Source organism: Diplotaxodon limnothrissa, linkage group LG7, assembly GCF_057381915.1.
Source record: "Diplotaxodon limnothrissa isolate DT_005_m linkage group LG7, D_limnothrissa_male_GT1.1, whole genome shotgun sequence".
NCBI classification, from domain to species: domain Eukaryota; kingdom Metazoa; phylum Chordata; class Actinopteri; order Cichliformes; family Cichlidae; genus Diplotaxodon; species Diplotaxodon limnothrissa.
Window position 1 is genome coordinate 6,040,282 of NC_140602.1, and position 264,275 is coordinate 6,304,556.

The 264,275-nt window shown below is 40.7% G+C and overlaps 6 protein-coding genes across 12 annotated transcripts; 2 read left to right on the forward strand and 4 right to left on the reverse strand.

The window, feature by feature from the left end:
- Nucleotides 1-3,266: 3,266 nt before the first annotated feature.
- Nucleotides 3,267-182,504, reverse strand: brsk2a (BR serine/threonine kinase 2a). Of its 4 annotated transcripts, none has more exons than XM_085357266.1 (20): nt 182,411-182,504; nt 77,092-77,186; nt 60,395-60,480; nt 55,653-55,793; nt 39,685-39,801; nt 34,148-34,181; nt 33,958-34,026; nt 32,326-32,472; nt 27,393-27,424; nt 24,004-24,168; nt 22,753-22,850; nt 21,686-21,836; nt 21,391-21,456; nt 13,579-13,639; nt 11,420-11,627; nt 11,220-11,268; nt 10,192-10,315; nt 8,880-9,060; nt 6,891-6,980; nt 3,267-3,439 (listed from the first exon to the last, which is right to left on the reverse strand). In XM_085357266.1, exons 1-20 carry the CDS (start codon nt 182,502-182,504, stop codon nt 3,267-3,269), a joined length of 2,181 nt encoding a protein of 726 aa, XP_085213392.1. The 4 variants fall into 4 exon arrangements, with proteins under 4 accessions (XP_085213392.1, XP_085213391.1, XP_085213390.1 ...); XM_085357265.1 differs by having other exon boundaries at nt 3,267-3,487; nt 11,420-12,191; XM_085357264.1 differs by having other exon boundaries at nt 3,267-3,487; nt 11,420-12,191; nt 21,674-21,836.
- A 21,028-nt stretch (nt 182,505-203,532) lies between these two features.
- Nucleotides 203,533-209,016, forward strand: ldha (lactate dehydrogenase A4). The gene is made up of 8 exons (XM_085359064.1): nt 203,533-203,622; nt 205,619-205,744; nt 205,977-206,094; nt 206,198-206,371; nt 206,469-206,642; nt 206,731-206,848; nt 207,566-207,689; nt 207,805-209,016. Exons 2-8 carry the CDS (start codon nt 205,619-205,621, stop codon nt 207,967-207,969), a joined length of 999 nt encoding a protein of 332 aa, XP_085215190.1. The 5' UTR covers nt 203,533-203,622; the 3' UTR covers nt 207,970-209,016.
- A 629-nt stretch (nt 209,017-209,645) lies between these two features.
- Nucleotides 209,646-216,271, reverse strand: tsg101a (tumor susceptibility 101a). The gene is made up of 10 exons (XM_085359063.1): nt 215,900-216,271; nt 214,617-214,704; nt 214,464-214,529; nt 213,827-213,990; nt 213,454-213,580; nt 213,126-213,183; nt 212,803-212,897; nt 211,151-211,353; nt 210,780-211,019; nt 209,646-210,679 (listed from the first exon to the last, which is right to left on the reverse strand). The coding sequence occupies exons 1-10, from the start codon at nt 215,939-215,941 to the stop codon at nt 210,590-210,592; spliced, it is 1,173 nt and encodes a 390-aa protein (XP_085215189.1). The 5' UTR covers nt 215,942-216,271; the 3' UTR covers nt 209,646-210,589.
- A 2,730-nt stretch (nt 216,272-219,001) lies between these two features.
- On the reverse strand, nt 219,002-220,233 carry LOC146627651 (tumor susceptibility gene 101 protein). The gene is made up of 6 exons (XM_085359065.1): nt 220,192-220,233; nt 219,988-220,072; nt 219,825-219,890; nt 219,544-219,707; nt 219,300-219,402; nt 219,002-219,120 (listed from the first exon to the last, which is right to left on the reverse strand). The coding sequence occupies exons 1-6, from the start codon at nt 220,231-220,233 to the stop codon at nt 219,002-219,004; spliced, it is 579 nt and encodes a 192-aa protein (XP_085215191.1).
- A 2,716-nt stretch (nt 220,234-222,949) lies between these two features.
- On the reverse strand, nt 222,950-240,529 carry LOC146627652 (GTPase HRas). 4 transcript variants are annotated; one of them, XM_085359069.1, is made up of 6 exons: nt 240,282-240,529; nt 230,069-230,222; nt 229,110-229,288; nt 227,598-227,757; nt 226,788-226,912; nt 222,950-225,812 (listed from the first exon to the last, which is right to left on the reverse strand). In XM_085359069.1, exons 2-5 carry the CDS (start codon nt 230,177-230,179, stop codon nt 226,793-226,795), a joined length of 570 nt encoding a protein of 189 aa, XP_085215195.1. In that variant the 5' UTR covers nt 230,180-230,222; nt 240,282-240,529; the 3' UTR covers nt 222,950-225,812; nt 226,788-226,792. The 4 variants fall into 4 exon arrangements, with proteins under 4 accessions (XP_085215195.1, XP_085215192.1, XP_085215196.1 ...); XM_085359066.1 differs by having other exon boundaries at nt 230,069-230,225; XM_085359070.1 differs by lacking the exon at nt 240,282-240,529 and adding an exon at nt 230,351-230,530.
- Nucleotides 240,530-242,783: 2,254 nt separating this feature from the next.
- Nucleotides 242,784-252,506, forward strand: lrrc56 (leucine rich repeat containing 56). The gene is made up of 12 exons (XM_085357268.1): nt 242,784-242,948; nt 243,381-243,468; nt 245,229-245,289; nt 247,280-247,376; nt 247,822-248,019; nt 249,742-249,916; nt 250,004-250,234; nt 250,435-250,502; nt 251,092-251,234; nt 251,504-251,709; nt 251,862-252,177; nt 252,344-252,506. Exons 1-12 carry the CDS (start codon nt 242,784-242,786, stop codon nt 252,504-252,506), a joined length of 1,911 nt encoding a protein of 636 aa, XP_085213394.1.
- The last annotated feature ends 11,769 nt before the right edge of the window (nt 252,507-264,275 follow it).

Genomic DNA, 264,275 nt, shown 5'->3' on the forward strand with positions numbered 1-264,275 from the left:
TTTCTGTTCTATAGTATTGCATAGTGGGAGCAAGGCTGCAGCCTTAAACTCCCTGCATCAATGTAAGCTTTGGATTAACAAATCTACTTTTTTAATGTAAAAGCTTTTATTGTCTGTTTGTTTTTGTTTTTTTTAAGTACGATGAGAGTAATGAAAATTTCAGAAGAGTGGGATGGACATTTTCTATTTAATGAGAAAAAGATGTGAGAGTATTTAACGGGGTGTCCCCTTTTTTATTTTAATTTTAATCAAAGCAGATTATTAGTATGGAAAAAATGCTTCTGCTGTTTTACCAGGTACGCTCTAACAGTTTATTAAGCTTGTGTATGCTGAGGTTTAATGCTTCGACACAGGTACAGCTGCGGAGGCTAACATGGGATTTGGACGACAAGAGTCTGTTTTTGTGCTGGATACATTATTAAACCTGGTAAACAAATCATTTAATGTGTGAATTGTTTTGGACTCACCTGGAATCGGGGAAAACGGCAGATTTACAAATGAGGAAGCCTACAAAATGGAAATAATTACATATGAAATACAATCTTACCACAAATCCATGGCATGTGACATAATGAGGGGGGGAAAAAAAAATCTACTGCATCGATCTTAACTTTGTTTATGAAACCTTTTTCCTCTCTGGTCTACACTTACCCTTGCTTGCACAGGTAGAAATAAGGATAACAAACACACCATAACTGAATGAGTTTATTTGTTTCAGCACTGAAGATGCTCACAGTTATGTTTTATGGAGATTACAGTCAGTTTTGCTCCTGCTCTGTCAAAAGACCCATGTAGGCCTCTGAATCATTAGATATCCTTAGTGCTGCTAGCTTCCCATTGTAGAAAACAGAAAGGAGGGCGCATATCAGGGTATTGCTTTGTGTTTGTAGTACTGGTATCCCCTCCCTGTGCCTCTACTACTAACGGGTAGAGAGAGCCCAGACCTCAGAGCCTTCCAGAGAGAGGTACAGAGTTGAGGAAGCATCCTTCAAAAACTTTGTGCACAAGATAAGGAGGAGGAGGAGGACGAAGGGAAAGATCAGCAGGGCCAAGGGAACAATTTAAAAGAAAAAAAGAGCCAGAAATAAAAGCAGAAAAGGTGGGAAAGTAAGGGACAGACAGAAGGGGAATTTAAATTTTAAAAGGTAGTTTTGTGGAAAGAGAAGTGATGAAGGCTGAGAGAAGGAGTGAGTTTGGCATGGAACATTAACACTAAAGCCATGCAAAGAAAAGCTCATGTTTTGACATGCACACAGCAATACAAGCTAAAAGCACAGAGCAGGAATCCCCAGCATTGTTGAGAAAACAATCAACCCCCACGGTTTGTCTGTCTATTTACAAAGAGAAGAAGCAGATCAGGATCTGTGGTGTTCTTCTCCTCCAGCCTGGCCTACACGCACAATAATATGAAACTGACAAATATCAATAGAAGAGCATATTCCCTCTCCAAAAAGAGGCTAAGTCTACATTCTTAAATTACTGGTAAATCATTTTTTTCCCAAGAGTTCCCACAAGTTCTCTTTCCCTCTGCAGAGAGAGCATGGAAAAGAGAATTTATGACTTGTCAAAGTTCACATAATTCAGTTAAAGTCAGACCAAAGCAAAGGAAATAAAAGTTCTTTTTTTTTCTTTAAATGTCCCATTTACGAACACACAAGAGGGTAATAAATAACATTCAACTGACCTAACAGCTTTGTTCATATAAATAGCCAAGATATAATAAATTAGGAAATCAAACAGTGAGATGAACAAACATGAATAAATAAGGACAACAATACAAAAATATCCACAGTTGCATTTGTCACGTCATTTTTTCGTTTGTTTCTCTACTCCTACTGCTGGTAAGTGAGACTAGAGAGAGGTATAAATGAAAAGCAAAGAAGAAATGCTGCAGATAATAGGAAACAGGAATGTTTGGATCATTATTGGGTCAATCAAACAAAGACGTACATGATCATGTAACAAAAATACACAGAATTTAAAATGACAGTAAGTGGCAGGCTCAGGTTTACCAACCTGTTCCTATGGTATCTAAACAGTGTCACAACTAGACATTTCTTTTTTTTTTCTTTTTTTACATAAGAAATGATATCAGTCTGTACAACAGAATAGATCATTCATTTTAAATACCCGAATATCCACCCACTTCCCTCCCCCCACCCTATACTATCATTTAATATCTCCCGCTGCCCTGTTCTTCTCGCACCCAACTCCTCTCTGAAAACACAATTCCAGTCTGTTTTGCAGCAATAGTATTAAGTCTAATAAAGTCAGTTAGTATTTCAAACCCAGTTCTTCACAAAGAAAGTACATTATAATAAAAAGCAAACAAATACAATCCAGCAAGCATCCGTGTCGGCTGTTTGGGCTTTCCACAAAACTCCTCTCCCTTCTCTCCTCCTCGTGTTTCTGCATGGTGTCTTCTTTTTTTTAAAATGTTGTTCATCATTGTTGATACATCCCAGAGTTTTTGTGCATACTGGATCTGTGCGTGTATGTTTTGTGTATGTGGCGTCTGTAGTGTTTTTGAATAATGCTCGTTTTCCAATTAGCAAATGCTCCTTGAGGTCAGAGAACGGTGATAGCTGGTGAGGGGAGCGAGTGGTCTTGTTTTTATTGGGATGTGTGTGCTTGTGTGTTTCTAAGAACAAGAACACTACAGGATTTTTTTTTTGTCTACTTCTACTGATGGCTGCCAGGGGTGGAGTCGGGGTGCAGAGGAAGATGAAGGTAGAAGTCTGCATGAAGGGTCTGTTTCCATGGTAACCCCTCCCCCAGCACACCGCTATAAGAAGAGTCCTCCGTCAACAATTGTCCGTCTCTCTTGGCACGCTGGAGGGGTGTGGAGGGGTGGTCGAGGGAGGGCGAATGGAGCAGGAGGATGGACTTTAATAGGTTTTCTGGATAATTCCTGGTATCAGAAACAAGTCAGGTCATCACACAGGTTAGCAGCAGCATGGGAGCAAACAACTGAGGCCCACAGGTGATTAGATGGTTAGGGTACAGGGGTGGTAATGATGGTGGACACTGAGGGGTAATGGAAAGGGGAGTGGAATGGCAAGGGTGTGTGTCTGTTGTGTTGGTGCAACATGTTGTTTGCAAAATATCACTTTGATTCTTTTAATATATTTCTATCTATATAAAGTCATTTTATAGAAAAGATGTCCATAAATGATTTATATATATATCTAGCTATGTACAGATAGCATATTCTCTCTGTGTCTCTGGCTTAAAGTGATACTGGGATGGCTACAAAGCGCCACGGTCTAAGATTCCTCTGGTGTCCCCACAGATGCCATCGACAAGTGGGCTCTGTCTCGGCCTGCAGCAGGGAATTTGGTGTCATTATTTTCTGGGTCATGCCTCCGGACGTGCATGGGTGAGGGGCAGTGCTTGGAGGGCGTGCCAGGGGGGTAGGGCACCTGTCCATTCTTCTCGTCTGAAAAAAGTTGTTTAATTACGTCAAAGAAGTTACTCAATGGGCTGCCTAGGTACACAGATGGGAAGAAAAGAGGACAAAAAAGGGGGGAAAGAGAGAAGACAGAAGAAACAAACTAATGAACAATGGGGTTCACAGGATAGAGAGATGGCTACATGTAAGGCAGAGCGAGCGAGCAGAGGTGAGGAGGTGGTAGACCCACGTACACTGTGCAAGGATGAGAACTGCCGAAGCAGCCGTGTTTAGACCACATAATGCATTAGCCTCGGCAAATCATGCATACGTTTCAGCGCAATCCACGGAAAAAAACACAAGTGCCCATTAAGTCGATATAGTGACCAGTGCGTCTGAACGAGTTTGGCTGGCCAGAAGCAGGACAGACAAGATGATAGAAGCGAAAAATGAGAAAGCGTGGAAATTCAAGAAAACGCTTCCTGTCAAAGAAGCATTACTGCTCCCCCTGAAACATAAAAAGTCTTGGAAACCTGTCCTCCAGCATCAAACGTCTGACACATCCTCAATGTAGGTGTGTCAGACGTTTGGTTTGACATACTAATCATGAGTCGTGTTTTTGCCAGCTAGAAGCTGGCAAGCTTTTTATTTTTCCTTCAACCTCAAGGAAACAGCATCACTTTTAGACTACTGTAATTCCCTCTACAGGGACCACATCCAAAAAAACATCTCTGATTGTTTAAACTTAGCTGTCAGATTTCTAACAGATTCAGAGAAGTTACTTCCATCCATGCTACACCACACTAGCCACCTGTTATACACAGAATTGGCCTTAAACTTAAATTTCATTCATTTTATTTTTAAATACTTATACAACCTCAGTCCCATCTCCATTACAGACATACACACACCTTATGAACCTGCCCACTCCTCATGACAGAGCCTTCCGAATTGCATAGAGTTCTGTATCCATTTCCTCCTTACCAGAGGAAATTAGATTTGGAAGTGTCTACTTTTAAATCACTCCTCAAATTTTACTTCATTGTAAACTATTTATGCTGTATTCTCTAATACACAATTTTACTGTGTTTTGATATCATAACCATAGCACTGAAGGGCAACATAGACTTCTCATTAGTGAGGCTGTCTACCTTGTGGTAATTGTTCATAGTGACATACATAACACAGTAAGAGACCTGAATGGACCTCAGAAAGAGGAAACACGTGCAGTGTGTGTACGTATGGACAACAGTACGCATGCATATAAGCATTAAGTACACCAAACATAAGAAATGAAGCAAAGAGGTGATGGTCCGCATAAGCGTGACTGATCAGTCACAAACAAGACTGTTTCTGACTTCTTTGCAGTCCAAGCAAACAGTTATAGCATCAGTAAAAAAAGAAAAAACAGACTGATGAGCTACACGGACAATAAACCGCACAAACATGCTGCGTCTACACATCAGCAAAATGTAGATTATAAAATAGAATTTCTTGAGGTAAAACATTCTGTTATCAGTCTGTATGTACTTCCAGTATGATGACTGCCTGCAGTATTGTGTAAATTAGAAAATTTGTCACATACGGATTAATGAGCAATTGCATGCAAGTGCACATGTGAGAAGGCCAGTAGTAGTTTCTACTGATCCATTATCCTGCAGGAATGTGGCTGTAGCTAACTTCTTCCCCATGTTTATACTTCTAATTCCACATTAGTCAATTAACTCTTTCCCAATCCGGATTGGGAATCCGTGTTTTGAAAAGACTACAACAGACCACATAATATTGCCTTTTCTCAAAAGCATCTTTATCTGAATGAATATACCTACATTTTACTTCCTGCATTCCTCCATACTTTAACTCTTCATAAGTACAGGTCTCAGAAATGCTGTCATCACTAGTGATTAGGGGCATTAATAACCAGGTTTTGACAAAGCCCTTTGACACAATGTTATGCAAATCAATTTCTATTCTTAATTACAGTCACTGACTTTTATTTTTAAATCCCTTTTGTTCAGGTACTACTAGAGGTGTGTAAGTGGGTCAAAGTAAATAGAGAGGAGGAGAATAAGATTGTTTTCATGCCGATTGCTTCTCAGCGTGATGCCGTAAAGACATTAATTCATTCAACTAGCCTTTGTCAAAAATAACTTACTTTGACTTTTAATACCAACTGTATCATCTCGGACAACACAAACTAAAAGTAGTGTACTTTTCAGTATCTATCCATCTATTGCTTTAAGCGGTTCTCATATTATACTCCAACAATGTCATCTCTCCTACAGACACGGCCCACTACGTCAAAACCCCCACCACCATTAAAACCTAATCTAATGTAACTTATTGTAATTTTACCCTTCCCACACCTCAGCCTGGTAATGAGCTGCACGATATAAAAAGATCAAAAATAATTGGTAAACTTACTGAGGCACAGCAATGATAACAGACTGTTAAATATCATAACAGCTGTCATGACTGCTGTTCATTTCTGAGTGCCAATGAGAGTAATTTTGCGTAAAAGACACAGGGCAAAGACACAGCTCACACTTAAAAAAACTGTAGTGGGACATGCTACCAAGACCTGGCATGGAACTGGAAATGAGTTTAAGAGGACAGAGAAAGACGCAGACACGGTTCACAACTGGTAACGTTTCCTCCTGATGTTGTTTACTTGTCTGGCCAGCAGATAGAGCTCTTGGATGGCAAGTGAGATGCACACAGCTCACAATGATTCAAAAGAGTCAACATGTTAAGAGCAGAAAGGGGTGAGTCGGAGCCCTATGACTCTTCATCATCCAGACTTCACTTTTATGAAACAGTATCGAGCCACAATGGCACAAAAAACGTGCTTACATCTGCTGAAACTGTCACCTCTGAAACTACTGAAAAGATGAGAGAAGAAAGAGAGACTAATATCATCAAGTTCACATGTGAATGGCTGGGTGATGATGATTGTTGACCTCAGAGGTGTTTGTACCTTGCTTTTAGCGGTGGACTGGTGAACATACAGAGAGTGAAAGCGCACGGGATGCCTAGAGAGCGCACTTATCAGGTGTGGTGTCGCTATTTGGCGCAGTGCAATGTGGGAGTGCGTTAAGGGGCAGAGGTGTTGCCATGGTGACAGGCTCCAGTGATCAGTCTTGAAAGTAGGAGTAACAGAATGCGAATCGGCTTACCCTACCTCTACTCTAATCTTCACTGCCAGTGGGCAGAGAGACAACATTTGACCCGCAGTCGGTGCTTGAGAGCAGCTCCCACCCTTTCATAGCAGTGAGGCACGGGCATGCAAAGGAAGCCGATTGGAGAAGCAGAGAGTGGCTTGAGGATTTCAAGCATACTGAGAAGACGGGTTGGATTTAGCTTAGCTATAGCGGCGAGTGTAGCTCATCAAGGGGCGGGATGGGCAGATGAGGCGGTAGGGGAATGGGTGGAGAGGTTTTGGTAAAGGTTTGGAATTTCTTTTTTTAAAATATTTTTTTGAAAAGGAATTCTTACTCACCGGAAAGCTGTTGGACCCCAGGCTGATCGTGTGTGCTTAACAACTGGCTCTGAATCGTCTCCACTACTCGTTTAAAGCGTCGGCTGGGTCCTTCACAGAGACATAGATAAACACATGAATGCTGACATAGTAGACCTTTCATGGAAAACACTTACAGTTGTCTTGGTAGGTAAAGCAAAAGTAGCATAAATGATGTCTCTATTCCATTAAGCGTGTGAGCAAACCATGATAGTAAACCAGAATGCACGAAAGCGGCACTTCTACGAGTTCAATGCTGCCATCAATAGATCTATTCTCTTCTGTGACAAGTCATGGGTGCTTTTCACTATGCTAACTTTTGCTTCCTTGCCTCCAACTCTCCTACAGTGACTTGAAAATCATCGCCCCTTACATGCACCACAATGAGACAAGAAACAAGGAAGTTTCTGGAAAGGATTAATATTCATTTTGGTGTGATATATAGACAAACACATCAAATGCAACTGATGATAAGAATGTGCCCATACTTGCATGTGTCTTGTGCATACCTACTGAGAAGACCTACAACACGTGATGGAGGGAGGGGGCATGTTATTATACTGAAAAACCCCTAAAAAGTCTGTTCAGGGATACAGAGTATCAGCAGCATGAAGGCACACAGCAGAACTTGTACAAATATATTGCAATAACCAAATAGATTTAAAGGTACTGGTTTTTGAAGGCAAAGCAAACAGGGATATGGACGTGGTGCAAAATGTGAGGTGGAAAACTGCAGAAAGCCTGAGATTATAAATGGGGGCCAGAGATGAGTGCTGCTGAGAGCTCCTGCTGTCTACCTGTTGTGTACAGTATACGGTCAGTGACATGAAGAACTGGCTTCTATTACAGCCCATTCAGCTCAGCTGTGCCCCCATTTATGTGAAACAGAAAGAGGAGAGTAAAAGAGAGCATGCAGGTGTTTGTGCAGAACTAAGCATTAACACACGTTTCAGTGTGGGATTGTGCATAGTTTGACTTCAGTTTGCTAAATCTTATCAAGAATTCAGGATTTAAAAAAAATTATGTTTTTCATTAAGTTTAACACACCAACATGCTTTCGGGGGAAAAAAAGACTTCAGGCTTGTTTGTTTGTTGAATATACATGACTCCATTAGTTTAAAGTGTGACATTCAAAGTGTTTCACTTGTCATTTGTGAGCTTGAATTTAAGGCTAATGAGATGGAGAGCCAGCTGCTCAAATGCCATAATAATACATGCATGTCTGTCCTCTGTGATCGGTTGAGATCCTTGGTTTGAACTTGACCCTTTCTTTCTTGGATTCCAGCTTTAAGTACAGAAGGAAGACTTGGTGTATTAAATTTTTAGAGAACTAATTCCTCCCTTGTATGCAACACAGTGTCTTTCAATACTGTTACAACACCTTCTCCATTGATTTTCAGTTCCACTGTTACACCGTTTGCATCTACTCGAATCTCAAACAGTGAAGACACATGTAGGTCAAACTTCAAGTGCCCACAGATGATGTAAACTGAGACAAGTGTTAGTTCACACAAGCCACAAATTTAAACCTAGTCTGCAATTCTGACAGGTCAGCTCGTATCAGTTCCAGCCCACCATCGGCTGATTGTTCACATGACAGTCATTCATGTATTTTGCTTGCAAATCTCAAACAAGGCTGATTATTTAAGTTGCTTTAGCCTGCCTACAGTTGATACACATCTGCAACCCCACTCTACAAGATCTTCTCATTTTAATCCGGTACCCGACTTAATCAGCGTCATATCTGTTGTCACGGATGCTTTTCCACGTATCCTCACAGAAGTGTGGATACCAGAGTCGTACCACCAAATATACCGCTGGTGAACATTCTGCTTTTGATTCTAAAGGCCATGACTGTAATTTCCTGAACAGGGACAGCCTTTCTTAAAAAAAAAAAAAAAAAAAAAAAAAAAAAGGGTAGAAGCAGGTGAAAATGTTGAGATGTTTTTATGATTGCTGAAGTATCCTAACCTGAGAGCAGGGTGAAGGTTACAGAGTAGATGCCATTCTCCTTAGTGGCAGCTGTGCTCTCTGTGTAGGTGATATCCACCTGAAATTTCACCGGCTTCTGGAAGACTGTGGGGCCGGCTGTTGACTTGTACTCTGCTCGAAAAGAGGTCTGAGAGATGACACTGTGGCTCAGGCTGGGAATCTGTGGGGGCAAAAAAGGAATCGTGAAAAGAAAATGTCAGAAAGAGGAAAAAAAAACAGGAATAAAAATAGGTAGCACAAAGACACGAGTAATGGGATTATGCATAGGAATCACTGATGTTAAATTTTTCTCCCACACCTTGCAAATGACAAGGTGAATAAACCCTCATTAAAATACCCTCCACATAGTACGAGCCACATTTGAAACTCTAAGGAGATTAATGCCTCGGGGAGTAGCCATGCATGCCAGAGAGACTTAAGCTAATGTAATCTTGAGTCATCCAACAACATTGCACTCTCCCGCCTAAAATGAATTTGTATGCCCAATGAACAGGTGAGCCCTGAAATTGTCACGTTTTGCCATAGTGCTAGAGAGGGTTTGACATTCCATTAATGCTAGAGTGCTGAGAGGTATAATTCCACTGATTCAGGTGCCAATCTCCTGTCTGGAATACCAGCTAGCATAACCCAAAGGAAAGTGCTTCCTCCAGGGATGAGGAAACAGATTTGACATTGACCCGCACCGGCAGAGTTTGTACACTTAGACTTTGTTAAATCTAACTGGGGTGAGGATAGGTTCTGTTCAGTTATGTACTCTGAATATCAACGACCACTGCTTACTGTTTCTTGGTACTGATTCTGCTGCGCTTACTGAAAAAGCTAATGCTGCCTTACATTTCTGCATGTATTTGTAGAACCACGCAATAATAAAGCACAACACACACACAGACACACACACACACGCAATCTACGCTTTTTCTCACCCTGCACATCTAAATATACAAACACACATGCTCAGAGCACTGTATTGAGGGCAGGACATCTATATGCTAATGACCAAAGCTCAGTGTTGATTTTCTATTGACCTCAAGTGGGTCCACAGTCAAAGAGAAAATAGAAGCGGTGAATACAAGCAGTTTACTGGATTGCTACATAAATCAGCACCATGTTAGCAAACACTCAGAGCATGCCTGCCTCGTAGCAGAGCCAACATCCTGCATTAGAGAGCAAATACCCAGGTGATACGGCTGCATTCATGCACAAACAGATACAGTGGCAGCAGATGGGAAAAGGGTCAGGGGTTCAGCAGAAGGGACAAAGGAAGAAATTAGCAAAAACGTAGTGTATCTACCGAGAGAAAGGCTTGAACGATGTCTGCCTTGATTGAGCTGAGAGGTTTGTCTTTGATGACAATGAAGATCTGTTCCTCTTTTTCCAGGTTGATGAAGTTACCAAACCAGGATTTTTTGGCAAGTCTGTGAGGAAAGAAAAGACATTTAGCAGAATATAAGCCCAATGTTGTACACATACATCTTTATACAGCTGACCATTTTTGCAACCTTGTTTTAGTTCCCTATCAGTCTATTGATTCTGAGAAACAACCACCTCCCCACAGTTCTGTAGGGATTCAAAGGAGCAAACAGAGGATGTTCCAGTGCATTGTGTATGAATGGATTTGAGGGGGGTGGGGTGAGATAACTGAGTCTCTCTGTGAACAGAAGGAGCAGAGGTAGATGAATTTACTATTGGCCTCAGCCCAGGTGCACTTCCAACCACTAGTAAGCCATATGGACTCCTGTTTTCTGGCATTAATATTAGATATAAGATTTATAATATTTAGCATTACATTTAAATCAATATAAATACCTAGTAAAATATGGAAACAAATGTAGATTAGCCGAAAGAGATGCACTGTTCTGCAGTAGGAGACTGACTACAGCTCACGTGACTGTATACTTCGGGCTGAGCTAAAACAGGGTCTCTCTCTGATCAATTTTCCAACTTCTTTCAGTTGGGAAATTCCTATCTAGCCAGGTGGAAATGACCAACCCAGACAGCAACCAGCCAACCAAACAGGCATATCTAGGCCAACCTTGAGTTATCAGGCCCATGGGAACTCAAAAGCATCACGCAGGCTCGTCCTGCCTCCCTCATAACCCACTCACTACCTCCTGCTACTGTCCTCTTTCCAACTCAGACCAGACCGGAGGTCATTACAAGTCGACTCAGCAGGCAAAAATCAAACATTCATAGATGTTACACTTTCCAAAACATCATCCTATCGAGAGGGAGCCTGTTTGAGCCAGTGGCTAAGGGGCTGAGAGGTTATGCATAGTTATGATAGCAGTGGTGCTTTCAAAATGGACAGCGTCTGCTTACTCTGGGGAAGACTCTGGTGTGAGGCTGGACATCTCCTCTTGTGTGGGAACTGTGGAAGCAGAGTTAGATGTCAGACGATTGAGAAAGACTAAAAATTGTCAAAAAGCATATTACGGTACAATGTACAGTAAAACTTTTGGGGAAAAACCAAGATTGTAGCATTAGTCAGCAATTTTTCATGTAAATTGGCTGAAATCTACCTTGGAGTTTCCTGCGATGGAAACGTGGTGAGCCCAGGAAGCTGTTCTTGATGGAGTTGAGGCGCGTCCTCCAAGGCATGCCTCCAATAGAGGGGCTTGGGGGCGGTGTTGGAGTAGGTGTCCCAGCTGGGCTGTCCTTGGGAGTGTGCACTGGGGTGCCCTTTGGGGTGGGGAGGGGGCTGCCTCGAGGGGAAGGGTGAGGGGTAACCTGTATGAGGGGGATAGATTTGGGTGGGTGGTCAGTAAATGGAGAAGGGGCTGGTGCTACAGGGTGAAAATGGTGCAGCCTGATTGGTGACAGGGGCAACACAGGGCTAAAGGGCACAGAGAGTTGGGGGTTGGCAGCATAATGAGCTCGTCGTACTTGGGGGCTGTTTAAGATGGTAGCACTGGCGATGGAGGATGAGGAAAACAGGGAGGATGGGGAAGATGGAGAAGTAGGGGTAGGAGGCACAGAGGCAGAGGGTGGCTGTGATGGAAGCTGGCAGGGAGTGGAGTATTCTGATTTGGCTGCAGGTTCTGGATCAAGGGTGGTTTCAGGAAGTGGGTTTGATCGTGTGGCTTGGAGGGGCTTTGGGACAGTTTTGGCAGGGAGCGTCTGTGTCTTGTTGAGTGCTTCTGGCAGGGGCTCACTGTTTGGAGCGAGCGAATTGGGGGTGGAGATACGCTGGCCTGCGCGATTTGGAACGGGCTCAGGGGATGGACAGGGACTGGTGTTAGGGGACGGGGACAAGTCTGGGGACTGAGGTGGTACACCAAACTTTCTGACAGGCTAGATTAAAAGAATAACACAGCCAAGAGGAAGAAGAGGTGTAAAACAAAAAGACAACAAAATAAACAAACAGAAAACACACACAAGAATGCATGCAAGTACACAAACACACAAAGCAAAGGAAAGGGAAGGGCAAACCACCACACAGGTAAAGGAAGAAGTAGCCAAAGGATTTGGAGGCAGGTAACAAGTGCACACACATAGGAAAGATGGAGGAATTGCAACAACAAAAAAGAGAGAAAGAAAACATGGTAAAGACCATTCAGTGACTCATGTCAAAGCAAAGCAAAACAAAAATGAAATGGGAATAACAATACCAGCAAACAATGTGCTCACTTTAAAAAAATCCAAACAAAACACAAAAAGACAGACTTTATTTGCATAAAACATACAAGGCATTCCCAGCAGAGACAAGCAAGCAAACACAAACACACGAGAGAGACAAAAGGCCAATTGGGCTGTCTCAAAAACAAGTGGAAGGTGGCAACTCTGCAGTCAAATTTCCTGATTATTTATTGATGTACTGATTTTGCATGGTTCATTTGCACTCACACTGGTTCAATATTTGCCTTCAACACATTCCTGTCTTCCAGAAGCTAAGTCTGAGAAAATAACCCCATACAGAGCTTCTTGCTGAGAACACAATCCAGGCTTTGGGTGGGTTTGAGAAATCAATTTCCCTTTCAGATAAGCCTGCAAGAACCTGTGTGGTGAGGAGCTCGTCTTAGGATCCTGGCTAATCTGGAGCCTTCTCAGGTTAGTCAGCTGGAAAAGTTTACTACAAGCTCCCCAGCTTTGAGCAAAGGAAAGTGGGATTTTCTGAAGCATTCCCTGAGCTGGATTTCCAAAGAGCTCAGGCCATAGAAAACAGAGAGAAGGATAATAAGTGCAGAGGATGGAGAGAGAAGAGGCTTTGTGGGGTGGAGAAAGTTTTCTGTGCTGTCATGCCTCCTGTGTGCATTCAGCAGTGGGTTTTTACTTAGCATTAACAGAAACATCTAAGCTATATGGACACACAGGAAGCCCTGATATGATACAGGATATGAAAAGGTAATCAAAATGGACCTATACTTTCTCAAAACACAAAGGTAGATCCTTCAAGGCTGATAAATGTTTATATAACGGTAAAACAGATTGGTGGAAAAATATTGCTGTGCAGAGAAATATTGTTTTCTTTGTGTGTGTGTGTATGCTTCTTTCATGGTCAGAAAAAAGAATATTGCTTTATTTTCTATTGCTGACATAATATGACATCAATAAAATGTGATCAGCAGTAGTTGGTTGGCCATTATCCCAGAAGGTTAACAACTAGTTAGTTAAGAACTGGGTCAAGAGGTGTGTTTTATGTGTGTGCGTGTTTGGATGTGAACTGAGGATTACGACTCACCCGTGGGCTGCTGAGCGGGCTGGTGGAGAGACCAGAGGAGGCTCCACTAATAGACCGCGACCTGTGGTACAAACATGTGAGAACACACAGGAGAACAGTAATTTGTGGTATCAACACATGACCTGTTATGTGTTTGAATGAACACAGGTGGGGGTGAACGCTTGGTTACTTGTTACACGTTATTTAGAAAGTGGAGCAGCATATGGAGCTGTCATACTAAGCACACGGGTTACTATCAAGCCCCCTGCAAACACAACACCTACCACACAAATAGGGTACATGTATCACAACACAGTAACAGCACTGAGGTAAAAACTACTACTAGCAATTAATCTCACTCAAAAGTCAGTTTAACAGATATTGATTTGACAAATTTAAACTTCCCACACACTAGGACTCAATCTAGCTTTAAGCCACATTTAAAGTTTGATAATAAACCAATCATTCTGACTTCTTAAGCCTTTAGGCCATGAAACTATCTCGAGAGGGAGAATGAAGAGAGACATTTGGTTGAGCGCCATTTGTCATGTTTGTCTTTTCCCTCGCAGATGCCGTCAATAACCCCTATGAGCGGAGTCCTGTTCAGAAATGAACAATCACAGCACAATCTGTCTTCATCAAGCACGCACGTACACATCTACACACACAGACACACACGCACACCCAAAAACAACGCCTGTCAACACTTGGAAACACCAGCTGCTCACTGTCACAACACTGTTCTTTTTTGTCATTCAATCTAATCATACCCCTCTTCCTTCTCTCCCCCCACTTTCTCTTTTTATGTCAGCATGGGTGCATTTATTAATGTATGTCTGTAGCTATAGATCTTTTATCTCAGCTTGAATAAAGGAAGAGATAAAAAGCAGTGACTACTGCTTTTTAAACTACCTGATTGAAGAAGATCTCATGAACAAACTTGAGAAGAGACTGAGATCATTTAAAAGTAAAAAGGGAGGATGGATGGAAAAATAAAGAGTGTGTGGAGTAACAGGGGCATATGCTCACTTCTAATGCTGGAAGCATTCCCACAAGACCACACGGCATTCGAGGAGGCAAAAACTAAAAATGATTATGGCTATCAGCCTAAAAAATGATAATACTGTTATAACAACTGCAACAGCCATAATCATACTCCTGAGAGTAAACAAAGCAGAATTAGGAACATTAAAAGCTACCAAGAAAGTGAGGGAAATTTAGAAACACCCACTGGCGAGCTATTTTTATAAGTTTACCGCTCCCCTTCTACAAATTTATTTAGTGCACACATCCTTTTACACATGAGTAGGCGTGCCGAGACCATGCTGGCAAGGATTTCCTGTTTCATGGAACAACTGACCAGACAGTTGGTATCATTTCCATTTAAGTCCTACAATCCACTGAGACATGGCCGCAGTTGCTCACTGCAGCACTTGTGACCATGTAGCCAACTGAACTTCATTTAAACATGGCCAAAACACAACGTCCTCCGGCCATTATGAGCATATTGTTAGGAGCACTCTGCATCTGTTAGTGTTGGACCAGAAGGCCTATAAAGCTAATGTTGCAGATGGTTATGCTGTACAGTAATAGGCTGTCAGAGGCTCAACCTTGCTTCAGAGAGAGGATAAAATGTTGTTGTTCAGTGCTTTATTTATAGGGAACAGCATACACAAGGAGGGAGTCATTTATCATGTATCACAGAAACCACAAGCCCACATTATTAAACCTGCACTGGAGACAACATTGTAGCAAGCTAGCTACTCTACTCTCGAGCTACTCTGTGCTTGTGTGCTCACTATGTTTACATGCACATACAGTATCCTGGATTTATTTTTGGAATATTCTGGCTATGTAGCGCACATGTCAAGGCCATGCTGCAACAAATCTTGAACCCTCCCAGTTGACTGTTATTATAATTATTCTTTTAAATCATTTTTAGCGCTTTTTGCTTTGCCCTTGGACATCATTTGCAGTAAGCTGGCTACTGATTGGTTACCCCTCTTTGCTATAACATGTATTCTGTGGGTGTTATCACGTGAATTTCATTTAGCTTAGCTTGCTTTACTGTAGCTGCTTGTTGGTAGCTGTGAACATGGCAAATTTATCCTGATACTACATGAGCCTCATCATTGCCAAGTCACTCAAAGGACTCCTCCCCTGACAGGTTACCTTCTTATCAAGGGAGGAATACTGACCAGCCTGATGCTGAACGTACCAAGTCCAAGAAATCTTACAGCTAAATATTCCAGGGCCAAGATCACTGATAAAGGGGTTCCTTTTCAGCAATATATCCAGTAGCACAGTAAATTCTCTAGATTTACTGGGTCAGTTTGGCCTCTCTTATATTCTGCCATTCTGTTCTTAGCTGCTGGGTGACAAGGCGAGAGAAGAGAGTCATCTTTCCAATGCTGACAACAACCAACTAAGCTTCCCGCTGTGTCTACAATCAGAAGTTGTAACTACAACTATGGATCTCTGACTTTGTCTTGAGTACAGGAAGCTGATGGCATCGTTCCCAGTAAAGTGCATGTTCACTGTCATGACTATCAATTAGGGTTGCCAACCGTCCCTTAAAATACGGAATCGTCCCGTATTTCGAAACAAAAGTACACGTCCCGTATTGAGCTAATAAGGGACGCACTTTGTCCCGTAATACAGTGAGAATCAAAAGTAGTCTATAACTTTTAATGGTTTGTTTGAAAACATAATTCCCAGCCCCTCTCCTGCTTTGTGACCAATGAGCTGACAGCACACTTACGAGTATGACAATTCAATTCAGACAATTCAGATTACCACTCATCTCATTGGTCGAGGAAAGGTCGCTTACGGAGAAAATACTGGAAGACAACAAATGACCACAACAAGAAGCATGGCCAACAGGGAAACAAACGCAGACACGGCGGTGCAAGTCTCGGACGACAGTAAACCTAAAGCTGGGCAGACACTGTGCAATTTTTTTCAGTCACGTTATTCAGCTCCTGCTCAAACTGCACGATTGACTCGCAGTTGGTAGGTCACGATGCAGGTCTCACACTATACCGCCCGATGCTCTGATGCGACCTGAGTGCTCACACTGTGCCTCCATAAAATGAAGGTTATAACAGAAAATCTGTCGCGCTCTCTCTCTCCGTCTTTCACTCACACAGACACACACACCACCACCATCAACTTTGCTAAATTGCTAATGAAAAACATTGATCGGGCAGCTGTGATTGAGCAGCAGTGTAAATCCAACTATTTTCACGGTTGTTGTGGTCGTGATAATTTTGTGATGCCACATCGAAAAGGCTCGGATGAGCTTTCCAAAGTTCTACAAGTTGTGCCTCCATCGCTTGTGTCCAGATCACACGCTGCACAGCCGTGCTGCTCCGTCTTTTTCACCGACGTTTACGTGTTTGCGCGCGAGCAGTGTGAGCGGCTGTGGTGACACCCTCACGAGCGATTGATGATCGGGAGCTGGTCGTGAGGTGTTAATCACTTCTCGTTACCCCACGTATACTACACGATGAAGGCCAAAATCGGCTCAAAATGGGCCTAAAACTGCACAGTGTAAGCCCAGCATTAGAGCAGCAATGTTTGTTCCCCTCAGAGAAAGGGAAGAATGGGAAAAGGAAAACACCTGGCTGGAAAAAGTTAATATGGGCATGTGCAATGAATATCAGCGCTATGTGGCCAGAAGTGTGATAATATAATTTATTTTGTGTAATAAACAACTGCAAGGATAGATGATTACAACAAATAGATGACTAATACATAAAAGTAATACATAGATGAATAATGATGATGAGTTAAGATGCGTAATCATGGGAGCAAGCGGGTTTACAAACAGGAGCAGCTGATTAGCATTAGAAAAGCTGAAATAATACCTCAACTGAAGCCAATTGTACTAAATGCACTATATGTGCACTGTTACAAGAATGTTTTTCTTTCTATTGTTTTCTATAATTTTAAGTTAAGCAGGACAGAGTTCTTTTAAAGAAAGATTTACTTATATTCTCAAAAGTTAAGCATGACAGGCTTCTGTTTAAGAAGGAGACCTGTTTTACTGTGTTAATGTTGTCATTTTGAGCTAAAAATAAATGGCTAAATGATCATTTGTTTCACATGTGTTCATATCACAAAGAATACACATCTACTTAAATCAAATTCAAGTCAAATGGTTAAAAAAATAATTTCACACACAAAAAAAGAGCTAGAAAATTCACCACACTGGGAAGGGTGAAGACAATTGGGTCGCCCGGCCCTGGCCACGAGGTGTCCCTTATTTATTTTTCAGGGAGTTGGCAACCCTACTATCAATGGACCCGTACATCAAGAGCTAGAGTCATAACTAATGTTACTCTTTTCTGCTCAGATACAAACTTGATAAATGTGGAATGTGAAGACTTAATACCCAGACTTTTGTGTCTGTGTAAGAATATTGGTGCATGCAGTGTTTAACAGAGACATGGTCTCTGGAAATACCCATTGCTATTTGTGGACAATAATACGGCACATGTACTGAACTAGAAGATGTTTTTCTTTTCTTTTTTGGGTTGTTGTTGATGCAATTTTGATACCTATTATGGTAGTTCTCTTATCTAGTAGTCATTAATTCCCATAAGCCTATTTTCAAACAGGACCCATGTCCTCAGTATGTGACCGCCAGTTGTCAGAAACCCATCCAAAGCGCCTGGGGAACTAACGTGTGGCTGCGGGGGGGTGGAACAAGTATAACAGATTCTGGGTTGAAGGCATGGACTGAAATAAAACAAAATGCAAGAAAAATAAAATGGATGGTGCCAAGAGCCAAACAGAAAATGAACAACACTGCCAAAGCACAATACGACTGAGATACATATTCCCTTTCTAGCACCTCTATATTGGCTGCTTCTTACCAATGGGCCTCTTTTTACACATAGTAAGTATTCATATAAATCCACAAACTGTTTGAAATCATTTGCTTCTTTGAACCTCAACAAGTCCCTGCAGACTCAGTGCATTAATATTTACAGCTCAGTTCCTTAAATGTCTAAATATAGCAAGACCTCTGCAGTTTCTGTAGTAAAGATCACAGTTTAAGGTGTTTTATTTGTGCTTATTGTAGTCTCTTAAATAAATTAATGTCAGTAATTAGCAGGCGAGCTGACTTCTTACGACTGCTCTAACTACTCCACATTCAAACTGCGTGAAGCAACTAGAGCAAATCTCTAATAAAAAAAAAATCAATTGATATTCTCTCCTCCTCGCTGCAGCACTTTTCCATATTTCATTTACATATCATTAACCTCCCTTCATTTCTCCTGGCGTGTTGTTAAGATTTAAAATTAAATCAGTGGATTTCTTATGCTTTGAGTTAAGCTTTAAATGTCTTTTTAAGTGACATTTTTGCATAGAAAGATTGAAACGGACATTCACATGAGAAAGTCTCCATGTGCATTACTGCACAACATAGCTACCGCACCTTTATTCCAACATCCGTACTTCATAGGAGCAATCGAATTAACAATCATTTGTATGAAACTAAAGTGAGGGCTGATACTCTGAATGTAACTACGTGATAAATGAGAGGCAAAATGCCTGATAAAGGACAGGAATTCAGACATTTTTGTTATGCAATTTCAGATCAAGCTGTTTCCCCCTCTCTTTCACTATTTACGCTGGTGGAAATGTATCCTGTCAAAACACATGTTTCAAAGTCAGTCCGCTCTCTGAGGCCCTCTGATCTGAAGTTCTATGAATCTTCTGCGCTGTCGACAAAAGTTTGCTGTTGAGGAAAGATAAGGTTAGGTTCAGACAAAGTCACTTAAATCTTTGGACGTTATTCTGCTACGTACGCGCTTCCCCAGCACCATCGTCTATCCACGCACATGCAAGCAAGCACATGATCAAACACAGTGTGCACAAGGACGTGATAAAAGCCAGAAAAGTTTGAAAAACACACACAAGCGCACACACCAAAATCAAGATTCACACAGACTTTGTTACTAACTTCTTTTCCCCCTACTGATCAGATGGATAGTTATGGATTGCAGTAGGGGGGAAAGACATGTATAGCAGGAGAGCAAGATTTGATTTGATTTGGAGGCAGAGGGCCTGTGGCATACCTACAATCTACCACAGCCGATAGGAAGGCAGACAGAGAAAAACTAGCAGCATGTCCTCATTAGCATAGCAATTCCATACTAACAGAGGGGGGTGTTTGGGATTGAAGGTCAGCAGCACACAAGGAACCCACAGGAAAGATAGAGACAGTGGCGATATACAAGAGTGGCGCGGTGCCCTGGAAGAAATTTGGGTATAGGGAAAAGAGCAAACAAACTGATCTGAAGCTGTATTGAAGAAAGATGCAGCAGAGCTGTTTTTGTTGACTGGAGCTGCTGATATGCAAGTTTGAGACGCAAACGTTGTCCTCATAAAATCGACTTTTAGAGCCCCTTTCTAATTCACACTATTCAAGATGTGTGTCATCACCAATCGAATTAATGTTAGCAGGCTATTATTAATGGTTTATCCAGTCAGTGCAAACTGACCTTTTTTGGGATTCTAGTTATGACTTGAAATGAGATGAGTCAGAGTGAAGGGCAGAAAAAGGCAGCTACTAAACTAAGACAACCTTTAAATAAAGAAGAGATAATGGGCCGCCTGAAGGGATGAAGAGGCACAGCAGAAGTGAAGAAACAAAAGAGGATGAATCTTAAACTAGAATTTGGAGGCACCAGCAGACAGAAGGAACAAAAGCACACATGTTTAGAAGTGGGAGCTCTTGAAACGGATTCAAAACTTCTCAAGTGGGTTCCCTCGGTGAAATGGTACGAATCAAATTCTTGATATTTTGTTGTTGGCAAAGCACTATGGAGAAAAGTTATTAATGCACCTGACATTTGAAGAACTTAACTTTAGGACTGCATTTTTTATTCTATATAATAAATGCACTCCCCACCTCTCCATTTATGCTCTGTATCTCTGAAAGCTTTTTCCAGCACTCTGCCAATCTGACTATCATTAGGCAGATCAGGTTATCATCCCCTCAGATTCAATCTTCCCCGCTGTCACAAATGTCACTGCCTCTGAGCACAAATGTGTGGTGTGGCGATATATTGGTTGTTCAAATAAGATGAAGAGAAGGATTTTAAATCAGTCCGCTGTGCCTTGTGGGGGTGTGGTTCCGGCTTGACTTGAGCATTTCTAAAATAGAGAAATGGAAAATTGTTCTGCAACTAGAGAAAGTGGGACACAGCATAGGAGAAGTGATTATCAGTGCATTCAGATTACGAAACGAAGAGATAATTGAGCTAACGGCAGAATGAAGGGGTGGGGGTAGAAATATTTAGCCTCTGAATTGCAAATGCAGTTTTCCCTGGTTTGAGATGAAACTTAATTAAAAGAGTTAAGTTAAACTTCAGAAGAAAAGCGTTAGTGTTACTTCACGCCGACTACAGAGTCAAGCTCAGACAATTCCGGTTCAGCTGGGCTCAATACAAGTTGACATCAGCTGATAGCTCAGCTCGCCTACCTACACATGCAATTAGCAAACCTCATACAGGGTGTGCTATTTAGGCTGCTGTAAACGGGCTAAACCCCAGCCTATGCTTTCAGTCTCATATCTCGTAACTGCCTCTGTTTTTGCACCTATGTGTAAGGAGCCATGCATACTGTGGATTAAATAACTATCTAAACTGCTACTAAACTACAAGACATGTGAAGCAACCACAACAAGCAACATATGCCATCATCATTTAAAAACAAAGATTTGACTAGAAAAAGCCATGCTGCATCTTTCTTTTGCCTGAATAAGTGAGACAGAGAGGGGAGAGGTAAAAGCGTGAGGGGTGAGTGGCAAATGAGTACCTTTCTTCTTTGCTGCATTTTGTACTGGCATCAGGAATATCCAAGCTTTTACTGTAAACTGATTTACTAGTGAGACAGGAGATAAAGTGAGCAGAGAGTCAGTCTCTGTTTATGTTTGTCTACAATGCAGCCTGCTGACACTGGATCCAGACTCACTGTCAGAGCTGTAAAAACACCACAGGGCTGCTAGATCCTCCTCACACACAAACGCAGGACAAGGTCTGTCTTTACTGGTTCATTTAAAAAGGTATTGATTTTTAAAAGAGAGAGTTTTTCTCCTCACTTCTGCGCGTACCTTTGTCCATGCTGTGTCATATCGATAGCCCTCCTGGCCGGGACAGGTGAGCCTCCGTCCGTGACACTGAGGACCTCCATGGACTTCCTCTCTGGTCTCCTCTTGCCATGACGATTCAACATGGGAGAGTCCACTCTCTTCCTCGGAGGATCTGTGTGTGACAGAAAAAGACATGGTGATTTGGAATAAATGCAAAGCACCAGACACGTGTCCATGTTACTGCGAGTATATCTATGTGCTGCTCAGTTTTGTGTATATGTGAGGGTTTGAGTGATGTTTAGGGCTGATCGCAATGACATTTTAACTAATAGTGAATAAGTAATGGTTTCCTCCCAGACCTTGAACTAATGGCCACTGTATTGACTGTATCACATTCACTGAAGAGGGAGTCTATTCATCAAGATGTCGGTATCTCAGAGCAGTTACTCACATACACACATTTGCACGTAATACTCCTGTTTCAGTGTTCTTGTCAGAAAATAACCCTGGCAGACGTCTAAGCAGAGCATCTCCGTCTCTACTCAGACTTCTGTGGGTGGAAATCTGTGCTTGGTTGCGGTGTACGGATGATAGAATATCTTTTCTTTTTTTGAAGAGTTAATATCTGAGCCAAAGCAGTTGGGGGGGTGACAGTTTTTTAAAAATAAAAAAAAACTTCTCTATTGACACCTTCTATTTCTGCTACTACATTTCATTGAAAAGCTTATTTATTTTCAATAAGCAGAATGCTTTTTCTACTGCAGAGCCAATCCACCGCTACTGGAGCCGATCCAATTTCTTCTTAACAGAGGAAAACACTGCAGAATCGTTCAGAAACTGGGAGCATTCATGAGTTACCTTTTTGTAGTGCTTAGTATTGTGCAAATTGGATGGTTTTGTTTGTGTAAACAGATGACTAGTTTAAAAAAATCATTAAAAAACAGGCACGATTCTTACATGGTGGTACAGTTCATACGTACTGTGTGTCATATTGTGGTTTAGCTTTCTGAGTTGTTCTTTTTTAAAAGAATATCATTTTCTAATGTTACACTCTTTATGAACAATTCTCTCGTTGTTCCAGGGCTCACCAATCTCATTGCGAGGGGGAAGATTCTGGTCCTCCTGACTAGGGTACCTCTCCTTTCGATCCAATAGCAAGAAGTAGATCATCTTCTCTTGGTTGTCACTGCAAAAAGGTGGCAGTAAAAAGACTCTTGAAATGTCAGGAAAAGTAAAAATACTTAATTAATTCCTACACAACCATGCGTATAATTAGATACCTAGGGTGTGTAGGGGGAAAAAAAGTACTCATACCATATCAAACTGTAAAATCCCTCACTATGATTAATGTTCTATAATGTTTTGAGATTCTTTGTGAAGCACCAATAAATATCTCTCATCATTAAAACAAAAGTTTAGTTTTACAGATCATTAAGCCGTCGTGTAATAATATGCATGCATTTTTTAAGACGCGGCACATCTCTATATGCAGAGTCGACTGGTAAGTTTATGAAAGTCTCAAAACATTACGAGTTCAACCTTTTCTTTCTCAGTAAATCAGGAAGCCTAATATCTTTAGCCTCTAGGCCAATATTCTCTATGCAAAATTCCCAGGGACTGGCCCTCTATAATAAAGACAGATTGGAAAGCAGTAGGAGGCAAAGAGACAAGGACCTGCAACTTCAGCTAAAATGAAACAGGGGAAGGGAGATAGAGACCACAGATTTTCCTCCAGTCCAGCACTATTACGAGATCCTCCCAGGAGAAAGGAAGAAAATGGAAGGGATGGGTAGAGGGCACAGTGATGGAGTAATGCTTGCTTAGCATTAAAGTGGAGAGGATAGGCAAATGTAAAATAGTGGTAAAGGAGGAAAAGAAAACAAAGAAAAACTGCAACATCTGCACACTGGACACACATTGATAACAAACAACTGTATGAAAGTCAAGGACAGCACACACACACACACACACACACACACAGTAGAGAAAAATATTAGAAACTGCAACTGAGACACAAATATTAAAAGCAGAACAACAACAATTTGACCCATGAGCATGTTCACAGTGGAAACCAGGATCAGTTTAAAGGGAATGTATCTGGTGGCAAACGGTGTAAGCGCTGTGTGATAACAATTAAGTGATCTATGGCTTCTGACATCTAAAGCGACAGCCTAGCAGGATTTTACAGGAGCTGGGGAAAACCAAGGCTGAGTGAGCACACAGACACAACACACCTATCCTTTCATTGCAGTGCTCTCTTCTTTTATCAAAACAACCACCAATCCCCATTCTCTTTTTTCTCCTTCGTACTACTGTCTGCTGTACAGCCATTTACTCACTCATCTGAGAGCAGGTCTTTCAGTAATTTGTTTTTGTCTCTGAAGCAGCCCAAAGAGTGCATGCTGTCCAGTACGTCGGGATCGATATCTTCTGCAGAGGGCAGGCTGCGGATGGTCACCTTCCTGGGAACTGGCTGCTCTGGCTCTGGTTCATTTTTGCCTCCTCTGTTAATACAAAGACATTCAAAAAGAAATAAGGACAATATCAGTGGGTTTGGTTGCTACTGCTACTAATTTTCAGTAATTTAATTTGGTTTTTGGTTTTTTCATATAGAAACTTGCATTTGGAACACAATTGTGTAAAATCGTAGATGTACAAACTTTAATATGACCTTTTGTGTCAGTATGACTTTAGTTTATATTAAGAGACTTTTAAAGTCACAGGTTTTCCTCAGGTGTAGGCACTTTTGCATGTTCCAGAGGGTGATTGTGTCAGCAGGATTCAGGCAGATAACTTAGTCATGCTGTTATATTCAGCAACCTGCCTCTTCTACTCTGGCGTGATTTCTAAATGTAGTTTCTTCATTATTATTATTATTAGATTAATTTATGTCACCTTTGTCTGCTGTTTTTTTACATGCACACACACATTTATATTCTTTAGGGCTGAAATAAAACGTTATACTGCACAGTCCATTTTCACAAAGATTTCTATAATATTCTAGATGTTTCTTTCACACACAAATCTACTACTTCTGGAAATGCGCCAATGCTTAGAAGTTATTACAGAGACAGATTTGAACTCACACACTTCCACTTTTTACCTCCCTAAATCTATTATTTTTCCTTCGGTGAACCCAGTGAAGCATAAACCTCACTGGCAGCTATTGAAATGACACAGACCTCCACTTTTCTATATGCTGTGAACTTGTGAACCAGACCTACATTGATTGTTCACCCCACATAACCACCAACACTCCTGTTTCAGTATGTGCATATAAATTCGGGTGGTAAGGGTAATGAAAAAGAAATCTAAATATATAACAGTCCAACTTCAATAAATCAAGTCTTCACGAGGACTTATAATGCCGACCCACGGGTGAAACTGTTACTTAAGTTTTGATTTATATGGAAAGCCGGTGAGGTCATAATTCGCTGCATTCTCCCTGCTATTCAATGTTTTATTATCACCAGCTGGCTGACTCTTCTGGCAAAATAAACAATCCCCTCAAAACAGGTTTATCTGTGCTCAAAAATCAAACATTTTTCTTTTTAACATCCCACAGTTAGAAAAAATGAAAGCACCACTAAGCGTACTTTAGACAGACGTCAAAACATGAAAATCCGTGGTCATATCATATGGCTCCAGAAAAAACAAATCATCCACAACTAAGGAACATGGTTTAAATAGTCCATTTACCCTTTTTCCATTTTAACTGCTTATCCAATTTGGGTTCAAAGAGAGTACACCATACTGCATACGGCAAGTACCATGTATGTCATGCAGTCCTCCCCCTCCACCATATCTTGACCTCATCCAGGTTGTCCCGGGCATCTTGTCCAAAATCTCTACCAGCCATTTGCTCACTGTGCACCATCACCCTCGCCAGCATCTTAATGCCTCCTACCTTCATGTGTGATTCTGAGGTTCCTTCTCATTAGCCTCATTTGCCTGTCTGTACCCAGCACACAGGCTCTGACATGACTTTAGATTCCTTCTGAAATGGTACTGTGTATGCTTACTAGGCAGAGTTTGGGGCCGTGGTCAGTGGCGGAAAGGTTGGAATTGTTGATTCTATCAAAGTTGGCATTGTCTCCAATTCTGTTTTTCTGCATTTCAGTGCATTTTTATCAAGGATAATGTCAACAATATGAGCCCCTTTCTGTCAGAACATAAGAAGCACATAAGAGCCATCCTTGGTCTGCATTCAGCCATGAAACCATACATGAGCTACATGCATGATCACTGGCTTTTACATTTTGTCTGTCTTGCCTAATTTTCATTCTTTGAATGCAAGTTGTATTTATTTAGGTGAAAATTGTTTCATTTATTGCTAAAAGAGTGACTGATTCAATAAAGATCTTAAGGACACTAACCATTTGGTTCAGTAAACAGGAATAAGTTCTTTAGAAATTGAAAAAAGTGAAAAATGCTTAATATCAGAGAGAATAAGATGATTTTTAACTTTGCCAGCTTTTCACAGTTTCTACTTCATGGCAATTTTTTATGGCTGTAGTTTGCCGAGGTTGAATTATACTAATGTTTCTGCAACTGTTTATATAAACAATCAGTTTTACAACCTTTCTTATATAGGACTTAACTGTTTTCGTGGGACACTTAGTTTCAGAAAGTTAACTAAACTATCTGTTTGGCCTGGCACTGCGTTCTTCATCATCACAGCTCCAGGCAAGTGTGCTGAAAGATTGTTGGAACAATCACCATCTAAAAATACAGTGTTGATGGCTTTATTCAATTTTGTGTCAAAAGTTTTTCTTTTTGTGATTTTGACATGTTTTTTTATTTTATTTTATTATGTTTTTACATCACAGATGAGTTGCCTGTGGAAAATGACCACATTTGTCAGACAAATGTCACCTCTCATTCATTCATTTATAAGTTCATTCATTCAGCCAGTCACTTGACAAGCCAGCCTGCCGTGCAGAGACAGATAGCATGGCAACTTCCTCACTGACAAAACTCATACTACATTAGTCTTCTTGCCTAGCTCTTGTCTCCTCTTGTTTCTTATATCAGTCTTCCTTCCTTCATGATCTTTCAGTACAGGACAGAAACCATAACTCAGCCCCTTCCAAGATGCAGACTCTCCTCTGATGATTCATCGTTGGTATTGCATTGCCAAAAGCAATCCTCAAACCTACTGGTAAATGTTTTTAATACTTAACAAAACACTTGTAAATTATTAAAATCTATTATAAGAACACTGTTATGAGAAAAATAAATAAATCTCATGATAATGGAGAGCATATTTGAAGACGTAAACACTTTAAATCGTGGATACAGATAAGTAGGATGCTCAAAGACACCCCCTTAAAAACTGATTTTCTCTTCTATTGAATGGTGTTGTTATTAAGTCAATTATCTCAAAATATTTGTTAGCCTAAAAAGGTGGGTACACCCCTTTCGACATGTCAAACGCTGGGTACACTGAGGTTAGCTGGGTTCAGTCTAGTCTTCATCATCTCGGTTCCTGCTGCCCTGCTCTCTGTTCAGCTGACCATATGCCTCACATCCTCTTTCACGCACTACCAATTTACCCCCACAGCCTGGAGTCGTGCCCTGCTTAAATGTACTCTTGTGTACAGAGCTGGAACTCAAAGTCATTTTTCATGTGCCAGCTCCCTTCAGGTTTACAAGCCCTGCAGAATAGCTGAAGGGAGGACAGGAGTGTAAACATAAAGAAAACAAAACAAAACAGAGGACTACTTACATGTACCATGTGTGCTTCTGGATCTGTTCTAACTGGAGAAGTAATGAGAAAAGAAAAAATGAAGATCAGTTCACAAAATGCAATTCACTGGAAAATAGTATCATGTTGTTGACAAGAGAATAAAACGATAAACGAAGGTATAGAAATTGTTGGCACATTACAACGCCAGTAAGTATTGAACTTACGAAGTTTCAAGGAAATAAAACAGAGACAATACAGGCAGGTTAAGGTGTGGAAGTAAATAATGAGACCTTCAAATGTTAAGACTGCCAATGGAAAAAAAACATATTGAGGAAAAGGAGAGAAAGGTTCAGCAAAGGCAAAAAGAGGAAGGTGATACAACTGAGCTAAACACAGAGAATATTATCTCCCTCACACATGCAGCTGACCCTGCCAAGCCCTCTGGTCTGAAGGGAATCTCCTATTCTCATCCTCTTCCCATTTCACTGACTCACACACTCACTTTTTTTAATACTACCCTTGTCATCGCACATCTAGAGTGGCCACTTTGTCACCAACCCTGTCAGCGTAGTCTTTTGTCAAAAAAGGAAAAGCAGAAAGAGAGGAACAGCGGGCAAAATAGCAACAAAGGAAGATGTCTGCTAGAATGACTCCACGGTGTTTCAACTGCCCACAGAAGGAAAGCGGATCAATGTCACTGCTGGGACTTTTTAATTTGCTCAAGCTGTTGTTGTGGAACCACAGGAGATACACACGACAGCTCTAATTATTGTCACTTATTCAGATGCATAGTTCTCGTGTCAGTGTCTCCATCAATGTCTTGATGTTACCACTTCCCTAGAGAATTTACCTCTGTGCTTCAGCACCGATGCATGCCTTCCTGAGATGTTAGTGCAATCACAGAGCCGAGAAGACTGTGGTTACTGACTATAGGTGACTCTACCACAGAGGTCGTGATATTGACAAGGACACCCTGCCAGTCAGATAGAGACTAGTGGGTGACCTACTCTGTCCGACTTTTATTGAAGGCCTGGAGGCAAGAGTCTGGTATCTCACACAGGGTTGAAAGTGATGTGGTTTGAAACGTAGAATCACATCAATCAGTTTCTAAATGTGTCACTACTGATTCCAGCTGCTTTCAGGCAGAAGAGATGCTGTATAATACTGGCTGAGAATGTTCTGTCCACATCGAGGTGTATATTTATCAAGGTGCTGCATATGTGATTCTCAGCTTACTTGTGTTTGTAGGTCTGTAAGCAGAAAGAGAACAGTCACATGGCTGTTCAGTGGAGGAAGGACCACAATCTGTGTTTACAGTAGAGACTTACTCTGTTGTTTCAAGTCATAATATACAGAAACACAAAGTCAGATGTATAAGTATTTGGAAACTGTGTAACTGAAAGATGTGCTTGAAGTTAAAACTTTCAGCTGTGATTCAAGGGATTTAACAAAAGATTTAATCCTTCTAGTTTCACAGGCTCCAAACTAATTGCATAATTTAATGATAAGCAGTCGTGTTACGGCCATGAATCAAAGAATTCCAGCTGAATGTTTTTAGCAACAAAATTACCAAGGTTGTGTCACTGCCTAAATACTTACAGACTTTATTCAATTAAATAGACAGTTAAGAACAGCTTTTACACAATGAACAAACATTGAATTAACCTCCTAAGACCCAAACTCTTTCATGGCATGCATTTTTAATTTCTCTTTGCTATTTGGGGCGACTGGGACCTGATGAATGTAAAAAGAAAGAATTACGTAGAATATATAAAACATATAATATGTACGTCCTGCTCATACTCGATTGAACCCCATGTGACCGATGGAAATGTTCTAACTATTCATGAGATAGATTCTGCAAGGTGCCCGAAACTTGCATCGGAGATTTTGGTTCATGTTGCTGCACATCCTTGATGTGGGTTTCCTGTTCCACTAAATTCCAAAGTTGATCTCTTGGATTGAGATCTGTAAACTATGGAGGCCATTTGTGTACGGTGAACTCGTTGCCATGTTCAAGTAACCAGTTTGAGATTATTTTAGATGATGATTAGCTCTCTGACGAGGCACATTATCCTGCTGGAGGCAGCCATTGAAAAAAGGGCGCACCGTGGTCATGAAGGGACAGACGTGGTCAACATCAATATTCAGGTAGGCTGCGCCGTTTTAGATATGCTCACTTGGTGCTAAACAGTCCAAAGTGTGCCAACTGCCTGAACTGTTGATACAAAGTAGGGGGTCTATTTATGCTTTCATGTTTTTCATCCAAATATTGCATCAGAAATGGAGACTAATATATTATAAAAATATTCAATTTTCCAATTTTGGTGAGCTAATGCTATTTGTAGCCTTGGTTTCTCTGTTCTTAGCTGACAGGAGCAGTCCCTGGTCTATTCTTCAGCTGCTGTTGCAAATCTGCTCCAAGATCTGACGTGTTGTGGTTTTAACAAGTGGTTATCCCAGCATTTCAACAGTGTGTGAAATCACCTTTCTTCCCATTCTGATGCTTTTTTTTTTACTTTAGCAGGTTGTCTTGACAATTTCTGCTGCCATGTGATTGGCTGAGTAGCTGTTCATATTAAAAAGCAGCTGAACATTAGGCTTAAGAAGAAGAGATGTTCTTTTCCTCCACATGAATGCTAAACCCCATTTTCTTCAGCTTTACTCTTACTGTAGTCATTGCAGTCTTTGTAAGTGCTGAGAGAGCAGTAACAGAAGGATCGGTAAGTATTTCAGATTCCGAGATAACCCTTGCCAATTTTGGCAAGTCTTTAAAAGATTACATTGGCCTAAAAACAATTGTCATCATTAAAACAAAGTGTTTCAGTCCACTTCTAGAAAGGTTCTGGTGTCTCTTACAAAAAACAAAACACCTTCTTTATTTCCATCTAGGAACTTTGCTCTTTATTATAGTAATCTAGTCAATTCTCTGTATTACTCAGGTACCATGAGGAGGCAGATCTTTCCACGGTGTCTTTTATAATTTGAATACTGAAGATGAGATGATTGCGCTGAGGTGGTTGGCTTAGTTGCCTCTGGGTCCCTGACTGCACAGACAGGAAATGGAGAGAAAGGCTTTTATTGGCCTAAGCCCCTTAATCCCAGGTACGTGCCCTCTCACTCAAACTCTGAGGAGGCCTTGACTTTGTGTGTTTACTTGTGTGCGTCTGCTTACAAACCTAATTAACAGAAGGTGACAATACACCTACTGAAACACAGCCCGTATTTAGAGTCTTATTGCCCCATTGATTTGATTTAGCAAACATTATTATGGAAATAATCCCACATAAGTGAATGTCATATTCCATTATGATGTCATTTTTGCCCCTCAGTGTACCTGGCTCAGGTCTGACTAGCGGTCACTATAAACTCCACGAATGCTCGATCTAACGAGGATATTTGACATTCCTCGAGGTTACAACACATCCCCTGAGCTCTGTGTGGAGTCCTGATGCAAGAGAGGAGCAGACAGGTAGCATATTCTCTCCCAGCAGCATGGTCTGCATGTAACCCTTTGACTAGGACATTGCTGGAGGCTGGTGGACATATCTAGGGAATCTCAGGGTGACCTGTCCTCATCAGACAGAGGGACCAGAAAAATAAATAATATAGTGTGCATAGTGCATAATAAAAAGGTTTGATCTTTCTGTTTCTTGTTTCAATACAAATGAGCATCCTGCATATGAACATCTCTTTTCATGTCGGTTTCTAAACGTTATTTTTCTGCTGCTACTCCTGCCGCTGTTTTTCACATTCCTGTTACTTTACTCTTACTCATTCTGACACGGTTTGAGAGGATTTAATGCATAAAGAAATGGAGCAGCAACATTCGCCAAGGGTGGTGTCATCACCACCCTTGGCGAATGTTGCTGGCAAGTGCATGAAAATAGTTTTGTTTGATGCACTGATTCACAGAGATACCTGGAGAAGCTGTGTGCATACAGTAAAAATGAGGATGTGATTAAATACAGTAACTTGCAGACTGGATGTAGCTTTGTGCACTGTTCTGAATGTGAAATGCAGGATAACAAAGAAGGGCTCCACTGTCTCTCTGGTAAACATGTCCGTTTTTTAGTTCTTTCATTATTTACATTCGTCTATCTCTCTCAACCCGACACTCCGTCCTTTATATCTCTGTTCTTGCTCTCTAATCCGGTTACCTTGCCAAGGTGATCAGTGTGCGGTACACAAGCAACACTCCTCTCCTGAATCCACACAATGTACTTGAACTTACACAGAACTGGGAATGATACAAACACATTTGTATCAAGAAAGAACAACAGCACCAAACTGATACTATATATTTTAGTTTAAGTTAGTTGATCTTACTCTTACTCCACATCTGTCCAAATATTTTCCAGGAATAGTTTCTTGAATTATGTATAAAATTAATTTGTAGTTTCTAAAATGTAATTAGTAAACACTGTTGGTAGTAAATATTAACTACGAAATATTTTTTGCTGATAGACTGTACTGTTTAAGTTCTAGGTACTATACGAATACTGAATTAAACTAGATAAAAGTAGAACCTTCTTCACTCCATTTGTGGGGCAGGTTATTGCACCCATCTTGGAGAACTTTCAAAAGCTGTTCAGTGGAAATATGCTGTCTCATTTGCATCCGTCTTTTAATGTAGTCCTAGGCAGACTCGGTGATGTTGACATGATAATAGGACATTATGTTGATGCTGAGGACTCTGCAAAGCCATGTTATCTGTTGCAGAAGTTCCTCTTCTTATTGAAGATTGCTCTTTATGATTCTGTCTGTATGTCTGGGCTTGCTGCAATGCTAACAATCTTAACTTCTAAAATGCCCCTAAAACCTCTGCACCATATTAGATTTCATGTCCCTTTTATTCCCTATGCATAAAGAGGTAAGGTTGCAAAGTGTACTGAGTACTTTTATGTGCATAAAAGATATGCACAAATACACACAATTCTGAGTTAACACAGAGTCTCTTTACTGAACTGACCGTTAATCTTTTGGAGGCATCCACTTCAATCATGCCACGGAGAAGGTTCTGACAATCTGGAGGGATGAAGTGTGGCATGTGAAACACACCCAGCTTCACCTTCTCCAAAAGATTCCTTAAGTTGTCATCATCAAACGGTAGGGCGCCCTGAAGAAACATAAAGGCAGAGAAAAGAGAAAAGAAAAGAGACTGAAATGATAGTTGGCAGACGTGACAAGTAGGAGCAGGGAACTAAGTAGAGAAGAAAGAATTTGCGCTTAATACAACAGCAGCATTATGACAGAGAAAATGATTTTAACTGACTGAAGTCACAAAAGAAAAAAAAGATTATTAATGACTAACAAGACTCGCTAGAAGAAACAAAAACACATTTCGAATCTTAATCCTGCACGACTTAAAAATTCAGCTTGCTTTCGCAACTCATTCAACTCTTCAGTTGGAGCATTTTGCCCTAAACAGCAACGCTAAATAAATAATAAACAGCAGTGAGCTGAAAACAGGGCTTCGCTAATAATTACCCAGATTTCTCATTTACCTCATTCATTTAGAATTCTTTCATAAGAGTCATTTATCAGAGGGTGCTGACACCTCACAGATGTAGCAATTTGATGAATGGCAACCTCAATCACAAGAGAAGATGGAGGGGTGGAGAAAGATGGAAAGGGTGAGGAAAATACAGAAAGAGCTGCTGAGAAATAAAGAGGCAGGAAAAAGGAAGGTAGACTTGTGTAACAGATGATCTGAGTGCAGCCTAACTCCTGCGGAGTATGCGTGTCTCCCACAATCAGACAAATGGTTATCTCGCGGCTAGTCAGCAGGACGAAACTGAAGAGAGACAGCATTTTTCTGCAGTCAAGCAGCAGAGGCGGAAAAAAAACTTTTGTTTGGAGCGAGAAAAGCGTGGTCATGATGGAGATAATGGTAAGCAACATCAGTTTTATGCAACACAACAGTACTAAGTATACTATCCTTAAAACAAGTGCACACACACATAAGACAGACAGAGTGGAGGGAGAGAGCGGCAAAAACAAAGACAAATACACAGGGCCTGTGGCCAAAAGCTGCCCTGTCAGCATTGGTATTTATTTTAGGCTCTTGTCTTTCAGTTTGGCTGTATGAATTATTCATGCAGCTGGAGTGTGTAGGAACTACAGTACAGCTGTTGATGAAACAAAGCTTCGGGGCTGCATGGCTGGGGAACCACAGACATAATGCAGCTAGAGAATAGACCTGATTATGGATACAGCGTCGTCTGTGGGTACAGGATAATGAATAAAAAGATGCTTCTTTTCTCTGATCTTCTGTAGCACAACTATATCAGCTAGAGGGTGTTTCTGCAACATTTAGGGTTTTTTTCATTTAAATGACAGAATTTGAATTTAACTCCTTAACACCTGAGTTTATGTCAGAGGCTCCGTGGTGAGTTTAGGCTAGCACTCTCTTTTTATTTCTCAAGCTTCACTTGCGTTCTTTATTTATTCACTACGATGCAAAGGCTAGACTTACTCCTGGATATGACACAAAAGCAACACTTCATGGCAAAATTGTATTACGCAATATGCCTCTAGAGATGTTAAACTGGGTGTCAGTATAATATTAACATCATTTACTGAAGAACAAGCTGACACTCACCACCAACAGAGCAAAAAGAATGACCCCACAGCTCCAGACGTCTGCTTTCCTCCCGTCATACTTCTCTCCCTAAGGGCAAAACATTGTATTAGACAAGTTTAGACTGAACGTTAAGGCCAACTGAAACAAGACGGAGGATGACTAAAAATAAGGAGGAATGAATATTGTGATTCTGTGAGTAGTCACTTACCCTGATGACCTCTGGACATGCGTAGTGTGGAGATCTGTTGGAAAAGGAGCAAACAGATACAGAAGGTTCAAGTTATCTAAGGACTTTTTTCCGTTGTGCTGCAGAGTAAATAAAAGTTCACAACAGATAAAACAAACAAGCATAAGTCACTGTCTGAAAATATGAAGACAACAATTTATGCAGACAGTAAAACTCTCCAGCGAACGTAGATCAAGATGTGTTTTAGGAGTTTAGGGGTCCTGAGAGTGTTTGGATGTCCTCTGCCTTGCTCAGTCAAGGGCATCCTCTCACAGCAGACGGTGAACAGACCCACTAATCTTTACAGCCCCTGGATAGACTGACAGTAAAGCCAATGACTAGATTGACATATCAATATCATATGGAGATTTATGGAGCTACCTTGCAAAGACCCCTCCATAAGCACGGGTCTATGGATGAGTGCATCATATGGGTGACTTGTTACTCTATATATTAATTCTTCTCACTGTTTGACATTCCTATATTTTTAAGGTATTCTCTGGAAATCAATTAATCAGATAAAAAACTTAATTTCTTTGCTCCTCAAAACAAATCACCTGTCTCCCTAGACCTCCTACCATTATGAAATGTGTTGTCCACCTCTTTGTCTCACTCTGTTTAATGGCATAGCATTTGGGTCGACTGAGGGACTACGTAGTTTGTAAACAGCCTTTAGATTGGCTGTTTTCTTGTGCACTCAAGAATACCAGCTCTGACAGCCCAGCTTATTCAGACTGTCAAAATACTGGCCAAAAACAAACACGGCTACCGTGCCAACTCGGGATCCCCAAGTGCCTGTGCAAATAAGTACTTGATGACTTTTCTTCAAAGAAAAAAACCCATCAGCTCTGCACTCATTTTACTTCATGAAGGCCACAACACACAAGGCATGCAAAACCTATAGCTTTATCCCATTTAGGTCATTCCTTGTCAGTTCATCAAATGCCACACGTTCCCCTACAGCTTTGGTTTCGACAGGACTTCAAATCTACTGTCAAAGACTGGGAATGCAAATATTTTATTTCTTCAAGCATCCACCATTCTATGCCACACTCTTTACAGCCTATATTCACAGAGCCATAGTAGCAGATAATGACACAGAAAAAAATACGGAACTTCACGTGTAAAAACATACCTAACCTTCATCCATTGGGACACTTAAATCAAAAAAACCAAACCAACAGAAACGCGAAATTTTAGCATTTTTTCAGGCAAATTTGTGAGAGTGAGGTGGGAGTTTTTTGTTTGTTTTCTGTACGGTTTCTTTTGTGTTACATTTCATGAATTCAGATGGGTTCAGATGAACTGACCCACATATAAGAGGTGGAAGTAGCCAATAGGTCAAATAGCTGAAGCCAATGCATCGGTACTTTAAAGCGCAGTACCACTGGTGGTTGCTACAAAAAAGGATCCATGTAGTTCTTTTATAACAAAAAAAAAGAGGTAAGTCAGTAAAACGCTTCATGTTATTAGGATTTTTTGATCAAAAATTTTTAAAGTAAATGTATTACTCTTATCTAACGAAAATGTTTAATGTATTCATCCTCTAAAGGTGCGGCCACTTTTGGTATGCCTTAGGAACACCGGGTCTAGGATGAGCTTTGTAGTGCTCACTTTGAAACACTCAGTCCACTCATTATTTTATGTTTAGAAAGCCCCTTCTGCTATTATGATAACATTCTGACTTTTGAAAGGCTAACCTAGTTCAGCTGCAATGTTTCCCACTATCACAGCTCTATTTAGTAAGTAATTTGCTGCCAGCGACTCGCAGCACAAGCTTAACTACACCAGGTATACAGTGTTTCATTAAGTTAACAACCATTCAATGACACGATAAAATCCATCCGAGTACGCTTCAGTGAACAAGCCAGTTAACGGGGTCAATGCTGCAAAGTTCCTTTCACATTTGATTGCGGATCAAGTATGGGTGATATTGTAGAAACATCCATGCTGCTCACACCAGGTTCAGGTTATATGGTGGGACACTAAAGATAAATAGAAAACCGTGAGAGCCACTTCCCACTGACCAGAAAAATATAGTCTTTAGAAAAACAGTTCAACGTGGGTTTGGCATTACATCAGTCTTTTCTCTGTCTTTCTCAAACTAACACCACTAGCATCACATAAATAAAATCAACAGGCAGGAAAGGACTGTCTTCTATTTTCAGAGGGCAACAAATACCACAAAATTGATGCATAAAAAGTTGGCTTTATCTCATGTATAGAGTTCATGAGTTGTAACTGTCTAGAGAGGGATTTCTGGACCTCTACAATACACAGTATACTGGATACATATGTATGAAGGGATGTATCGTGATCTTAAGAGATGTGAATTACGACAGAAGCATTGAAAGACGCGCTGAGACACTGAGACATAAAGCTGATCTTCATGAAAATTCATCTTTTTGGACTAAATCCGTGCACTTCCTCATTGCATATAAGATCATTTCCTTTCATCAATCTGTGCCATGGAATTATAGTAAATAAACAGTAAGCAGTGATGAACTCCCAGCTGGGTTTGTACAGACAGAGGAAGAGGTTGTATTTGCATCCCAGAATCCATATTTGAATATGCTTGCCAATGCATCTGCTATACATCTGTATGTCTGCACGTATTTATGTATGTGCTCTGAGGCTCCCACTACTCTACCTGGGGCAAGTTTCATCTTCACTCAGCTCCATTACCCACAGCAAATGGAATACATTTGTGTCAGACTGCTGCATGATGAGAAGGGGCCAGATAAATGTGTTTAATTAAAAAGTGTCATATCTACACTTAGAGACGGGACATTCAGAGGGGCATGAATAATCAATAACAACACACATACACACATATTAGGAAACAGCACGAAGACACGAAAACATTAATGGCGCCAACATTCTGCTATGAGACGTACATGCAAACAGACAAGATCTAATCAAGACTGTAAGGCTCGTGTTTTTGGTGCCGTAGGGTTGTTCAGATAGACACCTGATCTCTCTGTAAATGACAATGCTCAAAGTGATTGCCAATCAAGATGCTATTTGCTCGTTTTCTCGTTACTGTATCAAATTATTATCATTAGTAATAATGTAAAACTAATTTAATTTGCAAGCCATCATTTGCAACTCCAACACACATGGGAAGCCATATGCATACACAATACAAAAGCATGTCAATACATATCCACACACAAACATGGACACATGTGCAAACTTTGAAATTAATATGCAGATAGGAAGTGGCTAAATTTATTGATTGGAAAGAAAACAGTATTTCTCTCAATTGTCTTCTCATTTCCTGAAGGTGGTAGGTTCTGTGTTTGTGTCAGGGAAACAATTTAATGTAAGGGGCTGCTTTTATCTTCACTCTTCTCTCCTATATATTCCCTCCTCACAGATGTGGAGTCAGAGTGGAGGAGAGACAGATGCAGGGCACGCAATGTCAAATGACTTGATGACGACTTATGTTATTAGGAGCGCAATCAAGTGTTAATCTGTAAAAACAAAAAAATCGTGAACAGATGTGGGCCCCAACCAAACTGCGTGCATGCATTTGTTTCATGGACAGCTCTGTGTTCGTGCTTCCAACAGGGTACTTTCAGTACTTTATACATTTAAGAGGGCAAAGAATATTCATTCCACCTCTATCAAATTAAGGCTTGCTCCGAGTGAGTGGCAGCAGAATGCAATCAAATATAGATCAAGTTGGTCAAAAGATACTGCTGAGTAAGAGCTGCTGCATATAGGCTTTCTAGGAAAATAGAAAACTTTAATGTGGTCATCAAAGCCGAACAATGACTAAACGGTGGACACATCTGACTTGCAGATTGCTATGCGCACTGCTTTGAGTTGGCCTGATCTCTACCGATGAGTCATGAGAGCTTAGGCATTGTGCGACTGCTGAAAAAAAATTATGCAACAGTTTCAACTGGATGCATGTGTTTGCATGCACATGCACAATGAACGCGCGTGTGTGTGTGTTATATAAAGGGAGGGAGTCAGAGACAGAGAGGCACCCAAACAAGCAGAGGACATAGGGACTTAGAGGTGGGGGATGAACTAAGCCTGTTCTGTGTGCGCATGTGTGTTGCTGTATTGCGTGTGTAAAGTGTGTGTAACTTCAGTTTCAGCTGATTTGGAGGCTTAATCTGGACAGAATCAATCTGAGCTGGGGACAGCTGTCACAGAGCATATATCCAGCCGTGCACAGAGTGTCATGTGCAAATGCAGAGGAAATATTTTCCCAAGACATCCACTTTACAAGCAAGATAACAACTTAGACCACTCAGTTTGAGCAAATTTGTGGAACCATTTCTAGAGTGTTATGGATGTCTGTCACAAGTGTGTGCAAGACTTTGAGCCAGCTCTGACATCAAAACATCATTACTTCCCTATCGAGTGCCTGCTTGTGTTCTATATATGTTTTAATAGGTGAACTATACCTACTTATCAAAACTCTATGTTATTTTACTCCATCACTAGACAATAAGATTTCATTATCTTGGGAAAATAATTGGAGATTATGTATCGGAATTTCAGGAGCAGGACCACGCCTCCAAACACGCTCCTTCCGGCTGTCATCTATATAGGTTCCCCTAGTTCTGCAAGCTGATCATTCTCGTTTACGTGCTCCACCCTCCCTCCGTCCTTCTTCTCCATTCTTCAACTTCTTCACTTCTGTTAAGTACATGGGGATCTGCCAGGCCCGGTAGCCATCGCCAGTCCCCTTCGAGGCCTTCGCCAAACCGCAGCTCAATTCACGTCAAAGCATTCACTTTTACCTACTAAAACGCTGTCAAACTTAAATGAGGACGTGGGCCCAGCTAGTGATAAAGAGAATAAAAATAACAATGCACTTCTATCATATTGGGTTGTGCTTACATATTCAAATCTTTTTGAAGTGAATTTAATGGAAGAGTGAAATGCTATAGTGCAGCAGTGAGGTGTTTCTGTTAATCCATGGTGTCACTGAGTTTATGACCCCAGTGCTTAAAAGTCATCATAAAGTGTGTTGCCTTTTATTGATAAATATGACCCTGCACAATGACCGCCACACCTTAGGGTTGAAGAAAATCACTCCCACAATAAAAGAGACCTCGGTCCTTTTTCGAGTGTAGTCCCACTTTAAAAGTGACTCTTCCTGCAAGCAAATTCATTAATGTCATGGGATTGATGTGCCTGGTGCGGTTGTGACTATTAGATCATAAACCCAGTGTGAAATATTAGAAGACGGGAGCAGTAATGTGTGGCCGTGGCCCTGGCCACGCTCATCGCCAGATACCACAGTCGGTGATAGACACTGAAAGTGTCTCCTGAAGAGATCAGCACAGCACGATTATGGGCACTTTGACAACGCTGCACCTAGCTGAGAGCCTGATGGCTCCACTCACTCCACTTAGTCTCTCTGAATTCTCCCCGTTTTCCTCTTCCATAGCAGCATTTCCACCTCCACTATGACCTTTTAATTACTCCCTCGGGACATCTGATATCTAATATCATTCAGTACATACAGACATTACATTTGTGATTCTACTTACCCACAGCTGGTTTCCAACAAACTATCGCCAACCTGAAGGGAAGCCATGCCAAAGTCTGCTATCCTGATGTTGTTCTTTTCATCTAGCAAGAGGTTCTCTGGCTTTAGATCCCTGTGACTGAAAGAAAATGAGATAGAAACATGCAGCAGTTAATGAAATGTGAAAAAGCTCATCATATTTAATAAAAGCAAGTGATACTGAGGAGAAACAAAAGATAAGATAAGATAAGATAGAACTTTATTAATCCCTCGGGTGGGTTCCTCTGGGAAATTCGACTTCCAAAAAGCACAGCAACGACCGAAGTTACAGTTACAGAATTGTTTTTTTATATATATATATATATATATATATATATATATATATATATATATATATATATATATATATATATATATATATATATATATATATATATATATATATATATATATATACACAGAGACAAATATAAATAAAATATACAAAGGGGATAAATAGAATAAATAGGAATAAAAAATAAAAATACAAGTGAATTGCACATTTCAAGTATTGAGTCTATTGCACTGTTGACTATTTACAAAAAGTATTGCACAAGGTATTGTACAGTGAGGTGCAGAGGCACTACAGCTTAGTTGTTCCCCCCTCCTTTGTCCTCCTGTTTCCCCTCCCTCTCCCCTCCAGAGAGGAGTTAAACAGTTTGATGGCGTGTGGGACAAAGGAGTTTTTAAGTCTGTTAGTTCTTGTCTTGGGGGTCCTGAACGGTATATCAAACACCTGTACACCACACTTGGATCCATGCATGAACAAGACATAACAGTAACCAGCTATTGCTGCTACCATCATGCTCTTGGCAACACCTCTCTCCTTTGATCTGTCCAAGCTAAAACTAAGGGCTCCCACCTTGTAACTGCACTGGTAAAAGGTGTGAGAGCCCCCTGCTGTGTCCTTTTCTCCTTCTGTTTCCTTCTCTCTTTGTCCCTCAGCTCCTTCCTCTCATCTCCCAGACAGCCACCAGCAAACTGGCTGAGCAAAGGGCATCAAGGGGAGGCAACCGCAGAGGTGGTGTTCATTAGATGCCATTCAGTACCACTAAACACAGCAAGGGGGATAATATCCAGCAGACATAATCTCCCTACTTAAAAGGAGCCGTTGAGAGAAATAACTTTCTGATGCTGACTCTGAGGTTAAGACCTCAATTTTGATGAGTGGCGTTAGCATTTTATTGGATGTTTAACATCTCTTCCCGGGTTGAGGGTTCTATTACATCATACTGTACAGTTCTTGTGATGTCTGCCAATGCTGAAGAGGGTAGCACAGACATGTATATGTATGTGTATACGCTGACACTTACTTGGCTATCTTTTCTACAATCTTTATGTACTTCCTTAGTTTCCATTTTGCTTTAATAGGAGGTCTTGGGTATTGGAGAGCCCCAGAGTTATCTCGACTTTCATCTTCCTGCTACTCTAATGATAGAAAGGGGAGATAGAACAATAGCTGGATGTGACTGCCTTTGAAGAGTGCCTCATCACAATGGACATTTAACCTTAGATGACATCAGTTGCTGTAAAACTCGTTTCCTGTCCTGAGGGATTAACTGTCAGCTGGCTTGTTATCATCATCCTGGCAGTCTCTGTGATCTCAGCTATAATTGAAATAAAACATAGATAGCATCTAAAACAGTTCTCCCCAGGCTAAATCTTTCATCAATTCACACAACCATCATTTGACTGTGATGCAAGTAGCCTGAGAGTTTTAACCAGCACTGTCATGGGGAAGGAACAAACATTTACGAAACTGTTCCAGGGGCACCAATATGAGAGTGTCTGAACAGTGCATCTCCAAGGTGCATGCATGTGTCCCAACAGGTCAGAGCATTATTGTAAAGTGTTCAGAGTGGCTGTTGATTATATAATGATCATAGTGATATTTATGAATGTGTTAAAAGATTCATTAATATTGAAATAATGGACAAAGTCTCCTAGCTAAAAGACCAGGAGGAAACACTGTAAATTTTAAGGGAGATTAATGTCGTATTAGTCGTTTTTGTATTATTATTTTTGAGTGGAACAAAAAAAAGGAAAAGCCTGAAAAATTTGTGCACCAAAGATTTCAGCTCTCAGATTATTAATTAATTAGCTTATACATTTTTTAAAAGTAAGGTATCAGATCTCAGACCTTAAGTAGCCTGTGGGTGCTAAGGCTGAGTTTACAAAAACTCATCGCATATTTCCCAAAAATCATCCATCAAGGGTTCCTTTACCCACCTACCAGCTCACAAAGCAAGAGAATGGTAGAGCGAAGAGCAAAAGGAATACCAGTTCTGAAACCTACCATCACACAATCATGAAAAACACTAAAGATGAAAAGTGAATGACTTGTAAGACAGCATGGTGATCCTAAATACACCCCAAAATCCACAGCCCCTAGAGGTGCAAGCTCAAGTTTCAGCTACTGCCCACACATTCCCTAAAATCACTGAAAATCTTTGGATACACATTAAAAAGACCAGTGCATGCAAAACAACCCAGGAACCTCAAAGAGCCACACCTACACACCTAACAAATAAAAACTGATAGCATGTGAAGCGGCTCCAAAAGTCTTTATAAGCTGTGATACTTTCCAAAAGGTGTAAGCACAGACTATGCAGGGTGCTTTAATTTTTGCTTCTGGTCTTCTCCCTGAACTGTCTTCATCAGATGCAACAAAAATTAAGTTTGTCTCTTAAAGAGCACTAAACACGGCATAAAGAAAGTGCGTTGTCACAGGCCCATCACATGTAAAACAAACAGTCAACACTCAAGAGGTTGTTCCACAAAAAAAGGCAACAGCACATTTAAGCAGTGAACGCACCAGAGGAACAAATTGCATCTAAATGCTTTATTGGTTGTCAAGACCCTGGTATCTATAATGGGACATTAAACTGCCTCTCTGTCACATTAGACTGCACTTTGCTACTGTAATGCTGCTCACACAGCACACCTCACAGTAGGGATATTGTGTATGTCAAGCAAGGGTGGAGGCTGTTAAACAAATTCAACAATTGCAATGACATTGAGTAGTTTTTCTTAAAAAGAAAAGTTGCATACCACTGGCTTGCTTGAGGAATCAAAGACAAAAAGAAAGAATACACTAGATGCCATGGATGCATATAGTTTTTGCAAAGGTCTATGAGAATTGTATAAATGCTGCTATGCTTGCTTTAAATGGATCATTTGAAAAGAACAGAAGAGAAAAATGAAAATGCCAAAGGGGGGTGCATAATTTAAAGTTTAGTACTGTCATCCATCATTTCCATGCAGTCTTGCCTTTGTAACACAAGCCTGTCAGTTCACTATGCACTATGCTCTGATGACGATTCCTTGTAATTTAAAGGTGATATGTATTTGTCTACAAAATCTACGTGTTATCTGAGCGAGGATTTTACCCCAAGGGGCTGTTGGACATGATTCTTGTAACCAAACAGCGTACGCCTAATTGCCTGTGATCATTTGCACATATTTTGCTGATATGTTGTGTTTTACAAGAGGTTGTAATGGCTTTGTCCTCTTGGGGCTCACATCACTATAATTTCTCAGACACGTTTAAGGTGATGAGCAGTTTTATGACTAGTTTGGAGCTCAATGAAAATATACTTTTCTCATGCTGACACATTTGACATATACCATGTTTTAATGTCGCTTTTCATTAGGCCAGCTCACACCAAGAAATGTGGCTCTAATTGGAGCCACGAGAACACTTACAACTAACACTAATGGATCAAATGCATCTTTTTGACCTATTAACATGCCAGGAAAATGACTCACCTGTTTTTGAATTTTCATGAGGTACTACAGTTATCCTGGTGCAATACAGTGCACAGAGTGGGGTTTAAAACCACTGTTGAGAATCAAAATGCACCCATTCAGCCTTCGGCGCACCCTGGTGTCGTTCTCCTCTTTCTACCTTTCTGTTTTCCTCTCAAACTTTTTTAGGTTTCTGGTGACCCAATTTGAGAGAGACCAAGCACATTCACTTAGAGAAAGCTTTAGGCTAATATTGTATGGAATTAGAAAAAGAGGACAACTCTGACTGCTGACTTGAATTTGCTAAGCAAAATCCTTCATTAGCCAGTGGAGTTAATTATGTATTCAGAGCAATGAGGGACGAGAAAGATAAAAATGCATTTTTAAATTTTTTTCAGTAATGTAGTTGCATTGCAGCTTAAACAAGTGAAAAAATAGTTATGTTTGCATCAGCTACACACTGCTTAATAGCACAAGAAATCATTTAGAGCCTTCATCAAAGTCAAAGTATTTAAATATTTTCAAATTTATTTGATAAAGATAAAAAAAGGTGATGCTTCTGTCCAGACTGAGTGAATGACAGTAGACTGGGGGAATTAATTATTTGATCCCCTGCTGAATTTGTGATATTGAGCACCTACAAATAAATGAACAGTCTCCAATCTTTATGTTACTTATATCGAGCCAGAACACTGAAGCTAGGTTGTGGATGGGTCTTTCAGCATGACAATGACCCAAAACATACCGCCGAGCAATGTTTCCTCTAAGCTGCGCGCGTGCGCAATTGCGCACTGCTGGCACGGTCTGTGCGCACATAAAATCTGCGTTGCGCACAAAAAAAATCTAACCTGAATTGAAATTAAAATTAAAACTTTAACAATTCTGTTTTGTTAAAGAATTGGAGAAAAACAAACCTCCAGGTTCATTATGACATTTATAAAGAGAAACTTCACAATTATAATTTACAACTGAGGAATGCAAGGAGGTCCTACTTCTCTGACATCATCACTAAAAACAGCCATAATGCTCGGGTCTTATTTTCTACAGTTGACAGGCTAACAAACCCTCCTGTGTCAGTGGCAGCTGAACTTCATTTGACCATGGCCTGCAATGACTTTGCCAAATTCTTCACAGAAAAAATCCAAAAAATTAGACAAGCAATTGGTACGTCAACAGCAGATCCAGGATATGTACTGTGTCCACCAAAAAACTGTTTAAACACCATGAAACAGTTTCAACCTATTAACAGCAAAGACCTGGAGGACATCTTAGGTCAACTGAACTCCTCCTCCTGCTGTTTAGATGTCCTGCCAACAAGTTTTTTCAAAAAGGTCTCAAAGACTTTAGAGTCAGACCTGTTACAGATCGTCAACTTTTCTTTATTATCAGGTGTGTTTCCAGAATCACTAAAAACTGCTGTAATCAAACCTATACTGAAAAAGGACAATCTTGACAAGACCCAAATGAACAACTACAGGCCGATCTCAAATCTCCCATTTTTAAGTAAGATCATTGAAAAAGCAGTTTCTCAACAGCTCAGTTACTTCTTAAAACAGAATAATTGCTACGATGCCTTCCAGTCAGGTTTTAGACAGAACCACAGCACTGAAACCGCTCTGACCAAAGTGTTTAATGACATATGTCTGAACACAGACAGTGGAAAAATGTCAGTCCTAGTTTTACTGGATCTCAGTGCAGCATTTGATACAGTTGACCACAACATGTTACTCAAACGACTGGAGAACTGGACAGGTCTTTCAGGAACTGTACTAAACTGGTTCAAAACATACTTAGAAAACAGGAAATACTTTGTATCAATAGGTAACTTCACATCTGAGCAGACAAGTATCACATGTGGAGTTCCCCAAGGTTCCATCTTGGGACCCCTTCTGTTTAACATCTACATGCTCCCACTGGCACAGATTATAAACAACAACAAAAGAAACTATCACAGCTATGCAGATGACACACAAATATATATCACAATGTCACCAGGAGACCAAGGCCCTGTACAGGCTCTTGGTAAATGCATTGAGGAAATCAATGACTGGTTGTGCCACAATTTTCTCCAGCTAAACAAAAACAAAACTGAGGTAATAGTTTTTGGCGCCAAAGAAAAACGATTACAGGTCACCAGAGAACTTCAATCTATACATCTAAAAACCACAAACCAGGCGAGAAATTTGGGTGTAGTGATGGATGCAGACCTAAACTTAGAAAAACACATTAAGACAATAACAAAGTCAGCTTACTATCACCTCAAGAATATTTCAAGGATAAAAGATCTGATGTCTCAACAGGACCTGGAAAAACTAGTCCATGCATTCATTTTTAGTAGGCTTGATTACTGTAACAGCATCTTTACAGGTCTACCTAAAAAATCAGTCAGACAACTACAGCTCATTCAGAACTCTGCTGCTCGAGTCCTCACTAAGACCAAAAAAAGTGGACCACATCAGTCCAGCTCTGAGGTCTGGCTGCCTGTCCGTCAGAGGATAGACTTTAAAGTTCTGATGCTGGTCTATAAAGCTCTGAATGGTTTAGGACCAAAATACATCAATGACCTCCTGACCCAGTATGAACCTTCCAGATCCCTCAGGTCATCTGGATCCGGTCTTTTATCAGTTCCCAGAGTCAGAACCAGACACGGAGAAGCTGCATTCAGCTTTTATGCTCCTTATACCTGGAACAAACTCCCAGAAAGCCTCAGATCAGCTGAAACACTCAGTTTATTTAAATCCAGGTTGAAGACTCACCTGTTCTCAGCTGCATTTGAATAAAGCACCAAATCCAAACTTTTAAGCTTAAATTTCAAAACTTACATTTAACTACTGATTTTATCTACTGTTCTGATTTTATCTGTTTTGATTTTATATACTGTTTTGTTTGTTTGTTTGTTAATTAGTTAGTTTATTTGCTTGTTCTAATCAATTTTAAATCATGCTTTTTATTTGTTCTTGTTTCTAATGTCTCTGTAAAGCACTTTGAATCACCTTGTTGTTGAATTGTGCTATACAAATAAACTTGCCTTGCCTTGCCTTTTGCAGTGTTAGACAGTAAGTGACTGGCTGCTCCCGTATGGGATTAGAACGATGCCACCTTATCCCATAGTCCAGCCAATAATGTGATTCACATTCGTATATATGCAGCCAATCAACGTCGTTGACAGGCTATGACAGCGTCCTTATGTGTAGACACCGGTGTTTTAGCTAGCAAAGCGGCGTGGCTGATGTGGAGTGAAGCCACGTTAATGACAACGTGAACAACCATTGGAGATGTGAGCAGGACAGACGGAACAATTGACAGAAAAAGTGTGGACTTTATACCAGCTTTTAAATTGTGTTGATCGGCCACGTAAAACCAGAGTTATGATAAAAATATCTGCAATGTTTGGTTTTCTTCCTGAATACTATCGTTGTTTATATTTACTGCGGGAAGAAACGGTAAAAACGGCATTTTATAAAGAAAACGCTCGAAAGCACTCTCGGCTTGTGAGCAAAAACAAAACCAAAAAAACCGCACCCTTTACTATTGGTTGAAAAAAGTACCGTGTCGACCAATCAAAAAATGATATGGCAACATGGCATTTAGTTGTTTAGGAAAGGGGAAGTTTTAGGAGAGACGGCGGTGTTTTAAGATGTGAGAGATTTGCGAAGTTTAGCGCAAATCTTGTGTAGTTAGTGTGTAGTGTAGTCAATAGTTTTGTTGTGTGTGTCAGAACAATGAGGCGAGTGCTGAATGTTACAGGTGTTACAGGAGTGATACATCTCCTGTTGTCAGGCCTGCAGGTATCAGGCTGTTGTTCTCCTTTATCTCATAGTGGACAGAAATTATTTTTGGAGTGGCACAAATAATTTGTGAGGCATCAAATTTGATGCAGAACAGCTGATTGTTCTGTAAATAGTTTGAAATGTTTGTTTAAAAACACCTTGGCTGCATTTTTAGGTAAACAGCTGCAAAAAACTTTGTTGTTTGCATAACTCAGTTACTTTTTTGACCAATGTTGGGCAATTAATTATATAATTACTATATAATTAATTGCCCAACATTGGTCATTATATACTGTATTTTGCAGACAGATTTACAGGACTCTCTCCCAGACCACAGACTCATAATACAAGTCAGAGCTTTATTTAAAAAAAGGGGAAAAAAAAGAAAGTTGTGTTTTAAAAATTGAAGTTCAAGTTATTTTTACTTCCAATAGTGTTAACATACTACACAGGTCAGGTCAGTGGGCTAAAGCAGTTAATTAAAAGTAGTCTAACATAAATGTAAATGCTGTAATTTGATTATTTTAATAAACCATGTAACCTGGGTGGATTGGATGCTGGTGTGACCACAGTGCACACGTCTAATGTTGCTCACAGTGGTCCAAGGGACCGCTCAGGGAGTTTGTATGTTCGCTCAGACACATGAAAAATTAGAGGGAACATTGCCGCCGAGCCAACAAAAAAGTAGCTAAAGAAGAAGCACGTTAAGGGAGCGACCTCGCCAGTCTCCAGACCTCAGTCCTACAGAAACTCTGTTGAGGGAGCTGAACTTTTAAGCTGCTAAGTATGCACAACCAAGAAACCTAAAGGATTTAGAGAGTTTCTGTAAAGAGGAGTGGGTAAAAATCAGGCGAACAAGAAACGTCGTGTTACGATTGGGGATCAAATGCTTATTTCACTTAAGTTAAATCAATTTACATGTGTTTTTCTGGATTTTTGGTTGACGTTCTCTCTCTCCATTAAACTTAAACTACAATATAAATGAGAGCGTGGTCATTTCTTTGTAAGTGAGCAAACTTCCAAATTCTGCAGGGGATCAGACAGTTATTTCCCCCCCACTGCATATATATTACAGTGTTGTCCACATTTCTCAGCTGAACACAATGCATTTCATATGATTTGTATACTGTTTGAAAATATTTTTTTTTGTCATGAACCATTTTCACATGCTTTCAAAACTGTCAATCAGGACAGAAATACAAGGACTGAAGAAATGTTGACATAATTTTAAAGTAAAAGTCCACATGATACATACATTTAAGTGCCAGATTTGAAGCCCACACATTGCTTTAAGACTCATTTGATCTTCTATTTGAGTGACATTAAAAAGTTCACTTGGGCAGCTGCCAAAATCTTTACACAGATGACGTACACATTTAAGTAATTACCTGTCACAAGACTTGCATTTAAACTGGATCAGTATCAAGAAGCAAGACCTGCCTGTGAACGTCTCCCAGTGCACCCCTTGTGTCATCTCCTCCAGTTCTATTTAGTCCTATGGGGGGTTTGAGCAACAAAGGGGCATTAATGCATTGTTGCATATAATCTAGTTACTAAAAGTGGGATTACAATGACAGCCAGAACAGCAATAAACAAACTGTTTGCTTGTTATGCCAAATCTGTGTGTGCAACTCAGCGTTTGCTCTTAATCCAGAGGAGTTTGACTAGGGATGATAGGATGAGCAACGGACCTTCAAGGCAGAATAAACAGACAAGCTGCCAGAAAAGCAGTGGAGTGAAAGAGTGGCATAGATATTTAAAAACCTAGAGTAACACCAGCCATCTAATCCATGGTGCCATGCAAGTGTAAAATTCCTTTAAAGTGTTTATCCATGCCTTGTACGAAATTCGACTGCTCGGGAGGCTTCAACATCATCTCTTATCTGGTCATCTAACAGCATGTCATGTCTTTAAACTGTTGTTTTTGTTTTCCTGCACTTGATCTTATTTTGTTTTCCTATTTCACAGCCTAATTTATTTTACCTTTCTTTGAACAATCATCCCCTCACTACCACTAGCCCATTCGCCCTAAATCGAGGACCATAAACCAACCCACTACTTTCATTTTCCTTCTTCCTGCTTGATTTTCCATAACCATTTCACCCATCCCATTTCCCCATTTCACCTCCTCTCAACATCAATTTCTCTCCTCTCACAAAGTTACACTTCAACAGTAAGTGGCACTGCAGGAGAAGAAAATATCAGACAAATACAAAGACAAGAAGAGAAAGAGAAAAAAAGGTCTGTGTTTGTAGGAGCCATCAGCTGTAATGATAGGCTATATGGCACAGGCTTTCTACAGGCAGGTAAGCAGGCAGCCAGACTATCATCATGGACAGCTCTCCAACAAATATCGGCAAACCCACAAACAGCAAAGAAATTGAGATATTGATGACCCTACTTGTTGAACATAATTAATTAATTAACATAAGTAAAAGACAGCCAGGCTTCAAATGGTGTAAAATCGTGCATGAGCCATGCACGTTTGTGCACTGATGAGAGCTTATCGAGGTATGTGATCATTTTTGTCTTTGTTTGTCTTCACACTGAGTCTGCAAAAACTACTAAGACATACTTCACGAAACTGTGGAAGCAGTGGAACACTGTTAAAGGAATCAGTCTTCTGAATTGTGGAACAGATGCATTTGTTTTACTGCAAAAGGGCATTGGGCATGGATGCTCTTTCAGAATGACCTATTCTATACTTCACAAATGAATTGGAACAATAATTAACAGTCCATATATCTACCACTATGTCACTATGTCATCAGCGGGGCTTGAGATATGTGCTCCAAATACATCTCCATTCATGCATGTGGTTGGTTCTCCCTCCGGAAGGGAGATATGCAGCGGCTAATGACAAAGTGTGGGAGAGACAAAGTGAGGGAAAAAGGTGGATGTGGATGATATGCGGGATTATGCTACTGCGTGGGTTTAATGTGACTTCTGGACCAAGCATTTGTTTGTCATGTAGGTGGCAGCAATAATGTGCACATCATATTATCAGGAATAGGAAAAGGAAAGACTGCGTTAATATGTGTGAGCACATAAACGGAAGCTTCCTTGGTGAAAGGGTTAGAGTTCCCACAGGTGGAAAGACTACTTTGGTTAGGGTGAAATAGTCTTTTATTCTCATCTGTAGACAGCTTTGAATGTGTCCATGCAGATAAAGCTGCGAATATAAGAATAGAGACATTGGGAACTGGGTTCATCATAGAAAGCTTCACTGTAATTTAAAAAAGTGCATCCAATTATGACACTACAATTAAATGCATTAATATGTGTTGTTGAAGACTGACAGAATCATGTTACTGTGACTCGTAAGTTAAATGAAGAAGTACATTTCTGAAAAATTGTATGACATCTTTGAAACATTGTTACACTGTTACTGTGACCTTGAGCAACAAACTGCAACTCTAGAAGTGCTGCTCTCTAGTTGACCTCTGATGTCCCTACAGGAGCAAGTGAAAGACAAATTTTTTACAAAGATCAGTAAAATGTCATATTATCATAGGCGCGCTGTGCTCTGATCTGTGCTCTAACCAGTCTGCCAGTCAGTCCGTCTCTGTGTGAGTCACAGGTTTGCACATCTCACTTCAGAAGACTTCAAATAACAAATACAAGGCATGTCTTAATGAGAAGGAAAGGGGGAATAGGAAGCTAGTTTGACACTAGATCTATATTTATGCTTTTCTCTCACTGCTGCAGCATCTATTATGCATTTCTTCCAATGAAGATTATTTTCGCACATCGGTTTTTACCCCAGCTGTACCTATCTTTGCCTCATCTCCCTTGGCAGCTATCCCCGTGTGCTTCACTTTGTCCCCTTCTCTCCCTAAAAAAAAAAAAAGACTACTCTGAATCAGAGACTAATCTGAATCAGGGAGAGAAAACACTGAGTCATAAAACCCCCATTTTCCCCTACATTATTTCATTTATTTCAAGCCTTACATCCATCAAGCTGAAGAGATCTTATTTGGGGATAAGACGTGGGTGGAAAACGGAAGCATGAGGAAATGTGAAGTAGTAAAAATGAGAGAGAAGAAAGGTTGAGGAGCATGTGTTTACCCCCACTCTGCACGGTGAGTCACAGAGAAAAAAGGGGCACTTCAATGGCCTGCGTAGGTCTCCTGTGCAGACAAGTCAAAATGGAAGGAATGATTGCAGAAACGCTTTTTTATTGAGGGGATGCTGGGATCTCACTAGTGAGAATGGAAGGGAGGTGAGAAGGGCTGCGTCTGCCTGTCTGTTTGGCCCTAATTGAGGTTGGGAGGAGGGCGAGTCGGTGTAGCAACACTCCCAAATAATCCTCCTCATGACAGATTTACAAGGCAGCATTTTCTGAGAGTGTTAGTGAGGGGATTTGAGGAGCTAAGACAGTGAGACAGCAACAAAGTAAAACAGGGACGGAGAGGTAAAACTGCCCAGCTCTGATAATCTATCTTTGTGCATGCACTTAACATCAGCTCCAGATGCTTCCTCCTAATTGATCTAATCTGTTCTCACAGCCATTATCAGAAATGTATTTACATGGAATGATAAAAGACTTCTAATTTTTATTCCTTCCTAAGGTGGAACAGTTTTGTTCTATTTTTGCTTGTGCAACAATTATATTGTGGGGGGAGGGTTCACCCCTCCAAGTGTTCCAGTTTAAATGCATCAGCATCATTTGATGGTTCAGACAATAAAATAAAGGTGACTGCATCATCTAAAGATAGTTCAAGTGTAAAGTTAGTCTGAAGAAAGCAGCAGCTTGTGCACAAGAGCTCTCATTTAAAAAAAACAAACAAATAAGTAAATAACAACAGCCATACTGGAAGAGGGTCGTTTATAAACTATGCAGTAAAATACAAATAATATCTAATCATAAGAATTGCACTGTATAATTCCATGACAAATTACCTTAATTTTTCCTCTTAATTAACTGTGCAACATTATACTAATCTACATTGGAGCCATTCACAACTACGCTCCAGGTTAAAAGGAGTACTGAATGCTGTTTTTCACTGGCTTAGAGTCGTCTCTTTCATCAGTATAATACTCTACTGTGCATGGAGAAATAGAAAAGCCTCTGTGTCTCTTTGTAGCACTTTCAGCCACATAGCCTTGGCACAAAAGTTATGATGGGCATACATTATCATCATGAGTTGACTGGCTATAACTGGAAACAGTTATAGTGCCAATGAAAAATGCAATGGCCATGGCCTGGCCATGGCTACGCTAGGGTTTTATGATGATCTCCTAGTTTAAATCTCAAGCCCTTGCCAGTGATGACTATCACAGTGTGATCAGCAAGAAAACAAAATCATAATGTGCTGGATAATGAGCACATTTTGATTGTTACTTCTGCAAGTAAACACGGACCCTGATCTAGTCTTTGCCCTACGTTGTGTACAGCACCTTAGCTACGCTTTACTGTTTATTCAAACATTAATTTTGCTGAAGTGAAATCTGACTCACCACGTTGACTCAGTTGACACAAACAACAAAAGCAGAGTGAATACTCTTGTTCCAAAGAACTTTTATATGCATACTTTGGCAAATATGCAGGTAGATAAATATGCAGGAATTTTTAACTCGTGAAAACAATCAGCACATTTACTAAAACAAACATGACTCCAGTTCTATTATTTTTTAGTTCTGTTGTGTAGCAGCAGGTTTGTCTACTGTACTTCATGATTGGCCTCAGGTACACGGTGTATCAATAATTTAATAATATGAATGTGATGGTCTTTTGCCACAGTTTTGTTTTGAGTTTTGTTCTCATAACTTTTGAATTCTATTCACTTAAAGAGTGTATTTTTGTACCATTTTCCTTCGCATTTGTCCTTTTGTATTATGTTTTAGGCTGCTCTCTGAGTTTTGCATTCTGGTTTATGGTGTGGCTATTCTCTTTTTCTCCTTTTCCATTCTCTCTTTTTTTGACTTTCTAGCTGACTGGTTAGACTTTCTATCTTCATCTTTATTCAGTGTGAAGTGCTCTTTTTCTTTATTTTTGTTTCAAACTTTGATTGAACATGTTCAAGTCTGACTTCTTGCTTAGGTTTTCTGTGCTAGTACTTGGAGTTTAGAACGCCATTTTAATTCCTTCTTATTCTACTGTGTGTTGAATTTGTTTTTCTAGGGACAAGTTAATTTTATAGGTTTTCTGGTACAGATTGTTGTCTTAGTCCTCCCTCCGTCTCCTCTAATCCCTTTGTATTTCCCTGTCTCATAATTGCACTGAAGTTTTTAGTATTTAGGTATAAGACGTATGTCAGTTTTACTTCCTGTCTGTCTTCCCTCGATTTCCTAATTGTTACCTTCCTGTGTCTCCTCCCTAATCAACCTTCTGTGTGTATAAACTCTGTTCTTCACCTGCCGTTCTTTGTGGAGCTCTCTGGTTATATCCCCTGTGCGTTCCCTGCCAGCATATGGATAGCGTTTGATTTTTCCTTGTAGACGTTTCTGTTTTTTGGACTTTTAGTTCAGCCTAAATAAGCAGCTCCCTTTTTGTGTAATCTGTCTGCCTCGGACGTCCTGCATTTTGGTTCCCTCTCCAATTCTCCACGTCTCACCAAATTAACCTGTCATTAAGAATTTTTAACATTTTTCACTTGTGTGAATTTACTGTTATGTGTGTTATGTTACTAGATTATGTAATTAAACTCATCCTGTTAATTTTTGTTTTACATTAACAGACCCAGCTGTTATTTGATTTAGGAAATAATACACAAAGTATTTATAAATTTCAAGTAGCTGAATGTAGGACTATATTTTGTCTATATGTTGAATCTTGCAATTTCCTTTTGCAGCTTCTGGCAAGTAGCTGGAGATTTCCAGTTTTTATTCCTCAAGAAGGTAAAAATAAATGCATTTGATATTATTCAGCTCTATGGTCCTGGTGCTCTGCCATGTAAGAAGACGCTGATAAAACACAGAATAAAAGAATACACTCTGAAACACAGAAACAAACACACTGCCTTGTTTAGGAAAACAAATGTTCACTACGTATAATCTCCACACGACACACCCTATATACACACACACATAGAAAGCAAGAAACAAACACATACAAACAAACGAGGTTCCTAAATCAGTCTCCTGCTGACATGTTTGACTTCTGAGGTCTATATGATTGCCTCTAGCCTATGAGCTGGTAAACAGTTAAATTACCCCCCGAAGTCAAACAAAATGTGTCACGTTGGAGCATGTTATGGAAATTATGTTTAGAACAGGTTTACTGTCGTGCAAAAATAATCTTCCAAAAGACACAGAATATAAAATATAGATGGGTTCACTATGAAAACATTTCATATCAAGAAGAAGAGAAATGAGCACACACACACTACAGCAGGTACGGTCATCCAGTTCTGACGTTTATTCTTCCACAGGATGTGTTTTTACTATTCCAGAGTTTGTGTATGTCTGTTTGTCCTCCTTCCTGATAAGAGGGTTTCTACTCTTGCCTTCACTCTGCCTAACCTCGCAGGTTTGCAGAAATAAATAGAGACACCTGAAAAGTGATCTGAGACCTTTGCACAGGCCTAATTTATCATGTTACTGAGAAAAAAATGTCCCTTCTGCTTCTCACTGAATCATATTTTCAACTTTTCAAGTTAACACCACATCTTTTTCACTGATTTGTCATGGCTTATCTGCTTCACGATAAACAAACTCATATTTCCTTTTGATTTTGTTTGAAAAGAATGCATATAGATTCAGATATGTGTCTGAGATTCTCTTTGCCACATGTCAGCGATACTCACAAACATGTTGCAAAATAAGCAATATTAAGGGCTTTTTTTCCATTCTGTAATCTCCATAATGAATGATTGGTATGAAAACTAAACAGCACTCCAAAGATCTGAATAAACTGACTGAAATTTACATTATAGATTCACTTTAGGAAAAGTCTGCATCTTTCCAGAAGTCATTACTGGGGAACTCATTATTTGTTCAATGTTGTATGACAACCAAATTGACTTTGTTACGCCTCCTGGGTATGATAGTTTTACACATTTTTTAAATGTAACTGATGTTTTTTATGGATTACACATAATGAATGTGCCTCTTATGGGTTTAACTCCAAGTATCTCAAATATTACATCTAGTCTGTGGTTTTCACAAAGTTCTTGTATTACAGTCCTATTTGTATGTATGCAGAGGACAGCTAATCTTATTACAATTTTAAATTCAATATTTTTTCTTACATCTCAAATATTGAAGCATTTATTTTATCAATGTATATTTGAGAATATGAGTTTTATTTATGTCAAAACTATATTTGTTTTCCAAATGTCAAAAACACTGCTGAGTATCAATGAAAAAAAAGATTGGACTGTTTCACTCAGTATCTTTATTAGCTCCTGTTCCATAAGTGCAATCCAACCCTTTACACCCTCCACAGTAGCAGCAGCTATGACAGGATGTTTTTCATGAGGATGTCACTTACCATATGGAATGACTGTGGCAAAAATCCAAGGCAGACATGATTTGTCTGAAAAATTTCCTGGCCTCTTTAGGTGTTAACCTGCCTTTCTTCACCAAGTAGTCGAACAGTTCACCACCAGACACGTGTTCTAGCACGAGGTACCTGAGAAACAGAGAGGAGACAAAGAAATAGGAACGAAATCAAGAGAGTACATGAGAAAAAACTCTCATACATGCACCCAGAAAGAAGAAAAATACCTGCCAGAACAAATACCTGCACTCTCTACAAAGCCCTAAAGAAAAGAAAAACCTTGGACCTCTAAGGTTTCTGAGAAATGGCGCAATGGCAGGATGATAGTTCCCTCGAAGCACATAGATTAAAGACTAACAAGCTTTCAAATCTTTATCTTTGAAAAACTATATCATGCTGATTAATCTTTTTTATAATTCTTTGGCGATCTATTGTCCATCTACTTAGTTTCATAGCACACACACACACACACACACACACACACACACACACACACACACACACACACACTCCTTGCCATCACTTCATCATTTCATGCGGCCCTTCGTCAGGTGGCCTTTGAGTCTGTGTGGCCAAGCATTCTGTCATCCTGACTGTGTGGCCATGCTCTGCAGCTCAAAGGGGAGAGGGAGGAAATGAATCTTCACTGACCCATGCCTGCAGCTGCGTCTGTGGATTGAAAGCAAGGAGTGCCCCGGCCCTGCTCCGATCTCAACTGCTCATATATCCTGTACTCAAACTCACTCCATCTTCACTAGGACAAAGTGAAATCCAGACTGATAGTAAAATATTCTGTCTCTCCCCTTCTGGATATTAGGGTGCACATGGGTCTCTTTCATTTTATTAACATATGGCGTAACTCAAACTGTAACTAGTGACAGCGCATGTGCTCATTAAACAGCCCTCAGTCCAAAGGCAAAACCTTTGTTGGAAAAGCCTCGGCAGCTTTGGCAAAAATAACAACCAGTCCAAACACAAGTGAGTGATCACAAATTACAAAAACACATACATTTTGCATGCAGAATAAGGATGGCTACAAATTTAATTTCTCTGTGAGGTAAGTTTTCTGGTCTGTGACTTAAAATACTGGCGTTCAGGCAGGATGCTCCACTGAGTTTACCCTAAAAAAAGATACATTTTTGTTACTGCTGTAATTCCTCCGATTATTCTGTTTTAAATTTGTATTTGTCTCTGAAAAAATAGCTTTATTATGATGCAAGAATCAGGATTTCCCTTTCAGATTTAATATTATATCTAAGCTAAAGTATTCAAGGTTTAGGAAAATTCTACTACTACTATTAACTCTTATAGACATACAGTTGTGGTCAGAAGCTTTCAGCGAAGACCAAAAGAACTGTAGACTTACACAAGTTGGGAAGGTCTCTTGGAGCTATTTGGAAACAACTGTAGATTCCAAGATCAACAGTTCAAACAATTGTATGCAAGTACAAGTTATTCAGAAGTGTCACAACTGAATAACTTGTACTTGTCTGGAAGCCCTAAACTGACAACCTCAGATGAGAGGAAACTGGTTAGGATGTTCAGAAACAACCGAGGAACCCCCAAGGCTCAAGCCTGCCAAGAACCGGAAACAACAGTGTCACACGGTGAACAGAGTTTTACATAGCCATAGACTGTGAGGGTGCTAACCAAGATAAAAGCCCCTGTCCCAAAATCCACACCCCTGGGCTCGACCAATATTAGCAGCTGCCCACATGTATAAGCAAAATGTCTTCAAGAAAAAAGATTTATTGTCAGATATGGCTGTGTAGGTTCTCAGTCATCTAGGTCACGTTAGTCTAAGGAGCTTGGAAAGAAAGCGACTGAACTTTTTCTTGAAGTTTCTTGAAGATGTTTTAGCTCTTATCCAAGAAGCTTCTCCAATTCTAAAGTTCTAAATTTCTAGAACTATATAAAAGTTCTAAATCTAAATTTTACTGTCAAACAAAACAAAAAACGAGCTGTTTGACCACAATGACAAGCAGTATGTTTAGAGGAGTAAAGGTGGGGCCTTCAAACCTAACCAAACTATATCAGCTGTCAAGCATGGTAGTGGAATCATCATGTTATGGAGCTGTTTTGCTATGAGTGATACTTGTAGATTGCTCAAAATTGATAGAAAAATTAGGATTTTTTTTCAGCTTCATATCAAGAAAATACCTGGTCCTTGTCCTCTTTAATCTCAGTGATGCCATTGCTTACAACATCCCCTACAATGCCTGCACTTCTGTGCTGGCACTACACTGGTTCAAAAATAGACCATTCTGTGTCAGCTTTGGAAACAATTCTTCTTCCACAGCTACACTTTATTGTGGGGTACCTCAGGGTTCCGTCTTAGGTCCCAACCTGTTCTTACAACTTCTTCTTTGGTCAGAAATCTTGGTGTGATATTTGAATCTGGCTTTAAGATAAGCAAATTAACTCAGTGGTTAAAAATAGCTTTTTCCTTCTCTGATTCAGCTCAGCCCAAAAGACTGCTGCTAGGCTGCTCAAAGGCACCTCAAAAAGAAATCATATTAATCTGTTTAAGCTATTCTCCACTTATTGCCAGTGAAGTTTAGAAGTGATTTCAAGATCCTCTGATCTTGCTCTGTAAAGTTGTCTGTAAAGCTCTTCTTGACCTGCCTCCTTTTTACATGTCCAACCTCTTACACAGCTACTTGACTTCTTGTTTTCTCCAGTCAGCTGATCACATGCTTCTGACTGTCTGCTACTCTGGATTTTAAATCATAGGAGTGTTAGCAATGTAGAACAGCATTTCCCTCACAGTGAAGTCTGCTCCTTCCACTGAGTATTTTAAAACTAAACCTAAACTTATTAGGAATTTGAGTTTGTCTGATTTACTCATTGTGTCGCCTATGCTTTTTTTCAGCCATGACTGTATATGTTTAGCACCTGCTAGCATACGTTTACTTATTTCTGTTCTCTTTGCCTATTTACTTCTATCAAATATGTGGTACAGCACTTTGGTCAATATAAGTTGGGTTTTTTGGTTTTTACCTTATAAATAAATTAGAGTTTGAGAGCTAGATGGTGGAAACTCAAAGATACATCAAAACTGGTTTTGGAATGAATAAAGCAAGCTAGCGTTAAGCTTCTGGAATAGCTTTCTCAAAGCCCAGACTTCAACTTCATTGAAAATTTATGAACTGTTCTTAAAAGGCAGGTCTGTGCCAGGAAACCAAGCACTTTAAATGAACTCTACCAATTCTATCTACAAGAGTGGTCAAATATCCAGCCAGAATTATGCTACAAGCTTGTTGATGACTACCAAAAACATCTGATTAAGGTGCGATTTGCTAAGGGCCTTTTAACCAAACCTTAGTGGGGGTGTATGCAAATATTTGACCTGTATTTATAATTTTGTCCCCGTGTGGTGGGAATAAATATTTTCTAACTTGTGGACCAAATTCTTGTTTTTTAAAGTCATTAAAAATCTATGCTGTGCAATTATTCCACAACAGCTCAAAGAAATCACTGAAAATGATATTACCATGACATTCATGCCCATGATAAGTGTATGTAAATTTCTTACAACAACAGTAGATCTTGCACTCCTTGATTGATTGCTTAAGGATTCACAACAACAAACTTAATAAGATCAATACATCTTAGGCTAAAAAAAAAATTAAAAAAAATCATACACTATCTGATTTGTAAGAAATTTTGCATTTCCTAGTTGAGGCTACTTGAAGAATTTCTCTGATATAGTTTGTTTCTTTTACCAAAATTCCTCTCAGGCTCCTTTAAATTCTCCATCACCTCTTGTACACACCCGCAACACCAGTTTAAACAGCTTGTGCCAGCAGAATAATAAGTATTTCAAGCTCTGGGTCTGCAAGCTGCAAACATGCTGTATATCTATCAATTACTGGCTTTCAGGTGGAGATATCGCACTAAGAATCAGAAACATTAAGAGAAAAATTACATCACTTGTGCAAAGCTCAGAGTGTATTCAAGTCACTTGTGGTGCAAAATGTCTTTTGTGACGCTACTAGTGACCGTCTGTCAGAAGTCATGAAGCAATGTGCACAAAATGTGATTTTAATAATCCAATTATAGGATGAATCATAATATTTTGCAGTTCCTATCATCTTAAAAGATGACATGTACAGCACTGCATATCCAATCCTATTTGCTTTGTAAGCTAAAAATGAAAACTAATTGAATTTATTTGGCAAACAGTCCACTATAGATCAAGAGGTCTACTATGAACAACTGATGGGGCTGTCACTCACCACTGCTAAAGCAAGCTGATAAATGTATGAGTGTCTGCATGAGTGTGCGTGCAGTGTTTGTGTGTGTATGTGCAGCTGCTGCAGCAGGCTCTTCGTGGCTAATGTTTCTTAATGCCATGGTGTTGCCTCTGATAAGCACGTCATGGTGTTTACATTACGAAGGCTTCCTCGCCCTATTAGCAGTCCCCTAGCGTGCACAACTAAATTAAATGCTTCATGCCAATACTAATGGAGCATCTATCCCTCTAAGGCTGTAGTTGTTGGCCTGCAATCATAATACACCAATCACAACTGCTCTGCAGACCACCACAATGATTTGTGGCATTTTAACAACTGTTCTGGTGTCCAAAACAGCAGCTGACTGTAAGAATATCTCATAGTCACAAAAGTTGCTACACAAATTTCCTTCTTCTTTTATTGTGTTTGCATTACAATTATGATTTTGTATATTTCACACACATCAAATGTGGACCAAAATCAGCTGGTGATACTTACAAGTATTTTTTATTTTCGTAGACATCGTGTAGCTTTAAAACATGTGGGTGCTCTATGAGCTTCAGAATAGCTATTTCTCGCTCCACCTGTAAGAAAGAAAAAGAAGGAAGAAGAAATTAGTAAAAAGAGTTTTGATTACTGCGTCATCAATGTTGCTACATTCCTAAAAAGACTCCACACGAAGAATATAATCGGGCCTATTAAAAAATAAATATTCCCTTCTTTCTCTTTTTTAAACCTTAGTACCAAAGTAGTGTAGTACTTTGTTTTAGGTGCAAAGCACTCAATAACCCTAAAAACATCCCCTGATGAGGCACTGCTGAAAGGGTTTCCACCAGTCTGTAACAGTCGTACAAACCAACTGCAGGCAAAACAGTTCAGCACCTGGAGTCTTCTACTATGAAGTCAAGCTGCTGTAATAGATGCAAATACATCTTTTGGCATAGTCTTTTCAGCATGTGAGCACTAATGGTGCTTTTCCAGATGTCTCAGCCGACAATTCCATAGGCAACCGAATTGTCAGAGTCAATTTTTTTCCAAAAATAGTTTTGAAATATTGCTTGTTGACACAGAACTTCTTTCCAGTTTGCTTCAGTCTGTTTTAAGCTTTGTCTCAAAGTGTTCCAGAGCCAATTTAGTGATTTCCATGACAGAATCACATCTGCTTTTAATGCAGTGTCATCTGAGTGCCCAAAGATCACAAGCATCCAAAAGTGATTTTCAGTATTGATTCTTTCTGCTGGTTCTTGAAACATCTGATATGTTTTTTATATTGTGAATAAAAATGGGTTTATGCGATTTGTAAATCATTACATTCTTTTCTATTTTACACACACAACTTTTTGGAATAAGTAAACTAAGGAAAGGACCTGACTGTTACTTTCTAGTGAGAGAACAGACAAAGATAAGCTTTGATCAGACTCTGAGCTGGTTAGCTTCCCAGCCAGTAATAACTGCTATCTCATGTTTGCTTCAAAAACAGATGGAAAACAGGTTGCATATGCCTTATCTTACACATTCTCTTCCAAAACAAGCCTTGAAAACACTGTAACATTTCATAATCCATTGGTTTTCCTGACGTGAACACAAGTCTGTTTGTTTCGATAAGAAATGTGAGGAATTCCACATTTGAACACTGTCCACGGACTGGCTCTTACCCACAGTCAACAACACAAAGCATAGGTCAATATGGGTCAAAATGTGCACTCAGGTACATGAACATTGCCCACAAGAGGCTTCTTTACACTCGAGTTATTGACTGTACTGTAAATATAAACACTACTGTGTCCAGAAGAAACAGACAGCTGAGACAACTAAAGTCCCTTTTGTTTAATTTTGTGTACAGAGCTACTAGGTGACATGTACAGTGGGGCAAAAAAGTATTTAGTCAGCCACTGATTGTGCAAGTTCCCCCGCCTAAAATGATGACAGAGGTCAGTACTTTGCACCAGAGGTACACTTCAACTGTGAGAGACAGAATGTGAAAAAAAAAATCCATGAATCCACATGGTAGGATTTGTAAAGAATTTATTCGTAAATCAGGGTGGAAAATAAGTATTTGGTCAATAACAAAAATACAACTCAATACTTTGTAACATAACCTTTGTTGGCAATAACAGAGGTCAAACGTTTACTATAGGTCTTTACCAGGTTTGCACACACAGTAGCTGGTATTTTGGCCCATTCCTCCATGCAGATCTTCTCGAGAGCAGTGATGTTTTGGGGCTGTCGCCGAGCAACACGGACTTTCAACTCCCGCCACAGATTTTCTATGGGGTTGAGGTCTGGAGACTGGCTAGGCCACTCCAGGACTTTCAAATGCTTCTTACGGAGCCACTCCTTTGTTGCCCGGGCGGTGTGTTTTGGATCATTGTCATATTGGAAGACCCAGCCTCGTTTCATCTCCAAAGTTCTCACTGATGGAAGGAGGTTTTGGCTCAAAATCTCACGATACATGGCCCCATTCATTCTGTCCTTAACACGGATCAGCCGTCCTGTCCCCTTGGCAGAAAAACAGCCCCATAGCATGATGTTTCCACCCCCATGCTTCACAGTAGGTATGGTGTTCTTGGGATGCAACTCAGTATTCTTCGTGCTCCAAACACGACGAGTTGAGTTTATACCAAAAAGTTCTACTTTGGTTTCATCTGACCACATGACATTCTCCCAATCCTCTGCTGTATCATCCATGTGCTCTCTGGCAAACTTCAGACGGGCCTGGACATGCACTGGCTTCAGCAGCGGAACACGTCTGGCACTGCGGGATTTGATTCCCTGCCGTTGTAGTGTGTTACTGATGGTGACCTTTGTTACTTTGGTCCCAGCTCTCTGCAGGTCATTCACCAGGTCCCCCCGTGTGGTTCTGGGATCTTTGCTCACCGTTCTCATGATCATTTTGACCCCACGGGATGAGATCTTGCGTGGAGCCCCAGATCGAGGGAGATTATCAGTGGTCTTGTATGTCTTCCATTTTCTGATGATTGCTCCCACAGTTGATTTTTTCACACCAAGCTGCTTGCCTATTGTAGATTCACTCTTCCCAGTCTGGTGCAGGTCTACAATACTTTTCCTGGTGTCCTTCGAAAGCTCTTTGGTCTTGGCCATGGCGGAGTTTGGAGTCTGACTGTTTGAGGCTGTGGACAGGTGTCTTTTATACAGATGATGAGTTCAAACAGGTGCCATTCATGCAGGTAACGAGTGGGGGACAGAAAAGCTTCTTACAGAAGACGTTACAGGTCTGAGAGAGCCAGAGATTTTCCTTGTTTGAGGTGACCAAATACTTATTTTCCACCCTGATTTACAAATAAATTCTTTACAAATCCTACCATGTGAATTCATGGATTTTTTTTTCACATTCTGTTTCTCACAGTTGAAGTGTACCTCTGGTGCAAATTACTGACCTCTGTCATCATTTTAAGTGGGGGAACTTGCACAATCGGTGGCTGACTAAATACTTTTTTGCCCCACTGTACACTGTACAAAGCAAAATTTCACCAAAATCCAGCTGATCACTCTGGATTTGTATCACCATCTCCAGAGGTCTTTGTCAGCATGTACAGCTGCCACTGAAAATCAGCATGCAACCCGCTTCGAGAGAATCCACCACTGCTCTTCAGCACCCTGTCCTCCTGGTCTCCTCTCGGCCATCAGCTCACCCTTCCACAGTTCTTGCCCATCTTCCCTTCCACCTTCAGCATCTAACTTTGACTGACAAGGATGAAGATGAAAGAACAGCGCGAGTTAAAGGCTCCTCTCTCAATCTCATCAAAATCAATTTCACTATGTCATTTGACTGTGACAGCCTTCACATTGCTTTAATGTCATACTCAGCGTGGCTTGGCTTTATGAACACTCGTGTGGAATGAAGTCAAAACTGTGATCTGCCAGCTAACTATGTTCTCATTAAATTCTCCAAAGCTCTTTGTTCAATAAGTAATATGCACAGATCTCCAAGTCTTATTGACTTATATACTCACAATGCTTTAATTTCAAAACAGGTTTTGTTGGTGGTCTCTGCTCAGTCTGTGATTGTGGTATACCTTTACACACAATTCATATTTTTCAGGCAAATAACTTTGTATCTGGCAAAAACACAATTAAAAAAACTGCTTAAATACATTCAGTCTCTCCAAAGAAAATGCGGTGCAGCGTTTTATTATTCAAGCTGGGCCTAACAAAAAAAAAAAAAAAAACCCACAAGAGAATAAAAAGCTATATAAAATATATTAGAAAAACTAGGCACATGTCTGAGTCTGAAAAGGGTATAAAGGGATAATTACCACTGGTATGAAGAAGCAGCATGAGAAAAAGCTAGGCTAATCAGGGTTAATCCAGACACTAATGAGTGCTATCAGCAGCACGACACTATGCCACTTTCTCACCTGAGGCTAAGGTGCGTTGTTAAGAATGAGCCCATGGTGGCTAGCTCGCTAGCTGGCAGTAGGCTCCCTGCAAGGAGACTAATGCTAACCAGGACTCGAGATGAGCTGTCGAAATCCTACAGGGCCGACATCCTAAGCTTCTTTTAACACCTCCTTTTAGTTAATTGAAAAAAAGAGAAATGAGGCTTAATGTGAAGACTTAACTGAACAACAGTCTGCTTATTGCAAGATTTGGTGTTGATTAACATACTATTATAAATCTGTGAAGCAACCTTTGCTCTTTCTAGTAATGCCTTTTTTCTTTAAGTATCCTACAGTTATCAAAAGGTGACTGGAAAAATACGGTTATTCCTCATTTGCTTTCTTCTGGAAAAGGGGTCACACAGTATGTGTTCTGTTCATGCAGTGGATTCATGCATACCTAATGCATGAAACACATACAAAGGAGGAACACCAACGGTTTCTGCATTTATCCACACAGCCACTAACTGCCCACTCACTCAAATACACACACTCTGTAACTTCATGCTAGTAATAAACAATACCAGGTGGCCATTCCCCATCTTGGCCCGGCTCCTGTGCATGCCACAGTCTCTCATTAAATTTCACATCTGTGAGTGTGGACAATTCTCTCCAGTTGCCATTTCTCCATGGGACTTCATTAGGCCTTTATTAGCAGGCACTTGGACATTGTTCACCAAGATGCACACATGCACCTAAACAGAGGTTAGATGAAGACACTCTTTTTATCTTGTCTTGTGTTCTTTTTTTGTTTGGCAGTTCAAATTACAGCAATTTCTGGTCAATTTCTCGATAACAAAACGGGTCTGCAAGGCAGGAAAAAAGACGCCTCACCAGAAAAAAGGGGTCGAATGTAAAGCAGTGTGGTTATTGTTGTGAAGTGGACATCATTAGCAGAAGACATCAGAACAGGAGCTTGTTAGTGAAAGAGCTGATTGGCACACTTCGACCCACAGGCTTTCCCATCAGTGTCACATCCTGCCACAATAGATGAATCAATAGGAAGGAACAGCAACAGTGATTTTTTTTTTTTTTTAAAGATGTTAACTAAGACAACTGCAACTACAGTTAAGCTGTAATAAAAAAGCAAGCTGTATGCTGAAAGAAAAAGGCTCATGGTCCTAATGGTCTTGATGCTGTTCGGTCTAAAAAGTACAGCTTATATGATTTATTACCTTTACTACAATTTGCAAGCAAAATGTAGATGCTGCAATAGAATAATACGCATATGTGAGGGAGAAAGGCTGAGAAGGCTGTAGCTACTTGGAAAAATAAGACAAAAGGAGTAAGTGGTGTCACTCCAAATTCAGAGGATGGCAGCCAGTTTAGCATAGTTCCATCAGCTTGCTATTGATTTGTTAAATTACAGCCCTGGATCTAAATGACCGAATGGATGAGCAAACAAATGAGTGGCAACATCAATAGTTTTATCACCATGGCCAGTGATAGAGGCCAGGGGGTTACAGGCATGCAGACAACAACAAAGACGCAAAGAAATTAGATTCATGTCGCATGTGACAGAATGACCAAACACAGAAGCCAGCCCAAAATCTCAAAGGGTGAAATACTGGATCACAGGCTCTGTCATCTCTCACTCTCCACTTATTGCACCTCACACCATTTTTCCAGCCGGCCTCTCTCACCCCACAGAAGGAAAACACAGACATTTCTGTCACCTCCCCAGGCAAGTGAGTGAATGGCCCCTTGATACTGAGATCTAAGGATCAACGTCAGCAGGGCAGCCATGTGTGTCAGATAAAAAAAAAAAGGGTGGCTATGCTAACAGTGAGGCCGTAGTGCGTGCAAAAGCTGCTGGGTGGATTAAAAAAAACAAAACAAAGGAGAGACAGGGGAGGGTGTGTGGATGTGGAAGGGATAAAGGAAAAGCCATGTAATTCTCTCCAACGGAGAACAGCAAAAGAAAAGTGTTATGAAATGGGGGGAGGAGCAGTGGTGCCAGCTTGAGCCATCTTCCCTGCACGTCACCACCCCATCTCCTGGGTCTTTTATTGTCAATTAACACAACATGGGGAAAGGACAACCTGTTTAACATTGCCATGCACCAAGCAGAGTGTGAATGATAACACAAGGCAGCAACGTAACGAGTTACAAGCATCAAAAGACGCGAGAGACCTCTCCACTTTAATAGCTTTACTTTGCAAAACAAACCAAATATCGACATTAACTGACAACAATGATTTTTTTTTTATGTTTCCATATTTCTCAGCGTTTTGAAAGATGTGTAAAATATAGGATTATGATGGCATGAGTCATGGTTTAACATTAATCTATTATATTGTTTTCTAACAGCTTTGTGCCAGAGATCGTTATCTTTACAGCATAACGTCTTTTTCCCCCCGAATATGTATTTTCATACAGCTCAGCTTTATAATTCAAAGATTACTTTTTTTAAACAAAGCAGTTTTTACTCTTAATCTACCAGTCTTCAACATTATACAAGTAGATATCATGTTTCACTCTACATTATGACATTTATATATATAGTTACTATTTTAGGGTAATGATAGAATGAACAGTTAACATATGGGGAAAATAGGCGTAAGATCTGGATGGGGTAACGGCTGTAGAGAAGGAGACCTGGTCTAACTGTTAGGGAGCAGAAGGGGAGGAGACAACACAGCTTGGCTACTGGCTCACAGACAAAACCAGTCAGCTTGTCAGCATTCATACTTGTGACATGTGGATACATTACTCTATGCTGCACACACACTGTACACATACACTCCACTGATCATGGCAAGCCAAGAGCCACCTCCATCCATCCATATGTCGGTCAGTGAGCCAGTAGGGCAGAATAAGGGACAGGAGGTAGCCAAGCTGGTGTGCATGCAAGCATGTGTGTGTGTGTGTGTGTGTGTGTGTCTGTGTTCTTGCACATGCATGTTAGTTGGAAGGAGTTGATTCGCTGAAGACTGCTGCATGTCAGTCTTGGTAACCAGCATATAAGGACATCTGTTTCAAGGACAAACACAAACTATCTACAAGCTACAACATCGCAGAGGGCATCAGTCTGTAATGTGTCCCAAATCTACTTCTTGTGCAGGGAATAATCACTAACTTTGAGATGATATTAATGTGTGCTTCTGGGGGAACCTGCTTATCCAAAATTGGTTTGGAAATTTACAAAGACAGGCTCGGGGCAGTGGATTTAACAGTGTTTGTTGAGGTGAGGCGTGTGCGCATTAGGTAGCTGCGTTATCTCTCACAGCTGAGCTGGTCGCACTGGGAGCAAAACAAACACAAAATAAAATCATTTATTTGTATGATCCCATTTCAGTGAAAGTTTTTGAACTGAAAAAAGTAATCTCTCTCTACTTTCATCTTTTTCTGTTTATCACTTCTCCGTCCTTGTGGACCACACAAATACACAAATGTAAAATACACTGATACATACGCAGTCAGTCAGTGCAGCAGGTTTTTCTCTGATAATCACTTTATCAGTCATCCTTTGTGAAGCGGAGGTAAATTCCCTACACGGGGGAGTTTGATCAATGCCAGAGACATGTAAATCGATCTGGACATAGTCTCTGCTAGCTGGCTAGTCCTTATCCTTTATCCATCTTCCAACCTTTGAAATTGTGCTCATTACCCCTTCCCACCCAAGACCAATTCTGGTATCACTCCTCCTCTTCATCTTCTTCTGCTGGCCCTCATTTATTCTCAGTTTCTCTCATTCTATCTCTCTAATCATGTCTGTGATGTGTTCCTGTGCTGTTGACAGATTCATCAGGCTGGCACTTAGACCAGTGGCAGGCCATATCATTTCACCCTAACAGACATGTCCCTGGATAACCTTGGTCCTAATAATGTCTAATAGCAGAGGTGCTTTAGACCCTGCGGACACTGGGTCTAATCATGAAAACCTCTTCAAATCCACTGCATGAGCTTATGGATGCGCTTGAAGGACACATGCTAAAGAGTCGCAGAGACGACGTGTGATTGCTTATGTGAATGACTATGCATGTTTTTTCTGCGAAAGCCACATGCAGAACGAGCAATTTAACAGTGACAGGCAGGCAGTGGATCGCTTTGGCAGCAAAGTTTTTTTGTTTTGGTTTTTTTTTGGTTATTGTCAATTCATTCGTTTATGTCACTCACTAATTTCACAAGACGGGACTGGTACAGTATCACTTACACTAGGGTAAAGCTAATAACTTACTGTTGTCTATATTTGAGGCTAATAAAATAGTTGCTGCTGCTGTTCAGGAAAGTGGATTATCTAACTATTCTGACAAATTTGCATTAAATGCCTTATTTACATTAAATTCTTGTAATTCTTTTTAGAAGAAAAAGCTGCACACACAAACGTTAATGTTTAGTTTTGCCACTAGTAAGCTAGTGGTCATTCTGGTTTGCACTGGTTTGTAAAGTGATGTGCAAAAACAACAACTTACAGAAAGTAGGTAATGAAAAATTGACAGGGATAATTTGGTGCGGTAATTCAGGCAGACATAGGTGATGAGCTGATGTGATTTACTTACCAACTAATTAACTTCACATATGAATACGTGACTTATTTACTGACACAAACTGCAGACAGACAGAGAAGTCAATAAGTAAGAGTGGTCAGCTGAAACAACTTAAATTAGCTCAAAACTTTGGAAATAAGTTCAGAATGAATCTCACATTGTAATGAGGGAGTTGTTTTAGCATTCACACTTGTTAATTAGGCGATACAGTGAGTATTAGACATATTTAAAGAAACACAATGGGCGCAAGTTCTCTGTTAGTACTGCGCATTATTACCACTTCATTATATAAATGGCATATGCAATAATATAGTGTCCAAACTAATTTACAGTACACGCCTGCACTTATGCCTTGTAGTCATGTATAGTATGTGACTGAGAAAAGGATGGAGGAAAGAACGTCCTTGAGAGAGTGTTCGCACAACGGGGTCATTAGCTAACAATCCCCCTCAGAAATGTAGATGCAGGAGCTGATGAAGTTAAAACTGTTCTGCTTTTGATGTTCGACACACTGACCAGTCATTAACATATTTGGAGCAAATGTACGTGTTTATTTGCAACAGCTAAACGTGAATAAAAGCGAGTAAATATATGCAAATTAGCCTGGAAGATACTTTACCAATTGATGTCCTCACTTCAGTGGTCAAAAAACAAAACTGGCACGCACGCACGCATGCACACACACACACACACACACGCACGCTGAATTATATAAACAACACTAAATGGGAATCGTGCTAATGTTTGCTCTTTTCTAAATTTCCACCATGCTGTACAAATAGTAGTGAATTTATTCACAATAATGAAGACAACTGCATCGTGCTGGAGGTTGATATCTTGCAGTAAGCCCAATCACAGGCCATTGGGCTATGGGCCAAAAGCATATTTATATAGGGAACACGTTGAGAATTCTATGCAGCACATTGGACGTAAAATATGAAAGTAAAGATAGAGGTTGGAGTATTTTCCTCTAAAAGGAACACGATGTACCTACTTAAACAGGTGGATAAAGGATTCTACCAACATTCAGTGGTTGAAAAGGAAGACAAATTCACGCTCGACAGGGAGAAAAGCATAAATAAATAGCCATGAAAAGCTATCTGAACTGTGGAGGGGAACTCAGCTGATCTCTTCAATGAAATCATCTCCCTACTTAAGGGGGAAAGAATATGCCCTTTGCTGACAAAGTAAAAGAAAAAAGAAAAAGAAAAAAAAACTAAAGCAACAACAAATAAAAACGCAAATAAAGCTTTCTCATCTATCTGACAACACAGCAGCTGTTGCCTTTGAAGAGGGGAAACAAATGCCATCGATTCAGACGTCTGTCTGTCTCCTGTCGAACTCAATGGGGGATCCTGCTGTATCTTCTGTTCTGCTATCCTGCATTTCATTATTTCGAGTCTGCACTCCATCTCTGTTTTATCAGGATAAGGCATATGAAAGGTAAAATCACTCAAACAACACTGCATGTGTTTGATGAGCTTTGTCGCCACAGTGAGCAGCAGCAAAGCAGCAGTCAAGAGCCGCACAGTTTTACGTGCCGGATGCTTAATATTCCAAGTACCAGTCAGAAGTGTGTAAACCTCAGTGTCTGGTGTCTTCAGTCAGTGATATTGACCCATGAGTTATACAGTCGCACAAGTAAGGCTAAAACTTTCTTTCAACTTCAAAACCAGTCTTCGGGCACTGGAGGCAAAATCTATTCTCCATTTCATCAGAGCCTCTTTGCCACTCAGTACAGACTGTGAAAAAACTGATTTGGATGATTAGAAAGCAATTGGAGTGTCCTTCATCGTGACTGATAGCGGGCAAAGAACAAGGCCGAATATGGGGAAAAAATACTCTTCTTTAGGTCCCTACAGGATGCTGTGAGGAAACTGGGAGACCAAAAAAAAAAAAGAATGTCATGCAAGCACCCAACCTAAGCATACTCTATATCAACAGCAGAATTGAGCGGAAGCACAGCTGAGAAACAAAGTTGGTAATTCTATGGTCTTTCTGTGCAGTCAACCTGTTAAAATCAAACCAAGTTAAGTCCTAGTTTCTGGCTCAGCACCAGACAAAGCCGATGGATCAACACGGCAAGGCACAATATATGAAACCCATTTATTTTAAAGGGTGTCTGTGCACACTCAGAGGCACGGACATGCACACGAACAGATAAACACACATTAAGTTAAAGAGGATGTGTGTATGTTGGAGGCATTTCTATATCCAACTCACTTGCGGCAATACAGAGATGGGAGAGAAGGGACAATCTATAATCATTAGGAGGGAAAAGAAGAGATGGCAGAGAAAGAAAGCTACAGTGCTGTCACAGAGGTGTCGGGATAACAAGATTAGAAGTTGTGTGATTCATCTGTGGCCATGGCATTCTGCTCCTCACCCGCCCACCACAATCTCTGTCGGTTGGTGTGCTGAACCTTGATTCCTTGTCTTTCTGTGACTGTTTTATTTGAAATTATTATTTTACAATCTGCGCATTTAAAACTCAGATACTATAGTGTCATATAGACAGTCTAAAAGGAGTTTTTCTTTCATTTCAGGGCATCTGTATTATGTACTAAGACATGTAGACTTCACAAATTATACTAGATATGTTCATTTGTGAAAATCCACATAATCAAACAGCCCTGATCTTGTTAATTAACTCTAAATATTTCTGCCTTTATTCGCACCAAAGCTGTGGCATTGTCGTGCTGTTCTCGGCTTATAGTCCTCAGTGCAGTGTTTCAAATATTTGCTTAAGGGGGCAATTATACTGCACACTGCTGCATCTCCAAACTACTTTTCAATTTCTTGGGTGCACATTTCACATTTAAACTGAGCTGACTTACATCAAGGACAGAGTTAGAAAACCACCTTACTGACCTTATGGTCTTTAAAAGCTATCAAAATGAGCATGGCTATGTAGCAATGTCTACCTCATAAGACATCCATGTAAAATGTTCCAACTTCATATTCACCACCCTCTCTAACCCTCCCCCGACCCACTCACACTCTTCCCTCCCTATCTTCCTTCATCCTGCACTTCATCCCTCCTCTCCCTCTCTTCCTTTCGCTCTCTGAGCTTGGGGACAGTAGAGTGACTTTGAAGTTGTGCTGCTTCAGGAGGAGAGAGGGAGTCACTCTGGCTAATTAGTTGTCCTTATCCCAACAGCAGCAGCAGCAGCCACCAGCTCGCTGGCTCAGAGGAAGAAAACAGAGCAGGCATCAACAGCAACTACCAACTGCTGCATGTTAAAGATACCCTGATCCCTCTGCTAACGGCTAGTAACAATAATACTCACCCTAAGACTGAACTGCAGATTTATCGGAGTTGCTTTTTTCATATACAGTATAATGACAGGCAGTATGGTAGAAATATGTTACAGCGAATCCTCTTTTTCTCAGGGAAAACTTCAAAATCATTATGTGATTACATGAAATCACATAATGTCTCTAATGTTATGGTAGTTTCATTTTAATCTAGAGAGACAGAATATCAACTAAAATCCAGAAAAAAGACACTTTATGCAAAAGCTATAAATTAATTTACGTGTCATTGAAATACAGTATTTGATCCCCAAGCAAAACACAACCAAGACTAATTGGTCACCAGATTTTCACACATCTCAGGAAGGATGTTGGCCCACTCCTCTTTACAGAAACTCTCTAAATACTTTAGGTTTCTTGGCGGCCCCTTGGCAACTTGAAGCTTTAGCTCCCTGCACAGATTTCCTGTAGAGTTGAGGTCTGGAGACTAGCTAGGCCATTCAATGACCTTAATGTGCTTCTTCTTTAACCACTTCTTTGTTGCCTAGACAGTTTTTTTCTGGCTCTTTTTTTTATGCCTGACACTTCTGTCCTCCATTTGTCTGGAAAAACACTGTCTGCACTGATGAATCTGCTGCAAGACTTAGATCTATGCTTTCGTGCTGTTTACAACAAATTTCAACCCAACCACCCAACAGCATAAAAACACCATGATACAAGGAAAGATCCAACTTTCCTTGTATCAACAGCTCAGGATGCTGCTGGAGGTATAATGCTGTAATTCTTACCACATTTAGGCCAATTTGAACCAATTTGAACACCACAGCTTATCTCAGTATTGTTACTGACCATGTCAATCCCTTCATGACAACAGTGCACCTATTTACTTCCAGAAGGATTACCCACCATGTCACAAAGCTCATCTCAAAATGATTTCTTGAACATGACAATAGGTTCACTGTTCTGAAATGACCTCAACAGTCAAACCAGTGCAGCATCTTGTGGTGGAAGGGGTAATTCCCATCATGGATATGCACCCAACACGTCATGTCAATATGGATCATGTTGAATCTATGCCATGTAGAATTAAGGCAGGGTGTGTGTGTGTGTGTGCGGTAGGGATATGGTTGAAATGGAAGCTGGATTTGTACTCTTACGCTGGAAGTGAACACAAAGGGCCATGCCATATGTGGGAATGTCACAGTTAATAGATCAAGAAGAAAACAGGAACTTCTGACAAGAAATGCACAGAGATGTGGTGTCCTGACAAAGACATCTGTGTTATATTTTCCCAGCAGGGTTTCTCCCAACATGTCCATCTCTCTTCTTACTACAGTTCCCTTTTGCTTTCTCTCAACCTCATGGCCTGATCTCATAGAGACATGTCCAAAGTAGAGGGAGGTAGAGAGAGAACTGACAGATTCAGAAACATCAACTATTCCCTTGAGATACCCACAAGCACTCAGATTCATGCACAAAATGTTGGTTCTCTCTTAGTATCGGTTTGCCTTACTTCATTCAGTTTGGCCTCAGTGCGAAAGACTGCTGACATACTGTCATATGTGCACGTACTGTGTATTCTCTCTCTGTCTTTTTCTCTCTCATTCCAAACATGACAGGCAACCACTTCCCGCTGACGGAGACTCTTATTATTATTCAAGTAACTCCATTGTTAGCTTTTCTGCTTAGAAGTGAAAAAACATTGGGCCGCACTTGCTCTTTGAAGTAGTCAAGGCTCATTCCCTGGTTACAAACTGACATAAAGTTCATAGACGCATGCATTAACCAAGACAATTCAATGTCTTTCTGGTCCTTAGTGTCACAGTCTGTAGGGTTATGGAATAAAGAGTTCAGCATTAGTTATATAAAGTTCAACACACTGAGAGTGTAGAAAAGACCTCTCTGCCAGATACTCCGAGACAATTAATTCAACCCATCTCCTCATCTCCACAGACCCCTGACTCCCAAGGCCAGTCATAAGAAGGACAGACGGAGAGGGATGACATAGGTCGTGGAGGATGTGCACATGCTCATACTAAAGAACATGCAGATGTTGCTATGGCACATGTGCACACATTCCTCTGCACATTTGTGTGTGGCCTATATTTGTCTATGAGTGTATGCATGCATACAAAGTATATCTGTCATCAGGAGTGTTGCAAATACATATGCACACACACACAGACGCACACACAAACACACACCTGTCTGGGCGAGTCAGACTCTCCCCTAATGGCACCACGGGGACCCAAGACATTAGCATATTAAAAGGTGACATTTCACAGCCTGAGCTATGCAGGAAGCTACAGCCCGATCATTCTGACAGTCTGACAGCCAAATATGCAGTCCGAAGAGCAGACACATGAGAGTATGGGTTGCGACATAATGGGAATATGGGAAAACCTCGACTAGATTTGAGCTGGAAAACACCTGTCCAGTCATAGTAGGAAGCCCCAAAACATGAGAATGAATTTGTAATCTAATTTGTGAGATCAGTGTTAGGTGTAATTTGTGGTCCCGCAAATGTGTCCATCTGTGTATTCATTACTATTTGGACAGCAAACAGAGAGAGGTTTTCACCCACAGCGAGCGTGCTGCTGTGTAGTCACCCAATATCCCACCTATGGGGTTACTTATGTGCTGATCAAATGCTGATTGGATGATGATGATAGCTCACGCACTGGTTGTACCACGTTTTTTTTGACACCGCCGCCATCAGACAACAAGATAAGATAACTCTTTATTGTCATTGCACAGTCATACATAGTACAATAGTACAATGAAATTGGAAAACTGTCCTACGTCGGCACTACATGTAACACAACACGACACGATACGACACATCACAACGCAACACAAACAACACAACACAGTATAATAACTTAGTAATAAAAAAGAAGAATAAGTGTATTTGTCTTGCACACTGTTATTATTGCACATTAATTATTATTGCACCTTGTTATAAATATAAATACTATTATTATTACTGTTTTTACTGTTGTTAACCCCCCCCAAAAAAAGTCCAGGTAGGTAGCCAGTCAGGTCAGCTATTTGCATTGATCAGGGCTATTGCCCTGTTGTAAAAGCTGTCCTTGAGTCTATTTGTTCGGGACCTCAGCAGCCTGAACCTCCTGCCAAACAAACACTCTCTCCAGGTCGACGAGGAGTCCATAACTGCTACCAGACTGCCTTCAACTATACCTCCTCAAGCATTAAAATAAGCATAATGTGTTCCAAAACTAGCAGGAAATTTACATGTAACTTGTAACATGTAAGTTTGGTAATGAGTCATGCCATTAGATTTCCAGACTGTGAGAACGGCTGAGTTGTACTTGAGTTACATCCCATATGGAAAAGATATATATAAATCTTATAAAGTTTGTATCTGTCTTGTGTGAAACTTGTATGAAAAGCAGATAAGAGTGAAAACTGATATAAGATCCCTTGAAAAATTATATAAATAAAACTTGTATGTTTTGGATACTTACTAAAACAATATATGAAAGTAATGAGAAAGTGGCCACTTTCATGAGTAAAATCATATAAGTTTTTACTATTGCTTTTCCATATGGGATGGCTCTGACAAAGCAACAGCACACAATCTCACACACCATTTCCATGTAAACAGTGTTACAGGTTAGCAACAACAGGCACAGGTAGACACAAACACACTGACATTTTAGCATGTGATCCAAAAATACTGACTTGCAGCATGAGTGGAAAAAACCTAGAATCTCTTTTTATACATGTAGAATAATGCTGATAAATTTGAATTTTTGTAGATACATATTCTCCCCGACGTAATTCAGTTCTCACTGGCACATACACTACACCTGCTGTTACACACACACACACACACCCACCCACCCACCCACCCACCCAACAGTCTACACTGCTGAGACAAGACTGACAATGGCTGAGGTCAGTAATTGGCTCTGAATTGCAGCTTCAGCAAAAGACTCGGTCCTGTTGGAAACCTGTCAGTATTTGGCATCTGTTACCCTCATTTTCCTTTGCAGGACAGCAAGATGTCACCTAGCTCACCGACATGTGTTACAATAGTTCCTCTACTTCTGCTACAATACGTCTATCAGAGCTGAAGCTCTCACAGAAATGACCTGCCTGTCTTTCATGAGAACATTAAGACTGCATGTTGAATGGGATAAGAGGCAGAACAGAGAGAGACTTCAAGAGCAAATCAGCAGCAAGCAAAGAGCAAAACAGACTCTGACACAGCAAGAAGCTAATAAATACAGACCGTTTATCAAATAACAATATCCAAGGACAGAGAATTTTTCATCTGTAGTTGAATAATGATGCCACGTGAAGCGATCCAAAACTGAGGGATTTTCCATTTTCAGATAACCTTTACTGTGAGCAGACCCATTCTCCTCCTGCTTTCCAGCTCATAAGCCAACAATTACAGCAAGCACTTGTCTCTGCGTGTATCCTATAACTACCATTTTCAGGTTGTAGTGTCTCTGAGTTGCCCTCGCTCTTCTTCTTCTCTTTAGTTTCTTTACAACTATTCCATCAAAACAAGGGACAATGTTGCACTGAATGGAACTTCCCAGCAGGAGTCCTATGATGCAATGACAAAAAAAAGAAAAAAAAAATTCTATCCTACTGTATGCCTTAAAAAGAAACAATGCAGACTTACTAGTAAAAGCATACTAATTATAGTCACAGAAAGCCGCTTTGCTGTTGTGCATTAGAAGCTCTGACTCTTGCTTGATGGGGGAGCTAAGCAGCTGACTCTTTGAGTCTGAAATGCGTCACTACCTCAGCATGTGATTCCACTCTGTGATATAAACTGCTAATATTTAAGAATTTTTGCAAGATCAGCTGTTGATTTTTTTTGAAACCTTGGTTCTGCTGAGGAAGTCCACTAGCTTAGTATACTATCCATCCATCAACTGTGGGAACATGACAAATAATAAAGTTTACGGTAAGATAGTAAGGCAAAAACAATACAGAAAACGAAATTATTTTTTCATTTGCACTAACCATCCTCATCAGAAAGTCCGAAGACTAAGAGCCGCAAACATACCTTCATTAGTACTGACTCGCTGAGTTTCTCACGGTTCACAATCTTAATGGCGACTTTCTGGCATGTTACACAGTGGACTCCAAGTTTGACCAACCCTGGAAAAAAGGAAATACACATTTCATTAGTTCAGACACTCTGCTGAATATGAATTTCCACTGAAAACATTAGGAAAAGTCCTAAAATGGGCTGTGATTCTTAAAAAACACACTTAAAAAAAATTCTCTTGTCAAGTGCATTGACAAGAATAATATAAAGCAGCTAAGGACCAAATGTTGCTAATGCTTGTAATGACTTGTGAAGTGTACACAGAGCCTTAAATTAACTGCCCTCTGGGGTTTATTTGAGTCATAAAGGCAGTAAGTGAGCAGGCCATTTGCTCTATTGATTCCGATAATGTATTAAACCACTGTAATGCAGTAATGTTAATTCATCTAAAATGGTACAAACAATAGGATTATAAAAAAAGAATTACAGGATAAAAAACTAATTATCAACCAGCATCCAAAATGACATGAATGAAGAAAAACTGCACAGAGCTGTAGTGAGAAACTGAAAGTAGAGTGGCATATTTCAAAAACACAGCAGAAAACATTACCATTTTCTTCACAAGACAAACACACTGATTCATGGGTAGAAATCTGGGTGTGCCAGTCAGTTGTATAGGGACTCCCACACGAAGACTCTGTCAAAACTCATATAATTCCTGTGATTTCTCACAACCCAAAAAGCATCTTCTGCTTTGCCTTACTAAATGTCCCCAGGTGTCCTCACTTAAGTGTAGAAAACCGACAGGGATACAACAACAATGAGTGTAGTTACAGTGGAACAAAGTGATGAGTGCATTTGATACAGGGAAGCCATGACAACAGCACCAATACATTTTCATTTGAGCTGCATTTTTATTAGAAAGATGTTTGAAAAGAAAACAAGAAAAACAAAACACCCCAAAAAACAAATTTTGGTTCTCTTTCATGGAAATTTCTCATGATTTGGCAGATATAAACTGCAAACTATATCTAGAAACTATATCTAGAAAAAAAAAAGACTTCAGCAATTTAACAGCTGAAAAGCAAAATTGAACCTGATTTAATTTAGCCTCTTTAAACTTTGAGGACCTCTTTCGGTGCCTCCACATACATTTAGATTTTCCCTAGAAATACCTTCCTGATGAAAACTCAGTTTCACCAGAGAACTTCGGACTTGCACAGACAGCAAACATCAACGTCTGTGTCAAACTGACTCAACATTCACATTAATGATCATTACTGAAGACAGCAGTTCGGTGGAAGCCCAAATGTGGCTCACATCACATCAGGTGAGAAGCACAGTAAGGAGCATGCTTGTCTTTTTTCCCCAACATTGTGCACTATAAATTAATTCCCCAGGATCACAGTCAGCATGGGAGTTCTACAGTGACAGATTCCTTGCCCTACTTGCAAGTGTCAGCTTCCTGTGACTGCATCTTCTTCTTCAAACTGAAATTCAAGTGAAAGGATTGCTGATTTGACACAGAGCAGAAGATTAAACCTGCTGCTGCAGCTGCACGAAAGCAAGTGGTGTGAATGGAACTTCCAGGGAGCAATCTAAAAATAGCAAGAATAACGTCAGTGGTCCGGAGGTGTACAGTAAAACATCCTTGAAGTTAATAATGGCCAAAATAAAATCAAGTACAGTTTTCTTGTTTTTTTTAATGGATGGAGTCATAATTTTCAGTCAATGAAAGATTAAAGAATAGAGTAATATCCTACAGAAAGGGTTTGCTGGTGTGAAGCAGACCAATGTGGGCTTTTAGGATCCTCAGCTATGTCTTTCTCATAGATTTATTTCTGTATAACCCAATAGAAGAGGAGAGTCAATGAGCTTTGAGGAGGTGTTGAAAAACAGAGAAGCAGAAGTATTCCGATGCCACAGAAATGCCTTGAACGCTACAGAGATGACGGTAGGGGGAGGGCCAATTGTGGGATATAGTGAAGGAGGAGTGAAAAAGTGAATAAAGATCAAGTGAAAGATGAAACCAAAAAATTTAAATAGATTGAAAGTAAAGGACACAACATTATTCAAATGACAGGCCACAGATAATTAAGCAATAATGGGGAGTGTGTGAGCCTCTATCTTGGGAAGTTGAGAGGCCGCAGGGGCCGAAAGTGGAAACACATGGAAAGGAGGTGTGAGAGATAGAGAATGACAGAGAGATAGGAAGCAAATGTTAAAAAGAGGAAGATAAAAGATTTAGAAAGAAAACATTTTGGAAAGGGGATGAGGCAGTTGAGCAGAAGGGGGAACAACAGACAAACCCATTAGACTTGTGATGGTAATCATATGTTAATGACTGCTATAGAGAAGCTCATAAGTCATGATAAACACATTAAAGAGAAAATATCTGCCTGCAAACACATGAAAAGCTAACTGGATTATTCGCCTCACTATCCATCTTCCTCCAATGCCTTTGTTTTCTTGAGCAGGGGGCACATTAGCAAGAGAAAATGTGCAATGAGAAGACAACACATTATGATTTTACAACCACTTTGCTTATGGATTGAAATGAACTGTTACAAGGAAGTTCAGTACATAAGACACAAGACATTAGCCCCTCTTATGCAAAATATCTCAAAATTATGACTCACAACAAGAAGCGAATAAAACTAATGCTCAAATTACTAGCTAAAGCCAACAACAGACAAAAGTCAGATTGTCCTTTCTGAACAATGCCAAATGTGTCAATTAAATACTCAGCTGAACATGAATTGTTGTACTAAACTTTACAGCAATCCATCCAGTCGTTGTCAGGATATTTCTAAAGGCCAGAAATGTCAACTTGTCCATGTCTGCACAAAAGGTTGTTGAAATGTGTCAGAATCAAAATGATGTAAATCACTGCTATCCCTGAAGCTAGGCTGGTAGCACGGCTTGTATTTTATATGAAAATGAGGCACAGAGAGCTTAAAACAAGCTAAAGCATGTCATTATGTGTGGGTCTTACTTTCAGACATTCCAAAAAAAAAAAAAAAAACATTTGCCAAGTAAACAACATTTGGACATAATGTCAAAGTGTGCCCTATAAACTCAAAGTCATATTTGCCAAACTACAACACAGAGCAAAGTAAGAAACCCTGAAGAAGTTGTCAATCCTACCACAACACACCAGACAACAAATGCAATAAGTAAAGCATTTCTGTTCTTTTCTTTTGGATTTCTGTCAGTGAATTGGCTTTTGTTCACAGGACAAGCTGTAGACTGGTGGCCAGTGGTTGAGATCTCTCTGCAATTTTGTACCTTCAAAATAAATTCCCTGGCTCTTACATCTATGACAAAGCTGATGATATTATGGTACGTCCCATACATGACCCCAACATCCTTCTCCCAACATCAAACACATTTAAGAAAAAATCCTCAAAATAACTGCACTATGATTCTCTTATTTCAAGTATGCTGCGATAGCTAACTTCAATTTCTCCATGACCCAAAATAAACTCCCCTCCTCTGCTCTCGAGTGTGCTGTAATTTAAGAGCTCACCTACTGCCAGTGCCCCTTTCACCTGTCTATAACAGCACCCTTGGACAAACAGAAAAAAAATGAAAGCTGGAGTGGCAAGCGAGGGAAGAGGAAGACACCAGGATTTTGTCTGGCTCGTGGTGTGCTGAGTAGGTAGGCTGTCTTTGAACATAGGTTCAAATGTAAGGCTTCAGCTGAAAGCACAAAGGTTTGGTCCACATGAGGGGTCCATTTGCCAGCGCATGGCTCTGTGTGCGCATGTGAAGCAAGTATCTGTGCAAGTTTGAAGCTGATGTGTAGCATTCTTTAGATTCTCGCTACAGAAGAACTGTATTGTGATTTAGTATCACATATGAGTGGTTTATGAACCAAACAAGACACGCGCGTGTTTTTCACTGACACCTGCAATATACGGACAAAAGCAGGCTGTGCAGTGAAGGTTGCGATGCCACTGCATCAGCAAGTATATTGATGTCTCCTCTCCTTTGCCCTCCTCCCAAATCAATAGCATCAAAACTCTTGCCTTCACAACAGTAGAAGAATAATGGCACTGACCAGGGACTCGTGGGCAGAAGAGACCACTTGACTGACCCCCTCCCCACCCCACTCTAGCCTGTACCCCAGCTACACAATCTTTATTTTTCATGCACCCTTGTGATTAATGGCCTAATGTGGAGGGACTGCTGGAGGAAGACGCAGAGTGATAACTTTGGCCAATTGCTCGGTGAGCATCATGAGTTGAGCATTGTTTAAGTGCACTGTGCTGGAAGCTTGCTTGATGTCACAAATCTCGGCTGAGAAATATTAGTTTTAAAATAAAAGCTGAGCAAACTGTGCTGAGTGAGCTAGACAAAAGGTGTAAACAAGGGTTGAAAGAAAAGGTTTAAATGAAAAAGCACGAAGCAAGCAATAGGTCGCAAAAAGCAAAGAACATGCACATAGAGCATCCGCTGTACAGCACCTCTTTATCGCCAATGGGACAACTTAATTAACCGCAGAATGTGCACAGTTGTGAAAATCCCTCTAATCAGCTACTTTTCAAAAACTTAAAAAAAAAAAAATCTGGCAGTGCATCTGCTTCTCTATATCACTGAGCCATGTGTCAGCTCTGATTTGGTAATGAACCTCTGGTCTAACTTCACAAGTCACTGTTTCAAGCTGCTGAACTTGCTGTCCTAAGAAATCTCTCTAATGGGTCCTAGAGTGTATTCATTATGATGGCATGTAGTTGGAACATTTTGAATTAAGCAACTTTTCTGGAAAAGATCTAATTGACATGAGACTGCTGGCCTGAAGAAACAATGTTTTTACCAATTTGACACATACATTCAGCCCACGCAACAATTTATGTGTGCAACACATTTCCCTGACAAACTTTAGCTCGTCTCTATTTGATACTGTTAGATATTGTTAATGATTTCAGAACAGTTCAATTCTGATTTTTATAAAGCACCAAATCACAACGTCAGTTGTCTATAGACACTTTACACTGGAAGCTAAAGACCCCATAGGATACTGGAGAAAACTCCAACAATCAAACTGCCCCCTATGAGCAAGCAGTTTGCAACAGTGGGAAGGAAAAACCCCTGTTAACAGGAAGAAACCTCCAGCAGAACCAGGCTCAGGGAGGTGCCCTGAGCATAGCATAGCAAGACCAGACAAAATACAAACTAAAGGAAAGGAAAAAACAAAAAATGTTAATGACATGCTGTAGTGGTATATAAACAACATGGGGAGTCAAAACTTGGCTTAGGGTCCAGCCTTAACTGAATACGTACCAGAATCAAGCTGAAAGACTGGAACTGACAGAGTCAGTTTATCTGACCCCACCCCCATTATTATTTTTTTTTTTTTACCCTCAGGTTTTCCCAATAGGTCCTTGTTGGCATGTTTGCCTTTTTCTCCCTTCGCTTCAAGTTGTTTAACCTGGCAAAGATGGGAAACCCCCAACACATGAGGAGAGAAACTCGCTTCTTCGGTGTTAACTTGTGAGAGCGCTCCAACTTTCAAAGTAGTCTGATCAGTGGCTGATTCATAAGTGGATATCTGGGGAAGAGCAGATAGGAGAGGAGTGGGACCCTGACTGTGAAGCTGATTTCCAATGCTATCAATCAACGACAAAAGTAGGAAACAAAGGAGGGAGAGAGCGTACATGAACACCCTGTACTCTCCTGAGCCTAGAAGAAGAAGAGCTTTATGATCTCCACCTGCTAACTGCACACAGGTAACAAGAGCCACACACAGAGTCAGTGTTTTCTGCTTTATCCTCCTCACAGCCCTGGCAACCAAGCAGTTAAAGATCATTACTGGATTAATTTCCATCTGGAAGCAACTACAAGGCAAGGAGAGCAAAAGATGAAAAAGAGATGTTCCCACTAGCACACCTCTCTCACTTTCAAATCTTGATCTTTCAGAAGTGCTAAACCAATGCAGGCAGATGGTAGTAGCTTATGCTGGCTTAGCTTTCTCTCCCTGAGGCGCTGGCTGTGAGAAGCTCATTGCCCTTAGGCACAGATCTGTGAGCCTCTTTCCACTTCTGCTCTCTAACCCTGACTGCTCTACATCAGGGCCACAGCCCTGCCCTAGGATCAGTGTTTGAAAGGAAACACAATGTGGTACTAGGGCTTCCTAGAGCCTTTTCTGACCATGTGGAAAGCCCTTGCAGCAGGGCGTGGGAATTCCCTCCACGAGGGCAAAGGGTAAAAGACACTTTCACGCCCACATCTTCACACCTTTGTACCTTTTTTGACTTTCCAGCACAAAGATAGACTAAATTATGCCGTCTTCAGTCTTCTTTGCTGAATAAATATCACTACACTGAACGTCTGCAATGTCAAACATCAGTCGGTGGTGGCTTCAACAAGCACACATTTTCATTGTATATTCTTGGGTGTGACAAAGTGACAGATACAGAAATATTATCATTATTATTGAGAACTGAGAACCTTCACAGACATATCATTATTATTATTATTAAAATAATGTCACCACATTGTTTGCTTGCATTTATAGAAAGGAAAGGCAGTGAATCCCTCCCACAGAATATTACTATGTGCCAACTATGTATCTATACTCATCATGCTATGCAATGCTATTTGTGAGAAGTCATATTTGCAGAGAAGAAAACACCCGACCTGGTTTAAAGATTTACCTTTTGGCCTGGCCCAGCTTTCTATTCCAATAAGTTTCTGCTTTTTCTCTCTGCTTATACAGTTACTCCACATCCTTTTCTTTGCTTTTTCCCTGCCATTTCCCCCTCATTCTTCTTCACCCCTCATTGTTTTCTGACTTATTTATCTCCACATTTCTATTCATCATCTTACCTATGTACAAAAAGAAAGATAGAAAAGGAAAAAGTATACACCAGCACAAAGCTGTTGAGTCATATTGTGCGGGAGGAGGAATGTTGACGATCAAACAATTTTCACTTCGCTACTCAATGAATTCAGTTTCTCTCCCTCTCTCTGCTTCTCACACACATCATTTCTCGCCTCTCCCCATTCACTAAATCTGTATCTTCTCCATTCCTCCGCCTCTTCTTTCACTCCTTTTGCATTTTCAGTCAGCCGTGACGTTAGTCTACCCAGCCTGAATTCCCCTGCAACCCTCTAAGCCCTACCAACCAAAGCAACAGCAACAACATCAGTAACACCAGCGGCCCAGACCAACAGAACAGCTTCAAAAGCAGGAAGAGCAGTTTAGCCCTGGAGTGATGGAGCGAGAAGGGAGGCACACTGACGCATGAATACAGAAACTGTTTATTTGGCCTGTGTAAAATAAGACATTTCCTCAGCAGCGCCAATATAAGTTAACTCCCAACTTAGTATTTTATTAATACTCCATACTAATAGCCTCCAGACAAAGTGGTCTCAGTTTACCTTTGATACTTTGAAACATTTTCATACAACTAAAATTACATTATTAAACACAAATTACATGCACACACACAAAAAGTCACAGTTTGTATTCTTCATAATATTTGTTTTCTCTATGTGTTCACAGGTGTAGGTCGAGTATTTCAGAAAGCAAGCATGTTTGTTTGTAGAGCGAGGGAGGTACCAAAGCTGTGAAAACCCAATTTCATGTATACAACTGTGATTTGCATAACATTGCCCCAACAATCACAGAATGAAATGTAGCGAGGTGATGGAAGTTGTAGATGGCTTCAAGGTGGTAATCTATTTTACACATTCTGATACAAGTAAGAGAACAATTGTGAGCGTCGCCCAAGGGCAGTAAGAGTCCTCTTCTTCTTGAGGACTCTGAGGAAGAACCACCTGTCCTCAGACATCCTGGTGAACTTCTATCGCTGCACCATCGAGAGCATCCTGACCAACTGTATAACAGTCTGGTACGGGAACTGCTCTGCCTCGGACCGGAAGGCGTTGCAGAGGGTCGTGAAAACTGCCCAGCGCATCGCCGGAGCACCACTTCCTGCCATAAAAGACATCTACAGGAAGCGGTGTCTGAAAAGGGCTGGGAAAATCATCAAAGACCCGAGTCACCCATCACATGGACTCTTCACCCTCCTGCCCTCTGGGAGGCGCCACAGGAGCCTCCGGACTAAGACCACCAGGTACCGGAACAGCTTCTTCCCCACAGCTGTCAGACTCCTGAACTCTGCCTCCTGACATCTGACCCACGTTAAACTCATGGACTGAACATACACACACCCACAATGGACAACTGTACCCTCAAACACAATAATAACATGGACTGAACCACCACTCACAACCACTAGCACTTTATATAGCCTCTGTAGAAACTATCTACACCCTCACTTATCTTAACTGCACTACTGTATAGCTCTGTGTAAATAATCATTCTGTACATTCGATAATCTTTAATCCTACAACTGTTTACAACTTGCATAGTTCCCATTTCTGTATAGCTGTATATCCCAGATTCTGTAAAGTTATTTATTTCATATTCTGTATAGTTTTTCATATTTATATCCTGTTCATATCCTGTACATAGCTTGTACTCACTACAGCCTGTACATACTTATAGTTATAGAATATTCACAACATACTTCATACCGTGTACATTATAACATACCATAATAGACCCATTTCTGTAATATACTCACATATCTATATTATTGCTAATATATATTGTAATATATCTATATCACTAAAGCACTTCTGGATGGATGCAAACTGCATTTCGTTGCCCTGTACCTGTGCATGTGCAATGACAATAAAGTTGAATTCTATTCTAATTCTATTCTATTCTAAGAACAATCCATTTAGTTGGTTAGTCTTTCTGATTGGCATATCTTGCAAAATCCCCACTCTTTACACATTAGCCTTATCAGAATGTAAATATAGGAATGGAAAAGCTCATCACTTGCTTGGTGGAAGATGCAAACTTCACACCGTTGCTTCTGCCTACAAGGCAAATAAGCTTCATTGTCATTGAGGTAGGTGCATTCTGCCTTATGAATATTTGACTCCAGAAAAGGGGTTCCTGGTTTATGGCTTAGACATGTTGTGCACTTTACACATTTCCCCACATTTCCACAAACTAAGGTGGGTAAAGAATTTTCCCAAAGAGCCACAAAAGAAACTGGGAATGTTGTGCAGGACCACATAATGAGATTTAAGCAGAAATGAGTTCAGCTTGTTGTTTCGGCCCTCCACAACAGTCCCAGTTTCTCATGTGACTCCTTTAGAAAACTAATTGCTCAGCCCTTTGCTATGGTATTTGTAAAGGGTTCATGTTACACTTCCATATGAAACACTGAATTCTGCTACAGCTGTTTTTGTTAGATCAAATAGATACAATAAAAAGTCAGGCCAAACTTTTTGGCAGTGATTTTGTCCATTGTTCAGGAGGCTGTCTCCCCATTAAGCTGATCACAGGCAGTGATATCTTTTCTCTTTTGAATCTCGCTGTGGACATGTCATTGGGGATTCAAAATATTTGAGTCAGAATTCTGGACTGATGTGACTGGAGGTCAGGCTACAGAGCCAAGCGAGAGTGACACTGTCAGAGGAATGTTCTGCCTGAATCCTGAACGGGGACATCAGCGCAAGCATGAATGAAGACACTGCAGAGGAGATGAGAGGATAAATAGAAAGAACAAATACAAAAAAAGGCTGTGACAATGAGGACAGTGACAGGGAGACTGAGAAATACTGATAAGGATAGCTAAATCGAGAGATGCGTGGAGAGACAGTCAAAACACAGAGAAAGTGGGGCCTAGGAGGGCGGTGCAGAGAGACTCAGATCTATTTTTAATGTCTGACTGGGGATCAGCAAAAGGAATGTATAATTACAGCCTCATGAATAATGCAAGCAGGATTCTTTTAATTAGCCACACCAGACCTAAATGCAGCAACTGCAGCAGACAGGACAAACATGTGCACATGCACATGTACATACACATGTACACCCACACACACTCGTCTACAGTGTTACGGTGTTTGGATCCAGACCTTTGGTTACGTCCACCCCATGCGTCGACTGATTCATCATGAAACAGCACTTTCTCGAATGAAAAACCAGTCGAAACAAGGGAAACTACAGGAGGATCAACTACTAGCCAATCATTGTTGTGGGGGGACTCTCCCTGATGTCAAGCTGTTGTCAAGCTGGTCGTCAGTGCTGGGGAACTTAATGAAGTGTTTTCAATTCACTCTATTCTTAAAACCCTGTCTTAAAAGTCAAGAGCAAAGTCAAGATGTAGGCCTGGGTATGCACCAGTGATGACATCAGTGAATGATGTCATCACCCCAGAACCTAGCACTGGGATTTCCAGGCTTCTACCGTTCTACCTTTAAAAGCCGGAGAGCAGTCAAATGCTGGAAGTGGAAGCTAAATTGGCTAGTCATTCATATGTATATTAGGTCGTTACCTAGGAATTCTGGAGGGAGGGGAGTGGGGGTGAGTGATTGAGGGGGTGGGGGAGTGGAGTGTTTCAGTTTGCCATCTTAGGGAGAAATCAACACATGTCCTTTGTATGTCCTTTGTTGCTGACATTTATTGATGAAAACAGTACAAAAAACCAACCATTTGTACACATATTTACAAATAATGATAAAAAGTGAGTGAGTACATTTCAACATTTTCAGCAATCACTCACAATCCTGGCACTGCCACGGTATCTGTCGTCTGCATTTACCACATGTGTACCTGTAGCAGTGAACACATCGCACAGTGGCCTGATTTTTTTTGCATCTGTGTTTGACCTGACACGTGGCCCTTTTTCCAGGGCTCGGTGTGGAGGGTTGTGTCCGAAGCAACTGATCTTTTCTTGCCTTCTTCGCAGCTACATGAGAGCGAGCCAACTCCCTTGCAAGCTCCACCAGGAAGTCCACCCGTCTTTCCTTCGTCCCGGTGCATGCTTGATACAGCACATGTGCATTCAGTGCTGCCATGTCAATCATGTTATAAAACACGGCGACTGGCCAGCGCCGTGTTCCTTTGCGGACAGTGTACTCCCGAACCATCTGGTCCATCACATCCACGCCACACTTTGTTTTGTTGTAAAGGGTGACAGTGTTTGGCTTCCTTTTGGTAGTGTTATCAGTCTGAACCACGCTGTGCATGCTGCTAAGAATATAGACTGTCTTCTTCCGTTTGGCCGCATACGCCGTCAGCGTGGCAGCAGAGGTTGAAAACACCTAAGAAATAAGATAAATTGTTATTTCCATAGCCCTTTTACACACAATGAAACACATAAACATAGAACCACAAAAGACCTGCAACATACCTGAGTGGTGAATTCATTGCGATCTGTCTGTCTAGTGGATTGAGGAATTTCCCTGCGAATCTTGTTGACTGTGCCGAGGATGGTGGTTTTCCGTCCAAGAAGTTTTTGCGCAAGTGAAAGCGATGTGAAGAAATTGTCCGTGGTAACATTTCTGCCCTTGTCTAGGAATGGTTCCATCAGCCTCATTACTACATTTTCAGAAAGTCTCTCCCCAGTGGGACGATTGGGGTCCTTGCCAAGATATGGGAAGACATTGCAAATGTACTTGGATTTTAGGTCGCAGGCCACCCAAAACTTGATCCCAAACTTGTCCGGTTTACTTGCAATATACTGCAGGAAACAGCACCGAGTCTTTGATGGGAAAAGCTGTTCATCAACGGTGATATGTAGACCAGGGTTGTAGCACGTGATGCAGTTGGTGACAAATGATCCCCACACACTGGAAATTGCAGCGAACTTATCAGTCTTTGCTCGATCACTGCGGGTGGACTTGTCATCAAAGCGTAGGTGTTGCATGATGTCTTGGAAGCGGTTTCGTGCCATAGTTCCAATTATCTGTGGGTTTCCCAGGTTTGCTGACCAGCAGTCATTTACAGGGCAGGGTTCCATCGGTAAACAAAACAAAGTGTGGCGTGGATGTGATGGACCAGATGGTTCGGGAGTACACTGTCCGCAAAGGAACACGGCGCTGGCCAGTCGCCGTGTTTTATAACATGATTGACATGGCAGCACTGAATGCACATGTGCTGTATCAAGCATGCACCGGGACGAAGGAAAGACGGGTGGACTTCTTGGTGGAGCTTGCAAGGGAGTTGGCTCGCTCTCATGTAGCTGCGAAGAAGGCAAGAAAAGATCAGTTGCTTCGGACACAACCCTCCACACCGAGCCCTGGAAAAAGGGCCACGTGTCAGGTCAAACACAGATGCAAAAAAAATCAGGCCACTGTGCGATGTGTTCACTGCTACAGGTACACATGTGGTAAATGCAGACGACAGATACCGTGGCAGTGCCAGGATTGTGAGTGATTGCTGAAAATGTTGAAATGTACTCACTCACTTTTTATCATTATTTGTAAATATGTGTACAAATGGTTGGTTTTTTGTACTGTTTTCATCAATAAATGTCAGCAACAAAGGACATACAAAGGACATGTGTTGATTTCTCCCTAAGATGGCAAACTGAAACACTCCACTCCCCCACCCCCTCAATCACTCACCCCCACTCCCCTCCCTCCAGAATTCCTAGGTAACGACCTAATATACATATGAATGACTCCAGCATTTGACTGACTGCTCTCCGGCTTTTAAAGGTAGAAACGCAAAATGATGACTCCGCGGGGGTCTAAGGTAGAAAACCAAAATGACTGCTCTCCGGGGGTCTAAGTGCTACTAGTTAGAATGAAAGCAATGGATGGATGGCAGCCAACCAATCAAAGCAATGGCAGATTGAAGATGGAGACTAGGTCTAACGAGTGTCTGACATCAGGCTAGTAAATACATAACTGCATACAATAATGAGGTGCCCAATCAAAAAAAAAAAAAATCTCACCAGTTTACACATGTGCCATGTTTGGAACATTTGTGTGTTAGCTCATCCTTTAACCCCTGGAGAGTGTCAGTTGATGCCTTGATTATGACTTTCTGATAGGCTTCACAGCCTCTAGACACTACTCAAAGAGCTGCACACTGTGTGACTGTCGTTTGTTAGATAACCCCAATATGAAAGCATGAATTATTAAATATCTGACTGGATAATATTACGAAACCTCACTGTAACCATAGAAAACATCCTGGCAGCACAAGTGTGGTTTTCTGTATTTTTCCACTCACATGCACACTGAATGCAAAGAAACATGGGAAAAAACATTGCTGGCAAACAAGCCATGCAGCCAGGCCAATTGTGTGGGCTCGAAAGAGAAAAAAGAGAAGAAGCAATAAATCAAACCTTCCGCCACCACAATTCAGCTTGAGTTATTTCATTAATTAAAAGTGTTTGGGTTTTCCCTGCAACATCTTCATTATTAAACATGGGTCAAACCGGAATAGACTTCACCGAGAATGAGTTCTCGTCAGCCCGTCATATTAACTACCTTTCTTCTCAATTAAAACTGAAATGGATGGTCGAAGTTCAAACAGGAAAAACACAACTAGATCCCATCTTCAGAGTCTTAATTTGTAAGCTAATTTGTGGCTGGCAAAGACAGGCTTGAGTATGGAAGAGGATATTGGATGTAATTTGATGTCTCAGTACATCTTCGCTTGGTGATTGGAGTTTAATTGGCAATGAGGGTACTGCGTTCTCACTTTGGGGCTCGCAGGGGGGTGACGGCACCCACACAAACTGCAAACTCTGTTCCACACAACTGAAGTAAAACTGGTCATACAAAGATGGCTAGCAGACAAATGTTTACCTTGTTTGTGAAATAAAAAAAATTTTAAAAAAAAGTATGACTAACTTTTCTGACATGCAGTCTTTTCATAAACAAGCAGCGGAATAAGAAAGTAACAGCAGGATAGCCTGTTCAAGGTGAGTATACACCCCACTATTATGGTCAACATGTTGTTATTACACATTACATACCAGTGTGTGGACAGAACGATCTATAGAGCTTCAGTGTGTGCACTTGAGGTAGCGGGCTACCCCCTGGTGTGTGACTTTGATACACACAGACACTTTTCCTGATAAAAAGTCAGCAGGTGCAAAAAAACAAAACAAACAAAAAAAAAAAAAAAAAAACACAATACTGGGAAGAGGAATCCTCTCAGCTTTTTCTTAATGCTTCTGACATCTTTGTAGTGCCTTCTTTTTTCAACTAGTGCTGCCCAAGAGAAAAGGTCAAAGTGTCAAAGCCACCATTAGTGCAAGACCCAATCAGAAACACCTCAAGGCATGGAAACAAGGGCAGGACGAGATTTATGTGTGTGTGTGTGTGTGTGTGTGTGTGTGTGTGTGTGTGTGTGTGTGTAAGAACTGTCTCACAAACACATGCAAAAAGCAACTATATTACTGTAATGACAACAATATACAGAATCCTGAAAATATCCATGCTGGGAGTAAAAACTATAAGTAGAGTGACACAGGCTATCACACACAGACACACATATAGAGTACGAGCGGCTTCTCAGCTCTGTTACATTTTTGCTCATATTTTTAAAAAAAAAAAGAAAAAGAAAAAAATAGGCTTTAATTAAGCTTTTAATCATTTGAATCATTTCATTTATTCACTATGAATCATGTGATTTTCAATCATCTTAATTCTTTACATGCTTTGGAGGTTGAAAATGGTTGAACCTGTACTTTAATTTGACATTTTAAATATACCTACTCTACAGTGATACGCAGGTAAAACAGTTATGACATCATATCTCAAGTTAATATGAGTTGTGACATACAATAGGTAACAAAATGTCTCACATAACTACACGTTTACAAACACGTATTTTTACCACCAGCGCAAGCACTGGGATGAGTAAACATGACTCATCTGATCTGGAACATTTCCCTGTTTTCTCTATTTTTGCATCTATGAATAATCCATCCATCCAGAACACAATCACACACAGTCATACGGGGTCATTTGCATATTACTGTATCTTAAAGGAACTTTTTTTGCCGTTTTACAGCTTCTCCTTTTGCCATTTCTCACCCAATTATACTTTCATTTTCCTCTCACTTTACTTCTCCTTTTTCATTTCAGCTGCTGTTCCATGATCCACAGTTGTATATCATTGCTTTCACTAAAACCTCATTAAGCCGAATGCTTTCACAGCAATCCTTTCTTACATAATGCCTAATATGGCTGCACAATTAATCGAATCTTAATCTTGATCACAATTTGGGCTCTCCAAAAATAAATGAACATGATTATGCAATGATGAAAATGCGTGCCCCACCAACAGAATGCAAATCAAGGGGTCACTAAATGACCATCTCATCACCTGCCTGAATGTGCCAATCACAGCTGTTCTCTAACCTGTCTGGCTTGAGGTTTCCTGGACTAGTGTAGGTAGATCATGCTACATTAAAAGTCAGATATCCAATAATATTGAAATATTTGGGCCAGTGATGTTAATCAAGAAGAAATCATTTGCAAACAGTGTTGTGGAGTTTTCTACACCACAAAGCAACAGAACTAACTTATTCAACCACCTCAAAACACACCACAACAGTACAATGAATGCCAAGAAAATCAGAGCAACAGTTGTTGATAAGAATCGTCCAGCATCAGCTCAGACATCTTTAAAAGCATCAGAGTATCCATCCAGCTCACAGAGACACTTAAATATCTCACCAATCCCATTCTATTTGTCCAGTAAAGTCAGTATGTAAAGAAGCCTTCAGGAAATGGTCAACTTAATGGGAAAAAGTTACATTATCCTCTTACATCTTTTCCAAGATGGCAATATCTGTGTCGTACACAAAACATTACAGGGGAAGTAGAGCAGGATCTCACAGCTGTCTGCCAACTTCAGTCACATCCATCGTGTAGGTATTGTATTATGCATACAATAGAGTGAAAGTATTCATATTTTGCTTTAGAAGGTGCATTTAGGTGAGGTACTGTTAATTATAACATTGCTCAGCAATGTAGCACAATGTAAAGGTGAAAGCAGTTAACTGTCAGTTTAATTTTCTGTTATGTTTTCACACAATGATTTTACTTATATTTGATCTCAATGCAAAGATTTATAAAGATCTAAGAGCAGTGTTCTGTTTGCATAAAAGTGTAATAAAAATATTTTTCCTTATTTAAATCAATGAATAGCCATGGGAAATAATTGTGATCTCAATACTGATCAAATTAATTGTGATTATCATTTTGGTCTAAATCATGTACTCTAACATTTTTCCACATCCAAGGGATGCTGAAGATACTGAAGATGAAGACAGAGTTGGAGATGGTGCACCGTGTAGAAGAACAGAATACATAATGAGTTATGGAAGATTTCATGGTGGGAGGAAGTGCTGGTAGCCAGCAGCCATTGGTGAAGCTGTTGACATCTCTGTCAAGAAGCGGGATAAATTAAGCAACTCTTCTCACTAAATCAATGCATCAGCAGCCGCAAACTCATTGCCCGAGCAACCTTTGTATCTCAACAGAGCAACAAGGGAATTTCTAACAACCATCGAGCAGAAACTCTTTGTGTTGGTCTTTGACCCCTGTAGATTGAGTGTCTCATTGTCACTGCTTCGCATATTCCCTTTACCCCGTCTATCAGTCCCCTCTTCCTCACCTTACTCTCCTTTTTTTGATCAGTAGATATTGTCTCATCTCTCATTTTCCTAAGAGACACATTGTAAAGAGGGATAGCTCTGCTCTGCTGCATCATGTGTTCCGGTGGTTTCTGTGCATGCGTGTCTGTGTATATGAGCAAACAGGAAAAAACAAAGCAAAAAAATATCCAACTCCAAAAGACAATACACAAAAAGATAAAATATTACTAAGACAAAGAAAGCTGGGCACTGACCCTGCTTGAACACTCGCCGGCTTCTCTGTAATTATCACTGTGTGTTTGTTTGTGTGCGTGTGTGTTTGTGTGTGTGCACAAGAGCACACATGTTCTCCTGTGAATGAAAATGAAAGCGATTCTGGAGACAATCCAACTCCCAGATTGCCTGCTTGCTCAGAGTCTGCGCTCACGTCACAGAACTTGGAACGCTGCCTTGTACAAAAAGTATAGATACACTCAGGCCAGAAACACACACACTCACACAAATTAAAGTACACAAAGTGGAACACCAGGGGCACTTCACCAAGACTCCATTTCACCTGGCCTTTTTATTGAACAAAGGGAGTGAGATGTTTAACAGAGCTGTAAGAAACCTCTGCCTGAATATCAAAAAGAGATCATTTAAAAAAAAAAAAAAAAAAAAAAAAAAAAAAAAGGAGAAAGTTTGAAAAGTATGTCCAGTTTGAGCAGCAAACTTTACCAGAAGTTTATCGGAAGAGACAGAAGGACAGACATATGAAGAGAGAGAGTCAGAGAGAGAGAGAAGTTAGCATGCCAGGTACCAGCATCAGGGAAACAGAGAGCAGAGAGAGACATCTGTTCAACACAACTTCAGGGGGCTTTTACTCTGATGTCAGCCTGTCACCACATACAGGACCACAGGAGTAGATGCATGCTGAGAGCCTGAAGAACATGAGCCCCCCCACACACACACACACACACACACACACGATCTATAGCAAGCATTGTCTCACTTCATTTCCATCTCCCTCTCTCTCACACAGCTATGGATGAAATCACAGCTAAAACCAGTGAAACCAAATCCTAAAGAAAGTAAAGCATCACGCTGCTTTATCCTCAAAACCTCTCACAAATTTTATGCAAGTTTTTGAAAACTTCCTAAAAATAGTGAGCGAGCGATAAGTGCTTTTAATAAGGGTTTTTGTTTTTTGCAGAGCGTGGGTGGATGGGGTTATCACTTTGTATACTAATTTCCCAGAGTGCATTTGAAACAGAAAACTAATCAGCAGTGTTTCTGACAAATAATTAAATGTTATGTAATTGATAAAGCAAACATGATAAGACGTAGCCAGCTTCAGATAATATACATGTGAGCTTTTCTTTCCTTTTTATAACAATACAAACATGTGTTTTTGGACGGTTCTTACATTTTCTGTAATCTTAAAATCAACATGTTTAATCAATAATGTTAATCTTGCTTAGCTGCAGCAGCGAACCAGACAGTGTGGCTACAAATCTGGACTTCATCCACAGGTAGCTCATTAATTACCACAGTAGAAATATGTAATGCATAGTTTAAAAAAGATTATATTTAAGAAGCACTTGGACAGGAAAGAATTCACAAACAAGATAAAAATCAGCCTTTTATTAAACTAACATTAATCGATGATCTTTGTATTATTGTCATTAGTTGCGTTCTGTTTTCAAAATGTCACCACCTCCTATGTGACACTTGACTGGAGCCTCTGGCTCATTTCGCTCACTATGGCAGCAGTGAACTTTTAGAGATCTCTGATAACAGTTTTGTTCGCCTAGAAAGCCATCAGTAGGGAAAATACTGCAGTCATTAAAACTATAATGGTACAGTCAGAGAGACTGATGATGTATTGATTAGACCTCCCCTATCTGTGGTGCTTTACACTGATAACAGACCCATATAATGAGGATGGTTACTGCATGGCTGTTTGCCCGCCTATACAAATTTAAAAGGCACTTTCTTGGGTATAACTGTTTAAGTGCTCATTAATTGCACACAAATATTTAATCAGCCAATCGCTTGACAGCAACATGGTCAATATGACCTAAAAAAGTTAAGCATCAAAACGGGAAAGAAAAGCAGTTTAACTGAATGTGGCATGATTGTTGGTATGGTTTTCCCACATAACTATCTCCTAATGCTCGAGGTCAATAATGGCAATATAAATAACCTTTTTTATAACTCAGGTATGCAGAAGAACATCTCTGTGAATGGAAAACATGTCAAACGTTGAAGCAGATGGGCCACAACAGCAGAAGACCACACAGTGCCATCCTGTCAGCTAAGAACAGGAAACTAAGGCTAGAAATTTGAATAGGGTGACCAAAATTGAACATCAAAAGTTTAGAAAAACATTGCCTCGTCTGCTGAGCATCAACTTCTGTTCTGATATTCAGATGGTTGGGGTCAGAATTTGGCATAATTAATATGAAAGCACAGGTCCATCCTGCATTGAGAATTTTTTTTTTGGCGTGTATGTACATTTCACCTCTATCAGAGGGCTATCAAAGTTACAGTGGGCTATCAAAGATCTGAATCAACTGTGTGGCAATATGAACCAGAACCTCTGAGGAAGGTTTCCAGCACCTTAATTCTTCTTGTCATAAATGAAACAAAGAATTAAGGTTGTTCTGAAGGCAAAAGGGGTTCCAACCTTGTCCTGTATTTGTATATAATCAATTTTTACGTGTGGTTAATACAAGAACTTACTGTTAATTTGTACAATGAAATGATCAAATCACTGCATGGATGGTTTCAAAATACGAGTCATGTTTGCTGTGCAAAAAACTGTTACTGAAAGTGTGTGTCCTGCAATAGATGAACCTTTCACCAAAGCATGATGGATATTTATAGGCCAGTCTGGGCATACAACATCATTTGATGGTCAAAGACAAAAATGTGACCATTCAAACCCCTACCCAGTCATTCTTTATCTGAAAAGGATTCCTTTCACCAGCGTCACACTCATGACTCAGGTGGGGACATGGGGTCATTTCATCATTCAAGAATCAAATCTATTTGAGTGAAAAAAAATCAAAAAAGGGAAACTTAAAGTCAGTTGAATTCTATCGTGGTTTAGAAAAAATTCTTTTCATTTTGAATTTAATTCTAGCAACATGTTTTAAAAAAGCTGGGACAGAGGCATGTTTACCACTGTGTTGCATCACCTTTTCTTTAAACGACACTAAGCTTTTGCAAACTATGGAGACTAATTGCTGTAAGAATTCTGAAAGAAAAACCTTTTCCATTTTTTGCTTTAGACAGTATTTTAGCTGCTCAACAGATTGAAGCCCCCTGTTGTGCATATTTTTCATCCTCTCTGGGATGCTAATGCTAATTTATTAATAGATGACAGGGTTGTTCTCTGGGTGTCTTTGAATATTGCCTGCCTTTCGTTGTGTTGTCTCTCAAGATGACCCTACAATGTTTCAGTGATGCTGAGGTCTGGACTCTGGGCATTGGCAGTGTGTTTGGGATCATTGTCATACTGAAAAATTGAGCCGTTGCCACCAAGGTTTCCAGGTGGTATTGCATGATGGATCGAAATCAGACAGTACTTTTCTGCATTTGTAATTCCATCAATTTTAACAAGATCCCCAACAGCACTTGCTGAAATATCTCTCCAAACCATGACAGAGCCTCCACCATGTTTTACAGGTGGCTGCAGACACATTTTGACACTTTCAAACATGGATTATTACTCCATAAGACGAGTCATTGCTGATTTTCAGTCCAGTTCTTGTGCAAGTTGACAAATACCTAAGCCTTTTCTTACTGTTTCCCTTCCTCAAAAATGGCTTCTTGACAGCCACTCTTCCACTGACACCATTTATGATGCTTCAGTGAGCAGTAGATTGATCAACTAAAGAACCAGATGCATCTCTCAGATTCTCTGTCAGGTTTTTGCTGGATTTTTTGTTCCTATTTTTAAGGGCATGACTTTCAGATACCGTTCATCTGCTGTAGATAATTTTCAGGCCTGTCAAGTCTTTTGTTCTCGACTTGTCTGGTTTCCTGCGATTTTTGAAGGATGCACTGTACACTGTGTTGAGATAATAACTCTTTGGGAATCATCTTGTTGGCCCAAAAATACACTTTAATGCCTGGCAACTTGTATTTTTGACATTTTGTCTATTATGTATAGACACAACACTGGTCTATCCCTCGAGAAAGTAACTTAAAAAAGACATAAAACATTTCCTTGGAAAATGGTCTGTACAAGGACTGAACTGAAAAGGTGTTTAAAAGCAGCCAATGTCCAAAGAAAAACTTAGGAGGCCCTTTAGAAAGTCAGAAGAACTTTGCTCAAGACCATTTTAAAAATTACAAGTAAATCTGGCCCCTTGGAAGCGAAACATAAAGGAATGAGGGATGGGTCATGACATTTTTACTTTACTTTTTTATGTATATTTCTTTCTTTGCATTTCTAACTTTGCCAACAAGCTGTCTGTCCTAACAGTGGTCCATATAGAGTCCATATAGAAATGTTTTTCTATTCTTAACTTTACTACGCCACCATAGCAAAGTCAAAAAACCCCAAAACATTTTAGTTAACTGACAAATCAAACAACATAAAAAAGCAAAAACAACCAAAAACTGTTGTGCGCTACAAAAAAAATGAACAGGCAATGTTGTAGTCATATGTTTAACTCAAATTCATTTTAAGTGCTGTGTTCATGTTGTAATATCTACTCGGGACTTTATAAATTTCCCCCTTGACAAATAATTGCCAATAATAAAAATATAAATATACTAAAAATAATAATGAAGCTAATAAAAATTAAACTGAATTTCAATATTTTCACACAAGAAAAAAATCAACTGAAATGAGTAAACATAGCCTGGAAACTAAAGTCAACTGAGAACAATGTGAATTTATTAATTATAAAGAAAAAATTAAAAATAAAAACAAATAAAAAATACTGAATTCTTATTATTCTGCCCTGCAGTGATTTCAACCGCAGAATAATGTTTTAAAATGCAGAGCTGCACGAGGGCCCCGTTGCTTTTTTTGGACTCTATTAATCTTTTAGTGATATTATGTATCATAGATGATGAAATTCTTTGCAAATTTAAATTGAGAAACAGTGAATGAGAGCCTACATGGGCATATGGCATCCTTCTAAAAGACTCAGTCTTCTCTGGGATGCTCTTTTTACACCTAATTAAGTTGATGATTTGTTACCAATTTATCTAATTAGTTGTGAAAAGTTACACCAGGTGATTTTTTTTGCATCAAGTTTATTGTCTGTTGTTACACTGTGGCATCTATTTTCAAATTGGGTGGAAAAAGCATTTATTAAAATAAAGAACACTATTTCACTTTACATGTAGTGCAGCAACTGCCAATCAAGGCGTCAGAACAACCGATCAAGAATCCTCTCAGGCACTCATGACAGATGGAGAGGTTTGAGAGAGGTGAGTTCATGTCAAGGGCTTTGCTTGTATCTAGCTGGGTCAGTGGGGGGTTGCTACAGTGCTTTTATAGAGACAAGACGAAGGCAGAGGTGGTTATTGAGGATACTGATGTGAGGCGCAGACCTGAAAATAAATTACAGAATTTGCATACATGCAAACATTACACAGTACTCAGTCACTTCTATCTCCCTTGTTTGTGCATCTCTGGACTCAGCAGGGCATGTCGCCAGAGCCCAAACGCTGTATGTGGAGAGATCAGGTCAAAGACACACACACACACACACGCACACACACACACACACACACACGAGACACGCTCTGCCTGAAGCTGATGACGCAAATAGCCTTATAGCTCTGTCTTGGTGCAGCGCTCAAGTGTAAATAGGGAGGGACAGGAGGAAAAGAAGGGTGTAGAATGAAAGAGAGGAGAGGCAGGAACAGAGGAGTTTTAGTTGCTTCTATAAGTGGAATGCAAACTTTCATTTAAGCATAACCAACACACGCACACACACATACATACACACACACACACACACACACACACACACACACACACACACAGTGGCCACGGTCATCAGGGAAAGTGATTACTGCTAATCTGTATGAGCATATCATCTGTAACCCAATAAAGTGATTAGTTTCTTAGTGTCACACGGATGGGTTGGACTAAGCGAGTGAAGAGGAAAGAGAGGAAGACGCTAGTAAAGGAGTGTGTGGGGTGACATGGGGTGTGAGGCATCAGTACTAGCTCCAGCCAGATGGGGGCTCCCTTTTGCATGCACTTTTTCCTCACATGTATCTTGCACTCCTGTTTTTCTTGCCAGTTTTTAATCACACTCTCTTCCCATTTCTGCCACAGGGTTCTTTGCAACTTTCTTTGTATTTGATGCCTTTCAACTTCTTGTATTTTCATGATCTTCTGGAAGTTTTCTACCTGCCCTTGTTTCCCCAATTACTTTCAATCTCACCCCCATTCTGTCTTTCTACCTTTTCCAAAAAGTTGATTCTGTTAATCTGGACGTAGCGTTTTCAGTGGGAGTAAAGTTTTGTGACTCATCCAAGTAACTTCTTCCATCTCAGCTGACTGAAGGTTTTCCCAACCTTGTAAACAGTACATCTGCATAAAGACTGAAACCAGCACCACTGACTAACAATGGACTGTGAGGTCAGTTTCTGGATCATTAATATGCAAATTATCATGACCATTTATCAATGGCCATGAGTACCATTCACAAATAGTTGGGGAATGACAGCATTGTAAGAGGGTGAAAGATATACCCTTAGGCCCCCTCCTCAATTTAGACATGGTCTTTTCCTTTTCACATAAGCGGGCTCTTTGACTCCGCGCTCAAACCAGCGTTCCTCCCTGTCCAGGATGTGTACATCCTCATCATTGAAAGAGGACCCACTGACCTGTAGGTGCAAACAGACTGCGGAGTCCAGGCCTGAGAAGTTAGCTCTTCTTTATTGTGCCATCCGCTTAGCCAGAGATTGTTTGGTTTCCTCAATGTATAAACCACAGCAGAAACAGTGAAACACACAGTGTAACCAACCAGTTCACAGAGTCACAGGGACCCCATGAGAAGACAGCAGTGATACGACCAAGAGTGGTGTGAGGTGTGAAGAGCAGAAGTAGAGGGAGACAAATTGACTGAAGTGAAAAGCAAATGGTTACACAGCTCAACAGAGAGATAGAGGAAAATGTTACTGAGAAAGGATGTAATATATAGTTGGTGCCCCCTGTCTACTAAAGGACAGCAGTGTAGTGGGAATGCCACGACTTACACTACTCCACTTATGCATATCACCGTACTTCAGAGCTCCACTCCGCTGTATCACAGACACCTATGTACGCACACACTGAACACCTACACTGAGGTTTTGCAGACACGTAGCCACTAACCAGAAGACATTCATTTTTATGACATTTTGGACATGTGACAATCATGATAAGAACCTTGCATCACATCACTAAGGCCTACAGAAAGGTCTGCAATCATCTGACAACCAGAAGTCAAGAGGGAAAAACTAATATTCCCCAACAGTTACAAGTAGTTGCTGGGAAAAAGAATTCAAACCCACAGTGAGAGAGAGAAATTTACAAGTTAATGACATCCAAAGGAGAAATACAGCAAAAGTAAAATACATATCCTATAACAATGTAGTAGTGACAAGCCTACGAGCCCATATTGATGTTTTCCCCATTTGAGCTCTGTCTCTATTTATAGATCCTCTTAGTCCTCCAGGAAGCCTGTATCACTTGATGAACAGCACCTCATCATTACAGAAGCCTTGCTAATGCATGAAAGACCTCTTAAACAATCAGTTCAAGATATTTTATTGCACCCAATTCCCCTTTCGGAGTCTTTTAATAAAGTGGTAAGTGAAAAATTGCCTGTATTGAAAGTTAGCAGAACTCGTTATTAATTCATTGTGTCACTATTTCACACCAGTCTTTTAAGCTAGAATAGACTGTCTCTCACCTGGCAAGTCGTGTTACAGAGGTGGCTTTTCAAAACATCCATTAAATCACTCATTAGATTTTATATTTCTTGTTTCCTTGTTTCTCTACAGTTATCAGTAGAAGAAGCAAAAATAATATTATCTAAACACAGGATGTAGTGTCAGCCTTAACCTTTTTTTTTGCAAAAAACATGTCTTCTTTTATAGAAAAAGGTGTTATAATTGTACCCTCTCTTTCTCAAATACTGCAGGAATTAGCTTTTGTGACCAGAACTGGACAGAAGTTCTAGGCATAGGTCACATTTCTTTTAGCTTCTGTCTTTTGAAAAAACACTTCAACGCTAAACTAGGGCTGGGCGATATGGCCTAAAATCCATATTGCGATATAATTTGAAGCATGTGTGGTAACGATATATATCGCGATATATTCTTTTCTTCTGTATAACGTATTTTCCACACTATAAGGCACACTTAAAATCCTTTAATTTTCTCAAAAATCGAGTGTGCCTTATGTATTAATTCTGGTTGTGCTTACTGACCTCGAACCGATTTTGGCGTGCAGAAATCTGTTAAAAAATGTTTTGATGGATCGTCAGAGCATTACGGCTGCCGTAGTGAGGAGCTTCGCGGAGTAATCTGGGTCCAAAACTCCGTCTGTTTCAGGTCCCAAAGTCAAACGAACACAGAGTTAAAAACGGTCTAAATTCTTTCATCTTTAATAAGCAGCGTTGCTGCTTTAACAGGTGTAACAATTAAGTTTAACATCCAGGCATCCATGAAAACAGAAGTTATTAAATTTAACAGAGTTAGAATTAACAGGAAGTTAGCTCGCTAGTTTCCACCTAAACATGACATACCATGTTCTGACAGAGATTTTTGAAACTAATTCAAACGTACAGCTCTGCTACCACTTCCAACATAAATGAAGACAGAAAACTAAACAGCAGTGACGTTTGTAGGGTTACTGAAGTTGGACTACCTGGTATATAATGTTGTGCTACGTGATTGCTAGCAACACAGCTATGTTAGCATAACATTAGCACAGTGAAGCTGGAGGATGAACGCCAACTTTTTTCCACTCGATAAAAGTTAACGTGAGGGATTCTGGTGGTTAGGGACAAATGCAATCGCATATAGGGTTGCCAACTCCCTGAAAAATAAATAAGGGACACCTCGTGGCCAGGGCCGGGCGACCCAGTTGTCTTCACCCTTCCCAGTGTGGTGAATTTTCTAGCTCTTTTTTCGTGTGTGAAATTATTTTTTTAACCATTTGACTTGAAGTTGATTTAAGTAGATGCATATTCTATTCTTTGTGATATGAACACATGTGAAACAAATGATCATTTAGCCATTTATTTTTAGCTCAAAATGACAACATTAACACAATAAAACAGGTCTCTTTCTTAAACAGAAGCCTGTCATACTTAACTTTTGAGAATATAAGTAAATCTTTCTTTAAAAGAACTCTGTCCTGCTTAACTTAAAATAATAGAAAACAATAGAAAGAAAAATATTCTTGTAACAGTGCACATTTAGTGCATTTAGTACAATTGGCTTCAGTTGAGGTATTATTTCAGCTTTTCTAATGCTAATCAGCTGCTCCTGTTTGTAAACCCGCTTGTTCCCATGATTACGCATCATAACTCATCATCATTATTCATCTATGTATTACTTTTATGTATTAGTCATCAATTTGTTGTAATCATCTATCCTTGCAGTTGTTTATTACACAAAATAAGTTATATTATCACACTTCTGGCCACATAGCGCTGATATTCATTGCACATGCCCATATTAACTTTTTCCAGCCAGGTGTTTTCCTTTTCCCCATTCTTCCCTTTCTCTGAGGGGAACAAACATTGCTGCTCTAACGCTGGGCTCACACTGTGTGGTTTTAGGCCCATTTTGAGCCGATTTTTGAGTGATCGGACCGATTTTGGCCTTCATCGTGCATCGTGTAGTATACGTGGGGTGACGAGAAGCGATTAACACCTCACGACCAGCTCCCGATTATCAATCGCTCGTGAGAGTGTCACCACAGCCGCTCACACTGCTCACGCGCAAACACGTAAACGTCGGTGAAAAAGACGGAGCAGCACGGCTGTGCAGCGTGTGATCTGGACACAAGCGATGGAGACACAACTTGTAGAACTTTGGAAAGCTCATCCGAGCCTTTTCGATGTGGCATCACAAAATTATCATGACCACAACAACCGTGAAAATAGTTGGATTTACATTGCTGCTCAATCACAGCTGCCTGATCAATGTTTTTTATTAGCAATTTAGCAAAGTTGATGGTGGTGTGCGTGTCTGTGTGAGTGAAAGACAGAGAGGGAGAGAGACAAATTTTCTGTTATAACCTTCATTTTATGGAGACACAGTGTGAGCACTCAGGTCGCATCAGAGCATCGGGCCGTATAGTGTGAGACCCTGCACGTGACCTACCAACTTCTAACCCCTGTGAGTCAATCGTGCAGTTTGAGCAGGAGCTGAATATCGCGACTGAAAAAAAATCGCACAGTGTCTGCCCAGCATTAGGTGTACTGTCATCCGAGACTTGTACCGCAGTGTCGGGGTTTGTTTCCCTGTTGGCCATGCTTCTTGTTGTGGTCATCTGTTGTCTTCCGGTATTTTCTCTGTAAGCGACCTTTCCTCGACCAATGAGATGAGCGGTAATCTGAATTGTTATACTCGAATTGTCATAAGTGTGCTGTCAGCTCATTGGTCACAAAGCAGGAGAGGGGCTGGGAATTATGTTTTCAAACAAAGTGTTAATTCCATTAAAAGTTATAGACTACTTTTGATTCTCACTGTATTACGGGACAAAGTGCGTCCCTTATTATCTCAATACGGGACGTGTACTTTTGTTTCTAAATACGGGACGATTCCGTATTTTAAGGGACGGTTGGCAACCCTAATCGCATAGCAGGATGCTATACACGGGCCAAACTTCAGTCAGGAGAACAACTGAGATTATTCATCCACAATACAAGGTTAGTTATTTATATACTGCAACAACATGGGAATAGAACAGCTGCGAGAGAATTCAACATTAATGAATCAATGTTACGGAAGTGGAGGAAGCGCAGTTTTTGGCTTTCCCCATATTTCAAAAGTGCTTCATCTCTTTGCTATGACTGTCGCCCGCCATAATTTGCAGATGATAATGGTTTTAGCCGCTGCGACGCTTTCGACCAAAACAGGCGCAGCTTGATGACATCATCAACATGCGCTATCGCGTTGGAGCGGTATAGTCAAAATCTCTATCGTTGGCCAAATTTATATCGTTTCTGTCGTATATCGTTTATATCGCCCACCCCTACGCTAAACCATGAAAATGGAGATGCTGTCTATTAGAGATGGACCGATCCGATATTACGTATCGGTCCGATACTGACCTAAATTACTGGATCGGATATCGGAGAAAAATAAAAAATGTAATCCGATCCATTAAATATCACGAAAGCACCTCACAAAACTTGCAACGCGCCGTAACTCACCTCAGAATGTTAGCACGTCGGAGCAGTATGCATCACGTGATAGAGCGGCTGTGGCATGCGGGACCTGTCGGTGGTCTGGATAGCATTTGGAGCTTTGCTAGCAACCCGGCATTTCATCTCCGACAAAGTTATCCCCGAGAGAAGTAAAGCAAGTGTGTAAGTTCATCTCTGAATGTTTGTAAAGCATTCCTGCGTTAAGCTTAACAACCGATATATGGAGCGACTGCCTCTTCTTGCTGCTACTTCAATCATGAAACTGCTTAATGATCATCTGATCGGCTTTTCTGTCGCGAGTCCGTGTCTCTTGTTTGCTTTTGGCCCACTTTGCACCAGAAAGAGGAAACCAGCGGCTGAACAACAGCAGCACGTTTAAGCTTGATCAGCTGTTGTTAGAATGTATTTAATATTACTTCCTACTCCAGGATCTTTTTCTACGTAGCTGACGCTGGTAACTGAGCAGGGGCGGATCTAGCAAAGTTTAGCCAGGGGGGCCGATAGGGCATTAACAGGGGAAAGGGGGCACAAAGACATACTTTTCTTTCTTATTCTCATTTAAAATGTCTAGCTTTTAATAAATAATTATCTGACACCCAAAGTTTTAATTTGATGTAAAATGAATAGAAGTCAATTACTGTATATAGTGACTATTAAGTCTAATATATATACCCTAGTAAGCTATAGTACTTTTTCCTTTGGGAAGGTACCATCTGTGCAGTCTGCAATTTTGTTGAAGAAAGATGTTGAATCTATTTAATATTTCTTGAAAAATAATTGATTTCTGTGCATTTTTTTTCACACTGCATCAAATTAAGGTTGATTACGTCGATTAAGCATCATGAGGTGGCGCGTGAGGGGTGGTTCCCTATTTTTTATTTATTTATTTTTGTTGTTGCTGGGAGTTGGAACCCTATTAGTTAGGTTGCTTAATATTTATGCTAAGTACTCTTTAAAATACCAGAATAGGGAGGATGGTGTAGGTTTAAGTTTATTAGATTGATCAGTATTGCTGAACTATGAAATTTTTTTTTTTTTTGCATACAGGTATAACAGAATAGCTTTAGTGTAGTTGTTGTTTTAAACTTGAGTATGAACTTATACAAAATGCAGCAAGATATTTAAAAAACAGTTTTGTTGATTAAAAAACACTATATCGGATTCATATCGGTATCGGCAGATATCCAAATTTATGATATCGGTATCGGACATAAAAAAGTGGTATCGTGCCATCTCTACTGTCTATTGCTACTGAACTGTACTCGTGGCAACAGTGTGGGGTTTCAAAAAGATACATTTTGAACAAAAGAAAAGAAAAAGAAGAGTTTTCAGTGCACTCCACTGGTAAAGGTGGTAAAGGCTTCTCCAGATCTCATGTTTGGCTCAGAAATAAGTAGCAACTTTCTTAACAGTTGGCTTGGCCTTACCTGGAAGGTGAGTGAAAGCACATCGTGGTAAATTGTTGTAGTTCCAAACACCCCGGAGAGGCAAGAAGAGGGGGGGGGGGAGAGAGAGAGAGAGAGAGAGAGAGAGAGAGAGAGAGAGAGAGAGAGAGAGAGAGAGAGAGAGAGAGAGAGAGAGAGAGAGAGAGAGAGAGAGAGAGAAACAAGGTTAGTAACAGGATACAGACAAAAGCAGAAAAATTTATACATTTCTACATCCTGAAATTTACAACTAAGCAGATCCAATGGAATCACCATTGACAACAAAGTGATTACATATATATGTCAATTACTGTACTCATCTCTCAAAAAAAGTCCTCATCCTCTTTTAATGTGTTCTCCTCTCTCACGGACACTATCTCTGACAGTTTCTCATCTCCTGCAAAGCACTCCTCTTCTAACCACAAACAAACATACAAGCACACACACTCTAACTCACTTCCAAAATAAAACCCGGCTGTTTACCAAGCCTGAGAATCCCGAATGGAATCCCATTTTGCCTTTCAAAGGGTGTTTGAAGTTCCCGCACAGATGTTGCTGTCTTCCTTTTTCTTTATTTTTATTTCATGCAAGAGAGCTTTCCCTTGCTTTTTTCACCACCTTGCTCAGCACAGTGTGACACTCTTTCAGTTTCCGTCAACCTTCCCCATCCCTCCATCTTTTCCTCCATGATCACAGGGTGAAAGTTTTATCCAGAAGAGAAGCATGTTTTAAAAAGTTGCTGGGTTACTTTCAGCAGAGGGGAGAGAAAAGGGATCAGAGGTTAAATCCGAAAGGCAGATGTTTAGTGAGAATGCTAACCTTGAATGTGTGTGAGAAGACATAGAGCCTGAGTAGATTTATATTTGGTATACATTTAAACTAAGTCCACTGCTGTATTATGGCAGGTAAAAAAAATACATCCTTCAGAGACAATTATCACTTTCATAATATCAATCTGTGGAGTCAACGAGCAGAATCACATGAAGATAGCATTATTCAAGCTCATACCACTTGCAGAGTTCCTGAAAGTGCTTTAAAAATAAAAGCGCTTCCATGCTATTAGCTTGCTGCAAAAAACAAGTTGTTGAATCTACAAAAAAAAAAAAAAGCAAAGGTAACACCACTGTTTATTAAGCATAAAATAGTATTTTCACACCAACAAGGTGAGTCACAAAGAGCCATTAGCTATTTGAGCTATTAACTTTCAATCTCACCAATACTTCAATATATAAATAACAGAATGTAGAGAGAAACTGGAAAAAAAAGCTCTGAAATCCAGAAAGCAGTTTGGAAAGCTACATAGAATGCCAATAGGTGATTTTTTTCATGAAAGACAAACACTCTCAAAAAACACTCCCTGGATGATTCGATGAAGATAGATTCTGCCACCATTGTGGTTTAAAAACAAACAAACAAGCGAACACTTTCACCTGAACTGTTGGTGGTTTTACCAAAGATGGAGACAGCATGGAATTTAAAAAAAAAAAAAAGAAAGAAAGAAAAAAGCTTTGTGATTCAGTTGTGATTTTAATCATGACACACGCACACCTTCATACATCAGGTTACTTTTTGCACAATACTCAGTCTTTGCACAACCCACTGTCATTGTTGCACTTTTCTAATGCATTATTGTGTCTGCATTGTCTTGTGACTGTATTGTTCTGTTCTGTCTGGTGTTGCACCATCCTTGTTTTGTTTTTTTTGCAATTTTTGCACACTTGCACTTTATGTAGTACTGTGTTGATTGTCTGTTATATGCTATATGTAGCACCGTGGTCTTGTTTCGTTCCACTGTGTACTGGACATGGTTGGCATGACAATGAAGCCACTTGACTTAATTTTTGGTCCATAGCAAATTTGACAATACTATTTACAGTAATTAATGTATTTCTTTCAACTGCACTTATAAAAATATCCTTAATTTAATGAAAACAAAACAGCCTATCTAAGATAGCAAAAGGACATTTCTATTTGTGGAGCTGAACTAAAAGTGAACTGTATGCATGCTAAAGAGTATAAGGTAGAGGTAGGTTGCCTGTCTCCACCTCAAACAACTTTATATTATATGTACTTCTCTCTTATAAAATTCATTCCACTCGTGAAGCTTTGCCTTTGAAAGCCAGACTGCAGGGTAGTAAGAGAGACTGGGTCAGGAAGTTTACGACCTAAACAACCATCAGCCTCTCGAGCTGTCGTGCTTTAGAATGTAGTGTGGAAGTTGAGCCACACATAGGTTAACAGTGCTGTGTCACACCATTAAATTCTATTGCTTTTTATGACCTTCTCAATCTGTCCCCAAGGACAGACTGAAAGAATGCTGCGAGAGATCTGACAAGAAACAAAAAAGATGAGTAAGAGATGCAGCAAGTGGAGGAAGGTGAGATGAAAAATGTGAGGAAGAAGCAGAGGGAAAAAAGACAGAGAATAAAAAGAAACCTTTCCAGCCAAGAAAGAAAAAGTCCTACACCGCCCCCCCACCCAACCCGACAAGAGCTCTGTGTGCTGTGATTCTGACAGAGTAAAATGAGGCCAGCTTTGATTATGCCTCTCTACACTATTAAAATGGAGCTCTGCATCAGACACACAACATTTTATGGAGTAATGCACAAATGTGGGCCATGGTACAGCACAAGAACAAAGGCTGTGGTTGAAATGTTCCTACAGGAGCTAATTGCAGTATTAGTGGTCCAGACCAGAGGAGGAAGAGGAGAACAACACCACTACTAATTAAAAGAAGTAAAGCTTTTCCCAACTGAACAGAAGGAAAACACAAAATTTAAGCAAAGAAAATAGAAAAGGCAGGAAAAGGGTGGAAGGAATGACTGAACTGTGAGTCAGTGAGTTCATGTTAACTATGTCTATGTACTGTATGTGAGGGTATATGGGGAGTATGTACGTGTCCATGAGTGCTTTAAATGACTCTAGTATCTTTATAGATAATCCAACCCCATCTACAACAAGTTTTTGACTGCAAAAATTAAACTGATAACTTTTTTATTGATAATAATGAAATTCCTGGACAATAAGCCTTAATCAGTTCTATGGTAATGGTTAACACATTCACCTGACACATGAAAGGTCCCTGGTTCAAATATTTGAGAACACAAATCCTGGGAGGGTTGCATCTGTATGTGCTGCAAAAACCTGTGCTAATTCAAATATTTGGATCTGACTACTGTGGTGATCCTTTGCAAACGAAAGAAGCTATGGAATCAAAGTCAATCATAATATTTAATGGTTTGGTGTGTATATGAAACGTTTAAAAAAAAAAAACTGTTAATAAATGGCACGCAAATTTTATTACTTATATTACAGAATGATGCTAGCTTTAGGTGGCATTAAGTGTAACGTGCAGTAATAAGTGGTTTAGAATTTAATATTGTGATTACTGAAATGCAAATGACACTGTAAGGAAATTTATGCATGAAATTTAACTGGAAACTGACTTAATATTCAAAGACATTAGTAAAAAAAAATGTTTTGCTTTCACAGCTCTTTAAACAAACAGTAAAACATCTCTCTGCACACACCTGTCAGTGGTAACACAGGTGTCATTACCAAACCAGCAATCCACCGCACTCATGGTTTATCAATTTTCACAATTCTACAAAATATAACTGAAGGTTGGTAAAACACCGGAAAGCTTTTAAAATGAAAAAAAAACAACAACAAAAAAAAACAACACATTACTAATATAAAGTAACATAAAACAAGTCATTACGACAACCCGTAGATTACATTTTAGCAAACTATGCCACGTTAATCCTAGAACTTCTGACACACCCACATACTGTAACAGTTTTTGTGGGCAGAAAAACGGTTTATTTTTGCCGTATATTCTCAGCTCAGTGTTGTGAGGAAACGCATATGGGAAAAATGTGCATAAATGCAAAGCTTCTGCAACTTTACTGAATAGATTATTCAGTTAATTTAGTGACTGAAGACTTCAGTTTTCATCATATTTGATAATATAACAACTTTTAAATACATGTACTTTTTTTTTTTAAAACAAGTGTAAAGCTAGTTACATAAAGGTAGAAATGCAAACTTTTTATTAATAATATCCCAATTTTACTTTGTTAACAAATTGAAGTGTACGTGTGCAAAGCAGTGAAAGTCTCCTTTCAGCTATGGTTACTGGCTGATTATGTGGAACCGTAACAGAAATTGATGAAATCACAAAGGGGGAAAGCAGCTCTAATTCTCCATTTCCTCTCTACATTTTTTATCTTTATCTTTCTCTCTCGGTGAAATCATGTCCGACCACCCATGAGAAAATAATGAGGCTTCTTCATGCAAAGAAATCCAAACTGTTGGGTGCTTTGACTCTGAAAGGCTCACTGTATCTTTCTCAATCAGGCTAGTTTTTCCACCCTTCAGGTCCTCCTTTCCTGTATCCACTTTCTCCTACCTGGCTCTTCCTCTTCCTCTTGTCCTCTCTCCTCCAATTAACTTCAATCACCTAACCCCCTTCCTTCCCTCGACCATCTGATCGCCCTGTTGCCTCTGAACCATGTTGCATGCTGTGGTCTGTTGTCATGACGGGAGGTCAGCGGCTGGCACATGTCCAGTACATACAATCAGACATGCTATTTGCACTGACCCGAACAGACGTTCTTACATGTACACAACACATGGTGTAGAATTACAAGAGTATATAATACCACAGAAACACTGCAGAGGAAACAACAGCTGTCTGAACCACTCTAGAGCTCTGAAATGTCCTTCAGTCGGCCATATTAACAGATACATTCACTGTCATGTTAAAAAATGCAGCATAAAAATTAGATACCCCATTTTAATTGTGCATGGCGACATCATAAAATCACTGTCTTTGAAACTGCTTCTTTGTAGTACACTTTCTATATAATAAGAGTGGTCCGAAGCCTCTTTTTCACTGAAAATCTGTGGCATACATTTTTATTTTCATTGCATCCTAGCTTGTGTTATTATTATGTCAGTGCGCACAAAGACAATGTCAACATTGGCATTTTTTTTAACCAAATTAGAAATTGCATTTTAAGAACGACATTGTGCGCGTCCGGCGCTAAAACAAATAACCGGTGCTTGAGTGTGTGTATGTTTCTGATTGCATGTGTGTGTCCAGGTCTACCGCTGTGACACCTGACGAAGCCCCTGATCCGAATCACAAGCGCCCGATTGGTTTGAGAGTGGGGCTCAGGTGCATCGCATTGAACTGAGGAGAATACTGCAGGGATCCGGGATTCCCTGCTCTGCCAGACACACATACAGAGGCATACACGCACATCCGCACAGAGAAAGGAACACACACACAGTCATACACAAAAGTGACTTAAATTCTAAAGGCAAACCATTTGGGGGCTATGTATAAATCAATCCCAGGCAAACTATACACCTGCAAAAACTGCACCCAGCTTGTGTACCTTCTCCAGCTGTACCCCTTGGAAGCGTGCAAATCCAGACGGGGAGCCGAGAACAAAGCTACATTTCCATTTCTCCATCTATTTAGTGAAAAACAGCTCAAGTGCTGAAATGATAAGTTGATTAATATATTAAGAGTGACTGAAAATCAGCAGCAAATTAAATACTTCCATCATTAAAGTAATTTCTCAAGCAAAGCTTGATTGGAAATGGAATTGAATTGGGTTTTGGACTGCTGAAGGGACAAAGCAAGCGACTAGGAACTCTGATTGGCTAGATATTAACGACAATGATCATCAGTTGCAGCTCCTAATAGCTCATACTTAGACCTCATACTGGACAACCTGCAAAAGCTACCACAATTAAATGCCAGTTAGGGTAACAAAAAGAAATCACCCGAGGAGAACAGAAACACATTTCTTTCAGCTGTTCAACTTAAATTTCGCCTTTCTCACCATTTTCTGCTCACAGTTGTTAAGCTATTATCAACTGATTCTTGCCTACAAAATAGTCAAGGTCATATGGAGACAATTCACTAGTGATGTGCGGATCGATACTGAAATATCGATTCCTCCGATACCAGTCATTTATGTTCTAGAATCGATACTCATATTAAAATATCGATATTTTAGTAATTTAGGGTAAATTTGTAGGTTATCATTAACAGGAACAGAGTGCAAATAAACTATATCATTTGGATTGTCTACATTGGAAGGAACTACTTAGTCTTCCGCCTGTCATAGTCGTGACATATGTTTGTATAAATGTGTCCAGCCCCTTGTTGTGCACACTCACAACAATGGCTGAGCATAAATGGAGTCATGTGCAGACGTATTTTACTTCCACAAACGGTTGAGACGTAGTTTGCAATACATGTGGCAAGAAAGGGAGGTGTTTTGGCAACACTACTAACCTCATCAAGCACAAGAATATGACGAGCTTATGTTGAGGTGAACTGAAGAGGAGGAGTGGACATGGACAGGTGCTGCAAGGGCGAGACGGACGTCTCTCACGGAGTCCTTTAGTGCTGCAGGCAGGCAACGTGTTCAAATAGCGCACAACTTCAGTTTTTTTTTTTATTTCTATATGATAACTGTGCATTATTAAGCGATAAGAACAAGTAATCCGATGTCCTGTAATCATTATGATGCTATAATTTGAGATACAATAACTGAAATACGTTTTTGTACAAAGTATCGGTATCGGATCAGTATCGTCGATACCACCCTGAATTTAACTTTGTATCGGATCGGAAAGGAAATCAGTGGTATCGCACATCACTACAATTCACAGCCCTGAGTCCAGACTGCACCAAAACACACACATTAGAATCCGTAACGATTCTGTGTAATAATATTTCTATTATCTTATGCACCAGTTCCACCGTGTGAGACAATAGACTTTTTCACTCTTCGCCCCTTTCTTCTCTGATTTGATTCATTTCCTTGAGCTCCAGTGTATTGACCTTTTCCAGCTTATCTTTTCTGCTCCTTTCCTGTATCTCTTCATCCTTACTTTTCCTCCTATTTCTGCTATCTCTGCCTACCTCTCATTTAAGTTTTCTTTCACGGCATACTGAACCAAGGAGGTGTGCACAATCGTTTTTCACAGATAACGTGATACCCAAATTTGTAAACACGCCACACTCGTCAAATTCAGACACCATATCATGCTCCCTGCCAGGATTCATGGTCATTGTTTGATGGCCCTAATAGTGAGCTGAGTTGTTCCACCAACATTATCTTCACTTATTATTCTGCGACTTTACGCTACGTGCTTTCTTCTCATAGATGTGTTTCTTTTGTTTTCTGTGAGGCGAGACGAGTTTTTCCCTCAAATATGATTAGAAGAACCAACACAGAGGCAGACAAACCTTTGAAAATAAATCTTGCTTTTGACACAAGCAGAAAATGCCACTCTCTATTTAACTTCAACTATAGCTCTGGCATTCCAGTGATTCAGTATGAAGTGGCTTGATCAGACACACTCGCATCACTAAGCAAGTGAAGATTTTTTTGACTTTGCAGAAACACACAACACATCAGTGCTTATATATAAAAGTGAAAATTTTCTCAGTTTGTTCTGTTTTCAGAGTAATGCTGGAACATATGTTTGCATCTAAGCATTTATTGTGAAGATTTTATCAGATAAATGACTTTAAACATGCTCAAATAAAAATAAAAGGCACCACAGACAGGTTTTGCTTGAGTTTTCGCCAGCCACTTCATCCACTACCAAAAACATGCGTGTTCTAATCTGGATTTTAATCACAGCGGCACAGTGCCTGTGCTTGAGTCACAGCTTTTCAGCTCTCAAACTAAAAATAGGGTGCTATTTTTCTAATCATACAGTAATGGCCCGTGAATTCGACTCTATATGCGTACAGGTGTGTTTGTCTCTCTCTTTCTGTCTCTCTCGCACACAGAGTGATAGTTCATTCACAGTTCATTGGGACCTGGGCTAATTGGCAGTAATGGGTTCTTGTGCTGGGGGAGGGGAATGGTGTGGGGATCTATGGGACTCGTGTTTGGCAGTTTCTCCAAATACCACTCCACTTAAAACAGACTGGTTAACATTAGTTTTCACTCTCTCACTGTCCTATAGAAACAAGGGTGTGTGTAAGTGTATGTGAGCATGATCGTGAGCAGTTGCTTCACTTTTTTTCCCCCCAACAACAAAATTTTGATTTTCTTTTATTAATGATGGGAATCTATTATATCTTGGCTGTTGTGCTATACAAAGCTAGCTGGTTCTATGCAGTGAGGCAAGGGAGTAAATGTAAGAGATGACGATACCGTATATTTAATGCATTATTTTCAAATGAACTGGTTTTGTATTTAATGTAATACACATCTGGGAAGCTAAGCGTTACTTCCAGGCTTGTGTGTGGCAAAGGGTCACCGAAGCAGTGACTTGCACTAATGTAAATTACACCTACCAGCTCTGTGCCACAGTTTCATTCCATCCATGCACATGCTGGATAACTCATGCTTTGTCAAGCTGGAAATTTCCCATTAATTCCACCCAAACACACTATGCACAAAGGCTTTTCCCCCAGTAAGCATGATGTTCATTATGCTTAGTGTGGGAATGCCCCCCACCCCACCCCTGGTAATAGATTGAACTGTGGATACGACGAACGGTGCTCACTAATTTGACTTGAGTAAGTGGGTGACAAATAGTCCAGCCAGAAATCAATGAGGGAAATTATGTATACACAGAGGAAGGAGAGACATGAGAAGAGAGTCCAATGCAAATGACTGTATACACTGACAAAGAACGAAAACATACACACTCTAAGTCATGCAAACACAATGCAAACCAAATCAGTATCCCAACAAATCCTCTATTAAATAGTGTGTACTTTGCATCAGTACAATCTAATAACATAGAGAATACAATAATATTCCTACATAAATTATTAATGTAGTGCATAATCTTGTTATCTTGTCACCCCCTTCATAACATGTAGGGGAGCAGCAGCAAAAGTGAAACATAAATAGAGAGACACGTATGTGAGGATGCTGTTTGTAGATTACAGCTCAGCATTCAATACCATCGTTCCCTCGAAGCTGGACAGGAAACTGCAGGATCTAGGACTGAGCAGCTCCCTCTGCAGCTGGATCCTTAGCTTCCTGTCTGACAGACGCCAGGTGGTCAGACTGGGCAGCATCACCTCATCCCCCATCACACTGAACACTGGTGCTCCACAGGGGTGTGTACTGAGCCCTCTCCTGTACTCACTCTACACCTACGACTGCACAGCCACTAACAGCTCCAACATCATTGTGAAGTTTGCGGACGACACTACAGTGGTGGGTCTTATCACCAACGGTGATGAGACGGCTTACAGGGAGGAGGTCAGCGCCCTGACCCACTGGTGTCAAGACAACCATCTCACCCTCAACGTCGCAAAGACAAAGGAGTTGATAGTGGACTTCCGGAGGTGCAGAGAAGTACACACCCCCATCACCATCAACGGCGCTGCTGTGGAGAGAGTGAGCAGCTTCCGGTTCCTTGGCGTACACCTGGCTGAGGATCTTACGTGGTCAGTACACACAAACAAAACAGTGAAGAAGGCGCAGCAGCGCCTCTTCTTTCTCAGGAGACTGAAAAGATTCGGCATGAGCCCCCGCATCCTCAGGACCTTCTATCACTGTGCCATTGAGAGCATCCTCACTGGATGCATCACCACCTGGTATGGCAACAGCACCGCCTACAACTGCAAAGCTCTCCAGCGAGTAGTGCGGTGCTCTGAACGGATAATTGGAGGTGAGCTTCCCTCCCTCCAAGACATCTACAGGAAGCGGTGCCTGAGGAAAGCGGGGAGGATCATCAAGGACTCCAGTCACCCCAGCCATAAACTGTTCAGACTGCTTCCATCAGGAAGGAGGTTCTGCAGCATCCGGTCCCGTACCAGCAGACTGAGAGACAGCTTTTTCCATCAGGCCATCAGACTGCTGAACACGTCATAGACACCTCAGCTTCACTACTGGAACTTCAACATTATGCACTCCACACTGTATATAAATGCCACTTGTTTTGCACATATTCAACTCTGTATATTTTATATATTTTATTATTATTATTATTATTATTATTATTATTATTATTTTATTTTATTTTATTTTTTTACTATTTAATTTGTAAAAATGTGTATACACACACACACACACACACACACACACACACACACGTAGGAAAATATTTAGTATACACATCCAGAAATGCATACACTATTATATATTGTACATATATTTATTAGTTTCAGGTTGGCCATTCTTGTATTTTGCTCGTTTGTGTTGTTGTGTTTGCACATCTCTGTTGCTTGTGGGGCTCGCACACAAGAATTTCACTCGCATGTGCTGTGCCAGTGTGCCTGCACATGTGATGTGACAATAAAAAGTGATTTGATTTGATTAATAAGCATTATAATTGCATTTTTACTAGTTTAAGTGAATAACTAGAAAACCAAATATTGTGTCATTTTCTTTCTCTCAGCAGAATGCTTTAAGGCTTGTGGATACAGGTGAGAGTGTGTTGCAAATATGATTCCCACCCTGACCAGGACGGACAAGATCAGAAATGAGTAGATCAGCGGAATAGCTCAGGTTGAGTAGTTTGGAGACAAGTTTAAAGAGGCAAGGCTGAGATGGTCTGAACATGCGTGGTGGGGTGGAGGGACAGTGAATATGTTGGATAAAGGAAGACCACAGAGCAGATTCATGTACCCAGTGGAGGAGAACATGCAGAGAGTTGGTGTGACAGATGCTACAGGATGACCTACACGACGTGCTGTAGCTTCCAAAAGGAAGCAGGTGAAAGAAGTTTTAGATACTAATATGATTTTCAAAGCTTTAGTCACTTCTATGGTACCAAGTCATAACCTGTATACTGCATCTTGCATGCCACATAGCTGCTCAAAGATGTGAAATAAACTAGTCCAGATAATTAAATAACACACAGTAGCAAAATATAACATATAGACATAGTTTAATATTCAAGCTGTGGGACAGAAAGTGTAAATTAGTAAGAAACAACACTATTCAACCAGCCCGATTCCAGTGTTTTTTTTTCTCTCTCTCTCTTCCCCCCCCCCAAACTGTGAGGAGTTCAGGCTAAATTGAGCTGTCTCGTTGTCTCCCTCCATATCTTTAAGGAAGTGGTCAGCCAGCGTATTTTTTGGCTCTGGGCAGCTCTCAGTCGAAAGGGCTGTTGGTGATGTTGTGGCTGCTTTCCAGTGAAGAAGATTGTAGTAAAGTGGGAATCATTGGGATGTAATCCAACACTGCTCTACACAGAGCAAAACCAACCTGCAGGAATTCATTAAGAGTGGGCCACTTGTGAGGCTGTCAAACATACGTGCTTACACACAAGCTCACACAAACCACAAATCCTTTGTAGATTGCCACCAGCAACATTAATGCCCCACAAACATATCGGCATTTGCAAGGACACAAACACACAACATAACTGGTGTCTCCAAAGGGAGTCCTGCCCCTTGCTAAAGAGTTGTAGACCTCTCTTTGCGGGCATTACCACACAGCTTGGTGGACTGCTCTTAGAGTAAACACTCACAGACATATTGCCCACACAAACACAATGAGGAGATATCATGTCCACATAGAGCATTAAAAGAAGAAATCTGAGGAATGTGATGAAAAACACTATGGCTGACATTAACAAAATAAAAAGTTGTGGAGCGACTTTGACTTTGACTAGTCAAAGTCAGCTTTACTGTCAAAAACAATATGCACAGATCATGCACAGGAATTTGAAATTGCAGTGCTCCAACAGCCCTCAGAGTTACACTAGAACAACATAAAGTTACAAAGACAATACAATACAATCGTATAAAAACAACAGTGCACAACACAATCTGAGTGTTTGTGGGCAAGAGTTCATGTGCGAGTTGGGTGGGGGAAATCAGTGAAAGTGGAGGTTCAGAGTTTTGTATGTTTGAGGGGATGGGTGGGGGTAGGTGAATTACAATTGTTCCATATGAAATATTAACTAATAATCAGATTGCCTGGTGTTTTATAGCCAATAGTGGATCATGAAGTGTGCAGATCATCATTTTTAATATGTTTTTATGCTGTACCGTTTATCTTTCACGATTTTCATTTAATGATTTGTGAAGTTAAGAAACCTGAGCCACTGAAGTTGTTGGCTAACAATAAAAAAAACAAAAAAACAAAACAAAAAAAAAAAACGATTCTTTCCAGTCCATAATAAAACAGCAATTGTAGCCCCACCAGCAGTGTAATGAAATAAATGAAATAATAACACTTAAAGAGTCAAAGAATGCATTACGGAAAAGTCTCAAAAGGTTAAAAAACTGCTGTTGTGCAGCAGAGAGGCAATACTTGGGTGCTTTTGCACAAATTTATTATACCACCACCCAGTGTAAGGTTTACACTGCAGCTGCCCTGAAATTCACAGTACTGCTACCAAAATCATTTTTATATTTCTATAAAGTTTAATATGTCCAAGCTCTTGAAATTAAAATGATATTTTGAATGTTAAAATATAATTACTGCTGTCATCTGCAAACTTTCAAATTTACTGTTTTACATAGAAAAAGATAGTAATGCACATTATCATTTTTTTGATTAAGATGCAGAGTTACAGTTATTTACTTGAAATACGAAACATTAGTTTTAGTGGTTGAATGTTATGCTTGATTAATTTCTAACTTCCCAGAGAAGTACAACGTGTCAGCTCAAATTTGGGTTTAAAAACGTTAAATCAGTTTGTTATTTTCCTAATAAATGACATAATTGATGGTTTTAAACATATTTTTGACAGATTCTGAAAATATTTATGTTTTCATGACAGGTGGCCTAATAAATATGTTGCCCTGTACAAACAAAACCGTATCTATGCAGTAATGTAAATGACTCATCTATAAATATCTATAATGTACTGATAGAACTCACTGCATCCTTATTTTTGCAAAAACATCAGGCAGATGTGATCCATATAGTGTCTGTTAATGTTAACCAAAGAACATGACAATTCCCTTACTACAATACTTTACCTTGGTGACAAATTAAGATTAATTACTCCTCTTGTGTTTTTGTATGTTTTGCAACCAAATTATTAATTAAAACAGCGCAAACTGGTGACACTGATGATCTGTGGTGTGTGCGCACCTGTGTGTGGCTGTTTCGGTGTCTCTTCTAAGGCAGAGCACTGCAGAATCTCTCCTCTTGAAAAACTTGCAGTGCAGTCATCTTTGCTTACTATTCCCATGTTTTTCCTCACCCCCTCTATTCTCTTTCAGCGGCCATCATTCAATGAACCATGCTCACTGTACCCGATTTAAAGTCGCTACGTCTGAGCTTTACACTCCTAGGAGGGCAGAGGCAGAGGAGTGTTCCCTGCTTCCAAGGCAGCAACACAAAGAGCCAGTCAGAACAAGACAGCTAGCTGGTTCACAGCTTGCAGAGAGCCACCAGTACTGGTCTAAAGGGCTCAGTAATGAGCACCATTCAGCTCCCGCAGTCAGGGGATGTGAGCAGAAAGGCTGGAAGGGTGAGAATATTATAGAAGGAGAGAGATAGAAACTACAGCGAGGAAAGAGGGAACATAATGAGAATAAGAGAGTATGAAAGAGAGCTGTTGGGTCCATAGCCCAATTCACTTTTGAAAATGATGGTTTATTTCCCTGTTCAGCTGTTGAACACACTTCAAAAAGCCTTCTGGGGGCTCTGACTAGAGACTGGACCTCTACTAGTCCTCTTGCCCAGGCTCGAAACATTCTGGCCAGTTGTGGCCTGCATCTCATGGAGGAGAAGGAGGCTCTCTATTCTGACCCGAATGGAAAGGCAACGGGTAAAGAAAGTGTGCTGGGAAACAGAACTGTCACACTAACACATAAATAGATGAAAGAGAAGACATGCATGACTATACAGACACACACATAGCCACAGACACACACATAGCCACACACACAGACCGGATCCTGTAAAGTTAGGTCAAGCAACAGACCAGAGCTATGCAACAAACTCTCAGCTCCATAAATGCAACAACACTGTGAAAGCAAAAGCCAGGTCAGCCAGTAAGAGGACCGGCTCTCCAAGTAGGATGCAGACAGTGGAAGCTGAGGTCAATGGGTTTACCTAGCAGGAGGTTAGAGAGGAAAAGTGAGTATCTGAGAATTTCAAATGACAAGAAGAGGAGAGGAGTCAGAAAAGAGAAGATATTTATGCCATAAGCAAACAGCATGCCACTGCACCAAAAACAACATATCCTTCAAAGAGAATGGGAAAATGTGGAAGCTGAAAGAGATTTAGAGGTCGGTTTAACTTGATGTACAGTACATATGCCACGTGTGGATGGATGTACTTATGCTATGGGCCTAAGAGGCGTAAGAGAAGAGGAAGCAAAAAACTTAGCTAATGGGGTATCAAGAGACCCAGAGAGAGAGAGCAAGAAAGCAGAGAAAGAACATTTAAAGGATGGGGAACATTTTTTTCCATCAATTATTAAATGCTTGAAGGAATGATAAGTAATGCAGATAAAAATCATAGACCACAGTGGACTTCATTAATTACATATCTTGTTTTTTCCTGTTCTTTAGTTAGTGTAATGTTGATGTTATAATATGATATAATGCCCCAAAGACAAAACATAAACAACAAGCAAACTGATTCACAAGTGTCTTTAGTCAATCTGTGACAATAAACATTAAATCCAGGACGCTGTCACCCAACTAAAGGTCACACTTTTATTTTCTTTTTGTGCTTCTCATGCTTTCCTACAAATCAGAAAAAGGAAGCACAACCACATCCAAGCATACTACTGGGATGCGGAATTTGATCCTTCTCTGTCTCTCTTCCACAGCATGTCTTTTATCCTGTCTTCCTTCTCTCACCCCAACCGGTCGCAGCAGATGGCCCCGCCCCTCCCTGAGCCTGGTTCTGCCGGAGGTTTCTTCCTGTTAAAAGTTAGTTTTTCCTTCCCACTGTCGCCAAAGTGCTTGCTCATAGCGGGTCATATGATTGTTGGTTTTTTTCTCTGTATCTATGAAGCACCTTGAGGCAACTTTTGTTGTGATTTGGCGCTATATAAATAAAATTGAATTGAATTGAATTGTTAACATTCCCAAGCAGCTGCAACACCTTGCTTGCCACTGCAGAGGCAAGAAGGATGGAGGGGATGGAAAAAAGATTGGGAGCAAACATTAGAGTTTTTAAAAATGTAATAAAAATCACACTCTACAATGATACCTCCACAAGAAAAGGAGGTTATTGACAACCTTTAAAGACTGAACCCTCTGCTAAAATTATAACACACTTCTGTACAGGGAGACAAATAACTAACCTAATTCACTCCATGGGGTCCAACTCGTAAAATGGAAGAGGGGGAGGAGATTGCAGTCGATCATCTACCTTCACAATACCTCTGTAACATTTCAGGCTGGCTAGATAGGAAACAAATCCATTCAGAGAGCACCACAAAGGACAAAGAGGAGTAAACACTGCAATGGTGTGGCAACAATTTCACGATTCAGTTTGCAATCAAGCCGAACCTGCGCAATGCCCTGATTTTGTTTCCATATTTGTTGATACATTATTACAAATGCAAGGAGAGCTTCTGTTAAAATTAAAGGTTGGAGGCTTGAACCGTACATTAAAAGTTATAAACGTTAGCGCTGTGTCATATCAAACCATCCACCAGTAATACAGGAATACCTTTTTACATGACCAAAAATGTCATCTTGCAATGACATATCGGCACCATGTGTTAAGGTTTCCTAGAGCGCACAACAATGACACAAACCCAAACATGTCTGGGAGTGACGTGCCAGCCTCCGATGTTGATTTAGTACTGAAAAAGGGAGCTACTTCAGCAACCTCCAGCAAACCACAGTACTTTGCAAAATATGCAAGAAATCTGTTCCTGCTGAAGGTGGAAATAACAAACTTGTGTCACCACTTGAGGCAAAAATACACCACTGAGTACAACCAGGCTAGGAAGGCAAGCTAGGAGGAGATACTAGCAGATGTGATGTGCGACCCAAATGTAAATAAATGAGTCAACCGAGCATCACTGGAACACTGGCTCGTTAGAATATAACAGGAAACGCAATCGGTGGATGGAAATTACTAATGTGGTTATATAGTGGAAAAAGGAGGGCTTTAAGCGAAATACAAAATCCAAGGTAGAAAATATTTTTCAGTTTGATTACGTGACAATAATGTACTGTTGTCAAGTTAAAGGGTTAGGTTACTTTAGTTGTTGTTGTGTTAAGCAATTATTTTAGGCTTTTACTTAATATTTCAATGGTGAATACTATGAAGGTTAATTTTGTGCTCACATAAGGATGTAACATACCCCCCATTTTATGGCAAATTTTCTTGAGATACTGAAATAATCTGAAAACTTGATGTAATCTTGAGGATAATTACCCACTCTTAGTATATGTTGGCCTCTTCAATTTATTTGTGAAGTTGTGTTGCTGTTTTGAATTCAGAAGTAGCCATATTTGGACAAGGAAGTATAGTTATCAGGTACCTCACTGTGTTACCAAGCTGCATACCTACAGGCTTACCTACTAATTAGTGCCAAGAATATAGAAATTCACTCACCCAAATATAAGCACAATCACCTTGGTTTGGCTGTTAGTACACTCGTTGCACAGCAATCAAAATAATTTGCCCAATAATTCCATTAGAGACGCTTGAAAAAGCAGCAACACCACAAGTGATTCAGTGAGTCAGATTAGGTGAGATGAGGCATAGCAGATCGCTATTGGCTACAGAAGCCTCCTTGGCTTGTACTTGTCAATCAAAATAGCCACAACCCCAATAATAACCTTAAGGCATAAGAATTAAAATAGTTGAGCTATAAAACAACTTACCACTACACAGTTATAAAGAATGGGGAATTTAGCTAAAAATCTTGTCAGTGCCAGGCTGTGAACATCTTTATTTTTGCTGTATATTTGCATTTTATCATGGAGTCTATGGAGACTGACTCATTCTTAGAGCCTGTCTAAAGTGGCCATTCAAAGACCTGCTCTTTTTTGCCACTTCCCACACTGGCTTTTTTTTTTTTCCAGTCCTTTTCAGCCTCTTGGTTGGAGCCTTAGATAAATTTAGCTTGACTGTTTGAATATTAGCATTTTTCATTGCACAAAACCTCCATTTGAATGACGACACCTTTACACATTCTTGTGTGCAGCATTGAGTCCAGGGTGCTTTTCTACACAAGCGTGTAAAAACACATTCACAAACTCTCATCTATACTCTATGTGTGTAAGGAAGAGCACAAAGCAACAGAGGGTAGATGACAATGTCCCTCGTCAGACCCTTTGCAACATACATGGGCTGCTTAATGCAGTCACTGGCAGCTGTTGTGGATGAGCACTCCATCTCACCTCTTCCCTCTCTCTACCCCTCCATCCCTCGCTCCAGCCATCATTATCGCTGCCACCAGATAGCAATGATGCAGGGAAAATTGTGGAGCGGTCCCAACATCCCACATCCGCTACCAGAGAGAGAGCAAGACGGGTGGGTGAGAGAGGATGCTCAGAGAAAATCAACATACAGAGAAGAGAGGGATTGTGAGTGCTGAGAGTAAGGGGGCAACAAGAACTAGTGAACAGAAGGAGATGTAGTGAAGAGGGAAGGGAGAAGGATAGACAGACTGACAGACAGGGAGAGAGAGAGGAAGAGAGATTATAGTTGTCATGGGACTGATGTGTAATAAACTGCATGAAGGAGCCTTCAGGGAAACATTTTCTACCTCAACACACAACATCCCCAGGAAGAAAAAACACACACACACACACACACACACACACACACACACACACACACACACACAAGTTTGAACTCTGTGTGACTCATAACCTTATTCATATTTATGAGTATCCAAACACCAGCAGAGTGCACAGATAACGAAAAGTTTGGTGGAGTTTTACATTGTGTCAGTCTGGTTGATTCATGATTTTTGGGTTTCAAAAGGTTGCAAAATGAGGCACTGCCAGTTAACATGCAGAAATGAATTGTGAATTTGCTTCTTCAAGCACAGTGTTGCTGAGATTTGGCAAAAATGCATACCACTCACAGCGGTTGTGAAAACAAACCCAAAATAACTGATTTTATCTTGTTAGCTTAAACCACACCAGCATTTTATTGATACAAAAAGAATAAAAACCTTTGTTACATAATCAAGTTTCAGAACTCCAAATAAAATACAAATTCATATTTCTATGCATGAATCTCGGAAGTTTTGCTCTGTACTTTTATTTTGAAAATACAGCGTTCGTTTTAGTCTCAGAAACACAATTATGCAGACTGTGTCTATGTGCATTTGTTTAACAAACACATAATCACTTCTACTGTGTTGGTTATGACTGCACAGTCAGTCTTTACATTTGGCTCTTGTGTGGCTACACAGCTGTTTGCTTTTTTGCTACAGATTTGCAAGCTGGCATTAACTACATGAACACCATCTACCCTATCAACTGACATCCACAGGAAGAAGAGCCCTCTAAAATACCAACCATACAGTAAGTAATAATTTAAAGGACAAGATGAATAAACACAAATAAATCATATAGGGTACACTAACGTGATTTGGGGTCAGCTCAGAAGTGCAAGCATTGTCCTAGGACCAAAATAATTACAAGGGAAGGTGCAGATGAAGGAGCACAGTGGCCACCGTCACCAAACTACAACAATCTTGATTAATTTAAGGATGTACGAGCAGCAACAATCAATTTAGTCACACAGGGACATGAAATTCTATCTAGGTGTGTTGTGAACTCTGTCTTTCTTTCTCGTCTGCCTTTTTCCCCTCTACTTGATCTTTCTCACTGCCTCCATCTCTAATTCTTTCTCCCGATGGACCATCCATTAAATATCAGCAGGGTTTTTGAGCAGTAGGAAAATCAATGGCTCAGTCTCCGTTAAACACCAGCGATTTTTAGATTCATTTTAAACATGTGGTTTTTGTGAAGATTTCATTGATGACACTTTATTCACATCTTGTGAATAAAAGTGAGCAAAGGCCAGAGATGGGATGGGAGAATGGGAATCCTGTGGCAAACTGGGAAAACTGTTAATTTCTCAGATAAAGAAAGAAAAGGGAAATAACAGCAAAAAATGATACTGTGTTTACAAGAAAATCATAGGAGAGGAGGTTCAATTTTTTAAGAAGGCTCTTCTCTTCTTCCAGTTTCCTCACTTTTCTCCCAACCTATTTTTTGGAGATTACAGCACATTGTATCTGCCAGTGGAGACAGTAGCAACACGTTGCCATGACCCAAATACAGCAGTGTGGTGCGATGATTGGCTAAGAGAAGGAGCAGGGGTGGGGGTGTAGTGTTCACCACATCAGCAGTAGCACCTTTGAAATTCAAACATTTATACAAGCAAGAAATGGACCAAATTCTTTTATCTATCTGTCCCCCCCACCCCCACCACCCCATTTCCTGTCCCCATCATTCCTGTCACTCACCTGTTACTCTGCCACCCAACTTTCTCCTTCTCCTCATCTTTCCCTCTCGATATTTCTATATTTTCAGTCTCAGCTCCCATCTTTCTTCCTCTCACATATCTACACTGAGTTTACTCAAAAACAAGAAGGATGAGCGATAGAGTGACAGAGAGAGATAGAAAAGAACAAAGCAGAGTCATCCATTGTTAATCAAAGCAGTAGCATAAAATAGTGTGGTACTGCAAGTCAAGCCAGCATAAGCCAACACACTTGCACCCTCTGATGTTAACTGCAGCTTGGAATTCTTACAGTCTCTTAATATACTCAGCATGCCCGCTTCCATCAGCATCTCATTAGACAATGAGGTGATTAGAAATCTACACTTGGCTGCAGCAGTCATGTCCATAAATGTAAAGGAAAGAAATGCATCCTGACTCTTTAGTATTTCTGCATGGGTATAAAATATAAGCACATGTTTAGTGTTTATATTTTAGTGTGTTTAAGTATTTCCATGACATTAATGCACTCATACCTAATGCAGCCAGACTAACTCTCTCCCATCAACTTAAATAGCGTCATTTCATAAATGTAGTGGGGTGGGTTATAGTTGAATGTACTACATTTCATCTTTATTTGCTCAAGAAACTATATAACCAATAAACGCAACACAAGTGCAAGCTGCACAATATGGGGATATTAAATAGATTTAGTGAATATTAAATGTAACTTAAGGCAATTGGCTTGTTCTGCTTCAACAGGGTTGATCCTTAACTTACGTGCCTTTAGGGAATTCTCTCAGAAACGGATTCTTCATTCTTATACTGTTCAATTTATTTGATATAGTTTAGTGTTGTCATTTTAGATACTGGTCTGGAATGTGACTGTCAGATATCCCTAAATACCGAGAAAACACAGCATCACTCACTGTAACTAGAATCCCAGGATGTTGGTGAACATTAAAAAAAAAAAAAAGGTACAGGCTTGGTTATTCTGACAGCTGCAGACACAACAGATGAGCAGTTCTTCTTATACTATTTTATAGTCCATTTTGAGTCTACATGGAGAAAACATGTAGAGTTTGTGACTTATAATGCAGTGTTACAACAACACACTGGACAAAACGCAGACGTCTGCATTCACCTTTGTTTAGGTAGACTTTTGTCTGGCGAGGCAGGTCCTTGCATATTCACGTATGTGGAAAATATAACACTGTGTTGTTACCGAGCACTGGTGGAGATCCAAAAATGCTGAATCCTACATTTCCCTGTAATGAAAGTCAACCGTAGCCTTCATTCCCCTGCCTGGTTAATAGTTAACACTCTCTGACTTCATGTACCAGATTGTGGGATGGGGCGGTTGGGGGGTTATTTTGTGCTAAATTTCAGGCTTTCAAGCAGATATTGAGATTACTCCTGTTGATTTTATCTGGCTTATTCTCTTAGACAGTAAACATAAGAAATGTTGTCATTGCTGGAGTAGCCTCAGCACACCCTTTACAATCCACGGACACAAGTCATACACGTTACACTTATTGCAACAAGAACACGGGGTATTGTGTTAACATGAGCAGTCACAGCTACAAAACCAAAAGGCAGAACGAGTTCTGAGCAGTGTTAAGTAATTAAAGGATTAACATGAAAGGTGCATACGCGTAAATATAAACTCTAACACGGTGTCCTTATTTCATATTCAAGAAATATTTCTTATATTCAATTCAAGTTTCTTCTTTGGCTTGTTCCCCATTTGTGTGAATGGGTCCACAGCTTCAAGTAGCTAAGAAACTTCCATGACAGCTAAGCTGCTGGTGTCTGCAGGGACACAGTGACAGGGTTACACTTCTCCCCTATGTAGCCAAGTAGGGGGGAGTAAACAACACCAATGGAGAGGGTGACAAGTCATACCTCCTAAAGGGATAAGAATACATTTCAAATAATACACGGTTCTGTATTTGTTTGCACATCCCAAAAGAATTCAAGCTCTTACTTTTTAAAATTGACACATAACCAAGGTAAAAATAACAAATAGCACAAACACCAGCCATGTGGACTACCACCTTATGTATAAGCTGCACCCTGGGCTGATGTCACAGGTTAAATCCCTTTTGCATAATCTGAGGTTCAAACTCAATATTGCTGCAATGAGGCTGCAGGGATAACACACGCAAACACAAACACTATTTATAGAGCTCTAGTTCTCCAGCTTCTTCCCTTTTTCTTAATTTGCTCCTCATATGCTCTAAAAGCCTTTCCACCGCTGAGCAATCAAATGACAAACACTTAAAGAAAAACTGCAATGTGATCGCAAGGACACCTTGTTTTCTACATCGCTCCCTCGCTCTCTCCTCGTTCCCTCCCTCAGCTCCCTCTCCACACTTGTTCTTTCCCAGGGGATGTAAATGAGGCCAAATTTTCTCTTTTCTCTTATGCAACTTAATCAGGGTGATGACGCTGGTGGCTGCCGATATAGGAGGAGGAAATTCTTAACAAAGAATACCGTCTTGCACAACATATTGTGGTTCATATTTATTCATTTATTCACTCACAAACAATTTATTGATGACACGTTGCAGTGAAAGCGAGTTCAATTCTAAGAGGGGCACACTTCATAATCATCCAGTCCCTGGAGTAAAGAGAAAGACCACATAACAGATGACACCAAGATATGTAAAAACCTGTCTCAGTATCTCTTCAGATCAGATCCATTAATTTGAAAGAAGGCTGTTTATTTGATCACTGTGGTTTTGTGGTTAGTCCCACAGCAGCAAGTGATTTATTTATAAAGTTGGTATGGCTTTCTTTTTGTGTTCAAGCCTGTGTATGCCTACACATCAATTTATTGATCAGTTTATCCATTCGATTTCAACCTGACCATGCATCCACCCCTTCTGTATCCAAACGTTTAGTATGGGTGGTTGCACACTGTCTCGGTAACATGAAAGAGCAGCCACTTGTCTTAAACCTCTATCAGTAGCTTGAAGGACTGCCCAAGGCGCACAACACACCACAACACAGCCCTGCTACATGTGTAGTGTATGTGCCTGTGTTTCCATTCTGTGCAGATGTGTGTTTCACTCAAGTTTAGGTCACAAAGGCAGCTACAGATGCAGGAGTAGCATGCAGTATGTGGGTGTGTTAGGTCAGTGTTGGGCACTACCTGGTGTCTAACATACAAAACGCGCAGTAAATAGACAGCTGAAGCTGAGTGAGAGAGAGACATGAATTGAGAAAGAAAATTCATAAACAAAAGGAAGACTGACAAGAAAGACAGGCGGAACAAAGAAGGACAAAACAGCAAAAGAGGAAGAAAAAGAAAACAGACAGAAATTGAATGTGAAAAGCCCTCTATAACATGGCCAATGTTTTCCTCTTTGGTTTGTATTTTGGAGAAAATAAAGCTCACTTTTTCCCTGAGCACAGCAAGACTAAATCAATAGCGTACTCTGTGTACACCCATTACTTTTCAAAGGCTCCTGCAAGGACGGGAAAAGGGGGGGAAAGAAGGATGGAGGAGGGTGCGAATGTATGCATGCATCTTCTGCAGCACAGGGAAAGACACAACAGATTAGCAAAATTATGGTTTTACAGATAAGAAGCAGCTATCAGACAAAAGCTTGCTCCACACAGCAGATCAAACAACCTAAAATCTGAACAGTAAAATGTATGTATGTATATCTATATAGCTATATATCTAGATAGATAGATATAAACAGTCAAAAGTTTGGACACACCTTCTCATTTAATGGGTTTTCTTTATTTTTACTACTTTTTACATTGCAGATACATACTGAAGAAATCAAATATACGAAGCAAGATATCTGGAATTAAGAAGAAAGAAAGAAAGAAAGTGTACTTTATTGATCCCCGTGGGGAAATTCCTCTCTGCATTTAACCCATTCACTCAGTGAAGCAGTGGGCAGCCATTGGGCGCCTGCAGAGCAGTGTGTAGGGATGGTACCTTGCTCAGGGTTACCTCAGGGTAGCTGTTCAGGGGAATTAAACCCCCGACCTTCCGATCATGGGGCCACCACTCTACCTGCTGAGCCATCCCTGCCCCATTATGTAGCAAAGAAAAAAAATGTATAAAATACTAAATGTGTCTTTAATTTTAGATTCCTAAAAGAAGCCAACCTTTGCTTTGTTGACTGCTTTGTGCCTTGTGCCTTGTCAGGGTTGTCAGGGTTCATACCAAATTTCCCCTTGTGGGACAATTAAAGGATTATTCTATTCTATTCTATTTGTGGGATTTCTTGCCTTCTTAATGGGGTTGGGACCATCAGTTGGTCAAATAGCTGCTAAGAAACCACTGCTAAGGAAAAGAAACAAGCAGAAGAGATTTGTTTGGGCCAAGAAACACTAAGAATGGACATTAGACCAGTGGAAATCTGTGCTTTGGTCTTATGAGTCCAAATTTGAGATCTTTGGTTCTATCCTCCTCTAAAGGTGAACGGATAGTCTTTATATGCATGGTTCCCACCACGAAGCATGGAGGAGGTGGTGTGATGGTGTGGGGGTGCTTTGCTTGTGACACTGTTGGTACACTGAACCAAGATGACTACCACAGCATCCTACAGCGACATGCCATCCCATCTGGTTTGTGTTTAGTTGGACCATAATTTATTTTTCAACAGTACAAGGATCCAAAACACACCTCCAGGCTGTGTAAGGGCTATTTGACCAAGAAGGAGAGTGCTGGAGTGCTGCGCCAGATGGCCTGGTCTCCACAGTCCCCTGACCTAAACCCAATCGAGATGGTTTGGGATGAGATGGGCCGCAGAGTGAAGGCAAAAGGACCAACAAGTGCTCAGCATCTCTGGGAACTTCTTCAAGACTGTTGAAAAAAAAATTTCAGGTGACTACCTTGCAAAGCTCATTGAGAGAATGCCAGGAGTGTACAAAGCAAAAAGGTGGCTGTTATTTTAGAATCTAAAATATAAAACATGTTTTGAGTTATTTCACACTTTTAGTTTAATGTGGAATCATCAGTTTTGATGTCTTCAGTGAGAATCTACAATGTAAATAGACATAAAAAAAAAGAAAAGAAAAACTATTAAATGAGAAGGTCTTTTTACTGCTTTTCTGTACCCTCTCTATGTGAGCAAAACCAGAGACAGATCACAATCTGACAGATGGGGCATCCTCTACATCCTGGCAACAAAAAACCTATGAATCAGCAGTGTCACAGTGCATGCAACAGCAACTGTTCCCTCCATAGGTAGACGAGGGAAGCTCCTGCAAACTAAAGTACCTTAACAACTATTGTGGTCCAAGAATGTTTTCACCACCCCCCTTCTGAACTTTATCTCTATCTAGTCCACTATGTAAAATACATATTTATCCAACATTAGGAATAAAGGGCAATAAAAGGAAGTAGAAGCTTATGCATTCACTAAGCCAATCCCTTTGACATATCTGAGCTCCATTTAAAAAAAGATCTGCTTAGAGCAGTGAGTGAATTTAGATGTATTTTTTTCCCCTGCTGCTTCTTTATCTATTGCCCTTTTCAAGCAACATGCCGATGTGCTAGAGGAGATGTAAGCAAATAAGAGTGGTGAACTCAGTGAAAAGTTTTCTGCTTCTGCTTAACTGCTATTTATCTTACGATCTGCACTGAGATGAGAGGGGAGCAGTTATGTAATACCAGCCAAAGATGAGCTCCGCCAATGAACATACTGATACGAGACTTTTGCTTAGTAACATAATGGTACTCACAGAGGGGAGCGACGGAGGGGAAGACGGAGAAAAAAGGTGAGAGAGACAAACAATGTCATACTGTTAAAAAAAAAAAAAAAAAAAAGACTTCATGATAAAGATTAATGTAGAGATTAGCCAAGAAAGACGTATGGTCTTTAGAACAAATCCTTTGTTTGATGTCAGCATGTGATCTGCAGACCTTGAACTCCAGTGGGAGGCAGGAAGGCATCGACACCCACCTGCAGCTACATGCCACTGGTCTCCTGGGCAACAGGATGGGAATAACAGCAATGAGAAGTCAGGGTGATACCCAGCATTGCTGATTCTTCGTGTGAGCATGTGCTTCCATGCAGGGTAAAGCAGTATTTTCAAGCTCCTTGTTTAAAGTGAAATTCAATATTCAACACCTCTATTGTAAATACAGCCAGCGGAGAATGTCCTCTTCTAATAATAGGAGTTGAATATACATACGCATTCTGTGTGAAGGGAAACTGACACAGTAACACATTTAAGGAGCTCAAAGCTCACCAAATATAGACTCTTTGTAATGCTGGGACAGTCTGTGGCCACTATTAAATTAAAGTGCTTTGAAAAACAAAGCCAGTAAAGCAGTATACTGCTCTGCAATACATTTCACGTTTAGCTCTTTTCAGAAAGGTAAAGTTTCAGTTAACAAAGAGACATATTGGCCTCTGGACACAAAGGATTAAACCACTTAGGAAAGAAATCCTCACCCGGACAATGGAATAAAGGAAAAGCAGAATCGTTTTGGGAACAACTATTCCCATTCTTTGATTAATACTCTTCCTATGAATGCACAGGGAACAAGCAGACAGTTAGCCCAACTCTATACAAAGCGATCACCTAAAAATGATACAAAATCCTAAAGTATAGTGAAAACATTTGTTTTACGATGTGTTTTGTGCCGGACTATTTTTTGACCGAAAGCTGCAAACTCCAAAATGCCTGTTATCAGCATGGAAACCAAAGGGGACTTCAGGAATTGTGGGTCTCTTCTGCAATCTGCAAATTACCTTATTTACAGTGTTAAAGTGCAGTGTGTCCCTAGAAGAACTAATCACATTGTCCTTTGTATGAGAAGTGATAATTAAGGGCAAATGTTGTTATAGACTGTGTGTTACAAAAACAGCACAAATTTAATTTTAAAGCCCAATAAACTCAACAGACAAATGGCAAAATAACAGAAATAAGCTGTTAAAAGCTACTTGATTTATCCATCAAGGTTATAAAGAGGTTTTTGCAACTTGATAGGTTTTTGGCTGACTATGTGTTAAAGACAAGCAACATGCTGGGTGGAAATGCCATTACTGAAACAGTAAAAGAAAAGAATCCACTGCACGGTATTCATTTAGAGTATCATTTAAAGCTGGGTGTAATATTTCTATAAGAACCTTACAAGGACTTAGAAAGTATTTGTCAGGGTTTAGTGATTTTACATTGACTTGATTATATTTAAACCTCTTTTGTCTAAATTCTACTCCCACTAACATTTTTAATTCAGAAGTTGTTTCTACTCATACACTTACCTAACGCTACTGCAGTAACAGAATTGGATGCATGGAAAGGTGGAATCCCAAATGTCCAATGCTTCAGGTAAGTGTAAATAAACCCAAACCCACTTGTTCAAGGTTCAAGGTTCTTTATTTGTCACATGCATAGTTATACAAGTATAACACACAGTGAAATGTAGCCTGACACGCTCCTCGACATGTGCAAAAATGGGGGGGGGGGGGGGGTTAGAGGAAGAACATTATATGTACACCTTGGTAGTGCCAGGTTGGACCCCCTTTCAGTTTCAGAACTGCTATTGATTTAGTGAGACAGATTATTATTCTCACTTTGTCACATGGAAGCATGTGACAAAGAATATTTTCTCATTTTCGGATCAGCCTCTGTAAACCCCAGAAATGCTTGTGTGAAAGAATTTCAGCAGATCAGCATTTTCTGAAATACTCGGGCCAGCCATGTCACATTCAAAGTAACGTAAATCACCATTCTTCCTCATTCTGGTGCTTGGTTTGAACATCATCTCCTATGTAGAGGCCTAAATGCACTGAGTTGCTTCCATATGATTGGCTGATTAGATATTTGCATTAACGGGCAGTGAAACTGGTATACCTAACAAAGTGACTTGTATACTGTATATACCCTGCATGCGCTAATGTTGTACTAAATGAGGCACTTAAATTGTGCTTTCACATTGCAGTTACATATAAGTTGCTCTAAAATGTAGAGCTACAGAAAGAGAACATCTGAACCATTTGAGTTCCTGCTGAACTTTCTTGTTCTGCATAATATACTGCAGTGACTCTGACATTTTTCTCCTGTACTGATCTCTTCACCTGCTGCTCCGTTTGAGAACAAGTAGTAAAATGCCTTGTGTTGCCCTTTCCTCACCCCTCCATTTTCATTCCCTCGTCTCTCTGTCCTCTGTCTTTTTTCTTCTTATCACCTCGCATTTCATCTATGACAGGACACAGGAGAACTGCTTCCAGGTCCTGATCTGTATCTCCTGAACACTCTCCCTCGCCTTGCTCCCTCTTTTCCTACCCTCCTTCCCTGCCCTCATAATTCTCCCTCCCTCCTTAAGTCCTTCCTTCCTATCTGTGCTCTGGTCTGTGCTCTGCGGCTCTTCGTCCATGTCAGAGGAGAAACACACCCTGATACCCATCTCTGCTCTCTGAAGAATACACAACATGAGACGCCCAGAAAAGGATATTCAATATCTCTCTTTATCCTTTTTTCCCCTTCTCTCTACGCCTCTTCATGTGATGTAAGTCGACGTGTGTATACGTCTACCATGTGATCGCAGTTTCTTGTCCCCCCTGGGGAGGAAAATATATAAAGCTCACATCACTGGTACAGAAGAGGCTTTCTGAGAGACAGGAACAGATAAGACATTATAATAAACACACAAACATTAAAGGCACATGTGTTAATGTGTCTCTGTGCTTACACAGCACGGGTCAATTCATATGCTGGAAAATGTTACATTCAATATGATATGAGCTCATATGTAAAAAGATATGTATGCTGATATGAAGGTTTGGATTACTCCAAGTGGGGGGGAAAGTCAATCCCTGCCAAAGATATTTTTGAAAGGTCAAGAAAAGATGTAGTTTCTACTGAGGCTATGGTTATATGTGATTGTATCCTTTCTCCACCTTCACTATGTTTTGCGTTCATGTTAGTCTTCTTGTGACTCTCACACAAACACAAGTCACACACACAAACAGGTGCCTTGGATGTTGCGGTCATGCACTTTGCATCACTGGCTAGTTGCCACGGTGACACCAGCAACTCAGGATTGGGAAACAAACAGCCCATAATATAATTGGAAACTGTACAACATGACAACATGGCATGACCTGTCCTGTTACCCAGGAGACCTCCTTCTATCTCACCATACTCAGATCTACCCGCCTCCCCTCTGAAACAAAGACTGTTTTGATTGGAGGCTGCGGTGCTATAGGATATAAGTAACGATGAAATGAATCGTAACAGTAGCAATTCTGGCTTTAACTGAAAGAAAAAAAAGTGCATGCGTAACAAAAAAATAATTTTCTAAAGGCAACCTCTGCTGATTAAAAACTAATTATTTTTAAAAACTGAATTAAAGAGAAACAACTCCTTTCTGCCACATTTATCACAAGGAGCGTGAATTAGAAAAATTCTTTTTTTTAAAAAAGGTTTAGACAGAGAAACATCTCCTGGTGACTGTGTCCCAGATTAACGCCAAAGCATGACAGCAAGAGTGTTGAGTGACTGAGAAAGTGTGCGTGCGTGCGTGCGTGCGTGCGTGCGTGCGTGCGTGTGGGAGCTGAGGTCTATGTAAGAGCGGTACAGTGAAAACTTCAAGGCGCTGCAGCCCGAGCTAGTTCACACTTGCTTAGAGTTTAATCTCCAGGCCTAATAAGGATCAATGTAAATGCAGAATGATACTGTTCTTTCCAATGACAGGACCTGCCACAGAGCTGAGAGGATCACCCGACTCTCCTCCCACTCAAACCCACATCCAGGCTTCTCCACACTACAACAGCTGTGCATGTATGCACTGTAAATGTGCGTGCCCATGAGAAGTCAGCCAATACAGATGAAATCTGAGATTACTTATGCAACAGCAAACACATTAAGATTCTCGACATCCTTCATATCAGATTCTCTTTATCAGTGTCATGTTTTTATACACCTACACAAGAAGCACAAGGGAAGCAGACAGTGCATGCTAATGCAGGCCAGAAAACAATACTAATATCAGATTCGATCCCTCCGGTGAAAGGTAGGCAGATATCTGCAGCAATATTAAGACCACACAATATAAGCAGTAGACAGATTTTAATCACACTGTAAGTATGGCAGATATTTATTATAGCCTCGTGTACAAGAAAGGTTTAGAATGCACTCCCAGAAATAAGTACTTCATATGATGCTGAAGTAGGAGTTTGAGTGGTTAGAGTTAAGTGCCGATTGCCAAACATGGATCCTTTTCAGTGCAGTCCAAGAAATATTTAATTCAATGTCAGGGGCAGGGATTGTTCACTCTTGCAGAAGCACCCAATGCACACATTTGCACCACTTACAGTATCTGGTTGGAGTTTGCATGAAGGAAGTCTATACAGCTAGTGCTCTTGCGATATAGTGACCAGCCAGACGTTTGCATACCTTTCAAAAATAAATAAATAAATGCCAAATGGCAAAATTGACATCACTCTGACCCATGCACATTCTCATCACAACTACCAAAGGTATAAGCCTGACATAAGTAATAATGTTGACGTACCTTGAAAACAGAATTTACTTAAAGTTACCTCGCGTCATCGTTTAATCCCTCCACAGTTTTAGTAAGTGAACAGTACCAAACCCTAAACGGCCAGCTTGTTTCATCATGTCTTTGAACTCTACCACTGCAAAGTAATTTAAAAGTTTTTAAATTCTCCTCATCTGCAGCCAAGTGTAAACAGGTGTTAACTTTACATCAGCTACTTTGTAAATGCACTTTCAGCCTGACTGTGTCCCAATCCATTAAGCCGAGCATCACTTCAGTTTACTGCCCTCAGAAGGACCTGGCCTCAATAATGTATGCAGCCATACAAGCCTCTATTACTCAAAATTAATAATAAATGGATAGCCCGGCAGGCTATCCCCTTCTCACTATTCTTCTCTTCTTCCCATCTCTGCCTGTTAACAGTGATAGTCTATACCATCTGGCACTGAAGAGAGGCTGGAGGCTGGAGCTGAATAAGGAGGCAGGAGGGGTGATGGTGAAGTTTACAGAAAGTGTTTTGTTAGCCCCCAAAGTAATCTGCGCAACTTTGTTAGAAATGGGACAAAATATCTGAAAACTATTTTGAGACCAGATGCTACTGTGATCTTTCCATTCTATCAGAAGTAGACAATGTTCATTTCCCTCTCAGGAATGAGTGCACAAGAGAAATTAAATTTAGGCATGTAGCTATTTGGGGACTGTGGGCGTATTAACTGCCTGTGGATGAATGTGTGTCTAAAATGCACTAACTATTGAGCAGGTCAGCCATCGCATTTTATCAGCTTTACTTGTGCTGCTGCCCATTGCTGTGAGAGAATCGCTGTGCTACAGCGATCCTATGAAACGTTATATTTTTGCTCGTGCTCACTGTTACAGAGTCTCCTTTAACATATGTGATAACTGTAGCTGTTCGTCTTTGTTCCAGTGCCACATGTTGTTTGGGCAGATGCTCTATGAGTCTGTCAAGTCAACAAGTAGTAGTTCCTTAAGAAGAAGCAGCACAGTATCTTTTTACATTTAGAAGAGAAACTCTTTAAGTTCTCGAATCAAGAAAGAGTACATGAAGAAGTATATGAAGAAGACAGAGAGCAGAGTAAAGGCCTGAACACTGGGCTTCTGTCAGAGATGAGTGTGATTAACAGCAGCTGAAAAAAGGCTGTCCGCTCAGGGCCCTGACATCACTCACTCTACTTCTAACACACACAGACACAAGCACACAGACACAACCACTGAAGCAGTCACTCAAGCAGCACTCTGGGAAATGAAGCAGCCAGTTCTCAGAACAGGGTGACCTTATCCTGCCATGCACTGCTCTCCAGAGTGAGAATCCATGCTGGTAGTGGCTTTGATGACAACGATGTCAGCTGTTGATGATGTGAGTATGCCTGGTATTTTGACTCCTTAAAAGCAACTGTATATGTGCTCACTTTGGTAATTAATCCGGTAACGTGTATCATGTGTGTAACATTTGTGTTAAAGACAGAAATCAAAGAGATGTCCAGCAGTTCAAAAGCGGATTATCTCCATTAAACAGATATCTTATCTGGAATACAAAATCATCCCCTACCATACGTGTGTGCTTATGTGAAAAAAGAAAGAGAGAGAAAAGGGAAAAAAATAAAAAGCATGTGAGGTCGAGGCTAACTGGACAGCCAGAAATGTCAGTAACCTCTATAGCCATGACCCTGACAGCTGCAAAGAAGATACAAGCAGACATCTAATAATGCAAATGCCAAGGGTTCACTGGCCTTTGCAGCCTTAGGATATGCTGTCTGTTACCACTCGCGTTTACACAGGGGATTACACAGAGGGTTGTTTTTTTTTTTTTTTAAAGTTATGCTGAAGATAGTAAATATCCTTCACACAGATATCCCACTGATATTTTCTTTATGTGCCACATTTTCCATGCTGCAAGAAACTATATCTCTTTACAACTTCCTCACTGTTGTTTGCCATTTTCCAGTCTCTCCCCACTGCTCCATCCAACTGCTCTAATGGATAACGGAAGACAAATTACAGCCCAGAGGCCAAAGTGTGTGTGTTCATCTGTATTTGTACAGCTGGAGTATTGTCAATGTATTCATGCTTGTGTGAGCGTGAAGAAAAATGTATGATGTGTAAGTGTTAGAATCGGGCGTTAGTGTGTGAGTGACTTTACCAGTTAGAACATGTGTAAGTCGAGGTGATGATTTGACAAAAGCCCTTCTGGGCTTTGTGAGGGTGTGCGAGTGTGTATAACTGTGTGAAACCACAGACAGCTGTGGTTCATGTGAGGAAAGGTGGCGAATGATGCTGCTCTCCTATAACATGCTGTGCTGCATCCCGCTTACTCCTCCGCTTTCCCACTTTAATTTACGTACACAGGAGTTTGTTGAAGTGACCAGAATGGACATAATTACAAACGAGTATATCAGAGGGATAGCTCAATAGTGGTATGGAGACAAATATAGAGAGCCAAGGCTCAGATGGTTTGGATATGTACACAAAGGGATCGTGCATATACGACGGAAGTTGAATATTGGCGTTGTTTGGCAAGAAGAAAAGCGGAAGACCGCTTGAAGATTCATGGATGCAGTGAAAGAGGACATGCAGGTTTTTACGGCAGAAGAGGATGCAGGGGATAGTGTGAGAGGGAAGGAGATGATTCACTGATTCACCCCTAAAGCGAACAAGAAGAAAAAGAAGCAGTGGAAAGAGGGAAAAGAAGAAGAAAAAGACATAGGAGCCATTATTTGCAGCTCTTCTTTTCTTAAGATTGTTATTTTGATGCATATGCGTTAAGACTTAGCAGACACTTTCTGTTTGTCAGTTTAACTGATGTGAGTTTGAATTGCTATAAGACCCCAAAGTTTTTCATCAGCTAAGTACACAGGCTTGAGGAGAAAATGGGAAAACAAAGACAAAGACAAAAAAAAAACAAAACACTGTGTGTATTATGCACGTGTGTGTGTGCGCACGTCTTTGTGTCTGCGTGCGCTTTAGGTTTGTGATGGGGTGTCCTGTGGAGAACTCCAGACACAACAAGCTTTTCCCTGCAGGACTCTGTCTTAGTGTCACAGTCTGATTAACATCACACTCACAGTCTCACACAGATGCACATACACATCATACATCCATGAGCCACATCTCGAGGGAACAGGTGCATCACTCACACACACACACACACACACACACACACGCTTATCTCCCACCTGTTTTAGCAGTTTTAGATATGTGCCCATGTGTGCATGCAACAGCATATCAGCATCAAGCAACACAAAGGAAAGCATCAACTCTCAAGCATATGCTTTCAAAGGGGTTCAAAGTACTGTCGATGCATGCTAAGCAATAATTATGTGAATATTTTTCGGACCTTGATAATAGTAAAAACGTAAAAATCATTCCCTTTGCCTCCGTCCCATATATACCAGCATCAAAGCCTTGCTGGCATTTAAGCAAATCTCTCACATTAAGCCCCAGAAAAGCAGGTCATGGCATGTCTCCCCTCCCCCTCCTCCATCGGACAGCCCCTTCTCCTTCTATGCAGCTCCCAGAGTTGCGACAGATATAGAGCTTGACATTTTGCTCCAAATGATGAAGAAGGCAAAAGCAGGAGAAAAAAAATTGCAAGGATTAAGCCGAAATGGGCAGAGAGAGTTAGAGATCTGAAAAGAGGAAAAAACATGGATCAATACACGAGGTCTAATAAAGGGAGGATTTATTGGCACCTTGCAATAATGTCAGGCGATGTCAATACAGCTCAGCAGTTGTCTTAAAAAAAAAAAGAAAAGGGCTGCGAGTGGAAGCAAATGGAGCGCACGGTGCCTTCAGTACCAAGGAGAGCTCCTAGTGTCAGCACACACAAACAGCACTGGGACAGCTTTTTCAAGCCCAAGAGTGCTTTCAGCCGCTTTCAAGGCAACGCTATTCTATTATTCCATGCAGCTGTCAACCTCTCGCCTAAAGACCTGTTAAATTCACATTGCTATGATTTTCAACCAGCACCGCAGTCAGTCGTTTTTTAATAAAATGCAGGAAAGTTGTAATTGCAGAGAAGGAACAACTAATTTAGCCCCAGGCCAGGATTGCTTGGAACAGGCAGCTGAGTGGAAACAGTCACACAAACAGACACATTCATTAAGAAAACAGGAAAAACAAAGCGTCCCAAGTTAGTTGTTGTGTTTGGTTTTAATTCACTTACTTCACATAAAGCATTTCTCTATAGCATTCTCCCCGGTGTAAAATTAGTATATGAAGTTCAATTAATATTACAAATCGAATTATCTACAATAAAGTAACTCTAGATATCCTCTGAAACACAAGTAAACATATTCACAAAAAGGAAAACACACACACACACACACACACACACACACACACACACACACACACACACACACACAGTCAGTAAAATAAGCTGCTTTCAGCAAAAAGTCCTGAAGCTACTGTCAGCATAAGATGAATCAGTAGTGTTCATCTCAGAGTCTCTATGGACACACAAACACACACACACACAGACACAGACGGGCACTCACACATACACAGGAGAATACCAAACGTTTAAATTAGAGATGGACCGATCTGATATTACGTATCGGTATCGGTCCGATACTGACCTAAATTACTGGATCGGATATCGGAGAAAAATAAAAAATGTAATCCGATCCATTAAATATCACGAAAGCAGCTCACAAAACTTGCAACGCGCCGTAACTCACCTCAGAACGTTAGCACGTTGGAGCAGTATGCATCACGTGATAGAGCGGCTGTGGCATGCCGGACCAGTCGGTGGTCTGGATAGCATTTGGAGCTTCGCTAGCAACCCGGCATTTCATCTCCGACAAAGTTATCCCGAGAGAAGTAAAGCAAGTGTGTAAGTCCATCTCTGAATGTTTGTAAAGCATTCCTGCGTTAAGCTTAACAAGCGATATATGGAGCGACTGCCTCTCCTCCTGCTACTTCAATCATGAAACTGCTTAATGATCAGCTGATCGGCTTTTCTGTCGCGAGTCCGTGTCTCTAGTTTGCTTTTGGCCCACTTTGCACCAGAAAGAGGAAACCAGCGGATAAACAACAGCAGCACGTTTAAGCTTGATAAGCTGTTGTTAGAATTTATTTAATATAACTTTCTACTCCAGGATCTTTTTCCAAGTAGCTGACGCTGGTAACTGTGCAGGGGCGGATCTAGCAAAGTTTAGCCAGGGGGGCCGATAGGGCATTAACAGGGAAAAGGGGGCACAAAGACATACTTTTCTTTCTTATTCTCATTTAAAATGTCTAGCTTTTAATAAATAATTATCTGACACCCAAAGTTTTAATTTGATGCAAAATGAATAGAAGTCAATTACTGTATATAGTAACTATTAAGTCTAATATATATACCCTAGTAAGCTATAGTACTTTTTCCTTTGGGAAGGTACCATCTGTGCAGTCTGCAATTTTGTTGAAGAAAGATGTTGAATCTATTTAATATTTCTTGAAAAATAATTGATTTCTGTGCATTTTTTTTCACACTGCATCAAATTAAGGTTGATTACGTCGATTAAGCATCATGAGGTGGAGCGTGAGGGGTGGTTCCCTATTTTTTATTTATTTATTTTTGTTGTTGTTGGGAGTTGGAACCCTATTAGTTAGGTTGCTTAATATTTATGCTAAGTACTCTTTAAAATACCAGAATAGGGAGGATGGTGTAGGTTTAAGTTTATTAGATTGATCAGTATTGCTGAACTATGAAATATTTTTTTTTGCATACAGGTATAACAGAATAGCTTTAGTGTAGTTGTTGTTTTAAACTTGAGTATGAACTTATACAAAATGCAGCAAGATATTTAAAAAAACAGCTTTGTTGATTAAAAAACACTATATCGGATTCATATCGGTATCGGCAGATATCCAAATTTATGATATCGGTATCGGACATAAAAAAGTGGTATCGTGCCATCTCTAGTTTAAATCATTCAATACCTCCTTAAAAACACGGGCTTTCTACACTCAGAAATTCAGGATCTCACCTGCATGAGCTCACTTATTTGGGCTTCGTCACTTCGGGGGACATTACACTGACACGTTCATTATCTGGAGAAATATCTTAAAACCTGCCCCTACTTTCCTAAGCTTAGCCTTTACCCAAACCCAGTATTAGCACTAAAATTTTCACATTTATGATATTTAGAGTTGCTATTTTGTCTCCATACTGTGGAGTAATACAAGTACATATACACACAAGGGCACAAAGAGAAAAGATTTCTACCTCTGTCTTCTTCATCACTTCTCCTTCTCATCACATATCAGGCCTGAAAGAATTGGCAAGATACCCCCAAGTTCCACAATCATTTACCCTCCTCCTCCATTCTTGGCCTTCCTCGCTCTTCCTCTTCACTCCCTTGTTCTCTGAGGCCGAGCTCTCATAGCTCCTCCGATCCCCCCATCTCTCTCTGTCAGCTCATTAAGCTTGACTTATCTCACAGTGCAAAGCGGAAATTAAATCCTGAGCCCCGAACCCCCTCTGTTGCCTCTGCCCCTTTTCTGTTCCTTACCCCCCTCTTCCCTATCCATGTAACCAAGTCAGTGACGGTAAATTATGCTTATGTTGTGTGTGTGTGTGGCATTGTTGCTGTGTTTGTTACTAATTAGAAATCATAATGCATAGCTGCTTTCTGATGGTTCTGTAGTTTGAAATAAACAGCTAATCAGAAGTGCTTATCATTGTGGAAATGCAGCTGACTCAGGGTTTTTCCCTGATGTCACATACTCACGGGAACGCACACCTGGAGTGCAAAAAGGGCTCTTTTCAGCTGTTTTTGACAGGTTTATTTGCTGCTCATTTTGTTCACAGCTGCTAGTCAAGTGTAGGGTAGGTTATGTCTATTAATGTGCACACATCTTTCTCTTTCTGCACTCCAACCACACTATCAGTGATGAGATATTGCAAACTGACATTTTGTATTAGTTTTGATTACATTTATATCATATAATATTGCACGGACTTAAACCAAATCTAAACATTTATTGGTTAGAACACCCTCATCACAACAATCCTGACAAAACTAAAAACCCAGGTAGCTAGCTAATGTTAGCTAATCAAAAGCCACCCTGGTCTGATTGAAGCATTTCTTGTCCTTCCCCCACAAAACAGCAGCACTATGATCGGCAAATAACTATAAATGTAATTTTTGCATGCTTTTATTAGGGCAATAGTGTAATGGGAGGGATACAGGATGAGATCTACATGGATGTTGCCAGAGTGATATTGACGCAGGGCCTGTTTTGGTGATGGGAATGTGTTCACATTTTATATAGCTTTGTTTTTTCAAATTGAAATTGGCCTGTGCTTCAGCTTTATAGTGTTTCTTGCTGGCTTGTTGAAACTCGTTTTGCTCTCCAGGTTTCTACACCGCTCACATGACTGAAAAAGTATGAACAACCTGTAATGTCAAGGTCATTTTGACAAAAGCAGTCTTTGTGTTTTCCTTCTATTCCTTTTGTTTTCTAATACACCTTTATCATCTTTTTTGTCATACAGCATCTCCAGTAACTTATCTTCCCTTTGGGTCTTCCAGCTCTCCAAAACCTTTCGCCACTTCTGCTTTTAACTCAGGGAGAAGTAAAAGTTAATGTATGCGATAGAAGAGTAATCAGGGTATTCTTAAGCAGTAAGGCCGTGCTGCACAGGGAATTGTGGCAGATTAAGGAACTGTATTTGGCAGCATTAACATGAAATCGTTCCATAAGCTCTGCTAATTCAACTTCACTAGAAGAGACGGGAGGTTCACCCCCTCAAACAACACCCACGCAGTCTCCGATAACTTAATGTAGACATACATACTCTTCTGCAAAGAAAACCATGCATGCAAACTAACAAAAAGCCAGACATTAAGGCCCAGCTCTATTCTACATTCTCCAGCTCATTCATATATGACAAGCTTAAGGTGTAGTTAAGTATTTGGTCTCGCCTTGTTCTGGCACTCTGCTCAGCAGTGACGCATACTGCAGAATGTTGATGATTCGTCAGTAGCCAATAGGATTAACCATGGAGACTGTTGCATTGTGGGTATCCTCGAGCAGAAAACTATGGCTCACTCACTAAGGTTTTACTCTGCAACAATGAATAGATAACCAACAAGAACGAAGCAGAAAATGACAGAAATGTGAGTGTGACCTGAATCTCTCATCCATTCATTGGTAGTCATAGATCACACCACAATAAATGGAAAACATTTGCAATAGGAGAGATGCATGGCGTCAGTGCCCACACCATGTGTCTAATCTTTTGTGCGACTCCAGGCTGAATCTAATTTAGCATCCAAAGCGAAAGACATGCAGCCAAAAAATGTGCACAGAGGCTTAAATAACAGGAAACATGAAAACAGAGAATATGCACCACCAGCAAGCACATATTCATATTCATCATACTGTGGGAAATTAACCTGACAAAAGACAGATGAGAAGATCAATTCCTCTGTCCCCTGTTGCCATCTTGAGTTTCTGGAGCCACAGGTGGCACATGAGAGTGGATCTGCTTGAAAACCAGCAAAGCAGTTAGTTCTCAGTATTAGTAGTATTAATACTACTATTGTCTGCTTTCCTCTAAATTTTTATGCTATATTGATGAGGAGTAGAATTTAATAACTGAGACCATAAACTTTTAAATTTAGTCATACGTGTCATGTGTAACAACTGTTTTCATGGACAGACTTTGATTCACATAATCTTCTGTTAGCAAGTGATCACATCACTGTCAGGAGGTGATGTCTGCAGCTAAAACCGCACATTTATGTTATTACTTTGCAAAGAAATTATGCGATATATATAAAGCTGTATCAATTGAACATATTAAACTGACCTTTCCATTTATTGGGCAGGCAAAAAAACAAAACAAAACACCACCACCCATCAGAATAAACATGCTCACAGCTTGTCCTGAGATCAAACAGTCTGCCGAGCACTAGGAGGCAAAGAAGGAGAGAAGAGAAACACCTGGCCTGCACTGCACAAGGAACACCCACTGTGGACCACACAGCGCCCAGCAGACACACAGCGACACACACCCACGTGTACAAATTGTTACATTCAAAGATACATAGAGATACAATATTTACTCTTCATCTGACAAAATAGATGCACTGTACTGCAGATGAATGTGCACACAAGCAAAGCACACAGACACATTATCATGACATCTTTACTGGCTACACAGTGAACAAACAAAGACAAACAAACAGCAGATTCACATAATGGCTGCCACAAAAATACCAGACCATACAGTAGCGCTCTCTCTCTCTCTCTTTTGCTCGCTTTCTCTCTCTCTAGGGAAAGTCGAAATAGACGGAGTGAGGGATTTAGAGAGATGGAGTGAAAGAGAGTGTGTGGGTGAGTACCAACACTCAACAGAAAGCAGAAAAAGAAAAAAAAACAACATCAGAACATGTCTGAGTGGATTATAACTATACCACGTCACAGGGGAATGGTGTGGGAGGACGGAGGGGAGGAAAGGAGGAAGGAAGGAAGGAAGGAAGAAGCAGGAGGGTAAAGACGGAAAGTAGGAAGAAATGGATGGATACTGAGGAGCAATACTAATCTTCCTCTCTGAGATATAACCTATCCCCTCTCCACCCCAGCTCCCCTCTCTATTTCACCAATGGCCCCCATTTTAAAAATCTGCCTCTTTGGAGGGTGCCTTCAAAGCCCAGTAATCTGTCTGGGGAGGCAGCAATGACTGAGAAGAGGGAGAATAGCTGTGGATTAGATCCCCTCTCTTTTCTCCCAAAATAACACTCCCTTCCTTTCTCGTTTTCTCTCTTTGCCTCGCTTCGGTCCTACATTTTCCACAGGACAGAATGCGACTCATTTTGCTGGGAGTAATTTCCCGAACCCGAATCAAAAGTGGTTAGCTTAAACATGCGCCGTATTTCCAAAGGAGTTACATGTATGCTTGCACTTTTAGTAGCTAAGAACAAAAAGATGGCAAAAATCTAATAATTCCACAGTTAACACATTCAGTCTATGAATAATATTTTATTTTATTTTATGATCTAATGTGCAGTACTGGTGGCAATTACATGAAATGGATTCCAGAATATAACAGGTTCAGCACTGACCTTTAAGGTTTTGAGGACCAACAGAATCAAAAACATTTCCAGCCATCTGTTTCCCATTTTCGTCCTTCTTAGGTGAAGCAGAAAGAGGATATTAGTCCACTTGTCCACAGCAAAGCTGCCCAGTGCATTCTTTCTTTAAGAATCTACCGAATTATGGATTTGTCCATTTTTGCAATCTCTCTGATACATTTATTTAGATGTTTTACTCTAATAACAACCTGCTTCACTTGCAGCAACATCTCTTTGGGCTCCAGTTCTAATGAAAAGCTAAAAAAATGTAAGTTTATTGTTTGAAATCAAGTCCAGATCTTTTCTCTGCTTAAACTGTTGTGAAATAATAAGGGGACAAGCCTCACCTGGCCACAAAACAGACTGTCTGTCCCTGGTCCAATTATATTTAGGCTTCTGACAATGGGCAACTATGAATAACAATTGCTGTAGCTCCTAAAGACTTAATGCATGCAGTGCTTTTATTAAACCCCTGGAAATAAAGCTGAAAGTCTGCTCTTCACTCACATCTTGGTTGAGCTAAACTCCTCTGTGTTGGTGTGCAAAAGAAAAACTACAAAATTGTGTCATTGTCCAAACACTTCTGGACCTAACTGTATATATTAATCATGCTACTCTACCCTGCTAAGATCTCGCTGAATGAAAGACAGCTTAGCCCCTCTAAATAAGATCAGAGTGATCAAGAAAAGTCTAAGTCTCAGAAACAAGCATCTTAAATAGCCCTTTACAGGCAGTCACAGGAGAGGTATTATGGATGAGAGGTGTAGCTTAAAAGATTACACTTGGAAGCTTTTTAAATTAGTTTCCTTATTGTGATCATGGGACTAAAGGCGGTCCACAAACACAGAATTAGTGTTCAAAAAAAAAAAAAAAAAAAAAAAAAAAAGTTGGACCCCACGGGGAATTGCGAAAGTGCTGCAAATACTCTGAACCAGTCACTGCCAACTCTGGAGTTGCTGTGAAAAAAGGAGCACAAATGAGATTAAAGCGTGATGTGTGGTCAGGAGAGATATTTTCCTTAAGAACTCAACAGGCAGAAAAGAGGCTGGATGAAGTGGGGAGAGGCTGGGGGAGAGGGCAGCAGAAGGTGAAAGCAGGATTGAGAGGAGAAATTCCAGCATCACTCTGGAGTCATTTTCTGAACAACTGTGCAACACAATTTTACATCCACTGGCACGCACAGATTTGGTTCTGATCATTTAAAAGTACTAAATAACCAGTGGATCTAAATGTTAAAAATATCATTGACACTAATCTCAGATTTACTGAACCAAACAAAATTTTGCCAGTGTGGCAAAACTGCAGGACCAAGTTTAAAATGATCCAAAAGGTGCCAGCAGCATAAACACACTTGTGGTGTGGGCAAGCAGATAGCTACTGGCTACCTCCACCTCAGCACCTTTAAATCTCAATAAAGTGTAAAGGAGTTAGTTGTCTAAACAAATAAATAGAACATCCATCATAATGTAGTCATGGAGGGGTAAATAAGCTATAGAGGCCAAAACCATTTTTGATTCAGTCTGTGTGGCTTAATTTTTAAACCCTGGAGGACGCTGCTTATCTTTACCCTAATAATTAGAGATGCATCAATTCACTGCTGATACCGAGACTGCATTAGTTACCTGTGACAATGACCATTACTCCAAGGAGTTACGTTTATTTGCTTACATGAGTTTAGTATAATTTGATTTAACACCAAACTAACTGTGATTGCCGGTGGGACTTTTCCCTGTTCATTCATTACATTTTTCATTCCTTTGTTTCTGTTAAAAAATAACTAATTTGAAAGGTTGTAGTAACGTAATAAGTTGTCATCAAATAGAGTAATATTAGTTTCACTACACCTTCCTCTGAAGGGCTAGACACCTGCACACAGTGTAAGAAACAAGAAGAGTGTGAAAGCAAACGGCAGAGAGACTCTCTAATGTTGTTATGTATAAAAAAAATAACACTTGGTACATTTTTTAATGTGAATTTCTTGCAATTTCCTTTAAAAGGTAGAGAAATCTATGTTTAAGTCAAGCCTGGTATAGCCTTGAACGCAAGAGAAATTATCACAGGAATACAGGTTATAATTTAAAACTGGTTTCAGATTAGTATTCAGTATCAGGAAAGCAGAGGTTTCCACATTGGTAGTGGCACTGGAAAAAAATTAAGTGTTGCATCCCTGTTAATAATCACTCATTTTCTGTGCCATAAATATCTCCTTTAAACCCTTCACATTTACAGTTTACAGAAACTTCCTCCTCTGGAGCAGCAGTACTGCAATAATGCCACAAGCGTGTATTAATAGAGTATTTGATGACAACATTTACACACAGCATGTAATCCATTTTCACTTTCAAAGTCATTCTCTCTGCACTCTTTCTCCTTGTTTTCCTTTTCCTTGTACTCTTTGCCTTTATTCTTGTCCTTTTTGACCGCAATCTCTCTCGTTTTCTCTCCTCCTCCTGTATACCCACTATGGATTAAGGTGTTCTAACATACTGTGCTGGAGGCGTCATTTTAAACACATCCTTGGATAAATCCTACTGCATTGTAGGGACCATGACGGGAGCTGAGTAGCTTAAATCACTAGGGACACAAACCCGAATGATCAACAAGCCTAGGCGTACCCCTACCTGTACTGATACACATGAGGAGGCAAGAAATGAAATGAGTGTGTAGCATCAGGGGAGAAACTAACAGCTTGGGGAGAGATAAGTGGAAAGGTTGTTAAAAAATGTCTGTGATCAAAACTTCTTCCAAGTCACTTTATGTCTATAACTGCAGCTGTTATTATGGAAAATGGGATAAACACATAGATGTCTTTCAGGTACTAGCAACCAGACAGGGGAAAGGAAAGGAGAGGAAAGGCCTGTTAGAGCAAAATGTCTACACAATAACATTAATTTATCTTAGGTGAGGTTTGCATTTGGATGTAACTCTCAAGTGAAACCATTTGCTGAGTGTTTTGCATATACAATGAGGAGCTCCTCTGCACATGTCAATTTATCTTGCCTAATTGAATAGGATAAGAAATGCTGCCTCCTACCATCCATCTCCTATCTCTTCCAACCTCCCAAATAACACACATATACACACGCAAACCTCCATGTGTACACATATCTGTGTACACCGACTGTATACCTTGTCTACGCGCACACGCACACACTGCCCTCCAGACCTGTCATTCTAAGGTAATTACCTGGCCTCACTAACTGACAAGGTTACAGCAGCTAGACCTCGGGCATTGGGAGTCGTTAACCCTATATTACCCTCCAACACACCCCTTCCCCCCAGCACACACCCAGAGCAAGAGCATTTCAACCCAGAAAGGCACAATAAAACAATGTGTCAGGCTCTGCCCCGACCAATTTTTTAATTTCTTTCTTCACTGTGAGTGTCCTAATAAAAATGTGCACGGTTAATAAGAAAGGGGAGAACACAGAGAAGGAAGAGGTAAAAAAACAGGTATACTAGTCGCTACTGTTGACATCTATGTTTTGAAGGCTTTAAATCAAAGCACGGATGTCTAACCGGAAGGTATTTTAACACAGTGGAGTATTACAGCACAAGGTACTGTGGTACTGATGTCATTACGTTTATGCAGAGTCTGACTGATTATAATTGACAAACAACTATTACATAGAAGCAAAGCTTTGAACACAAAAGCCTGCATGTGTCAATGTAGTTGTCATGCATCTACAAAAGCCTGTATAGGGAGCAAGTACGGGGGTGGAAAATGCATGTCCTAAACCAGTCAGCAATTCCCATTATACATGGGATAAATGGGGACAAACACAGAGGAGGATGGGAGGACCGTGACCTTGAGAACGGCTGTAACAGCAATGTGTGCATGTGTAGCACAGTGTGGTCCTACATCTACGGTATAGGATCATGGCCTACTTTCTGTTGGTGAATAATAACTGAATGATTTACAAGGTCTAAGGTCAAGACAGCATGATGCATTATAATGCACACAGGTCTCCACATATGGAAGATCTCTAACTGTTATTTTCAATGTTAAAATTTTTTTTTTTTTTTAAATTGGATTTTCCTGTTAAAATCCATTCATCCTTTTCTTAAAGATTTTTCTAACTTGCCAAATTTTCATTGTTTCATCATGTGGCGACAGATGGGGTACACGATGGCTGCCAGCCTGTCACAGAGGCAGACAAACTCACTCATATTTACACCCATTAGAATCACCAGTTTAACTAACATGCTTTCTTTGGATTGTGGAAGGAAGCCAGAGTACCTGGAGAGAACCCACAGAGGCACAACGAGAGCATGCAACTGCGCTCAGTTCAAATCACAGCTGGTGCATTTGAACCCAGGACCTTATTGCTGTGGGGAAACATTGCTAACCATTGCACCAGTGTGCAGACTTTCAATTTGTCTGCTGCACCAGCAGAAAGCGTGACCGTCTTTAATATTATGTATTATAATAATATCAGCGTGACACACAAACACACAGAAAACAACTGACAGCAGAAAGGCCTGTAAAAAAATCGTGATGGGAATAAAGTCTGAATAGACAGATTTCCAACCAGCAATTGTCAGCATAGCTGAATAAGTCATAGTCAGTGCACACCTGGGCTCTTTAACTTTGATAAATTTTGCCAGAAAATGTGGTGGTAGGCTCCCCCATCTACCCATCATCTGTCATCATCAACTTCTACATTTTCCTCAAGAAGGCAAATTTAAATACTTAATTGGCTATTTTTCATCCTAAAACCTCTTTGACAGTGAAAGCCTTCCAAGCTGGTGTCACATGAAAAAGCTAGAGAAAACATTTGGTTATTAGGAAGAACAGCACCGGGGCACTGTGTTCTACTCACCTCCCTTTGCTCATTTCCCTCTCTCCCTGTTGCAGTGTAAATTAGCAGGGTTAATGGCCAACTTATCTACAAGCTGACGCAGACAGAGGCAGTCAGAGAGGGTGAGAGAGAAAGATGGGCGGCGGATGGGGGAGTAATGGGCTCAAAAGAATGAGAGTCGTTCAAGGTTTGTGAACAGGGAACACTCTGCTGTGGATGAAACAGGAAACACATCAGGACATCAATGCCAACGCAATACAACTTTTACAGGCACACGCAGATTCATGCATGATCACAGATGCACTGTGCAGCTTTTAACAGCATAATAACCACGTACACGTAGCATTCAGTAAACAGCACTCTTTAGTTCTGCAAGTCCAGCCCATAGTATATTGCTGATGCCACTCATATCTGTCAGCACAGCTTAGAAAAATACAGGGAAAAGGTTAAAAATGTGTTAGCAGTTCATTTTGTTGGATAGAGCCAATATTTGTAGTAGAATGGTTAGATCACAACAATTTATCTCAAAGCTGCATGCATCAAAGCTGCTATTTTGCCTCATTATGATTATCAAAACAAAAAATCTTTCTCTGCATGGTGCGTTATTCATGGCTACTATAAACACATTACACACACAAAATTATTATTAAGGAGGGACTAGTGGAGAAATTGGAGAGCACTTATCAGATCTGAGACTCCCATTAAGCCGTGAAGCAATCTGGGTGAGGTGCACAAACATCTACACTCTAATTTATAGAGAATTAAAAAGTCAAGTCTTAGTCGCATCTGCGTGTGTGTTTTTGAATGTCACACATCTGCTGAATTTGAGTAAACAAATTGTTTGTGTCCCTGAAGGCAGACAGAGAGAAGAATTACATTTCTTCCCACGTGTAATGCGCAAAAAATGACATCTTTTATTCAATTTGAAGTTTTGAAGGCATTTAGTCCACTTTGCTTTCAGTCGTGGTGGAAAGCAGAAAGTTACCTACGATCACAAAAATCAACTCTCTTGGAATGATAAGCTGCTGTTTTCTGTGTTGAGGCAGGTTTTGTCTTGCAGCCTGGAACATGGTAATTGGATCATTCATGTTACCTGCACAAAATAGTATGAGGTCCATCTGCCCACACAAAAATAAGGCCGGCGTCTATGCCACCTGTGCACCACGCTACTATGCATACCTGCAATGATATGTTCATCTCAAGCTCAATTTATATTCACAATAAAAATGCAACAGAAATGGAAAAAAAAATTGACTCTTAAGAATATTCTTATCTGCTGGACAGATGGAAGTTAGTCATGATGTATTTTCCATGTCTCCCTCCTCTCATGTTCTTTATGCATCCCCAGACTTCAGTTATGATTGACTCACACCAACCCTGCTGTCGTATTCAAATAAAGAAACTTGTCTTCTCGTTTCTTTGAAGACGATGTTCCAGAACATTCTACGCTCTGCCACAGCCTGACAGGCTTAATGCCAGTAATGCATATGGCTCCATTCAGAGGTTTCTCTACGCCTGTCACTGGTGTCAGATCCTCATTGCTTTCAAATGACATCACACTGACCCTGTCAGAAACAAGCGTTTTCTAAAGGGTTAAGAGCCATGAAAAATGCTTTTCAAGATGAAGGGTTTTTGTGGGATTTGTTGTCCATGGAATCAATGGAATCGCACTGGCTTCTCGCCATGTTGACTAAACAGCACCACACTGAGTGCAAACAGCCAAACACGCGGAGGCATCTCTCATTACAGACAATGCAGACAGCAACTGGTGGTTTTTCTTCAGTGCAGATATGTGACTTGATGCATTGTGGGAAAAAGGTCCAAAATATTTACTATTTTTCCACAAGTACCAACTCAGCTCAACTCTATCAAATGCTCTCACTTTCAACTACAAAGAGAGAAAGCCGAACCTGACAGTTTGGGTCAACCTCTCCAGCAGCCCAACAACTTTCTACCCTTCCCTGGTATTTCCCACTCCACCCTCCTCTTGTTTCAATAACTTCAAAGGGAGCATGCTTTTCTTCTGCTGCCTCCCTGTCTGTGCTCTAGCCTCCGGTCCCAGGTAAGATGGGAAGAAATTAAAACAGAGAGAAGGTCTTTTTGCCTCTTAAGTAATGATCAAAGAAGTGCTTCATCCTCACAAGGACCTGCTGTGCTGTTTCTGGGACCTCTATTGAAACAAGTCATTTCCCACTTGAAGGCCTGTTTAGTCAAACACTAGGCAGGAAACTGTGTCGGAGTATGACAATAATCCAGGTTGATTTTTTCATTTATGACAATTCTCTTTGAGAATAATCTGCGATAGTGACAAGCATTTCATTTCGGAAGCAGACAGAGACCAAGACAGACTGTGAGAGTGAGAGAAAGAATGGCATCCTGTATTGCCAAAGCCACTAGGTTATTGAATATCTAGTATTTCTCTGTGACAAATTGTCCTTCTCCATCCCTACTTATGAACTGTCAAAGACTACACGCTTCAGAACTGATGCATCATGGTCCAGATACAGGGTGTGTGTGACTCTGACAGCTGCCTTACCAGCATCTAACAGAGAGCATCACACCTTCAATTTCTGAGTGCCACTGACGTGTTTATGACCACACAAATACAGTGAAGACACACACACACACACACACACACACACAATATTTAAAACAAGAATTCTTCATAAAAACACATACCTGTGCACGCATACACTCATTCTCTAAAAACACACATACACAGCACATGCACACATGCTTTATAACACTCCGCAAACAGAAGCCCAGCTGGGAGAAGCAGATAAGACTGCATTTGGGTACAGAGGTTTAGCAGCTACTCGGGGACACACTGCAGCTTTTTCTGTAAGATTTTTATTGATTTTTTTAGGCCTGGACAAAGCAGAAATAGCAATGTCTTACTCTTACTTAAAAATGTTTCACTTGCTGCTATACGACAGTCCTTTCACAAAGTAAAAGAATGGTAAGAGACTGTAAAACCCATCAAGCTAAAAGACTCAAGGTAAGCTACCGTGCTATCAAAGCCAAAGTTAAACCAGGGCTCTACGAAGAATTCCTGCTAATACTGTCAGCCCATCCAAGCCATTGCCACGCCAGACCAAGGACAGTGCCTCTGGGGAAACTGCTGAGAGTAGATATAAAATTATTAGAAGCCCTTATGTGCTTACCAGAGCTTGAATTCTTTTCCTTTCCTTATATCACTTGGTTTGTGCCACCGTGAGGTGTGAATTTAAAGGGGGAAAAAAAAGGAAGGGAGATATTTTCCTCTCTGTCACCAGCTAATGAAGTGAGGGAATTGTTAAGGTATGCAGAGTGGAAATCATGAGCACAAAAGTAAAGCAAAGGCATCAGGGAGCGAGGAAGAGAGCAAGACAGGAAGGAGAGGTGCTAGAGAGAGACTGGAATAGAGACTGACATCAAACAGATTGGACAATAATCCACAAATGGGTGTAGTGGAAGAGGTTTCAATATCGTTACTCAAGCAGAAAAACTTGTACTGACACCCATGAAATGATCTGTTTGCAAAATGGAATCATGGGAACATACTGCGCTTGCAGAAAAAAGAAAAGAAAAAACCTCAGCATGCAACAAATATTTGAACACAGTGAAATCACACCATTGGACACGGAGTCTGAAGGTACAAGCGCAGATCTGTGGGGCAAGGGAGTCGGTGTAAACGCTCATGTTAAAAATATGTTTTTGAGACCAATCACATTTAGAGAAGCGTTCATGACAGCTTCAAATACAGAAAGTGGTGGGGGTGGTGGGGCGCCCTGGGATGACTACACCAAGGCTAAAAAAGTTGCCCCATTTACTAAAACTTGCTTAAGCTCTTAGGTCACACTCATTTGCATTATAAATCTGTGCTCTAATGGTAAAAGAGGATGAAGCAGAGAAATTATTTCAGAGCATTTCATAAGGATTGACCTGCAGCTAAAATGCAAAGGGGCCTGAAGGAAGTATGTGTGAGTGTGTGTGTGTTTGTGTGCACGTACGTGATCGAGAGGAAGAGTTCCTGCAGCCTCGGGCTTCTTTCCCTGTGCGTATGAGGACATCCAATAAAGTCTGAACTCTGTATGTATTGATTAACACTAGTTTTGTGCTTTTGTGCCTTCAGTTTTGTTTTTCGAGAAATATCCGTTTGTAACAGCTGACATTTAAAAAAGAAAATGCAACTAAGAGTTAAATATAACACTGGTTTGTGTTCTGCTAAAATAAACTAAAGCACTTGATTTGGTTTTGGGCCTATTGCAAAATCGTGTTGGCTTAAATAGGCAGGATCAGTTCCCCCTATGAGATTCGGGTAGTCTCTTCAAAGCTTAATCGCTCTCGCTATCTGCCTCTTTATCCCTTCAGTGCGAAAGAGAAAATCATTGACCAAAAACTTCTGCTGTGCTTCTCTGATTTATGTTGCCCTGTAAAAATGCCAGCCACTTTAATGACCCTCTGTTACCATCTCCTCCATCTCACAACTTTCACATCTTCAGTCAAGCTGGGACAAATGGGGAGAAAAAGAGGGAGAACAGCTCTGGTAGGTGGTAGGCATGCAGTGTTGGTTTGTGTTTGTGTGTGTGAGTGTGAGTGTGAGTGTGAGAGAGAGAGAGAGAGAGAGAGTAAGCGAGTGTGTTCCAGCTGCAGCAATAAGCCTGTTCAAGGACACCATGTCTTTTACACACATACACACTTTTCACACACAGCATTCACCATCTCAGATCTACCTCGTAGGGAAATTAATCACAGCTGGAAATAATATAAGTTAAATACATTTCTAAATGCCACAAGGACTAAATGAGAATATTAGGGAATGGGGAGTTTATGACTGATCAAACAGAAAAGCCCAGAGTTTCTGATCTATCACATTTATGTTTGTAATAAAATAAATAACTAGAGAAGAAAACAAGAAACTACAATTTGATACAGCCCACACGAAGCATGCACAATTAATAGAATCAAAGCTACTTGGAGACAATGAGTATTTCAATGTGATAACAGTCAGATGTATGCACTGAGAAGCACTTAACTTGCAACTCAAATAGTCCAGGGTGATACATCACAGGCGACCAGTTCATGTATTTATCAGGGTGATTTCAGCTGGCTGGGAGTTGAAATGATGGCTTCATTCATTGTCAGTGATGCCTTTTGTTTAAGGATCACAGATTACATTCAGCTATGTTCCAAGCAACATGCGTTAAGTCTGCATGATGTGGGGAGCCGGTGTGGGGGTGTGTGTTGTGTGGCATATTCAGCATGAACAATCGGTCAGGGTAACCTGGATGCATCATTTGGACACACAAGGCACAGCCGGAGAGCAGGCCAGATTAAGCAGGACAATAGAGAGAAGTGACAGGAAAAGGGGGAAAAAAAGGAGAGGGGGAGAAACAAAGAGTAGGACACAGAAGGATGAATACAGTGATAATAAAAGGAAGTGGATGAATTAGAGGTTAAAGAAACACACACACAGAAATGGCTGTCCTCTAGCCAGAAGCACGTGGAAAGCCAAACTCTGGAAAAGCCGGATGAAAGAGGAGATAAAGTGACAATAGGAAAAGAAATGGAAAAAGTGAGAGGACAAATGAGAGAAGGGATGAGAGGGAGAGGGTACTTGTACCAGAGAAATTGGCAGATTGCTAGAAAGACTGTAAAAAAACACTTTGACCTTGGACTTTAAGATTCTGCACTTCCACAAACAGACATAGATCTTGACAGCAGCAGAAACACACACAAGGACACCGTCAAACACACTATTTCCAAATGCTTACTAATATGTTTGGATAGATGTTTCGTTAATGTTTAGGGTTGCAAAGGGGCGGAAAATTTCCGGTAAATTTCCGAAAAGTTTCCGGTAAATTTCCATGGTAAGTTAAGCTTGGGAATTTTGGAAATATTCCATATTGGAAACTGTCCATGGAAATAATGGGAATTATGGAAATTAATGGGAATTTAGGAGAACTAACTGGGAATATATTATTTCCAAGCATAAATATAAACAGAAATCATAAGAAAACCTCCATGCAAAATGTTTGCAACAGTTATTTCAACAGATTTATTTGTAAGTACAGTAGAATAGAACACGTTTCAATAACTTGTTTCATGGATGAATAAAAACAGAAATGTTGAGTTCAATATTACCATCCCCTAACCCCGCTCATTCAAAAATGCCCCCTGTCCAAAAATCTCCACAAAGTCCCATTCTAAAGGTTAAAAGAAAAATGCCACTTATCCTCCAAAACGTCCCATTAAACATGCAAATCTTCCTTCAAGCAATTGTCTTTTCTCATTTTTGCTCAGTCAATAGACTCTTCCTGGACCTCATCATCATCCAACAACATGTCCACTTCCTCAGCATCCAACTCTGAGTCTTCCTCTTCAGTGTCACTTTCCAGCCTTGTTGAGGATGGCTCTGTGTCAGGCTCAAAGAGCCGTAGGTTTGCCCGAATGCCGACCAGCTTTTCCACTCTCACATTTGTGAGCCTGTTGCGAACCTTTGTGTGGGTGTTGCCAAACAGTGACCAGTTGCGCTCGGAGGCGGCTGATGATGGTGGGATTTGGAGGAGGATGGAGGCTACAGGTGCAAGGGCCTCAGATTCACATAGTCCCTTCCACCAGGTGGCTGCAGATATGTGCTGGCATGACTGCCATATTCCATCCCCTTTCCAAAGGCCTTGCTTTGTTCGATACTTTGCCAAACTGCCTAGAACTTTGCCTTTATCGAGACCCAGGTGGTCAGACATGGCTGTAATGACCGCATAGGCACCGTTGATCTCTTCCCCAGAAAGTATGCCCTTGTCATATTTGGGGTCCAGCATGTATGCTGCTGCATGCACTGGCTTCATGCAGAACTCCCTCCGCTGTTCCAATGACTTGACCACAGCTGTTTCCTCTGCTTTCAGTAGTAGGGAAGTGGGCAGAATTGTCTGGATTTCTTCTTTGAGTTCTGCAAAAAGGCACTGGACATCTGACAAGATGGCACCATCCCCATCTATCTTCGCTATTGCTGCTGCAATAGGTTTGAGGATTTTCTGACTGCTAGATACTCTTTCCCAGAACACATCATCCAAGATGACCTTCTTGATGTCACTGTCGATGCCTACAGACTGGGATATGGCCATCTCTTGCAGAGACTCCTTTCCCTCCAGAAGGCTGTCAAACATGATAACAACACCACCCCATCGCGTTATGCTGGGAAGCTTCAGTGTAGTACTCTTGTTCTTTTCCTTTTGCTTTGACAGAAATGTAGCGGAAGTTACTTGTTTTCCTTTAACATATTTCAGAACTTGCTTCACTCTCTTATTCAGAGTGTCCATTGGTTTTAGTGCCATTATGTCTTTTAGGAGAAGATTTAGTGTATGGGCTGCACAGCCAATAGTAGTTATATGAGGGTAGGTCTCCTCCACATGTGCCCAGGCAACCTTCCTGTTGGCTGCGTTGTCAGTGACCAGTGCAAAAACCTTATCTGGTCCAAGGTCATTGATGATCACTTTTAGCTCATCTGCAATGTATTGGCCTGTGTGTCTGTTTTCCTTTGTGTCTACACTCTTGTAGAACACAGGCTGAGGAGTGGTGATTATGTAGTTAATAATTCCTTGTCCCCTGATATTGGACCATCCATCAGAGATGACTGAAATACAGTCAGCTTGGTCAATGGTCTGTTTCACCTTTGCTTGAACTCGACTGAACTCTTCATCCAGTAGATGAGTAGACAATGCATGTCATGGCTTATTTAGCATCTAACAGATGCTAGCATTTTATTTAGCATCTTATCAGATTGCTATCTACCAGATTAATACATTTTATGTGATATTCACAATTTAAACATTTAATGAATATATTTTCCCATAATATCATCAAAACTTACCTCACTTGTTAAGTCCACAGGCTCAAATGTGTGCCTTCAATACTCTTTGTCCTTCAGGCTCAAAAGTGTGGTCCATGTGTACATGTGATGGAGGCATGCACAGTGCCAGTAGGTGGTCTCAATAGCCATGCAGCAAGCTTGTGCTCTGTACATGTGATTAAGGAATGGCATGGATATTCAAGTGTATTTGAATTGCATTTGTTTGTTTTTGTCAATATTATGCTAAAATATACTTTGCTCAACTATATTTAAGTTCCCTAAGAAGAGCCAACTTTCAATTTTGAAAATTCCCACTTTATTCCCATAAATTCCCACTTTATTCCCATAAATTCCCACTTTATTCCCGTTAATTCCCGTTTATTCCCATAAATTCCCGTTTATTCCCATGGAAAGATTCCATCTTTGAAAATTCCGGGAATTTTGCAACCCTATTAATGTTATCGTGGCCGTCGGGCTGCCAGCTGTTTGACTGTGTGCTTTGTCTGCTCCAATAAAAGCCAAGTGAGTCTGAGTGTGAGTGCCTCTCGTGGTACCTTCTTAAGCCCTCACACAGTCAAAACAGGAAAACACATTTCACCCAATAAAACACATCCACAATAATAGCTCCATCACCTCCTGATTCAGTGCATTTCAAATGTATAAAGGACAAAGCAGGTCACCGTAGAAACCCTCACAAATACAAGCTGCGCTTTCATTAGCTGCCCCCACCCCACGCCAACACAGTCACCATACCGAACACTCGCAAATGCAGCATTTCTCAGGGTCAGTAGATTCATTATGATTTAAATCTCGCAGTGGCAGCACTTTTTTTTTTTAAATTCCCATTAAAACAGAGTCACATATACAAAAAAAACCAAACAATTAATTTAAAAAACAATTGCTCAGGCTCTTAACTTTTTCACACACGTATACATGAACACGTAGAAAGTCTCCTTTGTTGCAGTGGATGACTGACGCTCCCAAGGTTTCGGCTCCCTCAAGGCCAATTCACAGAGTCAGTCCCCCCCCTGTTCACCACCCCCGCATCACAGCTGCCCCTCTGAAGTGAGAACTCCAACCACCCCCGCCCACCTCCTGCTTTAAAGCGACTTTAATGCCGCAGGGGCACAAAAGGCTCACACATACATACGATGCCTTTAAATCTCTAAGCCACACCAGCCCAGTCAGAGAGGTCGGGCTAACCTTAAAGACACACTCTTTGGCTGCCCTAGTCATTCCTTCTCTCTGGTTTCAGGTCATGTCTGGTTTGTTGTGGACAGAAGCATCACCTCAACTAGAGATGGTGGCACTACATCTACCTATATAGCATGTAAAACGGAGCCACAGGTGGTGGCTCCAAGTATTTCCCAGCAAAATAAGGATTTTAATCTACCAAGGTGTTCTGTGGTGTCAGGCACAGAATTCTTAGCTGCAGATCTTTTCAGTCTGCAGACGTGTGGCTTCTATCAACCACTTTTTCCCAGAAAATCCCACAGCTGCTCGATCATCTGAGATGATAGGAAATTGGAGATCAATAACTTGAGCTCTTGTTCTCATAATCTTCAACAATTCATGAAGAAATAGGCAGTGTGGCAGTGTGCCTAACCATCTGAAAATGGCCAAAGACATCAGACATCATAAAGCTGTTTTGGTACGAGGTCCAAACAAATGTCAGAGCATCCACACACTAGGGGCTTTCTTTCCTACCATCTCAGCAGCAGTCTCTCTTTTCAGCAATTAACTGAAATAAGACCAAATAGTAGACCAGCAAGTCTTTCCAAGTGGTGCCTAACTGATGTTACAGTCACAGTGTTTGTCAAAGCACCTGCTACAGCAGTCAACTACTTTTTTCTGTGTCCTTCCTGCAGCCTAATAGATGCCATCATTTTTCCGGTGTCTTTGTAATAAGATGATCGTTCCCCGGCATTGATTTTAATTCTGTTTTACTACCAACAGATGGTTAAAGTGCACCATCAATGTGAAAACAGCAACATGAATCGCTTACAAATGGGAGGTTGGAATGTAACTGGGTTTGCTTGGATTGACTCCTTGGAAAACTTTGTAAGTTTCAAGTGTCTGCAAAGCACTTCAATCCTAAATGAGAGTTGTTGAGAGTTATTATGAAGGGAAGTGCTATGGCAGAATTTGGCTATCAATGAGTGCTTTCAGTTTAAAGACTGACAGACTTTTCTTGGTTCATTAAAAAAATAAAATAAAAAAATAGTGCTGCTCCTTGTCACTAATATCTGTTTGCCAGGGTCATAGATATACTTCTTGTTAATATAAACTGAGCTTACCAAGGTTATGCTAGTAAAAAAGTAAAGTTACCCAACTATTAAAGCATCTTTGAAGGCTTAACATTACCCGTGGTTCTAATAAACAAAATTACATTATAAAGCATTGTAAAAGTTTGAAGGTTGACTATCAGTCAGCATGCCTATGCACTTTTAAGGGCATATAAACAAGGGTTTGTATGTATACCACACACACAGAGTACTTCCCCTTTCGGTATCTGCTATGAGATTTTCCCAAGCCTGAGGTATTCAATGACCCACTTTCTCATACATGGTCATTCACACTCCATGCTCCTAAAATCGCCCTCTGTATTTTAATCAAACCCATCTTTTCTCTTGCTTTTCATATTTAATGCCAAAAGCTAGCCTCCTGAACCTTCTCGACCTCTCTAAACTGCCAGCATCCCTCAGTGCTGCCAGTTCTACACAAACACACCTCTCAGTGACTGACACTTCCACTCAGCCCATACCAGCGGGAAATCCTGGAGCAGCGTTTAAACGCTTGGTCAAGCTCTGAGTGTGGTGCTATGGGCTTGACAGGAATCAACTACAGGGCTCTACAGTTCAGCAACACACATACGCAGCTGCCACTACCAACTCCCACCACCTCCCCACAGCGCTGACAGAAAACAATCTGCAACCAGATGATTCACCTCCATTAGCCTGCAGTATAATCGTGAAAATAGCGATCCTTCAAGTGCATTGATAGGGTGGCTTGTCAATCAATGGCGATGAGGAACAACAATAACAAAAAAAAAAAGAACATTTTAAAATCAGCCTGGTGTTAGAAGAATTCTAAAAATCTTATATATTGGCGAATGTGCAGGATTCTCATGGTTGCTTAGCTCATCTGATACTGAAATGATACTCTGCAGTACTTAGTTGTATTCACCCTGTCTTCACCCTTATCTTAGCCTTCCTAAGCACCTCACTGATCCATACTGCCTGCGGCTATACTGTGCATGACTGTCTGTTAGTTTGTGCGTGTGTGACTCTACCTTACGGATATATGGGTACGCATGTGTGTGGCGTGGGCATTCATATGCCAGTCCCTAGGTGTGCTTGTCTAACTGCTTGAGTGTGTGTCTGTGCATGATTGTTATGTCAGTTTGAGGAGCACCAAGGGACCACTCAGGAAGAAGCGCCCGGGGCACACACACAAAAACACATACACTCTCCAGCCTAAAGTGCAGCACAGCTTGGTTTGTAGGACTACAGGGTCCCCATGCTAAGCAGCATCCATTTTTGGAAAAAAAAGGGACAGGTTAACACACACAGAGGTGTCCGGAACATAGCATAATCAGCATGCTGATCAAAGCATTTAACTCTAGCTGAACCTGGCTCAGTCAGAGTGATGTTTTAAACATAAATCTGTCTTCCTTTGGGGGGGGGGGGGGGGGGGGGGGGGTGATGGTGCTAGAAGAGCTCGATCCGTCTCCCTCTTTGTATGTTTTAACCTTTATTATCTCTTCTTGTATTCTTACAGTTACAAAAGCAAAAACAGGTTTAGCATAATTAATAACATGCCCTTCCTCATAGTGAACAATTTACTTTAAGTTATACTGATGATAAAACAATTGATAAACAGGTGCCACTCAAAAATTTAGTTTTTACAGGTTTAATCTTATTAAATCATTAATTGAATTCATTTTTTCCATCAGTCTACTTCAGCATGCCATACACATTTTTTATTTATCCTAAATAAATAAACAAATCAACTGTGTTAGTGCTCACGTTACATTTTGCTAATCTTTCTTTGTTGTCTGACATGTACACTGCAATGAACCTGTTCATATGATAGGGCATGGTTGGCCTTTACCTCTTTCCATTTCATTGTGTTTAACCTGATCACATAGTTCACTGGCTATCTTGCACCAATAGGCCAACTGTAGCACATACACACAGGTCTGTGACATTAATGAGTTATCACAGTTGATAGAAAGTGAGGGGGAAGACAGAGTCAAGAAGAAGCTAGGGAGAAAGACACCCAGTGCGGCAGGAAGGAAGGGTAAGTCAGTGTTGCCTCTTTTTAAAGGCAAATGTGCCCCAGTCCCTATTGTTTCCTGGCTGACAGGCAGCTATGGAGGGGGGCAAACAAGGGGGGTGGGTGGGTTGTCATCCTGGGGATTCACCACCTCTGAGGGGGGTGGGAGAAAAACAGAAATACAGAAGCAGAGGTTGAAAGGGTATAGGCAACATTCAAAGTGAGTGAGAGTGTCTTTGTGTGTGCACATCTTCTGACAGTAAGTGATTCAGAGAGGAACAGTGATGACAGTAATGACTGTTCTAACCCAAAAAAATTAATGGATGCCAGACTATTATTATTGCTGTGCCTGCAACAGAGTTTTAATGTGCATGCACATATGAGCAACGCATGTGACCGTGAGACTGACACCCATTTTTCAGAATGACCTCAGTCAGACTCAGACCAATGTATAAATCCAGCCTCTCTCTTCGTAGTAAGTAATGGCAGGCTCAGAAACAGCCTGAATATGCATTTGTAGATATGTAGGCATAAATAAAAGATGATGTAAAACCAGAGACTAAAGAGCGAGAAGCAGAGTGAGCGAAACGGTGGTAGAGAAAAGTAGCTGAATACTTGTTTCCCAAGAGAATCACTGAAACACAGAGACATGCTCGTGATTTTGACCTGACTTTTCAGTAAACTCTGGCATTAACAGAGTAAGGCCAGCCAGCTCTCAGTTCTATAAAAACACTGGGTTTAGTCCATATACTTAAACACTTCAGCTGTTAAAGAATAATGCCGGGCAACAAACTACGTAACATTATGACATGTAAAAGTTCTACTCAGTGTGTTCAAATAAACACTCCACATAAATAGTCTATTCCCCAAAGAGCTATTAAAGGCCTTCTAGTGGTTAGTTAAAAATCAATAGAAAGCTAACTTCTGGGTTTTATTCTAACACTACTTCATGGTTTATTCTGACAGTAATGCTATTTAAACCTTCTTTATCGCCACATATCTTCCCCCCTAGAAACCATTCACTGTGTCCCAGCATGATTGAAATTTCCCATCATACCTCACAGCAGATTAAAATACTGCACTTAGAAATATGTGTCCCAATGTGAAATTGGTACTCGAGTACAACAAATGAAGAAAAAAAAAAAAAAAAGAGTAAAGGACATACTGTATTTTATCATTTCTTCTTATCTTTCAAATGTGGCATAATAGTAGGCTGTGTTGCTATGACAGACCACAGGCTTTGAGAAATGAGCAGCAAGTGACTATTTTGTGTGAAATGACTGGAAATAGGCAATGATCATCTTAGTCACAGATATTTTAGTTCCTTTGTGTTACGTGCGTTGGTGAGAATATATAAAAAGCGAGGCATCACAGACACAGAGAGCTTGGTCAGATCGCCCGCCGTCTGTGTTTCTATAATCTGTAATTGAAACCAGTGAATCACTGTAGGGAGTTAGTGTCCTGTGTTCATCTAAAGACTCATCACTGAGGGAACCGAAAGAGAAGAAAGAGGCGAGTTTATGAGCGTCTTACCAATGAGGTAGCTGTTATTAATGAGTCGACAGCAGGGTAACAGCAAGAACCAAAAAAACAATATATATTTACACACTTAAACAGCACTGTCCGCTTTATTAGGTACACACGTTCAACTGCCTGCTAACACAAGTCTCTAATGAGCTAATCATAGGTATGTAGATATAGTCAACAGAAATGGATGAAGTTCAAACCGAGCAACCGAATGGGAAAGAAGGGTGATTTAAGTGACTTTATATGTGGCATTATTGTGGGTGCTAGACTGGCTGGGGCTGGTCTGAGTATTTCAGAAACTGCTGATCTACTGGGATTTTCCCCACAAACCTACCTCTAGGGTTTAGAGAGAATGGTCTGAAAATATCCAGTAAGTGACAGTTCTCTAGGTAAAAATGCCTTGTTGATGCCAGAGGCCAGAGGAAAATGGCCAGACTGCTTCGCAATGACAGTATGGCAAGTAAACCAAATAACCACTCATTACAACCAAGGCATGCAGAAGAGCATCTCTGAATGCAAAGCACTTCGAATAGTGAAGTAGATGGGCTACAGCAGCAGAACACCACACTTGCAGCCACTCCTGTCAGCTTAGTGCCCGAGGCTAAAATTCACACCGAAGATTGGAAAATTGTTGCCGGGTCTGATCGGTTTCAATTTCTGCTGCGACATCATTTAAACACCGCAGCCTGCCTGAGTACTGTTGCTGACCATGCCCGTCACCTTATGACCACAGTGTACCCATCATCTGATGGCTGTTTCTAGCATGATAACACATCAAATGGCCTACCACGTCACCCTATCATGTCAACATGGAAAGCAATGCAAAGCCTCTGAGCGGTGCTTCTAGCACCTTGTTTAACCTGTGCCACAAAATATTAAGGCACTGTGAAGGCAAAAAGGGGTAAAAAAAAACAAAAACAAAAAAAACAAAACCGATAATAGCAAAGAATACCTAATAAAGTGGCCAGTGAATGTATATACTGTAACTGTGTTCAGAGCTAGCTGAACACACTTACACAGTTAATCGGTTTCTTGCCCTACAACCATTCCATATTGTACCACACAGACTTTCTCAATGTCAGCTTGTCAGTGAATACTCTGAGGGCCTGACTCCATCTGACTCCTGACACACACAGGGCCTGCCACCACAAGGCGCACACACACACACACACACACACACCTCTGCACTCAATTCCCCCCTTTCCTTCAGACATAGGCTGCCATGGTGACATCAGTCAGCCTGTTGGCATGGTCACCCTTCCATCACCAAGTCAGGTCACCTTGGCTCACCCGAGAGCACCCTACCGGGAGGGTTTTGCAAGTGTTTAATGCGTATATCTGTGTGTGTGCAAGGATGCTTATCTGGCACTTTTCCAAACCTTGTGGCGCTGTGCCACAACTACCCTCGCTCTACCTGGGCCGCCTGTCTTCTTCTTCCTCTATTTCTTCTGTTACTCGGTTCATCTTTTCACAGCTTTTAATAGATGTCTGATTAGTGAGAGAAGATTACAAACTGTTTTCACAAAGTATGCATAAAATAATATAATGTAATTATACTTATTTGTTTTTATGGGTGCTATGCGTCAGGAAAATGAATTGTGGAGTGCTTCTCAGTAAGGTTGCATAACAATACAAAGGGCAGCCATCTGCTTCACCCTGGCCCCTGGGTTAGCAACGGGACCTAATCCACTACATTGTTTGTGTATTTACGTGCATGCATAAGGGTGCGTGTGTGGGTGTGCCTGCATGTGTATGTGTGTACGCCTAATCTGCCGGTGTTTTCATAGCACTCGAGTGGATAGCTGGTAATCTCACAGGACTGGGCCTGAGTGAGATTTAATCCTTGCAGCTAGCCACCATCTCCTTTTCTCTCAGGCCTTATCCATCTATTTTCTTTCTTGTAAAGATGGTTTTCTTCTTTTTCCTCCAAATAGTTTACCTTTTACTTTTCCTAAGTGTTATATCCATGATGATATTCTGTTCTTATTCTGCACTGATCTGAATTCCCATTAATGGTCTGTTTTCTTCATATATTAGAGTGGTTTTCTCTGAATATTTGTATTGTCAACATGTCAAATGTAAGAAATAGCTTCTTTTCTCTGGTTTAGATCTAGTTTATTTGGGGATTTTTGTGGAAGGACAAAAATCTAAGGTTGTCTAAGGAAGTAATGTGAAGACAGACCCTTGGACTAAGACATTTAAGTGTTGCATTTTTGGCAGGTTTTTGGGTGTTGGGGGCTACATGCCAAACTATTTATAACTTAATCAAATCAGTTACTGATATGTTTATTGAGAATTTAAAATATTAATTTATTGTCATTGCATAAAGAACAACTAGCATAAGAGAGTTTATGAGTGCCTTACCAATGAGGTAGCTGTTAATAATGATGCGACAGCAGGGTGACAGCAAAATTTTAAAAACATATCAGCAATAAACTGCGATCGCTGACAATTTCTGTGACATCTCAGAGATCACATGGGCCTTTGATGACATAACCGTCCTATCAATTATAGCTAACCCCCAAGTGTAATGTGGCCTGGAGTTTCAAAGCCCCAGTAACAGTTATAAGAATGAATGAATGAATGAATGAGGTGCATCATCAAAGCCAGCAAAACGCACGCACGCACGCACACACTATGCTAGTTACCATGGTGACCATATGACTATAATGATGTCCAGCAATGAGGGTAACCAGGTATAGAAGAAAACAGTATGCACACATGCGCGCACACTAACACGCAAACAGGCGCATGCAGAGTATAAAAATAACCGGCACTCCCACTCACTCACCCGCGTGTACTTCTGAATAAAGCAACTCAACAAAAAAAAAAAAAAAAAGCAGAATCTTTTTGCACTCAAGTGTGGTGTAAAGATATATCAGTGTTCATGCGTGGGGGAATGTATGCATGGATGGGTAGGTGGGGTAAGAGGGTGACTGAATACAAGCCAGGTGGGGGTGGGGCTGGTGGGGACGTCAGCATCGCTGTCTTGATTGGAACCTCTTGCTGTGAGATGCTGACATGCTGTCTGAACTCACCAGGTGTGCCGGCACACGCTCCCTGCTCGGTTTGCTGCTTTGTGTGTGTCTGTGTGTGTGTGGATGCATGTGCGTGCGTGATTATATTCAGGGACTCTGTGACAGATAATCCTTTGCATTTATCCACATATGCATTTTCCTCATTGACTAACCCATGAGCCAAGCTACAGGCAGTATATTTGTGCATTAGTCTGACAGGCCAGCCAGACTCTCCCTCTCTCTCTAACACACGAATGCACGCACACGGTGACAGCATTATACGTACACAGCCCACCAACAATGCCATCTGTGTGGGCAACCCTTATGTGACATTTCTGACAGTTAGGGAGGCTTGAGATGACAGCACTCGTGCATGCACAAGACATATACACCAACACATGCAGAATTCCTCCTCCTCTCTGCTTTACAACTTATACAAAAAGACTCAGGGTCACTGATAGAAGCGCAACATTGGCAGTTAGAGGAAAGAAAGCTTTAAGGGAGTAGGCAGGTGGTGTTTGTACCTATTGAGCACACAACATTATGTGCAACCAGGCCTTTCTATTTCAGTATTAGGCAGAGCTACAGAATACAGACATTTAAAAAGGATTTGGGGAGATAATAATACTGATGGAAGGGAAGAAATTCATTTACAGCCTCATCGATTGTGTGCAAAGACTAGGATTAGGAATTAAAGATAGGAGAGAGGCGAGTAAGGAAAAAAAACTGAGGGTTGCTCACTTTGGACTTTAGATTTAAAGTCAGAGGAAAGAAATAATAAGGTTATAAGAATAAAGATACTTAGAGAAGGAGGCTGCTATGAGGGGATGAAGATACTATAGGTGAGAAAGTGGAGAGGGAGTGATGGAGGGAAGGGGTCATTCTTGAACTCCATTTCATTAACTTCACAGCGATAAGCGAGGATATAGTAGAGACCTAGGCTAGAGAGGGAGACATGTTAACCGATGATCCCATTAGGCTGAAAAGGGGTAATACAGAGAGATGGAGGAGGAGAGGAACAGCAGGGTGACGCTGAGAGCTGCAGAGAAAATGGTGAGGGAGTTTGAGGACAGGAAGGAGGAATTGGAAAGGCAGGGTAAAAAAAAAAAGGAGAAGCGGATGGAAATGAGGGAGGGGGTGGAGAGAGCGAGGAAGAAGTTGATGGAAAAAACCAAAGCAAGTGGTGCAGGAAAAAGCACCTTTGAAAATGGTTGATAAAACCCATTAAAAAGACTTCAGCTCTTAGTTCAGTCTCACCAGTGTGCTGGGCTGAGAATGTGGATCCAACTCAGATATTACCGCAAGCTTGGGGAATATGGGAAACCCCTATTAAGGCAAAGCGGCCAATGGTTTTAATATGATGGGGATCATTTGCAATGTTTGGTTGGAAACATGTGAGCACTGAGGCATTCTGAAGCTATTACATGTCCAAATAAAATAATCATAGACTAATGTGGCGTGGCTTAATTAACTTGTTTTGCTAACTGGCTGAACCAATATAAATGTAGGCCATTATTTGTATTATTATAATTGGGCTAATCACTCATCCAGATTATTAACATTCAAAGAACTTTTGAAGTTAAATATTGTCTTGTCATCAGCTTCTGCTTTGCCATTGTGGATGTTGGGTTGTGCCACAATGGATAATGTGGGTTACAAGATTTAATATGCCAAATGGACTGCAATGTGATAAAGGCTTATATATTATATGATAAATTGACGAAATCAAACAGGGTTGTTTCAGATTACAGGGTGAACAGCTAATAGAGGCTTTAAACTTTCCCTGCAATACACTCCCCACAGCTAAATGAGGTAATATATCACTGAATAATTTGCCAAATATATAACTGCTTGAATAACTAGATGTTAGAAAGAATAAGGGCTAGCCTTGGTAGAGTGCTTTACAATGCTACCAATTCTACTTCTGCTGAATGTAATTTCTAAAGAGAAAAGTTTAAGGTTATGATGTGGCATTGTGTAAAAAATAATAAAGTGAAAGAAGAAAAAAAAAACATCAATTTACTCATCACGCTGACTATGAAGAGTAAAACTGGGTCTCCTCAGCAGTAATAAGGTTAGCCATGTCCCATGGGGACAGCATATTGAGGAGAAGAATCTGATGAAGGTTAAGCCCCAACGACCCCCACTTTAATCACTGTCATTAGCACCACAGGCAACTCCACTCTGACCCCATCACCTCAGGGCCTCAGAGATTAATCACATACAAGCTATCACTGTTATATCTATGCATATGCTTGCTCACAGAGTAACAATGCGGTGTATGCGTATTCATACATGATGAACACTCCCTGCATGCGATTTGGTGTTGCAGAAATGAAATTTTACACATGCGTCCACATAAACAGAAATGGGTAAAATCCACTTAAAACTAAATAGCAGCTGTGTTTGACATGAGGTTCTAGCCATTAAACCAAGACGACACCCACAGGGAGACCACTAATCACTCTGTGCTTATATAACACCAACTAGATGGAGGACCCTCATCCCCAATCTCCACCAACCATGCTTAGCCTCTCCATAAGACTTCAGAGACTGCCTTGTGTGTGAGGGGCATGTAAAGGCAAGATCAACATCAGGCTGAGAGCCTGTGTGAACCCGAATAGGCCTGATGCGAGTGCTGGGAATCGGTTAATGAATCGCTCCGTAGTCTGGACACATAACTTCGGGCCCCGGGAGAGGTCCTCGGTGAGCTCTCTGTACTCATCTCTCACCTCCATGCCCTCATACATGGGACTTCTCATACGTGACATAAAAACTGCTGCAGTATAATTCACAGGGAACAAGAGCACTTCATTAAAGCGATCTTCAAATGGGGCAAGGGCAGCAGAGAGGGTCTACTCCTAAAGTCAAACAAGACAAAGGGGGGTAAATTAACTACTTCTTTTAGACGAGTGAGAAAATTAAGTACATGACGAATGAAGAGGTTTTTCTTAAAGATCAACATTCTTCTCACGACGCTGGTCTGACGTACAGTCTACAGTCTACTGTACATGTTTTAGAGAGGGAGCAGCGAGGTGTCCATGTGCAGCTCAGCCTGTTTATAGCGCGCTTAGAGCACAGAAAATGTGACTTTTAATTAAAAGGCCAGGCTGATTTAGTGTTGTACTCCGTTAGAGACAGCGATAGAAAGAGAGGGAGAGTGTGATCGGGGATGAAGTGTAAGAAGAGAGGAGGCGCAGACTAAAGCAAACACACACTCAGCCAACAGGCACATCTCTCGCTCAGGTTTAATGAGCCTGATCTAGCCTGGACCCCTTCATCGGCTGCTACGATAAACTCTGGAATAACAAATCATTACACAGGCTCGAATTATGTCCGCATGCAGGTGCGTGGAAATGTATTCACGAGTCTGTCAGTCTCTCGTTTCGCTGTATCCGTCAGTGCCGATACACAGAAACACACATACAATGAGCACCTCCAGGTAAAGGTTAGAATATTTCATAAAGTCTCATTACGGAGTGAATATAAGAGGCTGAGGTATAATGACACTGGTGAAGACAGAGTAATAAATTCAGGTCCCTTGCAAGGCTAATCAGCTCAAGTTGTACAGACACAGTCACAAGCTTAAGGGCATCAGAAACGTGAGTGAACAACATCAAGTAATAATGCAGTGCAGTTCTCACTTCTGTTTTATGCTGACAAACATGAAATGCCACGCATTACAAAATCTCAGATACATAAAAAAAACTTTAATGAGAGACAATAAAATGTGAGAAGAGGCCACATTAAAATTACACGCACACACTTTAGTCTTATATCATTGTCCAATTACTATTAGTGTCTTCCCTTGTGGTTTGTTACATGAAGTATGAGGATACATTCAGCTCAGATCAGTCTTTACAAGCAATTACCAGCACTGGCCCATAAAGCCAACACAGGGTATGCGTCTTTCATTAGATGCACTGTGATAGCCTCGGTTCACATCAAATTAACCCATTTACGCACACACATGAATGGCTGTGTGTGTGTGATTTACTATTTTTAATGTTACAAATGGGGTCTTTGGTGTGTTACAGTGAGAAAGATGTGGAAACTGAGCTGGAAAAGAAGGGGAGGTGGTAATCTTATAAGAGTTAATGCATTATGCAAGGTTAATCATATATACATAGATCAAATTTCATTGTATATTAAGCCACGGCCACTATAGTGTGCAAAAATGAAAGCCTGATGTAATGTATGAGAATTTTTACATTCATGCTTGCTTGTGTGGGTTAAAATTTATGTGCATACTATGTGCAGATTGGCAGGTATATACTGCAAGGGGAGTATATGTAAAGATTTAATTGAATTCCTTCTGCTACTATGCAGGCCCACAGCACTCTGGCTTATCCAGCCCTGAATTGCAGCCAGTGAGATCTAATCATGCTGCATGAAATGAGCCCTACCTGAGCAGAATGGCAGTGCGAGGTCTGAAGGCTGCAGGGGAATACCTCCATTAGGCACAAAGCGAGGAAACGAGGGAGCAGGAAGAGGAAGGGTCAGAAAGGGAGACTGTTGCAAGACATGTACGGACAGAGTGTAATGGACACAGAAATACAAGAGAACAGGAATGAATTCTGAGGTTACAGGTGAAATGAATTTGGAGATTACAAGTGTAAGAAGGATAAGTTCAGCTTTATTATTTATCCGTTGAAATCCTCGGTAGTAATTTAAAATATTTTAAATGAAAGCTTCACCAAAGCCTTTCCTTCAGTGGTTTGGTCCAAGTACTGTCATTTAAATGTTTCCCAAAAGCGATATTATATAAACTCAAGGTAAACTTGTACTGTCTGCACCACAGCAGACGGGTTGAAAGAGTATCATATACGGACAGTAACTGTCATAATGATTATAATAATGTACCCATGAGTCATGCGGTGCCACACGCCAACCTGCATATGCCGTCAGCTTTTCTACAACACGCAGCAGAGTCTACAGAGCCAAATGGACACGAACACACTGTTGACTCACAATCGTGCTCTCATTCCACACCCTGTAATGCATCAAAACAGCACCGAGGATAGAAAACACAGCTGACCAATCAAAATAACAACTTATTTGGGCTTGGCCACAATCGTACCCCTGGCATGTGAAATTACACATGAAGAGTGTGTGTCTGTGTTGCTATGGCTACTGACTCATCACATCATAGCAGTGAGAAGATACATGTGCAATTTACAAATATACCGACTGTATGAAACACTTTCCAACGCGTCTTCACTGACAGTTAAGTTCTTGTGAGGTGAAACGGAGGACGGGAGTGAAGAGTAGAGGAACAAGCCTCCTAAATATCCTACGGGCATGAAGAAGTGTGTGTACATGTTTGTGTGTCTTCAGGCTCTGTACCAAGAGCAATCCTTCCTGCTGTGGATGCATTTCCACCACTGATGCCGTAGAAGCTCTGCTGCAGCCACTCCTGTATAACTAAAAGAAAAAAAAATCCACCACAGTACTGCTACACAGCACATTCCAGTCTCTGTGTGTGTGCTCGTGTTTGTGCACCATGTGCAACTGTGCATCAACGTGGTTGGTGTGCATGCTGGATTTGAATGATAATAGAGGCACTGACCCTGAGAGACGCTTTACTGCTGTGACTCTTTTTCTCACTCAGAAACTCTCTCCTTTGGCAAGGCTGTACCCCCCTTCCTCTCTGCCTCTCTCATGTTCACCCCTGTCCCATGAGTTACAGCCCTCAGATGCTGTTATGTATCGACAGAGAGCTTGTGAAATGGGAACACGCAGTGCACACTAAAGCTCCAGCAGTCAGACCAGTCTACACACTCTCACATACACACACAGTGGCATAACACACAGCAACAGCCACCGCAGAAGTAAGCTGCTCTTAGCAATGAATAAACAAAGCCAACTAGCTGGGATCGAAAGATGAAACAACCAATGACTTCATCGCTTTTTTATTTTAACAATTACCCCACAAACTGTCTAATTTGTAAAAAGAGTGTGAAAAGGGAAGTGAGACGTAAGGTAAGAAAGCAAAATTGCAAAACTTTAAAAAAAAGATAAAGATCTGACACCAACAAAAGTCGGGCTCCTTTGAGGATATTTTTTCATCAGTATTGAATAGATTCTATAGGGCTTCTATTTACTTCGTCTGACTCAGACTTTAAGCCTGTTGAAAGAAAAATAGAGCTATTCATTTTCAACTGCAACATAAATGTGAGTTTTAGAGTTAATAATCTAATTATATGAGAATTAATTTAATATTTCCAGTCAGTTCATATGAGAACATTAACAAAGGAACAAGCAGTGCAGTGGTAATGATGCATAATAAATAGCACCTAATCTTTAGTCTAATGCTGTCCCCTATTAATTGGTGTTAAATAATAATAATAATAATAATACAGGGAGAAAGCTAAATTCTGGTTGGTGCAATGTCCAAATAGGAAAGCTTTCTGGTGGTATTAAAAGATTTATGCTGAAATACTTTTACAAACTAGCACAGTACTGCAAGGCCACAGATTTTGAGGAAAGTAGCACTGGATGAACCAACAATTTAGGCCAAAAGAGGGAAAAAACACATTCAAAACACACATTAACTACAGTAGTAAAGTACTGACATTTAGCTGTCACTGAACTGTTATTTCACAGCATAGCTACTGTAATTTACATTTCCAGCTGAACACCAGAAGCCACAACAAACAACAATCAAAGCCTACACACAAAATAACTGAAATAAACACCCCTATACTTCTAAAGTAGTAATTTAACCAAATCTTTGAGCAAACCAAAGCAAAGATTGTGCAAAAATATGAAGCAGATTGTTTTTGTTTTTTTTTACCTAAAATGTATGAGAATAATACAGTTTCTGAATTTTCCCAATAATTAGTTACACTGTACTAGACTCACTGTCATCTCAGATCAGTTTTCATCCTAATTTGTAGTCATGACAGAGGATGTGACCTGGCAGCAGGCTCAAAGCGCTGACCCCGTCTCTGATCGAGTGGCAACACAAAAGAAACTGTTTGTTTTGGCCGAACAACTGTGGTACACCTGTGATCCAGGCCCATTATCAAACCAAACCTGTCCTCTTCCCTCTCTCGATAAATAACAGTCACCTTCATCTTTCACGCTGGGATAAAATGAGTTGAGCTCGCAAACATTGTGATAAGTCTCTTAAGTCCGGCCAAGTGTTAGAAGTCAGTGTCAAAGAGACAAGAAGGCAGTGCAGGTTCCCGGTTTGTGACCAGTCATGCTCATCTAACCTAATCTTATTGAGGCCTGTCTGCTTCACTTCACATGCTGAGCCACGTCTCAGGTGTTTCGTGGATGACATTGTGCTCCATATCCTAAAGAGCTGACAACAGAGCGCGTGGCAGTGGAAACTCGGAATGCATCACAATTACCCTGCCCCTGCCATCTGGGATGCGCTTCACTCAGTAAATGAGCGCACATTTTCATTCATGTATTTTTTTTTCTTGGAATGCAGTCCAAAGGGAATTGCCAGCAGGTCTGCAAAAGCAAAGGCACCAGTTCGTGCAATTTAATAGTCATTCATTCAGTGTATTCATACTGGAAATTCAATTATACTTCAATAAGCAAAACTTTCCAGGCTAGCTGACTTTCTTAATGGCAAAGCACCCCAGGTGAATTAGCCAGCTTGGCTAAAAAGAATCCTAAAATGACAAACACGACTCTTTCATTTATCTTCACACTTGATTTCCAATGTATTCATTTAGTACACAAAAGCTTTTAGTATGCATCTGCTGATATTTGTTAGTTAGTTAAAAAGAAACAGGAAGATTCACAAAATTAAATATACCACTTAAAGCTTGCCGCAGTATAAGCATTTTAAATAATGCTACTTAACATTTGGAATCTTATAAAATTTCATTTTAAAAAAATATCTTTAAATTCACATCCTGAATTAACGTGATGTGTGTGTTTTTTAAAATGCTGCAAAAGTCAAGGTCAGTGGCCCACTCCCCTACTTTTTAATGGATAAGGTACAGCGCGACAGACAGCATTGGAGGGGGGATGAGCGCAGAGATTCCCCCCTGATCTGAGGACAGCGTGCCAAGGCTAACTGAGCTGACAGCAACTAAAGCCGAGGCTCCCCACATGTGCTAATCTCCCAGATTTAAATGGGAACACAGCACACAGCGCAGAGCACAGAGCAGGGCAAGCCGGTCTGATCCATGACCGTATGTCTGAGCACACGCGCGAGCACACGGCCAACACACACATGCAGCATTTCTTCAAAACAGTCGTTCACAGACTCTTTTTCCAGAGGCATGTAGCAGCGAGGCAGGGAAACAGAAACAAAGACAAGCTTGCGAAAAGCAGCGGAGGACTTTGCAGCATGACTGTTACGATGCTAACTTCAGATTGCAGCCACTTACAGAGCTAGAAAGCGAGAGGAATGAGAGCAATAGAGACAGCATGAGAGACAGTAAGAGGAGAGAGTTAGAGAGAGAGTATTCCCTTTATTTCTTCATGAGGGAAGACTGGGAACCAGCAAGAAGCAGGGAAACCATGACAACCAGACAGCCAACCTTGGCAACCAACCCGGTGTTCTCACAGTCAGAGCCAGACAGGCAGCTCAGCAAGGGTTAATCTGAACTGGGAGAGGAGAGAGAGAGAGAGAGCGCGAAAGAAAGAGAGGCTGGCTGATTAAGACAACTGCTGTGCGCACAGACGTTTAATACATTATAGTGTCTCCTAAATGCTCCAAGTTAACACAGAACAAAAGATGTGGCAGCTGACTTGACTGACTGAAAAGCTGACTGGCAGCATCAAACATTCACAGAGACTGCGGCTGGTAGAAGGATGTTTAAAAGCCGAACAAGAGGCATGTTTTACTGAACAGTGACTTTGTTTGAACAGTGCAAACAAAATCAAGTATAAATGTAACAGTTTTTGCACCGTGAAAAGAAAAATGGTACGTTTCTGCTCGCATTCTCAGTGCTGCGTTGCAAAACTAGCAGTGTGAAATTTGAAATAGTGCGAGACGATAACACATTACACGAAACACAGAAGCTGAGCAGAAGTGGGGACCTCAGTGATGGAGAGAAAGATATGGACAGAGTGAACAGATATTGTTTGCGTGGGTGTGTATGTGGCCCGCTGTAACTCAGGGAAAACAGACCGTAGCATCACGTCGCCCTAACCTGATTCTCCATGCTATGTAATGTAACAGAGATGTAGTGACAGCACATGCACTGAGTTAGGTTGAAAACCAAATAGGATGTGATGGGGCCTGTCCAAAAAATACACACAATAAATAAACACCCTCATTCATGATCAGCCACAGAGACTATTCCAGCACTCCCGCTCTTTATTCACTGTCCTCCCATTTAAAGACTGAACCCTTTCCTGGCCTGGAGGTCAGCAATAGAGAGATGAAAATCAGGGAGGAGGGGAGAATAATGAAGAGAATGATCGATACTTTGCCTTAATTAATAACCTCCACTTCAGTCAGAACATTCACCACAGCTTCATGCTCTCTCGGTTCAAGGTTCCTCCTTCCCTTTGCCCCCCCTGCACCAGTTCTCCACCTCTTTCCTTGTCATTAATCTCTGAAAATCGTTGGCTACATACATTCCTCCCAATCGATGCAATTCCACTGAGGTCTTGTCTGATTTACCACATGGCTGAATCCCTGTATGAATCTTGACTGGCCATGGGGAAGAGGGACAGAGAGGGAACGAGATGGAGCGAGGGAGATGAGAAGAGAGGGACATTAAATGACAGAGACCATCATCATTATATAACGTCAGCCAACGATGCAGACTGTGAAAAGACTACATTCTTGGTTTGAGTTACTTAAAGAACCCATAAAAATGACCAGAACATTGAAGCAACAGCCTAAATACACATTAAATATATATTTTTATCCAAAATATAACAACCTAGGCGAGACACGCACACATCTCCCATTATTTCAGATACATTTCAATACAGAGAGAGCAGGGCTTCAGCTTTAGCTAGACAGCCAAACGGCTGAGACCGAGGAAGCTTGCCTTCCTGCTCTACAGCTCTGATCCAGCATCCTAACATGAGGTGCTATCCAGCTGGGAGCAACAGAGTACAGCTTTTGGGTCAGGGCTTCTCTGACCTGAATCTTTGAACAGGCCCCTTGAAACATGGGCCTATCATCGCAGCCTTTCATTTATTTCCCCTCACTCACCAATTTTAGGTCAAACCTGGCATCTTTTTCTGGGTAATCTTGTGAACACGGGGGAGTAAGAGAGTTGTGTTTGAGCTTTTTGTGTTTCTTTTTTTTTTTTTTAAATGGCAAGGAGGCTATAGATCACCTGTAGTACGATCACCTGTTCGATTCACAAGACGCACACGTGTAAGCACCCAAATGCATTTCACTTTTGTGGATTTGCCAAGTGGCTTTTCATTGGCAGCATTGAACGAACATGTCCTAGTCACTTGTCATCATCAGGAATATCATGTGTTGTGAAACAGTATGGATCTATTTCACCTGACAGGAAATCTTTGGGAGTGGCCGATGAACTAAATCACCGGCTTACTAGCTATCAATCAATGCAGAATTAACGGTTGTGCATCACCATTGCACCAGGCTCCAAAAACAATCTGGGTAATGTATACATGGATGGATTTTCCTCCATCGTTCATACACAAAGATGCACAAACACAACCCAATACTGCAAATAGTGAAATCGGCAGTTGGAGTTAGAAACCAGCCGGCCCTTTGCCGACTCTAAAACAGCGAGACCAGCTAGATGCTGGCTCCAATGCCTGGTAGGCACAGGAAACCCAAAACAAGAACTCTCCAGCATATAGATAAAAGCAGAGAGACCTAAAGAGAGAAAGAGAACGCAAGACACAACATCACGCAGAGCTTTTTATCAGCTGAGCAGTCAATATGAAAGTCACTGAAGCACAAATGATTTCACTCTCTAAACGTCAACCAAAGGAATCAAGGAGCCTACACATCAACCTCCATCGCTTAGCCTGTCAATATCCAAGTCTAGCATGAAAAAACAAAAAACAAAAAACAAAACTGGGATTTACGCTGGATTAGCATGCAGTGTTTTCCAGACAATAGGCCTCTATTTCACTAATCAACAGCCTTCAGGAACAAAGTAAAGGCAAAGCAAGGCAGTGTTTTCCAAAGCATTAAGGAACAGAGCGGTGATTCAGCCTGTGTTAAGTCAGTGCACTGGCAAAAACACAAATTAAACATATTCAGCTTTGTCAAACAAAGCTACACGATTTTGAAATGCAAGAAGGCTGTGACTGCAAATCCCAGCGTGATGGAGACATTCAAGTTCTACATTTTAATAAGGGTTTTAATAAGTGCTACCTCAGTCTCTAGGCCATCGTGACACAGATTAGAGCCTCGTGAAGCTAATATAGGATATAATACAGCCTAACAGTGCATGGAGTTCAACTTAGTGTTTGACAGAAAGTAAAGCTGAATGGGAATTCTGAGAGAGTAAATGTACACATATACCAAATACAAATCCAGAATCCACAATGCAAATGTTCCACCTTCTGCATCTATTGTATGTTTCTTGCCCTCATCCTGTCATCCCATGGCTACCAGAGCTGTTCATAGGATGTTTTAGGGAAGAAATCTAGTGAAAGTTGTGAAACACAGCTTCTCAGATCCTCCATAGATGCTAAAATGAGACCAGTTCGGCCCTGTAGCTAACTGCAAAGACACCACCGTGTTAGCCAAAACTTTTAGCCATTAAGAGCACGTTTTGTGTTGGGGTAAACAACACACATGTAAATAAAGGCTGAGAAAGTCCAACTGAGAAGTAGCTTCAGTCAAGTTTATATCATGCATAATGATACAATCATTAGCCATGTGTCCATGTTGTGCATGCTAATTAGCCACGTGGAGGTGCTCAGGATGTTAATCCGGTGAGCACTGTGGTGTTTAAATATTCTTCAAGTAAAGGGTGAACTAGAGTTGCATCAGGATAACAGGGTTTGTCTGTCTGTCATGATCAAATCATGGTGAAATCAAAACAAATGAGTTTTTCCTTAGTCTTCCCACCACCTTCCAGAATGAACTAAATCTTGGATTTTAGGCTCATTGACTACATAGAACCGTAGACAGTGCACTGGGCAGGTTGGGCCAAAACCTGGATTCCATACTTTTGATGCTTCAGCCCCGATAAGAACACTCAATATTTCAAGACTGCTTCAGGCCCCATCTTACACCTGACAAAGAAATCGTCATATGGTCTACAAGTACTGAGTAAACACGCTTGCTCTTCTGTGACAAGGGAATATATAGAATATGCATCCCACTATTTGTACTGCATCACTGCAAAAGAGTATATGTGACTTGTTGTATGCAAGCTGCACAGTAACATGAAGGTGGAGTTTGAAAGCCAGAGTGGGACAGGAGTTAGAATGCTACCTTTGGGCCACGTGAACGTGTGAGTAAGAGCTGACGGGGCTTTGGCTGTGTAGAGGATTAGATCAGAAAGCCAACCAGAATTACTGAGGTGGCCATGTGTGTGTGTTTATGTGTATATGTCAGGACAGGGCCTAATCACTTAATGAACATGGAAAAGCACAACTCCTCTGAGCAGGATCGCCAGATCTACCAGAGGGCTTCCGCTTTCTCCCCTCCAATAATACCAGCAAACTATAGCCTGGGAAAGCTCACAGAGGACTTTGCTAATTGGACAGTCTCAGCTGTCACTTGCGGTTAAGACCAGCCCATTGGGTGCACTCAGTTGCCAGGCCAACCCTTTCCGTGGGGCCTGGGAAAAAGATCTGACAGATTAACAAATGGTAAATGGGAGAATGGGATATTAGGCAGTGTCATTAATCTGAATAGGTTTGGCGTGGACTAGCACCACAGATGCCAATAACCAAATGAATTTTCTAACAGAGAACATGGACAAACACATAACGCTGGGCCTGGTTATTTCAGTGCATATGAGCCCCGAGATGTAATTGAAAAACCAGAGCAAAAGCATTCAAACTAAATGACTGTTATTCAATTAGAAAAACCTGTCTGACTGAAAAATGTTTTAAAAAGTAAAAACCTTTTGATAAATTCAGCCCAAGTAAGTTTGATAAAAGTTATACCTTGCAAGCTGACCTGTAACTTGCATACTCCATACTAGACTTCAGAGGAGAGTACGAAACGTTCATCGAAATCTGCCCCAGCATTCACATGAATACACACTGTGCCATAGATTACAGAGACAACATATGATTAAATATCCAGCCATGGAACCAGCTCTGCACCATCATAAACACACATTAGGGACTCCTGAGAGCTATTTAAAAGTGAGTGAGGGGTTCCTGTAAACACAAATGATAAAATAGATAGGTGTCAGGAGGATGTGAATACTGCGTGTATTATTAGGTTGTTTTAAAAATCAACTGCTGCATAAACTTTAACTACGACTAATAGATCATATGGAAATCATTATGCATCGCACTGTGCTGGTTAACTAACTTTTATTGAATCCACCTGTGGGCGTCATGGTGCGAAACATGACTCGTTCAAATATCTTCTACAGTTAAAGAGGGATTATGAAGACGTGCTCCCTCCCCCCTCAGACCCACTAATGAACAGTGAGCGCTGGTCAGGTGACTAAGTGGTCATTTTAAGAAAGCATACTGTCTGAGAGCGCGCACAAACATTTGCACATACACACAGGGTTGCTCAGCATGACCAGCTGGACGGGCTAGGGGAACTAACGCCTATTGTAGCCATTTTAGACAACAGATGGGAAGAAAAATCTACAGAGAGATAGTGAAAGAGCAGAAGAAAAAGTCCCACTGCCTCTCTCATTCTAAGTGCTGCTGAGCTTACAGAGCATGCTGCATCACTCCTGCTATTTCTGCCTACACAGGGCTGTGCCTGCCTCTCCTTTCACATGGCTCCACTGGCTGCATGTACTTGATGGCAGAGGATTCTCACCGTTCAACAGGGGGACGTACTGGACAGTGATGTGCTACTGGCTTGTGGGCTACTCATCACCTAGCGTGAAATATTATGGAATCGAGACCTGCTGATTGGAGAGAGCATGTGCCATGCAACTTTAGAAACTGCAGTGTCATTGCTGTCTAGGCTCAGATAAAGCATGTGACTCTTATAGGAAGCCCAGTCGCATCTCCTGGCTGGGGGTGTATGAATATACATCAGCGTGGCTCTTATTTCCCAGCTCTGTGAACAGCTCATCTGTCAAGGTGGGACATGTTACTCCGTAACGGAGGAAACCCACGTATTGCAGCCAGAGCCTATAGGAGAAACGCCTGCCTCCCCCATGCGTGCCTGCGGACTAAGAATAGATCAATGTATCAGGCAAATCGGGATTAACGGGCGTTGTGCTCCAATCACAGAGCACACACACACACACACACACACACACGCACACACATACAAACAGGGGAGCCAAAACACAAAAAGTTCATTTTCATTGCCCATCACACTGTCATCATTTCTGCTGCTGAACGGCTTCCACGCTGCTGCTCCTTAATTCACACACACACAGTCCAACGCCAACGCACAGCCAATAAAACAATGTAAAGCAACATCCTGTGTGAACAATGATTATGTCAGACCGCTGGCGAAACAACCCTCCAAATTCCCCACAAGGCTGGGCAGGTGTTTGTAACTAAGCGGTTAGTTATTTATCACCTGCAGACACCCAGCCGGCCAAATTTCAACTCGCTGCGGAGCGCTCCGAAAATAAATTGTGCAATTAGAGAGGATGCCGCGAGCAAGCTGTCCCAACTAACCTGTCTGTCCTTTTCCGAGCGTCTTCTCCAAACGGTAAGGTCCCACGTAATTGGCGTGTTGGGCACCGCTGTTGTCTTTACCGGATGATGACATGTCGAATCTGTGTGAAAATTAGACACTTTATAATAAAGCGCAGACAATTAAAGAGTCCTGGCAGGAGGTCCAAGCCGCCGTTGTCTTTCTTTTAACTCCACAGCCTCTCGTCTTCCTCTCGCTCTCTGACTCTTTTCCCTACCTCACTCGCTGTTAGAGGAGGTGAGGCTCTCTTTTCTGTCCTCTTTTCTCCTATCGCTGCAGACGAGCCGCAAGTGCCTTGAATATCATTGTGGGTGAAAGCTGCGCTGCCGCTGTGCGTCTGTGGGAGGTGCTGCCGAGTACTCGTGGATGATTGACAGTCGATACAACCAACCAGAGCACCGGATCCCCTCCTCTGCCGCCCCGTTTCTTGTTGCTGGAGGATTTTTGCTTTTTCTAGAAGAGCTGCAGGTTGTGATCTTAAAGAGTTTAATCCCGAATGAACAGTTCATTAAAAGCAAGGTAAGTGCCTAATAGCATGTAAAGCATAAGCCGCAAAATTTAAATGCCCCCGTGAATGTGCCCATCAACTGAAGTCTTTTTAAAAAATAAGAAATATAATGTAAATCTTCAACTTACGCCCAAGATTTACATCTACTGTTAAGGAGCTTCTCTGATCAAGTTCATTTGAAATTCTTCAAATATTTGTATGTTTACTCTCTGTCGTGCAATAAAAACCCTTTATCCATGATTATTCAAATATGTCTCACTTTCATTCAAATACTCCACTCAAGTATGCAAATATGCTGAAAAGAAAAGCTTAAAAAACTGATTTCAAGTTTTCTCCTTACAGGTCACAAAAGGTCACTTGCACCCGCACATCTTAAATTCAGATTTATGGTAAGCACCGAGAAGCTTTTCACCTTAGGCAGATGAATGAGATCATTTTTGCTATCTACAAAAGGAAGCTGAAATATCCAAGTGAAATAAAAATTAGCGAAAGAATTGTACCCTGTTGTGTTTTATGGTTTCTCACAGGCAAACCCGTGCAAGCAGTACACCGGTGTTATATTAAAGCTAGACATAAATTCATTTGGGGTCATTCAAACACAAATTTATTTATGAATTTGCACCATGTGAGCATAATGTGGGGGGAAAAAATCCATAAAACAAGATTTTAGGGCTGACTTATGAGGTTCAAATTCCCTAATGACACTGAAATTAATCAAAATAACAAAAGCAGTTGTGACTCTGGTTCTTGCAGGGTCTGAAGTCCTGAGACTGTTACACATTTGCCTTTCCCAGTCTTGTCGACAATAAAGACTGAACGAAAATGAAATGCCAAAGCTACACCGCAGTTAGTCCAAACGGCATCTCTCATGAGAAAGCGTTACAGCGCTGATAAATATTTATACTGACTTTATTAACTGAGGACCTATTAATGCAGCTAAAACCACAATGTAGGAGTTTCTTGTCTCTACCTCCCCTTCTTCCCTTTCTTTCAGTGTCCTTTCTCTCCTTTTATGCTCCTCTGTCTCTCGCAAGCGCGCATACACGCCACGCAACACACACCCACACAGCGAGTCGAGTGTGTGCAGCAGTGGGAGAGTGTGTTGGCCCTGTGATTCATTTCACACCCCACTGGTCTGAGACCTGTGACTGTGGCTCTGGCCTCTGTCTGTTCCTCACACCCTGAGAGAGTACAGGTGTCAGGGGACACATGCAGGAGAAACACACGCACATATATTCATGCACACGCACAAACACAACCGTGACCTCTAGTTACTTTTTTTCCTTTTCCTTTTTTTTTTTGAACAAAACAAGGTTGAGGAGGCTGCTGAAATATTTAAGCAGCAAGAATTGCATCAACACCACACTGGAGGTTACTTCAAAGATGAGGATATTCCAGAAAGATTCACAGGCTTTCCTCTGAATATGCTCAATAATGCAGACTCTACTGAATCATGGTCACTGCATTTCAATTATTGACTCAATAAGAAATTAAACTGTTACGCTGCTGCATCTTTGTGCATGTTTGCATGAATTTGACCATAAAACAGACCTTTTATGCTGTATTTTTATATCCTCTTACAAGATGGATGCTTGTATTAAACATAGGCAAAATTTCAAACAGTGAGGTCAGCAGATTTGCAAGTAACTCTCTGAGTAAAAAGCTCAGGCCTCGGACTGCTGCAACCACTCAGTTTCAGTTAGTTTTTTCTTAGTTTTGCATTATGTCAGTTGTAGGTTACATCCTTAACATGGTCACGTTAGGTACACAGCTCAGGCACACAGCTCAGGAACCCCTCCGCTGCTGTTCAGACTCTCTGGAAGGACCAGCCGGTCAGAGAAAAGTTGACTTAAATGGAGGGGGAAGGTTGCAACCGCACCGAAACCCAGTGCAAGACAAACAAGCATTATTTTAAACTGTAAATCATGCAAAGCTACTTTAGTAGAGTGATAGTCAAAACATGGAATGGGAAATGAGCAGAACAGTCCTCTTTAATCTTTTCTCAGATTACTTAAAAAAAAACAACTTTAGAAGCAGGTACAAGCCAAATAAGGAAATAATATTTTTCATGTTATCAATTCCACATATAGGAGAAAAAAAAGTTTTGCAACTGGCAAATTATTCCTCCTCACTTTCAATTCATGAGGCCAAGTTTACAGTCTGCACATGCCCCAGTTTAGTGCCTTTGAGGTCTATGTTGAGAATGTGTGCTGTATCCCCTGATGCCCTTCAACGCACTGGGAGCTAGGTTTGTGTGAGGAGGTGTGACCCAGAGTGTCACCCACGTGACCGCGCGGCACCAGGTGGACAGGGTATGTGATGTCAGCGCCAGGTGGGCTCCGTTTCAATAATGCATCATGCCCAGCACTAGCAGGCGCAACACTTTGAAGTGTTCCAGAAACATCTGTAGCCTGAGTTTTTAATCACCTTGCCTGTACCTCCCTGCTTCCTATCAATCCATCTCCACTCCTTCACAGCCCACACCCCCACGCCCACCCCCTTTCTCTGCACACAAATTAACGAGGAGCCTTCTTAGTTCGTGTGCGAATGTGTTTATGTGCATTATTTACATGCGTTAACACACACAGAGCCACCAAGCTGCAAAATCCAATCAGAAGGATAAACAAAATTCAGAAAGAGCTTCTTGTCTTCTGGATGTTTGCTGAATATTCAGTGGAGCAAGAATTATCAAAGAGTTGTGTTAGATAACACAAATTTACCAACGGCCAAAAAGCAATCGGCTGCAATTGGAGCCTCCAACACTCCACAGCATGAGCATACTAATAGTGTGTTGCCAAACAAAGAAACAATTCTGAAATTAAGATATAAAAATGCCTAAGAAAGGTGTAAGATCTCTTTAACAGAAATTATCAGGTTTGATGTTTGATACATCTCTCTCTCTCTCTCTGTCTGCTTTGCAGAAATGTGATGAAAGACGAGGTGTGCCAGAGAGTAAAACACAGAGGGAGGGAGAGAGATGGATATAGAGAGAGAGAGGTTTACTAAAAAGTGCAACATATTTGATGTGCGGCAAGAGTCCAATAACCTCTGGACGTGACAGGAAGCCCAGACTGCATAATTACTTCACCATACTACCATGTAATGAATAGCTTTATAGGAGAGTCTGACCAAATCAAGAGGGGGCCATAAACACATTAACTCATACCGAATGTGTGCACATAGGAAATCCCTCGCCAACACACAAATTCACTCTCTTGTTGTAGTGTAGCGTTTCCAGCCAGAAACAACTGCCACACAAGCACAAACACATATGTGTGAACTTGCAGCCCTTCAGGGTTGTACAAACTGGTTATTGCCAGCTAGCTGCATGTCAGAAGCTGTTGGTTGCTACTGGACTGGCCTGATTAATTAGAGTGTCATCCACATACAGAGACTATTAGCGATCATCTGCAAACATTACAAAACTGGGGAGAAGAGAGATTAATGAAAGGGCAGTGAAGGTGAACCAAAAACCAAGCACCCAAGGGGAAATAATACAGAATACTCTCTCCACGTCTCAAGCAGATCTCCACCCAAGGACTTCTATAGTGAGGTTTTCATTTCCACACCTTACGTGCAGGTTTGTGGGCATATACGTGCTTTTGTCTGCTCAGGTTCACACAAAAAAAGGTGAATAAAAGGACAAAAGTTAACAGAAGCAGGGTAACTATATACTCAAGAAAGGCTGATAGCTTTGAGAATAACACAAAAAGGCTGGTTACATGTTCACAGCAGGATCACATTGCACGGTCACATGTACATATCTGGGGATAAAATATCATAATTATCAAGAGGCTAGAGGAGATTTGTCCACATCTCAGAGGGTGTAAGATGACTTTAAAATGTGGGACACATGAGCCATATATATATATATATATATATATATATATATATATATATATATATATATATATATATGCAAATGACTGGTATCACACACATTGATTGAAAAACACACCCATACACAATCACACACAGACATATGCTCCTCCATCCAGCATGTTCATGTACCATGATCAGTGGTCAGCTGGTGTTCATTTCAAATGTCACCACAGTATGTTAGTTGTACACTGACATGCCCGGGAGTGGAGCCGTGGAGGGAATATTCTCCACAGGGAATAAGCCTCTCTGTTTCACTGTCACACCTCTGCAGTTCCACTGCCCCCTGCTGGTTAAAAAATAATAATAATAATTTACATTCTACCACTAGCAGCACCTCTTTAACATCCATCTTCACAATGTTCTAATAATAGGATAAGGAAATGCTGATCGCCCCGTTTTAGTTATGACAATAGACACATTTATACAATTTTTTAAACATTTCCAGACAAAATCTTGGCAGAATAAGTGACGCTCTGTCTCAGATTTTCTCGGCTCTCACACAGTCTCACACATCTCATCTTTCTTCACTGACATCATGAAATCACAACCACACTCATCTGACCCAGTTTGCTTCTGTTTCTCCTCTGTGGTGCTGCAGCCTTTAAGCCCTCAACACTTCAGTTAACAGAGAAATATGCTAGAATTAAGGTGTGCTGCTCTTTCCTATTGTGACTCATGAGAGAGATGATTACATTTTCAATATCAAACAGAAAAGAAACCTTCAATCAAGCCCTATTTTTTTCTTCAATTTTAGAATTAAATACAAAATTTAAGCGGGGGCTGCGACCAATGGTGTTATCTATGAAGGCATGGAGAAATACCTCAGTTTTAAGCACACAACTGCATGCTGCTAGCTACTTGTGCCTTTACAAACATGCTCAGACACAAAGCAGGCATTTCCTCTTTAATCATAGCTTTTTGCCATTACGAAGAATGTAACTGCAGTATTAGAAGCAAACTGTTAGTAATCATGTAGAGGGTTTGGCTGTGCCGTTGGATAATTAGGTTGGCTGTGTGCGCCTCGCTAATCACAGGGACATTTAATGGAAGCGTGGGGTGAAGGACTAAAACAACTACATCTAACCGTAATAAACTTACTGATCATTGATTTAGCGTGCACAAACCCTCTTCCACACTGTCAGTTTGAGTTTAAAGTACAAACACATATAAGTACAGGAATGTTTTCTTCAGCAATTAAGATATTGGAAGCAATGGTTACAAGTTGACACTGTTTCTCCACAGTTTTCAGTGCCTGTGTTGGAGATGTTAGAGTGTCCGTATGAAGTGCAGATAGTTACTTAAAAGCATTTTTCTTTACTCTTTTTCTGCTTAACCCTTTAGAAAGTCCTCTTACATGCTGTTTCACCTTTTTATAAAGTTCTTATCAGAAAAAGGAAAACAGACACTTTTAAATTCTTGAACATGTGCCAATATTATTTAGTCTGGACTTAAAGCAGCTGCATGTGGAGCTGGCAACACGGGTGACCTTTCTCTGTTAGCTGAGTAACCTTGAAAATGACTCACACACACATACTGAAGCAAGCTTCACTCTCTAGCCAATTTGAAATCTGCTTCTGGCAATGTCATTCTCGCTAGCCTTGTGAACCTGGCTACGTGTGCCAGTTACATGATCTAATGGTCTTACTTAAAATAAAAACAAACTTTAACCTCATGTATCATGTACATTGAATACAGCCTCATTATTCATCACTCCCTAAGCCTGACTACTGATCTTTTCACAGTCAACTTGATTGCTCTCAATACGACACAATTTTGTGTCCTATTCTTGTGGTACATCGAAGAGAGTGGAGCATTAAACGTGACGTGTCTCCTCCAAACAAATTTTAGGAGGAGACATTTAAGGAATCGTCTTATGTTAACATGTTACCTGTCGTAGAATTATTGAAAGAATAATATAGGCAAAAACTTACAGAGAGATGAGGCTTTTTTGTACCTCTTTTTCCAACAGTGGCAGATCGCTGCGCTGGCAGTGGTGATACAATGTAATCCCTACGAACATCACATATTCATGTATTTGGACCAAGGCAAATACAGTAAGACCAAAAGTTTATGTAATTTTGTTTCTGTGCACCACCACAGTGGATTTTAAACATGTGATTGGAGTGAAGCCTTTTAGCTTTAACTCAAGAGGTTTGGAAAATATACTGTATTAACTGTTTAAGAATTAGAGGCATTTTCATACATATTCCCTTATTTTCCGAGGCTCAAAACACTGAACACTTTGGCCAAGCAAGGCTGGTCCCCTTATTATTCAATGACATGTTAAGAATACAAAAGACCTGGAGTTGATTGAACTTGAATTTAGTAGATTTTCACTTGCACTCTCCATATTCCAAAAGACAATGTTGCAAGTGGAGAAGGCATCATTAGACTTAAATAATAAAATAAAGCAAATTTAAATATATCTTTGGGTATGAAAAATCAACAACAGTGCATTCTCAAAAAGGGGAAAGCTCTAGCCAGTTCAACACAAAAATGTCTGAAAGATCATGGTGGACAACTGAAGTGGAAGGCTGGTCCTTGTTTATACTCAAGAACATGAACACCAGATTAGATTTTGCCAGAAAACATCTAAAAGACTGTGCACAGCTCTGAAAAACAACCAAGATTAACTCTTACCAGAATAATGGAAATAGAAAAATATGGAGAAGGAGAGAAACAATTCATAATCCAAAGCATAGCACATCATCTGTCAAACATTGTTGAGGCAATGTTACGGCAGGGCCAGTGGAACTGGGTCACTAGTGTTTATTGATGATGTGACTGCTGCTGGAGGAAGTAGGGGGAATTCTGAAGTGTACAGAGCTATATTCTCTGCTCAGATTCAGCCTAATGTAGCAAAACTGATCACATGGCATTTCACAGGGCAAATGGCTAATGACCCAACACATACTGCAAAAACAACCCAAGACTTTATCGAGGCAAAGAAATTGGATAATCTTCAAGGGCCAAGTCAGTCACCTGATCTCACCCAATAGAGCATGTTTTTCCATTACTGAAGACAAAAACGAAGGCAGAGACCCACAAACAAGCAGCCAATAAAGGAAACTAAGATACAGGTCTAGCAGAGCAGGCAGGGAGGAAATGCAGGTGATGGTGGTCCATGCCTTCTACAGTAATACTTACAGTATATTTAACATTATATTAGTTTGTCTAATTACTTTGGAACCTCAGAAAATCTGGATTAATGAAATACTTTAGTGAAATCCCTTGAATTTAAGATGAAAAACGTGCACTTTAAGCACATCTTGAATGGTTGACTCTAAAAATAATAGTCAGCTTATCCAAAACTAGCAAGCTCTCTATAAACATGTCCAATACTAAGTAGTATTACAAAGAAAGTAATAGGAATTGTCACGTGTATAACCACTTCTACCACCATCTTCTGCCGCTATGATAAAAAGGGCAGAGAAGTTAATCTGAAAATGACAGCTAGAACGTACAGTACATGTTCATGTGAAGAAGTGTTCAGAGGAACATGAACAGGGCCATGCTTCAAAGAATGTACAGTAGGCGCGTGTGTCTCAGTGGAGGTGTGACAGTATAATGTCCTGTTGAACAACACCTTCCTGGGCAAGGTCACATGACCTCTTTGTGGCAGCACCAGTAAAAGTGATTAGAAGAGCTAAGCTTCTCCTGCACCCCAATAAATCTTTCTCTAGCTTTCACTGCTTTTAATTGCCTGCAGGTCAAGCTGCAGAGTTCAAGTGGCCCACGCTTCTACAGAGAGCAGTAAAACCCTACTAATCATCCAATAAACAGAGGTGCCATTATATCAAATACTCAATGGCTTCTTGGTGTCTGCTATTGTGCTACTTAGCAGAACCCAGTGAGAATTTGTAGATGTGCCATTTAAATGTTTGTGCTTCAGTAAACACTCTTTTTTTTCTATTATTTTTTGTTACTGTAGGTACTCCATCACAACATCACAAACATTGAGGTACCCCATTTGCAGTTAGCATAACTAGTTTAAATTACCAGAGGGTAAATCAGTGCATTAATCACCAGTCAAAGCTAAGCTGCTTAGCCTCAATGCTTTGTTCTACACTTATGCCATTACCAAGTAATTGTTTCTTAGTTTTCACTGGATTTATATGTCAATAACATAAAATTGCCTGCATAATATCTGAAAGACTATCATTGTTTTACTAATACAAAAACACAAAAACATACTGTTGCTACTTCAGGAAGACTGCTAAACATGCAGCACCTTTGATAGTAACTGTGCATACAGTAACATTTAGTACGCCTTCAAATACATGGCTTTGGATCATAGATTATACGTATGACACAAGCAACTATAGCTTCAAAGTCACACTACTGTAAGTTGCCGCTTCCTTTGTCTTTGTGGGAGGCTGTGGCTGAGAGGCTGAGAGGCTGTGGAATGGAGGTGGGCTGCAGAGATGGATGGAGAGCGGGAAGGAGGCGACAGACGTGGGCGATGCAGGGGTGGCTCGGGCTGTCGGGAGCGGGCAACGGTGGCAGATGTATTACCAGCGACATCTCCATCCCTGCTGACGCTGGACTCTCGCTGTCTCGCACACACACAAACACATGTGTCTAAGTTGATTGAGGCCAGCAGTTTGGCTCCACACCAGGCACAGAGGGTAATGACTGTCACCCTTTTTCTCCATCAGCCCCCTACCTTTATCATCACACACGCATAGTCACACATGTGCATACAGATACGCAGAGTATAGCTACTGCTCTCTCCTACTTTCGCCTTTACTCTCCTGCTCTCTGAAATGTCATGCTGGCAGGGGGTTGTGTGGGGCTCCTCTGGAGAGCAATAAAAGCTGATTGGAGTTAAAACAGTTGGTCAGGCCTTCCCGCCCCAGCATCTGTTGGATTACAGTCAGCCAACCTGTCATCTGTGAAATGAAGGCTAGTATGGGAGGAGAGGGGAAAGGCCACATGGGGGGGACAGACAGACAGAGCAAGAGATATAGAAGGATGCGTGAGACAGGATGAGGGTGCTTTAACAGATGCTCTGGTGTGAATGACTATGTGAAAAAGACTCACTTGGACCCGGTTTACTCAAGATAAGTAAGGAGAAACACAAGGAGCTCTGAGGCAAGAAACAGTGATGGGTGGAGGGGTCAGATGGAGGGACGGACAGACAAACTTGACCTTTAGATGAATCACATCATCTCTCCGTCCTCATGTATCACTGCCTCTTAGCACTGGAGGGGACGAGCAATCCCTTTGACCCCCCACCCCCCCTTCTCTTTATTCCTCCATCTCACCCCTCTCTCCGTCACCGGCTGCTGCACCCACCCATTGCCTCCACCTGCTACGTCCCCCCTGAGGGAATCATTTTCACTCTAACAACTTCAATTAACCTTAACCATTCATGCACGCAAGCGCACACACTTACACACACACCACCTAGACCATGCCTGCACACATACATCTCCCTTCCAATATCAATCACAGGTGTTAAGGTCACCGGACTGGGAGGCAGAAGCTTCACATAGCATCTCCAGTGACATATAAAAGAATGTGAGGCTACCTGCTGCAGTCTACCATGCATGTGCGCACGCTGTCTTTAAACAGTGGCACAGTTGTAAGTCCTACGAAATAATTAGAGATTGGAGAGCAACGGGAAATGTATTCAGTTTCAGGCTTGAAATCTAAATTGAATGTCTTTTATTTTGTGTTCTCGAAATAACTTTCTGAGGTCACAACTGGAGCTGCCTCACAGTTACAGAAGACCAACATGGCAAACATTCAGACATAAAACACCATAGTTAATCAATATCTGCTGCCCTGTGACTGAATAAAACAGCAAATTAAAAAAAATAAAAATAATCAGAGGTCCGCTGGATCACTGTTTCTGAAGGAGGACTAATCTGCTGTATCCACACACAGTTCGCCAAGTTCACTTAAAGCAAATCTGGAACTGAAAGATTGGTGGGCTTTCCAGCAGCACAGCAGTAAACAGATTCCAAGGTCTCTGGTTTGGCATTAAAAGGAAGACTGTGCTCGCAAACGCATGAGTTTGTGCACATGCAGGTGTGTACATGCATGCACGTGAAAGCGTCTTTTTGCACATGCACAGAAAAACAGACTGGAAGGGGGGCAGGTTAAATTCATGCAGCTGTTGTTGAAGTCAGACTTGGCTGGTGTGTGAATGCCTGCAGGGGGAAAACTCATATCTATGCTTCCACTCGTTTTCATCATCATTTAGGTGCTCTATAACAATGCCAGCCTGCTGTTTAAGCTGTGATGTCCAAAAACGAACAAGTGCCAACATTGCAAATGAAGTGTTTTAATGTGTAATGATGGGAGAAAGGATGTCTTCAATCATAATGGTATACTTGGAGAATAAATGATATACCATATTGATTCTAAGCCCCTGTTTACCCAGCTGGTTTGCTGCACTCATGCTTTCATTAATAACTTTGCAACTGCACAGATGAGAATACAGCTTGCCTAGTCATGGCTTCAATTAGCACCTGAGAAGAACCTTGAGACTAGGACTGATTTCACATCTGATCATAATAATATGCCCTATGAAGGGATTAAAACCGCAGGCAAAAAACAAAGCGTGCTCAATTAAATATACTTGTAAAACACGTGTAAATGTATGCACAGACACACAACCTTTAATCCTGCACTAAAACACATGCAATCACTCTACAAATGCCACATCCTTTCCCACACCCAGCAGAGATCTCCCTGGGCTTATCAGTGCGTAATTGCTGTTGATTGGTGTATTATTGCTCTGGTTAATCTGCCTGTGGGTAGCTAATAAAGGAACTCCATCAGGGATGTTATCAGTCTTAGGCAGAAGGTGTGTGTGAAGCAAATTTGGAAGCAAGGAGAAGAAAGGAGAGGGAGCGCTGGGAGCTGGGAAGGAAGGAGAGATGTAAGAATGAGAACGATGCAACTTGATTGTGAGAAGAAAGGGAAAGAGGAGCGAGAGTGTTCGAGTCGTGCCGAAAGAAACCGAAGGACAAATGAGCAAAGGAAAACTATAAATTAGACTGTGTGCATCAGAGGTAAAATGAGGTAACACCAGTAAGCTGGATGTTGTTCTGCCAGAGTTCTGAGCATCAAGTGGCTCCCTGGAGAATCCTTTTATGATTGATGTGGCCTTATTTTCTCTGCCACAGTTCTATTTCTAAACACAGGCTGGAGGAGGAAGAGGAGGCTGTAGTGAGGTGATTAGATTCCTCTCCATTACTGGAGCAGCCTGAGACAGATATCACCCACAACAGACACCCCCCGGTCCCAACGCCCTGTGCAATAACTGTATGTTGGCAAATGATGCTTTGGTGAGAAAGGGGAAGCTAACATGACAAACTGGTGTCTTTTTATTCCACTGTGGGGCCCAGCAGTGACTCAATTTACACACTCTCTGGAGCACATTGAAAGTGACGGCGCATGATGGAGGCAAAGACAAGAAATTCAATAGCAAGGACAAGAAGAAGCTGCTTGGAGTCTGGGAAAGTTTGGAGTATATATATCGCTGCAGGCAAACTGAGAACATTAAACGCCAGGAGATGAAGCATGATTTCTCACACATCTAATGAAACTTAATCTGTTTTCAGCAGTGTCATATACTGTCTTTGCCATACACTGGATCACCTCAACACAATGTAGTGAAGTGTTTATTATTTTTAAAGTCACAGGCAGTGAGACTGAGCTTGTTGAATGTCAACAGCTGGTGCTACAGTTTAAGGAGAAACAGCCTGGGGTTCCTGGGATAATTTGTTACATCTGATTTGATACAGCAGGGTATATTGTTGCGCAGGAGTAGTTGATCTAAAATGTTTACCTAAAAACTGTGAAATACATCTCAGTCAACAAATTTTCTTCAGCTGTGCTGCACTAAGATAAAGTAGAAGACCCCTGTGGGTCTAAAACCACTACTCGTTGTGGACTCCTACTGAGCCACTAGACTAGAACTCAATGTGATGAATAATTCATAGCATAACGAGAGATTACCGCATAATTGCGAATGATTTAATTTCAGCGAGTTTGGCGCAGGATTTTGCTGGATGAAATAACTGTTTAGATGCTGCTTGCATTATAATCAAACCCGACTGGAAATGATTTCAATTTAAAGAGGAGGCTGAGTTAGTTTTGCTGCTTTTATAACAGCACCTCCTGCTGGTGAGCAGCTTGCATTGCATTAGGATTGATAAATGGACATGTAAAAGGTTATCAATGAAGAACATCAGTGAATGTGATAACTGTGGTAAAACCTGGGAGTAATAAATAAAGCAGCTTCCATCCACTCAGCCATTTTATTCCACTTATCCAATTCAGGGGCACGAGGGGGTGCTGGAGCATTTACCAGCTGTCAACGGGTAAGAGACAGGGCACACTCGTGACAGGATGCCAGTCTGTCGCAGGGCTAATACACAGAGACAAACAACCATTCATGCTCACACTCCCACCTACTGTCAATTTAGAGTCACTAATTATTCTAACGCCATGCATGTCTTTGGACTGTAGATGGGAAGCCCGGCACTCAAAGATGGCATATGCAGAGACAGGAAAAACATGCAAACTCAACACAGAAAGGTCCCAGACTCTATTCAAATCAAGGACCTTCTTTCTGTAAACGGTGATAACCACCACACCACTGTTTACAATTATATGCATTAAAATCTAAGTGTAATTGCATTTTTTACTTGATTTAATTTCATTCATTTAGGCTTTTAACAATATCCTCATTTATTAGACATCAATTTAATTGAAAAAAAAAAAAACAACCCACACAAAACATTATCACACAGTTCTCCCAGCCACATGCAATGGATTGTTTCATGAATGCACAATATACACAAAGCAGACACAACAGGAAGCAGATAACAATTCTATTAACTTTCTGACTATACTGTTTCATCGCTATTAAGCTCCAACTAGCTAACAGAAAAAAGAATAAGACTGTGGTAAAGGTGAGGTTTAGGAAATGTTATGTGAACAGCAGCAGTGGCAGCATGTGGCAGCGGCAGCTGCAACGGAGGTTTTCAGGGGTCAGCAGCCATGACTGCACAACAGTGAACTGTCTGCACTGTCTTAGACAGGCAATGTTCTAACAGATGCAGTGGATTTGTCAGTTGCACATCCATAATGTGAATCTTCTACTCCACCACATCCCAAAGGTGCTTTATTTGATCACTGACAACCCGGCCAGAATTCTGGCTCCCACAGACTGGCGGTCTGCTCATGGGGCAAACAGCTTACAGCCAATTAAACAATCAGTCAGTCAATCAATATCAGATACTCATGATCTCAGTTTGTTATGTGAATAAAGCGCACCCATCCACAGAATCAATTTCTTCCATTCCAACCTCTTCACCACCGTAGGCAAGACCAAAGGGCTGTCAAAGGAAGTCAGGGACAAGATTGTGGACCTGCACAAGGCTAGAATGGGCTACCGAACACCAGCAAGAAGCTTAGTGAGAAGTGTCAATATGATTATTCTAAAATAGAAGAAATATAAAATGACTATCAATTGTCCTTGGTCTGGAGTTCTATGCAAGATTGTTCCTCATGGTGGGAGGATGATTATGAGAAAGATGGTGGATCAGCACAAAACCACACAAGTAGAGCTTGTTACTGATCTGAAGGCAGTTGGGAGCACAAACACCACTGGTAACACACTACACCGCAACAGATGGAAAACTTGCAGCACCCACAACGTCTCCCTGCTCAAGAACCCACATGTACAGACCCATCATTAGTAGGGGTGCAACAATACACAAAATTCACGGTTCGGTTCGATACTTTGGTGTCACGGTTCGATATTTTTTCGATACAACAAAAATGTTCATGCCTTAATTTGTCATTTATTAAATTTTCACGGCACATTCCGCACCACATCTCTGTGCGTTCATCATTTGTTTGAAGCCAGCTCACCTCCTGCAACTACTTTTCCGAGAATACGTGCTTCTTTTGTGGTTCGGACTCCTTCTGACATTTCTTTGGAGGTGGAGGAACATCACAGTAATTGCTTAAAGGAGCTTCTTCGACATCTTTAAGAGTTCTAAACAAATGTCTGTCCTCCTCCTGAAAATCTTATGTATGCAAACACGCGTTGCAACTTCTTATCTTGTGCCCGTTTTTTATTTTGACAGCAAATGCGCACCTTCGGACCTTATGAGCAGCCCTGGTTATTTCGCTTGTCATATTGCAGCCACAGAAATTCTTTTGTCCATGAAACCATAAAGCTGCACTTTCTTTTTGCCTTATGGTCTGATTTGTCATAACTTTTCCATTTTGTGGTAAGCTTTTCTTTGGCTGTCACTTCTTCACCCTGACCTGTCTTATTTGGCTCAGCAGAACTAAAATATTGTGGCGAGCTCAGACAAGGAGGAGACGGAGGTATCGTTTGGTCTTGCTTCCCGTGAGCTAGCCAGGGAGCACAGCCGTTTATTAACATCTGCAGAAGAACACTGCCGCTAGCTAACTGCACAGCGCGGCAACAGCACAGCAACAACAACACACAGGGCGCCCTCTGACCCCGGAAGGACACACCGTGGCAGCGAGAGGGCGTCACCCGTCACTATGGCAACATAAACAAAACATAACTGTACAAACAGAACCCCGAACAGCCCTGACCCGCTACATAGCCCCCACCTAAGGGGTCAGTCGTCCCCGACGACCCCATTACCCCACACAAAGTCCTGCAAATGTCCAGGTGCCTTCTTTTGCCGCACCGGCCGGTCACGACCGGCGGGGGAAAAGTCACTCGGGTCAGAACATGGGGTGCCACCATCATCCCACTTCTGACACCAATGTGGCGAGCTCAGACAAGGAGGAGACGGAGGTATCGTTTGGTCTTGCTTCCCGTGAGCTAGCCAGGGAGCACAGCCGTTTATTAACATCTGCAGAAGAACACTGCCGCTAGCTAACTGCTCAGCGCGGCAACAGCACAACAACAACAACACCACACGGGGCGCCCTCTGACCCCGGAAGGACACACCGTGGCAGCGAGAGGGCGTCACCCGTCACTATGGCAACATAAACAAAACATAACTGTACAAACAGAACCCCGAACAGCCCTGACCCGCTACATAGCCCCCACCTAAGGGGTCAGTCGTCCCCGACGACCCCATTACCCCACACAAAGTCCTGCAAATGTCCAGGTGCCTTCTTTTGCCGCACCGGCCGGTCACGACCGGCGGGGGAAAAGTCACTCGGGTCAGAACATGGGGTGCCACCATCATCCCACTTCTGACACCAATGTGGCGAGCTCAGACAAGGAGGAGACGGAGATATCGTTTGGTCTTGCTTCCCGTGAGCTAGCCAGGGAGCACAGCCGTTTATTAACATCTGCAGAAGAACACTGCCGCTAGCTAACTGCTCAGCGCGGCAACAGCACAGCAGCAACAACACACAGGGCGCCCTCTGACCCAGGAAGGACACACCGTCGCAGAGAGAGGGCGTCACCCGTCACTATGGCAACATAAACAAAACATAACTGTACAAACAGAACCCCGAACAGCCCTGACCCGCTACAATATATATCCTGCTGCTTTTACACACGCACTCACATAATGCTCAGCGATTCTCTGCACGATCAACCTCTCACATGTTTAAGCTTGCTGCGGGAGATTTCACTTGTCATGTTTGCATAGTAAGCTAACGATTGATAAGACGATGTCAGAGGAATTGGTGCGCAAATGATCATCACTCACCAATCAGTGCTGTCGCTCTCTATACACAGTTCACACGATTGCAAAGTGAAAGCAAAAAACAAGCGCAAATTCAAATGCGATTTCAATATGTCACATATTGACAGTGGCTCACCGATGCCAATGACATAATTACCCAGCTACATTTCCGAAAGAATGCAAAAGCATTGACGTATATTTTTCCTTCCTATGATAGCCCGACGGGCAGGGCAGAGATAGATTTTGGTAGCCCGACTGGAAAAATCGCTAGCCCCGGGACGTTGGACAGGCGATTTTGCGAGCCCTGTATCTGATTGAGGAATCACTCATCTTTGGAAAAGAGAGTTTATTACAGAGAAATGGCTCTTTCCAAAATAAAAGCTATACTATACGCTTCTTCTGGGCTATATTCTCAGCAGCATATTAAACATATCAGGTCCCCATAAGGAGAATCATGTGCTAACGGCTGTCTAAATGACTTGGGTAAAGTTTGTAGCATGCATGTTTGTTGTTTTTGTCTGCTTCCACTTGTCTTTGCACTAGGATGATGTCGGTGTAAATGTGCAGTCATATTTGTTGTGTTCCCACTAGTGCTGTCAGCGTAAATCTAGTTGAAATGAGGTTAACGCCACAACACGGCAAATCTCCGTTAATGAGCTACCGCAGATCGCCCGTGCATGGGGCTGGACAGCCAACACGTTAACGAGCTAACTGCGCTAACACACTAGCTCCCACCCATGTAATTGAGCATTGCGTGGCACATCCAACATACTGTTTTACTTTAGTCCATGATGTGCTTACCTTCAGGGTCATATGTCACATGAAAACCAAAATAGTTCCAAACGCCAGATCTGAATGAGGGTGGGGAAGGTTCAATTTGCCATGTTGCAAGGAGAGCTTAAACTTCTGTCTCGCTAGCTTGCCCTGCGCTCAGTGAATCTGCGTTCGACTACTCCGCCTAGGCTGCTGCACTGTCGAGCGCAGATCCACTGAGCGCTCAACACAGACAGCATAGTCAGAAGGAAAGTTGATAAAATAAATTAAAAATGTATTTTGTATTGTTCGATACATATGCGTACTGAACCGAAAGCACTATATCAAACGGTTCAATATCGATACGAGTATCGTTGCACCCCTAATATATGTATATATTGTACTATTCTTAGTTAGGGTATTGTCTGTCTTGTTAATGTTTGTTTATAATGGAGCACTGTAACATAAAATAATTTCCCCTAGGGATCAATAAAGTATTCTGATTCTGATTCTGATGCTTTGAGGTGGTTTCACATGGCGACTTTGCTGCACTAGTGTAAAATCCTGGATTGAAACCTGCTTCTCCCAGCCAGAACACTGAAGAGAGGTTGTGAATGGGTCTTCCAGTATGACAGTGACCCAAAATGTAATTCCAAGGCAACAAAAGAGTGGTTAAAGAAGAAGCACGTAAAGGTTGTGGAGTGGCCTAGCTGGTCTCCAGACCTCAGTTCTGTAGGAAATCAGTAGAGGGAGCTGAAGCTTCAAGTTGCCGAGCAGGCACTCTTCTCCAAGTACGTCTCCAAGTAAGTCGTGTTTTGCTTGGGGATGAAATACTTCCTTTACTCAATGACAAGCAAATCAATCTATAACTGTTATGTAATGTGCTTTTTCCTGGATTTTGGTGTTCATGTCTTTGTAAATGAGCAAACTTCCAAATAAGGAATTAATAGTAATTGGTACTAAGGAAGCCAAAGTATGCAAAGAAAATAGATCCCACCACCACCAGACTGAACTGTTGATACAAGGCAGGATGACTTCATCCTATAATTTTCTTTTTTGCCAGATTCTGAACCTACCATCAGAATGTCAGAATCAGATGATGCAATGTTTTATTGTCCAATTTTAGTGAACTAATGCCAACTGTGGCCTCAGTTTCCTGTTCTTACACAGGAGTGGCAACTTGTGTGATTTGCTGCTCCTATACTTCAAAGTTCAATGTGTTGTGCAACCTGAGATGTTCTTCTACATACCCTGGTTATAACTAATGGTTATTTGAATTACTGTTGCCTTCCTATCAGACTGAAGCAGTCTGGTCACTCTTGTCTGAACTTTGGCATGATAAGGCATGTTCTCCCAGAGAACTGCATTTCACTGGATAGGTCCTTTTTTTCAGGCCATCCTCTGTAAACAGTATAGAAAAACCCCAGTACACTGGACGTTTCTGAAATACTCACACCAGCCTGTTTAGCATCAAAACCCATGTCACATTTTGTGTTACTTAAATCACCTTCCTTTTCTATTCTGATGCTCAGTTTGAACTTCAGCAGGTTGCCTTGGCTATGTCTACATGAGTAAATGGAGTGAGTTCCTGCCATGTGAATCACAGCTGTACCTAACAAAGTGGCCAGGGCCTGTGTGAGTGCGTATTTTAGGTGTCATGACTGAAGAATACCTAAGTTATCTTTATGATCCTTTCAAGGGCAAGTTAACATATTCCACTATTCACACGTGCTCTGACAGAAAATCCTCTGGGATACTTGAATTCTCTTTTCCATATCCTCCAAGAACTGTGTCAAATAAATAGGTGACAATTTCAGTTTCCAACTTCATCAAACACATTGCTTCCAGAAGGATATATATTAAACGGGCATGCTTAGAAAATTACACATTGCAGCATAATTTGTACATTCATTTGAGTGAACTTTTCAATTAGCAATGACTGATAACCTTATTAAAATGAGAAAAGGGTGCATAATCACTCCACTATTAAATCTTTGGTTTTAAACTGCCCAGAAAAGCGATTTAACTAAAGTCGACCCGATTTGACCTTTTATCGTCCATTTATTTTCATGTGTTTTTTTTTTCTCACATGCTCAAAAATGCATTGAAAGCTGTGAGCCAAGAGGACATCACGTTGTCCTAACTGAAAGCTTTTGTTTTGCAACAAAAAAATTCAAGTCGGGAGAGGTGTAAAGAGCAGCCAACAGCAATCGACAGTCTGAGAGCACACTTTTTTGTGCCAGTGTAGGCCACTTGATGATTCAGAACACTTAATTTTAATAAGGCGGGGTGGGGGGTGGGATGCTGGTTTCCGTGCCTTTTGCCAGCCGAATCATATCTGTGTAAGAAAACTTCCCCTGACATGTAGGACAAATGAGTTGTTTTATTGCACACGGGTGAGTAACTCGACTAGTTTTGAAATAACTCAGAGTGGACAGGAGGTGGCGCGAAATGCTGCTCGTCTGACTGTATGACGACACAGTCACTGTTTCCTTCCAGTCACGGCCACATGGGCGGCGTATGAAAGGCTATCCTCAAATCAAAACCGTAACGTTTCCTGTTAAATTAACAGCCACGTGATATTTATCTCGGTGACTTACACACTTTTAACACAAATTCCCTTATTATTGTCACGAAATATCCACTCACGTCCGGCAACCAAGCCGCGGTTATAATGCTATGTTGAGAATGTTGCTACCCTCATTTAAAATCATTATCTGTTACTGTGTCCGTGTGGATGACAGAACTGCATTAGAAACCAGCACGGAGGCTTTTTGAAGTAATTTAGGTGGGAACTATTTCTTCTATGTGCGGACTGTGACAGACTGCGCAGTGCGTCCCTGTACTTTCACCTTACACTGTAACCTGTGCGTTAATCTATCACAGGCGAGAACGGAGTGCGTGTTTTCCATCGTTTTAAATGCAAGTTGCCTGAAAATATTAAAGGACACAGAGCAGATTATACCAGACCTCAGTACCGCATCCTGCCGTGGACGTGACATTCAACACGGGTTAGTGCCCACACAACCATCCGACCTCATTAATAGTGATGGGTCGTTCGCGAACGAAATGGCTCTTAGAGCCGGCTCTTTGACGTGAACGACGCGAGCCGGCTCCTTATCGCGAGCCGTCACGTGTTGTTTTTTTTTTTCTTTCTTTCTCTCAGCCTCTCTCTCGCACTTTTTTTCCGCTTCACTCTGCACGCGAGCCTTGTGCTTTACGCTGGGCAGAGGGGGGAGGGGCAGTAGTTACACTCAGTAGCACAGGAACAGAGCCAGAGAGAGAGAAAGAGAGGCAGGGACAACAACATTAGAAAGGTATAGTAATCATCCACAACTATTTTCGGTTGCAGATGATAAAGGATTGAGAAAGTTTATTCATGCAGGTCCATATGACAGAGAATATGCATGTTCTTTTAGTTTTCATATTATAATTTATATTTAATTGTGTTGTGGTTTGCAGTGTTTTGTGTTCTTTTCACTTTAAATTTGTGAAAGGAAAAAGCTGAAAATGTAAATAGTTAAAACTTGAAATGTGAATAGTTGATTTTTGTATTAGATGATTTATTTATTACATTTTATGTGGAGTGAATAAATAAAAGTATATTTACGGTGGCCCCTAGAGACAAAGCACATACAAACTTCAAATCACGTACGAACTCTGAAGCATGTACAAACTCCAAAACACGTAAAAACACGTACAAACTCCAAAACACGTAAAAACTCCAAAACACGTAAAAACACGTACAAACTCCGAAGCACGTAAAAACTCAGAAGCATATAAAAACTCAGAAGCACATAAAAACTCAAAACACGTACAAAAGAACAACAGAAGTGCTCCAGGATGCTGGGCGCAGTGTTGAGCCTTTGTTATCTTGTGGCTACACAAGCCAGCAAGTACCAACGACCGGATTTGGTGTGTGGTAATAACAGGTAAATGAACTTTTTTTTAAATTATTTGAATATAAGTTCAGTTCATGCTAGAAATGTGTTTTGGAGTTTGTACGTGTTTTGTCTCTAGGGGCCACCGCATATATTTATATATAAACATATATAAATAAAACCACTTGTTTTTACGTTAGTAATTCCTTTTGTGCATAATTTTATATTATTGTTAATAATAAATTAATTAAAGCAACAAAACAACCTGAAGAGCCGGTTCGGAGCTGAAAGAGCCGACTCTTTTTAGTGAGTCGAACCGAAAGAGCCGGTTCTCTAAAAAGAGCCGGAAATCCCATCACTACTCATTAATATGTAGGTACGTAACGTCCACGCCGGAGGCTGTCTTTAAATACGGGGAGACACCCTCACACCGGCAGCACTTCAGTCAAAGAGCGTTAGTGTGGAGCTGACACATTCCAACTCCTGTTTTCACCCGTTTCTTTGAAACCTTCAAGGTAAGATGGGTCGCGGTACTCTGACTCTACACACCACATCTGCACCCAGGACTCTCTAAAGACTGTTTTTTATTTAAAGATTTTAAAAGCTGAATGTCTCAAACCGCGTGCTAGAGGACAGACCGGGGCGTGACGATGTGTAATCAGTATTAATTGGGTTCAGCTGCAGATTAAATCAGTTAAGATTTCTGTCAGTATTATTTCCCTTATAGCATAAGTAAACAAGTCAAGCAGAGGTAACAGGTTGTCTTGGGCATTCTGCAGATGCATAGTTACTTGTGGGCTATTATGGAGTATTTTATTCGCCCGTTGTATAAAATGTAATAAAAACAGGAAATATTCCGACTCGTTGGTGTTTAAAAACCTTTTTATGTTCTTTCTGTTTGAATCCATCCCCGTGATCGAGGCGCTTGGGTTTTGGTGACGTAAAATGCGCATTGGCTACGCATGCCTACAGCCGCGGTGGCGACCATCTTCCAACAGCTATATATGACCCTGGCCCTTGCAATTTACTGCGCTTGGGCGTGCTTGCCTATCGCAGGGACGCAGTGTCTTTAATTGTCTTGTTGGTGTTTTATGGCTTTGCCAGAAATGCCGTCCCCGCGTTGTCGGCTTTGTCTGATTCATCGGACCTTTCTTGGCACAGAGTTGTGGATAAATATTTGACAGATGCAGACTGTGGGGAAACTATTAATGTCTGGTTCTATGACGACTGCAGGGCGGTAAAGCTTTTCTAGGACTTAAATTCAACAACAGTCTTTTCTTGAATTCAGATGTGGACAAGAGATGTGCAGCAGCATTGTAACTGAGATGCTGAACGGCAGCCGTTACCTGACACCCTGTATAGCCTTTAGTGGCCTGCTGGCAAAAGAATTAACCAAATGAGCACAATAATGTTGGGAAACATGATAACACTAGGACTGTGTGTAATGTCCCATTATACTCTTCCAGCTACTAAAAGTCGTCCTCTTATTCAGGCAACTAAGGAAGCAGTTTGCCTGGTTTGTGGAGCACAGCAGTGAAGCACTGTCCCATATAGAACACTGGCAATAATCCTAGATTATAATGGGTCCAAATGCTGGTACATGTAGTATGGATTACACTACTACATTTTTATCCTACAGTTTTGAGCAAACTGTGTATATACAAGCTGTAGATGGTCACCTTGATGTCAGACTGACATTCTGGCTCCAGCCATCTTGTTTGTTTCAAGTAAACTGATAAGATGCCTGGCAGCTCAAGGACACTGGTCACTTGTACACTAGTGGATGCTCATTCAAAAGTAAGCCGCACCCTAATGCAGAGGCTGCTTTATCCTCTTCTCTTAACGGCGCAGCATTTAAGACTAGAAGGGATCAATTGGCACCATAAACCCGTTTGGGAAAGCTTTACCGAGGACATAAATCATGGAAGATGTAAGGTCACATTCATACACTTTAGAGGTTTCAAGTGAGCTCTAGTAGATGTCTCAGTGCATTAATCTGGGCCTGTACTTGGCCATACGTGCTCATCTACACGTCTCAGTGGAAACTGTGCCTTGTCACACCGGTGGTGGAGCCAGGAAACGCAGTGTGTGTGCATGTGAGGCCATCTGGGGATGTTCCCTGTTGCACAGAGGCAAGCTGCAGTGCTTTCAAAAGCAGTGGTTGCCATGGATGCAAGGAGAGGCTCTTTAAAGCTCAATCTCTCAACCTTAATGAAAGTGTTCAAATGAAAATGACATTTCAGTTCTGTAATGATGAAATACAATAAAATCCAGGCTTGATTCATTGTGGGATGTGAAATTAGTCATGGAAACTTTTTTGTGAGCCAACTAGTAACCACACATTCAAATTGCTTCATAGATTATGCGTCTCGCTTTCTTCATGCTCTCTCACTCCCCTCTGTTTACCCCCCCAACCTTTTCCCTTCATTCTCTTCCCCTTTATACTTCTGCATGGCGTCCTTACGTCTTGTGTCTCATATCCTTCATTTCCTTTATCTTTACTTTTAATAGATGTCCACCATGGAGAAGCTCATTGGCCATGTGATGAAGGAGGAGCCTGTTGGCAGCAGGTGCAAAGTGACTGTAGTGGGTATTGGCATGGTGGGCATGGCCTCTGCTGTCAGTATCCTGCTCAAGGTAAGACGGGTAGGAGGGGAATAAACTTGTTGAAATTAAGAAGATTGCTACTATCCTTATTTGGGGATTGAAAAAGGTTTACTCAATAGGATTTCACTGGGACAGATGTAAAGGTTGTGATGGCTAGAGCAATAGACTTACCAGATCCAACGACATTTACCAGAAATGATGTGTTTGCTGTGTTATGTAAAGTTTGTTTGGTTGTTAAATTGACCTATAATATAATAATTAGGACTTGTGTGATGAGCTGGCACTGGTTGATGTGATGGAGGACAAGTTGAAGGGTGAGGCGATGGACCTGCAGCACGGATCCCTCTTCCTTAAGACGCACAAGATTGTAGCTGATAAAGGTGAGAATTGACAAACTGTCATTTAGTTTACTTGCTGACTAACCTGGAGTGGAATACAACTTTTTTTTTTTTTTTTTTTTTTTTTCTCCCTCCATCTCTTCAGACTACAGTGTGACAGCCAACTCTAAGGTGGTGGTAGTGACTGCAGGTGCCCGCCAGCAGGAGGGCGAGAGCCGTCTCAATCTGGTGCAGCGTAACGTTAACATCTTCAAGTTTATCATCCCCAACATCGTCAAGTACAGCCCCAAGTGCATCCTGATGGTGGTCTCCAACCCAGGTTAGACAAGGAGTCTACATCATGTGGGGTTTACATGGTCCAATTCCTGTTCGAAGCAGATTAATGGCTGATAATTTCTCATTTGGCACCTTCCCAGTGGACATCCTGACCTATGTTGCCTGGAAACTGAGTGGCTTCCCCCGTCACCGTGTGATTGGCTCTGGCACTAACCTCGACTCTGCTCGTTTCCGCCACATCATGGGAGAGAAGCTCCACCTGCATCCTTCTAGCTGCCATGGTTGGATCATCGGAGAGCATGGAGACTCTAGTGGTACGCTAGCGACATTATTTGCGAAATTTATACTGTCACGTACAGTTCAGAATTTCCTGTTTCAGTGGGGTGTATTTCTTTCTCGTAGTGCCTGTGTGGAGTGGCGTGAACGTTGCTGGAGTTTCTCTTCAAGGCCTCAACCCAAAGATGGGGGCTGAGGGTGACCCAGAGCACTGGAAGGCAGTGCACAAGATGGTGGTTGATGGGTGAGTGTTGCAATTTATTTGCTGGAGTCTGTCATCCTCTTCAAACATACTGATTTTTGTTTTTAACAACATGTATGGAGTGCCTATACTATTCCCCATGAAATGCTGTTAGACTAAAGCTCACTTGTTCTCTTTGACTCGTGTCTGACTGAAGTGCCTGACAATGATTAACACTGAATCCATAAATGGCAGTAATGACGCCGTATGACCCATTATCTGTATTGGTATGTCTGAAAGTTGTATGCAACTCTCTGCAGAAAGGTTAATATTGCACCATCATTTATTGTCTGCCAATCAGTAGACTTGTATTGTAATAGCTGGGTCTTTAGAGTTCAGCCATGTGCAATACAATGTTCTTTGTGTCCCAGTTGAGTCTTATCATTTCACTTATCTTTACAAAGATGAGAGAAATCCACATGTGTTGTTTCAACAGAAGAAATGGTATCTGTAAATGTGCACCTCTGTATGGCTAGTAGAACTCATTTGTCTTATCTTTTAAAGGCAGTTAAATATTTTAATTAAAAATCAATTTTGTATCCCTGTTTTCAAAACTCTTATGGGCAACTCGTCAAATTTAAGTTTCTCATGCAAATACCAGTGGCTGCAATCAATGTCTACTATAAACTTGTTAAAAAAAAGAGCTCGCACAACATGACCCATTTCTCCTTTCAGTCTGTTATATGCCATGCTCATTTTTATTTCTTGTCCATGCTGCAGAGCCTATGAGGTTATCAAGCTGAAGGGCTATACTTCCTGGGCCATTGGTATGTCTGTTGCTGACCTAGTGGAAAGTATCATGAAGAATCTGCACAAAGTGCACCCTGTGTCTACACTTGTCCAGGTAGATGAGGATTTCAGTCTTTATTTTTACTTGCTGAAAAGAAAATGCTATACTTTCCACAGATGTGACAAGGTCAGCTTGTAACTATCACATTTCCTTGCCTTTTACTGTATAGGGCATGCATGGGGTGAAGGACGAAGTCTTCCTGAGCATCCCTTGTATCCTGGGCAACAGTGGCTTGACAGATGTCATTCACATGACGCTGAAGCCTGAGGAGGAGAAGCAGCTGGTGAAGAGTGCTGAGACCCTGTGGGGTGTACAGAAGGAGCTCACTCTGTGAAAAGCACGTCTCTGAATTCTCCAGTTGTCCCTAAAATGACACCATGTGACTCCCTCCTAGTTTCCCTCTTGTGTCTCTCATTGTAATTGGTTGATGTCACCTGTGAATTTCTTAAAAGGCCAAGTGCTTGTAACTAAACCACTCAAAGCTGGGTTTTACGTTTGAGAGATTCACATACAGGTGTCATTTTCCTTTGCTTCCTTCAACCTGGCCTTGATCTTCCATGAAATTTTTGGAAACTCATGCTCGTATCCGTAAAGTCAGCCTGTGTTGGAGAGTAAGTATTTGTCATCCATTTGTCCTCTCTGAAATCATGCAGTCTTTGTGCATATATATTCTGTGTACTGTATGTTACGAGTACTGTTATTGCTTTTTCTGTACACTCCTAGGTCAGTCTGTATGCATTCTGTGGCCGTTGAAGTTATGTTTCTCCACTTGGTAATCTCTGTTTATATCTTGGAGTATAATGGAGACATTCCATTCTGTATGAGGAGGGCTTCCTATTCACCCACAGTAACACTGCTGCATATGTCACTGGTCCAAAATCTTATGATACCAAAGTACCTTATATTATAGTAAAGCAGACTTCCATAAACTTTCTTGGTACTGAAGCCTTCTTAAAGCCTAACCACAAGTGCACTGACAAAATACTTTTGAAAGCAAATTTCATGGCACACAAAAAAACTGGCAAAGTTTACATCTATTAAGGATAAAATGTGACTGCCATAATATAACTCAGATAACAGAGCCAGTGGGAAAGGGTTGGGTTATGAATCATAAGACTGCTACAGTCATTTAAAACAAAAGTTGCTTGTGTACCCTAAATGTTCTAACAGGGTTTTTTGTTTTTTTAACACCACCTGACTCTGGAAAAGAACATTAAAAACAAATTCTATTTATAAATGTTAGATCTATTTATGTATTAATGTCACAATATTAAAGAGGATTTATCGATAAGTTACTGGGAAACATGTCATGGCAGCTGGATATTAAGCTGTTTGCTGTAACATCAAATAAATCTGCCAGGATTATTCAAGTTTGTCCTGTGTTCTGTCCTGCATTTACCATTAAACCTGGGGTTGGGGGTCCGTTTGTTTGCGGAGCTGCTGGGTCAGCTGTTGCCCAATATGAGGCTGATCTGAGCTTTTCATGCAAGACTTCAAAATATTTAACTTGCCTTTAAATTACTCGTATTCATACTATTCTACCTGCTCACAACCACTAGCATTTTAATATGTAACTATCACTGGTTTCATAAGTGGTCTGTGTTAAGAGCAGTTTTCTTACAGAAAGCAGTTCTACAAACCAGTGGAGGAAATTATAGTTCATTATTTTGGCCTTTGGTGTACAGACTAGAGCACCAATCTTCAAGTTGGTACACTCTGAACCACCGCTACCTTTTGGTTGTGCAACACAGAAAATCGTTGAATAATATCAATTATGCAAGCCACATGAATGACATGACTAAAAAGAGATGACCTATTAAATCAATTTATTTGTACTGATTTACATCTTTACATAAAAGAGCAAGTTGCCTATGGTTAAACTGAGGAAAAAAAAACAAAACAAAATCTATAATACAATTCAAAGTGCATTTAGTAAAAGGCTAAATTCAAGAAAAAGAAAACTTTACACAAGTTAAAGTTTTGATTAGTACATTTGTTTACTTTTGTACCTCTTAACACCCAGTTTTATTCACAAATTTTTAACTTATGTTTACTTTAACCTTCTCAGCAGGACTGAGAATGGACAGCATGGGAAAAAAGAAAATAAATCAGATACAATGGAGAAATTCCTTTACGATCCAGTAATGTATGCCAAGCCTGCCACCTACCTTAGACACTCTACAGAGTGAAACAAAAAAATGTACATGATTGACTGGTTAAAGCAGTCAACGGGTATAACAAGCAGCCGCCACACACTGAAAGAACCTCTCTCTCTCACACACACACACCCTCCATAAGGAGACATACAAATGGAAAATAATGTAGTAATAGTAGTGTGTGCAAGTGGGATAAGAGCTCAAATTAAAGCTGAATGTCTGACCCAAACAAATCGGTTCAGGTTAATGGATATAACTTCATGGCTACTGAAACATGAACAGAAATCCTGAGGATGAACCCTTCCCTTCCTGAAAAGTACTCCTGTGTATTTACAGACATATCTTTTCATTACAAAAGGGAGTGATCATATGGGCTCTCTACAAAGCTCTTCACTTTTAGCCCCTACCATCTGTACCTACTAGCCAAATCATGTGTTATGGCAAAGAAATTGCCAACAGAACCTGTAAGCTTTAGTTTTAGGCCAAATTTAATGTCATGACAGTGTTTTTTGCTTTTAATATTTGGTCATAAAAATAACCCTCTCATGTTTAGGTCATGTCCTTACACAATGACCTCAAAGGAGTGTTTGGTTAGTTTAAAATCTAAACTGTCTAGCTACAACTATGGCTGCAATTTACCATTCAAATATGTATTTTGTCTTTGTTGGTGCTGTTCAAATTTCTATCAGAATAAATTCAATATAAGACTATAAAATAGAGCAGCTGGTTGATATACAAGATGATAGAAGAGAGTAAGAGAGCATGAAGATATGAATGTTTCTAGGTAGTAAGCGTGGGTCAGTAGAGGTCACTAAGCCCAGCAGTCTTGCGGGCTTTTTGCATAAGAGCACGAAGCTGGAACTGCTTCCTGGACAGAAGACGTACATGCTATAAACAGGAAAAAAAAAAAAAAAAGAGGCAGATAGGTTAAAGTGTCTGTATACTTGTTTCTGCTTATATGTGCTAGCAGCTATCTAGATCTGGTTACCTTGAGAAAAACTTCCAGGTCTATGACACCCCTGCGGAGGGCTTCGCCCAGGTAGAAGATTGTGTCTTCAATTGCATTCTCTTCAGCGTACAGGTTCAGGATCTGTTTGTACAATGGCGCTGTGGGCACAATGACGTCATCAATGTCATTATTCTCCGACTGGTTTTCCATTTTCTCCAAGGCCTCGCTCAGCTCCTCGTCTTTTCTCTTCAGCAGATCGATGTTCCTGTCAACTTCAGTCTAGTGGAAACATCGTGATGATTGCACATATTTAGCAAATCTCAAAAATGACTGCTGTAACAGTTATCTGTGGTGAATAGAGAACAAAACAAACAGAAAGATTTAACACTGAAAGTATGATCATCTCTCACCACTTCCTGGTCCAGTCTTGAGATCATCTCTTCCAGTTTCTGATGTCCTTTCTTCAGGTCCTCTTCTGTTCGCTTCAGGGCATCCAACTCTGCCTGAGCTCTGTCCATCTCCTCCTTCATTCTCCAGCGAAGCTTGTCACTCACTGCAGAAATTAGAGATGCCCGGATGGTGTCCTCGCCAATGGTGCCATCTCTGTTTGGGCCTTAAGAGGAAGAGATTATAATAAGTCATCTGAGACAGTGAACAGGAGAGCCAGATGGAAAAAAAGATACTACTACAACTTAAACCATAATCTCACCCAAATATAATTATATTTGATTTTGTTAAGTCTCTTTTACACATACCATGTCCTATGTAAAAGAGCCTTTACTGTAAATTGACAAAAGCTAATCATCTTCAGATAACTGTAAAAATGATAATTTAAATCATAATTCTGTGGAGGCTTTTCTTCCACAGAGAAACTGTGCCACCCTAAGGTGAGGATGTTTGACTAAACCATAACAGACATTTTTTTCAGGTTCTTGGTGGAGGCAAGAGGAAAATGCACAGATTTCTGTCAAATATGGTAACATGGACTTGTGGCCTTTACTATATACACAGACCAACTCTACCAGCGCACATAGTCACTCCCTAAAGCTCACTATGAGCCAAGAAAAACTCTCCACTATTCATCCTTGCATTGCAGTTATTCAGTTCAAACAATTCACACTACATTTAAAATATTTTCAACAGTATTTATAGGCACAGCAAGGCATCACCACAGAGAAATCTGACAACAAGGTTTATATACAAACAAAAGGGTCCAAAAGGGTGTTTTCCAGAATGATGGAAAATGAATGAAGTATTCACATGATTTTCCCAGTTAAGCCATTTATTGGCCTCCAGTTTTAGTTTCAGTTTAACACCCATTGGCCAATCTATGATTTATGTTCTGGTTGTAGCACTATCCACAGTGACAACAATATTGTAGGATGGTGGTGAAAAAAGCAACAGAAGGAAAATTACATCTTAACAAATTCATACTTTTATTGAAAAACAAATTCCATGTAGGCAACCTTACTAAGCATTACAGCTGGTATTTTGGACTGTATTGTAAAACAATTTACATGTTTATTTATTAGTGTTTTATACTAGCTACACAAGACAGTTCAAGGACTGGCAAATTCCAGATTATATAGCAGTAAATATACTGGCAAATGTCTGCAGAGTCAAGACCACCTTGTGTACAGTCTGGAGTCAGCGCCACAAATGTCAGAGTTAATTCACCCACTAGGTGACCCCATTTCTTCTCCTTTACCGTTCCAAACCTAAATATAGACCTGTGTGCTTCTGAAGTTTAAGTTGTGGGGGGCAAAAAGAAGCTTTCCCTTTCCGTTCAGGGCCATCCCACCCTTTGGCCTTTAATAGACCCCACTCTAGTTACACTAACGACCTTTCACTGGTGACTTGGTACGCTACTGAAGTTATTCAGAGGGTGAGAGAGTCGAAGTCAAAAGGTCAAGTGTCTCAGTATGGATTAACTAAAGATCATAAAGTTTTATCAAGGGTGAATAACGTTTTTTGCTGAGAATTAAAACTGTTCTACATTAATATTTCAAAGATACCTGGAAGTAGAAAACATATGCACCCAGATGCTGGATGTAATACTTACCCACTGTGGAAACTGGAGTCTGGGTGGGGTAGTGTGCCGGTCCAGCAGTGGCTGGGTAAGAGTTCCCCCCTGGGTACTGATAACTTGGGTAGCCTCTGAAAATAGTTAGATGATTGTCAAGCTAATGCTTTACATTTTCTATTCTGAAACATTTCAAGACCGTATTTGCAAAATTCAGCTGTACATGTAACAGAGCCAGTGCTGCAGTGTCTTGATAATAAAAGTCAGTGAATACTCCACCATCAAACATATTGAATTTGTTGTGTCACACATATAAGTGTTAGCTGTAGGCAGCAAATAAAAGGGCTTGGGAGAAATCTTACCCAGAGTTAGGATTTGGACCATATGGTGACACTGCAGGCATGCCAGGCATGTAGGAAGCTGCAGCAGAGAGAGAGAGACAAAAAACGAGATCTCAGGACACAAAGGTCAAAGGTTTCATTGATTTTTTTTGGGACTGCTCACAGGCACACAGAAGAGACAGAGATAAAGTATCAGTTTCAGTATTGTGTTGCCATAGTATGTGAGCTCCATCTGGTGCCCAAGGAAGTAAATGCACCATTAAAAAAAAAAACAAAAAAAACCTAATTTCTAACACTTTGGGAAAAAAAATTCACAGACTACTGTGTACAAGAAATGTATGTCACTCACAATTTGGGGGTCCGGCTGCTTGAAAGGCTTGGTAAGGAGCTTGTGTGGTCGGACGAGAAAACACAGGGGGCTCCTCCCCGAACACCACAATCATCACCTGAATCAGACCATACAGGTCTGATTGAGGCTATAAAACAGTGAGACACATTTTATTAACCAAATTGCCAGGCAAGTTAAGAATGCAAATGATATCTCGAGCCACAAAGGCACTTTTTTTGTCCTATAATCCAGCATACCAAAATGTTGCCTTTTTCTCCATCTAGTAAATTCTTTGAGCTACATTTTTGTGTGCAGAAACTCTAGTTGTCACACTACATGCTTTTAATACCTTAAAACATGTTTTTAAACATGGATTAAAAGAATTACTACTTACATGTTTCCATTCATGTAGATACGGCAGGTAAATCTTTCCATTAGCATCTATGTGCTTGCCAGTTTTGATCATCATAGCGCTGGTAGGTTTGACAAAACATATAGGTGGGTTGTAGGGATATGTGTCCAGGAGCCACAAACACACTGGGATGTTGTACACATTACCTACAGAAATCAAATACACAGTGTTATAATATAGCTATTGTCCAAAACCTTAATGTCCTCACTCCTCCCTTAATATTTAACAAACTCCATATTCTATTATCAAGAACATATTAAGTGAAACACATTTTATGTATCTTTGTACATCAAATACACATTTAAAAAAAATCACAAAGTCTGATATTCAAGCAAGATTAAAAAAAAACTGCTTTCTGTCCACATCCACAAGGTGAGAAAGTTTAGGTTTGGCATTTGTCCTGAGATAATGGTGTAAAAAGGAAAAAAAAAGGTGCAGTTAATCCAGTAAGTCAGAGTGACCACATCGGATAGAAAAAAAGTAGTCTAGTAGACATTATAAATAGTAGTAAAAAAAAAAAAAAACTTCACTTAATTATGCTTGAAATTTTCAAAAATATATATAAAGTTATTAATTTATTGGAAAACCTCTTTTTAGAGAGCAAAGAAACATCCATTACCTCTGTAGCTCACAGGAACAGTTCCTGTCAAGCTCATCAGATCTCTTGTGGAGCCATCATTAAATACTGAAATACAAGCAGATGCATGCCATTACACAACATACAAGTGAAACCAAGCAGTTAAAAACAGGAGATAAATATTACTTAATTTACCATAAGCATCCATGACTGGCTTCAAATCCTTGTACTGGGAGATCACATTGGTTATTTCACGAACAGTCAGGTCTCTGTATTTGTATTGCTGGGCAACAAGTAGAGGAGACAAAATTAATATTTTTACTTTTTTTTTTTTTTTAATATTTTGTTTACCAAGCTGCTATTCAAAATTCAGTGCCATACAAACTGAGAGTGATCATTTGTATTGACTGATTGATTTTATTTCACTCCAAAACATATCACAGACTAAAAACATATATCACTTAATTACCAGAATAATGACTAAAAAAATACAACTAAAAATAAAAGTCAACTTATTTGATAGGTATTTTGCACTGTCAGTTGAGCTAATGTTAACTGAATTATATTTCACTGACAGGCCACGTTTGTTTGTTTTTTTTACTATCAGAAATAATACTTTCACTCTTCAACAAATGAAGTGCAAGCTTACTGTTCTTCTAACCGCGGGATAACAGATTCTTATTACTGAGCTAAGCTCAATATCCTTAGGATTTTTACACAAACTACAAGAGCTGGATAAGAATCACGTACATAAAGGAAATGTTCAAAAGACAAATCTGAAACAGTAATAGACCTGTAACAGATCCTTGTGGTACACCACAGATAAAATTTCCAAGGGGTGACCTTGAAGAACCATTATTTAATTCTACATACTGTAAACAGGACTTGAAACACCTTACAGATTAAATTTACTGCCTCTTTACATTTGCTTATAAATTAGAATAATCCAATTAAAAAGCCTTGTGAACGTAAATTAGTACAATACCAGTATGGATACAATTATCCATATTAAACTCATTTTTATCAGAGAAGTGTTTAAGACCAGTGTCAATAGAGTCCCTTGGTCTGGCAACCGATTGAGAGTCATTAGCTTTTTCCCACCGATGCATCACAAACCTGGTAATAAACAATTCTCTAAAGTATTCTGAACACGACTGGCAATATAAATACAGGTCTACGGTAACCTCCAAAACCGTGGTCTCATTTTTTTAACCAAAGTAACTTCAATTAATAATATGTGCAACTGTGTGTTCTATGGTTACACAGTTATGCCTCAATCTAATTTAGTACAATATATTTTACCAAAACAATATTTAAGATACTTTATTATCTTAAATTTGGCGAAAATTGACAGTCTATTAAACAAAACCGTACCAGGAAATGTTAAACTGGCTTCTAACGTTAGCCAGTGTCAAACAGGACGCTATGAGCTAATTTGCTATCGTTTTTCAACAGTCAACACTCAAGCTCAAACTTACCTTTAGCATTTTCTTCAGGTTACTTTCGTTGACTACTGCCATGTTCCTCAGGTGTTTATTTTCACTTTTCTTATTAATAAGTTAAGCGTCTTAACAGCTGACTTTTATGACAGCTAAAGTGACAGCGAATGCAAGCTAAAGCTGGCTAGCGGAGCTCCGGTAAATGCAAGGCTAACGTTAGCCCTAGCTCGGGCGGACTCAAACAAGGGCGTGATTCAGCTACTACGAGAAATCTTCCAGTCTTGTAAACGGGAACTGTATCTGTGTTCCACGCGAATACTCAAAAAACAACTCATAAATCGACAAAATAGCTAACGAGTAATTGTAAAAAGGAGCTTGAAAACAAAAATCCGATGGTCAACAAAAGGAATTTCCGGCAGTTCTCTTTAGTGCTTCCGGTCCCTGTGTGACGTGATGTGATTAACACGTCAATGTAAGATCCCCAAATTCTACGATAGCCCGTGATATAAATCTGTAAATGTACACATCAAATGAATTAATAATTACATCTTATTTAATGTTTACTGTTTTTACTTCCGTGAGATGCACACAAACAGAATACTTGAATTCTGATGATACTATATTTCTTCCATACACTTGACTACCGTGGGAAGGAAGAACTCCCCTTTTACAAAAAGTGACCTAAAGCATGACATGTTCAGGGAGGGGCACTCATCTGCCACAACAGGACTCGGGGTGAGGCAATAGAGAAGAAACAAAAGGGGGAGCATAGCAGACAAGGACAAAACAAACATTATGGAAGAGAATATACAAAAATTATTCACATGATGCAGTGGCATCCAAATGCATTAGGAGTGAAGGAAGCCTGCTCTACCCCTAATTATAAGCGTTATCAAGTTTTAAATCTAATTTTAAAACTAGAGAGTATCTGTCTCCTGAATCCAAAGGAGCTGTTTCCACAAGAGAGCGAGCTGCAGGCTCTTCCTGCCATTCAACTATTGGATACTCTAGAAACCATGAGTAAGTCTTCATTCCAAGAGTTTAGTGCTCTACTGGGATAATATTGGGATAATATGATATGAGATTTTTAAGAGCTCATATTAAATATTAAATATCTCATATTAAAGTAAAATTGAGACAGGCATGGTGTTGGCAGGATCACACTTTAGGGCTGTTTTGCTGCCAGTGGTATTTACAAATTCTTCTACTTTTACCTCAAATTATGATGATGATTGAAACTTAAACACAATTCCATATTCCAACAGGGCAATGATCCAAACCATACATCAAAACTGGCTTTGAAATGAGTAAAGCACACTAAATGGCCTGTATATGTATAGCGTTTTTACTAGTCCCCACTAGGGACCCCAAAGCGCTTTACACACCCAGTCACACACTGGTGGAGGCAAGCTACAGTTGTAGCCTGGGGCAGACTGACAGAAGCAAGGCTGCCATATCGCACCATCGGCCCTTCTGGTAGGTGAAGTGTCTTGCCCAAGGACACAACAACCAAGACTGTCCGAGCCGGGGCTCGAACCAGCAACCTTCCAATTACAAGGCAAACTCCCAACTCTTGAGCCATGATCGCCACTAACATCAAGCTTCTGGAAAGGCCTTCCCAAAGTCACAATTATGGATTATGTTTAAAAGTCTGGGCCATGCCAGCAAGCCAACCAGTTTAAATGAATTGGTCAAATATTCAGCCACAGGTATGCCAGAAGCTTACTGATGCTAAAGAGTCTATTCAAGGTACAACTTCAGGACAGCATGGTGCAATCACTGTCCACTTAACATCGATGGATCCTCTGTGGAGGTCGTCAAGATCACCAAATTCAAGAAGGCCCAACAGCGTCTCTACTTCCTGCAGAAGCTGAGAAAAGCCTATCTCCCTCCATCCATTCTCACCATGTTCTACAGAGAGCCTATCAAGAGCATCCTGAGTAGCTGCATCACTGTCTGGTATGCAAACTGCACCGTACCGGATTGCAATACCCTACAACAGATCGTGACAGCACCTGAGAAGATCACTGAAGCCTCTTTTCCCTCCAGACACTTATAGCACCTGCTCCGTCCACAGAGCCAACAGCATTGTGGAGGACCCCACACACCCCTCACACACACTCTTCACCCTGCTGCCTTCTGGCAAGAGGTACCAGAGCATTCGGGCTCTCACTACCACTACCACTCTGTACTGTACCACTGTACATGGTTGGAAATGACAATAAAAGCCACTTGACTTAACTTAGGACATTTAAACAAATATCAGTGGAAATATATGGGTATATGTGAGCCTGTATGTATACTTTTGCTCCGGTATGGATTAGAGAAAATTCAAAATAAATTCAAATGTGTTCATGTGTGTTTAAGCTTAAAAAAAATGCAAAGCCTCTAATTCCCATGATTCCCATGATGAGTGTATGGAAACTTCTGACCACAACTTTATGTGGTATCCCAAAATCATACTTATAGTCATCAATCACACATTTAGCCATCATTTATATTCTTTAGCAGGACAAGGAAGACATAGGCTATATATATTCAGCCATTTATAGTTGCTATATTAAATATTATGGGCAAAAATCAAATGTTTTGTTAGTGAACTACAATTCCATGAGAGTTATTTCAACAATAACAAGCAATGCAGGTTTAACATAGCTATTTATTTTCAATAACAGAATAAATCAGTCAGTTTTTACAAAAGATTATATTTCAGTCAGAGTCTTCCGGGTATGTGTTTACACTGATGAAAAAAGCTTATACCTATATTCTATTGACAGAGGTAGTTTTTTTCTATTTTATATCAGTTTATAAAATAAGACAGGCTTTTATAAAATGACAGAGGACCACACCCATCTAAAGTCCAAACAGCCCAGAAAATATTGATGCAGTTGAGCAACATCTTTATGAGGCACTTGTAAAGCAATGACGGTGGTTAAAATGTTTATTGCTACCACACAAAATCAAATGAAAGGGTGCTAATTTGTGATGAAAATCATTTGAAATATAAAAATACAGCATGCTTTTTCATATCTGAAGACTTCACTATTTAACACACAGTCAATAGATACCATATCCACAATATGGGGGGAAAAACTGACAAAAACATTTCTCTCACAAACTGTTGCCAAATTGCACAAAATACTAACAATTAGTTTCATTTTCTTGCTGAAAAGGTTGCCCGTCTTCTCTTGTTAAAGACAGATATAAACTTCCATCTGTGTCTGTAAATACTTCTGGTTGTCTGTGGAACTGCAGCCAACCTGAACAAATAGAATAAATATCGTTAATCAAATAATGATCATGTCTGACATTCTGACAAGTGAAAGGTATTTTCAAACTCAATCAGGCGGATCCTCGATTATTGGCTCCATCTTATCAGGACACAGATGTTGTTTTTGACAGCATAGAGGCTTCTTTCGTGCTTGTGTGTGCTACTTACAAGAGGCTTGCTCAGGCTCTGCAGAAGGCTTCATACACACAGGAGGAAATTCTCCAAACACGGCAACCATCACCTGAACAAGGCTCATTAGGTCACACTCCCCCTAATAATAGAAGGAAAGGGTCACTTTCATGCGCTCTGGCTGTAGAGTTATGCAGCCACATTGTGTCAGTGCCAGCAAAATCAACCCCTAATCAACCCCACATGCAGCTTTGTCGAAAACAAATATTGCTTCAATTCTCACATTCTTCCACTCTCGCAGGTAAGGCAGCATGACTTCACCATTGCTGGAGATATACTTTCCGCTGAGGATCATCATCTGTTGTGTGGGTCTGATATAGCAGATGGGAGCAGTTTGGGGGTAGGTTTCCTCAATCCACAGGCAAATAGGAATGTTATATGTTATATCTTGTATAATGGCAAAGAGAAAGATATCAAAATCAGAGAGATTCTTAACCTTTCATATTTTTTGTTTGAAGTTATTCTGTTATGAAAGAGAACAAAATGGAATGCGAATGTTATTACTATTAATCGTGGCAGGAATGGTTCCGGTTAAGCTCATCAAGTTCTTTGTAGTTCCATCATTGTAAACTGTACAAAACACAGCAAAGGCAGTTACTGTTACAATGCAACGTTCCTTTTTCCACCGAGTTTACAAAGTTCGGCAGCATTGGACTGTGAACCTTACCATATTTATCCATTACGGGCACAAGGTTTCTGAAGTAAGTTAATGCCACGTTTATTTCATGAGCCACACACTTCCGAAGATATATCTTCAAAACATAAAATAACAAAAATTAAAAGGAGAATAGACAAAAAACAAACAAACACTGGAGAAATCTGTACATGAAACTACAGCCGCTGATCCAGCGATAAATGAAACATTCCTTACCTTAGGAAGCATTTTCTTAATCGTATCTTCGCTGTATGGCATGATTAAAGTTTCTCTGAGAAGAAAATGCCACCTTTTTTTTTCAATCAGTAACACTCTGTATGACTGTGTCAGACCTGTCTGCCTGTCATGGCTTTTCGAGAACCTCTTATCTTTTATGACCCTTGAAAGCCAGGAAGAGAGAGTATGCAAATCTTCCGTGCTGAAAACCAATAACTACTCTACATGGCTTAAAGAAGAGGCATAAAAACATGAAGTGACTTGCATCATGGGTCACTGTTAGATCAATCTGCTAGCATGTGTCTTGCTTTCTGCTTCCTGATTTAGTGATGACACTAACTTATCACTGTCAAATAAATCATTTCATTCATACCATATGGGTGACTCTGTGGCACTAATATAAATAACAGTCAACTCCAGTAGTGACAGAATAGAAATAAGTTCCAAATGCTCTGCTTTATAGGGAGTGCAGAATTATTAGGCAAGTTGTATTTTTGAGGAATAATTTTATTATTGAACAACAACCATGTTCTCAATGAACCCAAAAAACTCATTAATATCAAAGCTGAATGTTTTTGGAAGTAGTTTTTAGTTTGTTTTTAGTTTTAGCTATTTTAGGGGGGTATCTGTGTGTGCAGGTGACTATTACTGTGCATAATTATTAGGCAACTTAACAAAAAACAAATATATACCCATTTCAATTATTTCTTTTTACCAGTGACACCAATATAACATCTCCACATTCACAAATATACATTTCTGACATTCAAAAACAAAACAAAAACAAATCAGCGACCAATATAGCCACCTTTCTTTGCAAGGACACTCAAAAGCCTGCCATCCATGGATTCTGTCAGTGTTTTGATCTGTTCACCATCAACATTGCGTGCAGCAGCAACCACAGCCTCCCAGACACTGTTCAGAGAGGTGTACTGTTTTCCCTCCTTGTAAATCTCACATTTGATGATGGACCACAGGTTCTCAATGGGGTTCAGATCAGGTGAACAAGGAGGCCATGTCATTAGTTTTTCTTCTTTTATACCCTTTCTTGCCAGCCACGCTGTGGAGTACTTGGACGCGTGTGATGGAGCATTGTCCTGCATGAAAATCATGTTTTTCTTGAAGGATGCAGACTTCTTCCTGTACCACTGCTTGAAGAAGGTGTCTTCCAGAAACTGGCAGTAGGACTGGGAGTTGAGCTTGACTCCATCCTCAACCCGAAAAGGCCCCACAAGCTCATCTTTGATGATACCAGCCCAAACCAGTACTCCACCTCCACCTTGCTGGCGTCTGAGTCGGACTGGAGCTCTCTGCCCTTTACCAATCCAGCCACGGGCCCATCCATCTGGCCCATCAAGACTCACTCTCATTTCATCAGTCCATAAAACCTTAGAAAAACCAGTCTTGAGATATTTCTTGGCCCAGTCTTGATGTTTCAGCTTGTGTGTCTTGTTCAGTAGTGGTCGTCTTTCAGCCTTTCTTACCTTGGCCATGTCTCTGAGTATTGCACACCTTGTGCTTTTGGGCACTCCAGTGATGTTGCAGCTCTGAAATATGGCCAAACTGGTGGCAAGTGGCATCTTGGCAGCTGCACGCTTGACTTTTCTCAGTTCATGGGCAGTTATTTTGCGCCTTGGCTTTTCCACACGCTTCTTGCGACCCTGTTGACTATTTTGAATGAAACGCTTGATTGTTCGATGATCACGCTTCAGAAGCTTTGCAATTTTGAGACTGCTGCATCCCTCTGCAAGATATCTCACTATTTTTGACTTTTCTGAGCCTGTCAAGTCCTTCTTTTGACCCGTTTTGCCAAAGGAAAGGACGTTGCCTAATAATTATGCACACCTGATATAGGGTGTTGATGTCATTAGACCACACCCCTTCTCATTACAGAGTTGCACATCACCTAATATGCTTAATTGGTAGTAGGCTTTAGAGCCTATACAGCTTGGAGTAAGACAACATGCATGAAGAGGATGATGTGGACAAAATACTAATTTGCCTAATAATTCTGCACTCCCTGTAGTTGAGCTAATTTAATATCATAGATACCATTTACTCATGTAAAACTGGGAAATACGTAATACACTTCAGTGATTTTCTTATACTATACAATGTTCCTTGTTTAGTCCTTCCTTCTTTTTCAGATGCTGGAGGTGACTGAAATACACAAGCCTGACCCACTATTGCTGACTTTTATTGAATTCAGTTGCAAAGTAAGCCAAATAACTAACAAGTGTGAATCCCACATCAATCAAACTTTTTTTTTTTAAACCAAGGCTTCTTTTGAAAGCCTGCTCCCTTATTCACTACATGGTCACCGCCCAGTTTTCATTAATGAATGTAGGGCCCTATCGCTTGTTATCACTATAACTTAAATGTAATATTTTAATTTCTTCTAACATCTAACCATCCTGAAGGGTTTTAAAAACTACACATTACACATTAATGTTCAGTTGTGTAATATTAAATTTGTTGTCACTGCAGTGTTTTATGGTAGAATCATGTGTAAACAGGGTTTATGATTGCCCTTTGAACCCCTTATCAGAGCTGTATTTTCTCACATTATATAGGCCTCATGCTGTTGTACACTGGGACTCTTCCTTATAAGCAGTTAAATATAAAACATTTATCAAGAATATCTATATATGTCATCAGCTTTTATTATAAGACAAAAGCAATAGTTACTTTTGTCTTTTTTTAAACCAAAGCTGTCCCAGTCCTTCAACTTCACGGCAGAATACACATAGTAGCCTGCAGGGGGAAGCAAATCACAAACTTAAGAACAAAAGTTTGGTGGCGAGTGGACCAAAGCAGTTTGATCTTGACATCTTTATTCCTGTCCTGCAATACATTTGCCACATTTTCAAAGAGTAAATACATCTTAAATAGCTAAACAGTTGACATTTTTTTCACAAAATCCATCCACGCGCCCATTCCACAGTCTGCAAGGGGACAAACAAGCCCTTGAGCCCACCGAATCCTTGTGCAAAACCCCCAATGGTCCTGAAAGTCTTTGTCATGCTCGCCAGGTTTTCAGACATGTATACTGGTGGTTCACTGGCTGAGTATTGCGACAACATGATGCTTTTTCTAATGCAATGGTAATCTGAATGCATAGATTTGTGAAATTCTATGGTATTATTATATCATGGATGTACTGTTTAAAGATTAACAAGGATACCACAAGGACTGTAATTACATACTACAAACTCCACGCTCCTTTTCCATTGAAATGTCTGAGTACAGTGGATGAAAAATAAAAGCTGGGTACAACACAGCCAAAAGTAGGGCCCCTACGATTATCCCTCAAATAATGTAAGCAATATAAATTGTAAAATCGAGGCTTCTTTCAAACAGTATCAAGAGAGTCAAACACATTCACAGTTCATATCCTTCCTCCAAGCAGAGAAAAGAACACAAAACCTGACCACCATCATCCAGACAGTAATTAGACTGGTCATATTTCTGTAAGCAATGGTGAGAGTGAAAGAGAGTTCATTTGCATGTACAATATCAATTAGGTCAAAAAATAAAAACACTGTTTCCTTTAAAAGAAGGACAATGGCCAGATAAAGTTTGTCATCTGTTACATCAGAGCTTTGGATTTGAAGCAACAGGCTTGTAGTGTTTAGGACTCGGCACATTTCGACACATGCCCAATTCAGTGAACTACTATAATCTAGATATAATCTGTGCTAAATGCAACAATTTAGTCAAATCACTATCACATGTTCCAATGTGATAGAACTGAAATGTCATGAATATTTGATTATGACAAATTGGCTTATGCTGGGTTCTCTCTAAAGTTCATTACTACAGAAAAGCCCGTCTGTGTAGTGTTTTTAGGGACCTGTCTTTCAAATTCTGTACAGCGCATGTCGAAAGTCAACACACTCGTGTCTTTTTTTTTTTTGCACACATAGTTAAAACAAACAAACAATTCAGCAAACTGAACAGATGACCATCTTGCTGCACACATGAGGTACGACCTAGCTAACAGATAAGGCAAAGTAAACACACATCAGTCTTTTTATTCAGGCAGCAAATTAATCCGGTTACGGAGCGCACAAGCCTGTCTGTAATAAGAAACACAAAACAATGCACTCCCATATCCCGCTCCTTACACCTGTTACACACAATAGTCCCACATATACAGTAAATATGGTTCTGACATGACTAGCACCTGACTTGATATTGTTCCTTTGAAAAGCTGAAAGTGGCAGATAAAGCAGAGCAGTGTGAGGATAGTCTGGTGTGTGGAAAAACTGAAGTTTTACTCTGAGGCAGGACTTGTGCATTACACTTTGCAAAAACTAACTTATGACATCTATTAACCCTGGTTTCCTGGACTGATAGATATCCTCCGGGACACCAATTCCTGAGCCTTTTCGTCCACAAGGAGTGATTCTTGCAATCTAAAAATAGCTGTTGTACACCATACAGCTACTAAAATGAAATGCAGAGACTTTTTGCATTGCTGTTTTGTTTTTTTTTAATCGACTCGCTGCCAACTTTAAGGTATTTATCCCATTCTACAGGCAACCTATCGTGCTTTTGCAACTGCAAAGATAACAACAACTACATTTTCATGCACGGTACCTCTCCTTCTTAAACAAAAAGTAAAGCAGAAAAATAAGTAGTCATGACAGAGGGTATATTCCCAATACTTTGTAATTTGGAAAGTAAATTATTCTATTGCACCAGAATCTACGTACACTAACCATTACTATTATTATTCCACAAGACGACTCGCAATGAAACATCTGTAAAGAGAGAAGGCAGCGGTAAGCCATCTATCTAGAAATTCTCCATTCAAGAGATCTAGTCCAAAAGGATCTTCAACTACCTCAGGCAGGTCAAAAAAATGTCAAACCAGGTGCCAGCTGAAATAAGCACTTTCAAAACTGCCAATCAAAAATAAATGTTTCATATCAAATACAAAAATCAAAGTTGTTTTTTTTTTGTTATTTTACAGGTAGGCTAATTGATAAACAACAAAAAATACAGTCTTTCCCATGTCAGCATCCACCCCCTGTATCCAGTTAGAGCGCAGGGATTTCATTGCCATTCAAAAGAAACCAAAGGCAGGTAGGGTGAAGCGGGAATGGGATGGGTTAGCATGAGAGGTGTTGGGTTAACTAAAAGTCAATTCCAGTTCTTTCCACTGAAGTCACTCATTCCTTCCAGCAGCTAGGTGGGGGATGGGGAGTGGAATCAGGCTTTTAAGGAGGGCGGAGGTGAGATACCCGCCCCCCCAATTACCAGTGTTGAGACTGAAAACAATAAGTTAGCAGGAAAGTTGTGGAGCTACCCAGCGATGCCACATTGCAGCTGACAAAGAGTCATTAGTGGTGTTGCTCACAGGTCGATGTGGACCAACAAAAAAGATGGGACTGGACCAGTCTAGTTCCGCTAGCCACTTAGGCAACAGTCCAATATTCCCCTTTCCATACAAGTCTATAGTTCAGTCAGCCCTGATGGTTTCTGTCAGGGCTTTTGTTTCAATCATCCTTTTGTTGGAAAAGTTTTTGTTTTCATCGTTGGGTTGTTTCATCTTCCAGTCCTTAAGTCCATGCTGCCACTTTGTGCCGTAGCGTTTCTCAACATGTAGCAGTGAGCTGGGCAAAGAAAGTGACACAAGATATAATTAAAGTTTTAAAACTCAGATTGTTTCAAAAGTGCTTTTTTTTTTTTACAATGAGCATCATCTACACAGAGTTACAGGTGGTCAACAAATGAATGGTGAAACCAACAGAACAGAGATATCAAGCTCATTTTCCATGTTTGACCTTAAGTGGGCCAGACCAGTGAAGCACCCCTTTCTGCCATTGCAAGTACTATGTCTCAGTTTCTCTGCATGATAAAGAAATAATTCTATAGTAAATGGAAGAAATCTGTCAGCATGACTCTTTGGGACTAAATTATAAGTAATAAATGTATCAAATTACAGAAAAAGTAGCTCATTGCCTTTTTTATTGTAAAAGGACTATCTACAATGGAATTTTATATTGTAGATGGTGAAAAATCATAGACATTTTCTTATTTAAATGCTCACCTATTTGTTAATTACTTTAGTGTAATATGAAGTTTTTTATCGGAAGGAAAAATGGTAAAACTTCAAAATATATGGCCTTCCCAAAGCTGTCCTGTGGGCCAGATCGGAGTCTTTGGTGGGTGAGTTCTGGCCCCTGGGCTGTATTTTTGATACCCCTGCAATAGAGCTTTGGGCTACCATGTGCTTTGATCGCTCAGGCTCTGGAGCTCTGAGAAAATATTTCCAAAATTTATGTGTGACTCTGGTGCTACCTAACATATCAGTCCAAAATCTCCCTTACATGTTCAGTTACAATAGCATATAACATCATTTTCATACTCATCAATCAGTGGCTGCTTGTACTCTATGGTTGGGGGCTTGGAAGAGGCCAGCTCCCACCCTAACAGGATAAAGGTGAACAACTTTGTATTAACTTGTAATGATATGTCCCTTTAAAGGTAAACCTTCCCCAAAGCCAGTGAATTCCATCATTCCATGCATTCACAACTTAGCTTTGCAAACTGATTTGGTGACCATTACTGTGTATATAATTTCTCACCTGCATCACGACACCACACAGCGACAGCTCATACAGTCTTGACCACTCTCATCGGGTGGGTTCAACTTCCTCAACTTATGCTGCCTGATCTCTCTAACCAGTGTGTAGAAGGCGTCCTCTACTCCCTGTAAACACACGCAAACACACAGACATACAGAAAAATCCAGGTACTTAAAACACTCCCTTTCAAGGCTCCCATATTAAATGCACGTCTTCTGATTGACAGCAAAGCTTTTAGGTGTGCTCACCAATTGGCAACATTACCATGACAACCTTAATCATTGCGTGCACTGAGAATTATTAAATACGTTGTCAAGAAATCATGATGACTAAAAAGACTGCATTTCTTTACTTCTTGCATTTCCTTTTGAGTGACAGATATTCTGCAGGTGTAGTGATGAATGCGAGTATGTATGTACCTACATAATGTGTCACAGTGAGTCACAGACAGTGGGAGCTGTGAGGCAACTGGTCCTTATGAGCCCTTTCAAATACTGTAGCTCTGTTCTCAAGCCAAGGTAACCTGGCTATGAGTCACTGCCTGCAGCATAATAAAATGTTCCCAGCAACACAAATCACATCATAGCGCATGGTCTGCTGTAAGATGCGCATGAATATTTTTGCAAAATGTGAAATTACACAGCCTAAATAAGAACACTGACATAACCTGCAGATAACATAATGATGCAGCAAAATTAGCATATGAGGAATTTTAAAGATTCAAACACCAATAAAAGAGGCAGGACACGAGAAAAGTATTCCTCTGCGGAAAAACTTTATGTTGCTCCTTACTTTATGTAAACTGCTTACCTGCCGTGTTTTGGCAGAGGTCTCAATGTAGGGGATGCCATAGGAGCGAGCGAGCTCATGGGCTTGCCTCGTGTCCACCGTGCGCGCAGGGAGGTCACATTTGTTTCCCACAAGGACCATGGGAACATCATCGGAATCCTTAACACGCTTAATCTGTTCTCTGCGTTGCAAAACAAGAAAATTGAAAATTTAGTTTATTTCATTTCCTTATTATTATTTTTGTTCCTTGATACATCCAAGCACTTTATTTAGCCACAGTTACATGTCTGTTGGCTGAGATCCTCCCAGCATCATCAACAGCTCCACCCCTGGAGAACCAACCACCCGGGGAACTTTAGGACCCAGAGGAAGAGCTAGTGCCTACCGGTGCTGGGCTGTGCTGTGCTGCACTGCTGAAGGAGGGTGGGTGGGTGGACAACAGGCAGGCGGCAAACAGCATTACCTCATCACTACAGCAGCAAGTGCCAAATGCCATGCAGCCAGGGGGGACTGAGTGAGAGGAGAGGGTCAGATCACTCCATCAGCCCAGCCTTTCTTCTCAATCAGCCCCAGTATAGCCTGCAGTACAGTCAGCCAAACCCATCTGCAGTCAATACTGCCAATGGTAATTATGACAACACTTGCTCTGAGTTTTGATGTCAAAGCAAACAAGTTACCCTATCAAACCACAGATACTTGTATACCTGGTATTAAGGCGAGTGCTTAAAGTTTAGCTTTAAAGAGTTGTGGATTGGTCTTTATTTGGTGTTTTTGTACATGGATGAACACTGCTCTGCCATGTAGCGCTAGTCAGCACTGATAGTGGGGGGGAAAGTTTTTGTGGGTTTTATTTCTTGTCACAAACAATTGTTGCCTGTAAATACAGGCAGCAGATGTCTAGATAACTCAAAACATTTAACTGGGCACTGAGCCAAAGTGCACTGCATACCTGTATGGTTTAAGAGCAGTTATGCTAAAGCAGGGTCCAAAACAGCTGAGTTGCAATGGCAACAGGCCAAACAAATGTACATTTACACACTCTGGAAACCTGTGACTTAAAGTGTAGCCTCATGCAAGACCAGCAAGTGGATGCCTAATGTGATGAGAAAGAAAAAATGTGGCAAAGAGAGAAAACACTGTCACTTCCAGCTGAAACTATCACCCCCGCCCTCCCTTTCTCCTTCCCTGTCCTTGGGAGCGCTACCTCTCCCTGCTTCTCTAATTGAGTCAGGATCGATTTCATTGGCATCGTGCTGTAAGCCTCCAGTTGGGAGCTAAGCTTTCTTTAGCCGTGTTAAACGCTACAGCATGACATCATCAAGTACTGCAGAGAGCTGGCACACACGTATATAAAGCCCTTTTCCTGCAGACCCCACGGGAGTCCCTCTAACACACACTGCATATGCACATCCAGAGAAGCTAACAGACATGATTTAGCACCGGAGCTCCACCCCAACAGGCCTACGGTCTGGCCAAGAAATACAGAGGTGCACATTTTCCAGTTCTCTTTCTTTGCATTACTCTTAGACACACCTATACTGGTGAATGTCCTCAAAAGACTTGGTATTGTTGATGGCGAAGACACACAGGAAGCCCTCCCCCGTCCTCATGTACTGATCCCTCATGGCGCTGTACTCCTCTTGACCTGCAGTGTCCAGGATGTCCAACAGGCAGGTCTCCCCGTCGATCACAACCTGCTTCCTGTATGAGTCCTGCAGAAAAAGACAAACTTGCACTTTTAGAGAAGTGCTAAAGACATCACACAAAACTGATAGTTCACCTTAATGTAACCGGTGGTCCATTGCAGATTCTTACCCTGGGTCACTCAGGGCAAAGAAGTATACTATAGGGACACTATGTCAGTGACTGAATGTTGCTTGACTGTAATCAACTTAGGTTACTTTGTTAAATTCCCTCCTCACTTTCAGGTCAAATGAAAATCAAGAGATCAGAGGAGCAGGGTATCAGAGCCAATGTTTAGCCTTCCAACATGCAGTCACAAAAACATGGGAGTGCTGTCCCTTTGTTTGTTAGAGCATAGGGGCCAGGAATGCAAATACACAAAAAGGACATTGTCTGGCCAGAGGCAGGCGTGGTGAGAAAGAGAGGGATAGAGAGGGAGAAAAAGGGGAGAAAAGACAGGAGAAGACATTCTCACTGGCCTTCCTCTTTGCTCTGCAATATATTCCAGTGTCTTTTTCCTCAGGAAAATATTGAGTAAAAGGTGGAGAAAATGCTTTTCTCTTTTCTGAAATTATGGATTTCTTTCAAGCCTTGTCATTTGGAGGATTGCCACAGAAGTTAATTAATTAAAGTAACTTGGTTTAGACTGTGTGGTTGGACATTTATATAAAACATCTAATTACGCAAAGACTGCACATGAACCATTTTAAAGAATGTCGCAGAAGCACACAACAGTTCAAGGGGAAATACTTCATCTAAAGATAACTGCTGCAGGAATAATGTACAGAACACGTAGAAGCACGTCATACCTCTATTGTGGGGTCATATTCATCCACAAAGTGGTTCTGGATCAGCTGTATGGTAAGTGCACTCTTGCCCACGCCTCCAGCTCCCACCACCACCAGCTTATACTCCGTCATGTTCGCAGCTGCAGCTCAACCACACACTCACACACAACCACCGCTGCTGGAGAGAGGAAAAGGTGCAGGTTAGTATAATGACCAAAATAAACATGACACACAGTTTTGACAAGCACGTGTCAAGATTGACGTGTCCTCAATTGGTGGTACAGACAAAACATATGACAATACCATTAATGCCCACTGGTGAGAAACACGAGTGGTTGTGTATGCTGAAGTGTGTGCATGCAGTGGGGGCTGTAGTTGAGACCCTCAAAGGGGAATGTGAAAAATGTGCTGAAGGTACTCAATGTTCCAGTCCTCTCCCGCTCAGTGTTAGCAGCAAAAAGTGTGCATGAGAGGGAGTAAGAGAGAAAAAGGAGGGGCATCACACTGGCAGATAGATCCATATCACTCAGGGTTTAGATTACTGAGGTCTACCCTCGACCATACAGGGACAGTGATCCAAAAATAAACAAATACATATTAATAAAGATCAAATTGAGTCAATACTAGAACATTTTTAATAAAATAATTCTAAAAATATATTTAAAACTCTTCCACTGTTTCATTTTAACGATGAGGTAAATCACTATCTACGAGACTGTTGTTATGAAGGATTTCTTGTTGATTCACTCTACAGCGATCCATCCAGGAGGGTTACAATTTTATGACCCCCAGGTGTGCCTGCAGTTGCCCCCTACGCTCCACCACACCCACTTAATATGTCCAGTCGATGTAACGTGGTCAAGTTAACCATAAATCAAGCCATGTTATTAAAGAAATACGCAAGTCTCGCGAGGAAACATGCGCGATATCAATTTTACAAAATGTACAAAATGGTACAAAATGGCGCCGGTGAGGTCGGCTGCCGTGCTGGATGCTCTGCCCTAACTTCTCCACTTTTTGCAGTTTTTCGTCACTTTTTGCTATATCTGCGATAATCTTGCATGGGCATCATGCAAAACACACAAATCCGCTACAGTAGAGACACTTTGGTTTCTATTGGTCTGCAGTACACGAACATTTCACCATGTTTAACTCCGGACCCAACCTGGCCAAAGGAGATCCTGAGAGAGAACAAAGGACGCGACCCTAAGCGACGGCCTCGAGGTAAAAGAGCCGGCATCAGGAACAGGCTACGGGCTCGCGCACACCGCGCACCCATGCCCAGTATCCTGCTAGCCAATGTTCAATCCATCGAGAACAAGCTTGATGACCTCAGAGCCAGAATCAAGTTCCAGAGAGACATTCGGGACTGCAACCTCCTCTGCTTCACCGAGACTTGGCTGAACCCAGCGATACCAGACCACGCCGTGCAGCCGACGGGGTTCTTTTCGGTTTACCGCATGGACAGGACAATGGAGTCGGGGAAGAAAAGAGGTGGTGGAGTGTGTTTGATGGTGAACAACAGATGGTGCGACAGCACAAACATCTCCCCACTCACACGCTCTTGCTCGCCCAATCTGGAGCTTTTGATCGTTAAGTGTCGCCCTTTCTATCTCCCTCGGGAATTCACTGCGGTCATTGCCTGCACTGTTTACATTCCGCCTCACGCGGACTCGGACACTGCCTTATGTGAGCTACATGAGGCTCTCACACATCAACAAACACTTCACCGAGATGCCGCACTCATTGTTATGGGAGATTTTAACAGAGTGAATCTCAAACGGACATTTCACAACCTTCACCAGCACATCAACTGCCCCACCCGGGGCACGAGGACATTAGACCACTGCTACACCCCGTTCAAGAACTGTTACAAGGCTCAGCCCCTGCCGGCATTTGGAAAATCGGACCATTCCGCCATCTTCCTCATACCTGCTTACAAACAAAGGCTAAAGCAGCAACCACCAATCAGGAGGGAGGTCGCTCGCTGGACGGACCAATCGGTGGCCGCGCTGCAGGACGCACTGGATGACGCAGACTGGGACATGTTTCGGCGCAGCTCTGATGACATCAACATGTTTACGGAAGCGGTTGTGGGATTTATCGGGAAACTAGCGGACGACACAGCAGAAAGAACTATCATCCGAACGTTTCCCAACCAGAAGCCGTGGGTGGATAAAAACATCCGCGACGCTCTGAGATCACGCACCGCTGCCTACAATGAAGGGCTTGTCTCCGGTAATATGGACCTATACAAGGCTGCGTCCTACAACGTGCGCAGCGCGGTCCGAAAGGCAAAGCGGAGCTACGGGGAAAAACTAGAGTCACAGCTACGACAGTGCGACTCTAGGAGCCTGTGGAAAGGACTGCGGACTATAACGGACTATAAACGACCAGCTTCTTCAATGATGAATGCAGATGCTTCACTGGCTGATGAGCTGAACACGTTTTATGCTCGCTTCGACGCCGCAGCAATTAAAACAACAAACGGCTGTGCGCGCTCGGAGTGCACCAGTGAAGAAAATGCATTCGTCATCACAGAGCATGCCGTGAGGAACACCTTCAGGAGGGTGAACACCAGGAAGGCAGCAGGACCAGATGCAATCCCTGGCCGGGTCCTTAGAGCCTGCACTGATCAACTAGCACCGGTGTTCACGGAGATCTTCAACCTCTCCCTGGCCCAAGCTGTGGTTCCCACGTGCTTCAAACGGTCCATTATTGTCCCTGTTCCAAAGAAACAACAGCCCGCTTGCCACAATGACAACCGTCCAGTAGCACTGACTTCAATTGTGATGAAGTGTTTTGAAAGACTGATGAGAGATCACATCACTTCTTCACTTCCTCCCACCATCGACTCACTTCAGTTTGCTTACCGGACTAATCGTTCCACAGACGATGCCATATCTCACCTGCTCCACACATCCCTGAGTCACCTGGACACTGGCAGAGGGAATTATGTTAGGATGCTGTTCGTGGACTACAGTTCAGCATTCAACACAATAATTCCCTCTAAGCTTTTCACCAAGTTGACGGATCTAGGACTCAGCTCATCACTGTGTCAGTGGATCCTCAACTTCCTCACAGACAGACCCCAATCAGTGAGGGTAGGAAAACAAGTCTCCCCCTCCATCTCACTCAGCACTGGAGTGCCTCAGGGCTGTGTTTTAAGCCCCCTGCTGTACTCACTGTACACTTATGACTGTGTAGCCACATCCGACACCACCTCCATTGTCAAGTTTGCTGACGACACTGCTGTTGTGGGCCTGATCTCCGACATCGAGACGGCCTACCTGGAGGAGATTAGGAACCTGGAGACCTGGTGCCAGGAGAATAACCTCCTCCTAAACATCAGCAAGACTAAGGAGCTGATCGTGGACTTCACTACAAAGCAGGCGAGGAATTACAAACCCCTCATCATCAGTGGCACGCCAGTGGAGAGAGTGGACAGTTTCCGATACCTGGGTGTCCACATCACTCAGGACCTGTCATGGTCCTGTCACATCAACACCCTGGTTAAGAAAGCCCGTCAGCGTCTCTTCTTCCTCAGAAGACTTAGAGACTTCCATCTGCCACTGAAGGTGCTCAAGAACTTCTACTCCTGCACCATCGAGAGCATCCTGACGTCAAACATCTGCACCTGGTTTGGGAACAGCACCAAGCAGGACAGACGAGATCTGCAAAGGGTGGTGCGCTCGGCAGAACGCATCATTCAATCAGAGCTCCCTGACCTGCTGTCCATCTACACCAAGCGGTGCAAGTCCAAAGCTAGGAAGATTATGATGGACCTCTCCCATCCCAACAATGGACTCTTCTCACTGTTGAGGTCTGGGAAGCGCTTTCGCTCCCTTAAGGCCAAAACAGAGAGAATGAAGAGGAGCTTCTTCCCCCAGGCTATTCGGGGCCTGAACCAGGTGTAGGACTGGACTCTCCCAACACGTCACTATAAGACTGGACTCTCACACACGTCACCACACGCACCACCACACATTTCCTATAATCCTATAATTCCTATAATTTATAATCCTTATTTTTATAATCTCTTCTGCTATTTGCACATTCTTTACTGTAAATTCCTAAGTTAATTTGTAAATTTTTGTAGTAAATTGTAAATATTGTAAAACTTTTCTTCTGTCATTTAATGGTCGGGCATTGTACAGCTACAAGCATTTCACCCCCATGTCATACTGTGTATGGTTGTGTGTGTGTGACAAATAAAATTTGAATTTGAATTTTATGTTACCTGAAACGGGCACACTCAAACCTACATAAATTTAGGAGAAATGATTAAAACTGGGAGAAAAACCAAGTTATTCAAATATTAATGAGATGTTTTTCCAGTGTAATAGATTTTTGCATGCTTAAAAATGTGGGAAAACTTGCGTATATTACAATTTTGCTCATTTCACCACCAAACTAGGTGAAGCTGCAAATATTCATGTACAGACACAAACCAGTGCAAAGACACGTACCCACAGGTCATCTTCCCCCACCACAGCGTTGCTGGCCAGTAAAATTCCAGTGTTAAAGAGAAAGTAGTCATATGGTTTTTCTGTTATGTTCTGTGGCAAAGTGAGACTCATTGTATGGACAGCTGACCACAAACTCACCAAATATGCAACCTAAAAATGACCAAATAGCTTCTGAGTAGAAGACATGATGAGTTAGATTTATTACTGACTGATATGAACTTGTTGTGCTGGTTTTATAACATTAAATCGGCTACAAATCTATGACTAACAACAAGTGTGCTGGAGGCCCATTGTAACTACAGGACTCTACTATGGTTACAGTTTGACATTGTAGTAATAATGAGTGGAATAATAATGATGTCATATCTGGTTAAAGACCTAAGAGGAAAGTAACTGAGAACAGTTATAAATGATAGAAAGCCATGTGTCTTAACAGAAGCATAGTTTCACTTTCTGTTTGACAATTTAGACCAACAACCTCTAGACGCCACCTCTACGTCAAATATCTGTCTTTCAAACAGCAAAGCCTCGGTTGTCATAATTGTACTATACAATGAATCTAAAGTGTATATACAGTCTATATATAATATGGGCTGGTTCAAAAAAAAGGGAGGGTGACCTTAAAGGGAGAGCAGCTAAAACAGCTTGTTTCAGACAGTGAGCCCCCCAGCATGAGACAAATAAGACTCATTTTGAACCGTGACTAATGCAAAATGACTCTGATAAATATTCAAGGTGAAAACTCGTATATTATAAGTCCTCCTAAACAAAACAGTTCACTATTAACACTAACTTTACTTAACACCCAGTGTAACCCTAAATCTCTCTTCCTCAAAAGTTTAAACTATGTCTCATTTAGCATAAAAGACGGGCACATGTGGGTTAAACATCTCCACATGCTCATTAATAGTGTCTCACTTTGCTGAATGGTCCTGAAGAGGAAAATCATTAACCTGCACCACCTGCTGCAGTGTATAATCAATCTGTCAGGATTTCATGAGCAGCACAGTTCACATATGCTCTTTTACCTTCCGCAGGGAGCCGTGTGTCATCCCTCATATAAAATGCACTCTTTGTTATAGCTGCTACACAAACTACTTGCGCGCTTAAGAGTGTAAACATCAGGGCTTCAGTTGACCTGAGCAGTAAACACTCACGCCCTGTCTCTTGTGCTTTGACTCCCAAAGGAATGAAAGTACAAGCAATAGCTGGGGTGAATCTTGAACTCTAACAGTATAAAGAGAGAAGTAACAGGTGGCCTGTCATAAACACAGCCTGTGGTCAGTTCAATAACCGGACAAGACACAGAATTTCAAAAGAAAATGAAACATATAAGGTCAATTTAGCTGTGGAGAGGAAAAAAATAACAGACGTTCTATATTTGTCTCTGGGTGTGGTGTTGTATTAATAGAATCTGCATTCTCAGAAAGAAAAAAAAAAGTCCTGTTTGGGTTATTTGTGTCTGAGGCTGTATGTGCCTGTGCTGTTAGGACAAACTAAGATTAACCAAGACTGCAATAATGTTAATGATTGAGAGACAACCAGACTTGCTAAGTTGAGGACACAGTCATTTAACTGCTCTCATTCAATCACCATGATACGCAAGCACACAAACGCACACACTCCTGCATCCCGTAAGCCACTGCTTCACCTTAATGGAACAGGTAGCTCTGAGCACCATCACCATTACCAACAACGACCTCCTTGTCAAAACACCCTCGCTGCTATAACTCTGAAACACAACAGGAAGGGAATTATACTGACCCCTCAAACTTGTGGTTAAACATTTAGCTTCCTTTTCCCTCAGTGTAAATAAATCAGCCTGGTACACAGTGCAGCCTGCCCTGGCTGGACTGCAGACTCTGGTGGAGTAGCAGAGCCAGTCTAGCTCCTTAGAGCCCCCTCTAACTAAATAAACAGCAGCTGTGTGGCGAACAGAGACTTGTGTGGGGCAGGCAGACGCTGGAACACCTTTGGCTGCTGAAACTCCAGACAGGGCAAGGATCAACAATAATAGACTCATCGGCAGTTATTTCACGTTTAGTGTGGACACAAGATAAAATGTTCAACTATAGACAAGTCATTTAGATCAAAGATTTGATATGACTTATTCCAGTTCACTAAAAGACAGGATGACCAATATGCCATCATACAGGATGAAACACTTGATGACTAAAACTGAATACTCAACCATACTGTTGGTCAGCTGTTCCACGTATTCGCTCTGTTTTGTCATATCTAAACATTATTGTTAATCAGAGATTGATCAGATGCCACAAGCCTCACTGGTGAGCACTTGTGCATCTTAATTTCACTTGCTGCCTCACAATTAACAATAAAAGCACTGTTTTTCACAGAATTGGATTCTATTTGTGGCAGTAGCGGCCTGGACAGTTAGCCAGTAGGGAAACTCAAGCCTGAAAGAGCTAGATGGGGTCACAGCACTAAAACTAAAGAAGCTAAATCATTCTGGGTTGAGATTTTTTCGAAAAAATGAAATGTTGCCAAAGCCTATGAGAGATTCACACAGAAATATGCATGAAATGCCTCCTTTTTACCCGATATTCATCAATATGGCAGTGATAACTCGTGCGCTGAACTGATTAGTATGACGAATTTAGGCCAAACAAAAACAAAAAAAGATAGCTACATAATCGAATACAGCATCATACACAGTTCTTCAACATTTAACACACGTGGTTACAGCATTTTTTCTACATAACCAGATCTCTAGTGTACACCTGCCAAGCCAGTGATATTTACAGCCTAAAAAATGCAAATTCAACACATCCATGCATCGCTACTGGGAGTTCAGAGGAGGGAAAGCAGACAGCCGTCTTCTCTCAAACTAGGCCATGTCAGCTGCTGATTAATAATCCTCATATACATATGGAGATGAATAGCAAAATCAGTCACTGACACAGACAGTGCTGCGTTTCTACAGCCACTTGTTGTCAGGAGGGGCTCATACTGAGCGGGTCTTTGTGTAGATAGAGAGGAAAGACGAGGACACAGCCTCTGGAGGTCAAAATCATTAGTACTTGCATCAATTTCATCCACACTCAGGGACTAAGCAAAAGAGTGTTTTGTCTGAGTTCTCCTCTACACACAGATGGGTATGTTGGGTATAGCTGTATCAAACACAATATATCCCCATCTTCTCCTCTGCAATCCCGAGTGGAGTTGCTCTCAGCGTATGGTTAAACTCTGCTACCTTTATTTGCACACATGTGAAAACTTGCATTCATGATGTGGCAATTGTCTGTGTCCTTTTTACACACGGTGTACATGTGACCAAAGTAATTATCCTACAGCAGGGTGACTTTTGTTAGTCATTCAACAAAAAACAGTAATGAATCTGCCACAGCTGTCACACAGGCCGCACCTATCTCATTCCAAAGTTCCCAAAACCTTTGTAGAGCAGCTCTCTAATATGATCAAGGGCCACTATTTAGCATGTTTGAGTTTAGGGTTATTTATAGTGCACCACCGCCGGTCTGAAATTAACAGTCCATTTTGAAACCCTAGAGCCTCGCCTGGACCAAAAGGATAATCTTACATGACAGCTTACGGAGGGTGCAAGCAAAGAGCAGCAATTCAGATGGTAGCAGGAGAGTTCATTGGCAAGGGAGAAGACTGCTCTCTATATATACACCAAGGGCATAACAAACACAGAAGAGAAGAGTCTAGCAAGAAAGTGAAAAATATTAAACATAATGAAAATCCTCCAAGCCAAACTTCATTGCATCTTTTTCATCTTCTCAACACACGTGACACAAGGAGCTAGGTACATGGATGACCGTCTTCCTCAACATGCACTCTGGTCTCCATTTAAGTGCTTAATTGGTTAAAGGCTCCATACTGGCAGAGCCACAAGCCCACTGCAGAGATAATAGATTTTTAATGGAGCTATGATGGTAAGGAGACCCTCTCAAGGGAGGTGTCACGGTCAAATACGGAGACTCCGAGACCCATCCTAAAGTCTCGATAACCACCCCACCCTCCCTCTGCTTTCCAGTGACATCATTCTTCTAAACAGCATCCAAAACACTAAGTGTTTTCCACCAGCTTAGGAATGAAGCGCTATTCTGCTCTCAGGCCAGTGAAACACAATTACGTGAAGACATTGGTTCAGATTTTATGAAGTTGGTAGGAGGGTCAAACTGACTACAACATAGTTAAAAAAATTTACTCTTTTCTCTAGAATTTAACACAAAGCTGAATTTGGTTCTTTTAATAAACCATTTCTTTCCAAATTTCTAAATGTTTCACTATCTAAAGAGGCCTTTTAGCTGTTCTGAAAGCCACTAGCCTCTAGTGACCTTTTCCCTACTGGGTCATCCTTTTAGTTTGTAGGACAGGGTGACACAGTGGAGGCAGCAGCAGAGATAAAAAGAGCAGCTGACCTCCACACAAAAGCCTGCCGGTTGGAGGAGCTGCAAGGGTTATCATTAGACACCTAACACCCCCAAAACTCTAAATGTGGGCTCTGGGTAAATCTCAATGAGTTGTTTTAGTTCATGAAACAATGTGAAAGCAAAGAAAGCATCTTCTGGGTCACATAAAAACACCTAATGTCCATTCAACCCCCCCCCCCCCCCACACACACACACACACACACACATCAATACTAAAACCCAGCAGGGAACGGTGTTATTCGTAAAATTTTGGTTTTTAGAGTCACACTTACTGCTTGGCTGCATAAAAACCTTCAAAGGAAAAAACGAAGACAGATTGACCTCACACCTCAATCACTGGACCACCTCCAACTGTTTTCCAGCTGACTTGCCAAAACGCTACAGACACCAACACCAATATTTACTCACACAGAATCGCTGCAAAGCCTCCTTCTCGTAGTCATATAGACTGATGCACATTCACTTGCATGATTATGACTTTCACAGAAGATGCTGTGGTCAGCGAACATGACGATGTGGCGGATTAAAAAAAGAAACCGTGTACCGGAAAGCCCCAAGAAAAACACACGAGTGAAACACTTTCTGTTGTATTGCCTAAGAGGGCACTCATTCAAATGTTTGATACTACTTTGAATGCTGAGTGCATTTAATTGTTTACTGTCCAGGAGCGTCTATGGCCATTCGCTGAGTGTTTGGTGCTGTCTTTGTAAATCCCTTTCACCTTACTAGCCATTTTTTTTATCAGATACGAGACTTGAAATGATCATCTTTGTGAATGCCTTGTAATGGAATCTCACTTCCGCAGTGATAGCTTTTATTCACTGTGACGGGGCGTCACCCTAGTTGTCTCTGACGCCACTATCGAGACCAGCAACCTCACAGCCTGCTCCAGTCTTTTCCTTATACAATACAAAAGACAGAGGTACATTAGCATCTATTGCAATGGCACTTGCAAATGTCTTCGGTTTCTCTTTCAAAGTGAGGTAAAGCGGGGAGAAATCCTGGATGGTCATGTTATCCCTTTATAACCAAGTTTTAACACCCAAACTCAAGGAAGACCGCTTACCAAAAAATATATAATTGGCTTAAAACAGTCAGGGGCTGGGAGGAAAAATCATTCTATGTAGGCAGGGTAGAAAGAAGGCTGAGTTCTAAGCAGGATAATGTTCAAGCTCGCCGGGCGTGAATTAAAAAATGTTATGATAGCTAGCTAACCTGTTTTTCTGTAAGGACCGCAATCTCCAGCGGTGCCCAAATAACTGAAAGCACTTAAGAGAGGACATATTTCTCGGTGAGGGGAAAAAAACCGACATTTTTCGTAAGCAAGGATGTGTACAGTATACTTACAACAGGCAGAGGTCTATTGGCGACAGGAGCGGCGTTTCTACCGGAGAGGAAGAAGAAAATCTTTCAATTGTTTTGCTTCTCCGCTGAAATCGGAAAAAAGCCACAAAATATTCCGAGTCTCTTTCCCCGTTTCTTCAGGTATTTGCGTCCTATTCACTGTAAGAAACGGTGTAATTTTAAGTAGCTAAACTGCACCAAGGCATTCATTGGTCCTGGGTCCTATAATGTGCCCGCGTTGAACAATGTGCTTCCCAGAGAGAGCGGAGGGGATGAGGAGAGTAGTGCCCACGCCCAGCTCTATCAAACATAGATCCGCCCCGGTTACCAAGCATGTTACCGTGGCGTTCCAGTGCTGTCGGATTTTTGGCAACTCCACTGTGAAGGCCACTGGATCTACACATTTAAGCGCTAAATCCGAGTATTTAAAGAGGCACGTAAATCTGAATTCATGCAAAAACCTGAAAGTCATGAATGCCAAGTTAATTCGTTTGACAAACAGGAACGCTGTCTTTTTAAAAAAAAAAATTACTATTATCCATCTCTACCCAGCATAACCCTTCGCCACTCTGAAAAGTAAGTGCCACCCAAACAGATGACTAGCAGTGTTTTGGTTGAGAATATCCAAAGTTTAAAAACGAATAAACTAAATCACCAAAACTTCCCAGACATTATGATTGTTTTTCTATGTGATGACTCAAGGTTGGGAACCGGTGATAGTTATAAAGGTAATGTCGAAATTATGTGGTAGGGGAGAGCAGGCGTGATTGTAACACTTTTTGTTTCAGTAGTTACAACTCAGTAGGATGTAATTTTGAAACAAAATACCGTTATTGGTCCACTCCAAGTAGTAATGTTTCTAACCTTTTCATATTCAATTTCACAGATTACTTATTCAGGATTGTTGATTTTTTTTTAACTGTATGTTTTTTTTCTTCATATTTTTCTGTTCCAGGTGCTGGGATTTTTTTTTTATTCCATGCAAGTGCAACAGTTGGCCACTCATTGTGGTTTTATGCTTGTGCTCTGATCCTTTCTGTAATTTTTTGCCCCTCCTGATCCAGACTTTCTTAATGTTTTTAGTTCTCTAGTCTTTCTGACGGTTTCAACAATTTTCTTTGGACACTGACTGATTTTTTTGTACTCATTTTGTAGCTCAGTCCATGTGCTTGACCAAGGCTGAGGACTTGTTGTAGACATAACCCAAATGCTTTTGAGGAATATTTTTTTTGTTCAACCACTCACTAACACTGACTGTATGAATCATTCAAGTATAAGAAATGTACCTCACTCGAGGCATGAATCAGCGTTGTGTCTAAACATAATTTAAATTGGTATTTTTAGTCTCTTTGTTACTAGCATCATTTTCTTTAGTTGTATGTATGACAAATGTCAAAGATAACACATGTTTAACGCAGTGTTTGATGTTTCCCAAAGAACTGTTTGCTGAAAACTTGGAAAATCGTTAATACTGTGCAGTGTGCCCCTAAAAAAATCTGGGCAATCTGGGGCAGTGGAGGACAATAAAAAATGTGACAGGCATAAAACGATTTACAGCTAATCAACAGAAAGAAAGACCAGGACCTAAGAGATGTATCTTGTCCTTCAGTTGATCAATCTACTGTTTGCTGAATCTTCATCAGAAATGTTCTCAGTGGCTGTCATGAAGGGAAACAGGGGGGGGGGAAGGTTGGAGTATGCCAAATTACACAAGAACTGGGCTGAAAATCAATGGAAACAGATCTTATGTTGAGATGAAACGACTTATTATTATTATTATTATTATTATTATTATTATTATTATTATTATTATTATTATTATTATTATTATGAATGTAGAAAGGTTCTGTTAGATTTTGATCCACTAAATCGTCTGATTGGGAACAGCTTCATTTTTCAGCATTCTGATGATCCCAAACAGACTGCTAGTGCACACAAAAAAAATATTTAAATAAAAAAGAAAGGCACAAGAAAACGTTATCAGTCCTGGATTGATCTCATCAATATCGACTGAATATTATCCAGTAACTACTGGATAATAGATTAGATGAGTGCCAACCATAAGAAATACCGGAGTGTACTACATATCCCAGGGAGCCACGGGTCTAACTGGGTCTAACTGCACAAACTGACCCCAGAGCCGCTGAATGGAATTCATGCAGCGGCTTTGGGGTCAGTTTGTGCCGTATCCAGGAAGTCGTCTGTGGTTGCCAAGGAAACTTTTGCTTGCGAGCCCTCAGTTGTAGGTTTGAATGTAAATGTATAGACTATCTAGTGACACAGACGGGAAAATTCTGCAAAAGGTGATATATATTCTTATTATAGATATAATATTATATTTCCGTATACACCAGCATGTAGCTAGGGTACATGCTGCTTTATTTAGCGCTACTTAGAATATCTGGCTGTAGAGAAGGTACTGCTCACTGCTTCCCTTTTGTTTCACAAGCCGTTTTGGTGTTTTCAATATAACTTTATGATTGTTTATTTTATACAGCGTGAGGCATGAGTTACTGTCATGGGTCTGTGCCCCACGGGGTCAGGTCTGGTACAGCACGGGTCCTGGTGACTGAGCTGAGTGGTTCAGGCTCCATCAACCCAACTCCTGCAAGTAAACCCTGTGAGGACTCTGAAACACCAGTGGAATTTTATCTCTCCCCGGAGAAGTTGGTAGGTACCTTTAAATACAGTTAGTATTTATCACCGTTATAAACCTCTTATCATGTTGTTTATACGTATATAATATACTATATATATAATATACTAGTGAAAGCATTTAGTTAGTTTAGCATAATTCTAAATTGACAATAGTAAATGTTAGCATCTGGATAACATCTACCATATACATCTTGCCTGTATTATAATGCCTATTTTACTGAAATAATTTCGTTAGTGTTGTCTCTTATACTAATTAAAATCCTCTTTGATTTTTGCTTAAAAAGATTATGTTTGAAACTGAAATTGGGCAAAAAAAATTCTTCAAAGATTTTACATCAAATCAAAGTCATGTTTGTTAATCGTAGCTACAGAATGATACAGACTACATAAAGTAAAGAGACAGTGCCCTTCTGCCCAGGTCAGCTTCTTATTCTCCTCCTACAGAAATTGCTGTGTGGCACACAAGACCTCTCTAATGTGACCTCACTGGAGATCTGTGTAGACACTCAAGAAAACACACTTGGTAACTTTGGTAAGACATATAACATGTCACTGATTAAATACAGTACTGTGCACTGTGCAAGTCTTGAGGCACCCTTCATTCGGTTATATTTTGCAAGAAATATGGGAAATAGGTGCAGTGATTCATTGAAGTATGTGCAAATATACACAAATATACACCATAATCAGCATTTGTAATAATCTAACAAGATTTGGTCTACCAAAGTCAGTATTTAGCATGACCACTTTTATTCTTCAACACAGTCTCAACTCTCTTACGCAAGCTTTCTTGTCATTTCTTTAAGTAGTCTTCAGGGTTCTAGAAGGACATTTCAAAGCTCTTCTTGGGAGTTTGGCTGCGTTTTGTTCTGTTCTTAGTCAACACGATCCCACACTGCTTAGGTAATGTTGAAGTCCGTGTTCTGGAGAGGCCATGGCATGTTTTTCTATCCAGGTATGCTTTTACAGCAGTGGCAGCGTGTTTGGGATCATTAGCATGCTTAAACATGAAGTTGTTGCAAATACAACACTTTTTAGATTGTGATCAAAATTGGCCCATATTGGTCTTTCACTGGCTTAAATGCAGCTCCAAACCATGACACTGTGTTTTACAGATGTCTGTAGACATTCACTGTTCTACCTCTCTCTTGACCTTCTCCATATATATTGATGATGACTTGAACCAAAAATGTCCAATTTGTATTTATCACTCCACAAGATCTGTTGCCACTAATTTTTTAGTCCATTTTTTTGTGTAATTTTGCTGGACTTTTTTTTTCTAATTTCTTAAATACATGACTTGTTGATACTGTTCCTCTGCTGTAGTTATTTTGCGGCTGTCAAACTGTGTTATCTTTTGTAGACTCGACTAAACAAATGAATTGTTACTGTGACAGGCAGCTTGTAAAAAAGTCCCTAAATATAGAAATTAAAATTGGTTCTTTTCTAAATTGTCTGTTGTGTAAGTTGTGTGCAGACACAAAACTAGTTCACCTCTTGAGTTAGGTACCTTTTTTTAGTTGTTGAATGATTCATAGGTCAGTGTTAAGTAGTTTAACTAAGAAAATGATCAAGTACAAAGACTGTACTGAAAATAAGTAAAAAAAGCAGCCAGTGTCCCATGAAAAACTTCAGAAAGCTTAGAGACCTGTTGTTCAAGAATAATTAAATACAACAAAGTCTGGTTCCTTGAAGACAAAATACAAACAAATGAGGAATGGCTCAAGACTTTTGCACAGTACTGCAGCTGAATATGTAAAACAGTAAAACAATAGGTGTCTGTTTGTATGTGTACTTATTAGAACTAACTGTTAGTCAGCATCAGTGGTGTTATTGTTTTCTTTGTGTAGCCAAGGCTACAAAAATACAGTAACTTTTATCTCATTTAAGTTCAGTTAAACTAACGAGCAATGAGAAACTGTTAACACAATTTACAGTAATGATTCATAACAGATACTTGTAATAATCACAACACAGACAGTCATAAATTTCCACACCTGATTACCTCACAGGTGTGCCAGCCATCATTAGATAATGGTAGGGGGATATATTTACTATGACTGAGCTTTGTCCTCAGAAAAAATCCTAGATTGTGTAAGGCATGACAAACACTGTCTGTACATGTATGAGTCATGTTTTACCTGCCACTTCAGGGACGCTTTCTTTTACTTAAATGATGCTGAACATCTGATTAGCAAATAAATCAGGTGATAAGAACGAAACCATGTTAAAATGACACCAGTGTTACATGAAAATGAGAAAAATAGTTTTGTTTAACTAATTTTCTTGCAGGTGTCTACTTGCCTGGATTAGTGCAGCTAAAAATGAACAACAGCAGGATCCTGTCAGTAAGGTAAGTAAGACAAAAATAGTATCTTTTTCTTTACTTCAAAGTTTGTATTCCTGAGAAACAAATTTACAAAGTATAATAATTTTTAGATTTCCAAGATGATACTGATGCATGCTTCTGGTCATTTTTATCTTATTTTATACATGTTTCCAAAATAGGAAAACCCACATATTTCCTTGAAGAGAAATAAATATAAGTTAACCCAGAACAGAAAAAACCCCCATAGTTTAGTGAATGCTGTCGTGGTTTACTCTGTCATTACAGGAAGTCAAAAGTTATGAGCTTACCCAAAGAAGTATAGTATGGCTATAGTGACAAGGTTTTGAAATAGGGACTTCCAATATTTATGTGTGGAAGATGCTTGTTGCAACTTGTAAACCAGACACCATAGAGGTGAGACCTGTGTACAGGTTTAGAGATACACAGAGAACAGGTTAAACCACCTTTCTCACAATAGGATACAGAGGGGTTCAGGTACTATCAGATTTCAAAATCATGCATTTGATCCTCAGAAAGAGACAGGGAATATCTAAAGTTTTTCCTAGCTTGTCCAGTGATCATAGCTACAGCTGTTTCATCAAAAGTATATTGAAGCAAAGCTACAAATAGTTGTCACAGTAAGTGAGATGGAGAGAATATTTTTTACCATTACTGTGCAAAAGTCTTGACCCATCTCTCATTACTTTATATTTTGCTTCTCATGAGACAGATTTTCTTGAATGTGGTCTATTTAAATAAATTATAAACAATAGATTATGAAGTCTTGAAAAGGTTTAATTTAGACATCGGCAGTTTTTCACTCATTTTCAGTCCATCGCTTACACCTAACCATTTTCAGAGGAATTTTTTTTTGTTTGTTAAACAAGTTAACATAGAAATATGAAATATGTATTATTCGAGCATAAAAAATGCACCCAACTGAAGGAATGAACGTGAATGTTGTGCACATAACAGAAAGTTTAGCGAAGGAAGAATTTTTGTATCTGTAGGCACTCTGTTAGTAGCAGTCTGTCAGAAAAAACATAATCCGTTCCCAGTTCTGTAGTTGTATCTATGAGCAGATAATAAAAGATACCAAAAGATAACACAAGCAATAAAGTAATATATTTGAACCACCAATGTGATTCCCAAAGAGCTGTTAGCTGAAAACATGGCATATCTAAACATGGTGGGCAGTGTGTCTTTAATTAAAATAAGGAAATTGGACAATGACACAAGTGTTACATGAAAATGAGAAAAATTGTTTCGTTTATCTAATTATCTAATAATCAATATTTATGGAGGAGGACAGGAGAGATGTACAAGAGTTAGTGTCTATAGCCATCTGTAGAACACTGTGGAGGGCTCTGTCATGGTTTGGAGCTGCGTTTCAGCCAGTGGTGTTGGAAATCTCCCCAACACTGAAAGTGTTACGATCACAGAAAAGTACCTTGCAATGCCATCTGAAAATTGCTGGATTGACAACAGCTTCATGTTTCAACACGCCAGCAAACCCAACACATTGCCAATGCAATAACTGCAACACTGTCAGTCATGGATTGGCCTCCCCAGGTATAACAGACTGTATTTATGTTCATTTCAATAAATCCCTACACCTACTTTTAATTTTTCCTAGCAGAATATAATAAAATGAAGAGTACTCTGAGACTTTTGCACAGAACTGTACACAGAGATAGATAGTGAACTGTCTGCTCCACCCCGAGAGCACCAGAGCAGAGCAGAGTCAGCCGGACATGCACTGGCTCTGATAGCATTTCCTGCTTTGGGTTGTGGGAATTGTAGTGGAGTTGGTGTTGTAGTGTAAGGTACACTGAAACTATTGTGGAAAGGTTCAGGCAGGGAGGAAAGCGGGAGACAGTGAACAGGACATAATTTTCACGAAGAGAAAGGAGCTGCAAGCTTCAGTAGCCAAGAAAGTATCCTTTTTTTAGCCATGATTATGTAACTCTCTTTCCTGCCTCTAAATCAAGTTTGTGTTATTTTGTCTCCCTAGAGACTTGGGAACCACCATCTCCCAACTGCAGGTGCTATGGATGTCTCGGTGCTGCCTACGAGATCTAGATGGGATTACTACTTTCTGTGCTGTTACGGTAGACTTTATAGGTTACAGGTGGCTTTGTAGGAACTATTCAGGAGCTTGGTAGCTTCTTTCTTTTCTCTTTTTGCAAATGTTAAAAAATGTGTGTACGGAACAAAACATAAATTGTGTCAAGGATTTTTGGATACATTTCAAATAGGCCTTCATACCTCAAACATTAATTTCCATTTGTCATAGTACCTGAGTGACCCATTTTTTCCCAAATCATTTCCTCGTTTTTGCGGCAAATACTGAACGTGCCTAGGTAGTAACATATGATTCAAGTAATTGAACTTTCGCTGTTTAAAACGTCCAACTGTCTGTGGCATGGGACGATACCACAGTGTGACTTGGGTCCAACATGTTTTTTTTCTTTAGTGCATTTTCCTTCTGCTGGTTCAGTTCATTAATCACACATTTTCTACCACTTAACACTTATTTCCTGTCCTTCTTCTCAGGAGCTGTACTTGTCCTATAACAACGTGTCAGACCTGAGTCAGGTTGGCATGCTGGAGAACCTGCAGCTGTTAGATCTGGAAGGGAATGACGTGGATGATTTAGTCCAGGTTCAGTATCTCAGTTTATGTAGCAAACTGGAGAGACTTACCCTGGAGGGAAACCCTGTCTGTTTACGCCCAAACCCTACATCAACTCAGGTATGAGTATTATGCGATGTGTTTGTCCTTTGTTGTTCAGACTTTAAGCGGATGCTCCTATTGCGATTAACATACCCAGTACATCTTGAAGCAACCGCCACAGAGTGGTGCAATGCTCAGAGTGGCAGTCTGGCAAAAGATAAAACGAAACCAAGAATGGTTGCAGCTGAATAGAGCTTGAGCAAGGAGCTGGGCAGAGTTCCTGAAAAGGAAGTGTTGTATTCATTTGATGTTGTAAATGCCAACTTGCAAATGCAACTTGTGGTTCTAATCGTTCAACAGTCTCGCCTGTGCTGGCTGTCAGCCCTGAAGACAGATAATCTCTAACATGTAATCAGTTTGTGCTGAGACATGAGAGCATGTGTGCGATCGCAACTCTCTGTATGTGGGTCCTTAACTCAACAGAAACACTCTGCTAGAGCAGGAGACATCAAAATACTCAAAAATAATTAGACATAACATACTGTTGAAATAGTATATATGTAAACATCAATGCTTTATTTTTATGTTAAGGTGCATTTTTTGGTTTCTGTGACAAAGCCTTAAACAGCTTATCATGGGCCAAGTCAGTGAAACTGATTGTAGCTGGGTACACGGCTGAAGCTGCAGTGAGCTGAGTTTTTTGGGCCACTGTGAATGTGTTTATTTACACCCACCAGCAGAGCATTAATTAAGAAACTAGGGCAATGAGGAGAGATGCTGAGCTGAATATGCATTAGGCCCGTGCTTTGTAACAACTGAGGGGGTTCTTGGGTTTACTCCCTTGCCAAGTGATCACTCTTCATGCGCTCTGTCTTTCTCTCACTTCCTCTTATTTAAAACTCATTCTCCTCCTCTTTTCTCTCATTTTCTTGCTTTTGTTTACAGGCCTCTCACACTCTCCTTTTCATTTTCTGCATCTGTGTGGTTTGGTGAAACCAAAGCGAGGCCAGCGATTCACTGGCCTCTCTCTCGCTCTCTGCTCTCTTCCAAATGATAAAAGTCTAGAATTTATAGCAAATAAATTATTTATTTATTTGCAAGACTTTACAGACGCTAGCTGTTATGAGCTGGGATCAGCTTATGCTGTCTGGCACCCCCTATTTAAAAATACCACGTATTATTAAAAATGTCACTGTTGCAAAAAAATGTGATCTTGAATCTTGTCGGCCTATAAAGCTCTGAATGGTTTAGGACCAAAATACATCAATGACCTCCTGACCCAGTATGAACCATCCAGATCCCTCAGGTCATCTGGATCCGGTCTTTTATCAGTTCCCAGAGTCAGAACCAGACACGGAGAAGCTGCATTCAGCTTTTATGCTCCTTATATCTGGAACAAACTCCCAGAAAGCCTCAGATCAGCTGAAACACTCAGTTTATTTAAATCCAGGTTGAAGACTCACCTGTTCTCAGCTGCATTTGAATAAAGCACCAAATCCACACTTTAAGCTTAAATTTCAAAACTTACATTTAACTACTGATTTTATCTACTGTTCTGATTTTATCTGTTTTGATTTTATATACTGTTGTTTGTTTGTTTGTTAATTAGTTAGTTAGTTTATTTGCTTGTTTTATTCAATTTTAAATCATGCTTTTTATTTGTTCTTGTTTCTAATGTCTCTGTAAAGCACTTTGAATCACCTTGTTGTTGAATTGTGCTATACAAATAAACTTGCCTTGCCTTGCCTTGCCTTACACCTTAGCTCTGTCATTTTCTCTTGTTTCGTTCCTCCTGCCCAGATGGCAGACTACAGTTACCGGGCAGCGGTGAGGGAGCTGGTCCCTCAGCTGCGTTACCTTGATGATGTAAAGGTGGAGGAGGACAGGCTTAGCTGCTGTACCACCATGGGAGAAGACTGGGACATTCTCAGAAACTCCATTAGAGATTCTAACTCCTCTTATCCTGCTGGTGATGGTGTGTGTGTGTACTGTTTTAAATCCATCAACATGGTCCAGATATTCAGATGACGATTTAACAAACACCTCACTTTTGTCTTTGTAGAGGAGACAACCGACAGTGTACGTCCTTACAGCCGACCCAGTTCAGCCACATGCCCTTCTCCCAGCTTCTCCGGTGTCTGGGCCATGTCATCGTCAGGCACCAGACCACACTCAGGCTCAAGACTCATGTCAGCGATCAGGCCTGGAGTTCTCTCCCCTTCTGGATCCAGACCTGGTTCTGCAGACTCAGATCTGGCAGTAGTGGAAGCTGAAACCAGCAATCTGACTCACAGTTAGGCACTCCTGTGGTTGATCTCATTAGTCTTAGTGCCATTTCCATTTTATTTTGATTAGCATTACTCTGTGCAGGTGAACTGTTGGAGCAGTAAAAACAATCTTTGCTCAACAGTGCCACCAAGAGGACTTAATTGTGCCATGAAATAATGACAGTTTCAATCACTGATGCCTGTTTTACTCTGTCAATTTTTGAAGGAGCGGGTAACATCATCTTCTGTGGGAACCCAGTCCAGGCTATTCGAGCAAAGCGGCAAAAGTTAAGGGTAAGTAGCAACAAAGTCCTGCAATGCAGTGGAGAAAATTATTTGATCTCACTTAATAAATTATGAGATGTATCCATACACCACACGCTGTGATCCATATACATGAGTTATTTCTGTCTCGCTGTTCCCCATAAAACAGAGTCTTCATTGTCCACTAAGAGGAACAGCAAGCTTTATGAGCTTTGACAGGCCATTATGAATGCCTGGCACCAGCAGCTCGTCTCTTTAATGTCATGTCAGTATAAAAAGAATCAGCTAATTATTATCAGGCAGACAAACAACCTGAGAGGACAAGCATAGTGAGGGGTGATGGAGATGTGAGAAGGGTTGTGTCAGAAGAAGTTGACAGACGGGGCTATCACTGTCACCACCCTCTGATCTGTTATAACTGGCATAAATACACCCCACCACTGTCACTCTGCATCTTATTTATACCTTTCTGTCTCATTCAATCTGCCCTTGCTGTGTTTGTTGTTCCTCACTGTTTTTGCTATCCATAATTAATATGCTCTTAGGCCTCTATTACTTTAAGTTTCCTACCATCATCTATTACCACTCATGCTTGTTGTGCCTCTCTACTGTCTGATAGACAGCACCCACCAGGTCTACTTTCACCCCCCGAGACACTCCCATTCACGTACCAGAACACACATATGACCTCGAGGAGCCTGATCTGACAGAACGTGCTGATGTCTTTGCAGAGCTCAGAGCTTGGAAGGAACAGCATAGCAGGTATTACATGCTGAATTACTTTTTTAAAAACACATACATGTGAAAAATAATAAAAGCTACATTTTAATCTATATCTTGCCATTGCTGACCATGCAATAGATTAATTGCATATTAAAACAGTTGTCCATTGAATACCATCAGAGGGCTGTGGAGGATTTCACAAATACAAAGCCTCTTCACAGCCAGTTAAAATCGCAGAAGCTGTCGATGTGGCTATGTCTGAAGACTTGTATGCACATAAAACTAAATATCATCATTCTTTGTTTCAGACGTCTTGAGGCCATAGCGAAAGACAGACTGCCACAAATCTTGTCCATTCAGCACTCTGATGATGAAGAAGCCCGTTGTGATGAGGAAGAAGATGGCTGTGGTGCTATGAGGAGTGACAGCAGTAATGAAGAACATGAAGAGGAGAAAAAGTGTGACAACCAAGATGCAGCCTCACTAGATTTCTCTTTCCAGTCTCTTTCCCCAGGTGAGAACTTTGTGAAGTTATTTATAACTTCATAAATTATAAATAAGGCTGTACAGAATAAAAGCAGTAATTGTAATGTCTGATCTTTTTGTAATGTAAGGAGAAAAATAACTGAATTATTTCAATTATTCTTATTGTTTGTTTATTTTTAGATCTGCTTCCCAGAAAAAACTTACCCTCAGATATGGCTCGACTGTCGCTGGTCCCCAAAACCGCAGTGTCCCCTTCTCCTCCTCTCAAAGGCAGTGCAACTGCTGTTGATTTGAAACCGCAAGGGATCCGTGCACGGAGGCTTCACCTTAGCCAGGCCAGACCACAATATTTACCTGAATTCAGCAGCGCCTTTGAAATATGTAGGACTTCAGGAGATACAGACCTGCAAATGAGTGTGCCTCCAATGACTCTGCCTGCACCCATACCGCACCCACCTCCAACAGCTGCCCCAAGTGAAAGGCTGAAGCATTCACGGTATGTCATTATTAAAAAGTATCTTTATATTCAAATAGTCAGATTTGAAACAACACATTTTGTTGTAAAATGTTTAGCTGAGTTTTGTAAATCAGTGACATCACCATATTGTGATCTCAACTTGGTCAGTGGAATGTGGACATTAAAAAAGATCTCTATCTTTTAGTGTGAAGATGGACTCTGGTGAGCAGCCAGGCCAGAAGTGTGAGATATCCAAAATCCTCAAGAGACCAGCAATAACTCGCCCTCACACAGCCAGGGCAGCTTTACAGAAACATCACCAGCACCACATACTCCAGTCCTGCAGAGGGAGCTCACAGCCAGATTGACTGTTGACTGTCTCCTGTCAGTATGACTGCTCTTAACTGCTCAATTAAATGGGGTCTTTCCCCTTTTTCAACTCATCACTCAGCCGTATATTGATTTGTCATAGTTTACCACCATCGTTTCTTTTTCTCTGTTTTTTAAGAACTGAAGATACTGTTGTTGTTCACCAGTTCAACAGCATCCAGTGCTCACGAAGCTCACAGCACAAACAGTACACTGTAAAAAGAATAACCCTATTAAAAAAAAAAAAAAAAAAGATGTCCAATTGTCACATCCAAAATATTTGACTTCATAGAATCCAAATTGAGTCACTTGATATGACCTGATACTTTTATGTTGATATAAACAATATTACTAGACTTGACTGAAACTTTAAATTTTGCATTGATCCAAATTGATTTTTTTTTACATAGAACCATATTTTAATTATTGAACCAAGCTAATATATTGAAATTTAACCAACCCAATGTATTCACATCGAACCAAATTAACATGAAGTAATATGTTTGTGTTGAAGCCAGGTAATTGATTTACATATATTCAAACTATATTTTTTACATTTCATTTTATTTCAGTTCAAAAATGCTCTGCATTTCCTATAAAAAACAAGACAGTTGGCCAACCAATTATTTCAAAATTATTTATTGTTCCAAACCACTTTAACTATAATCAATAGAGAGGATTAGTAATATACAGATTTAGTGCTACGGCAGAAATGATTAGAGAAATGTTTGTTTTATAAAACCTGCAATCTTTTGAAAACCAGTATAAAACCTGCAATCTTTTGAAAACCAGTATAAAACCTGCAATCTTTTGAAAACCGTTGGATATTTTCCTTTACTGAGACAAAACCTCTCACACCACAGAACTGCTCTTAAATAGACTCTTAAAATATCGAAGAGACCGTAAGTGCACATCTCAGGATGCTCTATAGAATTTTTACAAATACAGCCCTGTGCTGTTTAGCTGGAAAGATGTAAAATATGAACTTCCACGAAGACTACCTGCAGTGATGGTAAAGTTCCTGATGTTCAATGTGTAATAGTCTCATATTGTCACTTGAGGGCACTGTGTGTAAATATTAAATCAGAAAATGAATCCATTGCTTCAACCACACTGAGCAAGCAATCCTTCAAACCTACCACCTTGACATGTGACATTCATTATTTTTTTTGTCTGTTTGACTACACTTACGGCTGGGGTTACCTCCATGCTACAGTAGTGCATGCTACAGTATTTGCCATTTAAATGTACAACATACAAGCATATTTCATATTTTACTGATACAGCAATGCCGCAATAGAATGAAAAAAAAAATCAAGTCCATGTAGAGTTTATATGTTTTAACTATGATATAATCTTTGTTTTCCAAGTGCTATGGAGAATTACCCATCGCCTGCACTGTGACGGTCAATCTCAGACTCATTTGTTCTGAGAAACAACTGGAACTAACAACACTGCATTTGTGGAAATGAGGGCCAGAGTGGCAGCCTAATTCCTTAGTGGTTCTTAAGAGCAAATTATGCCGGGACAAGTTTGTTTTGAAGCCGTCACAATAATTATAACATGGAACTTCATTTCAAGGAAACCCCGACAACCAGCACAGTGATGTCTCCAAACTTGCCCCGTGTTTTGTACGAACACCTGACATAAGCACACACATACAGCAGGACACACAGGTAAGAACGCACGTCCCATATTTGTGTCTGTCGTGCGTCACTTGTGTCCACAGAAACAGGATGTAAATAAATGACTCAAAGTACAAAAAAAGAACCACAGGATAGTATTGCGAATATTTCTGACCACTGTGCTGGTTTAAGAGATGTACATGCTCTTAAAGTAGGAATTTATGTATGTTTGAACATGTAATTGCCTACAGCCATCCAGCTGTTATGTAACACGTTAGTTCTTTTCTTATTTTCTAGCAGCACTTTCCATCAGGCAGCCACCCCATCTTTTCACATAACTGCTTTGTCTATAGGATTGTTTAATTTTCTCACTCCCTGTCAGGCTTTTGTAGCCACACTCCCATCCCTCTGGTCTCTCTGTATTACATCTCAGGATGCAGGTAGAGGAGAATGGAATTAAATGCAATGCCTTTTATGGTGGGAAAGTGGGATGGTGTCCACCTACTCTGTCTGAACAGTCTTGTAATTTATTCAAAAGGATCATTCTCCTAGCTTGTCAAGACTAGAAACGGAACCTGGCCTCTTCTTCACTCACTCAGTTATTACCAAATGTTGTCAGAAACCATAAAGGTGTGTTTCTATCTAATGTTTAGGGGTGGTAAACACTGTGGAAAAAAACCCAACAAGAAAATAATTAAATAATTTTGAAGTTAATTTTTTATGTAAAAGTAAAAAAAAAAAATCCAAAACCTATTTTATTCACAACAGAACATTGATAAATATCTGATGTTTAAACTGAAACAACAAAGTTGGAACAGGCCTTGCTGACTGCTGTATAGCAGCCTTCCTTTTTTAAAACAACAATCTGCAAATGTCTGTAGACTGAGGAGACCCGTTACTAGATTTTTAGATGAGGAAAGTTTTTTTTCCCTATATAGAATTCTTGCTGCTCAATACTTTTGGATATTTCTGTTGGTTAAAGGTCTGGACTACAGGCGGGCCAGGTTCAGCACCCGGACTCTTCTACTACAAAGCCATGCTGTTGTAACAGTATGTAGCAAGACAGTTAGAAGCATTCCACAGACACCCATGCACTCCCGTAACATCAAAGATACAGGCTTTTGAACTGAGCAAATTGGGTTGTACATGTACTAAAAACAACAGATTTATTTGCCCTTAACGTCAAAAGACATGGTGCTTTTCTAAATTTAAAACCCCCCTCTATCTTTAGAGTTGCATAATATATAGTACCAATGTACAAAGAAAACTGAATCATAAACTTGTTAATTATAAAAATGTATAAGATTATTCAGAAAGTTCTAAAAGAGAATCAAGTCGACTTCAAGAAAAAATGTTCCTGTCTGCCGCTAATACACCCACACAATAGACTTTACACATACAGTATTTGTCAACAGTGAAGTGGAGCAGCACATACTGTATGTCAGCACATGCCATGAATACTTATAATAATAAGTTCCAGATGTGGTGAATAGGACCCAGGTACTTTAGGTTGTAGTTACATTCTTCAGAATACTATCAAAGCCGCACCTTCTTGCTGTAAAAAAAAAAGTTCAAATAAATTAACGGAAAATTGATAGTGAAAATGAGGTATTATGATAATATCATCGTGTTTTGACTTGAGACGAGTCACTTTTTCTATCAGGCGTTGGAACTGGAAATACCTACATGAGTTCAGACAGGTCTGGGAGACGCCATTTGTACAGTACCACACGATTCTGCCGCGAGGAACATTCCTTTGTAAGATATTTAGGTTTCATAACTCATTTTCCACTGACACCTTTACAACCAAATGCAGACATGCTGTCCATAATGGCAAACAAAAGGCATGAACACAATAATTATTCCTTTACATTTGCAGGTGTTTAATTTGAATTTAATTTGATCTGTATGGTAAAAATATATTCTATTCAATTCAGGTTTACAACAACAGTAACCTCAAAGTACTTTATACTGTAATTTAATTAAATTCAGTTTTATTTCTACAGTGCCAAATCACAACAACAGTCACTTCAAGGTGCTTTATATTGTAAGGTAGACCCTACAATAATACATACAGAGAAAAACCCAAAAATCTAATGACCCCCTATGAGCAAGCACTTTGGCGACAGTGGGAGAGAAAAACTTCCTTTTAACAGGAAGAAACCTCCGGCAGAACCAGGCTCAGGGAGGGGCGGGGCCATCTGTTGCGACCGGTTGGGGTGAGAGAAGGAAGACAGGATAGAAGACATACTGTGGAAGAGAGACAGAGGTTAATAACAAGTATGATTCAATGCAGAGGGGTCTATTAACATATAGTGAGTGAAAAAGATGACTGAAAAGGAAAAACTCAATGCATCATGGGAGTCCCCCAACAGCCTATGCCTATCCGGTTGTTCAGTCTCATGTCACTAGCCGTGTCTGGGTCTAAACTCCGCTGCAGCTCCATATATCAAACGATCACTATGGCATTACTGAGAGTTGAAAAACTGTCTAAAGTCTTTCATCTTTAATAAAATGATCAGCGTTCTGCTCTACCAGGTGTAACAATTGAGTTTAACATCCAGGCATCCATGAAAACGGAATTTATGACATTTAACGGAGTTAGAAGTTAGCAGGGAGTTAGCTCGCTAGCTTCTATCTAAATACAATATAGCATGTCCTGACTGCGAGGTTTTGGAAACAAATTCAAACGTACAGCTCTGTTATCACTTCCAGCATAAATGAAGACAGAAAACTAAACAGCAGTGACGTTTGTAGAGTTACTGAAGTTGGGCTAGCTGGTATATAATGATGTGCTACGTGACCGCTAGCGACACAGCTATGTTAGCATAATATAAACAAGCTAACTTTTTTTCCACTCGATAAAAGTTAACGTGAGTGTTCTCAGTGGTCAGAAACAAATGTAATCGCATGGCAGGATGCTGTAAAAGGACCAAACTTCAGCCAGGAGAACAACTGAGATAATCCATCCACAATACGAGGTTAGTCATTCATATACTGCTGCATGGGCTGGGCTGTAGTTACATCCTAAGGTTTTAAAAACTGAGCTTAAATAAATGATTAGTGGTAATAAAAGCCGAGGGAGGTCAACCGGGATCACTGACTGTTTTAGGAGCTTTTTGAGATCAAATAGAAGAAAATACATAACATTAAACATGTTAACAACACAAAAGCCAAACGCAGACTACTTTAGGCCCGGAAGTAGGATTCGTCGCGTCATCACTGAACAACCGGATAGCAGCATAACTAAGGGAGAATTCAGGGTCACCTGGTCCAGCTCTAACTATATGCTTTAGCAAAAAGGAAAGTTTTAAGCCTAATCTTAAAAGTAGAGATAGTGTCTGTCTCCCGAATCCAAACTGGGAGCTGGTTCCACAGAAGAGGGGCCTGAAAACTGAAGTCTATGCCTCCCATTGTACTTTTAAATACTCTAGGAACAACAAGTCAGCCTGCAGTGCGAGAGCGAAGTGCTCTAATGGGGTGATATGGTACTATAAGGTCGTTAAGATAAGATGGGGCCTGATTATTTAAGACCTTGTATGTGAGGAGCAGGATTTTGAATTCAATTCTGGATTTAACAGGGAGCCAATGAAGGGAAGCCAATACAGGAGAAATCTGCTCTCTCTTTCTAGTCCCTGTCAGGACTCTTGCTGCAGCATTTTGGATTAACTGAAGGCTTTTCAGGGAATTTTTAAGACACCCTGATAATAATGAATGACAGTCGTCCAGCCTGGAAGTAATAAATGCATGAACTAGTTTTTCAGCGTCACTCTGAGACAGGATATTTCTAACTTTAGAGATGTTGCACAAATGGAAGAAAGCAATCCTACATATTTGTTTAATATGTGCATTGAAGGACATATCCTGGTCAAAAATGACTCCAAGGTTCCTCACAGTGTTACTGGAGGCCAAAGTAATGCCATCCAGAGTAAGAATCTGGTTAGATACCATAGTTCTAAAGTATTGGAAAAACCCCTAACAATCAAGTGCCCCCCGATGAGCAAGCACTTTGTGACAATGGGAAGGGAAACTCCCGTTTAACAGGAAGAAACCTCTGGCAGAACCAGGCTCAGGGAGGGGCAGCCATCTGACAGGACCGGTTGGGGGTGAAAGGAAAGAGAAAAGAAGAAAGAGAAGACAAAAGAAAACAAAGCATAGGAAGACGGACCAAACACACTAAGGGAGAGAGAAGATAAAATTATAATGACATGTTGCAGAGGTATATAAACACATGGAGAAGAAGTGCTCTGTGCATCACATGAAGTCCCGCAGCAATCTGAGCCAATATCAGCATATCTAAGGGATGGTTCAAGGGCACCTGATCCTGTCCTGACTAAGCTTTATGAAAAAGGAAAGTTTTCGGTTTATTTTAAAAGTAAAGACACCTGTCTCCCAAATCCAAATAGGGAGCTGACTCCACAGGAGAGGGTCCTGGTAGCTAAAGGCTCTGCCTCCCAATTTAGAATCTCTAGAAACTACAAGCAAGCCTGCATTTTGATAGTGCACTGTGGGCATAATATGATAGTATGAGGGCCTGAAGCATTTGTATGTGTCGAGAAATTCTGGATTTACCGGGGAACCACTGAAGAGTGGTTAGGAGAAAGTCACGTTATGTATGAGAGAAAGTCACATTACGCAAAGCTGCTGAAACGTGATTTCTTTGTCATTGCCTTTTTGCAATATAAAACGTAGGATAATATAGACTAAAAACTGCAGCTTCACACTGCACGGAGAGAGTATATCAGGAATGATGACCTAAGGCACTGCTTTGAGTCACTGTTTTGCAATCTTAAATTGGCATACTGGAGCTATATAGCACTTACCACTCATTGTGTTTCAATGCCGTGTGTTCAGAAACTTTGAGCAGAGGCAACAAGGATTACCTGATGTGCAAGAGAGAGTCTTAAACAGACCGATATTCATTAGTGGGGTTTTTTTTGTTTTTTTTGCTCAAACTGATGTGAATGAAACACTTAGGCTAACATTCACAGACCTAGATTTTGTCTTTATTTTGAAACAGTAATTATTAATAACTGTAACAGCAGTTATAATGTTAACTGTTACAATTAATTTGGCAAAAAATCTATATACTCAGTAATACTCAGTAATATTGTTGTTCTACATGTTCTTGAACCAACAAATACATTCTTTTAATTAAATGAATAACAATCTTATGTAAGATCAGTCATGGGTAACAGTCAATATTCATGCATTACATAGATACTGAAGACATTGTGATGTAACACAATCAGTTTAGTCAGAAAAATATCTATTAATAGTGCCAACTTCCTCCTGTCAGATCAAATCAGATTTGTTTGAGGAGGAGAGAGGTGATTTTCAACTTCAAAATCATTAAAACTGCTGTTACTTACAATCCATTAAATGATCTAACAGTCTGAAGGACAAATGCTTTTCTGCTACATCCATCACGCTGTTTGTTGTGACTACCTAAAGCTACGTGTTGACACAGGTTAACTAGCTTTTTATCATAATAAACAATGAGCCAATCCTAAAAGGCTTATTAGTGTTTGCTGCTGCCATGGAGACACAGCTCCAGGTTGTTCCTCCAAAAGTGGCAGTTAATCATTTGCCATTAGTCATTTCTATAAAAATGTGTATAAGTATGCATGGACGCACAGGGCATAGCCTGGGGTGGCACTGGCCCCACTTGTTGATGCCTTATCATATCAGTGCAACCATGGGTATCAATTAAAAAGAATGATAGGAAAGTGATAGCTCCCGCTTTCCTCTGGAAAACATTTTTATCCCCTTTCACTTGCCTTACTTTGAACTGGTATTTTACACTGGTATTTTTAAATTATTTGATACTTTACACTGGTATTTTTAAATTATACCTTATCACTGTTGTTCCCAGATTTTGTTTTTCACAAATAAACATGTGTACTGTTGCTTTGTGATACAGGCTATCAATGCTTCATTTCACAAACACAAAGAGCTGTTCAAGGACGGCGTGGTGCATATACCTGTTTTTTTAGAAAAGGTGTCGCATTGCAATTTTGCATTAATGTGAGTGGATTAAAGGAGTCAGTTTATATACAAGCATGTATATAAACAAATACAGATACATATAGGGGAAGAAGAAAAAAAAGAAAAGAGCGACGGTAACATTAAACAAAGACATTACAAGCATTACAAATTTTAATGTTTTTATCATTTATGTATGTGTTTGGCAAGGAGTAAAGTCAAGTAGATGAGGTAAAAAGCTTTTGAGTCAGTACACCATGTAAGATTTTTTTTTTGTAGAAAAGTACAAAGATTTTGTTAGAAATAAAATAAACAATGTTTTTCCATGAAAGCTGTGCGTAAGTACAAGACCAAAATAAATGACAGCAAGTCTCTAGAAAGGGCTCACAACGAGTGTTTTTCACAGGCTAAAACCTATGAATTAATTTGAAAGAGACCGCCTTCATTTTGTTTGTCATAAACAAACAAAAAAAGTGTGAGAAAGACCAAATTCTTCCCAAATTCCCTAACAAAATGACTCCAGTAAGAGATGACAGGAGGAACAGACGTCAGATCACACCTTTGTGTGCGGTGAAGCAATTGTTAGGTGAGGTGTAAGGTGAATTGTTACTTCCTTACCTCGGAGCCATATTGCTTTGAGGCACAGGAGATCTTTGCTCATTAATATTATTATAACTCACTTATTTTTAATGCAGATGTTCACGAGTTTTTGTTTATTTCCAATATAATTTTCGCTTCTGGGGAGGTACAACTCCCCAGAAGCATTGCATTTCACGTTATTTCATTTTATTTTTTCACAAGCTTGTCGTTAAGACCTTTAATTTGAAAGGGCGAACCGGAAGTCGTGTAGTTTGCCTTTACCGGACTGGAGTGTGGATTTTTGCCCACAGTGAGCAGCTGGAAGATGAGATGAAGCACTCGACTGTCCGCTGAATTGAAAACGCCTGCTAACTCACTTGTAAGTTGTTTTCATTTCATTTTTTAAAATCTTTTTTAAAATCTTTGTTTATATCAAGATAAAGTTGAACGGAAATGTTTTTTAAGACTGGTGGTAATGCAACAAGTGCTGGCAACTGAGCTCAGAGCACCTGCAGTATGGTGACAGGCTAACGATAAACTGGGATACAAAATTTACCTACCCACTTTGTGGTGTTAATGGTCCACTTATGTTGATGGGAGCAGCTTCTGTGTAGGTTTAGTTGGATTGTTGCTATGTTAATATATTTTTATGTAAATAGATCAACTGAAGCTTTACAAATAATCGCTTAAATGATGTTTATACAGTACACTGAAGTTACTGGCAATGAGAAGAAATGTTATCATTGAACATTATCATTTCACAAAGCTCCACGATGCTCATTGACTGCATATAGAAGATGGACGTAGCTCTCAGGTCTCAAAAATGAAGCCAATGCTAATGTGAAGTAAACATTAATTCCTTTGATTGGCCAGTAGGGGGCACTTCTCTGGTTGCCAGAAGACAGTTGAAGCGTTATAGAAGTCCATAGGAAAATGACCCTCTGCTTCCTTGCACAGTCACCTTAATGAACACTTTCCTAACAACACTATGCACTCAGTAACTAGTTTCAAATCATGCTGAATATGCAATTATGTCATAGAACGATTTGGGAATTAGTCATAACCTCTAATCTATTGATTTATTTTCCTGAACAACAAATTTTTCCAACATTATTTTTGTCTACCAGAACATGATTTTTCATCTTTCCAGGTCTCAAAATACTGATTCATGTTTGTTAGCATCAACGTTATGTAACAATATTTCAAGGAAATTTGTAATGTGTATATATACATTTTTTTTGTCAGCATAGAAAATTAATGCTGAAAAACTTTTTATTGAGTGCAGCCCAAAGGAAGCGGCATTTAGTAGTGCAAACAAAATGAAGGGCATTTTTATGTCCTTCTTTTTCAGTGAGTTACTGCCAGAGCACCAACCACTCCACCCACCAAACGGGTAACAGAATTCAAGCTGTCAATTTATTCAAGGCCGCCCAACAATATAGGGCAATAGCAGTGACACCGCAGAAGTCAAGTGTAAGCACAAAAGTAGCCTATGTAGTGATTTCCTGTGAAATTTTAAATAAAAGTATAAATAACTGATTAACACTTTAACAACAGCAATAAGTGAAGTAACTTAAGCCTGTAACTTTTAAGGAGATGCTCAGTATTCACACATACTCAAATGGAACTTGAAAAATATTTTCAGCCTGCGATGTTGTAATCTTAGTTGAGCTTTTTCACCAGTTCTTTAAAGCTGTGCTTTTCCACTGCGTAACCATGTCAGCAATTTCCATGTTTGCTCTTCCTGTCAAAAGGAGTGCAACTAGCAAGTGCTTCAGCAATGCTCAGTTGAGTCATTTGTTTACTTTTGGGCCACACATTACCAGCTGCTCTCCTTGTAGCCTGGTTGCACATGACGGTGTGTTTTCGCCTCAGTTGGTGAAACAAGTATGTTTATTTTTTTTCCACCTTCAGCAGGAACAGATTTCTTGCATATTTCCATAGCGCTGTGTTTTGTTGGTGGTTGGTGAAGTAGTTCTCGTTTTGCTATAACGTCACTGGAGGTTGACATGCAGCTCTGGGGTCCTTAGGGACTAGAAAAGCGCTATACAAATACAGGCCATTTACAGGCCATTTAGCTCTTGCTATCATACATGTCAGATGACAATGACTGGAATCATTAGGGACGGTATGGTATGGCATGACCATAGTGTCTATGTAGACTAAACATTTTTGATGGAGGTGCTGGCCATTGGTACACCTGACACGTTGACATATTTTCACACATCATTTGTATTATTTTTAAAATCTAAATATGTTACGTCAACACCGATCTGTAGTTGTCAGCCATTTTTTTTATTGGCCTACTGATGTATCTGCATTTTGTGCTGATTTACAATCTGCTTATTGTTTGGCTTGATAGATAATAATGAAAAGTACACATCACTTTTCCGCGTTATCTATTTCTTCAAATGTCTTTATCGACAGTCAAAACTCTAAAGGTCAATAAATGGAAAAGCAACAAAAATATTCATAAATTGCTGATGCAAATAATTGATTTTATAAATATATCACATATATTTCTACCAAGTATTCAAAGTATACCTGTATACAAAGACGTTTATCAGTTTATTTACTTTTTATCTGTTATTTATGTTTGCCTAGCTATTCTGATGTGAGGCGTTTTAAGATTGATTATTTGTATTTGGTATTTGATTCTTCCTCGTATTGATTTCATGTATCTCCTCCACTTCTCATATGTTGTTTGTACTTCTCTGTCGCATCCCTCACACACCATGTTGTATTATATTGGCTTCTTCCTTCTTTTGAAAAAATAAAAACTTTCCCACTTCACTTTTTAAAACAATTGTTCAGCTCTGTAAACTGTTTTTGTTTCCTCTTCATGTTTTACTTGGAATCACTGAGTGAAACCGAGTACTGAGTGGTCTCCTTTAGTCCATTCAGATTAATGCAAAAGTGCAATGCAATGCCCTTTAACAAACTTTTTTTTTTTTTTAAACTTAACACCGTGCTTTGAAAAAGTTGGAACAGGTACATGCAGCACACTGTACTTTAACAGCTCTTTGTGTTTGTGAAATGAAGGATAGACAGCCAGAAACGGTACGCTACACTGCAGATGTTAAACAGTGCATCAGATACTTTCTCCTGACAGATACAACAATCACCACAATACCAGTGCTCACTGATAAGTATTCTTCTATAAACAATCACCAGTATATGTCGGCCAGTAATTTACCCCCAGTTTAGTCAATTTTAAATTGAGGAATTTTATTTTTTAAATTTAATTGAGTCTGCTACCATATTTGACACAAAGCTTTGCATCATCTTGAAATTTCTGACTATTTGATAAGTAAATGTCAATTATCTTTTTCTCCTTCTTCATCTTTCGGCTGCTCCCTTTAGGGGCCACCACAGTGGATCATCTCCCTCACATCAGCCTATCCCTACCATCCTCCTGTGTCACACCAACTCTCTGTATAGCCTTGTTCATTACATCTGTGAGTCCTTACATTTAAATTCCTCACTTTCGCCTCCAGACTCCTGCTTTTCCTTCTCTCTTTCAATCCAATAAGGCAGGAGAAAATAATCTCAAACTCACTCACATCATAGACTCTCGGG

What these genes read in the sequence shown, in the direction of transcription:
- brsk2a (XM_085357264.1), bottom strand. Translation starts at nt 182,504, where the DNA reads ATGTCATCATCCGGTAAAGACAACAGCGGTGCCCAACACGCCAATTAC. An exon ending in CATGTCCAGAGGTCATCAGG is followed by an intron (nt 34,027 to 34,147) that starts GTAAGTGACTAC and finishes TTTTGCCCTTAG; the next exon opens with GGAGAGAAGTATGACGGGAG. An exon ending in TTCTTTTTGCTCTGTTGGTG is followed by an intron (nt 32,473 to 33,957) that starts GTGAGTGTCAGC and finishes ATGTTTCTTCAG; the next exon opens with GGCGCCCTACCGTTTGATGA.
- ldha (XM_085359064.1), top strand. Translation starts at nt 205,619, where the DNA reads ATGTCCACCATGGAGAAGCTCATTGGCCATGTGATGAAGGAGGAGCCT. An exon ending in CTGTCAGTATCCTGCTCAAG is followed by an intron (nt 205,745 to 205,976) that starts GTAAGACGGGTA and finishes TATAATAATTAG; the next exon opens with GACTTGTGTGATGAGCTGGC. An exon ending in CAAGATTGTAGCTGATAAAG is followed by an intron (nt 206,095 to 206,197) that starts GTGAGAATTGAC and finishes CCATCTCTTCAG; the next exon opens with ACTACAGTGTGACAGCCAAC.
- tsg101a (XM_085359063.1), bottom strand. Translation starts at nt 215,941, where the DNA reads ATGGCAGTAGTCAACGAAAGTAACCTGAAGAAAATGCTAAAG. An exon ending in ACCTGAAGAAAATGCTAAAG is followed by an intron (nt 214,705 to 215,899) that starts GTAAGTTTGAGC and finishes CTTGTTGCCCAG; the next exon opens with CAATACAAATACAGAGACCT. An exon ending in GGTCCAAATCCTAACTCTGG is followed by an intron (nt 212,898 to 213,125) that starts GTAAGATTTCTC and finishes AACTATTTTCAG; the next exon opens with AGGCTACCCAAGTTATCAGT.
- LOC146627651 (XM_085359065.1), bottom strand. Translation starts at nt 220,233, where the DNA reads ATGCCATACAGCGAAGATACGATTAAGAAAATGCTTCCTAAG. An exon ending in GCCCGTAATGGATAAATATG is followed by an intron (nt 219,891 to 219,987) that starts GTAAGGTTCACA and finishes TGTTTTGTACAG; the next exon opens with TTTACAATGATGGAACTACA. An exon ending in AGAGCCTGAGCAAGCCTCTT is followed by an intron (nt 219,121 to 219,299) that starts GTAAGTAGCACA and finishes CTATTTGTTCAG; the next exon opens with GTTGGCTGCAGTTCCACAGA.
- LOC146627652 (XM_085359069.1), bottom strand. Translation starts at nt 230,179, where the DNA reads ATGACGGAGTATAAGCTGGTGGTGGTGGGAGCTGGAGGCGTGGGCAAG. An exon ending in AATATGACCCCACAATAGAG is followed by an intron (nt 229,289 to 230,068) that starts GTATGACGTGCT and finishes CTTTTTCTGCAG; the next exon opens with GACTCATACAGGAAGCAGGT. An exon ending in CCTCTGCCAAAACACGGCAG is followed by an intron (nt 226,913 to 227,597) that starts GTAAGCAGTTTA and finishes GTGTGTTTACAG; the next exon opens with GGAGTAGAGGACGCCTTCTA.
- lrrc56 (XM_085357268.1), top strand. Translation starts at nt 242,784, where the DNA reads ATGAGTTACTGTCATGGGTCTGTGCCCCACGGGGTCAGGTCTGGTACA. An exon ending in CTACTTTCTGTGCTGTTACG is followed by an intron (nt 247,377 to 247,821) that starts GTAGACTTTATA and finishes CCTTCTTCTCAG; the next exon opens with GAGCTGTACTTGTCCTATAA. An exon ending in CAAACCCTACATCAACTCAG is followed by an intron (nt 248,020 to 249,741) that starts GTATGAGTATTA and finishes CCTCCTGCCCAG; the next exon opens with ATGGCAGACTACAGTTACCG.